Source organism: Chelonia mydas, chromosome 15, assembly GCF_015237465.2.
Source record: "Chelonia mydas isolate rCheMyd1 chromosome 15, rCheMyd1.pri.v2, whole genome shotgun sequence".
Taxonomy (NCBI): Eukaryota; Metazoa; Chordata; order Testudines; family Cheloniidae; genus Chelonia; species Chelonia mydas.
In genome coordinates, this window is record NC_057856.1 from 28900697 (window position 1) to 29131558 (window position 230862).

The 230862-nt window shown below is 44.7% G+C and overlaps 5 protein-coding genes across 20 annotated transcripts; 2 read left to right on the forward strand and 3 right to left on the reverse strand.

Moving 5' to 3' along the window:
* Nucleotides 1–2652: 2652 nt before the first annotated feature.
* Nucleotides 2653–86278, reverse strand: CORO1C (coronin 1C). Of its 6 annotated transcripts, XM_027820838.2 has the most exons (12): nucleotides 73109–73235; nucleotides 45104–45336; nucleotides 43987–44186; nucleotides 26293–26415; nucleotides 19355–19484; nucleotides 11789–11970; nucleotides 11046–11165; nucleotides 10185–10289; nucleotides 8135–8280; nucleotides 6865–6922; nucleotides 6530–6775; nucleotides 2653–5548 (listed from the first exon to the last, which is right to left on the reverse strand). In XM_027820838.2, the coding sequence occupies exons 2-12, from the start codon at nucleotides 45111–45113 to the stop codon at nucleotides 5429–5431; spliced, it is 1440 nt and encodes a 479-aa protein (XP_027676639.1). In that variant the 5' UTR covers nucleotides 45114–45336; nucleotides 73109–73235; the 3' UTR covers nucleotides 2653–5428. The 6 variants fall into 6 exon arrangements, with proteins under 6 accessions (XP_027676639.1, XP_043385927.1, XP_037735194.1 ...); XM_043529992.1 differs by lacking the exons at nucleotides 45104–45336; nucleotides 73109–73235 and adding an exon at nucleotides 83707–86278; XM_037879266.2 differs by lacking the exons at nucleotides 45104–45336; nucleotides 73109–73235 and adding an exon at nucleotides 74921–75082.
* On the forward strand, nucleotides 15139–16874 carry ZBED2 (zinc finger BED-type containing 2). Its single transcript, XM_027820841.3, has one exon. It carries the CDS (start codon nucleotides 15621–15623, stop codon nucleotides 16269–16271), a length of 651 nt encoding a protein of 216 aa, XP_027676642.2. The 5' UTR covers nucleotides 15139–15620; the 3' UTR covers nucleotides 16272–16874.
* Nucleotides 86279–97680: 11402 nt separating the features above from the next.
* SSH1 (slingshot protein phosphatase 1) lies at nucleotides 97681–161107 on the reverse strand. Of its 2 annotated transcripts, XM_037878758.2 has the most exons (15): nucleotides 160936–161107; nucleotides 154084–154124; nucleotides 129963–130066; nucleotides 122624–122688; nucleotides 121838–121959; nucleotides 118444–118512; nucleotides 117807–117872; nucleotides 116242–116436; nucleotides 115888–115981; nucleotides 114773–114901; nucleotides 110512–110558; nucleotides 108988–109134; nucleotides 106880–107080; nucleotides 105227–105848; nucleotides 97681–104693 (listed from the first exon to the last, which is right to left on the reverse strand). In XM_037878758.2, exons 1-15 carry the CDS (start codon nucleotides 160999–161001, stop codon nucleotides 103416–103418), a joined length of 3246 nt encoding a protein of 1081 aa, XP_037734686.1. In that variant the 5' UTR covers nucleotides 161002–161107; the 3' UTR covers nucleotides 97681–103415. The 2 variants fall into 2 exon arrangements, with proteins under 2 accessions (XP_037734686.1, XP_043385928.1); XM_043529993.1 differs by lacking the exons at nucleotides 154084–154124; nucleotides 160936–161107 and adding an exon at nucleotides 133163–133297.
* Nucleotides 161108–161849: 742 nt separating this feature from the next.
* Nucleotides 161850–186909, forward strand: DAO (D-amino acid oxidase). Of its 7 annotated transcripts, XR_005222397.2 has the most exons (12): nucleotides 170219–170368; nucleotides 172205–172414; nucleotides 173875–173989; nucleotides 174387–174463; nucleotides 175001–175165; nucleotides 178534–178588; nucleotides 179367–179471; nucleotides 180094–180176; nucleotides 181987–182104; nucleotides 183418–183516; nucleotides 185410–185526; nucleotides 185617–185773. XR_005222397.2 is itself a non-coding variant. In XM_043529913.1 (11 exons), exons 2-11 carry the CDS (start codon nucleotides 172221–172223, stop codon nucleotides 185746–185748), a joined length of 1044 nt encoding a protein of 347 aa, XP_043385848.1. In that variant the 5' UTR covers nucleotides 161850–162207; nucleotides 172205–172220; the 3' UTR covers nucleotides 185749–186909. The 7 variants fall into 7 exon arrangements, 6 of the variants coding, with proteins under 6 accessions (XP_043385848.1, XP_037734896.1, XP_037734897.1 ...); XM_043529913.1 differs by lacking the exons at nucleotides 170219–170368; nucleotides 185410–185526 and adding an exon at nucleotides 161850–162207 and having other exon boundaries at nucleotides 175100–175165; nucleotides 185617–186909; XM_037878968.2 differs by lacking the exons at nucleotides 170219–170368; nucleotides 185410–185526 and adding an exon at nucleotides 161887–162207 and having other exon boundaries at nucleotides 185617–186909.
* Nucleotides 186910–189856: 2947 nt separating this feature from the next.
* Nucleotides 189857–225017, reverse strand: LOC102942381 (SV2 related protein). Of its 4 annotated transcripts, none has more exons than XR_006286079.1 (17): nucleotides 224739–224974; nucleotides 216489–216649; nucleotides 213766–213851; nucleotides 212480–212578; nucleotides 210466–210537; nucleotides 209757–209881; nucleotides 206618–206681; nucleotides 204787–204912; nucleotides 203548–203676; nucleotides 202329–202402; nucleotides 201937–202013; nucleotides 200144–200251; nucleotides 199269–199380; nucleotides 197722–197803; nucleotides 197393–197482; nucleotides 194181–194939; nucleotides 189857–194150 (listed from the first exon to the last, which is right to left on the reverse strand). XR_006286079.1 is itself a non-coding variant. In XM_043529908.1 (17 exons), the coding sequence occupies exons 4-17, from the start codon at nucleotides 213841–213843 to the stop codon at nucleotides 194733–194735; spliced, it is 1443 nt and encodes a 480-aa protein (XP_043385843.1). In that variant the 5' UTR covers nucleotides 213844–213851; nucleotides 216489–216649; nucleotides 218842–218917; nucleotides 224739–224975; the 3' UTR covers nucleotides 189857–194732. The 4 variants fall into 4 exon arrangements, 3 of the variants coding, with proteins under 3 accessions (XP_043385843.1, XP_007058393.1, XP_043385841.1); XM_043529908.1 differs by adding an exon at nucleotides 218842–218917 and having other exon boundaries at nucleotides 189857–194939; nucleotides 224739–224975; XM_007058331.3 differs by having other exon boundaries at nucleotides 189857–194939; nucleotides 224739–225017.
* Nucleotides 225018–230862: the final 5845 nt, after the last annotated feature.

Consider the following 230862-nt stretch of genomic DNA (forward strand, 5'->3'; position numbering starts at 1 on the left):
TAAGACTTCTAAAAGCATGCTCCACGTCTCGTCCCTCTCAGATTTTGGAAGGCACTTCAGATTCTTAAACTTTGGATTGAGTGTTGTAGCTATCTTTAGAAATCTCACATTGGTATCTTCTTTGTGTTTTGTCAAATCTGCAGTGAAAGTGTTCTTAAAATGAACGAGTGCTGGGTCATCATCCGAGACTGCTATAACATGAAATATATGGCAGAATGTGGATAAAACAGAGCAGGGGACATACAAGTCTCCCTCAAGGAGTTCAGTCACAAATTTAATTGACACTTTTTTTTTTTTAACAAGCGTCATTAGCATAGAAGCATGTCCTCTGGAATGGTGGCCGAAGCATGAAGGGGCATACAAATGTTTAGCATATCTGGCATGTAAATACCTTGCAATGCCAGTTACAAAGTCCCATGCAAACTTCTTTTTTCACTTTCTGGTGACATTGTACATAAGAAGAGGTCAGCATTATTGCCTATAAATGTAAACAAACTTGTTTGTCTTAGCGATTGGTGAACAAGAAGTAGGACTCAGTGGACATGTAGGCTCTGAAGTTTTACATTTTTTGTTACGTAACTCCACTCAAAAACAAAACAAATATCTACATTTGTAAGTTGCACTTTAACAAAAATTGCACTGCAGTACTTGTATGAGGTGAACTGAAAAATACTATCTTACCATTTTTATAGTGCAAATATTTGTAATCAAAAATATACACTTCGATTTCAATTACAACACAGAATACAATATATATGAAAAAGAAAAACATCCAAAATATTTAATAAAATTCAATTGATAACAGTGCAATTAAAGCTGATTAATCGCAATTAATGTTTTTAATCACCATTTCTTTTTTTGAGTTAATCGCGTGAGTTAACTGTGATTAATTGACAGACCTACTAAGAATCACTCTCTCTGGCATCTGTTAAGCTCTGCAGAGCGACATGGAGAAAGACATGACAGCAGCATGCAGGGTCAGGTTGGATTCCACCCCCTCACCCACCCCGGCTTCTCAGCTCAGCCAGGAAACTGCCACACGGGAAAGTTGAAATTTGCAGCTAAACTTTGGGGAAGCCACCAGTTTGGCTGGAGTGAAATTGCCTGGTGAGAGTGGGGAGAAGCTGGGCCTCTGGCACAGAGAAACTCTGCCTTGGAACAAACAGACTAAATACCAAAGTCTCAGCTGGCACAGGCAAACCCTGGAGCATGGAGACTGGCTGAGGTTTCACCCAGTGCAGCTGGCTGAATGCTTCTTGCACCCAGCTGCAGCAGCCTGTGGGGGGACGTAGGGGTACCTCACTGGGGGAGGGCAAAAGGAGCTGAGGGTCACCTGACAATGTATGACTCTGCCATGTGGCTGGATAACCCAAATCCACATACTGTATTTGTAAACCTTGTAAAACAGTCACCCCAGTCTTAACCTGTAGAATTACAGAATCTATCACCTTTGATTTGTCTCCACCCGGTCCAGGTTTGTTAGGGGCTATTAAGAAGTTAGAACATGGTTTGTTCTAAACAGCCTCTTGCTCCCAAATCCTCCAGGCTGGGCAGCTTCTCAACAGCTGCAGATTGTGAAGATGGCCCCTGCAGTAAATCACACAGCGCAGTGGCCAGGCTCTGCAGACGGTCTGCCCTGGCCACCACACTGCAGTCTGCAGGCAGACAGGCGCTAAGCCAAGTCAGGCACAAAAACTGAAGGAAGACAGACTCCAGGGGGAAGACATTGCGTGTCTCTTCTCATCCCCAGAGTAACTCCCAGCAAGGAGCACCACAGCTATTTGAACTTTCCTTTGATAAAGTATCTGAAAGGTGCTGGGGTAGTGGCAGCCCTCGAGAACATGATGCTCTGCCTACACATCGTGCATAGTATAAGAATCCCTATTTGGCTCTACCATTGTGTCTACTCCATACTCTGGAGAGCAAAGGGAGTCTGCATGGGCTGTATGCCATCCTGGCGTGGCAGGATGCGTGGTGCACACACTTATTTTCTGCTAGGAACTGGATTGAGAAACAAGCCATTTCGCAAAAGCCTCTAAGCAGCCATGGGACGGGTACAATTTTCAGTTGCTGCTGATGTGGCTTGGATTCAAATGAGCAAGCTGGAGGTGAACAGCTCCAGGCTCCAATACCCACTCTTCAGCCACCTACCCACAGATATTGGAGGGCAAAGCTCCTTTCGAGAAGTGTCAGTTTGCACAGCTGGAAGTTGACTGGAAATGAAAGGCCTTCGTGGCCTGCTTGGAAAAAGGGAATGTTTGAAATACATGAAAATACAAAAAAAGTTTGTGAGTTCTGGGCTTCTTTCCAAGAGCGTCAAACTAAAGGAAGGACCAAGATTCTCTGATAAATGGCTGCGGGTAAAATTTTCAAATGTGCCTAAGTCCCATTGCAAGTCAGCAGGGCTCAGATTCAGTGCCTAGGTCACTTTTGAAGACGGGACTCAGGCACATTTGTGAAAGTTTCACCCTGTCTATTGTGTGTCTAGACTATTGTATCCTACGCTAGTCTACAAAAATCCTAACCCCAGCCAGAAATAAAACACTGGCTGCTCCCTACAAGCTCAGGTTGCTGACACGCATTCAAATGTAATTGAGCAGCGCAGAATGCCACAGGAACAAGGTGTCAAAGAAAAACAACAGACACTCGAACTTTGTAATCAATGATTTTATCTTTGAAAATGGAAGCAAATATTTGGACAGGGTACTATGGCTGCTCTATAAGAGCGCATCTCTCAAATACTTCGCTGGTTCTCTTCTGGGATAGCACGGCTAAAAAAAGCTTTAGGCACTGACTCCGTTTGAGCCTGGCTAGGCATCATCCGTTCATTTAAATAAAATACAAGCTACAAACTAAAAAACCACGGAGGACTTTCCCCCGCCCCCTTCTCTTCAAACCATCATGCTACCTTACACCAGGGTTGGTTGGGCAGTTAAATCTGGCATTTCAGGAACTTCATTCCCTCGGGTTAGAAATACAAAGACCCCCCCAGCACACAGACTTGACGCCACACATACAAATTAACAAGGAGATCACTACCCAGGGGATTTTGTTTGCCAAAATCCACCCCACCCCATCAGCCATTGATCGCAGTACAAAAAACACCAAACATTCAAATACCCCAGAATTGTCTAGGCTGCAAACTCTATTTTCAACGCACAATGCCAAGAACATTGGCTCGCTGCCTTAAATAACCCAGAGCTGGCTTTATGAAGCTTTCATCCTGTGACACTACACGTTTTCTGTCCTCTCATCAATTTCTTATGCTTCACCTGCTAAAAGTTCACTTCACTGTCCCAATGGTACGACTTCACCTTAGGTCAGGAACACTCACATCTTCCAGAACAAGAGACTCCTTCATCATAAGTTTTGAACATGCAAATAAAAGAAAATGGAGAACTTAAGAAATTCTAGCTAAACTACTTGAAGAGAAATTCAGCACTCACTCTTTTGCCCAGATGAAGGAATGTGAACCTGTCCCATGCAAAGGCAGCCTCTTGTCTGGCACTTCCCTCATTAATTGGGAAAGCAGCTCTCGTGTGCGTGTGTGTCTGACAGGCATATGCATATATATATATATATATTAAGCTGCAGTGAGGTGATTCAAGGATCAAACCTCAGGTGGAAAAGGGTATTTTAGGCTTATCAGCTGGTTCACTGCTCTGGCCCCCACACAGGTTTTAACTGCACTTGTGTTTGATCAGCCCCTCCCCTGGTGCCAAGGCAGGTTATCCGGGCCTGGGTAGGGCTCAAATGAAGGTCAACACGCATCACAGCAAACTGTGCAGACTACCAGAGGTCTAGCACCCTTTGCCCCAACAGGTCTAGCACGCTTTGCCCCAAGAAGCTGCTCACCCCTGCAGGTAAATCCTTTGCAAGCCTGATCAGGGCCCACCTGGGAAGCTGCATTTGTCACCAAACGCTGCTCCCTCTCATAACGCTGACCCTCATGGTAAGCAGACATTCACTGGGCTGAGGCAGTCACTGGACACTCGGAGCCCCACACCCAAGTCAGCATGTTGGCTTTGGATTAACATGCACTTACACCGAGTCTTTCACCTGAGGATCTCAAAGGTTTCTGAGACCAGGGCAGAAAAGCTGGGACTGCAATGGGACTAGAGATAAAGGTTACTTATATTTCAGGAAATCTTGTGTTCCCTGGGATGGGATTTTATTATAGCTGGTGGGGTTACCAGGAGTGAGAGAGAGAGGGAGAATGGGTATTGGAGGGGTTTTATTTCTGGAGACCTGTCATTGTAAAGTTACCCAACTGCTTCTAATGCTGCTTTGAAAGCCATATTGGGGCTGGAACTTCTCAGAATCAAAAATGGGGGCAGAAATAGTTTAAGCTCACAAATTTAAGAGCTTCTTTGCAAAACAAAGGAGCCTGGTCTTGCAGCATTTAATACAGACACAAACGTACAGCTAGGCAAAGGACTGGAATAGAAATAATGGAAAACTTGGCTACATGCTCATGTCCTGCTGGCTTGCAAATCAGAATTCTGGGCATTCGTCTTCGCTATCTCGCTGCACACCCTTACACCTTATGTTAGCTGATAAACAGAATACATGTCTGCGGTGTAAAAATATTTGGCCTTTAAAAAACAAAATGCCCATTCTGACAATGTTAGAATAATCCAAAGCACAGGGTGTTGGAATGAGGACAGCATGACTCCAGGACAAGGGTTCAGTCTCTCGAATGTAGAAGGGGAAGAGAGTTATGTGGTGACATGAGTCACTTCACTCACAACCAAGTTTTTTAGCGAGGTGCTGATGGTGACTGGGACACTGTTAAAAAGGCAGTAAAGTCAACTCACATGGGTTTATGGGAGGGTCTCTATAAACTGCCTTGTCCACACTGCAAATGGAACTGATCAGATTGTTCAAAGATGAAGATTTATACAAAATAGCCTCATTTTGTTCTCCACACAGTATAAACACACACATGCACAGCCACACCCCAACCTCTACACACTCACACAGTGCTGTTCCTTTAGATTTAAAAAACAAATACTGCAAAATGCCAAATAGGAAAAATAAAAGGCTACTTTTTTGTGTGTGGCAACTTTAAAAAAAATGGTTAAGAACAATGTGGTGTTGGTCCCTACGGAGACTTGGGCACAACACAAAGTCAGAATAGTTTGTTTTCAAAAATTCATAACATCTGGAAACAAATTGTGAAAGTAGCACTTATGCTTTTGACTTAATTTTGACCAAGTCACGTAACACATTAAAACATCAGAAAAATCTTTCACTAAAAAGCTTGGCTTTTAATCATCGGCTTTCGCTGAAGTTAATTTAGGAGAATAAAAAGTTCTTATTGGAATGCTGCACGCTGCTGCTTGACGAACTTCTGAAATGGAATGTCTTCTTGAGTGGCAGTGCCTCCCCAGCCCTGCTCCAGCTTAAAGTTCTGCTCCCTTTCCTCTCAAACCGTCATCTTCGCCATCTGCTGTTCTAACTTGGAAATGCGCTCATCTTGATTGGAGATTGTGTCTTTTATAGATTTAAGCTCTTTCAAAATCTCATCCAATTTGGCTTCGTTTTGCTGGAACCAAACAAAAAACAAAACCAGAATTCATTAAAAATTGGCCTGGAAGGAGCAATTCTGCATATTCAAGTTTGAGGTTTCCAAAGCAAACGTGTTCCAACACAAAGGGATTTCAAAGGGAGATTCTTACAGATAAACCAGCTGAGATGGCTGGGAATCATGTGCTCTTGAGTGCTACCATGAAGCTTCTGACACAGGGTAACATGCTAATGGCACAGCAGCATTTCTAATGGAGTTAATGCGAATGTAAAGGGTACACTAGGCCATGGTTTGCTTTTTAATGGAGTTTATGTTCTCCTTTATTAACAGCCATCAGTTCAATGGCCCAATACACTGAATCTGCTCTTATAACCAACACTATTAGAGCACCCGTCAGCCAGTATCACCACACCACAGGGCATTTCACACCCTCCTTCTCAGCTGTGCACTCTGTCAGGGTTATCCGGTCTGATTTGCTGTGTTTGGTTTTAGACAAATGATGGGCTCATGAATTAGGATCCAAAGTTCCTCTGTTAACCAGCTGCTTTCTTTGAATTACATACGAAAGGCAGATTCCTGTGGCCGCCACCCCTGGAACGAGTTCCCAGTGTGGGAGCAGACCTTTAGCGTCACAAGCCATTTCAAACACTGCCAGTGCCTAACAGCACAAAACCATTCCTCCCAGTGCAGCTCTGGGCTGAGGGAATGTAAATCCCCCACGTACGTGTGTGACCAGATCACCAAGCCTAGCACACATTTGTGCAAAACGTTCACAGGGCACTTCAATAGCTACAAGTGATCTTAGACTTACCTCTTGTCCGGAAAACCACATACCCTAGTAGCACCTGGGCCCTACGTCCATGCTAGCTAGCTAAGCTGTTACTACAGGGATGGGCCCAGTGTAACGAGGGCATTTGGTTTTTTACTGAGTCAGAGGGTAGAGCAGCCCTGCCTGAGACTCCAGTGCCACTCCCTGATGGCCTGTGAGATGTTACTCACAATATTTGAGGTGTCTGCTGCTTTCTTTGGGGTGTTAATGAGATCGCTTTTCTTGTTTGCTGCAGGCTTGTTGTCCAATATGTTCTTTTTGACCACCTTGAGATCCCTGTTCTTGCCTGGAATGTACCCATGTTTCAAAGAAATGAGAATGGGATCAGCATTCTTCCCCTCAAACCACTCTTCAGCTTCCAGAGCTGCTTCTGGACCAGCCGTATCGGGATACAGGTCATCTTGGAAAAGGTCAGACTAGAAGTCAGAAGGAATTGATTAGTAACATGCTTTGGGCTGGAAGGCGCTATATAACTTCCACCGCGTAACTGCAGGCAGCACCTCACCTTTCGGGGGACAGTCATGATAATGGGCTCGCACTTCCGCTCGTGAAGTTTGAAGAACCTTTCAAAAAGAAAAAGCACAACTTAGTGGGAGCAAATGCCAGTGGCACACGAAAGCTGGGCTTCTTTCCTCTGTTCACCCAAATGGATACTAGTGGTCAAGTGAGAATGATTAAGAGGTTTCAGCTGGGTAATTTCCCCCCATTACACCCAGCAGTTGAAGGGGCTTTTCTAAGGACTGGTGAAAACTACCCAGCTTTGTGCGCCAATGCTTCTATACCTTTAATGACTGGGTGGACTGAAGGGCACCCTGTGCGAAGAGAACAGCACATGGAAACAAGATTCTTTAGGCAGTCTTCAGTCTGGCCTGACGATCTCTCAGCATGTCACGGAGTGCTGCCGAGACTATGGCGATGAGCACTATACAGACATAGTCTACACGCACTGTATCTTCGGTTGCCAGGCTGCTGCATTACACACGGCCTATCTCCACCCCCATCTTCCACCTCTACTCGTATTTTGAGCTAGAAGACAACCACCAATTAAACCGTTACAGTGGGTGCCTCTTCCTTGTCGTGGGATGTTTACCTGGCCTGGCTTTCGCTGGCAGTTTTCAGTCATGTCAGCAATCTTTGGTTAAGCCAGTGCTGCTGTACTGTTCTCCAAGAGTCCGAAATTGTTTCTATCTAAGTTTATGAAGCAGCATTGTGCAGCCTGGAAGGAGATTAATGCTAGACCATCAAAGAGATATCCTCTTAATATTAAACCCTGTAGTAAACCAGGCTTATGTCCGACCCAATATAGATCAGAAATGCCTAGATGGAACACACTTGGTTTTAGCAAGGCTGATGCCAGCAGCTTGCTGTGTCAGATACTGTTCATCAGTCTGTTACGGTCTCAGCCGAAACACTGACCCATTTTCAGTTCAGATCGTATTATCCCTAGCAGACGTATTAGTACTTGTCACTGGGAGCGAAGGGTACTACAGAAATCCTGCTGGAACATGGAACTCCTCTCTCGCTTCCTCAGATGAGGGGTCTCTAAGTCAGTCATTATTTGTGTCACTGTGTCAGACCACACATCAAATTGAGCTTTTAAATGCTCTCAACTCTATCAGTTCTCGTACCAAATGCACCTCTTGCTTGTGTGAGGTTGTTTTGCTTTGTACTATATGAACCTGGCCAGAGCGGCCCAGGACATGTACCGAAAGCAGGAATTCAAATTAGCTGCGTTGCTCACATCCACATGCCAGCCACTCAGCATTTCTAGTTACCTGGCTATTTCACACTTGTTCACATCCAGGCCCCTCTTTGGCATGAACCCCATCCCTCTCTGCGGTTCTTTGCTGCTGAAGGTGTTGAGGTAGTGGACATACGGGGATTCATCGGTGATCTCAAAGTAGCGAATGCTGCTGTCACCCTACAGGGAACAAAAAAGGCGGCGAATAAAAGGGACTGTGACGATTCCATGGCCCTGGGGTCCCCTCTTGGCTATGGGATACTGTGCTTAGCATGTGGGGAGGGGGCTCCCTTCCTAATGAGGCACTGTGTCCTTTACACAAAAAGCAGGCTGAAGTCTGCTATCGATCCCCCTCCCTGGAGAGAGAAGAAATGCATCATGCCAATGCACAAGCAGCCTCCAGCCCACTGGCTGCCTCTATGCAGCCGTCAAACACAATGGCAATACTAGGAACACAGTGCTGCCCTGGAACGTCAGCAGTCCAAAGTGGACGTGAACGAGGCAGTGCTGGAGATGCGGGCAGCCACAATGTACCAGGTAGGTGAGGCAACAATGGAGGGGTTAACTGCAGGGACCAGTGGTGTTTCCATTACATGGGAGGCAAAGGGAATATCTCATAACAATCTGACCTTCAAAAAGCATCACATAAAAAGGAGAGGGGCATCAGAAACAATTGCCCCAAGAGTAATGTACATTTTATAGTTAATTTTCTCCAGCTGAAACTTTCACTGATCATCAGGCTAATGGCCTCATCTCAGCCAGCTCAGTCACGATCAGTCTGCTGCTGCATTCAGACAGACCTATTAGCATGGCGATCATAAAACAGATGTCCAGTGTAATCAAGGTTCATTATCTCAACAGGCTCTCACAAGTGAGGGATACGGTCTGGATTTAGAAATCTAAGTGGTGTTGTAATCTCAGCACAGGACTGGACACCAGGAACTTCCATGGTCCAGTTCCATCTCTACCACCCTCTGTACCTTTGGGCAAGTAAGAATTAACCTCCCTGCCTCAGTTTCCTCATCAGCAGACTGGGGATAACTCTTGCCTTCCCTGCAAGCATGTAGAAGGGGATGATTGTTTGCACAGCACTTTGAAAGTGCCATGTATTTAACTATATAATATGGAGTCATCTTCTTGTAACAAGTATTTCATTGAAAAGGATGTGCAAAAGCATGCCATTTATAACATGCAGCATTGACAAGGAAACATCTGGCACATGTTTGAGTCTGGCTGAAAGTACAGACTAATAAAAATGGGTCAGTGGTCTGGAGATATCGGACAGGAGGGCTAGAAAACAATTACTCCTCATGAGTTCCAGGGGATTCTAGCTGTCTCTCTAAAGCAGCAGAAGAGGTAGTAAGAATGGAAAATGAGTCTCTCTTGTTAGCTGCTTATTATGAAAATGTTCTTCCATCTGCTTGTATGGATCCTTCTCGGTAATTGCTCGTTTACCTTGCTTATCTTTAAGCTGCGTGTTGGCAGGAAAACTGGAGCAGCAGTGGGCACTTTAGAGCACGTAACACCAACAGTAAATCACTTTCAGAAGCAACATGCACAACTCCAGTAACTGGCCCATAAAACAAAGTTGGCTCTGTGCACATTCAGGCATCTGAAAGGGCAGTGAAGGTACCAGCTGTGGGTGCCTTCATCCTATATTAATGCCAGGGTCACCTGGGTCACCATCCAAAGGGGTGAGTCTGGCTGTAAGGCAAGTTTAACTTGTATTCTTCCCGTACAGCTTTGTCTGGCCTAAGTAAACCCTGCCAAAATAAAAACAAGGCTAGGTGAGCATCCCTCAATCATATTTTAGGCTCCATGGGACTGTCGTAAAGTCTTATGGAGTTGGAATAATCACTCCAAGTCCCAGATCCTTGCAGGTTCATCTGCAGCCTTGACAACTGCCGAGGTGCAACATTTTGTTTAACTTTCCAACCCGTGGTTTTTAAGAAACGCTTCTGCACACAGTGAAGGACCTTGTGCGCTCCAGCTGAACGGAACACCCTTCACCAGCAGCACCCAGTCACCAGCACCACAAGCAAACGGCTGCAACCACTTCACTCCTCTTGGAAATTGCTCTTTACCTTGCCACACAGGTAAATGATATTGGTGTCTGGGTCATAGAATGGAAGCAGCACCCCATTGCTGGTGTCCATTTCGTGCAGGGCTATTGGCTCTTCCATATTTTTCTGCAAATGAGATTTGTATCAGATCATTAGAGAACAGAAATCCCCAGTAAATTCATTAGCTAAATCCTTTGAGATTCCTACTGTTTAGGGGAATGACCAACAGCAATTTCACTACTCTGAAGCGCCTGACGTTGTAGCACATGCGGTCATTGTTTGAGAGTACCCTGGTTTTCTGAGGACCTTCCATCAAAAGTTGTTTTTAACAGGCCCCCCACAAACACACGGAAAGTTAAGGAAGAGATTAGACACACAATCATGGTACTAACTATTGCACAGTCGAAGAAACAGACCACGTCACAGTTAGGTACCACACTACATTGGCACATGAAAGATTTTGGGTGGAACTGGCCCTCTCGGAAGGCCTGCAGGATCTGCTTTTTGCTTTGGTCAGATTTACGTTTGGCTCAGCTGGCTTGTTCTAGGACATCACTCCTTTGCATATATTTTCTGATCTGTTCAATAATAAATGCAGCTTTGAACATTTAGCTGCTGTTACGTCTTCACTGTTCTGGGGAAGACACAGTAGACTTCCTCCAAGGAGGTTATACGAGAATAAATTTCCTTTACAGATACAATTTGGGGCCTAAACAGGTTGGCGCTGTGCTCGGCTGTGACATGTAGGGGCAGGATGAGAGAGCTGAGAAGGGGAATATAATCTCACTAATAAAACGTAAACTGTTGCAGTAATTAGCAGGCTGTCTTGGCCAGTAACTTATGACAGCATTATAACAAAGGACAAGCTGGATGGGCACATACAGGATTCCACAGGGCGAGCTGCCGTTCACTCATGCGGCTGAAGCCGGTGGTAAAGACATTGCCATCGGAGAGGAATATTGCTCTTATAGGCCGCGCTCCCTCGTGGGCCCTCTCCTTCTCCTGAAATGGATTTTCAGAGAACAAGATTCAGCACTAAACAGAAATCCGGACTCATGATGAATTAACCCAAATTCTATTTGTCGAGTTGCATGGAACCACTGCCCCAGGAAGCTGACCAGATGGGATACAGCCACCAGGTCCTTGCCCAAAGCTCCAGGTGAAAAAATAATTACTAATGTACAAGAGAAGCGGCATCCGTTCAGTTGGTTTCTTTCAGCTACGCCTACCATGCAGAATCACATATACTAAAAGCAAGATTAAAACAAACTGATGTTTCAGCAAGCTACAGCACATGAAAATAGACAGCTATGCCACCAGCCCTCCCTCTGCATCTACAGGTACCCAATTTTGCACACATTATTGTGGTACTGTAATTGTGCCTGAAAATTATGTGTGAAATTACCCTTGTGCAGATTGAAAAACTGGGCCCAAAATGTTGATAATTCAAGCACAAATGCCAATAAAAGTAGGTGGAGTACCTCAGCACCGCTACCCTTCCTGTAACATTTCACCAGCTTTGCAAATGTCTCACTCCGTTAAACAAAACACAGACGTTGAGTTTGTCTACATGCTTTTGCTAAGCATCTGTTGCACTGACACTCCACTGATTTTAGCATACTCACAGCAACGATTTCTTGTTTCCTAGGGTCAATCACTCGGACTTTTTTGTCTTTAGAAGCTGTACAAATCAGGCTGCCGTTGCGATTCCAGCTCACATTGTAAATCATGTCCAGATGCATGTCATCCAGATTTATAAGGGCTTCACCTGTTCCCACATTCCAGATGATGACTATATTATCACAACCTAAAGGAGAACAGTAACCAGACCTTAGAGCCAACCCACATACAGAGCACACAGGACGGTTTTCAGAGGGGTTTAAAACAAAGGATAGTTCTAAGGGCAGCCAGTTCTATTCTCAAGAAGAGGAAAAAACTTGATGTTCTGCTTCCATCGTTACGAGACGAGGAACCCTAGTAACAGACCAAGACCCCACGATGCTAGCAACAAAAGCAGATTCTCCAGAATAAAAAGAGACACCCTCCCCACACACACATACACTTCATATGGTTTGCAGATGCACAGTCAGTATCAATCTGTGTAGCCATGCCATGGGTAGAATATGCGGAAGGTCAGCTTCCATTTTAAGGGCGTATTTAAATCAAAGCTGCAAAGCAGGTTAGAGCCACCTGAACCCTCCAGGAATGACCACCTGGGCATGTTTAAAGATGCCCGTAAGCTTTGTGTTTGGATGAAGAACATTTCTCAAGGTCAGTGGCATTAATGATGTCCTGCAGAGGCCAGGAACAGAAGGTACAATGTCTTAGTGCCTCCAGGCAGGTGCCTGATAAGGAGCATTGTACAATCTGTTCCCGGTTCTTGCAATGCAAGAACAAAACAGGAAGGATTCACAGGTGTAAGCAGCTTTCAGGAGAATTCACACAGAACCCTTCCTGTAGATTATTAGTGGACTGGGGATGAACATTTGATACAAATTAATGAGCAGAATTTGAAGACTTCCTGGGTAACCTGGGGGCAGAAGGCGGCTATTGAGAAGTTGGTGTCAGGCTGGAGGACACTTCCGTTTGCTGCAATGATGACTATACAGGCTGACTGGGCGAAAGGCCGGCAGGGTTTGCTTTCTGCTGTGGTCAGATTTATGCTTAGCTCAGCTGGCTTGTTGCATGGTTCCAGCAGGGTCAAGGCTGCCTCTAACACCCAGGCATGGAAACTTTCCCCTTCTTAGACACAGGAAGTAAAAAGCCACTTCTTGGTATTTTATCTGTCACTTAGATTATTGTACTCTGTTCTTCCCTTCCTGTGCCAGACCTTCAGCCACCACACTTGGATAAAGAGAACAGCCCCAAAGGCTCTCCAAGATCCATCCCCCGCCTCTGCTGGGACAGCTTTTTATCCCGCCCCATTCCCAGTTTCCATACGGCCCAGGTTAGCAGTAAGGGGCTAGCAAGAATGGAGACTTTCGCACCGCAAAGCCGTTCCACACAGGCAATAATACTCAGCACAAACACAGCACTTGTCATCTTCAAATAGGGTGACCAGATGTCCTGATTTTATAGGGACAGTCCCAATATTTGGGGATTTTTGTTATATAGGTGGCTATTACCCCCGACACTTGGTCCTGATTTTTCATACTTGCTATCTTCAAAGCACTTCATAAGCCTCACACCCGGACACAAACGTGTCTGCCATCCAGTGGCCAGATCCCAGGTTTATGGGGGTGGATGTAGTGTTCTGAAACCTAGATTCCTACCTGGTTCTAATTAATCTGTGCCCTCCCAGCCTGTCTGCCCTGTGCTCATCCTGCTCTCCCCACCTCCTCCTGGCCTGGCATTCTGCCTCCTCCTGCAGCACCCTTCCTCTACTATAAACACTGCATGGCTAGAGCAGCAGAGCCCTTTCCAGGCCCAGCTAGCCACTCCCTTTTCAAGCACTACGGACCCCGGATATCCCAACTGTGCCCCCTTATTCCCAGTGTGGCACTGCACTAAGAATCAGTACGTGGGCAGCAAATCAAGCCCAGAATGTCCTGAACACCTCAAATATGGCACCTGGGCAAAGCTCAGTCAGGGGAGAAGTTAAGACAGGCACCCTCAGAAACCATCCTCTCCCTCACTGATATGCATTCCCAACCCCCGAACCCAAGCAAGACATACAACCCTGGACCCAACAGCCACACACTCCCTGTTCCCGCCTTCGAGATATACATGCCCCCTGCCCAGCTATCAAAATCCACCCAGCTCCCACCCTCTTCTTCTGGAGCCACCCAAAATAGGTCCCAGATTTGTTTCATCACCAAATACATGGTCACACTAATATCCTCCCTGCTAGCTGGTCTCCAGTCCAGCCTGAACAGCTGGAAATGCCGGTTACACTGCTCCGCATGCCACACTGAAAGGCGTAACACTGGGCTAGAGCAGCCATCCAGTGAAGGAAGAATCCGGTCCCTGGGACTCGCAGCTGCTTCTAGCAATGCCTCAGATCTCCTGGGATCCTGTCTCTTTAAAATTTCTCCAGTGCAGAGAATGATTGACACAGGAGTCGGCCAGCACTTCCTGGTCTGATCACACACTAAGAAGTAACTGGGGGAGGAAGCAGCAGAGGAGAGGGAAAACAGTGGCTGAAGCCAGCCTGGGGGCCAGCGAATCCTCAAGGATCTGGGCACCAAGGCTCCCCACGCCCCACCTGCAGAAAGCTGAGTTTCGCCAGGGCAAAGAGCGTGCCAGAAGAGGAACCCCCGGCTCCACCTCCTCCTCCCCAAGCCTGCAGAGAAGGGTCCGTGCCTCCATGACTGTACAGCCTGCCTGGAGTTTGTGTCTCAGCTGATGAGAAGCTGGAGCAGCAGGAAGGGAAGCAAAGCGGCCTGGCCCAGCCCGGGCTTGGTAGGGCAGAGAAAAGGTGCCGTGGGAAGATAATGGGAGAGACCCACGGCTGGTACTGGCTACCAGGGGAAGGTACAGACTGACACAGAGCACCGGGTGCTGACTGAGAACTCCTGGGTGGGGCTCCGGATTACAGCAACCCAAGGGACTAGGGAGGGGGCCCCCAGCTGGGCAGAGACAGACACATGGCCATGGCTATATCATGAACTGTTACACGTGGGCTTTGGTTGCTTTTATTAAAAGGAAAGAGGAATCATCCTGCCCACTCTGTGACTGTGCCGCTGCAGACTGCACCGTGCCAGGAGCCATCGCACAGAGAGCCTGGGTTCCAGAATAAGAGACCGGTGTAAGTAACCAAAGTGCGGAGGATTTTGCACACTGGTTTGGAATATGCTTTGTGGGAGTCGTGTGGCCTGGCAAGCAAAGGACTGGGAGCCAACAATTTCTAACCTGTAACCCCAGCTGTGTCACCAAAGCACTCAGAGGCCAAACTGGCTAAGTATCGACACGTGACCTACCTCACTGGGGTGTCATGAGGACTAGCTCACATTTGTGAAGGGCGTGGATGAAAAGCACTAGGTAAGTGCCGAGAATTTCTTGGAGGAAAAAAGCTTAAAAGACACTGCCATTCTAGCCCGCAGAGATTTGGTTATTGCAGCAACTTCAGTTCACATAGTTTTGGACCCTCCAAGCTTTAGTTTCATTCAAATCCAAAACTCGAGACACATCTAAGTGACTTTTGCTCAGCTTTGCTGCATCACCTATGGGCGAGAGGGGTTTCATCCAACAGGGGGAGAGGGGACAAGTGGGTGGCACTGAACAGGAACTCAGCTACTCAGGAGACAACGGTCACATAAGAGAAAGACGGAATCACTCCCTCTCCCTATGGGAGGAATAAGGAGAGGAGAGAAGGTCCTGGAGTGAACTGGTCACATTTGATGCATTTGTTTCTTTGAGGCATTCTGAGGTTTAAGAGGTTTCACACTTGGGGTGCAGGGGTTTTAGCACATTGGTGGCACTTTGGACTTCTTTGTGTACTGAACTTCTCGAGAGGGGATGAAGCAGGAAGAGGAGGAGGTGGTTGTGAGGACAGAGGAAGAGGTTGGTAACGCAGCAGGGCGAAGAGGGGCAGTGCCCACCCACACACACCATGGCAGAGGAGTGAGATTTTCTGAGGTGTGGGAGTACTTCCACATTGCCCCACCCCGGACTGGTCACCACCCCAGCCAATACGCTGCCTGCAGGCTGTGCGGCCGACAGGTCAGCCGTGGTCCAGGGCTCAACGTCGGGACCACCGCTCTGTGGAAACACCTGCGGAGCATGCACAGAGAGGAGCTGGAGAAGAGCGGGCACAGGCAGGTCAACCAATGCCCAGTGGCGCACCTGCCTCTGGTGCAGCACCAGCCGGCTGCAGAGGGGGAATGGGCTCAGCTCATGGCGCAGATGGGGGCACTGGCTCTGCGTGCCAGCCAGCGGGAGAGGGACGTGGAGAAGAGGGAGAAGGCCGTGGAACGCAGGGCAAGGGCCGTGGAGCGGCGCGAGAGGGCCGTGGAGCGGCGCGAGAGGGCCGTGGAAGAGGAGGAGAGGTCTCTGACAGAGAGGGTGCTGAAGATGAAGGCTGAGGAGGTTCAGGTGCGGTTGAAAGGCACATGCGAGAGGGAGAGCGCCCTGGCCTCAGCTGCTGATCTCCCCATGCATTTTGTGTAGGAATACTTGGGCTTTAGGCCCATGTTGGGAGACTAAGATCAACACCCAGGCAGGTGACTAAAGCAATATTTTAAGACCTGGTATGAACGGTCTGGACTGTGTTCCAGGCCTCTGACCTGCAAAACAGAACCACCAATCTCCCTGATTCCCTTCAGCCTCCGACAGCCTCCTTCCGAAACAAAAAGGCACGGCTCGTGTGTTCAAAGCTGGGTCCCAGTTTCTGACACTGGGGAACACAGAGCTCCACCAGGCACAAGCTGTCTCAACAAGGCCCCACCACAAGCAATGCTGCGGGTAGACTCAGCCGGTCATGGCCTGAGCAGGCCAACAATGTGGTCAGTCAAACCTTTGGTTATGAGACAAGTTTGAAACCAAACCGAAGTCTCAGAAGACATCTGCCTATGCAGAGAGGACACAGAGGATCTGATGACCCAGAAAAGATTCCAGTGAAACTCCGTTAGTTTCCATTACAAGGCTCAAAACTAACCTAGCCAAGTTTCGCACAAGTTTCAGGCTATGCAATAAAGTCCTCATGCCACTTTTACTGATATTGACTTGGACCACAAAAATATTTCTTCATCTTGTTTTCTTAGGCATGCCTGTCAAAGAATGTAATTGTAACAGAGGTTAAGAGAATCCCATTGGATGGATTGCGCAAATAAAGGGGACAGTAAGTACTGAAAATAGGAGTTTGTGAAAAGACTCTCCAAACACATGCAGGTACCATTCAGATGTACATGCAAGACTGTTTGGCTAGTCTCATACAGGGATTTCGGCTTTGTCTACATGGGAAAGTTATATCCATTCAGTTAAATTGATATGGCATCCTTAAACCAAAATAAGCATCTTCCCAACAGGGCTGCAGATTTCACGACACCAGTACAATTCTCGTGCAGACAAGGCCTTTGGCCCAGGGTAGTCAATAGGTGGACCGTGGGCCAAATCCCATCCACCAGACGCTTTTCAGCCGACTGTGCAGGCTGAACCTGAGCCAACGCTGGAACCGTGTGGAGCCGTGTCCCCTCCCCAGTGCAGGGTCCCCCAGCAGGGGGCTGGTGGCTGGCCTCGGCTGCGGGGCAGAGTGTTCCCCTGGGCGGTTGCTTGTGCAGCCTCAGCCCCACTGGCAGCGCAGGGATGGAGCTTGGGGGGAGGTGTGGAGGGGTGGGGCTGAGTGGCGACATTTAGGAAGGAATGTCTGCACCCCCATGGGCAGCCTAATGTCTCTCCACTATGCCCTGCCCCTCCAATCAGGAAGCGATGGAGTGTAACACGCTCATTCTGCATCCCGAGCAGAGGGCAGCACTGTCTGGGCCCCAATTCAAATCCTTCTCTGCTCTTCCTGGAGATGGCGGGGTTGGCTGGGCCATGGAGTTGCAACTTATGGGCCTCGGGCCCTACCTGGCAACCCAGCTGGTAAGTGCCTGAAGGGATCCTGCAGCATCCGCTGGTGCCGGGGCACCAAGCGCAGCGCACACACACACCCCCACACCCGGGCGCTCCCTGGAGCCCCCCACCCCAGCCTTATCTCCTCCCCACCCAGTCCTTCAGGGCCAGTCCCCAGAGCCCTCTCCAGCCCCCCTCGTCGCCCAACCAGCCTCTTTCCCTTCCCAGTCTGCCTCCAGTCACTCACTATGGCCACATCCTGGCCTCCCAACCCCTCCCCGGGTCTGCTCTCTGGAGTTTCCTTGGTCCCTCCCACTTCCTGCCCCTCGGTTATCCCAGCCTCCAAAGGGGCATTTCACCGCTAGCTGGATCGTAGTCCAATAGCTTCACCTCCTGGCTTCGAGCTCAAAATTCACATCTTGCTTTGCTGCCCAGATCCCAGCCCATACCCATTCCCCTTCCACCTGCCCCCATCTCTGCCACTTGGCCAGCTGGGGACACGGAGGAACGTTGGGGGGAGGGGAGGAAGCGGCAACACCAGGTGGCTCAGGCCAGCCCCCTGTATCCTGTTTTCAGTTTAGGGAAATAAGGTCACTCTGCGCTCCGGGCAGGGAGCTGGTGGCAATCAGGGGTGAGGGGAGGGGACCTGGGGAGGGGTCTGGACCTCGACTATACCTTAACCAAGAAATTTGGACCGTGACAAAAAAAAAATAAATCGATTACCCCACCCTAGGTGCTGTCCACACGGGAACAAAACCACAGCAGCGACACATCTGAAGCAGGGTCCTGCCAGAACCTTACATGATCTCACTGTAGCTAGCTACAGCTGGTTTTCAATACTGTTCTCACCAGCATGCAGAGGTAGTTGCTTTCCTGGGTATCCCTGCTAGCAGACACCCGAGTTGCAGATCCAGTCCCCTACCAGGTTTCCATCATAGTTTATTCACATATAGTTGTACATTGCACTGAGTGTAAAAACAAACCACATCAAGCCTAACAGTATTTGAAAATTGTTGCCAACACTGTTGCAAACTTCTGCTAAAGTGGACAGGGCCAAAGATGGAAGTGGACAGATGGAGGAGGCCTGTAATATGTAGGTTATAATCTTTGACACCTTTGCTTTGATACCCTGGATTATCAGTAAGAGAACACCACCCCCATTTGTTATTTTCTGTTTGTATATGAGAAACTGACCTGGAAAAGAGAAACATTTACACTTTTGTTAAAAGCAAGTGTGTCTGTATGTGTGTGTGGTGGGGGGGAGGGCGGGGGTAGTGGCTGAATTGTTTGATAGCTGAACCTGAAATGGTCATTATATTTGCTTATCAATAAAGTCTGGAATGTTTAAATACAACCGTTTCCTGCAGACAATTTCCTAGGTCTCATATCTGCAAATCAGAGATGGCACGCACTCAGCACAGAGTGGGATAAGATGGTAACCCTCTGCATTTGCGGGGGGGAGGGCGGGGAGGCAGTATTATTCTGTTTATACAGCACCTAGCACAATGGGGTCCATGACTGGGCTCCCAGGCCTTATGGTAATACAAACACAGTATTGGGAATGACCCAGTCCTAGAATACAAAGGAACTCAGGCAAATGGTAACAGGGAAGGGTCATCAATTCCCCTCCAATTACCTGGTGTACGAACAAAACGTAGATGAGAGTCATTCATTCCCCCCGCAATGCTTACACATCATACCTGCACTGAGCAGCACATTGCGTGCAGTTGGATGCCAAGCAACGATGCCAACTCTTTTTGAATGGCCTTCTAAAACCACCACAGGCTCCGTCAAGGAGAGGGTGAGTCCGTTCTCTGGGATCTGCCATACCTGCAAAGGGGTAGGTAAAAATGATTACTGAAGGGCCATCAACTTTAAAGGACACACCAGTCATTCCGTGCGTACTGTACCATTAACAGAAGTCCAAATTCACCCCTCTTGATCTGGGCTGGAAGATAAGAAAGCGAGGGACTCATTCATGGTCCCAAATAAGTCTGTGCAATGACTAGGCTGCTTGGAACATACCTCTGTAGATCAGTGTCTTGGGGGCACACAATTTGGCCAGCAATATTTTGAATCCACATCTCCCACATTTCCACGTCCAAGGAGACACCTCATTTTAGACACACTCCTAAATAACCGGATTCAAATAAATTCTCTTGCATCTCAAACTGCATCTGAATAAACTGATCCATTTCCTTACTGCATTTGTTCTTGTTGGGAAGAACAGGCAGCCATTTTAGGATGGGGGTTCCCTAATTTTAATAGAGGTGGCTATAGTTGGATTAAGAATGTTCACAGTGGCTTCTATGTTAAAATTCAAGGTCTGATTTCTGTGGTCGGTTATACGGGGAGTGCAGTTCGGTGCTGGTGGAGGTTAGAGAGGTGCAGGTCGGTACTGTGTAAGCGTCTACACAAAGAGCTGCCGATTTACTCCACTTCCAATCCGCAGCACCACATTTGTGTGCTAGAGGTGTGGCAAGATGTCTCCAGGCAGCTGAAGAACTCAGTCTGAAGGAGGAAACAGCAGAGATCATGAAATCCCAAACACTAAAGATCATGTCTCTTCGAAATTTTAAGTGAGGAGGTGGGACGGGACATTTAATAAAGGTGGTTTCTGTGATTCATCGGTGTTTTTCATTTCTCAACCAAATCTGACCTACATGTAACAAAACAAACTATAACGGCCTACCAACAGATGGCAGCATAACAGCAAATTGCTTCAACTTTCTATTGTTTGCTTTTTTGGAAGGATTGATTAAGGATTGTCAGATTCTGCTCGCAATACTGAAGCAAGCTGTCAAAGTCAAGTCCACAGTCAGCCAGAATGAGATGTGATTCAAACAGATTTTGGAAATAAAATGGGGGTGGCAGATGCACACAGCGGGGCCAGCGTGGACGTTAGCACTAATCCCAATTTCTCCACTCCAACAGAGCATGGACACTAACAAAAAATAAAACAAAAAACACACACCGACAACTTTGAGACACAGATGCTCAAAGCAAATCAGATTACCTCAAAATAACCCACCCACCTCTAGTTTGGTTTGCATTTTTATTGGGGAAAAAATTCCACAGTGAATTTTAGAAAATCATTTGGTACTGGTCTGGAAAGCTCAAGTATCAGGTATAAACAGGGGTTACCCACAGAAAATACCAGTGAAACAAATTAAAAAGCTACAGAAAACAAATTCTGAAACTGGGAGAACTATTGGGGGGGCTGGGGGGGACGGACACATGCATTCCACAGCAGTCGTAGAGCACTGTAATCCTTTGCAAATTGCAAAACTACTGGTCTAATAATCCTGCTTGGTATTGCAAAACACAGGGAAAGCAAGAGGTCAGACTATGCTCCAGAGTGAACTGGCCAACTCATTCCAGTGCAGGGCGGGGAGTCTCTTCTGTGTGGGATGAAATCAGATGTGGGGCAAGTTAAGTAGCTTCCAGTTTGGTCACAGGATCTAGCCTGCTAAAACCCAGACATGAGACACATTGAGACATGGGACAATCGCCCAGAATGAGGCACACAAAGGAAAGCTTAAAATGTTGTGAGAGTCGTTGCTTTGACATCAGTTGTATTTTCTATCATCAGTTGCATTTCCTAAATTGGCATTTCTGCATCAGCTTTCAATACAGGAAGCGAAGCAGCACCAGGAAGTTTGCTGGTGAAGAACAGCGGAAGAGAGAAGGTTTTCTTGGACTAAAAGCACACACGAGAATAAGGATAGTTCCACCATTTTTCAGTGGTTGCTTTCCTTTTATACCCTTAAAGAGTATTAATAACTGGCTATTTGCTCATGTTCCCTAAATTAGTGAACAGAAACTCAGTGAGTCAGTTTCTTGATGTGACAGATTTATTACTACAAACATTTCAGAGATGAAAATTGTTATATATGGTTGTTGAAGTAAAGGAGTGAATCAGGAGGCCCGGGTTTTAAGTCCCAGCTCTGCCAATGACTGCACCATCTTGGGGAGATCACTATGTCTTTCTGTGCCTCAATTTCCCCATCTGGGACATGAGGAGACTATTTCCCTACTTCATGGGGGGGAAGGGGGTTACTGTCCTATTTAGATTTTTGTACCATGCCCATCACCACAGGATCTGAGTGATTAATTCATTGTTTGAGGTGCTTGGATACTATGGTAATTAAAGGCCACAAAAACACTAACAAAACAAGACTTGGGTCATTGGCATTTCTAGCGTGGTGTTTCCAGCTAAGCTATCTTGTGCCTCTAGTTAGAGCAAGAGCTCTGGTTTAATTTTTAACACATTCAATGGTCAATAATTTAATAAAAAAATTTACCAAATCAACTTCTATGGGCCAATCCATGAAAACAACCTACCAGTTCACCTTATTTAAAAGGCTGCTCGCTTATGCTAGAATTAATTCCTCCCATCTGAGAAGAGCCATTTGATATCCTCTATAAGCCCTTCCATAATAAACATTTTCCAGCTGAATACAAAACCTGCAGTACATTACAGTCATTCACAAGGTTCTTAAGCATGAATATCTAAGTAGTTCCTCATTTGCTGGCAGAAGAGAATCATTCTTCAAAAGGAAATATCCAACATATCTGCACAGCACAGCACTGTAAAGGAAGTCTCTCTGAAAGCAATTCAGAGAGGAGGAAATGATGGGAACTGCTCATCTCATTCTTCTGTCAGAGAGCAGGAAAGTGAAGGTAAGGTAACTTACTAGAAAACAGAAAAGGAGGACTTGTGGCACCTTAGAGACTAACAAATTTATTTAAACAATAGATCTGCATTGCAGGATAGCATTCCCTCAGATCTCAGATTGAGGTTCATTGTAAATCAGCACTATGCCAACACAGAATAAAGGAAGGGCCCTACTCTGTAGAGTTTACAGTCTCAGTATTAAAAAGGAGATATGTAATTCTGTGTGATTATTCACATGCCAGTATGATCTAGATAGGCTTCATTTGTCACATGGCGGACTCGCAGGGAGTCTTAGCACCACATCCTAATAAGTATCAGTGATCAGAGGAGGGACTTAGGCTGGTCTTTGCCACTGATGCTCCTTTTCCAATACAGAATCTTAGAAATGTAGGGCCGGAAGGGACCTCGAGAAGTCATCAAGTAAACCTAGACCACCCCTGACAGGGGTATGTCCAACCTGTTATTAACCTCCAGTGATGGGGATTCCACAACCTCCCTTGGAAGCCTGTTCCCAAGCTTAACTACCCTGAATGTAAACCTCCTTGGCTGCAGATTAAGCTCATTACTTCTTTGTCCTACTTTCACTGGTCATGGAGAACAACTGATCACCATCCTCTAAATAGCAGTTAACATATCTGAAGAGCGTTAGCAGGTCCCCTTTCTGCCCTCTTTTCTCAAGACTAAACATGTCCAATTTTTTTTATCCTTTCCTCACAGGTCAAGTTTTCTAAACCTTGTATCATTTTTGGTGCTCTCCTCTGGAATCTCTCCAATTTGTCCACATCTTTCCTAGAGAGCGTGGCACCCAGAACTGGACACAGTACTCCTGCTGAGGCCTCACCAGGGCCAAGTAGAGTGGGACAGTTACCTCCTGTGTTTTACATACAACACTCCTGTTAATACACCTCAGAATATTAGCCTTTTTTCACAACTGCATCACCCTGTTGACTCAGATTCAATTTGTGATCCACTATAACCCCAGACCCTTTTCACCTAGCTACTTATTCCCCAATTTGTAGTTGTGCCTTTGGTTTTTCCTTCCTAAGCGAAATACTTCGGATCTCTATTTACTGAATTTCATCTTCTTGATTTCAAACCAATTCTCCAATTTGTCACGGTCATTTTGAATTTTAATCCTGTCCTCCAACCCCTTGCAACACCTCCCAGCATGGTATCATCCACAAATTTTACAAGCATTCTGCCCACTCCATTGGCCAAGTTATTAAAGAAAATACTGACTAGGCCTGGACCTAGGACTGATCCTTGCAGGACCCCACTAGATAACCCCTCCCCGTTGCATCTGATGAAGTGAGCTGTAGCTCATGAAAGCTTATGCTCAAATAAATTTGTTAGTCTCTAAGGTGCCACAAGTCCTCCTGTTCTTTTTGCAGATACAGACTAACACGGCTGCTACTCTGAAACCTCCCAGTCTGACAGCAAACAATTGACAACTACTCCTTGAGTGTGGTCTTTCAACAAGTTGTGCAGCCAACTTATAATAATTTCATCTAGACCACATTTCCTAGTTTACTAATGAGAATGTCATGTGGGACTGTGTCAGAACTCTTATTAAAATTAAAGATATATCAGGTCTACTGCTTCTCCCTATCCACTAGGCTAGTAACTCTATCAAAGGAAGAAATAAGGTTGGTTCGGCATGATTTGTTTTTGTATCATGGGGACACAGAAGAATGTTCTTCCAATATATTAAGGACCTATTTCTATAGACTAGAGACAGGCATGTGAATTTTTCCTGCTCTCATTTCTTTGCACCCAAAGCAAAGACACTAAGGGCTTGTCTACATTACCTGCTGGATCTGGATCGACGGGCAGCGATCGATCCAGCGGGGTTTGATTTATCGTGTCTAGTCAAGACACAATAAATCGACTGCCGAGCACACACTCATCAACTCCGGTACTCTACCAGGGCGAGAGGCGCAAGTGGAGTCGACAGGAGAGCGTCACCCGTCGACTTACTGCAGTGAAGACACCATGGTAAGTAGATCTAAGTACGCTGACTTCAGCTACATTATTCACATACTTAGATCGATTCCCCCCCCCCCCCCCACGAGTAAATCAGGCCTAATTGTGTATGTTTACAAAGGCTAGTGCATCCATCTTAATAAAGAAGGTCTTACAGGGATGAGCTGGCCTAAAGGTTTAGCATTTTCATACAAATTTTTGGTGGAAAATTTACACCTGGGGTAAGTACTTCAAATATTTCACTTAGATCAGATGTACAGCACCTTTTATCTGCGGCTCTCGAAGCACCCTGCAAACAGTTAAACCTCAGCAGAGCTTGCCTAAGGCTATAAAGTAGATCAGTGGCAAAGATGGAAATAGAACGCAGGAGGTCCTAACTCCTAATCCTCTGCTCTAACCACTTGGACTAGAGGTCTCAAATATCAGACATGCTTGAGGCATATATAGGGCACACATGGCATCTTCAGGCTGCAGAATCAGCTTTCTGAAGTACCATCCCAGATTGATGTGTCAATAGAAGAAGTTTTATTAAAAAAAGTATAAACTAAAAAGTTATAAGTCACTGGGACCAAATGGTATTTACCCAAGAGTTCTGAAGGAACCCAAATATGAAATTGAACAACTGTAATATGTAACCTATCACTGAAATCAGCCTCTGTACCTGATGGACCAGAATGCCAAATTTTTAAAAGGAGCTCCAGAGGAAATCCTCGCAACTGTAGGCCAGCAAGCCAGAATTAAGTACCGGACAAATTGGCAGAAACTGTAGTAAAGATCAGAATTATCAGACACACAGATAAATACGATATGTTGGGGAAGAGTCAACATGGCTTTTATAAAGGAAAGTTTTGCCTCACTTATTTATTAGAATTATTTGAGGGAAATCAAGAAGTCTGTAGATAAGGGTGATCCAGTTGATACAGCATACATGGATTTTCAGAAAGTCTTTGACAAGGTCCCTCACTAAAGGCTCTTAAGGAAATTAAGCAGCCATGGGATAAGAGAGAAGGTCCTCTCATGAATCAGTTACTGGTTAAAAGGCAGGAAACAAAGGGTAGGAATAAATCATTATTTTTTTATAATGAAGTGAGGTGAACAGTAGGGTCCCCCAAGGATCTGTACTGGGACCTCTGCTGTTCAACAGATTCATTAATGAACTGGAAAAGGGGGTGCGAACAGTGAAGTGGCATAGTTTGCAGAAGAAAAAATTATTCAAGACAGTTGAGTCCAAAACACACTGCAAGGAGTTAGAGGAATCTCACAAAAATGGGTGTCAAGGGAACAAAATGGCAGATGAAATTCAACATTGAGAAATGCAAAGTAAAGGACATTGGAAAAAATAATGCCAACTATATATATACACACAATGTTGGGTTCTAAATTAGCTGTTACCACCCAAGAACAAGATCTTGGAGTTACTGTGGATAGTTCTCTGAAAACTTCCACTCAATGTGCAGCAGCTGTCAAAAAGGGCTAATGGTGTGTTAGGAACTTTTAGGAAAGGGATAGAAAATATGACAAAATATCATAATGCCAATAAATAAGTCCATGGTGCACCCACATGTTGAACGCTCTGTTCAGTTCTGTTTGCCCCACATCAAAACATAAGAACGGCCACACTGGGTCAGACCAAATGTCCATCTAGCCCAGCATCCTGTCTTCTGACAGTGGCCCATGCCAGGTGCCCCAGAGGGAATGTACAGAACAGGTGATCATCAAGTGATCCATCCCCTGTGGCTCATTCCCAGCTTCTGGCAAACAGAGGCAGAGGCAGAGCAGAGTGTCACCTGCACAGTCAACTCTTAAGCTGGAATAGCCTCTCTAGTGGAATTATTTCTGAAGTCAATGAAGCATCAGTACCATAAAAGCTCACCCAATACTTTTCCAAAGAAATTTTATTTGAAGATCAAACACAAGTGAAGTTTTCTAAATAGAAACCAGGTCTCAGGCTTTTAAATATGCTTTTTATTAACTTACCATGACAGTGCAGTCCTCAGAACCACTGGCAATGACTTGATCATTATGGGGACTCCAGTCTATGTCAAGCACCGGTCCTGTGTGACCACATACTGTTGGGTATGACTTGTCAATTCTACCTGTCTAAAGGAAGAAAGAGGGAGAGCTGTAATGTGCAGACCAAACCAGGCAACACACAGCATTTCACAGGGTAAAAGAACATTTCCCACACTCTACTCCACCATCTCCTCCAAACAACAATTTCATAAGCCTTAATTTCGTGTGTTTATGACTCTCATGCAGCACTGCCCCAGACTCATCAATATCCTGACAATTTCTGACTTTGAGACATGTACATACACAGACCTGCAGCAAACATGGGGGCTTTCTTCTCTCAGCAACGTGTCTGCTTTGCCAGCCCAGCTCCAATGGGTGTTACTGGGACATACTTCTGGCAAAGGAAGTTAGACCCTCAAGTTCTCCTGACTGTGTGGGATTATGGAGTGGTGGCACCTGCTTAGTTGTGTCCCCCACATAGCAAGGAGTATAAAAGGTTCTTATTTTGCCACCCTAAATTTTTTTGTGGAGACTGGCAACAGTTACAGATACCCAAGATAAGAGTTATATCAAAGGGGCGTTCTGGACACTGGAACTTCTTCACAGCTTAACTGTTGTCACCTTTCAGGAATTTAGTTTTTGTGGAAAACACATGACAGCTGTGCAGAGTGTACCCCTCTATTCCCAGAAAAGAAAAGTCACCCATGCAGACTTCCCATAGATACACCAACCTACCCACCAGGAGACATCTTTGCCTTCTACTGGAAGGAGTTTGTCTACGGTGAGAGTTCTGTCTGCATAGCCCATTCAATCCTTGCCCAAACTGCTGACTGACAAGACCATCAATTAGTGCCATTTGTGATGTGGATCTCTCTGCACTAGGAACTGGACGGGGACCAAGAGAGTGACAAGATTCTCTATAAAAACAATTTCCACACTTATTTGCAACAAAAATTATTCACATTTCTATCAAGAGGTTAGCAAATCTCTAGAGCACTTGCCTAAATCAAGCCAATTGGAAGGATAAATCTTACAAGAAAATTAGCTACTGCCTGGTGTTCATCTGAGTTTGAGAAGACAGAATTCTAGTAATTTATAGTTCTTTCAATTACTCAAATTGTTCACTGGTACTACAACAAAAGGACTCTGGCAGCTTCGACATCGCTCTATTGTCTGATAATCTTTTATTACCTACTATTGGTGCAAAACACTTGAGCTTGCTGTAAGTGAAAATTAAAAAAGGAACATTTTATATTAAGTCATTCGCACGGTTTCTTCTGTTCCTTTTGGTCTTTCACACAAAAACAAGTAAATCAATATTTTTTTCAGATAGGGAAATGTGACTAAAAACTGTAAAGATTGGAAGGTTTCAGAGTAGCAGCCGTGTTAGTCTGTATTCGCAAAAAGAACAGGAATACTTGTGGCACCTTAGAGACTAACCAATTTATTTGAGCATAAGCTTTCGTGAGCTACATGAAGTGAGCTGTAGCTCACGAAAGCTTATGCTCAAATAAATTGGAAAGATTGGAAGGAGGATTTGGGCAGGTGCAGTACCTGAAATTGTCTTCAACTCATTCTTTAAAACTGACTAGATTTCAAGCGGACCATGTCCTTTCCTTTTGCAAAGTTATGACCTATAAGAAGGGGTTCAGCGAAGTTCCTGACCGGATTCTAGTTTCTTTACATATAAAGAGCTGCAATCGAGTCTCAATTCTACTGTGTGGTGGTTTCCTGACCCTGGGGCGTGAGCTGCCTTCACATGACTGTTAGTAATTCCCATGGAGATGATTATTCAATTCCAAGTTCTCTACATAGAAGGATTTACAAAGGGGCTGGACATTAGCTTTCAAGTACTATTGACATTAAGATGTATTTGTCAAGAATAAAACAAGATGTAGATCTAAGGGAATACAAGTCAATGCAGTTATAAAAACAAGGCGCAACCATTTCCTAAAAACCTAAATTCAGGCTCAACAAACAATGGTGTCCCTGTCTCAATTCCTCAGTTGCTTCTGAAATCTTTTAAAATTAAAATGTTGAAGACTCAAACAATACAAATAATAAACCAGAAACTCTCAAATTGAGAGCTAGAATCTACTTATGCCTTTTTGCATGCAACAAGGTAAAACATATAAACAGGTTAAACAACAAACTGATGTATGAAGTCACCACATTTTAAAATATCAACTTTTAAAAAAAAACAGTCTAACATTTCAAAACTGAGCATCTTTTAAAAGACACGCCACAAATTAAATCCAAACTAAAGAGCTAAATCAAAAGGAATAGATGGTCATGTAAGGTACTGTCTGCAAATGTAAATAAATAAATGGCCATTCCTAGGTAAGGCTTTTAATTAATTTTCTTAGCAAAAGAGGGGGCTACAATGATTAGTTGCAGACTGAGAAAAGTGAGCACTTGCCAGTCTAGATTTGGGTTTGTAACAATCATCATCAAGATTCTTATTGGGAGAAAAATATCAGTTTGAACAAATGAATTAAACTAGAAAATTTTTCCTGTCTGCATGATCAAGATAAAGCCTGAACACCAAGTCTGCAAGCAAACAGAAGACTGTGTTACAAGCTTATCCTCCTAAATGATTGTACTTCATGCTTCTCATTTTCTAAAATGCAGCTCATTTTAAAACTAGCTATCTTGTAGTACCATTAGCTCAATAAGCTGTTGTACTCTGAAATAACATTAAAAATGACATGATTGGTCTCCATATTTATCGTCTATCAGTGACTTGTGAATAAATGTGCTCCATTTACAAATAAAGATTTTTTTTTTTATACCCAGCCTTGCAAACCACCTGAGCTCTGAGAATCAAAATGGATTCTTTCTTTTTTGGCTACTGATAGCCACAACAGAACTGGGAGCCAAAATAGGCCACTGATTCCTGCCAAACTCCGCCGTCTTCAGATTATCAGCTCAGCAACACCTGTGCAAACCCATGGTCTTCAGTTAGGATTAACACATGGAACTGACTGGTTCTGTAACTGGAACCCCGGAAACAATTCTGTTCAGAACGCACAAGGAGGAGAAAATAAATCCATCTTAACCATGCTGCAGCTAAGAGAATGTAACAAATAAATTGTAGCAAAACTCATTCTTGTCACTTAAGTGACTAGATATAACCCAGAACACAGGGGAGCAGCTGTTCTTGGTAAGTGTGATGCCCCACATGGTGACAAGTGATTAAAGAGCTACAGTGAGCCAGGCTGACTCCACCCCTCCAGCCCTATCAATCATGCAATGGGTGCAAGAGGGTTTAAAAGCAGGAAGTTCAAGTCAGTTGGCAGGTGGCTCTGGCAGAGCATGGACATTAGCTCTACAGCTCCCAAGAGGAATCCCTGAAGAGCTTCAGGGAAACTGCCCTCAAGAAGGGCACTCACTAGTGCCATGCCCCTACAAGGAGGCAGCAGACTCCAGTCTACCAGCCACGCAGGTTAGCCCCAGCAAGCCCCCACTGCATTTGGTACTCCAGCTGTCCCTGGGGGTAGTGAATCTGGGGCTCCACTGAAAGGATGTGGGGAGTGGGAGCCAGCAGCCCCCGTCCCTTTAAAATGCAGACAGACTCTCTGGTATAGTTTAGTATTGATAAGACAGACCACTGTTCATACGGACTGTGGCACCCCATTGACTTTGCAGAGCTTAGCCACCCAGAGGCACCCATCAGCAACAGTAAGAAAGTGGTATTTTTAGTCCCTTTTCAGAGCAGAGCTGCACTTTAAGTGTTCAAACTGAGAGGAGAAAATAACTGAGTTATACAGTGAAGAGGTCAGTCAAAAGTCTGCAGAAATGTTCCTTTGTTACAGGTGAACAGTAATTTCTCTCTACGATTTATAATGCATACCCCTTTCCTTTACGGAAACCATCAGGGTGATTATTACTACAGCAGAAACACTTATCACTTCAACCAGGAGCAAAAAGATGGAAAAAGAGGCGACTAGGAAGTAACAAATAAAGGCCATTAGCCACAAACTGGCGGGGAGAAATGTTTATCTATTAACAAGTTTGGAGGAAGATGCTGGGAGAGCTACACGGCAAGTGATGTGCAGTGTATTTATTCACAAAAGTGCAGGTGACCAGCATTCCCACAGTGCAAGCAAGTGACTGCGTACCATGCCACCCACATACATAAGACAGGACCACAGGCTCCACACTACGCAGTTACATTAGATGTTCTAGCAGACACAAAAGGAAACTTATCTCAGCAGTACAAATGGCCATAGATCACTGATTTTTACATTTAGGGAGAAGACCCTGCTGCTGCCATGAATAACTGAGCCATTACTAGACTGAAAGGGTAATACAGTCACTGACTCTGGCCCACACAGAACGCTCTCCCAAAAGCACAAATAAAAATAACTAAGCAAGACAATGTAAAGGGACATAATGGTTGACTGAATGAAATACTGCCCTGGTGTCTAGCAGTACGGCAAAGATGAAAGAAGAGCTCTGAACATCTGTGGAGGAGCTAGTGAATTGTGGTCAGGAACAAGAACAGCCGGTCTTAAAAACAGCACATAGGAAACCAGGAGATTCTCCTAAAACCCTAGTGAAAGAGGAAGAGCCGTGCTCACAGATACATTTTAAAAAATGTTTTAGATTTGAAAGGATTCCCCTCAAGAACGGAATCAGCAGTGCTGTCAACAGGCCAAAATTCATGTAACCCCTTCAGAGCTAGATCCGCAACATCTCCTTTATAGCTACAAGACACTGGACGGAGGCAGGTCTCAGGTCACAAAAGCTAAGCAGGAACACACACTGTTACTGCTCGACAGGAGCCTTCTAAAGAAAACTCAGGAACTGCCACATTTTATTTTATTACTCAACACTGAGCCAGTGCCCCAGCATGGTTCAGGGTGGGCAGGAAAGGGGGCACCTTTCAGATGAGAGCCTGACTGAGATTTGGGACCACTGGGCACTGTTCACGAGGATAGGGGCTTTAGAACTGATCCAGGCTACCAAGGTTAACCTTGTTAGGAGTCAGTACTTTCCCTCTACTTTCAACTGGATATTGAACCTTGGCTGCATCTCTAAACCAGCTTTGTAAGATTGCTGGTGCAAAATGCTCCTGGCTGCCTCTTCCCTTGGAGGCCCCATTCCAGCAATAGTAGAAACCAAGCTTTGGATGAGTCTAAAGCACTCTGGGATCACTTGGGTGGAAAGGTGCATTGAAAGAGTTTGGGGTTTTGGTTCAGTTTAGTGACATGGGAGTCATCCATTGAAGAATCCCCTTTCTGCTGAATTGCTCTTCTGGAGTGTTCCAAAAATAAAAGAGGGAGACAGCAGGATATTGCATCTAGTGGAGTAAAGTGCAGGCTGGAAGTCAGGAGCTCCCTAGTTCTAATCCCAGCTTTGCCGCTGTATGGGTTTGGAAAATGTCAATTATTGTTCCTAGTCTCCCCAGCTAAACAATAGGATACTTCCTTTGCGATGTGAGGGTGAATATTTGTACATGCTTTGAAAAAGTAAAGCACTATAGGAAAGCGTTACAAACAGGTGAATTAAATACAGGACACTACATTATGAAACATTCACAAAAATGAAAGACCCAAGATGAAGAATCTAGGGACAGTCATTTTGGACTTCGATACTAGAAATGCCACTACAGTTGAGGGATGCCACATTCAAAGTTTTTAAAACTCTTCAAATGCATGCAAGACTACACGATAGTGAAGTGTAGTACAAAGTTTGCATCTTCTATGCCAAACTGGTGGGTTTTCATCCTGCCATAATCCTTGCAGGTTTTTTTAAATGTAATCTTTTAATTAGTTAAGGATTTACAGTAAGTCTCAAGTGTTGATACACAGCTTAATATTAACTCAGTACAACTATGAGAAATTAAACCCTTTTCATAATCCATTACCATTTAGGATGAGCAATACATCACAGTAACAATTTATGATAGTTCAATGGATGTGGTTTTACATTTAGTACATAATGAAGCCAATCCAGAAAGGCGAATTAAAAGATTAAGATTTTAGCAGGCTGGATGGTTTAGGCTAAGAGATGCATGCTCAATATTCAAGTCCTTTAGCAGGCGGTAGGTTAACTTTACCAAATAAAGTCATCTAGCTGTTTCACGCCTCCCAAAACAAAGTTCCTGAAAGAGATGGGCAAGAAACTTCTGTGATTAAGTCCAGAAGAGATGGATAAGCAGCACAGAAAAATAGCTGCTAAAAGTGACAGTGTTATTAAATCATTTGAATGTCTTTTACAACTGATTCTCTGCCAGGAAAGGGCAGTTGGTCAGAGGAAACAGTTCATGGATTACAGTAAAAATATGTGCAGAGAACAGCTGCTTCCTCTGATTTTGTGTTGTGCTCAGTAAGATCACAACTGAAAACAGGGAAGCAGCATCAGATTGCACAAGTGAAAGCGATTCCACTATCTGCATGCTGAGGAAGGGGTTTGGAGAAGGAAATCAGATCACAAAGGCTGGGTTTGAAATGCTAATTGACCAGTAACTTTTTTACTTCAGAGATGCACTGCTCAGACTGGGACAGGACTTGATTTCTACTCTCCCTACAATAAACTCAGTCTCACAAACCTAGAACTTGTCACTGAAGCTTAATGTGAACTGCTGTGGCCACAGAACACCCATCCATAGCCATGCCAGATGGTCACATAAGAGGCTGTTAGAATAAAAAAAAAAAAAATATGGCAGGATGTAATGAAAGTGTATTGCTCATTCCTGACCATGACAAATGGCTATTAGTCATCCAGCCAACCAACCAAGGCATCCATGGCTAATCCTCAAAATGAGGACTGTTACTCCCAAAAGGCCCACTGTGCTGTGTGTCACAGTGACAAACAAGCTATTGAAACCTTTAAAGCATTCATAGCTAAATATTGCAGTTGGATTTTCCTTATATCTTCCAGAAATCCATACACAATGCTCTGCTCCAGCTCGGTTGATCATTCATTATTTCCACAGCTCCATAGGTGTGCATGGTATTCAGAGATCTGTGGACTTCAGGTATGTGCTCTGAAGTGCCTAAATCTAAGTTGATAGACAGACAAAGAGGAAGGGAAGAAGGGCTGCAGCAATGGACAGGAATGTTTCTCGCAAAACAAATCCACTCTGATCAGTCTGAATGAGATGCAGAGCTTTAAAGCCATGTTATGATTGTGCCCCAGCAGATTTGGTATTAGTGCTCAAGGTACTCTGGAGAGTTTCAGGAGTGTCATCAGCCTAGTGTAGTTTGCAGCAGAAACAAGATTTATTTCATGCCCGCAGGGAGACTAGAAATGCAGCAGTGGGATGACTTCATTGTTTGTGCCATGTGCTTATAGCTGACCAGAAAAGGAGAGAGAGATAAGGGTTGGTTACAATGGACTCTACAACTAAAATAGTTCTGAGGGATGCTTTGCACTGGAAAATGTATGCTAATCCCCAGAATCCTCCACAAAATTAGCTGTAGCGATCAGCTGCTCTCACACACGCTGGCTTTTTAAACAAGACAAACGGCTAGCTCCCACTGCAATGAACTGGGTGTTCGGTAGCTGAACTGGAACAGCCAAGCTGAACATCTGATTGCTACTCCTGCATTCTGGAGAAAAACCCTGCACAACTTTCCAGAATTAAACCTCTCAGCTGTTTCAATCTGCACCCTTCCGCATCCCACCAAAAGGGCTTCAACGGAGTTTAGAAACAAACTCACACAAGAGGAAAAAGTGTTGTCCTGTGATGACAGCAGGGGTCAGGAGAGTTGAGTTCTAAAGCCCATTCTACTGCTACAATGAGACCTTGAAAATACTTTGAAGTGATCATTGAATTTATCATCTAGAGTTTGGGCAGAAAAACATTCCTGGACTCAACATAGACCACTGGGCTTTGGGCAACATGGTATTGCCATGTACGGGAATCCGTCTAAGCTCTTAACTTGGCTGGAAGCACTATAGGAGAAAGTCATTCGAGCAACCCCATCTAGGTGACCATCAAGTGGCGTTCACATGCTCCAGTGGGAGCCATATCCAATCCAACTTGTCTACTAGGCCAGGCTGGACCAATATAGGGCTGTTAAAAAAAGCAGACAAGGAGGGAGTGGGCTGAAAAAACAGGATACATTTGGACAGATCACAAAAAAAGTATCAAATTCTAACCAGTTCTGCAAAACTAGTTTTGCATCTGGATTTGCAGTTTGCTTATACCAGAAATTTTAAATGGCTGAAGCGCTGGACCAGGATTTTCAAGATTTCACTGTCAACTTCAGCAGCATTCCCAGCATTGCTATAAATACATATGAGAGAGGAGGGCAGAGACCAAGAAATCTGATCTGCAGGTGATAATTCCAGATTGGGCAAGTATCCATGTATTGACTCTCAGCAGTGCCAGTTAACCATGCCAGTCCCCCTTCATGCCAACATGCCCATAAACTGTCAGGAGCAGCTCCTTCAGACTACTTCTATTTGTTCCTCAGGCTTTAAGACTCTGAAGTAATCTAACATTGGTCTTTGCTTTCAACCTGACTGCTGCCTGAATGCAAATGAGACAGTCTTGCAGAGTATTTTAAAGTTGCCCAAGTTTCTCCAATAAGTGGATGAAAAAGATGCAAATCTTTAATTCTGGTCTCTTCCCAATAAAATACAAAGGTGCACAGCTAGACAGAGGTTTATCAAAAATTAGGGAAGAACCTTCCTCCTGGGCTTCAATCTCGCATGCCAAATTTTAATCTAAAAAACCGAGACATTAAGTGTTGAGAGCCCCTCAATGGCAGCAAAACTTAAGTCAGTCACAGCCCATTTTAATTCATGTCCTTCCATCACCACTCCATCTAAACAGCTAGAAGGGTTCAGTGAATATCGGCCAGAGCAGAAACACTTGATTCATTCTCACACTCACACACACACACACACACACCCCCCCATGGCTGAATCATGAGACATGGTAACATGTCACTGACAGATTATCAGCATTTCTTGGGTGTGCAAGCACCTTATATATGTTATTTGTAATAGTAGGTTCAGGGTTTCGGTGGAAATGCTGCCAGTTTAGAAACACAGTCATAAGGCGGCAAACACGCAAAGGACAAATCTAACAAAAGGTTTAGCCAAATGGGTCTGAGTAAGCCCTCAGTCACATGCACAAACAACAGGCATCATCCCTCTCTCTCAAAGACCTTACTCTACATGATTTCAGCTGTTGGCAGCCTTCTTAGGAGAGATCGGTTTAAGTAAAGAAGAGGAACCTTTTGCCACAGCTTTTTTTCCAAAAGGCAAGCTGCAAAGATTTTGTAAAGAGATATAAAAAATGTATCTCAAATTACTCTGGGGATGTGTGGACTTAACCGTTACAGTACACGGGTGTGTTAAATCCGGATATATTTTCAAGTCACTTCCCCCAGTCTATCAGGGAATATAAGAGCTTTCCCCCTTTTACTAGGGCAGAGATCTGTCAGAAATAGGCAGGCATATCCCACGCAGCCCAGTTCCTTCAACCACGGATGCTGCTCAGCTTCAATCCTCTGTACAAAGCTAAATAAGTACATTGCACTGCACAGAAGAGGAGGAGGCATGGCCTCTGCCCCAACGTGGTTAAGAGACAAGACCAAGTTCATCGTTCAAAGTTCAATGTTTTATTCAAAGCAGCTGATCACCACACAGCTGCTTAAAATATCCACTACAGATGGTGGTACCTATGAAAGACTGCCAAAAAACCCACAGCAGCAAGTCTCGGAGCCAGGTCAACTGACTTGGGCTCACAGGGCTCAAAATAGCGGTGTAGATGTTCCCACTCAGGCTGGAGCCCAGGCTCTGAGACCCATCCCCCAGGCCAGGTTTCAGAGCACAGGCAGAAACATCTACACGGCTATTTTTAGCCCCGCAGCCTGAGCCCCATGAGTCTGAGTCAGTTGATCTGGGGTCTGAGACTAGCTACCGGAGGGTTGCACGTGTTTTTTGGTTTGGTTTGGGGATTGTTTTTTGCAGTATAGATGTACCCTTAATGAATTAGGGTCTTTGGTACAGTAATGACTCTGTGGTCTTATGCAATGAGCTGTGAAAGCACTCCTAACGAACACCCAGAAAATTGAACAGCAAGTTAACTAGACAAAATCCCAGCATCCCTCAATTCCATTCACATCAAAGATCTCAATCGGGTGTGAACAGGAGTGTTTCTTCCCCACTTGTCTGCCTTACTGGTTCTTAATTCCATGAATGACGACAAACTGTCCTGCTTTGCTATGCTGGAGAAGTAGCTGTAAATCGGGCCCAACAGTTCGTGCCTAGGAGCAAGCAGGAGCTGAAGTTACTGTATTTGCAGCATGCTCATTTCAGCAGAAGGCTTGATGAAGCTCAATAGCGACCCCTTGCAGCAGATTAAGGATAAAAGTGGATTAGGTCAAAATCTCCGATCCCATGGTGCTCGGGCCATACGTGGATTTTGGATAGAGATATCTGGGCGACGACGACGCCTGGCTAAATTTCATGGAACAAAGATTAAAAATTAGAGATCAATTCATGGGGATCTTCAGTGACGTTTATCGGAGGCGTCCTCTCCGACACACCCAAAGTGATGTGTTGGGAAGAGAGGCAAAGGAAATGAATGACTAACTCTTAAAAGCAAGGAAGTTCCAAGGTTAAAGACACAGCAGCTACAACATGCTGCACTTCGTTCCTGCAGTCTGCATAGTGGGTAAAACCTACAGTATCACGTCTCAAGCATCCATGCAACGCAGTGGGAAACTAAGGCGTTTGGTTCCATAATTTCCTGGCTATGGCCAGTATAAAATCCGAGTCTTAGTATTATAAGCATGTAGCTGAATGTGGGTAATTCCATTTGATACTTCTCTTTTTAAAGACCAAACCATGGTCTAAAACAGGCTGTCTCTCTCTCTCTAGCACTGGAAATGGTGAATTCCCTACATATGCATGCACCAAAAATTACAAGAAACTCAGACAAAGCATTTCAACAGCAAGCCAGAAAGGAAAGAATCAGCTGCACAAGTCTGACTACTAAACCAGCATCGGGATTTGTTTTGCTGGTAAAACAGCATGAATGGAGACAATCTGTAGGCCTCCGGCCTCCACGCATCTCCACCCACTCACCCAGTAGCTGCCAGAGGGGGCCTCATGACAATCTCCCCCCTCCCCCCAAAACTGGCAGCAAACACAGGGCTTGCGTGGCTCAGAGACTAAAGCACTAGGCACTTCACATCCAGCCAGCTGTTCTAAATAAAAATGGAAAGCGTGGTTTAAAATCTCTTTGCGTCGGTTACACTGTCACTCTGAACTGTGCTGGCAAAGAAATCCAGGCGGGGCGCAGAGGGATTACACCACCAGCCCAGCTCCCACTTGAGGCAGCACCACCATTCACCCCAAAAAGGCATTTAAGGAACAAACGTGGGGTTTTAAAACAATTCAGTGTAATTAGACTGCTAAGCAGAGCTTGCTGTAATTCCGGGCATCAGCCACATCCCTCCATTCCTCAAAAGGGTAGGGAGAGCCAAGGATCCAGCAGGGATGTGTTAACAGTATTGATTTCCACTCATTTTTCCCAATCCCTGTCCATATTACATTTCAAGAGGCACTGCCAAGAGCTCTTCACATGTGAAGACTCGCCTACGGACAGCAGAAACTCACAAAAAAAACCCCAAAACAGGGGGGTCAGTAACCCCTTTGGCAAGTGATCCGATCCAGGAATCTAAGAGTTAACTAGCCCGTACACTTGTCTCGGGTACAGTACAGCCCCTATCCCACCATCCTCCAGTCCTAGCCCAACGTGGCCAATCAAAGCAAAGGGTGGAAATTATTCGGGATGTCTGACAGCCCAAAGAGCCGTAATGACCATATATGGTAAAAACCACTGTCAGGAGCCCTGCAGTGCTGCTGCTGTGAGACATATCAGTGAAATGCAGCAGCCGAGGCAGGGCCAAGGAGAAACACAAAGAAGAATAAGCCGCTCATCACTGGGGTGGGGTGGGGGAGGGAAGAGCCATTCATCTGCCAGGGCACAGGCAAAAATCACTCAGTATAATCAAAAATCACCCCCGGGGGGGACATTGCGTGGGGCTCTGTGCCCGGACTTTGGGCTCAGCGTGACCATTTTTATTTAAAAATACGGCAAACACATTCATTGGGAGCAAATATAAAAGCCATTTGCTTGCACTTCATATGGTAATGAGACTAGAGCGCGCTGGGACTGTGCCAGTCCGTGCCCTAATTATTCAGCACCTGGTGCCTCCTCCATCCCCTTGGCTCACCCCCACCACCGTCCATTTCACATTTCCAGGTGCCACCACGGAGCAGACAGATTTACAGGAGCCACGAGCCAGAATCAAAGGGCAGGCGGGCGCTGAACACGCTTCACTAACAGTAGCGTTTTATTTCACTGCAGCGCCTGCCTTTCATCCCGAAGTGCTTCGTGAGCCAAATGCACGCAGACCCGCTGAAAGGAAGCTGCCTCGGGAGCGGAGGACAGCAAGCAAAGCCTGCTGCACAACTGCGCGGGAGAAGGAATTTTTGGGCAACCCCTTCTCTTGCAAGTTCCGTGGTATCTTCGTACAGAGGGCCATGGCTTTTAAAGTCTGTGTGCGGTACTCAATTGTTCCTCCCCGGAAGGATGAAGGGCTGACCCTGCTGGGATTTGAATAGGTGGTTTCAGGAAGTCTAGATGTATTTAAAATCATTAAGTCACCCCCCTATGCTGCTAAAACAGTTCAAGAAGATGCATCTATCTCCCACCTACGGCACAAGACATGCTATTGGTATTGCCTAACCAGCCGGGACCTTAATACTAGTGGGAGAATACGATGTAGCCTCCACGAGGAAGGGCGGGAGGCAGTTCAAATCTCTGCCTGTGTGTCCCCAGTGCGACACTTTCACTTCGAACCCAAGAGCAACCATGAAACAGGTTTGGTTGGAAAGCTCCTAAGACTTCTTTAGAAAGGTGTGCTGTGTGAAGATGATTCAAGTTCTGGGTGGGGACTGGCCACCAACGGCATTAGGGCTCAGCTCCTGAGTGTCTCCCTACAGGAAGCTCCCACAGAAGGGGCCAAAAACAACTTCTGAAGTTCTACAGAAGCAGGTGGGGAATCCATCCTGGCCATCACAGAGGACTCTAGACAAGGGATGAGAGTGTGGGGGAGTCATACAGGGATGGAGATGTAGACTTGATCAGGGAGCCCCTCATATGGCAGCATGTAGACAGCCTAGAGGATCTGCTTCTCTGATCCTCCCATTCCCCCCCCACCCCCCACAGTGAAAGGCATGTCACTATCCCATGTAGGCTACTTCAACTACTGACCCTTCTTCATCCTCCCACTTGTGGTCTGGCTAGGTGCTAGGATCTGGTTTTGGCCCTGAATGCATTAAATGTGCACCACACAAATAAAACTGCTGTAAGTCAAGCATTCAATAGGATACTCTGCTTGCAGAGTATCAATTATAAAGGTTTTAAACTCATAAGCAATTTTAGATTTGTTTACCCAAGTGCTTTAACCAAAAATTTGACAGTGTAGTATATTTAGGTAATTAATTTGTATATATTCCACACACAGCTTTGCACATCTCTTTCACATGCAAAGAACAGCAGAAAAATCTTTGAAGAACTTGCCAAACTAGTGACACGATTCTAAAGAGCTGCAGGGCAGGCATTTTGGTTTAGCTGCGCTGGTGGTGATCTTCAAACACACATACAATCCACTCCAGAAAACACTCTCTCATGGTGACAGACTAATTAAGGGTATCAGAGCTGCACTGGGAGTTTGAACATATTGTTTTCGGCGGACCCATTCTCAACCCCAGACTCGGCAAGAACGCATTGAAGCCAGGTAGAAAGACCACCATACTGGCTGCAGCCATCACGCTCCAGAGTTTAGAGAGGCTGGTGTAAGCAGAAGGGTCCCCTTTGAATGTAGAAGGCTGCAAATATGCTGAATCTGAGCCTCTGGGTGCTTTCCGAATTGTGTTGGCGTAGCTGTTCTCTCCCAGCATGGCCTAGATGAGTCAGCTTGGCATCAGCAATGTGGGCCTTCTATGCACAAGAAGATGGGGGAGGCATGTTTGCTCCAAGCTAGTCAGATGTTCCACGGATGCTGGGGCTCAAAACCTGTTTGCTCCTGAACCAGTCAGGCTTCCGCAGAGTCAGAGAAAAACAATGTTCCATGGCAGAAGCCACAAATCAAAGATTGTTTTTTTACACAAGCTTTGCTTATCAACTGACAGCAACAACAAGTAGAGATGCTGGGAAGAAGAAATAAATGTTTCACTTCCTTTTAAAAGGAGGGGTATTCTAGGGCATGACAGATGCCTTAATAAAAAAAGGCCTTGATAATGTTTAACAATTGATAAATCAGCCATCTCACCTCAACATTTACCATTCTTTAGCCTTTGCACTTTATGTCAAATGTCCATGTAAGACTGTGGACAGCCACTTGAATAGAACCAAAAACTGTTACCACAAACCCCCCCCCCCCCCAAAAAACACAAAAAACTTTATTGAAAACGTAAAGGAAAAGACAAATTTGAGAAAATAAGCTGTTTACTTTCAAGATTATACAGACCTTTTATAACATGGGTTTGCTCTAACCCTTCATAATAGGTCAAGCCACATTAAAAGTACTTTGCAGAGACCCACACGCTAAGTGAGGAATTTGATAGTTCCGTTGCAATTAAGCGGAGAAGGAGGTTCTCTCCCTTCTGACTCTGGCAGCTCCCTGGTCTCTCAGGATTGCACAGAGTGTAGTTTTATGGAAATCATCAAAAAACAAAAAATTTAAATCAGTCCTTTTGAAAGTGAACATGATGGCAAGGATGTTAGTGAAAGCCATTTGCGGACAGCTCAGTGAAAACTTCTGCTCAGTGAATGGTGGCCATCAGAAAATAAAACACTCTGATGTTTAAGGAACGGAAGAGAATAGTGAAAATATTATAATGTGAATATATAAATCAATGGTATGAGACACACTTCATGTGAACACTGTGCTTAATTCTGGTCACCCTATCTCAAAAGATATAGCTGAAGTAGGAGTGCTCCAGTGATGGGCAATAAAAAGATTAGAAGCCAGAACAGACTTTGATAAGAAAAGACTGTAGACACTGGAAGTGTTTAGCTGAGACAGGAGAAGTGCAAGAGCAGTCATGATGAAAGGGATATAAAATAATGAGTTACAAACAAGTAAAAAACAACACTCCTAAAACAAGAACAAGGGAACAAGCCATGAAATTAAAAGAAATTTTGACGTGTAAGGAAATACTTATGCAACACAATTAAGTTATGGAACGCATTGCCTCAAGATATCACTGAGCGTAGTGGGGGGGGGGTGACCCTGAAAAGTTTGGGGACCACTAGCCTAGTGGCGCTATTATATATCACTGCTTGGGTTAGGAAGATACTTCTCGCCTGGTACGTCAATCCCCAATCAAGCAGAGGAATACACCAGGTTCAGTTAAGTGTCAGATGGGATACATGACTAGATGGACCACTTGTCTGAGCTGGTAAGGCCACGCCTATGCTCCTAACTAATGCTTCCATGAAGCCAGAGTTACAGTTTTGGAGAGGTTTCAAAGTAGCAGCCGTGTTAGTCTGTATTCGCAAAAAGAAAAGGAGGACTTGTGGCACCTTAGAGACTAACAAATTTATTTGAGCATAAGCTTTCATGAGCTACAGCTCACTTAGAGATCCCACATACACACTTTTGCAGACTGGGCTATTCTTTTTTCTGTTTCCCCCCAATCATCCTGGACCAATGTACTCTCTTGTTTTGTCATAATCTTAGCCCTCTTCCAAAATGACAGTCCTCTTTTGAAGAGAGACTAGTGCTGTGAAACAAGAGTCAATGGTGATGTATTCAGGGTTTTAGGGTTTGTTTTTTTGTTTTTTTTTTAAAATAGATAGCACATGAAGTGATCAAGCTGATAATTTCAGTTACAAATCCTTTAAATGAGTTTATGAAAGACTTACCAACTGACTGTGATAAAAGTCAATCTATCAAAAGGGGAGCTTGAATAATTCTTTCCAGCACAGAAAACAAAAGGTATTTTGTGACCCACTGCAGAGATAGCCTCAGTCCTTACACACAATCACCCCAAGGTATGTCTACACTACAGCCTATGTCGGCAAAACTTATGTCACTCACAGGGGTGAATATTCCACCCCCCTGAGCGGCATAAGTTACACGAATAAGAGCTTGTGTGCACAGTCCTGTGTTGGTGGGAGAGCTGCTTCTGCCGCTCACGGAGGCGCTCTTTATGCCAATGGGAGAGCTCTCTCCCGTCGGCATAGAGCGTCTTCACTGGACGCGCTGCAGCGGCACAGCTGCAGCACTTTACATATATAGACATACCCTTATTTTCCTTTGATATATCTACGAGACACCACCCTACTGCTTCATACTTTCTCATGCCATAGTTGCAAAGGCTGTCATGAAGCCTCCCAGCGCTGATCTCTTCCAACCGTCTCTCCCCACGTCCTTCCATTTAAGCAGTTATCCTGCATTCTGTATTTGCCTTTGGGACAATAGGTTTTGTGAAGTGAGTGCATATATTTATGAGGTTACAGAAATAAGTCTAATGAAGAAGTAGGGAACCAGAGGTGGTCGTATAATACAGCTTCCCTGTATGGTTATTTATCAGTTATAGCTGCCTCTTGCTTGTATAGAATCTTAAAATATCTCTGTCAGAGATATGTGGAATGTCTCCCCCCATCATACTCCAGCTGCTGAAGATAACAGGGCTCTCGCCGAAGCGCAGTAGCAGTCTGCACAGGGAATCATTCATGTGATCTCAGAGAATGGTTGGAGATGTGGCAGGAGCCGTTATCTCACTTGGGTTATTCTGGTATTACACCAGCATTGAACAGGTAGAGCCTAGAGCGAAAGACTATCCTAAAGAGCCAAACCGCAGCTGGAACAGGAGGTGGTCATCTGATTCTTCGGGTACATCTATACATGGATTTAAAAACAGAAACGGTGACTAGTCTGGGTCAACTGATTTGGGCTCGCAGTGCTCGGGCTCTGGACTGAACAAATGTTGTGTAGACGTTCAGGCTCGGGCTGGAGCCTGAGCTGTGGAACCCTGCAAGGGTGAAAGGTCCCAGAGCTTGGGCTCCAGCCCAAGTCTGATTGTCTACAAAGCAATTTTTATCCCCGCAGCTCAACTCACCTCACCCGGGCCAGCCGTGGCCATGCTGCAGGTCTTTTATGCCTGTGCAGACATATACTCAAAGACCTCATGGCAACAGGGTCTTTGAAGACTGAAAAAGGAGGCTGTCTGATTCTTATTCTTTATTTTGCCACCTATCTGTTGCTTGTCAAATGCAGAAAGTGATTAATGCAATACTGCACTGAGACCTAGGAGATACCTGGGTATCTTAGAAAGCTAAATTCCTGATGGTAAAAGAATGGACCATCACTATAGTAAACAATTTCTTTGTGGTAGCACATCATTCTAATCATGTACTTTTTTCATACAGAGCTGGTCCAAATTAGTCAAGCAAACCATTTTTATTTACTGTGTTTCATTTAAAGGAAGCATTGGAATGATTACTGAGGCATGCAAGACTCCATCTAATGGCATCAGAAACTGGCATTGGTCATTCCAAAAAACAGCTCTGAAGCAAGACTTCCCAGGCTCAGTCTGGTTCATAAATAATGTTGAGATGATAGCTTCACTCTACAGAGGCAATAACGAGAAACTTTCAAAAGCACCTACCTTGTGCAAGGGCAGCACCAGGAACGCTCCACCACCACTAGCTTCTATGATTATTGCAACAAATTTGGGGTTTACTACACAAAAGGAACTATCCCAGGTAACACGGGAAACCCGGATGTCGTCATAACACTGGTCATTTTTCACTGCTTGCCCAAACACATGCCGAAATTTGCTCTGTCGTACCACTCGCCTCATTGTGTCTGCGGAGAAAGAGAACAGGAGTTTCAGAAAAACTTGGCCAGTTAAGTGCATGTTGTCTGGTCTGTTTTTCTAGAACCCACCTGCCTACATATGCTAGTGAACTCAAAAAAAGAGTCAGACAAGTACCCGGTATTGCAGGAGATGCAGCAGCTTTCATTCTTTACTCCTACACATACAGATGCCCAGTTTCAGATCCTGACCACTCTACAGTTCAAATAGCGCTCGTAACAACTGGTTTTAAAGGGTAAGTTCTATTTTTTTTTAAATAAGACTTCAGAATTACACTGACTTGTACCAAGCATAACAGAATTAGATTTTTTTAAACCAATATTGTATTTTACAACAAAAATGGTAAGACTAATTTTCCACAAAGAATGGCATTTTCCCTATTGTGGTTTTTTTTCCTTTTATTCCAGTAAAAAAGCACCCAACTCAATGGGTTTTTAAGGTAAGTTTCTACATATTTAAAAATCATATGGGGGCACGGGATGAGAAATGTATTTTGTTTTTTGATGTAGATAAAACTCTCAGAAACAGGTACTTCTGTGAAGTGGTTTCACAAGCTAGCTAGCTTACTTTATACTAACTCAAAAAACTCTTTGAAAATAAGTTTCTTTCCTAAGCAGGGAGAAGGGAAACAAGCTAATGACTTGAATTAACTACTCTGAAACCTTGAATTAACTTTGTTAGCTTGTTTGCATTGCTCCTCCTCTGCCTAAGAAACTAATTGTCTTGAGTTAGAATAGAGGGAAGTTGACTGGCATGGAAAATTCCAGCTCCCCCCCCCCCCCCCCGCCTCTGCATAGACCGCACGGGGGTAACACTCCATAGGAACACTGGGTCTCAAGGGGAGTGAGTGGTAGTATATTTTCCATTAGCATCTCCAACTTCCAGATTGATCCCTTCTGAAACTTACCAAAAAACATCAAAGGAGTCTTCCCATTGTAAGAGATTTTCTCCTCCACAATTTATCAGTTCACAGGTAAGTGAGGAACCTCCACGTACCTTCTTGCCTTTAGAGATGTGAAAAGGACTTCTGCAATGCCCAATCTCTGAGCAACAGAAATCAGAGTCCTGCTCTAAGTTTGCCTCTCCATAAGTCCATGGTTACACACCAGGATTGGGAAAATGCTGCTCCAGTTCACAAAGCTACTTGTTAAGGAAATATTGGTTCTGATTATTCCTGCAGTGAAGTGATAAACTGAAATGCTTTTTCACACCACACAGTGGGTGTACTTATGTGTGCATAGTCTGCCTGCAAGCAAAAATTGTGAAAGGTTACTCAAAACACACATCCCATTTTAACTTCCAGAACTCTGCACGCAAGTACACTGCAAGACAGGCTTAAGAACTGCTTATTTGTAAAAAGTCTGGGAGCTAAGAAGTTAATGGTCTGTACATCTGGAGTAAAGCTCTCACCAGAATTGGCCAAGTAGTCGTACAATTAAAAGAAAATTTATATCACTCTTAATAGAAAACTCAATTACTCAGTGAAGTACCTCAAGTTTCCACATAAATATGAGAAATTCTCTGCAATTTGTCTCTTTCCTGCAAAATCCCCATGCCTGTGGTGACAACGTCAAATACTGAGCACCAGAACTCTGAGCAGGACATCTGCACAGCAGACTTTCCCCAAACCTAAAAATCTACAGATTAAGCAGACCATACATTTAAAGTGAAATGGTAGCACTGGTTAAATCTGCTGGACTGACAGCACTGGAGAACGAAGCCACTGGTTCACAGAGACACACCCCATGCAGCAAAGCCAAAGCAGCGAGCAGAAGCTTCTACTAAATGCCACACATTGCCAGAAAAAGGCAGGAGCTCGCCTCCATGCCCAGGCACTCATGGGTTTCCTTTCAGAGATGGATAATACATGTCCCAGTTACAGTGGTGATTTCTGCAATGTGGATCTCTGTCTATCTAGGAATAGGATAGAGACCACCAACGGCTTTCACACAGGCCAAACAGCTGTGGGATGGTAATGACTTGCAGCCACTGATGACCTTAACTGAGTTCAAACCAGCGACCTAGAGGCAAAAAGCTCTCGAAATTATTCCAAGTCTCTTGACCTATCCAGTCCAGACTTTTTTTTTTTTTTTTTTTTAAGTATTTCTCACTAGTATTAGTTTTATTGTACTAGCATCAAACAGCTATTCAGTCTATCAAGAACATAATGAAATTGCCCAAATAGTTAGCCTTGCCCTCACTCTGAAGAAAACTAAGGATGACCAGACACATTTACAGCTCAGCTTCCTAGAGTCTCTTCTCCATTAGATAACATAACCCAAACCACTAGATCGTGGATAGATTCACCTATTTTCAGGTCTCTCCAATTCAGCCAGGAAACCTAAGTGATTGTTTAAGACAGCACACAGTCTCACCTATGCGTGTACAGGAGGGGGGAGGGCTATTTTCATCAGGGCTTCATTAAATTTCCCACAATAAATTAGCTGGTTTTGAACGACAGAAGTGCCACAATTAGCACTTTATTACAAACGCCTGTAGCTTAAAAGAAAAGCAGCTGTTTTAAATATAAAATTTTGTGAACATCTAGAGAAAAGCAGCACTGCAGAAAAAGTAAGGATGGTATTATTAGACGGGGTTATGCCTCCTCAACATTTACGAAGTGAATAACTGAAAATTAACGAGCTAATATCCAAACGTTTGTTAAAATATGCAGTATGTGTAGCAAAAAGTCTAAAAAGGGGCCTTATCCCAAGCTCCACACACCTCTGACATAAACTGCGCAATCAGAATGAAAAACCCAAGTGACCCACAAACACGAATAAACTTTTTACACACACAAGCCATAGCAGCACCATGACAGAAAATGTTCAGATCTGTGCAGCAGCTGCAATGGAATCGTTGAAGCCTGACATATAGAATAGTTTTCATCCAGTAGGAGTCCAGAGCACATTAGAAACAAACTAATATACGAACTGGCAGATACTCCATCCCCTATCACTGAAACACACTCATCTGTGCGATGGAATACCACAGCTACTCTGCCAACAATGCTGCAGTTTTTTCAGAGAGGAAGGGAAGAGCAAGCTGTCCCAAGCTGAATTGGCAGGAGGGGGATACGCTAAATAGACCTGTATGTAATAATTTAAGGTGGGATTCTGCCAAAACAACAGGAAGGCAAGCCTACTGCTTGAGAAGTGGCATGGGAATTTTAATGATCCCAAACAGGAAGGAGTGTTCAGAGCAGGTGACTGAGTCAGGAGACCCTGGTTCCATTCCCAGTTTTGCCACGGACTCACTGTGTGATCTCAAGCAAATCACTTGTACCGTCTGTGCCAAAACGCACCTGTCGTAAGCATTTCCAGCTGCTGGAATGAATGCCCCCAAGAAGGGCCAAGGATTGTACGAGTAAGTTGTCAGGGTCTCAATTAAGATAAGTCATGTAAAAAATTCAGTATCTCACCTAACTAGTAATTCGCATTATTAAATCTTTTAGATCTGATCAACAGCACTTCTAAAAAGACCCTTATCTGGTACTGTAGTAGAGCCTTAGTCATGGCCCAGAACTCCACTGTGCTAGGAGCTGTACAAACATAGGGAGTTTCAGTACAAAAAAAGTTACCTTTAGGAGGCCATGTCGTCATTCTGATCAGCAGTTATTTGCACAATGCCAGCAACTTGGAGAGATGCACAATTAAGACACCTGCTTTTACCCTGGCTTATGTATGTTACACCTTAAAAACAGACAATACCTCAAAATAGGTAAAATGTTCAACAAAAGTATTACTGCCCCCAAAATCTTCTCCAAACATGAGAGCTCAATATCTTCATTTCTTTTTTCCCTTTGCTATTATTCAACACTTAAACTGACACTGACTTGCTGTAAAACATTCTGGTATACAATTTATATGAAAGATATGATAAGTATTGCTAATTCTCACAATTTTACAGTAAGTCTCTCAATGTGTATTTTTTAAGCTTCAGCTCCTGGAGTCCTGTGATTACATTAGGATTACAGCTTTCCAATTACCCCTGCCCCCAGACTTTCTAACCCTCATGATTGCAAAGAAAAGCCTCAAAACATGAATTCTAGGGACTCAGAAACCAGAAGGTAACTATAAAACTCCCCAGATTTATTTTTATAAGTATCATTGTTTTTAAGCCAATCTCATGATTTTGAAATGCTTGGGGTTGGCAATACTGCAGCATAGAGCTGTGCTTTCCAGATTTTTATAACCCTCTGCTCTAATTTTGATGAAACTTTCTTCTCTCAACAGTCACTCACTTCACATCTTGCCAGGACACACAGGTATTGCACTTAGGAATTAGCCAAACCCATTGATGGGGAGAAGATAGAGGGTTGCTCTCAAACACCATGTGTTGCAATAACTAGACCCAACCGGAACTGTGCACACTCAGCTCAACTATTTCTCACCAGATAACGCATCTCACAGGTACAATGCTCTGCAGCAAAGTTTTACTTGCTCATTTACCTGGGGTGAGTAATTTCTTCTGATGAGCAACTAAAATATTAGTCATCCAGGTAAGACAGGCGAGCAGGGCAGGCTTTGTATATGTTTTCAGGAAGACTTTGCAATACTGTTCATTGTTTAGCATTCTTCCCACTCCATGGTGGGTCAAAACATTAAAAATCTTGTTTTAGAAAAGGTAAAGCCAGTACTTAAAATCTATGTTCCTGCAAGTAACCCCAACTTGCCCAATCTCAGCACAACATATACAGGAATTTTTCAATTTGTTGTCTTTAATACTGGGAACAGGGACATGCCAGTAAAATGTAAGCTTTACTGTGTATACAGCTTGCACAAAAATTTCACCTGGTTCACAACGAGACCCCACCAAAAAAAGTCAAGTTCTCCATCTTACAAATCTGATGCCCTTAATTCTACTATTCTTCCCTGACCAACTGCTGAAAAATTCCCTTCTCCCCAGTCCCCAGGGTGAATTTCCCTCATTTTAGTCATCTTTAGAAGTTAGCCTCATTTAAGATCTTTCTGCTCAAGAAGCACACCTTTGCCACCCTTTCCCTCAATCCAAAATGCCCTGTTCTCAATGGGAACCTCTCTATGATGAGCCTACGCTGAACAGGCTCCCTTTGCTATGGAAATGAGGGCTTAGTGAGTGATTCTCAGCTTTGGATCACAGCCATTTCGATCTGGTTCTTGTCCGGGAGTGGGGGGGGACATGCAGGCTCTAGTTATAAAGAGCAGTGGCTATGGATCCTTCAATGCACCAAGGAAAGCGATCAGGTAAAAAATATAAGTAGGGTTAGCTTGGTCCTGGAAAGCCAATGAAGAGCTCTCTTTCCCTGCAGTTCCAGCCTGAAGAGGGTTTAGTATCCTAATTAATTTCCCAATAGTCAAGTGCAGCAAAGGATCCCCTCCCCCACCATCTAAAAAATGACAGCTGAATCCTGACTGCCACTGGTTCTCTTCCCAGGGTTAGTTCAGAGTCAAACGAGGCAGACTGCAGGAACAGAAGGCAACCCTTAGGGAAAAAAGTTACTCTGTCTAGCAAAGTGGATAGGCTTTTCACCTCTGCAATTATTAGATAAACCCTGATGTGCACCTGAAGCCATTCGCCATTTTAAAAGATGATTCAGCCCTTTATTAAATAAGCAAAACATAGTAGGAGCTGGCTAATTCAGGCTAACGACCGGGGAGCCTGGGTGAATTACTTAGGCAGGGTAGCACATCATGAAATGTCCTTTGTTCACTCGCTTGGCTAACTGCAGTTTTACCTACCAATGCTATTTCAGTAAGGATACTGTAGCATCTCCTAAGAGCGAGAACGTCAGAGACGACTCATGACAGCACTGTTCATTTTAAATCTTTGCTGAGAAGGGGGGAGAGGATATCAGGGCATGTGTGCTAAATATTGGATATTTGTCCCAGCAAAGTATACAAATTAGGAGGGTTAAAGACACCACTCCTACTTGGAAGTGTTTTAATATTGCTAGCGTTACAACCCTCAGCAAAATGAAAATGGAAGCTTTACAGACCCTTCCAAGAGGGTATCGATGGAAGTGCTGACAGACCTCTAGCTATACATGGAGCTCCCATTCAATGCTTTATAATGCAGAGCATCTTACAACTCATGTTGTATGGGGCGCATCTGGATAAACACCCTTCAGCTTTCTAATGCTGAGAGACTTGTGGCCAAACTCTACCTTTGGCTACATCCATCCAAATCTGACTGATTGCAGAAGCCATTGTTCAGGCCCAGAGTACTAGGCATAGAATCTGGCACCTTGCAACAGTGTTCAAGTGGACCTTAGAAATCAATTGGGTGTTTAAGAACAGGTTAGACGAACACCTGCCAGGAATGGTCTAGGTATTCCTGGTCCTGCCTCAGCATGGCAGGGCTGAACTAGGGGAACTCTCAAGGCCTTTCCAGCCTCAGACCTACGTTTCTAAGATTCTAGGAGTTGACACTGCATGTCCGCACAGTACCATTCATTCAATTTCCTTCTGATCTTCCATCATGAAGAGTCACAAAAATTACCCTGGATTTGCCCATCTCCTGTTTATAAAGGACTTATCTGTCTAAAGTCCAGATATAGTTCTGTGGGTTGCAGGGTTTTCAGCCTGCTTATGTGAGAGGAAACACATCCTGCTAGGGAACAGCTTACAGGAAAACCCCCTGCGAATGACAAAATCCTGTTCAACCCACATGGATGTGATCCTTTGGGAGGGCCAGACACTCAGAAGAAATAGCTGGTTTAAAACATTAATTCAGCCAGAGGCCATTTTCAGTAAAAACAATTTACACGCCAACCTTACGGAAAGAGCTTCTTTGCAGAATCTCCTTATAAAAAGTTGGTACCTTTGATCGTGAAAGGAGGGTGTTTTTCCTTCCAGGCAAGATTCCCAGAAAGATAAGGAAAACTACATATTTTATGGTAGCCCCCCACAAAGGCTTAGTTCAGGACTGGAACTCTGTTGTGCTGGAAACTGCAGAGAGCTAGACATGGTCTTTGACCCAAACAGTTTACAATCTAGCAATGAGCAACATATGAACAGTGGAAGTGGTGAGATAATCAAATATGTTATAAGCAGGGCTGGCAGCACTGCTTACTACTCGGGGTGCCCGATACAGCCCCTTATAAGGCCCTGTTTTCAGTTGCTTACAACTTTGCCGGATTTTCACCATTCGATCTGAAGTTTTTCCAGCCTAGGTGTCTGCCTTAGGCTGAATTTGTTTGGACAACTTCAGCCAAAATGGTTCAGCCACTTCCAAGAATGAGGCTAGGGAAAGCTAGGTCCTGTCCATGTTAAGAGTCCCCCCCCCCGGCTTTAGAGCATGGATATGAAATCTGGCAAGAGGGGTGGGGCGGTCTGTATGTCATGGATACGTCTTTTGTTATTCCCATGAAAATCCACTCACATTTGGCCAAGTTATAAGCCTTTGAAAAACTGTAGTTTGCACATGCTCAGTAGAGACTCACTAGACCACAGATAAAATCTCTGAAGATTCCATCTGTACTAAGCATGTTTCAGCCCGGGGCTCCAGTGAGCTGAGCAGGACTCTCCCTGCAATGACAGGCCCAGACAGTAAGATCAGAGTGCCTGTCTCTCCTGGACTCGCAATGGAGGATGCTGCAGAATTGATATGCAGACACAAAATATAGGGTTGGGGTTTTTGGGGGCTGAGCGGTGATGTGGGGGAAAATGGGACTGGCTGGGCAAGAAGACTAGGGCTGGGAACCAGTGGGATGGGGGAGGAGATCTGATGAGCAGCCAGAGTGCAAGGAGACAACTGGTATTGGTGGGGCAAAGAGACTGGCACAAGGAGCCAGGGAAGGGGTGTGGAAGGCTGGGACTGAATGAAGCAGCCTGGGAAGGGAGACAGAGTCAGTGGAGAGGGGGAACATGCGCGGTGGGCTGACAAGAGGCCAGTTGGGGACTGAGGTGGGGGGGGGGGGAAATCAGACAAGGAGCTGTGTGGAGGTTAGAAGACAACCGGAACAAGCTAGGAAAAGAGGCTGGGGACAAGAGGGGGAGCTAGTAATGGCTGGGCAAGGAGATTGGGACTGGGAAGAGACACCTAAGGAGTGGAGACAGACTGGCTAGATACGAATGGAACCAGGATGAGGAGCCAGGGTGGGGAACAAACAGAACTGGGAGGAGGACAGGTCAGTGGGAAGGGAGCAGAAGGAGTAAAGTTAGGTGGAGAGGAGGGGCACAAGCGAAAAAGGCTGTGTCCATGACAGTACAGAGCCTGGAATGGAACCCAAGATTCCAGAGTCTCACCATTCCACTGCTGTCAGCAAACAACTGTGAAACTCGCTGGCAAAGCGTGCGTCTCATCTTCTCCTAGTGCTGGTCCTCACAGAGAATGACAACCTACTACTACTACTATCAGTTACTCCATGAGCTCAAGTGGCAGAAGTCTCTGAGGTTCAAACCCTGTTGATGAACCACATGGGTGTCAATATGATGTCACATGATAGAATTTGTTTTTTCCATTTACATTTTTTAAAAACCTAGGAAAGGTTGCACAAGAAGCATTAATTGTAGCATTTCCTAACTTCAATGCTTGACTTTGCAACCTCCAAAATGCTCTTTTAACATTGTGTGCACATGCATGCGTGTGATACCTTGTGTGCGCCCACATGTTTGCACGCGCATGCACACACACCACTTTCTATATTTTTAATTACAAAGAATTATTGATTTTCTGCAACTGCTCCGCAACCACCTGCCCCAACCACCTCTCTGACTAGCCATGTAGCCCTGGATGATTTCTTGGGGATAGTCCAGCAGAAGAGGGCTTTGAGAAGGCATCTGGAGATGGTAACAGCCTCACAAGATCAGTTCTGGGAGGGCATCTGATGCCTAACAGTCAGCTTGGGAAAAAGTGCACAAATGTTCATGGGAGGGGTAGACAAGCAGGTCTATGGTTGACAAGCAGTCATGAGGTTGGCATAACTGATGGAACCCTAATGAAAAGAGGGGACACTGGAAAGAGCGAAATCCTGAATGAACACAATAGAATAAATCCCGGGAGCTCAATGCCACAGGATATTAAAGCAAGCAGCTTACTCTAGAAAAAGTTAAGAACTGCATCTGCAGTTAGACTAGGAACACTGTAAGTTACAAGAGATTGCAATCCTCATGCTTCAAGGCCATGCTTCAAGATCACCATCTAGGTCAGAAGACATTCACCCACATGGTGTCATTGTGCACAATTAAGTTGATCATAAAGGGGCTGAAGGACTCGCCACTTGCCACAGCAACATCTCACAAAGGCCACTCAATTAGTGATGCCAAGTCTCAATTTTATCAAGCCTTGTGATTCCCTAAAGCCTCAGCTCCTGCGGTCATGGGAATACATGAGAATCTCAGATTTCATTTTAAAAAGCAGACAGCTTTTAGCGCACGGCAGTTGTGGAGGAAAGCTTGAAAACAAACTCTAAAGCCAATAAGAAGAGCCCAAAATGATGATGATGTTTTTTCTTTCTTAAATTACACAATTTCTTGGGGCTTGACTCATGATCTTTGAATGCTGAGGGTTGGCAAAACAGCCACTATCAGAGACTGAGAATATAGACGATTGGAATGTTTTGATATGGCAACTCCTAGGTTGTTATTTTTTAACATCTGTACATCATGCAATACACTTGTATAGCATCATATCAAGATTCATGCTTTGAGATCCTCTGATGGATGGGACTGCAGGATTACAAAGTATCTTACAACATTAATCACTTACAGCTCACTTCACCTTATTAGTTTCTTTTTACAGATGAGGCAATGGAGGCTCAAGGAGGTTAAGTGACTTGTCTAAGATCACCCAGGATGAATGCCAATAGCAGAGGCAGGACTAAAAGCCAAATATCCCGAGTCCCAGGTCTTGTGCTTGTAAACACAAGGCCATTCTTCCTGTTGCATCTCATCATTTTGTGTTAAGGCGGCTTGTCCATGTCAAGGGACTATTCAAACCCACTGCAGCAGTGACTAAACCTTTATTTTCAGGCATTCAGAAAAATTTAATCCAGGCTGCACATTGTCACACATCACAGCCCTAGGATGTATCTTATTTGTGTACTGACAAATAATCTGCCTGGTAAAGTGAAGTATAGGTTGAGCAAGATGATCCCACCCCCCGACTTCAGTTCATTTTAAAGACAAAAAGCCAGACTATAAACTCAGTGAAATTTCCAGCTGTCAAAAAAACCCAAAAAACAAAACAAAAACAAAAAAACCCTGGCAAGATTCTGTTATGTGATGAGAACCTAAGTCACGTAAACTAGCAGGAAATTTGGTTTTATCCCAAATAGGAAGTGTAACAAATTCAGAAAAGTAAAATTTTTGCTAAATTTAATCATTTAAAAATGCTAAAATTGCTATTCTGGGCACAATTCAAGGTTACTGGCTCTAACCTAGAAATTCCTGTTTGGTATCAATGAATCCCTATAACTATACCCAGATACAATAGCAATGAGACCATCATTCTTCGGAGAGTGGCAGATTAACAAGGCTGTATAATAATGCTTAACTCTTATAAATACACACAGTAACAACTATGTGGCTTGCAAACTGGGTACCTTAGGACTACCGTACGTACACATGCTATGCTAAGGTTCCTGACTGCAAATTTCATTTCCTTGAGAGGTCCTGGAGTGAGGGACCTTTCACAGCATGGTGAAGGACACCTTTGTGGTCTCACGTTGGGCCTTCAAGGGCCATTCACAGTTAGTTGGGGTAGTATAGGCATTGGACTGTTTAAAAATCACTACCCAGACAAGACAGCATATCTAGCTGCATTTAATCTGTGTCATTTGCCCTAATTCCATTGCAATCAGTGCACACAAAATCATTAAAGTAAGTTGTCACGAGGATATTGATGGAAAGAAGGCAAGGAAAAAAAGCTACTTAAAAATCCTTGGCCCCAAATTTTATGTGGACAAAATATATAACAAAGCCTGTACTAATTTCTTAGGAAAAATGATGTAGGAGACCGTACAATCACTGATAAATACTTCCACAGACAATCACTTTCAGATTTCATAACTGATAGAGAAATGATGGAAAATAACCCACTTCCCAAGTCTGTCTTCAAATCTGAAGGGACACTATCAGGTCATATTAGAACAAAATTTAAGTTTTATGAACACAAACTATTAGGGGGGGAAAAAAAACGTTTCTAAGAAGATGAATTTTTTTAAAAGGCCAATTGTTATTTAACACCTAAGAGCGTTCTAGGAACTTTACAGACCTATACAATGAAAAGTTCCTGCCTGGAATAATAGTGGGGAATTTCCACAATCCTCATATTGACTGGGTACGTGTCACCTCAGGAAGGGATGCGGAGATAAAATCTTGAGACACCATAAACAACTGCTTCTTGGAGTAGCTTGTCCTGGAACCTGCGAGGGGAGAGGCAATTCCTGATTTAATACTAAGTGAATCACAGGATCTGGTCTAAGAGGTGAATACAGCTGAACCACTCAGCAATAACCATCATGTAATTAAATTTAACATCTTTGCAGGGGGGGAAATGCCAAAGAAACCCACCACAGTAGCATTTAACTTCAAAAATGGGAACTACAAAAAATGAGAAAGATAGTTAAATGGACATTAAAAAGAACAGTCAAAAGGGTGAAATGCCTACATACCACATGGAGATGATTTATAAACACCACAATAGAAGCTCAAACGACATGTATACCCCAAATAAATAAATAAACAGCCCAAAAAATGCTGCCATGGCTAAAGATGGTATTTAGAGTTAAAAAGGCATCCTTTAAAGATTGAAAGTTAAATTCTGCTGAGGAAAATAGAAAGAAGCATCAGCAAGTCAAGCGCAAAAGTATAAGGCAAGCCAAGAAAAAAAAAATATGAAGAGCAACTACCTACAGACATAAAAAAAAAAAAAAACTAACGGCAAACAGTATTTTAAAGTACATTAGAAGCAGGAAGCCTGCCGACCAGTCAGTGGGGCCATCTGATGATCAAACTGCTAAAGGAGCACTCAAGGAAGACAAGGGTGTTGCAAAAAAGCTAAATGAATTCTTTGCACCAGCCTTCACAGCAGAGGTTATGGGGGTGATCCCCACACCCGAGCCATTCCTTTTAGGTGACAAATCTGAGGAATTGTCCCATATTGAGGTGTCAACAGAAAAGACTTTGGAACAAACTGAAATTGAGGACTCAATGGCATTCACCCAGGAGTTCTGAAGGAACTCAAATATGAAGTTGAACTACTAACTGTGGTATATAACCTATCACTAAAATAAGCCCCTCTACCAGACGACCGGAGGGTAGCTAATGTAATGCCTATTTTTAAAAAAGGCTCCAGGGGCAATCCTGGCAATTGCAGGCTTTAAGCCTAACTTCAGTACTAGGCAAATTGATCAAAACTATGGTGAAGAACAGAATCATCATACACACAGATAAGCATGATATGTTGGGGAAGAGCCAAAATGGCTTTATAAAGGGAAATCATGCCTCACAAATCTATTAAAATTCTTCAAGTGGCGATCAACAAATATATGGATAACAGTGATCCAGTTGATATAGTATACTTGGATTTTGAGAAAGCCTTTGACAAGGTCCCACATCAAAGGCACTTAAGTAAGGTAAGGAGTCATGGGTTAAGGGGGAAGGTCCTCTCATGGATCAGCCACCGCTTCAAAGACAGGAAACAAAGGATAGGAATAAATGGTCAGTTTTCACAATGGAGAGACGTAAATAACAGGGTCCCACAAGGACCTGTGCTGTTCAACATATTCATAAAAGATCTGGAAAAGGAATGAACACTGAGATGGCAAAATATGCAGACAATACAAAATTACTGAAGCTAGTTAAGTCCAAAGCTGACTGTGAAGAGTTACAAAGGAATCTCACTGAACACGGTTTGAGCATTGGCCTGCTAAACCCATGGTTGTGAGTTCAATCCTTGAGGGGGCCATTTAGGGATTGGGGCAAAAATTGGGGATTGGTCCTGCTTTGAGCAGGGGGTTGGACTAGATGACCTCCTGAGGTCCCTTCCAACCCTGAGATTCTATGATATAACTGGATGACTGTGCAACAAAATGGCAGATGAAATTCAATTTGGTAAGTGCAAAGTAATGCACACTGGAAGAAATAATCCCAACTCCACAAACAAAATGATGGGGTCAAAATTAACTGTTACCACACAAGAAAGATTTTTGAGTCATCGTGGATAATTCTCTGAAAACATCTGCTAAGTGCAGCACCAGTAAAAAAAAAAAGCGAACAAAATGTTAGGAATCCTTAGGAAAGGGATAGATCATAAGACAGAAAATATCAAAATGCCACTATATAAATCCATGGTAAGCCCACACCTTAAATATGGAACGCAGTTCTGATAACCCCATCTCAAAAAAAGATACATTAAAATTGGTAAAGGTGCAGAGAAAGGTAACAGAAGTGATTGGGGTATGGAACAGCTCCCATATGAGGAGAGATTAAAATGCTTGTGACGGTTCATCTTAGAAAAGAGATGAGTAAAGGGGGGATATGATATAGGCCTATAAAATCATGAATGATGTAAAGAAAGTAAGCGTTATTAACCCCTTCACATAACGCAAGAACTAGGGGTCACTCAATTAAATTAACAGGCACCAGGTTTAAGACAAAAGCAAGTATTTCTTTCACACAATGCACAGTCAACCTATGGAACTTATTGCCAGAGGATGTTGTGAAGGCCAAAATTATAACTGGGTTCAAAAAAGAATTAGAAAAGTTCATGAAGGATAGGTCCATCAATTGCTATTAGCCAAGATGGTCAGGGATGCCCCATGATCCAGGTGTCCCTAAACCTCCAACTGCCAAAAACTGGGACTGGAATGACAGAGGATGGATCATTTGAAATCACCCTATTCTGTTCATTTCCTCTGAAGCATTTGGCATTGGCCACTGTCAGACACTGGGCTAGACGGACCGTTGGCGTGCTCCAGTATGGTCGTTCTTATGAAGAGCTTATAAACTAATATGATAATTTACAGACAAAGGGGGAGGAGGAAAGGGACACTAGAGTGCTTTTTTCATAATCTGAGCCATGCTTAAATCTTGTTGTTTACCATTGCTTAACCTCATACCAAAGTACCTTTTTTTTTTCCATCTTTTCCTTTTGTCAGTTTGGCCTATTCTGTGGGGGGTTTTTTTGTTGTTGTTTTTTTTTAAACACAACCTTCACTCATTTTCTCCAACTTTTCAATAAAACTTGTTTAAAAAAAATCCCCTTCAGTATTTTTGAATCCCCACTTTGTAGTTTTGTGCCTGCATGAGATCCTGACATTTAAATGGGACCAGAAATTGACTGAACAGATCTGAAACTAACCTATTTTCATCATCCCAGATAAGTGACCATCCAAAATGCAAACAGCAAAACCAGTGGAAAGCAAAGCAGATTTTCAAGGCTGTTTTTCAATTTTAAGATCAGGTGTTCTTTGTCAAGAAGGTAAGGAAATTTGTTTTTTAAAATACGATTTTTAACCTTTTACATTCAGCTGAAAAAAATCATTAGTGAAATAAGCTATTGTACAGAAGCCGGTTTGTGCCATACTTAGGAACATATATTGATCACGTCAGTTGGACAAAGAAATGAATAAAAAGACTGCTAATGATGAAAAATATAATAAATAGAAGATAACTGAAGAGGGGATAAAGCAAATAAATAAAGCAATAAAACCCACAACAAAGATCCAGGCAATGAGGGCAAAACAACTCATGAAACTCCAAACACTTGTGCACACAATGAAATCTAACAGAGACATTCAGTTACACTGCATCTGTGCTTGCAAACGTTGGGTTAGACCTGGGGTAGGCAAACTACTGCCCGTGGGACCATCCTGCCCGGCTCCTGACCGGGGAGGCTGCCCTCAGCCCCTCCCCTTCAGCTACGCTGCCTTGCGCCTGCCCACCTCCCAGGCTTTCAAATAAGCCTGTCCTGCTGCTCTGAGCGGCCTGGTAAGGGGGCAGGAGGAGGGGCGGTTGGATAAGGGGCAGGAGGTCCTGGGGGGAAGTCAGGGGACAGTTGGATGGGGTGGAGGTTCGGGGGGGGGGGCAGTTAGGGCCAGTGGTCCTGGGGGACAGTCAGGAAACAGGGAGCAGCGGGGGTTAGGGGTTAGATAGGCATGGGAGTCCCGGGGGGGCCTGTCAGGGGGCAGGGGTGTGGATAGGGGGAGGGGCAGTCAGGGGACAGGGGGATTGGATAGGGTGTGGAGTCCCAGGGGGCAGTTGGTCCCAGGAGGGGGCAGTCAGGGGACAAGGAGTGGGGGGGGGGGGGTTGGATGGGTCAGGGGTTCTGAGGTGGGCAGTCAGGGGGCGGGGAGTGGGAGGGGGCGGATGGGGGCAGGGTCCAGGCTGTTTGGGGAGGCACAGCCTTCCCTACCCAGCCCTCCATACTGTTTTGCAACCCTCATGTGGCCCTTGGGCCAAAAAGGTTTTCCCACCCCTGGGTTAGACAAATGTAAAAGCACCCAAGCCCAGTCTATGCTACTACTTCCACTTCTGCTTCCATCAGTGGAGCTGCACCAGTGATAAGCTATGGCTATAAAGCTTGCTCATTTAGACAAAGCCTAATAGGATAAGGAAACTATATCCCTCCATTGGGATACCGTCTTCAACCACCTCTTTAGGACCTCTAGATTAATGACTCTGAACAAAGAAAGAACTACTCAAAAGAAAAAAGGAGTCCTGAGGGCAAATGTCCAACACCCACAAAAGACCACTAAAGGCCTTTCCCACATTGGGACAGATGGGAAATCTGGGTGACTTATTAGCTCTAGTACAGTCTTGTTTTTGTTTTTTCAAATGGTGTAGGAAAGAAACCTCGGGGGGAATCCCTCTCACATTTTCATCCACCCCCCAGAAACAGACCAGTATCCTTCCCAACCCAGGCAAAGTTCTTCTGTGCTTCTGCCAGAGGCATTGCTCAAGAGTAAAGGTAGGTGCTAGCTACACTCCAAGGGACTGAATGCATCACCTCTGCAGAAACAGAGCTCAGGACTAGAACTCTGACTCCATCTTCTGTGATGAGGAAAACCCTAGACAGCCAGAGCACACAATCCTCTCTGCAAAACTACCATTCAGCAACCCTGCTAGAAGAATAAGCCCAGGACTCCAGTCAAGAGAGGTATATAGATAATAAAATGCCTTCCTCTATGCAGCTGACCTAGTTTTCTTATCAAGGCAACAAAGTTAACAAGGCAGTATCAATCTGCTTGATTCTGTTACTCTACTCGCTGGCTTTTCTCACTCTTTTGAAGGTTATACATATGGGTCTCTTCCAGATTGTATTTTTAATGAGCATATCAAAGAAGTTTTCTACCTAGGAAGCAAACTGTTAGACACATACTGCCAAACGTGGGCTCTGGTTTCCCCACAACATGCACTCACTAGGGTTGAAAAAACTCTGGTCCAATGGCCCAAATGACGGAAGGTGGTTTCCTACCAGGGCACCGGCCTTGGACTTCATTTGGAGTCTCAAACCTACCTTTTCCAACTACCTCTGGCCAATCATCTAAGGCCTGAACACTTCGTTTGCAACATTACTAGGTGCCATGATAGGGAAAGAGGGTTTAAAATCCTTTTCTCTTATATCTCCTCCCAGGAAACATACATGCCCACATCAATTTTGATTAATAAGCAATTCAGGCTTTTTATAAAATGATAAACAAGAAGGTGCACTAGCCACCAAACTTGAAACTGAAGCTGCTGATCAGAATCCAATCTAGCCATTCCCATGGTAAATAAAGTCTGAAGCCAAATTATGACAGATACACTCAGGTGCTCAGACACCAGAGATAAGCCTAGTTATTCTCTTGAGGTGTTTATACAAGAGTAGGATTTCTCACTCTACAAAACACTTAGTGAAGAAACAGATGTGACTAGTCTGATTAAGCTTAACAAGAGTAATGGCCACAGAAAAGAATATAAACCCTATTGGCTTCAAGGTATTGTTGGAAATGCTTCTTGAGTTACACAATCAACTAAATCATTCCAGCTACCAATTGAGAACTGACTGGAAAATGCATAGGAGGGAGAAAGCCACTGAGGGCTTGATAACAAACTGCTCTATCTCCCCAAATTGCAACATGCCTTAACGTCTACAAGAACAAACTTCAACAGATTTCTAAAGACAGAACCTGCCTGACTGTGAAGGTGTTACAGGTGTCAATTTTCTGGATGCACTAAAATTTTACTATCCAAGAACCTCGACTACAAATATAAGTGGGACATAGATTTATCACAGCCTGGAAACCAAAGCAACAACTACGCAATCTAGTACAGCCAGAGCTTGCAAACGTACAAACCGACACTGAGTCGGACTCACCAAGTAAAGACACTTCCCCAGACAGCCCTGCCTGATGTAGAGGCGTATCAGGCAGAACAACAAGTGAGGCACCCAGCGCTACCGGTAGAGGAATAATATAGGAGAGGAAGAATGAATGTTACCTAACCCACCTGTAGGGGAGGTAGGGAAAAGTGGGCAGGCAGGGGCAAAAGGATAGAGTGCTCCCCTTCCAGCACACTGCCTCTGAAATCCACTGAGATGTAGTTGCTACTAGCCTCAACTTGTTGGGCTAGTCCTACAGCTATGCAGAGTTGTCAGTTTGTTTGCAATCCAAAAATGTCCAGCATAAGCCAATGTACCCGAAATGTGCCATTTGGCCAGACTGGAGTTACACTGGGTCAAATTAACCCCTGCTGTAACAGTGAACAGGGTAAATTAACAATAAAACATCCTCCCACTCTAAGAAACGGTAACAGTCTTGAACTACTGCATTCTGAGTAATTTCTTAATCCAAATGCTCAGTATATTAGAACCTCGTTTAGGGAACTAAACTTCCTGGATTCCCTCCCATCCTGACTGCTAAGGCCATCTATACATGAAGCACCATCACTTGCAATTGTTCAGTATATTTTGAAGCAAAAGCAATCACTAACTGCCAGATACAAGGTAGTAATTTCAATATGAAAGACAGTAGATGACCTAAAGAACTGCTCAAGTCTGACAATGCAAGTATTGCGTAAGTGAATGAGTAAGTGTTTTTAAACTTTAATATGTACAAACAAACTGCAAAATGAATTTCTCAGCTGTCCCATCTGGGATTGTCACACATTTCTTCAGATTTCCACTTGAGATCCTGCCAGCTCCTCCGGTCAAGCAGCCAAGCAGTCAAAGAGTAAAACTGCCATTGTGTCATGGTACCAAACATGCAGTTTGCAGTAAGGGGTTGGGGGGGAGGGGGGGCTGGACTAAAACTAACATCCGGATATTTCAATGCATTAACTTGATTTTAAATCCTTATCTTGTGGTACCAATTACAGCTCCTCCAGCATCTGTTTTAACAAAGACTTTCAAGTTCAAAACATGCTTCCTTTTTGTCTTACAGATGTTCTGTATCTTCAAACCTTTTCCCATTTCAGGCCAAAGTTATTGTCCTGAACTACTGAAGTACAGAACCCACCCATACACACTACAGATACTGTTCAGTTTAGCTAAGGGTATGTCTACACAGCAAAGAAAAACCTGTGGCTGGCGCATGCCAGCCGACTCAGGCTCATGGGGCTCGGGCTGCAGGGCTGTCTCACTGCTGTGTAGACTTCTGGGCGCAAGCTGGAGCCCAAGATCTGGGACTCTCCCACCCCGCAGGGTCCCAGAGCCCAGGCTCCTGCCCAAGCCTGGAAGTCTACACAGCAATGAGACAGCCCCGCAGCATGAGCCCGAGTCATCAGCTGGCACAGCGGGCCAGCTGTGAGTTTCTCTTTGCCGTGTAAACATACCCTAAGAGCTCAGCTACCTAAGCAGGCAAGTACCAAAGTATTTGTGTAAGAGCAAGCACATTTGACACCTCATTCAGAGGGCAGGAAAGAAACATTTTGGCTTATGGATGCACATCTAGTTACCTCAGCCTTTAACAACATACTTACATGGTGACAACTACGAGATAGTCCACAAAGCAATGCTAACTTGGGCAGCAGCCTGGATGGTGCATTACAAACAAGAGGAAAGTATATCCGAGGTGCAGGAGACAGAGGAATTTTCCTGCACCCACAAGCCCATTTATGGCAATCCAACACAGAGCATACTGGATGGTCCCTGATTGTCTGTCACCATCCCAATAACGGGATGAAAAGTCTCATTCAGCAAGCACACCGAGTTGTGCTCTGATTTGCAGCCGGCACGGACTGATCCTGGGCAGCAAGGTGGTCTCAGAGAGGGACCCTCCGCTTTGGAAACCGTTTCTCTCCTTGGTGGGTCACAGCCTGGATTTGATAACCTTCAAGGCACGCTTTCAACTGGAAACCACTGGTATTTAGACAGACATCACTGAGCCTGCACCCTAAACTCTGATCCTGTGAGACCGTTTTCTACAGTACCACGAGGGTTGCTGGGCCAGACCATCGGAGGTGAGCAACACCATTTACACCGAGAAGTACAGGGTTTCAGTATTTGCTATTTATTTTTGCACTGCCATAGCACCTTGAACTCCTAGTCATGGACCCGGACCCCATGGTGCTAAATACTGTACAAACACAGAACAAAGACAGTCCCTGTCCCAAAGCAATGCCACAGGGCAAGGTGTGCAGTACAGAGATACACATATGCAGCTGCTGTCTCGGGAAAGAGGAGGCCAAATGAAGCTGCACACCCTTTTTTGAGCAGAGCACGTTAAGATACAACACAAAACAACATATTGTTACTGTACCTTTCTGGAGAAATCTTTAGCACAAAGATGGCCCCTGGAAAGCACCATACACCTCGGGTTAGGAAAGCTTAGCACTGTGGTTCACGCTTTGCGAAGAGACAGTAAAACTTTTCTTCACTATCTCTTACGAGTAACGCTAGCATAAACTGGCTCCAGTGTCTCCCCAACTTGCAAAAAAATACAGCATGCCTGAAACTGTAAATACTTTAACCATAACCATTATGGCATCTAGCTTACACAGCAATTCTCTCCACTCAATAAACCAATCCTCTTGGGGGAGACAGTTTATATATTTGCATTGTTACATACCATGGGAAGATAAATGACCATTTCTCATGTTTTAATTTCCTGAATACAAAGTTAGTTGCCTCTTTACTATACTGTATTGATTAACAGCACTCAGATACCATGGTGACTGGGATGGTACAGAGAAAATTACCTGCAAATTAGGGCATGTGGCCTATAATTTAGAGCAAGAAACCAGCAGCCAGGACTCCTGTGTTCTAGTCCCAACCCTGTCACTGAATGACCCTGAGCAAGTCATTTAATCACTCTATGCCTCAATTTCCCAATCTGTAAACTAAGAATATTTATCTATTTCACTGGGATACTGTAAAATCTAGTTTAAGATTAACGAGATAATTTGATGAAAAGTGTTACATAAATGCAAAAGTACAATTGTAAACGTATCCTAAGTGTACACTGTGCAGATTGCATCAGTCAAGTAGTTAAAGTGTCTCGGATGAACTGAAACACACTGGTTTTGTTGGTATTTAAAGCAAAGAAAAATTCTGAACAGTTTCTAAAGAAAACATCAGTTACTCTACTATGGGCTCCAGGACTGATTTTTTGTTGATGACAATCTTCTACACTAAGGGCTGGTTTAGACTACTCTTAAGTTGATGTAACTTACATCCCTCAGGGGTGTGAAAAAGACATCCCCCAAGCAACGCATGTTACAGCGAACTACGCGCTGACCATACTGGTGCTACGTCGGCATGAGATGCTCTCCCATCGGCATAGTGTGTCTTCACCAGATGTGCTGCAGCTTAGCGCCAAGGTAGCACTGTAGTGTAGACCAGTGGTTTTCAAACTTCGGGTCATGACCCAGTACTGGGTGGCAGAATGCAAGGCACTGGGTCGCCTTGCTCAGCACCCAGGGACTCTGGCAGCCGGCCAGTAAAAGCTCGTAGTCCCTACCTGTTCTGACACTGTGCTGCGCCCCGGAAGTGGCCAGCAGGTCCAGCTCCTATGCGGAGGGGGGACCACAGAGCTCCACGCACTGCCCCCACTCCAAGCACTGGCTCCGCACTCCCATTGGCCAGTTTCCAGCCAATGGAAGCTGGGGGGGGGGGGGGAGGGGGGGGCAGTGCCTGCGGGCGAGAGCCGCGCGGAGCCACTTGCACGCCTCCACCTAGGAGCCGGACCTGCTGCTTGCCCGCCTCTGCCTAGGAGCCAGACCTGCTGATGGCCGCAGCGCGGTCCACAGTGCCAGGACAGGCGAGAAGCCTGCCTCTGCACCCTGGCTGCGCCGCTGACTGGGAGCCGCCGGAGGGAAGCCTGCACCCCAGCCTTGTGCCCCCCACGAAACCAGAGCCCCCTCCTGCATCCAAAACCCCTCATCCCTGGCCCCACCCCAGAGCCTGCACCCCCAGCCCAGTGCTCTGACCCCCCTCCTGCACCCCAACCCTCTTCCCCAGCCCAGAGCCCCCTCCGACACCCTGAACCCCTCATTCCCAGCCCCACCCCGCAGCCCTCACCTCTGCCCCAGCCCTGAGCCCCCTCCTACACCCCTCATCCCCAGCTCCATTGGGTCACGGGCATCAACAATTTTCTTCAACTGGGTCGCCAGAAAAAAAGTTTGAAAACCACTGGTGTAGACTAGCCCTAAGTCATCATCTGTATGTACTGCTAGTCTGTCTTTGTGATCTCTCTCTCTTGAGAGACCACACTCTGCTTTGAACCAGTTACTTCCTGCTAACCTCTACTGATATTAATTACACCCATTACAAACTGTGTGGTTTATCAGCACTGGGTTGTGTCTGCCCCATGTCCAATTTCCAAGTTTGGAATATTTTAGGATGTCAATCTTTTGCTAGTTTTGTATGGTAAAGAAATCTTTCAAAATGCAGCATTGCAAGGTATCACCTTTGTACATTCACATGAGACATAATGGGTTTCCAAAGACCAAGAACACAGTAACTATGGCAACAATAGGAGGACAGGATGTGCAGTGGGGCGGGGGGGAGCGTTTCCACAATTTTAAATATTTTGATCAAGAGTGACTTGAAGTCTCATTTCTACAGATAGCTTGTCTCAGGGACGGTGTGTGCCGTGTGTTTCTTAGGTGAAGAAGGATGTAAAGAGCTTTCAAAAGAATCTTGAGCAAGAGCCTTTGAAAGCAGTGGTTATGGGAGCGGGGGGTGGGGGGGAGAGAAGAGAGAGAAAATGCAGGAATGGTCCTCTTTAAGGCAGACTACTGAACATCCACAGAATGCTAGGTAATAGCCATGGCATCGTTTGGAGGCAAGTCACATCAATTCCAAAGTGGAACTAGACCTATAGGATGTGTATAGAAACCACATATTATACTGTAGAGCCTATGAGCTCCATTATGGGCCAGGATGCCATTGTTCAAGATGCTGTACGAACAGAACAAAAACATGGTCCCTGCACCAGTGAGCTTACAATCTAAGTCTAAGAAATGAGAGAAACGATGGATACAAACAGACAGGGGAGTACAAGGAAACAGTGAGATCATAGTGATTATAACTCAAGTTAAACCGAAAGGCAACTGGAATCAAAAATCCATTCTTAACAATTCTTAATCCATTCTTAAGACAACGTTAAACTTTAGAATCAGATGTGAAGTAACAAAAGCCAGAGAATTCCAGGCAAACACAATCATATCAGACTCCCGTGTTTTTAATCAGATTGAATCACAATTGTTTTAATTTCATTTCCATCGCTTTTTAAAGTGGATGGCTGAAGGAGAAAAGAAGGAAAAAACTAATTATAATGGATTAAGAGACCCAGCTCAGTGACAAAAATCATTCTGATTCTTCCAAACACAGGATACCATGGACCATCACAGGGACTTCCAGCTATGTTCAGACCAGATGTAGCCTTTCACCACACACCAGAATGCCTCTTACAGAACCATTACATCAGTCCATTGCAAAGACAGTGTGCATAGTTTTAAAAAGATGATATAATCTGGATGAAACACAGAATTTATAGTTCTTGAACTTCAACTGGACTTGAAAATAGTCCCCAAAAGTGCAATTAGGAAGATTCTTCCTTCCTTCCAGACACCCCAAAATAAACTCAGGCAACTCAACCTTGGAATATGATGCCTTGAAAAAGGTATAGAAATTCTCATTCCTTTCCTTGTTGGCCCTTCCTTTAAATTGCATATTTAACCTTATCTTATTTAATTCAAGCTTGTGCCATCTCTTGCCTTTTATTTTTTTGGATGCATTAACAGCAGTCAAAATGAGGAGGGGGGAGATTCACAGCTCATTTTTAAAGTTTTTTTCTGCTTATTTTTAATATTAGAAATTAAGGCCTTGTCTATCTTGGAAGACTGAGGACTAGTGACATCCCAAGAGTCAAGAAGGGCTTTTTAGTCATTGTTTACATTTGTTTTGTTAACACCTTCATCCTTTAACTTCAATGACTAATTAACATTTTGGATAAAGGATATCTATCTCAAAGATTTAGCAAACACCATTGTACATCACATCACTATCACATGCAGAGATCCTGCAGAGATTCTAGTCACTTTGCATTGCTTCATTACTTACAAAACGTATATATACTTTATTTTAAACTAAAGTAACAAACCACATCTACTAACATAACCTGCTGATTCTCTAAAAAGTAAGCAGAGCTTTACAGAGCCTCTCACATCTGGGTCACTGGTCAATCCTGACCAGGGCAGTAGTGACCAGGAGATACTACTATCTGCCATCTGTTCAGTGGCCAATATGAGAGGAGTTGGATGGTCTCAGCACATTTCCTACTGGATAGTTATGAACTTTTCATAAACCAGAACTAGCCCCCTTTTAGCAATCTTCAAGACTAAAGATACAGCTGCCTTCCACCCTACAGATGGGTCCTCTAGAACACAGTTCTGAGACAATGGTGAGGCACCTTGGACCTGTCACTGCCATACAGGTGAGTCGCATCATACGCACATTTAACTTACGCAAATCCAACTATACGCACTCGGAGAAAAAAAAAAAAAAAAAACGAACAATAACAAGATACCTGTAAACAGTGCGGGCGGGATTCTGCCCACCATTCCACTCAATGAGTGTATGCCCCGGAGTGAGTGCGAGATGGGAGACATGAATCTACTGTTCCAGTCAGTCTCAGTTCCCATGTGCCTCTCATAGTGTGAGCATCTCGCTGCACTGAGTGTGATTCTAGTGTTTAAAGATACGTATTTTTCGTACAACATGGCCCCTAAACGCAAGCCAACTACTTCATCTGTTGCTCAACCGAAGAAACATCAATCTGTTCCAACGCTGGAGAAAAAACTGGCTGTGTTGGACTTACTGAGAGACGGTATGTCGGTCTCCAACGTGGTGCGTAAATATGGCCGCAACTAATCTAGCATCCATGCCATCAAGATTCGAGAGAGAGAAATTCATCAAGCCGTGGCATCAAGTGCTCCAAAGACTGCTAAGGTGATGAGCCAGGTGCATGGTAAGACTTTAGTGAAGACTGAAAAGGCATTAAACTTACGGCTAGAAGACATGAATCGTAAACGTATGCCTATCGAGGGCAACACGTTGCAAGAAAAAGCTCTTAGCCTCTACGGGTTGTTCAAACCTGACGCTGAAGAGGGACAGCCTTTGATGAGAAGGAATTCAAAGCCAGCCAAGGTTGGCTTAAGAGTTTTAGGAACTGCTTCAACCTCAAAAACGTGCAGACTACTGGTGAAGCTGCATCTGCCAATGAAGAGGCAGCAAAAACCTGCCCCGAACAATTAAAGAAAATCATAGAAGAAAAGGGCTATCTTTCGGAACAAGTTTTTAATGCTGACGAGACTGGGCTCTTCTGGAAAAAAATGCCCAACCGCACTTACATTTTGAAATCAGAAAGACAAGCCCCTGGCTTCGAAGTAGCTAACGACCATGTGGCTGTGTTGTTTTGTGGCAATGTGGCTGGGCATATAATAAAGCCGGGCTTGCTCTACAGGGCTAAAATCCCCGTGCCCTAAAAGGCAAGAACAAAAATCTTCTGCCTGTGTTCTGGCAATCAAATAAAAAGGCTTGGGTGAAGGCAGCACTATTTCTGGATTGGTTCCACAAGTGTTTCATTCCGGAGGTCAAGCGGTACCTCGAAGAATCTTGCCCATATGCTGAGGGTTTAGCTGATTGCCATATTTGGGGTCGGGAAGGAATTTTTCTCCAGGGCAGACTGGAAGAGGCCCTGGAAGTTTTTCGCCTTCCTCAGTAGCATGGGGCACGGGTCACTTGCTGGAGGATTCTCTGCTCCTTGAAGTCTTTAAACCACGATTTGAGGACTTTAATAGCTCAGACATAGGTGAGAGGTTTTTTGCAGGAGTGGGTGGGTGAGATTCTGTGGCCTGCATTGTGCAGGAGGTGAGACTAGATGATCATAATGGTCCCTTCTGACCTTAATATCTATGAATCTATAAGAGAAAGGACCTGACTTTAAAGCGTTGCTGATCATTGACAATGCTCCTGGCCACTCTGCGGCACTCCGGTTTGCGCATAACGACGCTGAAGTCGTCTTTCTCCCCCTCCATACCACCTCCATCCTCTCGATCAAAGCGTGATCCGCTGTTTCAAGGCCACGTACACGAGGCTTACGTTCTCATGGATACGTAGCGCTATGGATGCTGATCCCAATCTTAATGTGATGGAGTGTTGGAAGTCCCACAAGATTGCCAATTGCATCACTTATATTAAACAGGCAATGGATGCAATCAAGCCTGAAACAGTCAATGCATGTTGGCGAAACCTCTGGAAAGAATGTGTGAATGATTTTAAGGGTTTTCCAACCATCGACAAAGAAGTGAAACGCATTGTTCAGGTGGCCAGGCAAGTTGGTGGTGATGGCTTCGTCGACATCCTTGAGGAAGAAATTGAAGAATTAATTGAGAGCCATAGAGAAACATAGACTCACAAAGCGTCAGAGGAACTGAGAAAATCGTCTATAGAAGATGAAGATGATGACAGGAAGAGCCAGCAAGTTGGAATCTTCATAAGTTTCCTGAAGTGTTCCAAGCAGCAAAACACTTGAATGATTTAATTTCTGAATACAATCCCCCTATGGAACGAAGCCTCAAAAATCACACGTAGCATTATGGACTATTTGAGACCGTATCAAGAAATGTTTGAGCAGCTCAAGAGACAACTGCGACAGTTGCCAATCACCATGTTTTTCCAGGAAAAACAACCAGCAGCAGATGAGCCTATGCAATCAACTTCTCGAGCTGAACCAGAGCCAAGCACTTCGTCTACGACTCGCTCTCCATCACCCATGCTCTCCATCACGTCCGTCTCTTGGATCGACATCAAGCCCTGACGACCCCCTGTAATTACCCCCTTTAATTAAAAATACAGTACTGTAAAATTATATTTTGCATATGTACTCTATTATATACTGTACACATTATACATATTACTGTACAGGGTTGTATACACAAAACCATGTACAGTATACTGTACTTTATGGGCAATTTAAGGGATTTTCAAGGGCAATTTTGACTATATGCGATTTTCGCCTTATGTGCTGACTTTAGAATCTAACCCCCGCGTAAGATGCGACTCCACTGTACCTGTGAGGCAGACACCTTTCATGAGCATCACTGTCACTTTTTAAAGCAGAACAAAAGTCAAGAACTAAAATTAAAACATTTTTTTAAAAAATCTAAATGGTTTTATTTAAGTTTGTCAATATGAGCATGGGATGAATTAAACTTATCCAAAAGAGGATTCAGATTAGGTAGTTCCTGTCTGTTCTCTGACCAATGGCATGTAAATATACGCCTAGAATAACCAACGTTCAAAAAGCAGCCAGCCAGAGTCACTTCAGTTAACCTAAGTCTGTACTATTTTAGTTCTGCTATTAAGAGCTAATCCTAATAACTTCAGTATCACTTGCCCTTTATCAATTATAGCACTACAAAGAAATATCAGTTCACATTTCACCAGCCTGGAGCAGTTGGACATTCTGATTCTTGAAATAGTTGATCTGGTTGTAGATTTTAAACAAGCAGTTCTAACCAGCCTGACTCAATAGTCAGTCACCACAAAGCAAGTAGGTTCAAGCTTTTTCTTTGGAGGGGTGCGGAGAGAGGGGGAGTTCAGGAGAAACACTGTACATTAAGACAGGTTTCAGAGTAGCAGCCGTGTTAGTCTGTATTCGCAAAAAGAAAAGGAGGACTTGTGGCACCTTAGAGACTAACCAATTTATTTGAGCATAAGCTTTCGTGAGCTACAGCTCACTTCATCCGATGAAGTGAGCTGTAGCTCACGAAAGCTTATGCTCAAATAAATTGGTTAGTCTCTAAGGTGCCACAAGTCCTCCTTTTCTTTTCACTGTACATTAAAATTTTGTTCATATACACTTAAAGATTTTAAACTAGGGCACTTAAATCCCTCAGTGACTTACTGTTCCACTACGTCCTTAAGGAGGCACTGAAATATTTATTAAAAATGTTAAGCATAAACATAAAAAAAAATTTTTAAATATCAGAAAAATGTGCTTGTGAGTTTGCATGAAACAACATTCTTAACCCTGGGAGTGGTGCACTGATGACCTCACCAAGCAGAAAACTCAGGCCAGGAAGTGTTTTGCTCATGTCCTCAAAATAGGAAGCCGGCACTCAAACTCATTTTATTCTACCGAGGCAACAGTGAAATTGAAAACAGTCACTTACATCCTCTTGCAACTAAAATGCAATGTTGTGCTTAAATGGGACATTTCATGAAGTCGCCATTAAAATCTTTAAGTTAACTGATTGTTAAGTGTATATATCCTTCATACTTCTCTGTGCTATATCACTAAGGAAAGCAGATATTGTATTCTTTCGAGCATTCCATTTCATTGCTATTACACTGAATATCTGCCTCGTGCTTGGAGTGAATCCCAGAAGTGACAGATGCAATAAGCATGAAGATTTAACTTGAAAAACCCAATGATGTTTGGAAAGGCAGCTCACTAGAAGACAGAGTACTGTAATCCCAACACAGTACATAAAAAGGAGACACATATGCTGATTAAAGCAATCAGTGCGCAAGGCTACAAATGACCATTAAAATTTTACCATTATGAAGAGTGATATCAAAAACAAACACAAGGCACATACTCTCACATGCATATTATGGGTTACTGGGTCTTATTGTAGCTATTGCAAATACACAAAAAATAAACTTGCTTTGGCTTTGTCACAACAGTAATTGATCTTTTACCTCTGTAGTGTGCACACAACCTTTAGCAAACATGAATTAGTGGTAACAAGATGTTCTCTTTGGTGCATGAAAGCATTTCAACTAAGGTATTTGCCATTTTCTCTAGCCACACATCCCTATTACATATGGGCATATTTAATTCCTATAGCAGGCACTATGTCAATTCACACAGCTTTCCCCAAACTGCACTGTACACACATGGCTTCTACCATCATGCTCTTCTCTACACGTGTATGTAAACAGAGGTTAACTTCAAATAGTTTAGCTATAACCCATCCAACGGCTAAGCAAGGACTGGCATTAGTAAATGGGCTGCACCAGTTAACAGTTTTCAAAAACAAGTTCTTATGTGTTGCTAACCTCTTAGGCCTGATTATGCAAACCTGCATGCATAGTTCCAACAGCTCTACTCGTGTATGCATTTCCAGGATTGAAACTTTAGATTAATAATACAAAAAATCACGTCAATTGTTTTGAACAATAAGTGCACCAATCATTTTTACTTTTGTTTCCAGCCAGCTTCTAGTCCATTTCTTTATCAGGTTCTCATGCACTGTCACAATACTCCATTGTCTACAGCTGAAACACGACAATGGAATGTGTATTTGTTTAAAAATGGCAGCCATTGTATTTTGATTTATTGGAAATATTTCTATTGATCTTTAATTTTGTAGAAACTTTTTTCAAAAAAAGCAGAAATTGGGGCCAACGACTGACACCCCTTTAATTCCAATCTTTCACTTGGCAGCATTCACAGAAAGCACCTTTTGGTAAGGGAATCAAACCCAAAGGATACTGTTCACACAGTTTTGTGCCTTCCTTGGCTTTCAAGAGGATTTAGAATAGGCATCAATATGGCATGATATCTACTACACCAAAACAAGCCTAAGGAACTTGATCTTCTGCTGCTGCTGTGTAATGTCCTAGAGGGAGAGAGAAGAGCCTTCCACAGGGTGACAGACACGTTATGTGGAGTTGACTAATACCTCCGCTTGTACGTAGTCAACAATTTGAAGAACAAAAGAATCAGATTTCTTCTCACATACTAATATATGTTATGTCACCCCTTAAGCCTGATGTATGTATGGCTCAGAATGCATCATCATGAGCAAACTGCAATGCAAAAGTCACGTGTGAAAGATGGACAGGGAAAAAAAGGCTAGTCTTTCTACCATGTGTGTGTCCAATTTTTTAAATCAAGATTGGATGTTTTTTTCAAAAGATATGCTCAGGAATTATTTTGGGCAACTTCTACGGCCTGCCTTATACAACGCCAACTAGATCACAATGGTCACTTCTGGCCTTGGACTCTCGGAGTTTACGAATCTGCACCTCATAGTCCTTTCTTTCTTAAAGAGACACTCGTTCTCCTTCTCTCCTCCATGAGGAAAGTCAGAAATCAACCTGCCAAGTCTCACTTATCTATAGGAAGCCTTCATTGTGAATTAATTTTACATAATATTTTATTGCATCTCTCTTGGGGAGAAAGATTCTGCTATGTGTTCAATGAGACGTTTAAAGGCTCAGTGACACTTTTCAGAAATCTCCCCCCATTCAGAATCTCAGCAGAGCCACTTAGCTGTGACAGCATCCCACCTTTAAATATGGAAAGAGCTTCAATAATCACAGCTAGACCAGCCTGGCCTGCAGTGAGGAGGCACACAGAAAGATCTCATTCAATTTCAGCAGCAAATATTAAGCATCTCATTTATCCAGCTCAGTCTCCAAAAACCTCCCTTTGTTTCCCTTGGTCAGCAGAGAACCTACCTCCCCTTGTTTGTCCCTGCTATTAGCCATTCCCAGCTTTGTCCTTATAATGCATACAGCCGAAACCCGGTGGAAGACATACTTTGCCTCAGCACATACACTATCCATCTCCTCCCTCACCCATCACAGTAGAGTGAACGCTCCTAAAGCCCCCAATCCACATACACGCACACAGCTCCATCCCCAGCCCACCCACCCCCATTTGCAACCTGTTTAAACATCAAACCCCTCCATGCCTCTGGCTCCTATCCCACCCCAGCAAACCCATCCAGCTTCCCCAGCCCCCGCAGCTTGCGATCACCCCACCAGCCCGTATGCAGCTCTAACATTCCCCCAAGCCTTCACCTTCTCACCCGGCACCCAGCTCCCTCTTCCCCCCCCGGCACCCAGCTCCCGCACCCTGAACCCAGCTCCCTCTTCCCCACCCGGCACCCAGCTCCCGCCCCCAGACCCCTCTTCCCCACCCAGCTCCCTCTTCCCCACCCTGCACCCAACTCCCTCTTCCCCACCCAGCTCCCGCACCCTGAACCCAGCTCCCGCCCCACCCTGCACCCTCCGCACCCAGCTCCCGCCCCACCCTGCACCCAACTCCCTCTTCCCCACCCAGCTCCCGCCCCACCCTGCACTCCCCGCACCCAAGTCCCTCTTCCCCACCCCGCTCCCGCACCCTGCGGCCAGCTCCCTCTTCCCCACCCAGCTCCCGCACCGTACCCAGCACTCCCCGCACCCAGCTCCCTCTTCCCCACGCTGCTCCCACCCCACCCTGCACCCAGCTCCTGCACTCCCCGCACCCAGCTCCCTCGTCCCCCTCTAGCTGCACGAAGCAACGCGCCCCACTCACCGCACCGTGCCCGCCCGCTGCGCACCAGGATCCCGCGCTGCGACCGCTCCTCAGCCCGGCGGAGCCGCCTCCTGCCGCCGCCCGATTCCGACTGACCGCGGCGTGGGGGGGTGGGGGGCAGCGCCGACACAGGCCCCGCCCCGAGCCCGGCCCCGCCCCTTTCCGCACACTCTAGCCCCGCCTCTCAGGCCCAAAGAGAAACTGAGCGGCAGCCCGGACGGCCAATCGCAGCGCGGGGCGGCCACACTGCGGGAGCCCCGGACACGGCTGCCCCACCCCCACCAGCCAGGCGCGCCAGCGGGGCGGAGCCAGGCAGCAACCCCTCCCCCCCTCAGGGCCTCCCATCGCCTCAGGGGCCCCCCGCCCCGGCCCAAGCGGCGCCCTCTGCTCCACCAGGCGGGGCCGGGGCCCTCACCCGGCGCGGGGGTGACCGGCCGGGCCGGCTCTGCTGACAGGCCGCCCCCTCACCGACTCCGCCCCCGCCGCCTCACCGCAGCCACTTCCCGCCCACCCCCGGCTCCGCCTCGCTGTGCCCAACCGCCGCCCTGCCCCCCCCGCCCGCCCGCAGCGTGCTGGGCCTGCTCCCCATGCCCCCAGGGCCAGGGGCTGCCCTGAGGGCAGGGGCCGGTCACCACAGCAACAGAAGGAGTAGCTGGCAGGTGCCCCACAGCAAGAGAGGCGCACCCCGGGGCGATGGACGTGCACCCGGGAGCAACGGCCACGGCCATGGACATGCACCCCAGAGGAGGGACGGACGCACACCCGGGACCGATGGATGGGCACCCGGGAGCAACAGACATGGCATGGACATGCACCCCAGAGGAGGGACGGACGCACACCCAGGACCAGTGGATGGGCACCCAGGAGCAACAGACACGGCATGGACATGCACCCCAGAAGAGGGACGGACGCACATCCGGGACCGATGGATGGGCACCCGGGAGCAACAGACATGGCATGGACATGCACCCCAGAAGAGGGACGGACGCACACCCAGGACCAGTGGATGGGCACCCAGGAGCAACAGACACGGCATGGACATGCACCCCAGAAGAGGGACGGACGCACATCCGGGACCGATGGATGGGCACCCGGGAGCAACAGATACGGCCATGGACATGCACCCCAGAGGAGGGACGGACGCACACCCAGGACCAGTGGATGGGCACCCAGGAGCAACAGACACGGCATGGACATGCACCCCAGAAGAGGGACGGACGTACATCCGGGACCAATGGATGGGCACCCAGGAGCAACAGACACGGCATGGACATGCACCCCAGAGGAGGGACGGACGCACACCCGGGACCAATGGATGGGCACCCGGGAGCAACAGATACGGCCATGGACATGCACCCCAGAGGAGGGACGGACGCACACCCGGGACCGATGGATGGGCACCCGGGAGCAACAGACACGGCCATGGACATGCACCCCAGAAGAGGGACGGACGCACATCCGGGACCGATGGATGGGCACCCGGGAGCAACAGATACGGCCATGGACATGCACCCCAGAGGAGGGACGGACGCACACCCGGGACCAATGGCCATGGACATGCACCCCAGAGGAGGGACGGACGCACACCCAGGACCAATGGCTGGGCACCCAGGAGCAACAGACACGGCCATGGACATGCACCCCAGAGGAGGGATGGACGCACACTCGGGACTGATGGTCGCGAAGCCCAAGGCAATAGATGCGCGCACATAGAAGCGATGGATATGTGCCTATAAGAGCAATGAACACACATGCATAGGAGCACCATTAAAGGGGCACATGGGCCCCAGTCCTGCTGGCATCTTCTGACTTTTCGGGGCATCACTGTGCACCCATGCCACTCTCCAGCTGCTGCCATATTTGCATGGAATAACCCCCATAACTGGACCCATGCTTGTAACTATCAAAACCTGCACAGACCAGTGCTTTGAATCCAGCACACACACCCAGCAAAGTGAAAGATGAAAATAATTGACTTATTCTACATTAAAAGAAAATTTAACTCCAGAGCCATTAGTAATTCTATTTGGTTTTGCCCAAGCATGTTAGATTCTTCATATGGTGGCTGAGGAAGTAGCTTTCTATCAAATCAAGTCAAAATAAACTGATCTGAGAGATGCTCTCAGACCCCAAATGACTATTGGATAACACTTTGCAGTGAGAAACAAGGAAGCCAGCTGTCTTAAAACCCAAAGATTTCCTCCTCCTGGCCTTAAAAATAAATCCACATTTTTTTGAATGTTGGCATCACTTAGGTACAGAACTTTTCTCTCTTGTTCAATTAAATAACCTAGAATAGAGATTTATATAATAGATCAACACTACTGACTTCAGTACAGGCATACAATGAATGTCAGGGCTCCCAACATAATGTAACTTGCAAGGTTTTATTTTTCTGTTCCTGCAAGGCACACTATGTGTAAACAAATTATGGTGCTCACATTGCTCACAATGCTTCCAAAACAAAAGACCAATTTGGGCTCCTTATATCGTTGGAAAATATTGACCAAATTTGGCTGCTTACAATTAGACACTTAAATAAGTTATTTGGTTTCGGAAGGGCTGACCACCCACAGTTCCCATTAACGTCACTCAAGTTTGAAAAATGTCTCCCAATTCACTGATGCATTGGGATCAGAACACTAAAATAAAGTGGTCCATTTTGTGCCACATATTACAGACCCCAGGGGTTTTACTTGTTAACGATATACATGGTACATGACAGATAAAGGTGTAAGACATGCAAAGAGAGTCTCAGCAGAGACGAATTTATCACAGCTCCTGCTGGCTTGGCTGGGTCACAGTTGGCAGAAACCGCATGGGATACAGTAGCTCCAAGTCAAAACAAACAAACATATAAAACCTGACAAAAGTTTAACCACAGCTTCAGTAAGTGGAAGGGTCTCCCTCATTGTAAACAACACCACACTGCTAATAGCTACTCCACCGAAAAATTAGGTTTAAAATTGGGTGCATCCCTGCTGTGAGCTGCCTTCAGTCTCTTAACCGTTTTGGAACAAGATCTTGCTTCTGAAATCCAGCCTAGCACATTTCCCCTCCACCCTCATCCACAAAAATCCCTTCATCATCAAAAATAAACACTAAAAAAGAAATTTAGCACTACCTAAGTAATAGTGCAGTTAATGTTTTTATCTTAGCAGACTTGAATTGTGATTCATATTTTCCACACACTCACGTGACTTGGTGAAGGGCAAACACAGTGAGTCAGTGACAGAGATGGGTCTAGAACCTGGGCATCTTGACTGCCAGTCCCCTTGCTGTAAATCTGCTAGGAAGCATACGCCTGGGATGCTTTGCCAATCACTGGGTTATAACAGCTATGGTTATAGCACACTACACTGCACAACAGGGTAGGCAGCACAGGAAGTGAATAAGAATTTTGCATCCGTGTAGTTTTAAGTGGGACATTTCAGATAAGGAGGATGTAATGAACCCAGCTGAAATTTGGTCACCTTGTCTCTTCAAAAACTGCCATGGTATCTTCAATGACCACAACTAACAGGGCCTGTTTTACATTGCAACCAAAAGACACTGTAGCACAGTTCCTCCCTGAAACCATGCTGGAACATTCACTCAGTACTGACTTAGAAGGAAGGAAGCCACCTATCAATCCTCAGCACCATTTCCTCCAGCATCTAGATGAGAAAGGGCCAAATATCGCCCAAATTCTGACCTAGGACAATGAGCTGGTTAGGTCTTGGTATGGCTGCAGACATGCAGAGACATCATAAACCTTTATAGATTGTCTTCATCGAAGCATAGAAAAATAAGTATAAGATTATATAAATTCTTCAATTCCCTTCAGGGCAGTCATCTTCACTATTTGTAGGCTAACACTATTCTAACTAGCGTGTTGCTTACAATTACAAAGCATATCAATATTAGCCTATATCTATCAAAAATATTTTTAAAACATCACATTAAAGGCTGATTTTTCTCCCAATGAAGTTTATGTTTTATTAGTAAATTAATAAAAAGAAAAGGAGTACTTGTGGCACCTTAGAGACTAACAAATTTATTTGAGCATAAGCTTTCGTGAGCTACAGCTCACTTCATCGGATGCATGCAGCAGTAGAAAATACAATCTGTATTTTCTACTGCATGCATCTGATGAAGTGAGCTGTAGCTCACGAAAGCTTATGCTCAAATAAATTTGTTAGTCTCTAAGGTGCCACAAGTACTCCTTTTATTTTTGCGGATACAGACTAGCACGGCAGCTACTCTGAAACCTAGTCAATTAATGTAGCTAAAAGGATTACACAACAGAGTTTATATTCCTCAAACATCTCACCACTACCAGGATGACTAGAAATTTAACTTTACATGCTGGCACGTGACAAAATGGAGGTGTAGAATTTCTTCAAGTTGAGCTGTTCACAGTTTTATCTACCCCTCTCCCCCCACACATGCTCCAAATGATAATGTAATTTCTTTGAGGAAAGGGAGCAGAGCGAACCATCAATCCCCACACTAACCCCTGACTCTGAAAGCCATGTCAGTAGCTAAACTTAGCTAAATTAAAGCATGGAAAGGTATATGGTCCACACTTCACTAAAGGCTATGGTGCTCAATACTTCTGAAAAAAATCAAACCATAAGTGACCTGGCCCAAGGTCAACGGCAGAACCAGGAACAGATCCCAGGAGTTTTGGCTCCCAGTCCCTGCTATAACCATTCTATCTACTCCATCCTAATAAGGGTATGTATGTGTTGGTGTTTTAAGGGGAAAAATGGGGAAAACCTACCCTTAAAGGAAAACTATACAGTACAGATTACTTCCTGGAGGGACATAACTAGGTCCCATTTTTCTCAGGTGTATACTGCATGTACAGTGTTCCAAGGGGGCAGGTAGTGGCAGAACAGCTGTAATGCCCCACTGCATCTCCAGCTGAGGAGAGCTTTTCTTTGGCCTTTTGACCTTGCTGAGGGTAACTATATACTTGGGCTTGCCCACTGGTGGGAAGGATGGACTGGTGTCTGCATGTGCTCTTGGACAGATGACCAACATATCAATCCAGTAGTTCAGAACTGGCAGCGTTATACATCAAGGATGAATTTGGCACAAACACTTCAATATGCTTAGACCTCATGGGCTGAATTTTCTCACTGCTAAGTATGTTCTAAATTAAGCAAACTGCTTTGCAGGGGGTTTAGGGAGCTCAGCAATTTAAAGTCCTGTTATTTTGTAGCTTAACTTCTGAGTCACACAAAATATGCCAGACATGATAGTTTAGCTTGAGCACTTCCTGATTACAGATGTCCCAGGTTATACATCTTTCCAGGACATTTGCAATGATTTATTTATTTACTTTTTAAAGCAGTGGTTCTCAACCTTTCCAGAATACTGTACCCCTTTGAGGAGTCTGAAGCCCGAGCCCCCTGCCCGGGGCTGAAGCATGTAACTTAGCTATGCAGGACCCCCTGTGGCGTAAAGCCCAAGGCAATAGCCCTGCTTGCCACCCCCTAATGCCGACTCTGCACTTGTGACCACCCTGTCCTGTGACCCCTGTGAGATTCGCAGTTTCCCAGGTTGAGAAACACTGATCTAGATGAGTTGACATACCCCCTACAAGGGTTGTGTGTACCCCGGGTTGAGAATTACTGTTTTAAAGCATGTTAATTCAGTATAAACAAAATTACATTTCAACAACATGAAGGCTCAGATTGCAGGACACATCAGGCCGTTTCACCTTTATCTCATGCTGTTATACTTCGTCCTTCCTCAAAACAGCATGATTTACATACACATGGACAAATTCAGCACTGGCGCAATTGGGTGCCACTCTCATTGAAATAAATGATACAACTTTATATTTCCCTATATTTTAGGGGTGTATGTTACCCTTTAAAGTTATTTAAATGCAGGGGTCATTTTTTGTCTTTAATACAGAGAAACCTGAAATGGTTGTAATTTAGGAAACAAGATCATTCTCACTCTGTGTAGCAGCATTAGAGTTCTCTTCATACACTATGGTCTTTAGTATACAGTAGATATCTTATAGCAAATGGTGAGGATAGCTTCATTAAAGTGATTAAACAGCCTTATTTTGAGGGGGCATTTCAGTTCTTGTCCTATGTTCAGGAGCAGCGAAGATAAAACAGTATACAACAGCTCTTGAATGTGGTAAAACAATTATGAATCTCAATGAAACACTGGCCTGTGGTGATCTCTTCCCCAGACCTAGCTAAGCATTTGTTCAGTGAGAGACAGAGAGAGAGAAACCACTTTTGTTTGGCCTTATGATTCATGCAGTTCTTGGCCAGAAAGGGGAGCTATAGAATTATGCAATGACGATAACTAGTGCAACAAAAGAGTCTGATCTGATAAAAAAAGGGATTCAGGAGCATGCTCAATAGCGTGTGTCATCAGGACAGGGAGTCGTGAGTGCTGGGTTTTATTCCCAGCTCTGCTACTGCCCTGCTGCATGGCCTTGGGCATGTCTCTTCACATCTCTGACTTACTTTTCCAGGTGTAAAGTGGAGATGATAATACTAACCTGCCTTACAAGGGTGTTGTGACAGTCTGTTGCGGTGAATGGAGTGATATAATTAATGCATTGTTTGTAACGGGAAATGCTTGGATGGAAAGTACTGTAGAGTGCAAAGGACCAATAAACAGAGTATTAGTAATTGTGTTCAGGGTAGTTATTAATGAAAAACTATTGTTCCAAATCATATACAAGTACATTATATAAAAAGGCTTTTATATTATGTACACACACAATTGTGCAATATATTACACACAATACTTATCAACAGATATATATAGAGATACATATATATTCAGTATATTTTTGTTTCACCTTCTCCACTGTAGTGGTTTGTTTAAGATTTCTTTTTCCTTTTTTTAATGTTTCAGTCCTAATTCCTAATTAAAATGTTAGGACACTAAATAAAAAAGCTGCAATTAATTGCAACAGATGGGGTTTTCTTTGTTGCCTGTCTCAGACATAGCAGATGATTAACTATAAAGAGGCAGGCCAGAAAGAAGAACCCACCACCCACCCCCAAAAAAAGAGAGAGAGAGAGAGAAGAAAAAGAAGAATTCTATCTATGCAATGAATAATTTTGGGACCACTATTTCCTCTTGTGTTGAATAGTAAAAAGAATTCAGCCAGGCTCTGCATTGTAAACACAGGCTTTTGGAAATGAGCAGTAATGTGTGGATTTAATAGCCTTATTCCTGTAGCATTTCTTGTTACATTTATCACATCTGAAATCTACATCCTGATTATTCAATCTATTTTGAATTCTTTTGTCATCTCCTCCCTTTTCACTCACTTCTGTTAAAGGTCCCATTACAAAAGCTGCAAGAGAGTCAGAAAAAGGAGACGAATGCAGCCAAAATCCTTGCCATCAGCCAGGGACTGTCTGGGTCAGGTGGGTGCATTTCTTTTAAACATTAATTCCTCTGTGTGTTTGTTTATTTTTGGTTTTGGAACAGTTAGATCATGAACATGGCACAATGGAGGGCCACTATTCCATATCCATAGCTAAAACTAATGTTCCTGTAAGAAAACTTATTGCATCAGTTTCTGTTCCCCAAAATGCTACGTGCCTCTTTGCTGATGTAAACATTATTTCAGAATGAATTTAAGAGCCAGATGCTCCATACTCCTTAGTCAGATAAAACTCCCACGGAGTGGTGGTCTGGGTCTTTAAACCCAGGGATCAGTATCAGGGATGTTTGGTGTACTTAACCCAAGTCTTTCGGGTTGTTGATAATTTGCAGTTGCATACACATTTCATTTTGCACCTGTTTGATATTTTCCCTGGAACCTGACTTGATGTGGCTATAAACATTAAACAATTACTTCTCAAGAGTATGCACTTGTTCTCCCCTGCTTTGCACCTTGTTCCCATTCTGATTCAGGTTTCCACCTTCTTTGCATTTGTTTAAGTGACAACATAACGTGCAAAGCGGGGGGGGGGATCCAGGCCTATTTTTAAATTAAGCTTTTATTAATTGGAAAATATTCAAGGTTAACATAGATTTCCAGTGTCTTAAAATGTGACTTTTCCCCAAAGGAAAATGTATAATAACCTACCAGATCATCATTAGTCAGCATAGGTCTACAACACACCTACAAACATACGTCTTTACTTTTAGTTTGACGTCTGTCTGACCCATGTCTGTTTTTACAGTTTTACTGGTTTCATTTTAACAATGTAAGCTTGCCCACAGCTTGGCACAGCTTCAGGCTAGTATAGTCTTACTCCTCAAGAGAGTAATACAGCCAAGTCACACCACAAGAGTAAAAGAAACTAAGGGAAAAAACTGCATCTTATATCAACAGGAGTAAATTAATCAAAATATTGGTCCAGAGAGACAGTAGCAAGTGTGAACATGGGGAAATGAGTGAAAGAACAGCATCAAAGAGCATGTAGTTGATGAAAAGCACTATACAAGAGCTAGGTATTATTATTCATTGAAACCTTTGTATAGTAAAGCCCCCTTTTCACAAAACAACTTAACTGTAAGTGGCAGTTTTACTAAACTCTGCATTGAAACAATCTAGGATTTTCACTCTACCTTACTGTAGAGGTCTGCTAGATCCCAGTTTGCTATGAATGGACCCCCATGTGTTGCTCAATATTAATCAGATAGCTATTTCTTGAAGAGGGTCACCAACACATTTCATCAGACTCATCTCAGCCCGGAACCACCACCTGTGGTTTATTTTAAACTGAGCACTGCAATCCAAAGCTATAAACGCAGAGAAGTATTCTGAAATCCTGCCCCCCAGCAGAGTTGCCATGGCTCACCTTTTCTGGCTGTACTGTGCGGAGGTGCTGACGCTTTGCCTTCTGAAGACTTCTGTCTTTCAAAAGTTTTCTTCACATCTGCAACTTTAAGCACTTTTTCATCCTCTTGATTTTTCTCCCCCTTTTGCTCCTGCTGAGCTGAGCCTTCTTTTGGGATCCTTTCTCCGGTGATTTTAGTTGCACTATCTGGAAATGCAGCTTCTGGCTGGTTTTTGTTAGAAGTAGTCTTATTGTGTGGTTTCTGTAGCACCTCTGACATTGTTACAGTCTCACTGAAGCTCACTGCTAGACCTTCAGTTTGTAACCTGGTTGAAGGGGCTTTTGAGGAGTTTTGCTGGCTGATTGAATCAGATACCACTGAATCTGCCTCACTTATGAGGTTTTCTCCACTCTCAGGGTGAAGGACCTGGCTGTCGTTCTCTCTCGAATCTCCAGCAACCAGAGCACAATTTGAAATTGCTGAGACCATTATCTCAAGGCTCTTCACTACCTGCTTATCTTTATCAAGCTTTCCTGCTGGATCCTTTTCACCAGTCTGACCATTTGGGCAATGGTCTGCAGAGCTTTCAGTAAGAGAGGAAAAATTGACTGTCTGCCTAAAGTTTCCACCTGGATTGCTGCTTTCCCAAAGAGTATGTGAAGCAGATTGCACTGTTCTGTCCTCTTTGCTTTGCAATGTATAATCCATCACCATGGCTTTTCGCTCCCTGCTATCTGACCTGCTCTGGACGCTGGGTTTATTTTCCTCCGAGGGAGAGTTCAATGTCAGCTTGTTAACTTGCCTGCTCTCTATGCTACTTTCTGAGTCCGACCGGCTTATCTGCTTCTTCAGTGTTCCTTGAAAAGTGTTGATCATATTTGCACTTCCAGTTGCAGCCTGCTCTGCCCCTTGATAACTTTCCTGGTGGCTGGCAGTTCTCTGGATCAGAGGCAACTTGTACTCTGTCATTTCCTTTTTCCCTTCAGGTTCCATGTGAACAAATGGATGAATTTCTCCCTCTTGGCTGGAGATATGGATATCAGCTTCCTCCAGCCTATAAACAACAGCATTCACCTTCCTGCTTTCAGCCTTGTCTCCCAAACACCGCTGTCCAAACTGCATTTCAAACACCTCTGAAGAGACTTCACCTTCCATACCTTTTCCACGTGCTTTGGTCACAGTTCGCTTTTCAGAGCATGACTCCTCTGCCATCAGCCCCTGGGTCCGTCTCTCACATGCTCCTCTGCTTATTTGTAACTTCTTGGTGGAAACATGCACATCATAATCAGTGCCCTTGGGCTCACCTCTCTCTGTTCGGAGTCCCAGGCCCTCATAGCCAACTTGCTTCTTACTCAGCAAAACATAATCTTCACACTTCATCTTGGATGTTTTGTTGGAGAGAGGAGAGTCTCTCCTTCTCATCTTACTTTTGTCATCAAGTAAATATCCAGAGTGGTGCCAGGTAGAGGCTTCCATCACTAGCAGCTCAGTGCTTTAATCACTTATCCAAATGCTTTGAAACTGACAAACTGAGCTCTCTCCCCACTTTGGGTCTCCACAGAGTTTTCACCACCACCTTCTCTTTATTTCACTCCTCAGTGAGACCGGACACAGCTTGGAAACCTCCGTTACTAGGTTATGGGAACCACAACTGTGATTATTCAGAATCACAGACGCTAGAGGTGGAAAACACATATTGGAACGATGGAGTCCATTCTCTGTGGCAGGGCAGGATGTCGTCTCCTCACAATGGAGGGGGTCAGGATTGATATTACACTTGATGTTCGCCAGACTTATCCTACCTGAGCAGGCACAACTACATCCAAAGTCCACTGGCTTCTAATCTGTTGGTGCATAACACTTGACATGCAGGATTTGCTATATATCTGTGTTCTCCTCCAGTTAATCTCCTTCCTTTCCTCAACTGCGAGAGTAATTTCTGCCGATTCCCTATGGTTTCCCTTTGGTGACTGATCTTGCTGCAATCCCCACAGCTGTTTTCATGGTTATTTACAGTCACATAATTTGTTGTAGTTCATCTACGATGGATCATCTTCTGTCAACTGTTCTGTGGTTTTTATAGAGATCTTGGAAGTATATTTCCACACCCCTGGTTCATTTTCTAGTGCTTTAACATGAGCCTCTGTCACAAACCCCTTCTACCCAAACGCTTCTTCCTTGGAAGCTGTGTGCAGTTCACACTGATGCTGGGACCTTGGTCTGGATCGCTGCGTACTTGGGAAAGATACTGTATACACAAAGTATTTAGGGCAGAGACAGATTGGCTGGAATTATCTGCAGGAATATGTTATTGTTAAGTGAATTACTGTGACATCAAAGTATTCCAGAGATAAACAGAGAAGCCCAACACCAGCCTCAGAAATAAGATTCCATTAAGACACTAAAAACACACACAAATTATCAAAAAACCCTTACTAAAGTTTTGGGCATTGCTAAACAAACCTTCATGCAGAAAATTCCTCTCTCCAGATTACAGTTCTGCCAAATAAGTGCCTGTAAACTCTCTTGAGAATGAGGCAGAAGGGGGGGAAGGAGAGATTTTTAAAGAGTCCTAATCCATTTATATACAGTCCCAAATGCCTGACATTTTCACTAATGGTGAACATGGCATCCCACCAATGACCTACTTCCGTCCCATAGGCTCTCCCCAGCTCTTTGCCTTTTAGGGTGTGCTAGGTGTCGGGCTTCCCTATTTGTATCTCACTCAGAATCGCAAGTGGGAATATTAAAAAAAAGCAGTAGAAATACATCAGTCCCTTAGCTGTGTGAGCAACTGTGCATTATGCATACAGAACTCTCTCCATATCCCTCAACAGTTACTTGCCGACATGGTATACTCAGTCTATGGCTCGGCAAGGCTGAAACTTATATGTTCTGTCCTCCTTGTCTCTGCCTATTTACTGTTGGAGGCTAAGCCGAAGAGCAGAGTAGAGGTACCTCTGAAAGTTGGCCAAATGCAAAGCACAAGTGGTCTGGAAATAGGGCCCCAAGATTTGTTTATTTAACAGTGGAAGTTCAGGGGAATTTTTTTAAATGACTTGATTGCTGGCAAAAGGTGCCAGATTGACAGGTCTGGAGGCTGAAATCCTGAGCTTATCCACAGATCAGGCACAGGTCAGGGAAAGCTTCCCCCACATGGCCGCTTGCCACCAACCTTGCTCCTCGCCTGTAAAGATCAGTTCTAGAAGTGGAAGCACAGCTAGTTCTCCATGTCCCTTTTAATCTTTGGCCTCTGAGCTGAAACTGCCTATGAGAGGGCTAGTTAGTGCCAGTGACTTCTGCTAGGTGGCCACTTGTCCAGTAGGACCTGAAACAGAGATGTCCCACGCCCTTCACACAAGCCACCCGACAGCCATCAAAAGTAATAACTTCTTGCCGCCACCATCCAGAGCCAGATCTGAACCAGTGACCTAGAAGTGAAAGGCTCCATTATCCACATCATCATCATCAGCCCCTTGCGCCAGCTAGCCCCACTGTGGGGAACAGCATCAGCACACAGCGAGACAAAACACAGCATAACACTGGGAAGTCTACATCCACAGCAAGGCTGCCCAAAACAAACAACTGCCTTACTTTGGGGTCACACGCTGAGTGCTGCAAAAGAGTCTGCAGCAGTGTTTTCCATCTACACGCTTTGAACAACACTGTGTCACCATCCCTTCAGGTGCAGGAGCTGCTGTCAGCCCTTTCCTGAGCAGGGGCTTTAAACAGGTCTCTCAGTTGGTTTGAATAGCCTCCCTCTCTCCCATTGCCACCCCATCTTCACTTTTGGAGCAATATTTGGAGAAAGTAGGTGGTGGGGTGACAAGCCTTAAAGCCAGGCCACTTCCTATCAACATAAGGACATCAGATTCATATGCGTTTGCCTTTGTCATGACAGTTACCTACATCTGAAGGGCCATGCCTGTGGTGCTGACTGTTTTCCACCTAGCCATGCATGCTCCATCCCTAAAACATTTGCAAGCCCTTTCCTTTTCCTGTCCCCAATTTCTCAAAAGTACTAAAGCCATAGAGCTCCCAGTAGAATAATAGATGCTGCTTGGGAAGTGGGGTTTTATATCTCTTCCTACCATAAACAGGAGATAACATATCCATTTATTGGCTAGATCTGCACAGTTGTTTTATTACCCCTAGAACTGATTTCAGATCTGCACAATAAGGTAAATACAGCTTGATGCTTTAAAATCAGGGAAGAAGGACTAGTGTTGTCTGCAGCCTCCTAGGGATGATGGGAAGTTTACAAAAACCAAACATTTCCAGCTGAATTTGCAAAGCAGCTCCCTGCAAGAAGAACCCCATTGCCCTAAAGCCTTATGGTCAATGTGTCACAAGCCAAGTGACATCATGACATAACTTCGAGCTTCCCCAGTTGAGGGCCTTTCACATCAAGTGTTTTATTTCAAAGAGTTCTTTATCAAGCACCTGGCAGACTCTGACAAGGGCTCCTGTGATTTGAGCTGGTGGTTGCCAGTTAAATCTAGGCATAAAAGGAAATTGTTATTGCAGTGACTTTGCCTCCACATGGTTGGAAAATTCACTGTAGCGCACAGGGCAGCAGTGAAATACTTTTAGGGACTATGCTAAACACCAGGCGAGGGCTGAGGCTGGCACAGATTGGCCATTGGCTGTCAGAGCACTTGCTTACCCAACTAGCTTCCCAAAGCTGGAGCAGTAAGCAGAGTTGTTAGCAATTTGAGATCTGTATCCACATGCTGGCCAGGGCTCTTCCACCCCCATTCTGCCCGCAGTGTAATCAGTAACACACATTGGGCAGTCAGCGACTGCAAGTGACAGGATCATAAAAGACTCCATAAAGAACAAGATCAGGTTGCTGATCACCATAAACAGGGCCCAGTGTATCCTGAGATTTCATGACCTTGCAATTTGCTGCAGAAACCCACCGCTTGCCTCAGAACTCTGATGCCAAATCTAAGCTGCCATTTAGAAGAACATTTACATGTCTAGCCCTTATGGCTGCCAAGGAAGCTGTCTAAATGTGACCGGAGTGTAAATTGATACAGAGCTGTCTTCATGAGTCTGCAGACAGCTTGAAACTAGTAATCGCAAAGAGGAGGAGGCTGCCCTGTTCATCGCAATGGGTTGTTAACCCAGAAACTTAATTCTGGTCATTGCCATATCGATACAGTTAGCTATTTCACTACTATATATTCTGCCTCATCTTTATCCCACAATCCCATACCACCTTCCCATTTTTCTACAGGTTCCAAAAGCTTCAGGTGCTCATCTATGCAGCTGCCAGAGCCTCCAGCTTCTCCTTGACAATGTCTACAAAACCACTGTGCATTGAGGAAGTGGTTAGGGCACTAGATTAGGACTTCAGAGACCCAGGTTCAATTCCCTGCTCTGCCACAAATTTCCTGTGTGACCTTGGGCAGATCACTTAATCTCTCCATGTGTCAGTTTCTCCATCTATAAAAAGGGGATAAAAGCAAGTCCCTGTCTAACGGGGTGAGGCTGGCACAGATTTGAATGAGGAAAAAACTGTAAAGGTTGTGAGGTGCTCAGATACTGTGGTGATTGGTACCATAAATACCTTACAAAAATACAAATAACCTGACTCGTGGCAAAAATGGAAAATCTATGGGCCCAGTGAAATAAAGTGAATTTCAGTAACACCACATGAGGGATACTCAGCAGATGGGCCAAGGATGGAACAGCCCTTGGAAACTGAACCTGCCTCTTGCCAGCTGTGATGTTTACAAATCAGGACTAAGGCATGTTGGCGGGGTCAGCATGCGAGGGAAACTTGCCCTGCTGCTACCCATGCTTTACTCAGTCATGGATAGAGGACTTCCAAGCTGGCACCACTCCACAGCAATCTGCCAGGGCCTCTGCCACACACGGTCAAAAGGTGTAGCATGCGCTCCCCTTCCCCCAATGTCAGCTGCAGTCTGTTCCCCAAGGGGAAGGTGTGGAACCTCACCCCCACCCATCCATGACCGGTTTGGCTCAGGGAGCACAGGGACTGGGACTGTGGCTACATTTTTACTCCCTCTTCTCTCCCCTCCACCATTGCTCACCCAGCAGACCCAATCACATCCCAGAGTGTTTATTTACTCATTCCCTTTACTGCTTCCAGGAGCAGGGGCAATCAAAACCAAGACAAATCTTAACACCCCATGAAAGCTAAATCAACACCACCAGCTTGTTTCCCCTTATGTGCAGTGCCCACATTAGAACGGTAACAAAATCATGCCAAACAGGCCCAGACATCACCACGTGGTCTTCTAATCACCTCAGTCAAGCAGAGGAAGGTCTAACAAGGTTCGATGGCTGGAAGTTGAAGCTAGACAAATTCAGACTGGAAATAAGGTGTAACTTTTTAACGGTGAGAGTAATTATGCATTGGAACAATTTACCAAGGGTGGTGGTGGATTCCCCAGCGCTGACAATTCTGCTCTATGAATTATTATGGCGCAAGTTTCTGGCCTGCGCTATACAGGAGGTCTGATGAGATGAGGCCAGTGGTCCTTTCTGGCCTTGGAATCTAGTCATTCCCCTGCCCTTGCTTGGTCCTAATATATCAGTGTGTTCACCACATTCAAGTTTATTAAAACAGTTACTGGCTTTGTTTTCATGGCTGTCACCATATCATAGATGTCAACATATCCAGGGTGACACTGTCACCATATCATAGATGTCAACATATCCAGGGTGACACAAAAAGGTTTACAACTAGGAGTAATGGGATTGAATTAAGCAAAGGAAAATATTGGCTGAACATCAGGAAAAAAAGTGCTAACTCCTCAGACCCATTCCCACTGTGCAATAGCCTCCTGAGGGAAGTGATGGAAAGCCCCAATCACCTGAATCATTTAAAACTAAACTGGACAGATCCCAAGAAAACATGCCACAAGGAACAAACAATCCTGCGGTGCCTGGGGTCAGGGTGATGGGAAATGGGCTACGCTTGATGATAGCATTTGGTCGATGAAGACTAATGGACCACCAGGGACACACGGTAAGTGGAGGAGACTTCACTTTATGTTGTTCTGTCCTAATGTTGTTTCATATTCTTCCAGGTATCACACCGAGAGGGAAGTTAGGGGAATGTTCCATTCAGGCCACCTTACATATTGAGCCCCGGTCAAACACTGGGTATTGGACTCCTTCGGTGTTTTATGTTCAAGCAGCACAGTTTGGGAACAAGCCTAGAAATAAATTCCATGCCAGTCATCAAAAACAGACGGAATTTGTGTTGCTCCAGATGTTGTCTGGTTTTGCCATGGCAACATCATAACAGGATATAACTTTCAATCATAACAAGAAAAAAATATTAACTTACCGGCAATAGTAGAAAGGAGTTTCATCAGGTTTCTAGTCCTATCTCATAATGGCTGCTTAGAAATTATTTTTATGTGCAAAAAAAAAACCTAAAGAGGCAAACCTTCAAGCAGCTTCTGAATTGAGGCATTCAGCACATCTTTGGAGACCAGAGAGGAGCAAGGGAATTAATTTAATGAGAACGTTTGGGTTAATCAGTAAATAACCAACAACTCAGAGCTCCTTCACATACAGACACCTGCTTCCACATAGTTTTGCTGAGAGATGGAGGTCAGGGCTGGGGACCCAGAAGCACATAACACAGGGAAAGCTGTTGTTTTTCAGAACTGCAAGGCTGATTTTCAGAAGACCCAACACTCCCAACTCAAAGTGAATTCTCTGCACCTGAGAGAGTCAGGCCCTTGTGTGTAAAAACTGAACACAAGTGCATGTTACCTGGATCATTAGTTTTCCTACGAGTGTCATCATGTGAGTATGTTTGGGCAAATCATAAAAGGCCTTGACAGAAAGCTAAGAACTCCCCACCGAGCACACACTGTACAGTGTCTGTCTTCATCCCTAAAACTGGACATCTACCATGTCATGGGAGGATTCTTGCTTACGATAAGGGGACAGTTTACAGACAGATGTGGGTCTCATTAAATATACTCACACATGCACTGCTCTGCGAGGGCCGGAAGCTGACTTGACAGCTGCAACACACAGAGCTATGGTACAAGCCAGGCTCACGGGGTAGACAGAGGACAGGGGGATTAGGGTGGAGGATTGTACTTCCACAGGATGAAATATTTTATTCTGATCTAAAGAGAAATGCAAAAATATCAGGACGATCAGGAACTTTGGCAGGGCTGTAAAAACCTGATTTACAGATAACCTCAATCTCAGGACTTCGGTTCAGAGAATTCTGTTTCCTTTATTATCAATCACATGTATTATGGTAGTGGCTAAGGGCCAACCCAGAGCCATCCATGGTGCCAGGCGCTGTAAAAACACAGAGTAGCTCACATCCCCTGTCCTGGGAGCCTGCAATCTAAACAGACCCAGCAGACCCAGGGTGGTGGACGGGTAGAACACACCAGCAGAGTGAATTATGGAACGGTGGCAAATGTCATGTTAGTGCCACCAGTTTTCTTGGGTGGAGAAGAGTTTGGTTAGGAGGGGATCAGCTAGAGGCAAGGGAGAGGGACACTGAAGGGAACAGGCTGAAGGGGGACAGGGCAGGGAGAAGAGACTGGGGGCAGGATGGAGCACACAGCCAGTCAGCACAGGGCAGTTTCGGGAGTGCAGAGCAGTGCAGCAGGCAGACTGTGTTGTACTGAGTTGTGTCTCTTCCTTGGGATCAGTTTTCTGCTGCTCTGCCCTTCCCAGCACCCATGCAGGGTTTTATGCCTGTGTAGCACACCCTCCCTCCACCCCCTTGCGGGGCTCTGCCTTCCCTCCTAGTCCCTCCAACAGGCCTATCCCTTCTTTCAGGAGGCTTTGTCACATTGTGGTCTCTAGTCCCAAGACAACAAAAACAACAGGGTCTGCTGCCCCTCCCGGGCTACTCTTCAGCCTTGCTCAGTGGTGGAGGGACTTTCTCCCTGGAGGCCCAGCTCCGATCCGAGCTGCTGAGCCTCGGGGCTTCCTCCCTGGACTCCTTCCCCGAGTCTGGGTCTCCCAGTCTGCCACCAAGCCCGTCTGCCTGGGGAGGTGGACTGTTCCCAGGCCTGCCCCAGCAGCCTCCTTCTCCCCTGCCACTCTCTCTATTCATGGCCAGGCCCAGGAAACAACCACCCTCCTGCAGCTCCCCTCCCCAGCCCTTTATGGAAACGGAGCCACCTGATCCCCAGGCCATCAAGATAAGTTCAGGGGGCAGGGTGGTGGTGCTGCTCATCCCACGCCCGGCTAAGCCCTACTCTCCTTAAAGGGCCAGCCAGCCTGTGACAATTGCCTTCTCAGATTTTCATTACGAGGTGTTCCCTGCTCGGCATTAAACCCTCATTTTTCATCTAGCTATTCCATGGCTCTCTCTTTCTGTGAGCCGAATGTTTATGAGAAAACAGTTAGCCTCTGAAGGCCCTGTTTTCATGGCTGCAGGAATTTCCACTCAGGTCTTCCTGGCAGGGCTCTAGCTCTAATTCTGTTTGTACTGCAATTTCATTTAGTCCGTCAAGTCAGCAGCAAATGCTGACACAGCTAGGTCGCCCGCTCTGTTCTGCTGCAGTGTGGACCAACAAAGCAGTCTCACCACCACACCCAGGCTCTGTGCAGGTTGTGATAGTAGTTCTTGTGATGCAGACAGACATGGCCACTAGGAACTGACCTGAGACCACCAAGTCTTTTCACATAAGCTGCTGAGCAGCTGTCATGTGGCAGTGACTTTCAGCCCCCATTGACCTGGGCCGGGATCAAATCCATGACCTAGACAGGACAGTCTTCATGTTTGTTACTAGTCATGAGCCATTCAACCACCCACAAAGACAGAAAGATTATCTAATTTAATTCAAACATCTAAAATAAATAAAAGGCTTGGATCATTAGAGAATTTCAAATCAAGATGTTTTCCTGGGTGGTATATGTTTCCCCATTGCTAAATATGAAAGCGGCCAATTTCTGCTCTGTTTAATTCTACAGCAATCACAGTGCCTTCATGTGTGTACCTTTTCCTTGTGTTTCCCCAATAATCTGGAGTGAGCACAATTCAGACAAATATCAAGCAGCAACCACGGGGCCCTGTGCAAAGAATTTCAAAAGCAACAAATAGGAAAAGGAACCAGCCATAAAAGGAACACAAGTTTCACAAGGGTAGGTGTGGATATCAACAGTTCAGAATACAAAATTAATAAATTGGTGCCACCCTGCACTTTGAAACCAGCTCTCTGGAGACTGTTCTGAGCATAACTGAGATTTGGATAGTCTGAATGACAAATTCAAATACCCTTCTCATTATTGCAGATTCAGAGATCCTCAATTTGGCCTAGGCAGTGATTTCCCATCAGCGCTAAGACATTTGACCTTAAACTGGCACATTCAGACAAGAATGGGAATTTACCTCAGTGGCTGCTCTACAAGCATGCCATATGGCCTTCTCCAAGACTGAATATTTTCCTCTCCTTTCATAACACTGCCTAAGGATGAGGCACCAAGAGTCTGAATTATTGTCCTCATTACCTGCATATGCATAGAGTGGCTATAGGTAACCAACAACTGGCTGGTCACATATGTGGTAGCAGAGCTAATGCAGGTCCAAGAAAAGATGTGTTCAGTGCATTCCTTGATCTTATGTCACTACCTAACTAGGAACAATTGACTGGTAAGAAAAAATTATACAAAGGGCAGCTGAAAATAAGGATCCACACATGGTATAATTCTCAAAAGGTGACCCAGTTTTATGGGCCATCAGTCTTGACAGCATCCTGAAATGTGTCCTATCCCTGTTTAAATACAGCCCATATCAGACCACAATTGAACTAGGAGTTATTTGTGGGGTACACATTGCCTAGATGCCCACCTTTGCACAACCCTTCAGCAATGTCTTGGGTAAGTCCAGTGGCCCACTTTGGAGCCATCTTCATTTGCTGACTGAGAGCAGAATTTAGCTCATAATGACACCAGTGCTGGGGCTCATTCAGGTGGAGAGCTGCCTTTAGTCCTGTTTAATTGACAGAGAGCTCCCACCTCTTGTCAAAACATCCCTGGGAAGGGCTCAGCTTTTGAGGCATTGTTTTCTTCACTGCCCAGTTATAACCAAAAGCGGACTTTCTTCCTCCTCCATTTAAACTGAAACTATACTAGGTTGTAGGGGCCTGGGACTGGTGTCAAATGATCCAAGGCCAAATTCCCTTTTCATTTACATCAGTGTAAATCTGAAGTAATGCCACCAAAGTCAATGGAGCCACTCTAGATTGATTCAGGCATTAGTGAGAATGGAATGTGGTACTAGGGTTGTAATCAGCATGAAACCTACAAGAACTGACAATTCTGTCAGGCAGGGATGTAAAAGAGAGAATGGGGAAGAACAGGGGGACAATTCTTAAGCAAAATGAACACACAGTCTCACCCCGAGAAGTGTAATAAAAATCCATAGCACTCTCTCTCACTCATGCACAACTTATAAACTCTGTCTCTCCTCCAGGCTCCCAAGAACTGGCCACAGTTCTTTCTACAGATTCCAGGGTTTGGCTATGCTACCTTTCCATACAGGCACTGCTCATCCAGGTGGTGAATTCCTCTCCATGGGCTCATCTTTCCCCCATAAATGACTCTCTATAAGGTCACTAGCATAGTTCAAAAGCATGCCATTTGGCTAAACAAAGAAGCCAAATCCATGGGGCTGTACGAAGAGCTGTGGTTCCAGGATGATACTTTATAAACCCATAAAGTGAGAACAGGTTTGAAATATTCCCTGCATCCCCTCCTGTCCCTAATCTCTCTGCAGAGAATAGCTGTGTGTGTTAATATTTGGACCAAACCATAGCTCACATGACACCAAGCTCCAGAGAGGCTTAAAGGTGTTGAATACCTGACTCATTTCAATGACTTCCCGGCCTACACTTTTCACACTTAGTATTTTGAGAAGTTGGAAAATTAATGTTGGCAAGAGATTAAAATACGTGTGGAAGTGTCAGTTATTTTCCCAGCATCCTCACAGCATCTTAGCACTAACTGGGGCTTGCGTGGCAGCCTCTGCTGAAGGACCCAATGGGTTATGGAGACGAGCTCCTCTCTGAAGCTCTCCCGGAGATCAGTGAAACCAACTGGCAGTGCAATATGGGGTTCAGGCCTGGGCTGGCACTGCCCATGTTCTTCCTGACCAAAGGTTAAATGACAGATGCCAATCTCCTGTCAAATCGGAGCTGAATCAATTTTTAAAATGTAATTTTAAAACAATACTTCTTGGGGTTAACGACTTTCTCCCAGACAATTAGCAAGTATGCCAAAGCTGAAGAACATCCTCAGCCTGTGCTTTGTTACTCTGCCAAGGTAAACACTGACATTTTCTTCCCTGAAGCAGCTTAGAGAGCAAGAACAATTCCAGGCAGTAACAAGACTCCTTAAAGGCACAAGAGACAGATGCTCGCTGTTTGCCTTTAAAGGCAAAATTTGATGAATACACTGGAAGGGCTGATCCTACGTCCTATGGAACTTTGGTCTGGAGCAGAGTTGACTCATCACAAAAAAGGCTTCATTTTCCCAGTTACATCTTGTAACTTACAATTAATCTGCTTTAATGCTAGCTATTTGTTCTTTGAAGGAGACATTAAAACGCAGGTTTCCACTCACTACATCTGCTGGGAGTTAAAGAACCCATGGCACTGTCAGATAATGCCATGTATCCTCTCAAATAAAATAAATTCTCCTGTGCTGTGGACAAAATATTGCTTCGCATGCAATAGCTGCTGCATTTGCCTGCACAGACACCATGCTATTGGCATTCGACTCATTACTGGGTAAGATGCTTTGAGATGCTCAGAGTCTGAAAGAGTTTCCTTAAATCCAAACTCCAGTCTCTTAAAAAAATCTATTGCCATTGTATATTTAATTCCTGTTCCTCCTCCATTAAACGGATTTCTATTTTTATTTCAAACAGCCCCCTCCCCCCAAAAAGAAACTAAAAAAGACTTGCAGCCCACATTCAGACTTTATTTCCAAAAATTAAGTAAATGGGATTAAATAAACCCAGCAAACAACAGGGTAAACATTCTCAAAGTTAAAAGACAGCGAAGTCACTGGGAGATGAGAGTCAAATGCTGATGCTAAAACCTCTTCACAGTGAAGAATATTAGCGAAACTGCACCATGAGCTTGGAGAAGCTGCAGCATGAATCAGTTATCTCAACGTCATCTCAAGGACCAATTTCTTTTGGATCTCTGGGGTCTGCTGCCTCTCTAACCCAGTCCCCATTTTTGTATCTCCTTCCTCATTACCCCTGGACTCCGCACTCCCTGGGTCAGGTGTTTCAGGAAGAAAGCAAGTCACTGGTGTAACAAGATCTTACTGGGGCCAAATAGGCACAGTTCACTCAGCAGTGGTACTGTGACAACAGCTGAAGGTGGAAAGGGGTGTAAGCACGCTCCAGTCTGATCTCGGTGATTGTCCAACACAAGCCTGGCTTACACAGTGAGGGGAGAAAGAGGGCATATAACAAAAAGGAGGCGTGGAGGAGATAAAACTTGTGGGGGGACAGAGAGGGAAGCTGCTTGATCTCACCACCACCTGCTGGTTCCTTTTTCCTCTTTCCTGCTTCCCACACGACTCCTATCACTTGACACAAAACATTACATGCATTTGCACCCCCACCGAATACCAGAGAGATTGGGGCTAGTTACCCTCCCTGACTGTTCATGCCCACTTACTCCTGGGGTCAGATTCTGATCTCAGTTTCGCCAACGCCACTCCACAGGCTTTGGTGGGCTGGCAATGCAGTGGTGGCCACTTACATAAGAATCTGGCTTGTGACATACATCCCCACATTCATCATCACCGAGTCTGGCCCTATAGGTCAGCCGCAAAGCCCTATAGGTCAGTACCCCCTTCTCAGCGACAGCTGTTTACTGACATTGACTCCCCTGTAATATACTGTACACAACGTTTCGGAGGCTGGCACTGGCCAGTCATCTGCTTTGAAATGCTGATCACAAGCTGACTATGCGTATGGACGTTACTCAAGAGATAGTGCAAACCTCACTTGTAAAGAAAAAAATGTTTATTTTCCTCACAAGAAGCACATGTAACATACAGTACACTTTTACCAACAAAAGTAAAAAAAAAAAAAAAAAAAGTGCATTATGCATCCCCTACTGCAAATGTACAGTACAAAAGATACTGCATATTTAAATATAAAAACCAGAATCAAGAAATACAATGAAATAAAAAGAACACTGTTATCATAAGAGTACAGCAATGCACTGAAACAGAGACTGGTTATTCACCCATTCATTCATGTCTGCAGCTTATCTAACAAGGGTGGTAACTATTCATGGGCCCTGGGTCAACTCTCAGGCAAGGAGAGCAGACCAACGTCTGTGACATGAAGGGGCATATTATTTAGTTAAAGAACACATTGAGAAATGATGACCGAAACGGTGCTATTTCTAAAACAAGGAACAAAAAAAGCATACGCTGGAAATAAGGTGCCAGTCTGTGCATTTCAGATTTGATGTTGGAGTGTTCCTTGGCTTAGATCATGCCTGTAACTCTTCCAAGTGTAACGATGGCCTTCCATCTTTGGAATGTCTTGTCAAGCCCTCCCTTGCCTGCACTGTCTGCAGCAATGCAGAGATAAATCATAAGCGATGAGGCCAGGGCAACAGAAGCTGGAATTTATGTGGGATCCATTTACAAAGCCCATCGTTTTACCCATACACATAGCAAAGGAAAACTGATTAGCAGTTCTGAGATCAGGGACCATCAGAGTTATACAGGAATCATACACGCAAATAGTAATGGTCTTACTTACACTGAAACATCAAAGCACCAAGACAAAACAGCAAAACAGCAGCGTTTACCAGCTCAGCATAAATACACAGTATTTGTAAACTATTATTAAGGCACTCAATTGTAAAAGAACAATTACAATACATAGGAGAGAAAGAAAACAACTATATTTTCATGCATCGAGACTAACAACCCTGCAAGCACTGCATTTTTTGGCTACAAAAACTTTGAATTGGCATGCTATAGCCTCTACGCATATATTGACTTAAAAAAAATTAAAAATAAACTACATGTATCAACAGTATTGTGTTGCACTAAGCAGCAATGGATCTTCAAGTTTGATAAGCTACATTATGTGTGTGGTGACACAGTTATGTTCCACAAAATAACGGAGTCTGTGTGATTTTTTTTTCCAATCACGATATGGGCATTGTAGTCAACTGAAAACTAAACTACCAAAGCAGTAGTTTGTATGTAGCACAGTTTGGCAGGTCATAGAAGAAGAAAACAGGAAGGAAATAGGTTTGTTCACTTGTATTGTTAAAACAACTTGGACATTTTCAGAAGTTCTTCAAGTCTAAGCACCTGTTAAGCTTCTCTCTTAGTACAAGCTACAATGGGTTGGCCAACAAATGTCAAATTGGGCATACGTGGCAATGACCTTGTGAACAAAGGCAATGTGTATTAATATACTGCAGTGTCTTACTGCCTGGGGTTGGTTCCCTACTGGCAGTTAGTGCTGTGAGGAGTGCATGTCCCCACCCCAAGCAAATAGATGGAATTACACTCACTGGCAGTGGGGATGGGAACAGTAGGTGTTAAGGCATCTTCACAAGGCAGCAGCCAACTCACAGGTGCAAAACAACCTGCAGAAACAAAATTAAATGGCCACATCTGTGTGTGTCACTCCTGCCATTCTTGGAAACAGGCAATTACACAGAGGATTTTCAGAAGCACTCATCATTGGCCTGCCTCTATGCCCATTGAAATCAACAGTTAAGACTCCCATTGACTTCAGTGGGAGCAATTAGACCAGAGATCAGCACTTTTAACAATCCTCGTCTAACCTAGCCCATGTGTTGTATGCACACATGCGTGATCTGCACACACAACTGGGAGAATTACAAATATCACCACACTCACTTCTTTTTGCATGCAAAATTTGGACCTCAGTGACCATCTCTCCACAAGAGAAGCACAAGATCTTGCTTAATAACACTGTGGAGTTCTAGCCATGAGGGGTTAACTATCTGCTTTATCCTACAGTGACACTATTAGGGATCCTTTAGGGTTATCTGGATAAAGAGGGCTAGCAAAAATCCACTGGAAAATAGAAATTAAATAAAATAACTAGGTCAAATTCTGCTTCAATGGAATCGCATGGGTGTAAATAAGGGCAGTCTTTGTCCAACCGTGTCAGATGGGAAAGGGCCTCTCCTTGGGAAAGAAGACTGTCAGTGTGAACAGGTGCACAGATTTGCAGACAGGGAGAATCCAAACAACTGTGCAACTGGCTTTAGCACAATGTTGTGGTTTGGATGGAGCTGGTGAACAGATTAACAGCTTTCAAAAATACCTTAGCTGATAATTTCAGCACGGGCTAACAGGCTCTGAAGAAACCCTTTGCCGCCATGCAATAGTCAAGCACAGTGCCATGGCTTTAGCCATGCTCACTACCACCCCTCCTTCCCAATCCATCTTTTACAAATAAAACCTAAGTAAGAACAACTAAAAGACAAGTAATAAAAGTATATGGAATACACTACAGTAGATATGGACCTGGAAACGCACCCATGATGCTTTGACATTAGGCACATAATAAAAACATTAATATTTTAGATATACCACCACACCCCAGATACAGCGAAACTGAAATGTCACAACTGGGGAGGGAAGGGGGGCATGCGTCAGTGAATTCACAGTGTATTGAAGTGATCTAGTCAGTATTGATTTCCAAGACGCACAAAAGGGTGGGTTCAGTGAAAAGAACCACACCAAGAACCAACGACAATCACAGCATCAAAGGAAGTGTCCATGCTAAAATCCACTTCTGAAGTTTTATAGCCAGACAATAACACAAACATTGCAGCTAAGGGAAGGTCCAACTCTAACAATGACATCAGTTTCCCGACACTAGAAAACGTGGATTACAAAATGTTTCACGTCCTCCGAGATATTGCCATTGTGTGCCTTGCTTAAGAAGCTTTTGCTTCTTTCACATGAAATGGCAAATTTGCCATATGCTCAAGATGTATATACATTTTTGACCCTTCTATCAAAGGAGAAATATTTATCTACTGCTTCCCAGCCCATATTTCTCCTGCTTTTAGTACAAAATTGGGGGAGTTAATGAAAAAAAAAAAAAGGAATCCTTGGTATTCTAAACGGTGGAAACCAAGGGACACTTCCCAAATGGGTACTCAAACTTTTTAAATGGCAGGTTGTAGGATCTGCTGTTCAAAGTTGCACTCTTCACTTTCCATCCCCATCTGAAAGACTTTATCCAGCAACGGCTCTGCAAACGCAGATTTTTAAAAAAACAGCTCAGACTCACATGGACCTGGTTGTTATAACCACGGACCACAACAAATCCATAGTTTGTTGTCACCACGCTTTAAATGTCACTGTGACACCAAAGTTAGTCTAACACATGGAATTCAGGCATTTTTGAAAATTTAGGAGCCTAAGTCCCATTTTTAAAAGTGCTTAAGTCACTTAAGTCTAAATCCAACTGATACGCAATGGGACTCAGACTCCTCAGTGACTGAGGCACTTTTGAAAATTATATCCTTAATTTGGCAAAAATGTATCTCCCAGAGTTTTCGAGGTTTTTTTAAATGTGTTTTTTCTACCAGGCTGGCAAATGCATTCTACCACAATGTGTTACACACCCCAGAGGCAAAGGGCCTCCTTTGAAGCATGTTGCACCTGGCAGGGGCGGGAAGGCAATGGTACTACAGTAGTTATCTGAAATCGTTCTGTAATAAACGGTCACTGGGTGTGAAGACAACGACCCACAAATGAATATGGGGCTGGTTATCATGATGTTGGGAGTGCTCCTTTGTTGAGGGACAGCATTTTAGGGCTAACCTGGGTTATCTGTGTGTCCAGCCGGCCTATCTCTGGAAGTGGCTCAAGCAGATTTCTTATAATCTCTCTCACTCATTTTGATCATCCCCATTTTTACTTGAATTCTGTTTCATCATCAAGGGCTGAATCCTGAGGTCTGTGCCCAAGATTATGCAGCCCCCCCCCTTGCCTGAATGAGAACTAAGTGGAAATGGAGTCTTTCTGCGTTGGCCATAAACCTCCAACAGAAACTAGTACCAAGCAGCTGATGAAAAAAGAACGGCCTATACAGCCAATGGCTCTGCTCTAAGAGATAATCCTGCACAACTGAAGCCACTGACTTCAGAGGGTACAGGACTGAGCCCTAAATGCCTTACCATATCAGAAATCTAGCTAGCAGTACCATGTAGAAGACTTAATGATTGTTTAACACTATGGAAACTAATCTAGCTCTCCACTTTTCCTTCCTTTCTGAGATATTGCAATATTCCATTTAGGCTAGGCTAGTGAAACTACTGCCTCCTCCTTGCACTGGCCCCAAACTCTGCCCTTGGATGGGTGTGTAAGATCAGGGAAGCCCAGGGGAGCACCACACGTTCACCCGAGAGCAGAATTTGCACTTCTGTTGTCATCAGGAGGAGACCATCACTGAAATTAACCTGTGCATCCCAGACAATATGTACTATAAACAAACAAGAGCAGGAATACTCATCCTCCCGCACTGCTTCCCGATGATGAAAAAATAAACCCTTTGGATGTTACTCAATGTGGGGACTTCTAAAAGGCTTCAGAGCTCAGTGACAACCATACACCTTCCTGAGATAACCTGCTGCTGCTTTGCATTTCTGCTGCAAACTCCAGGATGCGAGAAATGTTCTACCAAATAAACTAACTTATCCTCTCCCCAGGTTTCAAACGTACAGAATGACAATAAAGCCTGCCCTCCGTAGGATGAGACAGGTCAGTTGTCTTCTCATCTGCAATGCATGCCATCAACAGTCTGATAAAGCAGGGCTTCCAAAACACAAGTGCTACACCACTGACTCCAGCATCACACACATTTCACAATGGTTCATGGTCACCTACTGGCCAGGCTTGTCATTATTACTGGGATAACTATAAAACCACAACAAGAGCAACAATACCTGAAGAACAAGACATTTCTCCACTTTAACAGAAGCCTTCAAAACACACAACCTAGATGTCATTCTGTTATTAACACAAGACACTGTGACAGCTAACCCTGATTATACAGTAAAGAGGAACTATCGGGTCAGCAGATCACGTTGTCAATAAAACAACAGCTCTACACTTTTTCACTTGACTTCATAGTTAGAGTTACTCAGTACAGTAAAGCCTACACCTCAACACTCTTTTGGATCTTTACAGTTGATGTCGTAGGAATGCTTTTCAAAAAAATTTAAATATCCTGGAATAAGCCTTAAAAAAATCAACACAGAAATCAGCAAGAACAGAGGTAGAGTTTATGTTGCCATCTACAGGTTTTTCCACAAGTGGCTGTTTAAACTAGAGACTTGTGCTATGTTTGTTTTGCAAAATAAAAAAAAATTTAAAACGCCATGACTTTTGTTGAGACTTTGAAACAATATTTTCAGCATTTTTTTACATTATATATATTTTAACACAACTATACTTGGCAAACAGTACTGGGAATATTGTCCTATAGGAACAGTAGGCAGTTCACACACCACGTCCTCTTCCAAGCCATGCAATGTTTTTTTTCACTGTGCCATTCACCCATGTCAGTTATGTCCCTCTTTCTCCCCACTTACTGCACAAGGAAGGGGGTAAAGACGTGGTATCAGCTGAACTATTTTGTTTCAGATGATAAAATGGCATTGGGTTCAGGCAATAAATGCTGATTTTAAAAAAACAACACATACACCAGAACGTGTCAACTTTTGCCCTTCCAAAGTGTGCTCTTCAAGTTTCCTGTGGCTGAATTTGCTAGCAGTTTGGAGCTTACGTCCACACTCCTCAGAGAGGATTGTGACTCGCAAAGCATGGAAGACTCACTCAATTTGGCCTCTTTTGAGTTCATTACTGTTGACATGTCCATGTCACTCGATAAGTCCTCGGAGGACAAGTTAAGACACCCTAGCTTGGCAAGAGAATTGGATCTCTTCAGAGGGGAAGAAACAGTCAAACCAGCAAGTCGTAGCCTGGTTTCGATTTCCTGAGTACGTTGTTTTACCAGGCCGGGTTTCCCATGCACACTGTGTATGCTGTCGCTACTAGAACTGCGTGTCAAGTTGGAACTCCTGGAAGATGATGGCGTATAGCATATGGTCTTCAGAAAGTCCTTTGTGTAACTGCTCATGTGCTCCAGCCTGCACAGGACAGGTGTGGAGGTTTTCTGAGACAGTCCCTGTAAGGGGTTTTTGGCCTCTAACTTCTCCACATCATTCTCTGTGTCTTCGGATATTAAAGGTGCTGGACCCAGAAGAGATACTGGGCCTCGGTGCAAAGCCAAATCTTGGTTTTCCTCTGGTATACTAGCATCAATTCTGCTCACGGAGCTCTCTCTTACCAGTGACGAGGATTCTGATGGCACACTCTTCAGACGCTCCAGTTCTTTGGTATGCTTCCTAACTAAACCAGCTTTTTGAAGCTGAATAAGAGATTCTTGATGCTGCATCAAATAACTGTTTGTGGTTGGCTTTTCCAAATCTTTACTAAACAGCAAGTACTTCAGGTCCTTCGTTGGTTTGACATCTTTTCTGGATGGAGACTCTTCCCTCATCACTTCTGTATTCAGAGGGCTCTTCTCACAGTGGGAATTTCTCCTGGCAAGCAGTGCTTTGACAGATGTTTTTGGTGCATCTTTTGGCTTTTCAGAAATATTGCAATGCTGATCCGCCACAGATTTGCAGGTGCCACCTTCCAAAACACTAGTCCCCTGCAGCAATGGAGGCAAGACATCGTTTTTAGCCCTGATTACTTCCTCAGCCTGCGACTTGCTAGGCATTTGGTCCAACAAGTTAGAAGTCACATGGGAGAGGAGCGAAGGCTGAGTGCAGATTGTAGAACTGCAGCATGCGGCAGCTGGATTCAGCGTTTCACACTGCTCCCCAGAGGCTTCAGCGGATGCACTGGCTGAGGAATACATGCAGTCAGTGCATGACTGGTAGGAAGGCTTGACCTTACTGAGGATTCCAAATATGGCATCGCGCTATAAAAGGAAAGAATAGGCAATAAGAAGTCAGACAAACAATTTAGTGTGGATGCAGAATAGCAGAGTCAGGTTAGTTTAAAACAAGACAAATTTGCAGATTGAAAGGGAAGACACAGAACAATAGGAAACATTTTATTTATAAGGACTCCAAGGGACTTTAAAGGAAGCCCTTCTCCATTACTGCTGAAGTCTGGGCTCAGCAGTGGGAGTCAAGCCACGAGGATTCCCAGCTGACAGTGTTGGAGGAAACCAACCATTTCAAGTGATGGTCATGAAAGGCGGCTCCCCCGAGAGGTTTATAGCATGTTCACGTAGCTGCATGCTCTCTTTGGTGGCTGGCTCCACAACTTGTGCAAGCAAAGCGATGTTCAGAAGCACTTCTACAAGGAAAGGCTCAGCATGGAGACAGGCACTACTACAGGAGCCTTCACTTCCAAACCAAATTACATCATACTCTTAGGACGTGGAGAGTTGTCTCATGCACACGGTGTCGGGTGTTACTAATCATCTACGTTTAAGCCCATACGCACCTCGAACTCCTCTGGGCAGCTCCTCTTGCTGTTGTTGTTATTCAAGTTCTCTCTGTTCAGTAAGTTCTCCTCCTTGTGCACAGACAAGCGCCGCTTCCACCTCTCCACAGGATTTTCCTCCCTGATGCTTTCCTTTCCCGGATCTGCCTGGCTGGGCACATTCCTCCCCTTTGGCATGCTGGACTCCAACTTCTTCACTTCCTTCTCACAGAAACTTCTCAGCTCTGCCAATGGTTCCACTTTGTCCTTAGCCTTCATTGTTTCTGCCAAAGCCTCAGGAGGGATTGGGGGAGGCTGATCCACCATCAAACTGGCCTGCTCCGAAAGTACGTCTCGCTCCAGATCCTCCACCTGGAAAAATATTTCCCTGTCACCAGGCAGCTTGTTCTCCAGCAGCGAGTCAGACAGGCGCCGGAAGCAGTAGTGAAATCCCCCGGCCTCCATATTGGCTCTGTTGTCCAAGTACGTGGACTGTGAAGGTGCGTCCAGGTCAGATAGACGGTTTTCTAGATCGATGTCTAAGCTATCAAGCAGGAAGTCACTGGGCCCCGTAGAATCATCTGCATTCTGGGGTAGATTGCTCTCTGCTTGCTGCTTCCACAGCTTGTTATGACGCTGTTTGCTGGGGAGAAAAATAAAAGGCACAAATTACTACAATCAAACACTCAGCAGCTGTTGTATGTAAATGCATCACAGTGCCCTGCCCCATACAAGTCACGCCCCTCAGAAACCTTTGGAGGAAACATGCAATCCCAGCAGATCACCCACTACAGAGGACAGTGGCAACACAGGGCAGAGGAGCAGGATGTACGAAGCAGTCAGGCTCTGGTCTAAACAAGGGAACAAATGGCTGGGTCATTACATAAGATTCAAGGGAAGAAAAACAACAGCAACCAAAGTCCTCAAGAATCAGGTAACTGTGATTTAAATGGCATTGACCACACCGTAGTTAGCTGTGATGGAAATGAAGACGATATGCACATAATGAAGAAACAGAAACAAAGTCCCCCAGAAATTATGCAGCAGCTGAAAGCATCCGGATCAAGTGCACACAAAACATGTACCAGAGTCACTCGAGTATAACTTAAACAAGATGCTCAGCAACAACCAACTAAGGGCCAAATCCAGTTGTCCTTGCTCAGGAAGACTTCCTCAACTTCAGGACTTTGTCCTATGCATGTCTATGCAGCCTCAGGAACTCAGCCAGCTCCAGGCATGGGAGCCCAGCCACCCAATGAGCTCGCTGGGCCCAATACCCCTTACTCAGTGATCGTGCTCCTTGAGTGGACAGAAGAGCTGACAGATCACCGTTTAAGCCTTGTAGCAACAGTAGCACGGTGGCACCTCGATGTGTTTGTTCCGTGGCAGCAGCTGCGCCAGACCCGCTTCCTGCAGCAGCCCTAGCTCCAACCCGCGCCTAACAGCTACTAAAACATTGACCAAAAACTGCCTTCTCTTCCCGTTTTTCACAAAATTGTGTTCCCCCCTTTCCAAGCAACTCTGATAATTTTTAACTTATTTGCCCAGCATAGGCCCCACATGCGCGTACACACAACTGCAAATTGCTAATCCTGCTTTGTGAGACATCCTACTCTGCAACAGGCTCTTTTTGTTTCCTTGCAAGTCACCTTCTCATTCCACCCATCACCTTACCTTGCATCTAAAATCCCTTCATATTCCAGCAGCTGTTTCATGAAGCCTGCATTTGGTCTTGCAATGCTGCGTTTTTGCTTCACGTAATTATAGGCTTTTTCCAAAGACCAGCCAAATTCCTTCATTGCATAAGCTATAACTGTAGAGGCAGACCGGCTAACACCCATTTTGCAGTGTACCAGACACTTAGAGTGATTTTTCCTAGAGAGGAAGGCAAAAAAATAAGAAAAACTATATCTCAAATCCTTTTGTTTATTAAGTTTTACTATCACAGGTTTATATGGTGCATGGATGGTCATTTGTTCACCTTACCGAGCCAACGTCACAGCTCAGAGGGAGTTAATTGGTTTGGGTTAAATGGTCCAAGAAAATAAACTCTCCAGGAAAGTTAGAATCTGGAGAAGTGTGACACCCCCTAACCACTCTCCTCTCACGCCAACCACACTGCTATTTCAGATACTATCCAAAGCTCCCTTTATCTGCATGTCCCTGTCTTTGGAGATGTGGACCGAACAGGCATGGTGGGTTCCCTACCAGGCCCCCCTGCACTGTTCACTGCACATTAGGGCTTCTGTATCACCTGTGCCCTGGAGGGTGGAGTGACTGGATGAAAATCACAGAGCAAGAAGTCCCACAAATAAAGAGGCTTCCTCAGAGAGGTTGGTGCAATCCGAAGAGCAAGTAACAGGGTTGGAGGCCCAGCGGAGCCTGGCAAGAAGGTCCTTATGCCAGGTCCCCATCTTCAAAGGTGGAGGCAAGGCAACTGAATGATGGATCACACATGGGAATAAATGTCTCCTGCTATGTATTTACGAACCTCAACGCCTATTACATCACCTGGCAGAATTGTGCCACAATCTGTCAGGGATGGGACCTCCACAGCTTCAGATGCAGTCCCTTACTTTTTGAGCCCATTATTAATCCTGGCATTGTGGCTGATGGACCAAGTCAAATTCAACCACTAGTTACACCCCTGCAACCCTAATGATTTGGTCCTTACTTAGGGCAGGATTTGGCCGATTAATGAAAGATGCCAAATTAACCAGGTGTCACTGTCCAGTTACCCCATGCAGATCCGAATGAAGAAAAGCCCATCAAGTTACAAGCCACATGCTGAAACCCCAGCAGAATGTGAGTGGTTCATGTCACTAACTGTTGCCGGGAGCTATTGCTCTGCTTATTCTATCACAGACAAAATTCAAGGATTTCAAAATGTTTTACTTCATCAGAAGGACCCTTAGGGGCTCTTGAATCTTTTAGGGTATTAGGTGCAAACACAAACAGAATGTAGCTTCATTACTGGAAACAAACAAACATTCTGTTTTTAAAAAGGGAAACAAAAAAGCAAGTTGAACAAGGCGCCGAAGATAAAATCTCAGCACGATTGTGACTGGTTGTGAAGGGGTTAATGATTAACCACTGACGGGAACAGATGTGGTATTTGGGCATTCCAGGGGCCCAACGGAACTCCCTTTTCAAAGGCCTTTGCGAGAGCAGGGATCCCAGAAACCTCTTCAGCGCCTCACAAAGAGCCCAGCAATTAAGCAGCAAAGGGACAGCTACTTAATTGGCCTGGTAGAGCTACTTAACTGACATGGCAGTAAAGGCACTGAATGAGTTATTGTGCCAAACTTAGGGACAGCGAGCTGGGAGCATGAAGGAGTCCAGGGGAACTGGCTGCTGCGGATAGAGTCAAAGCCAGAACAGATGCATGGACACTGTTCAGGACTTCTCTGAAAGCAATGAGTTTCCAGTACTAGACAGCAGGGTGGTTACTTCCCTATTGAATACACTTCTCATTGCACTTGCCCTGAAATGGGAACCACAGCTCTGTGACAAACAGGGAATTCAGAGGGAGGCAGGTTTCAGAAAGCTTCTGCAAATGGTTCCATATCGTCTGCTGAAATGCTATTCAGCAGCATGCCGAGGGCACACCACTATCCTTACAACAGCCACGGTACTGGTGAGGGAGCTCCCTCGCCCCCTGCTGGAGGAAGCGCCTCAGTGTCATGCAAGGACTCGACATCATTCCACAGATTCCAATGACAGGTTCTTATCCCGACCTCCGATGTCCCCAAGCACTGGCTCGCTCATCTCCATCCACTTACTTGGCTTTATTTATGAAATGATATGCCTCATTCCAGTGAGCCAGGAGGTCTGTCGTCTCCTCGTCATACACCCGGATATTATGATACGCGAACAGACCAGGAAAAAAATTATCGATCTCCCTGGTGACGTTTAAAATGTAGTAGACGCTGCAGGATACAAAAGGAAACAAAGGCAGAGAGTTTACTTATCACAGCCCTGGAAGGGGAACTGGAATTCATGTGATAAACCATACACAACCCAGTGTAACATGGGTGCTCTTACTGCATGGGACGATCAGCAGCCCAAAACCTCTAAGCCCTCCGCTTCCGATTAAATCAGCTGGAGTTCTACATGTGAAGGACTGGCTGAATCAAGCCCCCAACTCATCTCTCTCTACTATTATGGTCCCATGTAAAGATGGAGAACAGAGGAAAAATGACTTGCCCACTCTACCAATGGGGAAGCTGAGGAAGAGAGGTGCCGAAACTTGATCCAAGTCTCACAATGAATCAACGGCAGTGCTAGGAAAAGAACCCGGGAGTCCTGATTCTCAAACTTGTGCTTTCGTAACAAGCTCATCCTTTCTTCCTTCTTCCAACCAGAAATATGAAATGAAAGTTGAATCACTTTACTCTACTTCTGCAGGATACAACAGCAGGATTTTTATAATAAAATTGGCGTATACTGGGAGAGAATGCATGCCCATATTAAGTTATTATTTCATATAATTCAGACAAATCAGTAGCACATGATATTTATTCAAGGATTTGTCCAGCTTTGACTTTTAAAAATAGATGTCAAGGATACCATCACTACAGATCAAAGGATTAATGTGCTAGTTGTTTTACTTATTCAAAAGTGTTCAGACATCTGTTCCCAAGGACAGTTTAAACATCTATTCCTGCTGTTGAGCAATAACTTTTCAGAGTCTCATTATAGGGGCCGACATGTGTCCTGGGCAAGCAGCAAGTATTTATACACAAAATTCCCATTGGCCTAAAACACTTAAAGCAAATAAAGCCAAGAAGTGATGTCGTGATGAGAGATCACTGAGACACACGACTGCAGCCACCTGTCTGCACTAGTGGAATGGAGAACAATTCACACAACTCTGCTCATCTCCAGGCAGTTTTTCACCATTTGGATAAGAGCTTTACCCCAAATACTGTAATGCGTAATCTTCTGAAGTATTTGGGAATTCACACCTCAGACAACAATAAGCTTGCTCGGTATTAATTAGACTCCTATAGAGGATTTGTCTTCCCTAGATCTCAAGGCACTTTACAAATGAGGACAAATATTATCTCCATTGTACAGGTGGGAAAACTGAGATAGAAAGAGAGGAACGATCTGGTCCAAGGTCACTACTGAGAACAGAAGGCAAGTGTCCCAATCCTGTGCCCTATCCACTGAAGTATGGCCTGCACGTATCATATTTCATTTCACAGGACACCCGAACACACAACTGAAAACAAGCGATTTGAAGATTTAAGAGTCTAACGTGTAACAGCTGACATTAAGTAGCGGAAAGGGCAAGTACTCACCCCGAGCCTTGAAGCTCTTCCAGGTTGGAGGCATTCCACTCAGACCCCTAGGATACAAGTCACACACACACAGAGTAAGCCTTGGTTCTGCTGGGCACTGTACAGTCACTGATCAAACACTGTGCTCTTTGCAATCTGGGCAGTATTTTCTCAGGAGCACTAAACTAAAACATAGGCAATGGTTTCTGAAAAGAGTATAACAGGGTATGAGGGTCTAGGGCCTTGTATAACAATGCAGAGGTATTCTGCTGACTCATTCTAGCAACCGGGCCAGACTGGTCCTATTAGCTACAACCCAAGAGTATAAAATGTTGAGAGTCTCTCTGAGGCAAGAGGGAGGTAGGGGGAGAGAGAGAGGGGTCAGTCTGCAGGAAGAAACCCTAGGAAGCTCAGGCTGAGGTTTATTATTTATATTACAGAGCACATACAGGTCCCAAACAAAATACACCTAGAAAGAGTCCCTGCCCTGAACAGCTTACAACCATAGAATTACAGAAATGAGGCCTGGAAGGGACCTCAAGAAGTCATCCAGTCCAGCCCCCTGTGGTGAGGCAGCACCAAATAAACTTAGACCATCCCTGACAGGTGTTCGTTGTTAACCTATGGCTCTTGACCTGATTTATGACATAGGAAGCTTTTGGGCTAATATATATTAGCACGTGGTTTTAACAGGAAAGAGTAAAAAGTGTGTTCCCGACCCTAGGTGGGCACATCGGGATTAGAGGCTGGTGTAAACTGTACTGTCACCTCCCACTTACAGTGTACTCCACTGACTACCTTCTTCTAGTATTTTTCATGGGTTCCAAGAGTTTGAGAGTATGACAGCGCTACAGACTTTCTTATTACATGTATCTGTTTTTTGTTCAGTAGCATTAATGCTTGGTTTATCTGGATGATAAATACAACTTTTATGTTCATATTCCTGTGATTCATCAATCCCACCTGTTACATAATTTACGTAGCCACGAAGGGAAAGAACCTGTTAACTGTGACCGGTGCACTTCGCACCTCAGGTAATTTCAGGCTGCACTGTCCAACCTGATCTAAGCAACCTCCAGTGATGGGGATTCTACAACTTCCCTTGGAAGCCTGTTCCAGAGCTTAACTACCGTTATAGGCAGAATTTTCTTCCTAATATCTAACCTAAATCTCCCTTGCTGCAGATTAAGTCCATTACTATTAGCCTGGAGAACAACAGATCACACTCCTCTTTATAACAGTCCTTAATATATTTGAAGATTGTTCTCAGGCCCCCTTCCCTGACAGTCTTCTTTTCTCAAGACTAACCGGGCCCAGTTTGTTTAACCTTCCCTCACAGGTCAGGGTTTCTAAACCTTTGATTATTTTTGTTGCTCTCCTCTGGACTCTCTCCAGTTTGTCCACGTTTCCTAGAGTGCGGCGCCCAGAATTGGACATAGTTCTCCAGCTGAGGCCTCACCAGGGCTGAGCAGAGCAGGACAATGACCTCCGAGGTCTTACATACGACACTCCTGTTAACATGCCCCAGAACGGTATTAGCCTTTTTTGCAACCACATCATATTGTTGGCTGAACAGGCCTAAACAGGCCAGACAGACAAAGGGCAAGAGACAGAGAATATTATTATCCCTATTCTACAGATCCCTAAAACTGAAGCACAAGAAGATTAAGTAACTTGCCCAAGGTCACAGAGTGGAGCTTTCACAGATCCAGGGAAAGAACCTAGATCTCCTGAGTCCCAAAGCTGTGCCTTAGCCACAAAACCATCCCTCCTCTAAACTGAGGAAGCGTTAGCCCTATTACTTAAAGAAAACGACAGAGATGGCACGTTTGGACAACATGCGTGCAGTGTGTTAGGAGCACACTGGGAACGTTCCCAGATTACAAAGTAATAGTAAGCAGGATTTCAATCAAGAAAGCTCACAAAGAGCGATCCTATGAAGGGGACTGAACGGAAAAGAAGATGGGATGTGGGACACTAAGGATGCATCTCCAGGTTGCCTGTTCAGATCCAATCTCAGCTGGTAGTGAGCAACACTGGATCTGCTCGCTTACTTGCACGAAGTGAGTTAGACAGTCTCAGGGTGGTTCCTAGCACATCACAAAACCCACCACAAATGAACATTCCCTCTTTTCAAGAACATAAATTGCATAGTAAAACCTATCAGACATTCTGCAAAATAAAGTGGTCGTTATCAGAGTTCCCTCTAATTTTTTAAGTCCATGTGCGGAATGAATTTTGTTATGTGCACCGATATGGAAGTGATGCATATCAGTGCACATAACACAATTCATGTGGTGGGGGTGGGGCCGAGGAGTTTGGCGTGTGGGAGGGCGCTCAGGGCTGGGGTAGATGGTTGGAGCGTGGGGGGATGAGGGCTCTGGCTGGGGGTGTGGGCTCTGGGGATGAGTGGGTGAGATGGCCCCTAAAAGCCATGGGAGAAGTTACTGCAGAGGTACATGTATAACACATTGCATGGAGAACAAAGAGGATTTTAAAATATGATTCACCCTCAGAGGCCTATTTCCTCTGAGTCTGTCATGGAAAAGATGACACTGCTGCAAAGTGCAGAATTGCTCCCGTCTCAATTAAATCTTTATTCTGGATGACAACTTCCAGTTTTGTTTGGAGTACCACCTAGTGGCAAGAGATTACAAGAGACTCATCCCTGCTCTGAGCCTGTTCACAGGCTGAACAAGCAAATCACCTTCCAAACTGATGATTTATATAAAGCCAGCCACATAGAATCATAGAATAACAGAGTTGGAAGGGACCTCTGGAGGCCATCTAGTCCAACCCCCTGCCCAGAGCAGGACCAATCCCAACTAAATCATCCCAGCCAGGACTTTGTCAAGCCTGACCTTAAAAACTTCTAAGGAAGGGGATTCCACCACCTCCCTAGGTCCTTCTCTGCAGAACTGCTGCCGAGCCATTCGGTCCCTAGTCTGTAGCGGTGCATTGGATTCTTCCGTCCTAAGTGCAGGACTCTGCACTTGTCCTTGTTGAACCTCATCAGATTTCTTTTGGCCCAATCCTCCAATTTGTCTAGGTCCCTCTGTATCCTATCCCTACCCTCCAGCGTATCTACCACTCCTCCCAGTTTAGTGTCATCCGCAAACTTGCTGAGGGTGCAATCCACACCATCCTCCAGATCATTAATGAAGATATTGAACAAAACCGGCCCCAGGACTGACCCTTGGGGCACTCCACTTGATACCGGCTGCCAACTAGACATGGAGCCATTGATCAACTAGACATGGAGCCATTGATTATCTACATGGTAGGCACTTTGACTCTCTTAGTGTATTATCATTACCTTTGATTCAGCAAGGCAAAAATAGAGGGCACATAACTGGTACATTTGGACTGTGTCATGATCTAGGTCCTTACCCCGTCTTAAAGAAAAATGACTCCTATTCCTAGAAATATGAAATAAATCCATAAAAGGCAGCCTTTCCTGTGCACAGTGCACCCAACAAACAGGAGCACAAACATCAGGGCCGGGACACCATTTTATTAAATCTACTTACTTCCAAAGCAGGGTAACAAGTTATTGTGCACGTGGCAAAGTCACAGCAGTGGGAATAAATGGTGAAAAGGGAAAGACGAAGCACTTCCTCAGAGCAGTTCTCAGGACGTGGGGGAAGGCTGTTTTCCCGTGTACTGTATCAACCACTGGCAACCTCTTATTTATTTTCTTTCCATTAGAATAAGAAGCTCCCATACTAAGACTCTAGCCCCTGCCAATTATCTACAATTACAAAAGCAAAATGTCATTCAGCCAAATCACCCTCCTGCCTAGAAGCAGGTCCTAATCCAACATTACATGTGTTATGTGCGCCCCCATATGTCAGTCTGCTCCTCAGCTCCTTTACTTCTCTTCAAAAGCCAGGTGAAACAAACGTCCCCCCACAGCACATCACCACATACAGGATCCTCCACCACGCCAGGCCCATGATGTGTTCTGCTCCTGAGCTGAGCTGGCCAGGAGAGAAAGGATCTGGAAGGCACCCTGTCCATCTTGCCAGCCCACCAGTGCAGCCCTGTGTGTTCAGAATGAAGGCTCAGATAGCAGAAAGAGCTGCTGGGATGTGGGCCTTTGGAAGTGACATAGGAAGAGGAAGGAAAGGAGGCCTAGAGTCTCCTTGTATAATAGGCTAAACATTAGGCTACGGCACCTGCTGGTTTTTCTCCTCATTGCAGCCTTTATACCCAGTGGCGGATAGTGTTTGACTGATGCCCCCTCCTCACACCCAGCATAGCTTCTGACTCCGTGGCTTACCAGATACAGATGATCAAAAATTAGAGATGGTTTGTCCATCTGCCCCAGGATAAGCAGCATTTCATTGTCTATAAATTCCTTGAATTCTTTCAAGTTGCAATTCATCTGCTTCTCCAGTTCATTTCGTATCTGTGGGGCAGAAAATGACAAAGTATGCCACTTAGGAAATGATAGCATACCACCTAGATAGTGGGCTGTGCAGAATGATTGTCCACTTTTAAAAGGAGAGTGCCAATAAATTATACATACATGCATTAGAGAGAGAGAGAGAGACTACAGTCCACAGAGAAGTATGTAAATGCTTTCAGAGACAAATAACCTCAGTAAAAGGTCACGTGAGGCCCCAAATTCAGGCTTTGTAAATAAAGCTTCATGCAAAACCCAATATGAACAAAAAACTGTTATGGTATTTTTCACTATGAAGCATTCCCCTGAAGTGCTCAACACCCTGCACTGAGCTAGCTCCGAAGAAACAAAAGCAAACCCCCCTAGAAACAAGAAGTGAAAAACAGCAGCATCATTGTGAAAAGGGAATTAGATCTTTTAAAGTTTCTCACTTTTAAGTTGGAAGGTAGGAACATTTTTAAGGTGTATAGATTTTCCTCCATATCCCCTCCCTTTAAAAGCCAAACCTACCACAGCTTTCTACATTATAACACTGCATGTGAATAACTCTACTAAAACAGAAGAATCTGAGCATTTTCCGGGCAGCCTAAGAAGAAATGTTGGCAACCAATTTGTATGGCTTTTACCACTGCACAAAGCTCCAGGCAAGTCCACACTCAGGGTACATTGTGGGTCAGTTTCCAGGTTTTCTTATACCTTGGGCTCCGATAGGACCGCCCATTGGAGTATTTCAATCACTTGTTGTAAGGACTCTAAAAGCCCACTGTGAGGTTGATGATATCCTATTTTACAGATGGGAAAACTAAGGGGCAGAGAACAGAAATCTTATCCCAGGACATGGAGTGAATCTTGTAAGCACAGTGGAAATATATATCCTGAGGGTCCTGACTCCCAGTCCTCTCTGACCCTTATCCAGTGCTATCTCCCATACTCTGGACAACAACAGGAACCGAGTGGTCACAGGCCAGCAAATGGTCAGTTTTGCTTACTTCCTTTGAGGTCACATTTTCCAGGTCTTTACTCATCATGATACTTCGGAGTTTGGCTTTAATGAACCGCTCTGTTCTTTCCCCCTCAGTTGGCCTGCAAAGGAAAATTAAAGGAACTATCCAGACAGGCATTTCACTGGGGCAGAAGGCCTCAGCGATGCTCTCTCTGTATAATGATACTCTTACATGGAGAAGGAATGGGAAAGATTCAAGTTAAACTGACACTGATGACAGAGGAAAACTTCACAAAAATATGTATGAACCAAAAGGAGATCAAACTATTGGAGAAATGAAAGGGAAAATGTGGGATTTCTGAAGTGAACGAAGATATTCAAAATAAAACTCAGAACTGACTTGTCAACAAACAATGCTGGAGAATCAGGGCGTGTCGACTCCAGGTCCTGCATCGTGTTCCACTCATTGATGCAACTCTGGTCCGAACTGATGCAGCTTTCATAGTATGTGGCCCAGACCAGGGCCATTCCACCTGGGAAGTAATTGTACCTCCGTGCGACCTCACAAGCTTTGTGGAGGATCTGCAGGGCAGACCTGCAAATTTCAAAAGCAAAGAAGGGGAGAATCTGAGCATCATGGGGAGTAGGAGCACACAGAAGCCAGGGCCCTAGAGATTTTCAGCGGAGGCTTATTTTCAACTTTGTTCCAACTTTGGTTTGGTTTGGTTTTTTGACAGCAGAAGGTTTGCTTTTTCCAATTTCAGATAGAGGAGTCACAAAACTCTAAGCAGTATGGTTGGATGCCCTCTTGAGATCTGGTAACCACTCAACACAGGACGAAATTCACCCCATGCAAGAGACCAGCACAAGGCCTATGCACCACTTGTGTCCTGCTGGGTCTTAATCATTAGCTAACTTAAAAACTCAGACAAAAAATGTAAGAATGTGGACACTTCAAACCACCTCTACCAAGGAGTCGAAAAGCACATTTAACAGCATTCCTAGCCCCTGGCACACACCGAGAACAGAGCCCAGATTGGGTAATTTGTTTATGCAAATTATAGCATTTAACTTTAAAAAAAATCTCTCAGTTCTGTAGATGTTATTACACTGAACACATTAACCACATCTGAAGCTGCTAACCGGAGGGGCAGAGTTTTAAAATGGCAGTAACAAGGGGTTTGTTCGTTTGTGTACCAAATAATCCCTAAAATTACATCTTTTTCCATATCCACATCATTTCCCTATTAAATGTTACAAGAGCTCAGATTTCATAAACTCCAGTGCAGCCCGCATAAAGTACGTGCTAAAATATATGCAATTTGTTACATATCAGAACAAGTCCCTTAAAAATCACCACCATTAAAGGCAAACTGTGGTCATAGCAGTCAGGGATTTCACGATATTCAAATATCCCCATTTTGCTGTTTTGGGATGTCTGTACATGGGTGGGTGTGATTATAAAAGCTCAGCCAACATAATCAAAAGCTGCGAAGTGAAACCCTGGGCTTCATGGAAAGTTATCAGACAGCAGGAACTCCAGGGCAACACTGCAGCAACAAAGAGCACTGGAATTTCCATGAGACTGGCAAGAGCTCCTGAGATGCCCTCTTAAGATAGTTACAAAAATACAGAGAGCCAGTATGGGGTCTGCAGCCTGATTAATTCCATGTTCAACTCAGTTCTCATATTTAATCATTTTATTCATGGAATTTCCCTCAGTGCTTATACTAGAACAGAAGCATGTAATTTACCATCAGGAAAATGGTATAGCACGCTCATTACTCCTTTCAGCATATTTACCTGCTGAGACAACCTGCTTTCTACAAATGGAATTTTTTTCTAAAGGTACTAAATAACAGCTATATAAAATGCTAAATGCAGGTTTGTTTGTTTTTTAAAAAAGCTAATATAAATGATCATCCTTTTTTTTTTTTAGTAAAACTAAATCAGCAACATACATACCACATAGCTTGTACAGAAACTGGTTTGAAGATATGCATCTTCCCTGCAGTGCTCACACTAAATCCACTAACAGAGAGAGAAGAAAAAGTCATACAATGCCCCCTTTTGCATTAGATGCTCCATTCAGCAAATAACCACTGTTTTCCTGCTAAGACAGTAATGCCCATGCTGCAAGGCAAAACAAATCATGGCCATTGCAGTACGTATGGGCTGGCATTGACAGTTCACTAGAATCAGAAATGGGAATTTATGCAACCTGATTGTCTAACACGGCTCTTAATGTCCTTGCAAACAAGACTGTGAAGGGAAAAGTTTGCCCAAGCGCACTGCAATTAATTAAAATATTGCATATTTGTTTACTTTAAGAAATCACTAATAAGATCTAACACATTCTATCAGATAGCACAAGGATAGCAAAAAGCAAAAATAAATGATCAATTAAATAGACTGGGTGAAAGAACCTAAATTTGAATTCTCCTTAAGTGTAAAAATGAGAGAGACTCTTAAAACAGCCCTCTAACAGGGCAAAATAAATCAACCCTAATATCCTCTGAGCTCTAACCTGAGCTATTAGGCTCTTGCGCTCTCTGACACTCAAATTCATCCTTCTAGACATTAAAATGTTTTTGTTTCGTACCCATCTCCATCAAGATGTATCTTGGTATCACTCCACAGGCGCAGGACCATCCCAATAGTGCAGCTTTTACTACCATGGAAAAGGAAAGAAGTGACAGCATTCAATGCTATTGGTATAAGGAGTTCAAATGCAGGACACAATAAGGTTACTTTCTACTGTTAATTCCGAGTAGATTCTGAATACTATTGTCATAAATATAAAGGGAAGGGTAACCACCTTTCTGTATACAGTGCTATAAAATCCCTCCTGGCCGGAGGCAACGTCCTGTTACCTGTAAAGGGTTAAGAAGCTCAGCTAACCTGGCTGGCACCTGACCCAAAGGACCAATAAGGGAACAAGATACTTTCAAATCTTGGGGGGGGAGCTTTTGTTTGTGCTCTTTGTTTACGTGGTTGTTCTCTCTTGGGACTGAGAGAGGCCAGACAGAAATCCATGTTCTCCAACCGATCCTAATCCAAGTCTCCAATATTGCAACCAGTATAGGTAAGCCAGGCAAGGCGGATTAGTTTCTCTTTTGTTTTATGTGAATTTTCCCTGTGTTAAGAGGGAGGTTTATTCCTGTTTTCTGTAACTTTAAGGTTTTGCCCAAAGGGGGATCCTCTGTGTTTTGAATCTGGATACCCTGTAAAGTATTTTCCATCCTGATTTTACAGAGGTGATTCTCTTACCTTTTCTTTAATTAAAATTCTTCTTCTAAGAACCTGATTGATTTTTCATTGTTCTTAAGATCCAACGGTTTGGGTCTGTGTTCACCTGTACAAATTGGTGAGGATTCTTATCGAGCCTTCCCCAGGAAAGGGGGTGTAGGACTTGGGGGGATATTTTGGGGGAAGACGTCTCCAAGTGGGCTCTTTCCCTGGTCTTTGTGTAAGACACTTGGGGGTGGCAGCATAGGGTTCAAGGCCAAGGCAAAGTTTGTACCTTGGGGAAGTTTTTAACCTAAGCTGGTAAGAATAAGCTTAGGGGTCTTTCATGCGGGTCCCCACATCTGCACCCTAGAGTTCAGAGTGGGGAAGGAACCCTGACAACTATGTATCTTTATTTAAAAACCTCACCTTCCTCTCTAGCAGCTCTCACTGCAACATCTAAGCTTATACATACAGTGTCTACACACACACACACTGTACAGCCACACATGAAAATCTTCAGGGCTGCTCTGGCACCGGTGTGCTGGTTTTCAGTGATGGAGTAGCAACTTTTTAGAAGCAACAGTTACAATTTCCATCTCTTTCCCCCTCTTGCCAGAAGCCACATATCCTATCATAGGCCACCTTTGACCTTTACTTCATCTTCCCCACTAAAAGCCCAAAAGAGGGACAAGTCCCTCAATGAGTGGCACATAGATAGCAGGCACTCCAGCCCGTCAGGCACCTGTGTGTCCAGTTGTCTGGACCCTTAATGGGCAGTTTGTGGGGTTTTCATTGAATCACTCTGACTGGAGTAAGGGGTTAAGGGGGTTTTATGAGTTTATCTAATCCAAAAAAGTACTTCTGTACGAGAGAAGAAATCTGTCAAAAAAACTAGACCATGATGCGGAACAGACGCTTTCAACTAGTAAATAATTAAGCTGCCAAGATAGTAAACTTTTAAAGGAAATGAGCATGCATGCATCAGCCAGTTTGTAAAGAATTCAGAATGATTATTTTTTTAAAATCATAACCATTGATACAACAGACCAAATTAGCCAACCGGCTAATTTCAGTGCACATGTGGGCAGTGCGCACTTCAGAGCCTTCCAAGAAAACGTGTGTATCAGTACAAAAGCCCCATGCTAATAACTCAGAATGGCGATAGCCAAGGACTCTCATTCCAGCCTCAACACAGGATCCAGGGCTGCTTGGGTAAAACTGCCATTACTGATGGACACTGGTTGGTACTGAAAGGTTTTCTTTAATCTAATCTACAAAGACATAAGGTCCTTAGTCCCTCCTGTGCCATTGACACATGGGGCACACCAGTTCCTCCACTGAGGATGGTCACTCATTACCTGTGGTACTTCTTCCCAGGTGATGCCAACACATTCGATACCATCTTGTCACTGTCTTCTGCCAGTTCTCCTTTGGCCTTCCTCGCTTTCTCTTCCCTCTCTTGGGCACCCAATGCAATGCTTGCAGAGCATGGCTCCCATCTCTCATACAATATACATGTCCCTGCCTCCTGAGCCTTCTTTCTTTGATTATCTTTTCTACATGTGCAGCTCCGTCAGCTTCCTTAGTCTCGCAGGGATCATTGTAAATGAAGAGAATGCCCTACCCAGAGTGCAGAGCTGCTCTGGGATATCTGCCAGGGCTATTTCCCAGGTTACCCCCTCATTTTGCACTAGTAACCACCAGTAGAAATTATTTCAAAATCAGTCCATCTTAGTTTTGGACAAGATGTAGCAAACATTCCTAGACTTTCTATAATGCAGACTAATGTTCCATTCTGTAGTGCTGGGTTAGGAGCTCCTCTACCCCTCTGACAGCACTTAACAACAGTGGGAAGTATAGCACCAAAGCAAGTCAGAAAGAATTTCACAGCCAGGAACAGCCAGTGGGTTTACTGTCAATGAAAACATTTTCTTACTGTATATGAGTATATATACTCCCTCCTAACACGTATCTACCCTCTTCACTTATAGTACAGAAAAATCCACTCTGATTTATTAGAAGACAAGGGAAAACGTTTAAAAAAACCCTTCATTTTGGCTACTCCTTGAGTATAGTCAAGTGTAATATGACAGAGGGCTAGTGGTCTGAATACAGAACTAGGAGCCTAGAAGTCCTGACTCTCTACCACACATTCCGCCTGTGTCCTTGGGCAAGTAATGACTTCTCTGCCTCTGTTTCTTCATCTATAAAATGGGGAGAACACAAGGATTCTGAGGGTTACTTAATATTTTATGGGGCTTTGGAAATAGTAAAAACTCTTATCAGGAGATGGGTCTGTATCCCAGACAGAACACAGAACTCAAATTTGGGAAAAGCTAGACATAAATCCCTAATCTCTCAGCAGTTTGGGTTTGTTTATTCTTTGCAGGAGCTTTATCTATTTAGAAATTAAAGCAGATCCATCACTGTCCAGCTCCAGGACATTAACAACACTTTGGGCCTGATTTGAAAAAGCGGCCTTCAGTTTTGCAGCTCTAAGTAGCTGCAGACACATTTTGGGGCCATTAGACATCTAGCTACCTTAACTGGCTGCAGATTAGTCAGATGCCACAGTGCAATGAAAGGACTGTGCACACAGTACTTTGCCCTGAGCTGTTTGCAGGGCTGCAATGCAGCCAGAGAGTTGAAGGCTTTTACAACATCAGGTCCTTCATTTTTGTGGGAATCAGGTGACTTTATAGTACAACAGAGAGAATGTCCTGTTCAAGGAACACCGTGGCACACAAGAAATCTCCCAGACGTACCTTTCTTTGCTGGAAAAGTCCACTCCCAGTAAAATGTTTTCTTCTGTGTCTTGCCGCCCACTGCTATACACGACCACCATGTATCTGACTCGGTCTGTCCACATGCTTTCCAAGCGTACAGCCTAAAACAGGGCAACACAGCTCTGCAAACCTGCTGTCAATGACCATTATTGCCATTACTGTTAGAGTTCATTATTTGTGTTGCAGTCGGGCCCAAAGGCCCCAGTCAGCATAGGGCTCCGTGGCGTTAGCTGCTGCAGAAACACATAGGAAGACACAGTCCATCCGCTCTCTGCACACATTTAGCCACGAGTTGGAAGGGAAGGGGCACAGTGGAAGTGCAGTTTCTTTGCCTAGATTACCGGTGTCCATTCTTAAACTTGTTAAAAGATGAAGTCTGAGGGGAAAATAAACTGGGATTTTTTAAAAATGTAGGTTAAGTAGGAAAGTTGATAAAAGTACCAATCTTGCATTGGACTGGGGTATAGGAAGGTACTAAGAGGGCTCTTCCATCTTTACCTTTTATGATTTTTACACTGCAGTGTCGCAGTGACCCTACCTCGGGTAATTCACGAGGCCTTTCCCTTCTGATGTGACATTTCATATCCTCTACACGTGTGGCTGTCTGCATTACTCAAACAGGCAGGGTTTTAATAAAAGACTCTTTACCTTCTTTAAAAGGGAAGCGTGGCCCTGTTAGAAATACCAGTGATCATGGTGCTATTTTACAGAGCTATTTCAGACTCCTCCGGCTGAAAGAAGGGCAGAAACGGCAGAGCCTCTTACCAATTTGATTCTGTCCTCACAGCGCAGAAGGTTGATCATCACTTGAAGGTGCTGGGGCAAGTCACCTACAGAGATGATTGGGAAATAATCAACAGATGTTGCTATGGTCCCTACTTAGCGCACTAAGCTCTGCATGTCCTCCTGATGTATAGAGAAACTTAAATTCCTGTAAATAGAGAATATTTGGGAAGCCATTCAAGCCTCAGACTCTCAGAGAATTCTTAAGATGATAACGACAGAATTGAGTTTCCCTGGATACCAGACTAATTGGTCTGTCATGGGATCTGGACATTTTGGGATTTGGCAGGCATTAGATACAAAAGGAATGCCTCTGCCACTGGTTCAAATTATAACCAACAAGATTTGTCTCATAGCTACCACATCCTGCACTGAACAGTAAGATTTGTGGGCAAGGGATTGGGAGGGAGGGGATAATGGGGAAACAAGAGATTCCTGAAAGATTAAGGCTATAAAAAATAAATAAATTTGTGAATTTCATATAAGACAATGGGCCTGAGTCTGTGGGCCTAACTCAGGCCATCTTCCTTTTGAACACAATAGGAGTTTTGCATGTGTGAAGGCTGCAGGACTGGACCCAGCTGAGGTTACAGTAACATTTTACCCTAACGCAGTTAGTACCATTCATGCAATAAGAAAAGGAGGACTTGTGGCACCTTAGAGACTAATAAATTTATTTGAGCATAAGCTTTTGTGAGCTACAGCTCACTTCATCGGATGCATGCAGTGGAAAATACAGTGGGGAGATTTATATACATAGAGAACATGAAACAATGGGTGTTACCATACACACTGTAACAAGAGTGATCACTTAAGGTGAGCTATTACCAGCAGGAGAGCAGGGGGGGGAGGAGGGGACACACCTTTTGTAGTGATGATCAAGGTGGGCCATTTCCAGCAGTTGACAAGAACATCTGAGGAACAGTGGAGGGTGGAAGGGGGGGGAAATAAACATGGGGAAATAGTTTTACTTTGTGTAATGACCCATCCACTCCCAGTCTCTATTCAAGCCTAAGTTAATTGTATCCAGTTTGCAAATTAATTCCAATTCAGCAGTCTCTCGTTGGAGTCTGTTTTTGAAGTTTTTTTGTTGAAGAACTGCCACTTTTAGGTCTGTAATCGAGTGACCAGAGAGATTGAAGTGTTCTCCGACTGGTTTTTGAATGTTATAATTCTTGAAGTCTGATTTGTGTCCATTTATTCTTTTACGTAGAGACTGTCCAGTTTGACCAATGTACATGGCAGAGGGGCATTGCTGCCACATGATGGCATATATCACATTGGTAGATGTGCAGGTGAACGAGCCTCTGATAGTGTGGCTGATGTGATTAGGCCTTATGATGGTGTCCCCTGAATAGATATGTGGACACAGTTGGCAACGGGCTTTGTGGCAAGGATAGGTTCCTGGGTTAGTGGTTCTGTTGTGTGGTTGCTGGTGAGTATTTGCTTCAGATTGGGGGGCTGTCTGTAGGCAAGGACTGGCCTGTCTCCCAAGATCTGTGAGAGTGATGGGTCGTCCTTCAGGATAGGTTGTAGATCCTTGAGGATGCGTTGGAGAGGTTTTAGTTGGGGGCTGAAGGTGACGGCTAATGGCGTTCTGTTATTTTCTTTGTTGGGCCTGTCCTGTAGTAGGTGACTTCTGGGTACTCTTCTGGCTCTGTCAATCTGTTTCTTCACTTCAGCAGGTGGGTATTGTAGTTGTAAAAATGCTTGATAAAGATCTTGTAGGCGTTTGTCTCTGTCTGAGGGGTTGGAGCAAATGTGGCTGTATCGTAGAGCTTGGCTGTAGACAATGGATTGTGTGGTGTGGTCTGGGTGAAAGCTGGAGGCATGTAGGTAGGAATAGAGGTCAGTAGGTTTCCGATATAGGGTGGTGTTTATGTGACCATCGCTTATTAGCACCGTCGTGTCCAGGAAGTGGATCTCTTGTGTGGACTGGTCCAGGCTGAGGTTGATGGTGGGATGGAAATTGTTGAAATTGTGGTGGATTTCCTCAAGGGCTTCTTTTCCATGGGTCCAGATGATGAAGATGTCATCAATGTAGCGCAAGTAGAGTAGGGGCATTATGGGACAAGAGCTGAGGAAGCGTTGTTCTAAGTCAGCCATAAAAATGTTGGCATACTGTGGGGCCATGCGGGTACCCATAGCAGTGCCGCTGATTTGAAGGTATACATTGTCCCCAAATGTGAAATAGTTATGGGTGAGAACAAAGTCACGAAGTACAGCCACCAGGTTTGCCGTGACGTTATCGGGAATACTGTTCCTGACGGCTTGTAGTCCATCTTTGTGTGGAATGTTGGTGTAGAGGGCTTCTGCATCCATAGTGGCCAGGATGGTGTTTTCAGGAAGATCACCGATGGATTGTAGTTTCCTCAGGAAGTCAGTGGTGTCTCGAAGGTAGCTGGGAGAGCTGGTATTGTAGGGCCTGAGGAGGGAGTCTACATAGCCCCGCTGGTAATAGCTCACCTTAAGTGATCACTCTTGTTACAGTGTGTATGGTAACACCCATTGTTTCATGTTCTCTCTGTATATAAATCTCCTCACTGTATTTTCCACGGAAGGCATCCGATGAAGCGAGCTGTAGCTCACGAAAGCTTATGCTCAAATAAATTTGTTAGTCTCTAAGGTGCCACAAGTCCTCCTTTTCTTTTGCGAATACAGACTAACAAGGCTGCTACTCTGAAACCTGTCATTCATGCAATAGCATACTTGGAATCTACAGAAGCAGACACATTCCTGTTTGGTAAAAATGGGTTATAGCAGGGGTTCTCAAACAGGGGGTCGGGACCCCTGAGGGGGTCACCAGGTTATTACCTGGGGGGTTGCGAGCTGCCAGCCTCCACCCCACTTTGCCTCCAGCATTTATAATGGTGTTAAATATATAAAAAAGGATTTTTTAATTTATTAGGGGGTCACACTCAGAGCCTTGCTGTATGAAAGGGGTCACCAGTACAAAAGTTTGAGAACCACTGGGTTATAGGATTAAGTCATACATGTGAAAATACAATGAGACTCTGTCTAATAAAGTGATAACGCAAGCATAACTTTCTATACAAGATACAGTTCCTCCCATAGGATATTTGCAGGGCATATGAATTGCTGACAGTCTGAGAAACCAAAAGCCAGGGTTGGCATTCAAACATGCTCTTTGTTATTCTGGAGTGTTTACTAAACAGCAGACATACAGTACCACACTGTGCCTTTCCCACATGCTCCTTCACGCAACGCGCCCTGATGGCGATTTTTTTTTAAGCTAACCACTTATTCCAAAGCTGTCAAAGACAGAAGGCATAAAAATACAGGGTGACTGGGGCTCATTCTCTTTAACCCTGTGTATTCTTATCAGTCTTAATATACTTTTAATTTAAATTCTCTACTGTCTCTTCTCTCCCTTTTAGCACACTGGAAACAACCAGAATCTATATATGTTCTTAAAAAGTTATACATGTTTATGAGCTATGTCTAGATGTAGCATCTAAATTAGAATTTCCTGCCTAAAGCCAAGAAATGAAATATTGGAGCTAAGAGGCAAGGGCTTTGGGTCATGTACATCCTAGGCCCCGATCCCACAAGGAGCTCCTCACCTCTGCACTCACTTGGAGATCTTTGCAAGAGTGGGGCCTGAACTGTGTTCTTTAGACTGTTCTTGTGTCTGTCTTGATTAAGCTGAACATCACAGGAAAATGGGGTTTATGTAAGGCTACAATAACCAAAATATTAAGTGAAGGCTTCAAAAGAACCCTGAGGTGTGGGGATTTCTGGTAACTATTCCTGGTCTATTTCTCGATTTCAACAATTATTCCTTAGCCGAAAGCACTACAGACTGCTTCACACTAAAGCAGCTTGAAGCGGGCTAGTCACCTGTCTTTTGTGGTATGAACCTCACTAAGCAGTAACCTTGCATTTTCTTAGTCTCCATTGAATAACTATGATGTAAATGGGGCCAGAAGCCATTCTTCTCCCGCCCTCCAAAACTGGCCAGCTGAATTAACAGGGTAAAGGGGCTGCCATCCCTTGAAACATCAGGCATTGGCCACTGGATTGGTTAGTCTGAGCCGCTGGTAAATGCTATGATCCTTTTAGGTTGAATCCTAAGGACGCACATGCCAAAGGCAGCATGCGGATCTGCAAATGAAGCTCCACAATTCCATTCAGTACTGTGTTACCCCCATGGTTCATTTGGAGACTGTATGCGCTGTGGAAAAGCCTTCATTCTGCCTACTCAAACCCTTATGTGAGTTGGTCCCTGCGCCTGGCTCAGACTGGTTACACATCAAAGACAGTAAAGAGAGAGTAAAATGCAGTTCTGGTAATCCTTGCCCATGACCCGTTTTCACTTGCATGACATAATTCTGCAATTAGCTTTTTTTCCATTTTCCATCTACAACGACAGTGTCAATTATTTTTATTTCAAAGGGTATTTGTTAAAACTGGCTATTTTCAGTAGCCCAGTGACAAACACTAGAGTGGACAAATCGGCAGAAGGGAGTGGGGTTGTTTTGTTGTTGTTGCTTTTTATTATACATCTATCATGCATTCCCTCTAGCACTCCGGTTATAGTTCTTATTAAAAGTCAAGGTTATAACACAGCATAAAAATATACAAACCATTACTGATGAGCTATTTTTTCAAGGTAGGAACAACAAAATTAATTGATTTAACTAAAAATTACTTCTTTAAACATAATAACTATGTATTTATTTCGGTTAGGATGTTTGGATGGGATAAAATATCTTACCTGATATACAAAAATTTAGTAATAGAATCAACATGATTTCCATCTTAGGCCCTGATTCAGCAAGGCTTGTGTCTAATTTTAAGCACTATATTCGATTTCAAAAGGATTACTCATGCACTTAAAATTAGGCCCGTGCTTACGGACCTGTCAGGAATCAGGGCCTGCAACAGAGCTAGTCTCCAGGTACCCTCATCAATACAGCTGGCCTGCAGCAGCTGCCTGATAGCCTGGTTCTTAAGCCAGCAACAGCAGCAGCTCCCGGGCTTCTCAACGCTCATGCCTGCCGCTGTGCCTGCTCCTGTCCTATCTTGTTCCTGCTGCTCCTGCCTTGCATCCAGCCTTGTCTCTGTCCTGTCCATGCCTTGAGCCCCTCCCTGTTCTCTCGAGTTCCTGATCTCTGGTTTTAACCCCTGGCTCTGGCTCCTGAATATGGACTCTGACTCGACCACCTGGCTCTGGTATCCAGTTCCTGATCTCCAGTTTTGATCCTGACTCTGGTGACTGACTACGGCTCTGACTCCAGCCACTACGCCTGTCTCCCGCTCTGGCCACTAGGCTACAGGGCCCTTGTACTGGTCAGCTGACAAGACCTTACTGAACCAAGGCTTCAGTGCCCACAGAACAGATGATAAAACCACTGATCAAGAAAAGGGAACAGCCCAGTGTAATGGGTTAATCTTTTTGCTATACAAAGAGAGGGGAACGCAAAGCAGGTTTAGTCAAATTAGTAAAGTGGAAAAAATAGACATTTCTTCTCACAAGAAGGCAGAAAACATGAATGGCATTCAAAAGAGTATCATATGGCTCAGCAGATTTTCCTCAAAGGCCCTAGACTAAAGGACACGGTGCTGAATATTATGATATTCATAGGTTTCAGAGTAGCAGCCGTGTTAGTCTGTATTCACAAAAAGAAAAGGAGTACTTGTGGCACCTTAGAGACTAAAAAATTTATCTGAGCATAAGCTTTCGTGAGCTAGAGCTCACTTCATCGAATGCATTCAGTGGAAAATACAATGAGGAGATTTATATACACACAGAACATGATAAGCGATGGTCACATAAACACCACCCTATACGGGAAACCTACTGACCGCTATTCCTACCTACATGCCTCCAGCTTTCACCCAGACCACACCACACAATCCATTGTCTACAGCCAAGCTCTACGATACAGCCGCATTTGCTCCAGCCCTTCAGACAGAGACAAACGCCTACAAGATCTCTATCAAGCATTCTTACAACTACAATACCACCTGCTGAAGTGAAGAAACAGATTGACAGAGCCAGAAGAGTACCCAGAAGTCACCTACTACAGGACAGGCCCAACAAAGAAAATAACAGAACGCCATTAGCCGTCACCTTCAGCCCCCAACTAAGACCTCTCCAACGCATCATCAAGGATCTACAACCTATCCTGAAGGACGACCCATCGCTCTCACAAATCTTGGGAGACAGGCCAGTCCTTGCCTACAGACAGCCCCCCAATCTGAAGCAAATACTCACCAGCAACCACACACCACATAACAGAACCACTAACCCAGGAACCTATCCTTGCCACAAAGCCCGTTGCCAACTGTGTCCACATATCTATTCAGGGGACACCATCATAGGGCCTAATCACATCAGCCACACTATCAGAGGCTCGTTCACCTGCACATCTACCAATGTGATATATGCCATCATGTGGCAGCAATGCCCCTCTGCCATGTACATTGGTCAAACTGGACAGTCTCTACGTAAAAGAATAAATAGACACAAATCAGATGTCAAGAATTATAACATACATAAACCAGTCGGAGAACACTTCAATCTCTCTGGTCACTCGATTTCTGACCTAAAAGTGGCAATTCTTCAACAAAAAGACTTCGGAAACAGACTCCAACGAGAGACTGCTGAATTGGAATTAATTTGCAAATTGGATACAATTAACTTAGGCTTGAATAGAGACTGGGAGTGCTTGAGTCATTACACAAAGTAAAACTATTTCCCCTTGTTTATTCCCCACCCCCACCCCCACCCCCACTGTTCCTCAGAAGTTCTTGTTAACTGCTGGAAATGGCCCACCTTGATTATCACTACAAAGGGTTTTCTCCCCCCCCCGCAACTCTCCTGCTGGTAATAGCCCATCTTAAGTGATCACTCTCCTTACAGTGTGCATGATAAACACCCATTTTCTTCATGTTCTGTGTGTATATAAATCTCCTCACTGTATTTTCCACTGAATGCATCCGATGAAGTGAGCTGTAGCTCACAAAAGCTTATGCTCAAATAAACTGGTTAGTCTCTAAGGTGCCACAAGTACTCCTTTTCTTTTCATGATGTTCATACTTTTTACTTCAGTGAGTGACAATTACAAGAGAATTACAGAAATTTAAACAGGGACACAGCATTCATATGTTCCAATTCAACTTCTTTCATCGTACGTGGGGTGGAAATCTAGTTGAACTCAGTGGTTTACACAATGGCCCACACTCTAATGCCGAGGGGGAGACCCCCACTTTCGTGCTCACGCTATTCGGCTGTCACTGTGCACAACACAAGCAAATGCAAGAAAGTATTTCAATAAGGTATTTAATCAATAACCTGCATTCTTGTGAGGATGCTGCAGACTCCGCTGGCCTTGTGGACTGTTTCCCTGTTGTAAGAAAAGCGCTGCTCCTTTCACCATGAAAAAGCTCTCACTTAAGCTGGAAAACAAAAGACACAGGAAATCAACCTAAGAAAAAGATCAGCAAAACACTCTCAAGGTCAGGATACATTTAGATGGAAAGTCCCAAGCTTCAGACATTACAGGGTATAACGTCCAACATTACAAAACTTGGGAGTTACATCTGGAGGGTATGTCATTTTTCAACAGGATTACAATGTTTGGTCACTAAAGGAGTTATTTGCATGCGCTCTTACAGAGCTGGAAGTAAATTTCCAAGTAATTATACAACATCATTTGATTATGAAACTCTACAAATGAAAAACAGCAATTGTAAGAACTCTGCCACTAAGATGGTGCGGTACTAATGTAAAGTGGTACTATGTAAAGTGCTGAACCAGTCATTGTTTCCACGGCACACATTTCTTAGGAATGGAAAAAAAAAAAAATCAAGAAACTGAAATTATACATCATTTTTTTAAGTTACAAGAAGGCAAAAAAAAAAATCCTTTTTACATGAAAACCGTACAAGTCAAACAAAACTGCTTGGAACCCTCACAATCTGTGCAACGAGTAAAGAATGACTTTTTGCTTCCTGGGAGCCTGATCCTACAGTCCTCATGCACATAAAGCTTCCACTGACAGCAGGCCAGGCTCTAATATGTGCAAAGGTGCGAGGCTATTTCCCCAAGACTGAGAGGAACGTGGATCTGAGAACATAACTAACAAAATCAGTAGTTACAGTAAAGGTCAGCTCAAGTCTAATTACATGTTATCATGATGTACTGGTGAGCATTTGCCATTTGTGTCAGTGTCCATTTCTAAAGTTAGCATTTCCCACAACACTGAAAATCAGCATCTACAAAGCTAGTTTTTGGTTACCGATGTTACTGCTTACATTGCATTTCTTCTAAGGATCGAGACATCAAGTAATGATCTTTACAAGGCAGGTCCCTCATTTTAGACCCAAATTTGCCTCCATCGCATACCACAGAACCTGGGGTTCTCATCTTTCTTTATTATTGTCAATTATCTACGAAGCTAAAACACTGCATTATGAGACTGTGACTGGAGGAAATTATTTATGCTACAGAAATCAACCCCACGCAGGTCAAAGCTCCCTGAACTATCTGCCCTATTTTTTTCCTTGGCCTTATTTTGGGTCTTTGTCCCGGGGAGGAGCTCACACACTGTTGCTCAATTCTAAGCGAGGACTTCCAAGTGAAAGACATGGAATTACGGCATTCCGCTTCTCCCCTCTCTGGGAATACAGTGGTGTCTTCATCCCTTCTTTCCAGGTGCATGGGGGCTGCCCAGGCTAGTTCAATCAGGTTTAAATCTTAATTTTTGATTGGTTTGAAAGTTAGTGAAAATTCTGTCACTCAAGGTTTCCAAGGTTATGTTTCTTAGAACAGTAAGTGAGAGCCTTACGGCATGGTCATACTCTGAGAAGTGACTGAAAACAACATTTCCACATTTACTCTCTTACAGTGACTCCATATGACACTCGTTCAGTTTACTAGTAAAACAAAGTTTTTTCTAACTGGGAGACATGTAAATTGTGCCTAGGATCTGAAACTCAAGCTGTGATCTTTCTGACTTGTACACCACCAGGAAGAAGCTCTGCAACTGGAATTTAGTTAATTCCATTCATCATGTGTGCACCACAGAAGAATCCAGCTCTCTCTCCCATAACTGCGTTGGTTCTGCTGCACTAATGGGAGAGTAAAGCAGTCAAAAGGGTAGAGAGTTATATAAGAATAGCATCACTAACATGAACAGCTCTGACTCTGAATACGTTCTGGGAGCAGATCTGCTAAGGAACGTACCACCTTTATAGTCATGCTTCTGACTGTAACTCATCCTCCTCCAGCTGTACATAAGAGGAAAGAACAGTTAAAACAACCCACAGCTAAATACTTAGCGGCGGCCCTGTCTCGAGAAACTTGGGAAACAGTCTCCAAATCAAATTCCTTTACATTTCCCTTTGGAAAATGGGAAATGTTCACAGTACAATATATTTACTCCTGATCAAACAATGACTGTGAAATCTCTATTTGAGACAAAGATAAACTGATGAAGACAGGATTCTGTCCCCACACTAGTAACCATAGCTCTGGGTGGGTCATCTTTGTCTGATATTTCCCTCTGCTGTAGTGATGGCAGTCAATACATCTCTTACAATAAAGAGGAGAATTTCCAGTTGCAGGGAAATGAGAATGTTGCATTATCTAATGTTTATGAGATCATCCCACATTTCGGGACCAGTGTGAAGTCATAGTAAAAGGGCAACCCGCCTGAGATGATTTTTGTGGCCATGTATTCATCTACATGAAAATGAAGGTGGAGAAGTCAAACAACTCACTGAACACAAGAAGTTTAAAAAAAAAAATTCATGCACATTTCTCGGACATGGCCCCAGCCTCACAAAAGACAGCTCTTTGAAAAGCACACAGTTCATATTTCCCTACCACTAACTGCTCTCATGTCCCCACATAACCCTTTTTGATAGTGGATTTCAAATATCCAGCGATCCAATACATCAGCATGTCAAAGCTCCCCTTTGTGAAAGCTCTTATTTTAGAAGTTTTATTATAATGCGAATGCTGCCCTACACTATCCCAAAGATACACTCTAAGAACATGGGCTTCCTGCAAAAGAGATTTTTCTGTACTTTCTAACATTTCAAGCAACTGTTCCGGAATACAGCTAACAAATGAAAACAAAAGGAAAAAAAAAAGAATATTCCAACTCATTTCTACATTGGTTCTTAAAAAGGAGCACATTTCTAAATCATGTTATTTTGATAAAAGCAACAGAACTCGTTTCCGGATCTCAGTTACCATTATCTCTGCAAGAGACAGAGGATTTTTCAGGTGTTTCAGTAAAATATGTCTTTAAAAAAAACCAAAAACCAATATCCCACCCCCCACTACACAACAAACCCTAACCTGCTGAGCCTGAGCAGCCCTGGCAATGCTCGAGTGAGCGACATTTGGTAGCAGAATAAAAACAAGTGGCATGTACATACTAATTTGGACTGGATTTCTTTGAACAGCAGAAGCACTGTGCTGGCCCAAGAGACAGACAGAAGTCAATAAAACCAAAAAGATTCATAACCAACTGTTAAACTCACATCCTTTTGCTTCTAAACCCTTAGAAAAAAAAAGAAAAGAAAGATAGACCGCATATTCTGTGAGGAGCAGAGAAATCTCTTGTCCGTTGATGCTACCCAGGAACTGGATGACTTTTAGAGAACACTATCTTCCACTGATATCCTGGCTTGAAAAAGCACTTGTCCTAACATATCCTGATGAAAGAGGGCTATTCAAAGGGGGAAAAAACAGCTGAAGCTTGTTTAATCATTTCCCCTCCTACAGACTTTTTTTTTCCTTTGCACACTCTGGAAGCAACACAGCACAGATCAGAAAATGCAAAGCCAAACAGCGGGGCTCCAAATAAACGCCAAATTCATTCGGACATCACTAGATAAAAAGTGTCACATTGACTGATGACGATTTGTTTTTCATAACCATACACTGCATACCAATACAGCAATGTAGCTATAAGAAAAGCATCAATTTAAGTCTTTCCTTGCTTACAGTATGGCTACCAAAGTTTGCTTCATTCTTTTACAGGGTGAAGCATGAGTAACTGAGATACTCGTAAAATGAAGCCTTTCAGACAGTTTAGTATTGTTGTTTGTTCGCAGCTGGTCACAACCAAAGTCGCTGAAGAAGGCATCTTACAAATCCTTGACTAATTGTCAAGGGTTTTTTTTACAGGCATGAACCATCATCACATGCTTACATCGAGCAAGTACCACTGGGTTAACCAAAGGAAGAAGCTGCTTCTGTACGTTTTTTGCCCTGCCTGCCCCTCTCAACTAGGAAACACACCAGGCAGAAAACAAAACCACCCGCCCACACACAACAAATTCTCACCAGTTCTGTCCCTTTCCAAGAGGAGTCACTTCAGGCTCTGGACTAAATACAATGCTCAGAGTCCAAGTGACATTTGAGGGGCAGGGAGGGTTTTGAGGGTGTCAGGAAATTTGGGTTCTATACCCAGCTCTGTCACGGACCTCCAGCCTCAGGAAATTCACTCATCTCTCTGAGTCTCAGCTTCCCAGTCTGTTATTGGGGGACAAGAATATGACCCTGCCCTCAGAGGTGTGAGGCGATATTCACTAGTGTCTGTAAAATGCTTTGAGAGCCCCGCTGTGAAGATGTTGCCATGTCATGTATTACAATTGATAACCTTCTCTGTCAGGAAAGCAGGGGTTCTCCAACCCTTATGGCAAAGAACCTTGTGACACGGTGGCTGGCATCCTCTCTATAGTCACAACAGGGCAAATCCAGGGTAATTCCAGCAAGTTCAAGTCAGCGGAGCTATTTCAGATCTACACTAGAGGGCGAGCAGTATGTGTCCCATTGTTTACAAGTGTGAGGACCTGCGGGTCCAAGTTCTGTAGTTCCTCTGATATTTATGCTACTTTGCCCTCCTCGTATAGGGCCTTTATCTGTACATCTCAAAGTATTTTACAAACTGGGTAAATAGGACCCCCCCACCCATATTGCAGGTGGGGAAACTGAGGCACAGAGGGCCAGTTGCTTAAACTACAGAAACAAAGCAACTCAGTACTTTTACCCCAGTTTCTCCTGACTTACAGTCCTTGGCTCTAACCACTGACCCACACGGCCAGTCACATTTTAAAGAAAAATATTTACTGCTGTTTCAAAAAGTTACTCACAAGGACAACGCTGCAGACACACTGCAATTACATTTCAGTTGTTTAAAGAGACAATTTGCGGCACTTTCTGATCATTTCAAAACCTGTCTCCTTATGGCCCCAAATATAAAAAAAGCAGTTTAAGTCTTTTAAAAATACCTCGTCTTTGACCTCAAGACAAAACGCATGTTATTGAACGGACGCTCACAGCTGGCAGCATAACCCAATGACATAACGTTCCCTGACAGGCTCACTGTGACATCATGCCTTAGGCAGTGGTGCACAGTGGGCACAAAGCTTGCACGCTTAGGGTAGTTTAGTTGATTTTTAACGGGAAAGCTCGCGTACCGGTAATGACTGTGCATTACAGGGTATAGCACAACACTGTATCTTCAACTCACATTTATCCAACTCCCTTCATCTCGGAGTAAATGTCCGCACTCAGTACAGAGGTCATTTCATTCAGAAGGGAGAGGCACCTCCAGGGTAGAAAGCAGCAGCTCCTTAACAGTTTAGGACAGGAAGTAGAAAAATATATCGAACTGAAACTGCAGGAGGAATTTAAGATGGCAGAACTTAATCACCAGAGTTTACGTTTGCCCAGAATACTCTGACTCTTGCTAAAACTGTCATGGGATCTTTAATGAACGTAATGGTCAGTGACTTTGTTTTTAAGTCTCACTGCAATAAAGCATCTTTAGCATCACAGAGCCTCCTAGGGCATGATGAGCTGATTATCACTGCGTTTGCGGCTGATCACATCTGATGAAGTACATTGAGGGCAGCTGGAGTTCAGATTCAATAACTTAGAATTGTGGTCCAACTAGTCTCTAAAAGAATAACGGAAATTCTGAGTCTCAAACTTTATTTTCCCAATTTCTGAGCTATTGCGGCAGACTTCCACACCTTCTGGCTAAGCACTACCATCAACCTCCCCGCAGAGACTGCATACTCTGGCCACAGGAAATGGTGATAGAAGATCTTTGTTCCACTGGATAGGAAACTGCAGGGGAGAAATCACACATAACTAACCTTCCAGCTCCTTGCTCACCCGGTCAGCAATTCTCTCCCATTGTTCTGTGTCCTGGCTGCAGCACCACTGAAGGAACTGTGCTCATTGAGCCTCCTTCAAGTTAAGGTCTGTAAATGACGGATAATTGGCTATCATATTTAGGGTGTCAGCTTCTGTGAAGAAGCCTGTATTCTGGATGTCCCGAACAGTTTCAGGGCCTCCTCCCAAATTTGAGCCCAGAGAAACACTCCCTGGATGCTCTTTTTCTATTTCAGTTAAACTTTAATCATGGGAAATGGTTCCTCTATAGCCTCTGGCATGTACTTGTATAGCTTGGACAGCCTTTTGCCCTCCAGAAACTCAGTAACCAGGCCTTCCACAGGCACAAAGCCACGCCTTATTTCCAATGCACTATCTCTTTGTCAAAATCAAGATTCGTAACTACCTACTGGTCAATTTAAAGATGTGCACGTGTGGGATGGGGGAGAAAGACACCAGTCCTTTAGTGCTAGCCCACAGCCCAGCAGCGAGGCACACAGCCTTAATCCACCGAACAGACAAGTCCCCTAACCACAGCCATCTGAACAGGCATGTGACCTCCACATGGTCAAAAGCATTTTCAGCAACCATTGATGCTGCAATCCCTAGGCTGCTCCCATCCAGCATGGAGAATAATGAGCACTTTCTCCATGTTCTCCAACAGGCTCTGCCCCCCATCGCTCCCCCCCACCCCCCGCCCAGTTACCTGTGGATCAGCGAGCTCGCACCTGATCTCATCTAGCAGTGACCATCACTAGCCTAGAGCTTCCGAACACCACACAGGACGTCTGCCTCCTCATTCCAAAATACAAGAGGGGGCAGATTCATCTAAAGGAGAGTCTGGCTCCAGGAGAATTAAAAGGTTTCCAACAAAAGGAGGACTTTACATGGTGTATTTGACAATATCTGGCCAAACCCAACCTTAGCATTCACTCGTTCACGGCATGGGCGTTGTGCCTCTGTGTGCCATGGCAGAATCCACCCCATCATCTTTAGATGAAACAAATACACATTTCTACCAATCCCACTCCCTACTTTGTTACACTTGAGAACACCCCACAGAATAACAGCTGCCTATCTTCACATGCTCTTCTGCTCCCCATTCCCAAGCTAATTAGTTCAGGGGAAATCAGTTTCCAAGCTCCGCTGTTAAAAACACTTGCTTTGTAACTATGCCTTTGCCAAAGGAGGCTCCAGCTATCTTTCCTTTTCTGTTCAGTCCAGTCATTGGCTCAGAAAAGCCAAAATATCTCAAGGCAATTCTGCAGCAAAATGTAATGGAGCCCTTTGCTTAGGTTTCCCCAGTTGCACTCCTAGAAGTGTGCGATACCACCCAGGCCCCCTTCACAGCACATTCACAGGGCTGTTTCCAAATGGCTGAACCACCTCACAAGTTAGTCTCTTACTGAAGTGACCCATTAGCGACGCCAGTTAAGGAGCAAACTTGCAGACTTCTTGAAATATTGAAACGCAAACAAAATATAAGAGGTGATTCAGGGAAGCAAGTACCAGGAAGATAAACGTGTAGCAATACATTTCCTGCTTCTTCAGCCAAGAGGACAATTAAAATGCACTGACTGCTTGCTTTGGCTTGATATGAGATACATCAGCTAACACTTCCTGACCAAGATAGGGGCCTTTGGAAGGGGTTTTATGTGACACAGTAGAGCTGGTGGAAAATTAACTTTATAGCTCATTTACATGTTCCTGTAAAATCTGTGAAATAGAAATTAGAACCCTTTAAAGCAACAGCAGCTTATTTCTCCACTTTTCCTACTTTAACAAAGTGCATCATATATTTAAAATGAAAAGGAGTACTTGTGGCACCTTAGAGACTAACCAATTTATTTGCGCATAAGCTTTCGTGAGCTACAGCTCACTTCATCGGATGCAAAATTTAAATATTTAAAATGTTTATTTGCTCTGTGTAACACATACCATCGTCTCAGTAGTAGAAAGCCTGGCATGCCCCAGCAAATAAAATAAAATGGAGTCTCCTTTATAAAGCTAATTGATAGCACTGTAGTTCCCACTTTCTGCTTAAACACAATGTGTTATGGAACAACCCAGTACCTAATGATCTGCATTGCCATGCAAAAGACTTGGTTAAATTTCTTGGACCAGAAGAAAAGGAAATGCTCAAGGGACCGATCTCAATCTGTGTTTTAGCCTTCACAAGTGAGATTCTACTTTAGAAATATGGACACTGCAAGAGGTGCTAAAAATCCACCATGGTTTGTTTTCACTCTCCAAATACGGGCACACCTGACCTCCTGTTGTGAACAGTGCACTACAAAGGGCTATTTCCAGCACACAGAAGCACTCTCAATAGAGCTCCCTCCAGAGGACATTCAGAGCACTCAGACCTACATTTTAAAGAGTGAGCCATAACTTGGATGCCCAACATGACACATCTAAGGCCTGATTTTCAGAGCCACTGAGCACCCGCACTCCCTCTGCAGTCAGTGGGAGCTGCCGGTGCTCAGCACCTCTAAACCCCCCAGAACCTACATGTCTCAAATCAGGCACTTGAAATTAGGGGATATTTTTAACATATTTTGTCTTTGTGCATTTCATTACCCGCTCCTGAGATGGTAAAGCTCTTCCCATCTCTTTGGCTGAACTAGAGATTGCTAAAGCAAGCCCTACCCAGACTGCCTAAGCTGAAAACAGGTTACTACAATGAAGGGGCCTTAGGTGTGAGAGGTGCTCCAAACCAACGGAAGCCCTGCCTCAGAAAGAACCCCCTCACCTTACTAAAAGGAAGTGGAACTGGAAATACACTCTTACATGCACCAATCTGGCCACAATAGCAAATGTTCTCTTTCCAAGAGACAGACAATCCTGTACCCCAAGATCCAGTGTGTGCGGGGAACAGCAGGGCTTCCCCAGCACCCCCATCAGCAACTCACATCAGATAATGCAAGAAAATTCCAGCCCTCTGGTGCATTTCAAGTCAAAAAGGGGGCTAGTGAGCAAGAAATCCTGGCAATCTTCACTCTAAATGTTTTTAACACTCCAGCAACAAAAGGAGTTTCTGAGCCTGTATTGTTTGGCTGAAAGGCGTAGGCTGCATTCACAGCACAAGAATGCTAAGAAGCATTTCAGACACTGTAGGCCATTCACAGCACCAGATACAAACTCTCTTTCAGAACAAAAAGGAAAAAGAAAAATGAAACCAATCATTAAACCCACCAAAGCTTATTCCCCAGCATAAATGGACCTACAGTGACGTGCTTCAAGTCAGTCCAGTGTACCTCGAGATTGCTACATCACGCTTCACATATTCACCCCAAGTTCAACCGTGGATGCCAGAGCACTGGAGGGGGAAGGGCAAGGAAACACACGTTTACCACAGTGCTAAAGCGCCCCCATTTGGAGCAGATTAGTGTGTCTCATGCAGGCTGTCTGTCCGTCCATTATGGACCCAAAGGAACAGGGGTTATATTTTCAAAAGCACCAACATCCCATTTTCAGAAATGACTTAGGCACTTAGGAGCCTGACTTCCACTGAGACTTAGGGTATGTCTGCACTTCAATTAGACACCCACAGCTGGCCTGTGCCAGCTGACTCAGGCTCACAGGGCTGGGGCTAAGGGGCTATTTAACTATATCGTAGAGTAGACGTTCAGACTCGGGCAAGACAGCAGGCTCTAGGACCCTGCGAGGTTGGAGGGTCCCAGAGCTTGAACGACTACACCGCAATTAAACAGCCCCGTGAGCCCAAGTCAGGGTGTCTAACTGCAGTGTAAACACACCCTATGGCACCTCAATCTCTTCTGAAAATTGGACTTAGGCACTTTTGAAAATTTTACTCTGTGTTTTTAAAATGGCTGGCAAGAAGCTTATGAACCAGCTGCACAGTGTATTATTTCAGGAACATCTTCCTGGCTCCTCCCCCGCACCCCAAACCACCACCACCAAATTCTGCCCAGATTGGTTTCCCTAGACCTCCCTGGCAACATACTCCCCTAGCTGCTCCTTCTGCCCCACCGGCCTCAGTCTCCAGTGTTACCCTCCCAGCTCTCCTCTGGACTCCATAGCTGGAGGATGCTCTTTCATGTGTGCTACCCTGCTGACCTGGAGCTCTCTGGAAGTTCTTCATCACCTTCTTCTTTGAGGCAGCCTCCCTCCACTCCTTGTTAAGATGCTCACAATACCTTGCAGCTACGCAGCACCCTTCACCTACAGATGGCAACAGGATTCACCCATGTTAACTAAGCCCCATAATCCTGCCAGGAGATGGAGTCACAGACCGTCCATAGAGGAGTCAAGCAAGGCACACTGGCAATTTAGTAAATTAGCCAGGATCATTCAGTGAGTCAGTTACAGAGCCAGGAAGTGAACCCAGGAGACACCATGTCCCTATATTAGTATGCAACACCTTGGCCTGTCTAAGGCCATACATCCGGCACTGCTCCGCCATGCACATTCAGCCCCTTGGGATATCCCCTCGCTGGCCTCCCATTGCCTTCTGCGCCATATTCAGGGCTCATCACTCTTGCCTCCAAGACCCTCCACAACTTCCCTCCTTCCACTTCCTCCACATTCCCAGCCCCTCAACAAACTGCACCCCACTTGTGTCCTCCCCCCATACTTGCCTTTATGCTGCCCTCTGCCAGGCTTCCACCCCTCAAAACACATTTCTTCCAGGAGGCCAACAGGTAGTGGCATAGTCTTACTGGCCTCACTCTCAGCCTTCCTCCAGACCTCTCCCTGGGTTTGTATCCCTTCCCACTGTTCTTGTCTTAACTCGCTGGGTGTAAGCTCTCTGGGGCAGGGTCTCTGCCCTCATCTGTGCTGTACAGAACGCACATTTATAGCGCTATGTCAGGAATAAACAATAACCGTCCTGCAGGCAGACCTGACTAGCCTCCTTGTCAGCCTCAATGGCACACATCACTCTCCTCCTGCTTGACAGGAAAACCTCACCCTGAATTGTTCGCAGGGAAAAGCGTTGCTGGCCAGGTGCAATGCCAGCATGCTCAGAGGCATTAGAGAAGTGACTCCAAAAATCCAGCTCCCAGCCCCATCAGCAAGCCAGAGCTCTGTGCTCCAGCTCTGTCCCTTTTACTCCCAGTGGAGTGGCAAGCTCAGCAAAGCTGGCACAATCAGCTCCTAGCAGGAAGGGGCAGCCTGGGTTGCTCCCCCAGGCAATGAAGGAGCAGCTTTGGTAAGCCCCTCAAGCTAGAATTGTATCTGAATGCAGGGAAGGGAAAGTGGAAAAACCTTTGGGATTCCAAGACGGACACAAAAATAAGCTAGCAGAGCGACTACAAATGGCTAGAGAAGAGAAAATTCTAAGAATCCCCAGTACTTTGGCGGGTGAAAAGCCAAACAAAACTACAGACTGTTTTACAAGAAAAGAAAAACTACGCATTGTGCCCATCCCATTAATAACACAGTTCAAAAAGGCAAGAGGCCCATCACAGCATCAGGCAAGTATGCAACAGACTTGGAACGAATGTTTTTTATTGCAATTACCATTTCTGAGCTTCCCGCTGAAAAATGACATCATTTGTGACACCAGCTGTCTCAGAGTCCAGTGTCAGATATTTTAAAAGCCTCTCTGCTTGCATTAGTGCTCATTAAACAATAATAAACAAGCGGTGCTTTTCCTTTTTTATACATTAACCCTTAAGATGACATTTCACCCTACGGCCACAAACACCAAAGCATTCACTTGTCTGGCCATCTGCAAAGCGCCAGCATTCTAGCATGGGCGTGAGCACAGAATGGGGAAAGGGGACTCCAGAGTCCCGTGTCCAATGTTTCAGCCACAAGATCATCCATCCTTTCCTAACCATCTAACAATTCAGAATAGACCTGTATGGTTTCGCTTCTTCCAGCTGTCTTAACTGCTACACACCTGCTTATATTGCTAGGTACACAGGGGCAAAACACCCCCCAGTGCTGTCCCTTGCATGGTATCACAGTCCAGACTGATCTGAAGAGATCCTGGCTACAACGTGGAGCACAGCTATTGGAAGGGGACTATCAGTGAGTTAAACAAAACAAAGCAAAGACACAGTGGGGCAGCTTCGTAGCCTAGGGCAGACTTTGCTCCCCAGTGCCCTAGTGGTCTGTAGCGAGCCAGCTAGGCACATGGTGCTGGCTTGCCTCCTTATTTCCAGCTCCAGACTGTATTAAAAGAACTGAAAAAACATTCAATGCTTTCCGAGTGTTTTGCCGTGTAAACAATTGCTATAGATGCAGTGGGGTTGTGTGAGGGGAGAGAGACCACACAACCGGGAATGGCAGGGGAGGTGTCCATGAGAAAAACTCTGTTACGCTGCTCCCTGCTAGAGAACAGTTTGGAACGCTTGGCCTAGCAGACTGTGCTGTGCATTAGTGCCTCAGAGAGTGAGTGTCAGGAATCAGAAAAGGAGTACTTGTGGCACCTTAGAGACTAACCAGTGCTGCTTCTCAGGCAGGAGCGAAATCTGCTCCTCTCTCAGCCAAGCTGCCAGCACACTGACCAATCTGCCTCCATTCCATTCCCAAACTCGTTATTTTAAACCTTTAAACTATTTTATTCGTCACCTGCCCTTTGCCAGTGGCTCCCAACCTCATGCCCCCATAGCCACTGGGAAGGGGAAGGTGAGGCAGGGTGGCCGAGCACAGGAAGGTGAATAATAGTTTCCAGGATTCAGAAACAAGACCACAAATGGAATGAGCAGTGGTCAGCCACTACACAGACAGACAACAGTGCAGAGAGTGATGGAAAACCCCAGCAACACCAGCGGTGCATCTGCCCAGAAAATGCAGAGCTGATGGGTTTTAGAACGATTCCAAAAAAGGCAGCAGAGGCCAGGGCATATTTGACACATCAGAGATGTGTACAAAATAAACCCAGCAAAACCAGGCAGAGTAACTGAGCAAAAGCCAAAAACCCTCTCATCTCGATCAGCCCAGGCCAGCACATTCCCTCGTGGCACACTGCAGAGCAGCGCTGAAGCGTCCCAGGCTGCCTGCCTTCCCAGGGGCAGGGAGAGTACAGCCACCAGGCTGGGTAACGAGGAAAGCCCAAGAAAACAATAGCCTGTGACAAAGCCAGCCCATGATGCAGTGGAGGTGGGTGGAAATCTTGGGGCCACCCCCCAACCACCTATCTTTTAAGGCCAGAGCAAGGGCCGCCAACTTGAAAGAACCAAGAGAGCATTGTTACAAAGTTGTGGTGGGCTGGAAGCGGAAAATGCCCACACACAGGTATGCTCTGAGCAGCCCCAAAGGAAGTGGGCAATGCTTGGATGCTTGCTTTGGAAGTGGCCACTTGGACTAGGGAGAGGCAAACACACACACTGGCAGCGTTCCAGGAATGATCTGGATAGGACATCGTGGCAAATTGGCTGTGTTTTTGGAGATGCTGAGACCCTGCAGCCGTCTGCCCATTGGCAAGAGCGGGGCTATTTTTTGTCAGTCACACAGACCCCTAATCCATAGCAGGTGCCTTTGCTAGTGATCTTTACAACGTGGATTTCTACAGGAAAAAAGCAAAGATGAGCTGCTGTGATTGTAGCAGTTCTGTCAATGTAGGATGGACAGTAAACAGCAACCGTAACAGGGTGTTCTTCTTCCGACTGAATGTGGATGCTCATAACCCTACAAACCAACACTGCTGGAGCTTCTCAAGCTGCCCACCAGCTCCCTTAAAGGGGTACAACCAGGCTTAAGAAGAAAAGGAGTACTTGTGGCACCTTAGAGACTAACCAGTTTATTTGAGCATGAGCTTTCGTGAGCTACAGCTCACTTCATCGGATGCATAGCATATCGTGGAAACTGCAGAAGACATTATATACACACAGAGACCATGAAACAAAACTTCCTCCCACCCCACTCTCCTGCTGGTAACAGCTTATCTAAAGTGATCATCAAGTAGGGCCATTTCCAGCACAAATCCAGGTTTTCTCACCCTTCCCCCCCCCCCCCCACACACACATATACAAACTCACTCTCCTGCTGGTAATAGCCCATCCCTCTTTGAAACCTCTCTTTATAATGCGCATGATAATCAAGGTGGGTCATTTCCAGCACTAATCCAGGTTTTCTCACACCCCCCCCACACACACACACCCCTCCAAAAACCACACACACAAACTCACTCTCCTGCTGGCAATAGCTCATCCACACTGACCACTCTCCTTACAATGTGCACAGCAATCAAGGTGGGCCATTTCCAGCATAAATCCAAGTTTAACCAGAACGTCTTGGGGGGGGTTTGTAGGAAAAAAACAAGGGGAGATAGGCTACCTTGCATAATGACTTAGCCACTCCCAGTCTCTATTCAAGCCCAAATTAATAGTATCCAATTTGCAAATGAATTCCAATTCAGCAGTTTCTCGCTGGAGTCTGGATTTGAAGTTTTTTTGCTTTAAGATAGCGACCCTCATGTCTGTGATTGCGTGACCAGAGAGATTGAAGTGTTCTCCGACTGGTTTATGAATGTTATAATTCTTAACATCTGATTTGTGTCCATTTATTCTTTTACGTAGAGACTGTCCAGTCTGACCAATGTACATGGCAGAGGGGCATTGCTGGCACATGATGGCATATATCACATTGGTGGATGTTTCCACGATATGCTATGCATCCGATGAAGTGAGCTGTAGCTCACGAAAGCTCATGCTCAAATAAACTGGTTAGTCTCTAAGGTGCCACAAGTACTCCTTTTCTTTTTACGAATACAGACTAACACGGCTGTTACTCTGAAACCAACCAGGCTTAAGGTATCACCTACTCAAAAGGAAAGTTCTTTCCTACCACCACCACCTGAGTTCTGCACTATCTATCATTAAACCAGTCTAGCTTCATCCATCCCCACTCTAATTTAATTCACCACTCAGTCGCTCCCTGTGTACCACAGCGCTTGTCAGCATACTCACTTTGACTGTTGCCCCTGACCGTGGCCTCAATCCCACAAGGGGCTTGAGCACTCCACACCCCACTGAACAATACATACAGCATCTTCAAGATCAAGCCCTAAAAGAGAGAATCAGCTACAGGCAGGGCATTGTCTACGAGGTCTCTCTGCCTCTGGAACCAGCCAGCCAATATGAACTGCCCGGATCTGTTCACCCCCTGGTCTTGCTGCAAACACTATTTGCTAAGACTCTGGGGGAAGACACAGGGTTTGAGTGTGAGGGGTCAGGGCGTACTTTCTGCTCCAAATTATAGGTCACTTGCACTGATGTACTTTTGCTGAATGGGAGCACAGTAATGGATGTCTGTGTGGATTGTTTTCAGAGTAACAGCCGTGTTAGTCTGTATTCGCAAAAAGAAAAGGAGTACTTGTGGCACCTTAGAGACTAACCAATTTATTTGAGCATGAGCTTTCATGAGCTACAGCTCACTTCATCGGATGCATACTGTGGATTGTGATTCCAATAACCTGGGGGGGAGGGGGCGCGAGAGCAGCAGGGAGGTGCCTTTTTTGTATTTACGTGGGAATAAATAATGGCTGCAGTTTGCTTCCTTTTAGCATTTCATTCGCACTAGCATGGTGCTGTTGCTTTGCCGCTTCAGAGGCAGCAGAGGGATTTTTAAATCTTGTCTAAAGAAAAAAACAACCACAAAGCCCTTTCCACTGAAATGAAACAAAATCCATGAAGACGCCCTGCCTGTATTAGGTTTTTTACAACTGGTTTTTAGAACAATATTTGTTAGACAAACGTGCCGACCAAGCCTAGAAAAAGAAAAACCTTTTTTAAAAAATGGTGACGGTATTTTTTGTTGCAGGGACGGCCTTCGTGAAAGAAGTGAGCTTGTAGGAGGAGTCTGAAGCCACCCATCACCTTCCCTGCACACGCCACACCTGATGTCTGAATAGCAGGTCTCTGGACCGGCAATGGAGTGGCCGCCTGGAGCCTCCTGCTGAGACTCTGCCCGCGTCTGTATAACCACACAGTGTTGCTCAGCTGCGAGCAGGCGACCGATGGAGACACCACCTTCCCAGCCGTTGTTTAAGCCGGGGCTTTTTCCTACTCCACTTTTTACAAATGTTCCGGCACCAGACAGCGCGGAATGTGAAGCCCTAATTATAACTTTGCCATTTTCCAAGGCCACACCCACAGGGCAGACGGTTACAAATGGTCAGGGGCCTGAGAACTCATTTCCCCATTGTACAGTGCACGCTAAGGCAGGCTGCGGCAGCCTTGTCAGGATATGATTCAGCATCCTGTTTTGAACATTTAATACACTCTTCAACTTCTGCCTCTGGATCTCCCACCGACTCACTTTAAGGCAACAAATAGTGGAGCGAAGTAGCTAGACAAGAACACAGTGAGGCTACTGTCTTCCCAAATAAATGCTCAAGATAGCCACCCTGACTTCCCCAAGCCCCAACATCCTCCCCAGCCCAAAGGCTCAGAGTCAGTCAGGTCTGTTGTTAAAATACAACTAATCTATTCTCCCCTCACTGCATGTACACCATTCCTTATACACTTAAAGGGACGTTTGTCAGGCAGTTTGGACAAAACAATTACATTAAAAAAGGTGTGTGAGTGTGTGTGTGTGCGGGGGTTATAAAAATATTTAAAGATACATGTGTATTCACTAAAGTATATAAACATCCCTGTGCTGCGCTGGGATCGTAAACACAGCACAAGACTAGCAGGGGAAAACAACAAGCTGAAATGAAGCAGTCTTTTTTCACAACCAGAGCTAAGTGAAGTGCAAAAAGTAAACAAGTAGCAGAATGGAGAACAGTAAATTGGATTTTTAAAGTTCTTTGAGTTTCAATTACTTAAGGTACTATTGGTATCACAGGGAAGAATTTTTTAAATATGATTTTAGTTTAATCACCTCCCTGTTTATACACAAGCATGAGAATATGCTTGGAAGGAACTTGCTTGCAGGCAGTTCTTCTGCTGTCGATTACAGAGCAGTTTGGTGACTTCTCTAAATCCAAAGATTCCATCAGACACACAAAGCCAAAGTACAGAAGGGTACAAATTCACCCTGGTGTAACTCCACTGCCTTCAATGGTTTCCAAACCACAATCAGAAAATAACTTTCTTTTATTAAACAACAACAAAAGCGAGTGTTCGGCTAGTTATTAACCAATATGGTCTCTTAAAGCAGAGCATGTTCATTTCTGACCAGGTAACCCACTGGAATAGTGAGTACTCAGCCATGTAAATCATTGAAAGTCGAAGACAGGGGAAACAATGCTACTTCCTCATTACATTTTGAAAGCTAGGTCAACTTATGGTAGCTTCAGAGGTGATAAAAAGTCCTATAAATGAGACAGCTGAAAGGTACTGAATGAAAGCAATAATTCTTAACACATACACATCACTTTGCATCTCAGAGCGTTTTACAAAGATGAGAAAGTATTATCTCCCATTTTACAGATGGGTAAATGAGGCTCAGGATAGGTTAGATGACTTGGCCAAGGTCACAGAGTGAGTCAGTAGCAGAGCTGGGATAGGGGAGGGAAGAACTCAGGTCTTTCTAGTCCCTGTCCTGTTCTCTATCAACTGGACCACACTGCCAGCAATGTGTAGCATTTCACTGGTATAGATACTGTATTGCACACTCAACTAAAGTAATCCTGAACAGCACAAGGTCTACAGGAGTTCGTCAAAGGCTTCATGGGTAGATAAGGGCCCAATCCTGCAAACCTTTATTTACACATCAAACCCCATTTGCAGGATCTGCCCCTTAACTGTTATTTTAGAAAGCTCTAAGAACCCAGTCCTGCAGGCTTGGAAATGCAGGATTGGGCCATAATTGTTTAATATAATGTTCTTTTTAAAAATCAGCAGCATATTTCCTGGCCTGCCCTACTCCCCGCTCCCAGAAGCACCAGTTTCTCAGTGTTTACAACTTCAGAGCTATCTTCCCCCAAAGGCACATTCTTCCAGTCAGAATCCTCTGCCATGCTGTGGACAAATTTAATTTGCATTGTTATTGCTTTAGCTTTCTAATCTTCTGCCTCTACTAAAGTAGAGCGGCTAGCCTCAGAGCTCCATCAGGCACACAGACGACAAAGAGAGCAGAGACCCATGCAGCTTTACCCCTTCTCCCAAGGACGCTCCATAAAAGCACCGCCTCCAGTTTACTGTTTGGTAAAGAAGTGGGAGGTGCCCAGCTGTGCTCAGGATAACTGGAATGAGAGGCGGGCAGAGGATCCAAGCCCATTTACAGGTCTGTTTCACCGAGAGACTTGTCTTTGGTCTACCTTTACTTCCCATGCCCAGTGCCACCCCAACACAATTCCTGTATGTAGCCATCAGGCTCGGTGGAGTCTCCAACAGCCACATGGCTCTCAAAAGGAGTTGTGGGGCTGCAGAAGCATTGCGTAACCATTACAGACATGGCTCCTACCCCTCAGTCTGTGAAGAAGCAAAGACACAATGCAGAGACTGCTATGAGACTAGACACTGCAGGAACACGGGCACTTAGGCCTGGAAGGGACCTCCTGGGTCATCAAGTCCAGTCCCTACTACAGCAGGGACACAATGCCATTCAAAACCTTATCAAGCGCCCTCTGAAAACGACTTAGGTTGTTTGCACCCAACTCCTCCTATTGGGAGGCTGGTCCAAAACCTCCCTCCTCTGAACTTGCTGCTCATTTCCAGCCTAAATTCATTCATGGCCAGTTTATACCCATTGGCTCCTGTATCACCACAGTCCTTCAGCTTAAATAGATCGTCTCCTTCCCTGGTGTTTACCACCTGATGTATTAATAGAGAGCAACAAGGTCCCCTCTCAGCCTTTGGTTTGCTGCACGCTTAGCATGGGGTGAGTTAAACTGTGGGAGTCTAACGCACATGCGCATGACCACGTTACTGTGCTAGCGGGTAGCGGGGTTTCCTTCTGGCCCCTCCAAGGCTGAGGTGCCCCACTATGACCCTAGCTCACTCAATGCAGAGTGGAGCTACCTCCTAGAGCTGTAGTTAATGTTGTCAAACAAAACCAATTCTTTCAAGAGAGACCTTCAGACCAGATCAGAGGTCTGGATAGGTATCCCCCAGACAGACCTCAATGCATCATGGCTCTAACGTCATCCTCTGTGCAGGCAATCAGCGTCTGAAGGCACCCACACATTGTCTCTCTTCAACCACATTCAGAATGTGACTGAAAACCCTGTAATTGTGAGCATTATGGAATGACTGGATAAACAAACTTACTGTATATTTGTAATTAAGACAGCGCTTATCTGGATATATTGGCCAAGTGTATTTGAGCAATAGCCAATATTCATAATGGGACTGGCTAGGTGTGAAACATTCTCCTTGACTTAGGACAAGACAACCTATTGTCATGGATGATAAAAGGGAACAGGCGAAGTGTAATTAGATGAATTATCTACATTACAGGATTCGCTTTATGACTCTCCAAGTGACAAACTCTCCCAGTTCTCACGTCACAACAGGGTAAATTCTGGTTTTGAAGTTAGATGAGTTGTACAAAGGAAAAACTACCCGTGTCCTCCAGAACAGCTTAACACAGATGGGTTCTTCCTGTGCAACACTCTTAACTTCACTGAGGGTGCCTCAGTGTAACTGAGAGGAATCGGGGTCTAAAGCCACCTGACTTTCAGAGATGCTGAGCACACATTACTTGGCCATTGAAGTCAACTGGCCTGGTCCTGGAAAATCTTATGCAAAAACTCTAAGCATCTCAGTAGTCCCATTAACTCAGTGAAATCACTCGTGGTTAAAGGTGAGCACACAAGTTTTTTCAGGATCCTGTGGGTGTACAGCATCTCTGAAAAAAATCAAACCACAAATGCCCTGTGACGAGGATAGATACAAGAAACAAGCATTCAGCAGCTATGGCAACCCTAAAGACAGAATTACACACAGCAATTTGAAACTTTACCAAAGTATCATAGGCAATGAATCAAATTCATATAAGGGCCAGCAATTCCCTCTACCTGCAGTGGGGCTTGTCTTTACTTATCTGATGGCAAAAAATGGCTTACAGGAATATACCCAGGACAACGTGAGTATCCTAGCATATCTCCATTGCTACAATGATCAAACCCTCAACCCCATACACCCTCCAAGATCCTAGACATGCTTATTACAACATGTGGTGTACCTCATCCAGAGCACTAAATGCCCCAATAACAACTAAGTGGGTGAAACCAGATAATCACTGCACTCTCAAATGAACGCACACAGGAAAATGATAAAAGACAAAAACAAACTATCCCCTGTGGGTGAACTAACACCTTTCACAAAGTGATCACTCTACAGCTGACCTCTCAGTCCTCATCCTCAAAGGAAACCTGCACAACACTTTCAAAAGACGAGCCGGGAACTTAAATTCGTTACTCTGCTAGGCACTAAAAATCATGGACTGAACAGAGACACTGGATTTATGCTTTATTACAGCAATCTGTAACCCACTAATCTCCCCATTTTTTGTCCTATGGCTGCTGAGGTGTTAATGGGCCTCTCCACCATGAATGATCCCTTACAATATGTGCTAACTATCTATCCTAACAATCTGTTCCATCTTGTATTTAGCTGTGACAGAAGTTGGTTCAATAAAATATATTACCTCACCCACCTTGTCTCTCTAATATCCTAGGACCAAGACGGCTACAACAACACTGCATACATGGGGCTGTCGTGTAATTCCAAAGAGGAGTTAAGAGGTGCGGCAGCTAGCCCTTTGTGACAAGGGCTGTGGGGGGAAGAAGAGAGCCTTCAGCAATTATAGAAGGAACCTGATGGCATGAACACACTGAGCCAACTGTCCTATCACAAATGAAAATTCTGGGACTTTCTGCAGTGAATGACAAATCTGTTCAGCAAGTTTATGAAAAAGCCGTAAATGTGTAATATCTGATAAATCCTGTATCAGGGATATTCACCCAGCACTGGCAGACAGATGGACTTTATGTTCCAACAGCTCTTCCTTTTTCTGACTGCTAGGATCCTATGAGGTCTTTTAAGTCACGCACTGCCAAACCCTATGCCCACCACACGTGACAGAGAACTGCTGTCATGTCAGTCTCTCTCGGTCTAGGATCTCAAAGTTAATACAAAAATATCTCACTGCCACACCAATCAGGGCCTTCATTTCCTGCAGCAAACACAACCCCGGCTTTAGACTGCTTTTGCAGCAAAAGAACAATGAAGCTGAACAACTCTGCCACCCTATGGGCACAAGGTAGAGTCTCAGTAAGTCACTGTACAGAAGCACCTTATGAAAGGAGAGACAAACTCCTTCTGTGCAGAAGGTTACAATCCATTTTTAAATTTTATTTCATAGACCATGGTGCCACATAAACTCCCATCAATCCTTTGCACAGCTTCCACTCATCACAGCAAGAGGGTTAGACAAAGATCAAGGGTAGCAACTAATTATTAGGCCTCAGTCCTGCAAATATGCATACAAGTAGCCCCATTACGCTCTGAGCGGTCAGGAAATCAGACCTTAGTTCGTAAAGTTACTGCTGTTCGCAGCATCGCTCAGTGAATAAAATTACGCAAAACCCCTTTTAAGACTGGTATCAATCTCCCCTTTTGTTTATTTGGCCGCTGGTGAGTCCAAATGCCTGACTTGTGCATATATATCCAGAGGCTGGGCGTTCAAACTATGGGCGCAGCTGTTTGCCTATGTTAACTAGCCATAAAGCCTCCTCTCGTTAAGTTTTAGAGCTAACGTGGCCCTGAGTTGAATGAGACATGCACACTTCTCAGAGCTGCTTCAGGCTGCCTTAGGGTTTGGTTACACTGGAGCTGGAAGGTGTAAATTCCAACTCAAGGAGACATACCCACACTAGCTCTAATCAAGCTAGCATAGTAAAAACAGAAGTGTAGCCATGGCAGTGCGAGCAGTGGGAGGAGCTAGCCGACCCCAGTACGATGCTGTCCAATACCCTAGGTACATACCCAGGATGGTTAGCCTCTCCTGCCACATGCCCACCACAGCTACATTTCTATTTTGGTGCAATTGCTCCCTCGGAGCTAGCACAGGGGTGACTCCTGGAGCTGGAATTTACGCCTTCTAACTCCACCAATCCTAAGCCTGAAATGACTCTGAGAAGGATACGCCATCTCGTTCAGCTCAAAACTTAATGAAGAGGCTTTATGGCTATATTTTTAAGTAACACAGGTGATCAGCTGAACACCTAATTTAAACCTTCCAGATCCAGCACAGACATACCCTGAGGCAGCATTACGTCAGGCTACATTCAGAGGGTTCTTTGTGACCATATTGGTTAGATACTTGATACTTTTCTGCAAACGAAATCCGGCATTCTACAGAATCGATATCTGTCATGACGACCAGATGATACACCAAGCAGGCTGCAACTCGCCGTTTGACACACCTTCCTTAGAACTCTGCTGCCTTGTGTCTACGTAGACCGGCGACTTACGGACCTACGATTGCACCATCACTTTGCCCCTTTATAAAGAACAACAACAACAATCTGCACTTCTGCAGCAGCTTTCAGCAAAGGAACATTTTATAGACACTAATTAGTTCTCAGGACCCTCCTAATAGGTTACATATTATTATTTGTTTTACAAAAGGGTAAACAAAAGCACAGCAAGATTAAGGCATGGGCCCAGGGCCATGGTAAATCAATGACAATCTTTCCATTGACTTCAGGGGTGCTAAACGTGGCCCCAAGTCACATAGTGCAGGGGTTCTCAACCTTTTTATTTCTGAGTCCTCCCTCCCCCCAACATGCTATAAAAATTCCATGGCCCACCTGTGTCACAACAACTGGTGTTCTGCATATGCAGCAGAGTAAAAGCCAGGGCCGGCATTAGGGGATAGCAAGCCGGGCAACTGCCCAGGGCCCCATGCCTCCGGGGGCCCCACGAAGCTAAGTTGCTCAGGCTTCGGCTTTCAGCCCCGGGTGGCAGGGCTTGGGTTTTGGCTTTCTGTTCTGGTCTCCAGTGAGTCTAATGCCAGCCCTGCTCTCTGGTTTATTTTGATGGACCCCCAGAAACCTGCTCATGGCCCCCTAAGGGGCCCCGGACCCCTGGTTGGGAACCACTGACATAGTGAATAAGTAGCAGAGCTGGGAGTAGAACCAGGAGTACTTAATTCTCCTTGAACTTCTAGACACCACTGCCACTACAGAATAAGGACTGAGAAATAAAAACTAAAACCTGTAATCAGAACTTACAAACCAGAGAGTCCCGCTTGGCAGGATCAAATGCACAGTGCCTCTGCTGTACAGTCAGTCTTGTTAGAGTGATTTGTAACTCAAGTCAGATCACTGCTGAGCCAAACAACAGAGGCTGTAACACAGCTGCTTGCAGCTTACCTCACCTGTTTATAGAGAAGACGACTCGGCTTTCTAACTTCAATTTATGCAGAATAAAAAGAATCCATTCCTCAAAACCCCACCCACTGCCAAAATCAGAAAATTGTACAGGTTCCAAATTAAAACAGGTTCTATCCCAGCCCCAAAACATATCTATGCGTCTGCTGGAATCCGCTGGTGTATTAGGGTGTAAAGGGAATCAAACTTCCAGTAGTGTGTAACAGAGACACATCATGCAATATCCCATGAACTCAGTGTGCCTGAAGGTATAAAAAAATCAATGACAAATGGCAAACAGAAAACAAAACCAATAAACTGCCTAAACGGACATTAAAACTGGGGAGTAGGACCTAGGAGAAGAGCAAATGACAAGAACAAGCCTGTTGAGATACTGCAGAGTTTCTAAGCCATACCTTTCAGACAGCTACGTTTGGAGATTGTGGGGCAACAATTGATTCTGCACATGAAAGCCCTCTCCCATCTCCTCTGGGTTACTTACCTCAGCCCTCTCCTCGCTTATTTCTTTTGTTCCTTTCCTTTTCCCCCTCCTCACTTCATAACAGCAACTTATTATTTCCAACATGAAATGAATTCAATCCTTGACCATTAAACAGTCAAAAGTGAACAGAGGATGGCTCTATTTCCACCATTCCTCCAGCCACCTCCAACTAGGGCATAGGCTCCCCCCCGGCAAAAGAAGCCCAAACTATTAGAGACAAGACACATTAAGATAATTAATAAGCGTTGTGGATTAATTTTATAAACAATGTTCCACTTTTTTCCTGACAAGAAAATTAAACCTCATTTTAGTTTTTAAATGTTAAATGCCAAGATCAAAAATAAAATAACTGAATGAGAGAGGTCAGTGATCTGGCCTCAGCTCACTAGAGGTCCTGGGGTCTGCACAGGAGCAAGAATCTGCCTGTCCAAAGCTCATTGTGGGATCAGGGCGTAGGAAATCACATGGCAGAAGTTCAACAGTGCTGGAAACAATGTTTAGAACAGCATGAATTAAACGGTTCTGCTCACCTCAGGTTTAATTTGCGATCTTCATCACTGCCAACCTCCAGCTAAGGAGGGAAAAGAGGGATAGAGAATGTGTTATGCACTGGCTGTTTCTATCTTATTGTCAAAAATTCCTCACACTTTTTAAAACAATGATTTTTTTTCAATGTCCACAGAAAAATAGTACTATCCAGCCACATAAAATATCCCCTCCCACTATTTCACCCGGTACAGGATGTCAAAGGGGCTCACAGGGAGTTTAAAACCATTAAACACCATTCCTGCAAGCTGGAGGGCAGATCAGCTGGCGGATGGAGTGCCTAGACATCACAAGGGATGTGCACACAGCCCTCCCATTGAAGTCAACAGGAGCTGAATAGAGCATCAGAATGTTAGCGAAGAGCGGGGCATAAAGAAATCCTTCAATGAATGGGGTAGTGTGTCAATATGATGGATGCAATCAAAACTGTCCAGCTCGGTTTTATAAGCCGTATGCTGCTGATCTCTGGGAGGTGCCTATGCGTTTAGGCCAGGAAGATCTGAGCTCTATCCCCAGTTCAAAGCGTGTAGCCTACTGATAAATGTCATGTTCCTAAACGGCCACGGATTTGTTTTTCTGATTTTTTTGCAAGTATTTTAACCTACCAAGAGAAGGTAACCCAGCCATTAGAAGCACGAGTAAAACCTAACACAGCTGGTGAGCCTCCACACAAATGCAGCTTTTACACAAATCAGCAGAAATTAATTTGGCCTTTAAACTTAAAAAAGTGTAAGAGTCCTACTGGTTTTTATTAACAGTTCTACTGCAGTAGTGCCAAAAGCCACAACCAGTTGGAGCCCCTTTCTGCTGTACAATGTACAAACAATGCTCTGAAATGTTTTTTGTGGACCTCAACTAAAAAAAAGGGTTTAACATAACATTTTCAAGGTTAGAGGGGGTTTTTAATATTAAGACTTCAAAAGGTCAGAGTTAATGATGTAAAAGAATTTGCTGCTCATAGCTAGTAGTTATGGTTCTTAATTTGTTATTGGACATTAAAATGACGACACACAAGTTCTATTACAGCTTTGCATAATCTGTATATTAGACGTATCTATTCAGTGGAAAGGAGATATTAAAAAGCAATGCAAGATTACTGTGACTGATAGAGCTTTGAAGAAAAATATATTTCCTCTATTTTTATAGTTTGTTTACTTTGTGCATTTACCACCACTTAGCGTACTATCAGTTGGGCCCTTATCCTGAGGTCAGACTCCTGCAGAAACCCGCCTGGGCCCATGTGGAGCCCCAGTGATTTCAAGTATCAGGGGGTAGCCCTGTTAGTCTGCATTCACAAAAACAACAAGGAGCCTGGTGGCACCTTCAAGACTAACAGATTTATTTGGGCATAAACTTTCGTGGGTAAACAACCACTTCTTCAGATGCACCTGAAGAAATGGTTTTTTACCCACGAAGCTTATGCCCAAATAAATCAGTGATTTCAAGAAATCCACTGAAATCACTGGACACAGGGTCCACCTGCCTGGATTCAGTTGCAGGGTTGGGGACCTAGTGAGCTCCCCCACTTGTCTGGTCTGTTACACAGCAATGGGGGAACATACAAATATTTTTTTTAAATTGTGATTGTAAAAATATGTATGAAACCACAAATATCATCAGGGAGCTTCAGAACTTGAAGCTACTTTACACTCATCTTTTCAAACTGACTAGGTTTCAAGTTGACCTTTTTAAAAAATAAACAAAAATAGGCACAACAGGAAGAATTAAGGGCTCAATATTACAGAGGACAGAAACCTTCTTAACTGGCTTTAGCTCTTTGGGCAGAACATTTATCTGAACTGACAAGGCTGGCAACTTGACTGGGTATTTGCTGGGTTATATACAGATATAATTATCTTGTACTGGACCCATCACTGGCAGTGCCATTCAACCATCCACTCATCCCCCAGTTTGTCCCAGGTACTCTGAGTGATGTCAAGCCCTGGCTCTTCAGGTGAGAGCATCCTGAAATCTGCATCGTGAAGGGATAGATCCATCTTTAGGCCCTGATTCTGCACCGTGACCTGCCCAAGCAGACAGCTGAGCCTGTACAGCTTGCAATGCTGGACTGGGGCTTTGCCTACAGCAGAAAAGATGCTGGAGATCTGATAGGGCAAGGGAGCTATTTGAATTTATAAAAAATTAGCGACTGTGCAAACTGGTTTTCTGCTCAGAAAAAAATTCATAAGGGTTTCTGGCATGCCATATTGACACTATGACAATTCCCCTGAAGACAACATTAGCATCCATTTTATAAATTCATACTGGTTTATGTGTTGTTAAGAAGCAGGCTGTAAGAGCTCTTTCATAGTAAGAACTTTTGGGTCAATAATTCCCTTTTTAAAAAGTCTCTAAATACATATTTGCTACAGACTCAGCCTGTAAATCCATCTTCACAAGAAAGAGTGTAACAGATCAGGGAAAACACAGACACAGTTTGGCTAGAAATTCTTTGTTTTTAATTAACATTATACAAACCAAAAATCAAAGTTTAAATTTCCAGGGGTGATTCATAGATTCATGGACTTTTAGATCAGAAGGGACCATTAGGACGGAGAGTAGGGGGAGATATCCTACCTCAGCCTTTCTCTGGGTACCCCTTAAAGCATCTCTATTCCTGGCTCATAAAGATGCTTCTGAAAAGGAATTGCCCTGGCTTTGGAGTACACCCTATTGCAGTGGATCCCAAACTCGTTCCACTGTTTGCGCAGGGAAAGCCACTGGCGGGCCGGGCCGGTTTGTTTACCTGCCGCATCCGCAGGTTCAGCCGATTGCAGCTTCCAGTGGTCGCGGTTCGCTGCTCCAGGCCAATGGGAGCTGCTGGAAGTGGTGCGGGCCGAGGGACGTACTGGCCGCTGCTTCCAGCGGCTCCCATTGGCCTGGAGCAGCGAACCGCGGCCACTGGGAGCCACGATCGGCCGAACCTGTGGATGCGGCAGGTAAACAAACCGGCCTGGCCAACCAGGGGCTTTCCCTGCACAAGCGGTGGAACAAGTTTGGGAACCACTACTCTACTGCATCCAATGGCAGGCATGAGCCAATACTGCATCCAATGGCAGGCATGAGCCAATCCTCATGGAAGGAGACCCCTATTTCCTCGGAAAAAAAAACAAACGGCTTTATACCCTTACAGAACATGATACTGAACAGACATAATGCAGAAACACTCCAAAGACAAAACAGACACACCAAAAGCTTGATTCATCTCTCATATACACTAGATTAAAACCCGTGTAACCCCACTGACTTCAGTGGGATCACTCCTGGTTTACAACTGTGCAAACGAGATGAGAATCAGGTCTCTCTCTTTCACGGGTTCACAGGACAATCAATGGCTTATGTTCAAAATTTAGGTTTTATACCTTTTTTTTAAACAAAGTAAAGATTTTAAAAACCCTTATGGAAACAGAAATATCTTCATGATTTCATAACATTTTCAGTGAAACAAGACGGGCAAGGTAATATTTTTTATTGGACCATCTTCCGTTGGTGAGAGAAGTTTTTGAGCTTACACAGAGCTCTTCTTCTGGTCTTCTTCTTCTGACAGGAAGAAGACCACTGTGTAGCTTGAAAGGTGGTTTCTCTCACCAACAGAAGCTGGTCCAATGAAAGATGTTACCTCACCCACCTCGTCTCTCTAACATCCTGGGACCCACACGGCAACAACATATTTTTCATATTTTTCATATTTTTCAGTGAACACAGTTAGAAAATAAACCGTATCTCTGTGGCTTGGTAAACTCAAACCCACAACCTGGAGCGAGGGCAGAGCCACTAGGGAATTAAAGGCTGAGTCCAAGGTCCACAGTTTGGAATGAACAAAGTAAACGAAGAGCATCCCTGAGCTGGGGACAGTCAATGAGATTTTTACCAGCCATTCCCGACCACCCCCCATACTCAGCTGAGATCATCAGTGGGAGAAGGTTAGTGACAGGGATTTGACAGGTGACAAATAGGACTGTTAACCTGATAGGAGAACGGACACAGGGGAAAGTATATGGGAGGAAGGCCCAGGCAAGTGGGATGCTGTGTAAAGGGAGGGCATGGGGGTGTAGGGAAGGACACAGGAGAGCGAGGAGTTAGGGTAGGGGAACACAGAGCCCGTCTTCGGGGTTTATAGGGCAGGGGAAGGGCACAGGAGCGTATAGGGCAGGAGAAGAGGAACAGGGCAGAGGAGATAACAGAAGTGGGGGCCTATGGGGGTGGTAATAAGGCAGAGGAGTATAGTAAGGTGTGGGGCCTGGTGCAGAGAGAGGAGGTATAGTGGAGTGAATAGGGCAGAGAGGGTATAGCAGGTGTGGGATGTATAGAGGCAGGGGACAGAATGGGGCAGAGTTGTACAGCAGGGGTATGGGCCAGAGGGATATAGCAGAGTATTGGCTCTGGAGAGGAAGGGCTATATAGCAAGATGTATGGGGCAGGGGGCTCAGTGGGGCTGTGCGGGACTGGGGGTATACCAGGGTGTTGTGAAGGCAGGGGGCATGGTGGGGGTATAGCAGGGTGTGGGGGGCAGAGGGTATAGTGGTGGGTGGGGGTAAGGTGGGGGTATAGCAGGAGGGGCAGGGGGCACAGTGGGGGGTGGGGTTATATCAGGGGCAGGGGCTCAGTGGGGGTGAGGGAAGGGGGCACAGTGGGGGTATAGCAGGGAGTGGGGGGCAGGGGTTAAGGTGGGGGTGGGGGTATAACGGGGGCAGGGGGTACAGAGAGATGAGGAGGGCAGGGGGTACAGTGGAATGCGGGGGGCATAGTGGGTGTATTGCAGAGGGTGGGGGGCAGGGAGTACAGAGGGGGTTATAGTGGGGTGTTGTGGGGGCAGGGGGCTCGGTGGAGATACAGTGGGGGACAGGGGTTGGGGACACAGTGGGGGGCAGGGGGTATTTGCGGGGGGTGAGTGTATTGGGGGAGTGGGGGGACGGGGGCAGGGCAGGGGGGACAGCGGGGGTGGGGGGGACAGCAGGGTGTGGGGTCAGGGGGCACGGTGGGGGGTACAGCGGGGGTTGGGGGCAGGGGGCACGGTGGGGGGTACAGCGGGGGCGGGGGGCAAGGGGTACAGCGGGGGGCACGGTGGGGGTACAGCGGGGGTTGGGGGCGGGCGGCATGGTGGGGGGTACAGAGAGGCGGGGGGCGGGGGGCAGGGGGCATGGCGGGGGGTACAGGAGGGGCGGGGGGCACAGTGGGGGTACAGCGGGGCGGGGGGCAGGGGGTACGGGGGGCACAGCGGGGCGGGGGGCACGGTGGGGGTACAGCGGGGGTTGGGGGCGGGGGGCACAGTTGGGGGCACAGCGGGGGCGGGGGGCAGGAGGGCACGGTGGGGGGTACAGCGGGAGCGGGGGGTACAGAGAGGCGGGGGGCACGGTGGGGGGCACAGCGGGGGCGGGGGGCAGGGGGTACGGGGGGCACAGCGGGGCGGGGGCACGGTGGGGGGTACAGCGGGGGTTGGGGGCGGGCGCCACGGTGGGGGGTACAGAGAGGCGGGGGGCAGGGGGTATGGGGGGTACAGCGGGGGCGGGGGGCACGGTGGGGGTACAGCGGGGGTTGGGGCGGGCGGCACGGTGGGGGGTACAGAGAGGCGGGGGGCAGGGGGCACGGCGGGGGGTACAGGAGGGGCGGGGGGCACGGTGGGGGTACAGCGGGGCGGGGGGCACAGCGGGGGCAGGGGGTACGGGGGGCACAGCGGGGGCGGGGGGCACCGTGGGGGGTACAGAGAGGCGGGGGGCAGGGGGCACGGCGGGGGGCACACCGGGGCGGGGGGCACGGTGGGGGTACAGCGGGGCGGGGGGAAGGGGGTACGGGGGGCACAGCGGGGCGGGGGGCACGGTGGGGGTACAGCGGGGCGGGGGGCAGGGGGTACGGGGGGCACAGCGGGGCGGGGGGCACGGTGGGGGTACAGCGGGGGCGGGGGGCAGGGGGCACGGTGGGGGGTACAGAGAGGCGGGGGGCACGGTGGGGGGTACAGCGGGAGCGGGGGGGTATAGAGAGGCGGGGGGTACGGGGGGTACAGAGGGAGCGGGGGGCACGGTGGGGGGTACAGAGGGAGCGGCGGGTACAGCGGGGTGGGGGTACAGCGGGGCGGGGGGCACAGCGGGGGCAGGGGTACGGGGGGCACAGCGGGGGCGGGGGGCACGGTGGGGGGTACAGCGGGAGCGGGGGGTACAGAGAGGCGGGGGGCAGGGGGTACGGGGGGCACAGCGGGGGCGGGGGGCACGGTGGGGGTACAGAGAGGCGGGGGGCAGGGGGTACGGGGGGCACAGCGGGGGCAGGGGGTACGGGGGGTACAGCGGGGCGGGGGGCAGGGGGCACGGTGGGGGGTACAGAGAGGCGGGGGGCAGGGGTACGGGGGGCACAGCGGGGCGGGGGGTACGGGGGGTACAGAGAGGCGGGGGGCAGGGGGCACGGTGGGGGGTACAGAGAGGCGGGGGGCAGGGGTACGGGGGGCACAGCGGGGGCGGGGGGCACGGTGGGGGTACAGCGGGGCGGGGGGCAGGGGGTACGGGGGGCACAGCGGGGGCTGGGTACAGCGGGGGCGGGGGGCACGGTGGGGGGTACAGCGGGGCGGGGGGCAGGGGGTACGGGGGGCACAGCGGGGGCGGGGGGCACGGCGGGGGGCAGGAGGGCACGGTGGGGGGCACAGCGGGAGCGGGGGGGTACAGAGAGGCGGGGGGCAGGGGGTACGGGGGGCACAGCGGGGGCAGGGGGTACGGGGGGTACAGCGGGGCGGGGGGCAGGACCGTCCATCCCCCTTTGCCCGCAGCCCTCGGGGCGGCCCGGACCCCCCCCGCCCGGGGCCTGGCGCGGCCTCCCCCTCGGCCCGGCCCGGCCCGGCGCCCCCGGCTCACCTCGCTGGCGCTGGCCGAGGAGGCGGCGCTGGGGGTCGGCGAGCGCTGCAGGGTGACCAGGGCCATGGCTGGGGCGCGGGGCTGCCGGCTCCGGGCCGGGGCGGAGCGCGGGGCCCGGCTACAGAGACGGCGGCTCCCGGCCTCCGGCCGCCTCCATCCGCCGCTGCTGCGCAGCCTCCGGCCGGGGGGGGCGAGCGGGCTGCGGCGCCGGGCGGGGGGCGGGCGGGGGGCCGCGGGGAGGTGGGGGCAGGCTGAGGGCAGGACGGGGACAGCAGGGGAGGCTGGGGGCGGGGAGGGGGCAGCGGGAGGGGTGGGGGCTGGGGTGCAGGTAAGGGGCAGCAGGGGGGCTGGAAGTAGGGAGGGGCAGCACAGGGCTGGGGTGCAGGTAGGGGGTGGGGGACAGCAGGGAAGGTGGGGGGCAGGCTGGGGGCAGGGGGGGCAGCAGGGGAGGGAGGGCAGGCTGGGGGGGGCAGCAAGAGGGGAGGTGGGGGGCAGGCTGAGGGCAGGGGGGGCAGCAGGGGAGGGAGGGCAGGCTGGGGGTGGGGGGGCGCAGGAGGGGAGGTGGGGGGCAGCAAGAGGGGAGCTGGGGGGCAGGCTGGGGGCAGCAAGAGGGGAGGTGGGGGGCAGGCTGGGGGCAGCAGGGGAGGTGGGGGGCAGGCTGAGGGCAGGAAGGGGGCCGCAGGAGGGGAGGTGGGGTGCAGGCTGAGGGTGGGGAGGGGGCAGCAGGGGAGGTGGGGGCAGGCTGAGGGCAGGAAGGGGGCCGCAGGAGGGGAGGTGGGGGGCAGGGTGGGGGCTGGAGTGCAGGCAAGGGGCAGCAGGGGGGCTGGACGTAGGGAGGGGTAGCAGGGGGCTGGGGTGCAGGCTGAGGGTGGGGAGGGGGCAGCAGGGGAGGTGGGGGCAGGCTGGGGATGGAGGGGGGGCAGCAGCAGGTGAGCAGTGCGTTCTGGCAGGGGTGTATGTGTGGGCGGGGGAAGCTGCAAAGGAAGCTTGGCACGGCTGCGGGGATATCTGCACAGGAGGGGGCCTGTTGGCAGCAGAGTTGGGTCTGGTTTGGTCACTGGGGCGACTGCCTGGACTGCACTGGCGTTAATCCCCACTGAGGGTGACTGGTGCACAGGAGAGGAGCATCAGGTGCACTGTTCTCAGTGCAAATCAAAACCGTTTTCTCATGTTCTGTTGACCTGTGTGACACCTGGTGAGGGAGGATCCAGCTCAGCTGACGGGCACTTGGCAACCTTCTGTCTGTCCCTTGGAGGCTGTGCTAGAAAACAGGTACTGCTTAGAATCCTTTTCATTGACAAGTGCAATACTGATTTCTTTAATGGTGTTTGCAAAATAAATTACAAGGGATTTCTTCAGTGAATGAAATGTGGGTCATTTTACATCTCTGCTCCTTGTCAGAAACGTCAAAAAGCCCCAGTGGGAGGTTCGCAAAAAGAAAAGGAGGACTTGTGGCACCTTAGAGACTAACAAATTCATCTGAGCATAAGCTTTCGTGAGCTACAGCTCACTTCATCGGATGCAACCATGACTGTGAAAACAAAGGGAATTATTAGAATCTCCCAAGTAATGGAGCAAATCCTATCCATTCTGTTGCCCTCCTTCAGTGCCATTGCACGGGTGCAAACAAGGGGTACACTCTTGTTGTTTATTGTAGAAGCAAATGGAGCAGAAAGGGAGGGGGAGAATACTTGTGATTCCGTTTGCATAGAACAAAGGCACTGAAGGCTTGTTAGTTCACAAATGAAAGAGCCAAGGAATTTTAAGGAGATAAAAGTCAATTACAATTTTATGGGCATAATTTGTCTCGTCTTATAAAGATGCTCCATGTCAGTGGGGAGAATAATGATACTTGGGGAATAGGGGAGCGTGGCTTATTAGATCTCTTCTTCTACATTGGTGCTAATGTGAATACTCAGGATTGTCATCTGGAGTAATTATGGCCAGGGGCATTTATTAAAATCACACTAGACCAAAAAGTGTTTCACAGTCCCTCTGGGAGCCTATTACATCTGTCTGTCTTGGAGACATGTACCTCACTGATGTGTCCTCTCTAATAGTGTTTGAACAGTTCTACTCCTCTTAACTGTGTGGAAGCACTGAACAAAGGAGGGCTGGCTCCCCTCGACTCTCAGCAAAGACAAGGCAAAGGGGCTCCTCTCTGTGTGTGCCCCAGGCCTCCAGGGAGTGTCCTGCAGAGAGACCTTCCTTCTAGAATAAAGGGACTGGCAAACAAGCCCTCACTCTCAGAATCCACTAAGCTGGACGAAATTCCTGTCCAGATGGAAGGATATTAGCTATGCTCTCTGGAGAGTAGCCCTCACCACCCCTGACAATCAGTGCTGCATACTGTAAACATCAGAGACGCTCCCTTTGTTTTTCTGCCTTTACATTGGCTTTAGTTCCAGACTCTCACTCTGTCCCTCGCAGTAACTCGTTACGGTTTCTGTCCTGCACCAGGACCGGGTCAGTTCTACAGGCCTGTGGGACCAATATGCTTTTTATTTATTTTTAAGAGTGAATCAATTTCTAGAATAAGCATAAATTGTGAGGCTGGGGCCTCTCTGTCAGAAAAGGACAGGGCAAACATGGAGTGGCACAACTTGAGATCTACACATGGGACTTATTCAGGCAATACTCCCACCCACTGACCTCAGTAGGAGCTTGGCCTGAGTAAGAACTGCAGGATTGAGCCCATAGATACAGATGCAACTCCCTATGATTCAGGGGATTTTGTTAAACCAGGATTGAATTTGAGCCACTAATTCCAAATGAGGGCCCTTTTCAGGAAGAAAACCTTCCTGGTGCTAGCTAGAGCTGGATAAATACTGTGCCAAAGCACCCACAAACATTCATTCAGGTAAGCCCTGTGAATGTATCTGGACAGTATTCACGGCCCCTTTTACTCATTTCCTGTGAATATTTGCATGAGCAATTTGTTTGTGGAATGAGAAAGCGTCACAGATGCTCATGGGAACGTGCCTTTCTGGAAACACCTGACTGCCATCTTGAAACGTTTCATGGAGTCATCGAATAATGGAGCACAAACCATACCATGTGACTCAGGCAACCAGCACATAGTACGGATAGTGAATTATAACAACTCTGGCAAATGGAGCCCGTAGGCTGAAGTACGTTCACATCAACCACTCACTAAACAGTTTCAGAGTGGTAGCCATGTTAGTCTGTATCAGCAAAAACAACAAGGAAGGACTCCTCATTGTTTTCACTAAACGGTGTAGACTAATGGGGAGGCAGTGTGTCCTAATGGATAGGGTGCTGGTCTGGGACTTAGGAGACCTGTGTTTAGTTCCCAACTCTGTCGCTGTTGTGCTGAGTGACCGTGGGAAAGTCACTTCCGCTCTTTGTGCCTCAATTTCCCTATCTGTAAAATGGGGATAATGCTACTGACCTCCTTTGTAGAGTGCTTTGAGAGCTATGGATGAAAAGCACTGTACAAGAGATAGGTGTTTTTATTTGTTGTTATTATTTATATTATTAGTGGATGAATTTGTAAGAGCTCAGTCTGCCTACAGATCTGCAGTAATAATCACAGATGCTTTTAAAAGTGAAACAAGCAGACCCTGAGCTGCCCTGCTTTGTAGGAGATGGACTCTGTGTGCAAATTTTGCACCCTGCAATCCATACAGACCGAGTGTACAGAAGGTATTTTAAAGCATCTGACCATGTTAGACAGGCATGAAAATTATTCCCTTTCACATGTGTCACTATTAGCCTTTTCCTAATGAGACCTGAGTCACAGCTGCCTCTGGAGTGCTAGGTGGGCAGTCAGAGGTAACTGATCAAACAGAGAATTGCTACAAAAATGTTGCATGAAATATTTAAACAGCTACATAATCCGGTCAAGGAGAAGCTTCCCATGTTCTCAGAGCAGAAGTGGTGGCAGCAGGAGCTGCCATTAGCCAAGTACTGTCATATGCTGGTTTCTTTTACACAGCGCAGTCCTTCCTGGCTGAAGACCCAACCTGGCAGGAGGAGGGTGCAGTCTAGCAGTTTGGAGGGGGTGTCTCTGTTTCCAGCTCTGCTATTGACTCACCGTGTGACCTGGGGCAGATCATTCCATCTCCCTGAGCCTCTGCCTCCCCATCTGTGAAATGGGGGTAATAATTCTGACAAGCACCCCCCCCCAAGGGTGCAGCTGCTGTTCAAGTTAGATCATAGAATCATAGAATATCAGGGTTGGAAGGGACCTCAGGAGGTCATCTAGTCCAACTCCCTGCTCAAAGCAGGACCAATCCCCAACTAAATAATCCCAGACAGGGCTTTGTCAAGCCTGACCTTAAAAATATCTAAGGAAGGAGATTCCACCACCTCCCTAGGTAACGCATTCCAGTGCTTCACCATCCTCCTAGTGAAAAAGTTTTTCCTAATATCCAACCTAAACCTCCCCCACTGCAACTTGAGACCATTACTCCTCATTCTGTCATCTGCTACCACTGAGAACAGTCTAGATCCATCCTCTTTGGAACCCCTTTTCAGGTAGTTGAAAGCAGCTATCAAATCCCCCCTCATTCTTCTCTTCCGCAGACTAAACAATCCCAGTTCCCTCAGCCTCTCCTCATAAGTCATGTGTTCCAGTCCCCTAATCATTTTTGTTGCCCTCCGCTGGACTCTTTCCAATTTTTCCACATCCTTCTTGTAGTGTGGGGCCCAAAACTGGACACAGAACTCCAGATGAGGCCTCACCAATGTCGAATAGAGGGGAACAATCACGTCCCTCGATCTGCTCACAATGCCCCTACTTATACATCCCAAAATGCCATTGGCCTTCTTGGCAACAAGGGGACACTGTTGACTCATATCCAACTTCTTATCCACTGTAACCCCTAGGTCCTTTTCTGCAGAATTGCTGCCTAGCCATTCGGTCCCTAGTCTGTAGTGGTGCATGGGATTCTTCCGTCCTAAGTGCAGGACTCTGCACTTGTCCTTGTTGAACCTCATCAGATTTCTTTTGGCCCAATCCTCTAATTTGTCTAGGGCCTTTACAGATCTTGTCTGTAAAGCATTTTGACAGCATCAAAGGCATGGCACCATGCAAGGAAAAAGTCTAATTGCCAGACAGGAGAAAGTGTGAGGGGTCAGCAGTGCCAAAAGCAAGAGGCAAACAAGTAATAGGGTAATTAGTATAATAGGCTTTACTGATTGTATAGAAAGCCCTTAATAATTTAGGCCCTTGAGCAACTGCCTCTCCCCCTAGATCTCTCCAAGGCATCTGAAGCTTAGGGGTTCATACAAATCAGGCCTTCTTGTCGCAGGGCCCCGATCAGTGTGTCTGATGTCATATCTAAGATACCTAAGCAATGAGCAAAGGCAGCAGCTAGGTGCTTCCCTGCCTTCGGGCCAGCTGGAGCTGGTGGAGAACACCCCTCAGCACTGGTGTGGGCTATGCGTCCAGGCGCAGTGAGGACCCTAAGCATGGCCCCAAGGCTCTGCCCTGCCTGGATGACTGGGGGCTGGAAAGTGTCCTCAGTTCCTCCCAGTGTTTCCCTGTCTCCATCGTCAGTTCTGTCTTCCCTGGATCAAACCTGTACCAAATGTTTGTCATCCATCCATATGCCAACTGGTGCTCCTGGGTGATGGCAGGGGTGCACTCACGGTGTTGGATCATATTAAAAAAGTTCTGTATTAAAATCACAAATGAGTTTGATTCCCCATAGTTTAAATTCCAGGGTATTACTAATTAAGAGGTCTCTTGGTTTTTGGTACTGTTTCTCTCCCTCTATGTGTGAAACTTGCAAGCTGCTAATTGTGTTTGTACATTCTAAGACAGAGTCTGTTCTCAAAGCAATTCTTTGTAACAACAACTACTCACACAGAGAGAGACTCGAAGCAATACTCTGTAACAACAGAAACAGCACCCAGAGACTCCCCGCCCTTTTGTTGTATTCATCTCGCTTTGTTAACAATTGTGATTAAAATAGAGATAGAGGATGTATGTGGATGGATGCTTGGTGTGGATAATAACTGAATGTTCAGGGAGGTGCCAGCCTAAGAATCCAGTGTCCATCGGCTGAAGAAGGCGTCAAGTGGAAATAACCAGAGGACCCCTGGAGGGCAGACTGGAATCCACCCAACAGCCTCAAGGATGGGAGAACCAAAGAACAAGATAACATCTGGCAGCACAGAGCTGTCAGGAATGCGCTATCTGCTGATTGATTCAGCAAAGTATGATGAAGCAATTCCCATAGACTGGCATAGGAAGAAATTCCTATAAAAATGGACTCTAGAAAGTGAGAACTTTGGGGTCTGATTCTGCAGACCAACTTCCAGGAGCATCAGATGAGCATCTGACAAGGCCCTGCTCCCTCCTCATGTCCAGGCCATCTGGCCAGTGGCTTGGCATGAGCAACTCTAAGGCTGGTAACTATGGTAACAACCTTGCAGAACCTGTGTGTGTATGAATGAATGTGTGAATAAATATGAAATTGAATGGAATGTTATAGCTATAACTAACTGCTTACTATGATTCTTTCAGTATTCACAATAAATGTGGCATTTTGCCTTTTCCCCTTTAATAAGATCCTCCTGGTTTTTATTTTATTGGTATAACAACGGAGGAGGTGCATAGAGCTGTGTTGTCACCATGCTCTTGATCGCGGAGTACCCACTAGCTGTCTCATGTGGATGCTGGAGAGAAGGGCAGACAGCAGGGACCTCTGTGTCACTCCACATGGAGGCTCTTGGTAGACAGGAACATTTGTCAGGCATGACTGGCCCCATCAGTGCTGCGCCAGGGCCCACAAGGAACGACAGCACCTGATCGTCAACAGCATCAATGGCTGCAGGGGGATCAAGACATAGAAGCTTGGAGGTTTGACTCTCTCTCTGTCATTCCCTCTGACTGAGCATCTACACATGGTTGCATGCCTCCTTCCTTGCCAAGTGCAAGGCCTTTCTGTTCCTGCCAGCTGCCTCTGACCCCCTTGCACCCTTTCTTTTAATCACCTCTGTCTTTTCTTGGATCCTTTCCTTTGTTCACATTGTTTGGAGGTGGATTCCTCTGGGCCCCAAGCCCATCTTGATTTCATTTTAGTTTGTGCACAGCATCCCAGATACTTTTGCGAGATGGCTTTTTTGTACATTAGCCAATAAATAAATGATCAGCCCCTTGCGCTGAGAAAAAAAAATTCATCCACCCACTCAGAGTGAAATCCTTGGCCCAGAAGTCCATATACATATGTTAAGTTTCATTACTTAGGAGAACAGTCCACATTTCTGTTTCCTCTGTACTTATTTTTAAAAAGCTACTGACAACTCCTGGAATACTCACCAAAAATTTGGTCTGTAACCAGCCTGCCTATGCACTGTATGCTTCCCTCATTCTTCAACATTATGGGTATCTACACAGAGACACCATCTCAAAGAAACCTATCTTCGAGGCAGGGGATGAAATTATGGGTTTCTCCGGCTAGAGGAGGATTGAGAAAGAGTGTGTCTGTCAGTTAGAGCAGTGGACCAGGAGTCAGAGCTCCTGGGTTCTATCCCCACTCTGCTACTGACTCACTGTATGGCCTCAGGTGCAAATCTCTGTGCCTTGGGGTTTCCTCATTTATAAAATGGGAGTGCTAATGCTAACCTAGCTCACAAGGGTTAGCTAATTAACTGACATTTTTAAAGCATTGAGATCCTTAGATGAAACATGCTCTAGAAGTCAAAGAGGCACTTTTCCGCACCATTTCAAATCTGCGTGGAGAAGTGGTGATTCTATCTCACCAGTTTCTAGAAAGAGATGTGGAGGCCTTTTGGGGTATTATTACGCTGGGGAATGAGCCTCGCTGCAACAGAGCTTCCCTTCTTTAAAGTACTACATGTAAACTGGGAAACATGGATAGCAGTACAGCCACTCTAAGGTAAGCTTGTCCCATCTGCTGTAATCCAGAGTTCACGCCAGGACTGCTAGAAACCGGCTACACAAGGGATTAGCTTGTAGCATGGCCTTCTGTAAACACAATATGCTTCTGCTGTTTGCCCCGCTCACATTACTACTGGTGGCTGTTCAGATGACCTTTTGGATAGGATAAACCCACAGAAATATACAAATGCCATAAATATGTGTCACCAGCCCTAAGGGCTGATCCCTTTCCTACAGGCAACTTCCTGTTGTTAGAAGCCACTTGGAAATCTCCCCAAGATTTCCAGGACAATTTTCTTTGACTGTTAGATAAGGACTCACTCTTACTAGGCAGTTGTCTTGTTTGGTTGCTTTGTGTGGTTGCTTAGGGCAGATTTTACTATATCTGTAGGTGTCTAGAGGTTAAACAGGATGGATTTGAATATGCAGATGAGTGTAGCATTCCAGGCTGCACAAACTCTAGAAGAGCGTTTCTCAGGCCATGGGCTGCTTGCAGCCCAATCAGTACACAGCTGTGGCCCATGTGACATCATCAGGGCCATGCAGTGTGGATGCAGCCCACATAACACATGGAGAGCCACATATATGCAGCCCACAATAGTAAAGAGGTTGAGAACCATTGCCCTAGAAGCTGAGGGGTCCTGGCTCTTTCATGGGAAGCGGATGTGTTAGGAGGAGGGGTCTGCTCCGCACAGTGGAGGTCCATGGCTAAGTAAATACTCCCAGCTGCTTCCCTGAGGTAAAGAAGTCACTGCTGCATGGGAGAGTTATTCCAGCTCCAGGCACTGCTATGAATAGGAGGGATGGAGATGGAGTAAACCATCTGCAGGGCTGTCAGCCTATTGCCAGGGGACAGCCAGGCACAAAGACCCTAGTGGTGTGAGAGCTCCTTCAGCTACTAACGCTTGGGATGCCGCTACAGGGCATTCCCTGTTCCAGCTGGGATCCCAGAACGCTTTGTAAAGACAGCCCTCGTGTGAGGCAGGGAAGAGTTATTCCCATTTACAGAAGGGGAAACTGAGGCAAGGAAGGTAAATGACACACCCAGGGTCCTGCAGGAAGCCTGTGGCCGAACCAGGAAGAGAACGCAAGAGTCCTGACTCCCATTCCTCTGCTTCTACCCACTAGACGCCTCTCCCTTTCTCTGGGGTCAGAGGAACGAAAAATTTCCATGGTGACCAGTGGCAGTGACCACCCCTTTCAGGAGTCCTGGGAGGCCCTGTCACTCCATTTCCTTCCCTAATTTCAGGCAAGGCAGCTCAATGGCAGTAATGAGGGTGGAGCTCTGTCCTGCCCTGGGGAAGATCCCAGTCATGCTCTCTGGGCTGAGTCAGTCCGCCAGGACTGTGAAACGCCATCTCCCTGCCCAGTGTCACTTTGTCTGGGAGACTTTGACCTAGTGCCCAGCTGTTAGGAAGAGCGAGTTGCTGATGCTGCTCTTTCTGCCGCTGGTGAATGACCTTCAGTCTGTACAGTTCATGCTTAGCGATAAACAGCTTGTGTGCAGAAGGCTCTGTGCGGAGGGTCTAGGAACGTTCTTGGGGACCTGTCACTCTGCAGGTTAGTCTGGGGAATGTGTTTGTCTCTGGTTTATTGACCAGCTGGAGAACTGGTGAGAAAGCCGTCTGTTCAATTTGCACAGTCGGGGTAGTCTGTCCTGGCCCTGGGGACGGGTCTGGGCGGGGCACATCGGCCTTTTCTGACTGTAATTTCTGTTATTTGATCAGATCATTAGTCACAGTAATGGAAGGAGCAGGACTCTATGCAAGAGTTTAATTCTCCATGTGTGCTAAGGGAGTTCTAGGAATGTGGGTTGGTAACAGAGTAAATTAACATTTATTTTAAAAATATGAGGCCGATCTTCAAAAGGGTGAAGCGGAGCTCTCAGGTGTGTGTGCAGGCAAAGATCCGCACAAGCACACCTGAGCACTTACCTGCTCACACACCTGTGCTGGAATGCTCACTAGTACCAGGTTGGGGAGCAGCAGCTGCTAAGGGGGCTGGCCAGACAGGACCCCGGAGAGGGGTTTGTTGGCCAGGATGCATTTAGCAGCAACAGCTGCTCTGGTAAGCCCATGGGAAGAGCTGCAGCTGCATGTTGGCCATGAGAAGCAGAGGAACATTGTGTCAGTCAACAGTGAATTGAAAGACGTGCACTTTAACCCTTTGATCCCTGAGCTGTCATCAATGCAGCATTTTAAGGGATGGGTGAGGCTTAAGCTTATACAGGGGAAGAGGCACAAATTTTAGGAATGACTGGTTTGATCCTGCCTTTCTGAGGCTGTAGTTCTGAGCCGCAGGGTATCAGTGTAGCTCTAGGGGCTTCCCCAGTGTTGGGATATGCAGATCAGGCTGCAGGTACATTCGCAGAGCTGAGTGGAGAAGTTTGCAAAGCCAGTACAATAAAACCTTTCTTCCATTTGTTGTTTCTGGCGTTGGTTTTGCTGGGTAAATGTCGACCGTTTCCAGGGTGTCTTTCTACAAAAGACTCTGCTGTGCTAGGACAAGGATTCAGAGCCCAGCCGTTGGGGTGCCAAGAGTGCTGGCAGGCGGGAGCAGAGTTTAGAGAACACAGGCGCGGGAGGTGGGTTGAGCCACTCCGGAGCACAGAGAGTTCTCTTGTTAGATACTAGCTTGAGTGGCTGGAGGAATTGCTGGGTTTGTAAAGCAGGCTGAAGCCTTCAAGTGGGACGTGGTGAGTGCGACACGCTGGCCCAGAAAGCACAAGCCGCCGGTTCTTCCCCTCTGAGGAAAGAGATGCCTGTGTGCCCAAGTCTCTGCCTACTGCCAGAGGTCCGAGCCAGCAGTGCCATGGGAGCTGGAAGAGCGAGCATCCTGGGTATTGAGATGTAAAGGAGCTCGCCAAATGCCCATTCTGCTTCAGAATTGCAATGGCCAGGGCGGTCGCAAATAGCTTTTAAAAGAGAAGCAAAGTGTGTTGACCCCGGGCAGTGTCTCAGGAATAATGTGCTCGGGCTCATCAGCCTGGTGTAGCAACCTAGCCAGGGGTGGGGATAGCTGAGGATGCGATTCAGTCTACACAAGTCCTGCAAGGCTAAGAGTGGGGAAAGCTTCCACGACGCTCCCTTACCAAGTCTGTGGTGCACTCCTCCTCCCTTGGGCCGGAGAGGTGAGTCAGCAGCTGCTTTTACTGTTGGAGAAATGGGGTTAAATATAAACACTGAGATGTGGCTTAGCCCCTTTGCTGCTGGGCCTGCTGCCCTTGCAGACTGGCTCTGTCCCATTGTCATCAGAGGACTTTCAGGGCAGCCTTGTAGGGGCAGGCCTTCTCTGGGATGCACCAGGCCCACTCAAGCAGCTCCCCTGGCACTCTGACTTTATTTCCTTCCTGGGCACAGTCTTGGGGGTTTGGTTTAATTTGTCTTGTCCCTGCAGGAGGGACCTGGCTGCCATGCACGTAGTGGTGATCGGGGCGGGGGTGATCGGGCTATCCACAGCCTTGTGCATCTACGATCAGTATCACTCGGTTGTCCAACCCCTGGAAATTGAGGTCTACGCTGACCAGTATACGCCGCTCACCACCAGCGATGGAGCAGCAGGGCTCTGGCAGCCCTACCTGGACGATAAGAGAAACGCTCAAGAAACGTAAGAGAGGCGGCTTTGGCTCTCATACGGTTGTCATGTTGTTCTGTCAGCGCCTGGCAAGCAAGGATGTGGGTGATACTGACCAGTGTGTTCAGGTGCCCCAGTGATGGCAATTAAATAATTATTACATCCCAAATCAATTCCCCTCATCATTTGCAAACCACTGTCCGCTCAGGCTGAAATGCTTTTAAAGGCAAATATGTTCTGGGTCGCTTCCAGATCTCGTAATCAGTTGGGTCCAGTCTGCCTGGAGGGTCATTCATTTCATCTCCTTGCTATTCAGCTTGATGGCTATTGAGTGGCCCTGACGAAAGCACTGCTGTGTAATCAAGATCATTAGCTCTGCCTTCTGCAGGTGCTCTCTCCTGGCACGGTGCTGTTGAGAATCTGATATGCCCCCACACAATGTGGGACACGCTTGGTACAAAACTGATCAATGGCTGGAAGGAAACCTAGCTCCTCTACATTCTGCCAGCTCTTCACTGATTGGGAGGGGCTGGCAAACTAAGTGTGAAACCAGTCTCCGGAAAGTTTCTAAGGCCTTGCTTGCGCTGGGGTTTCAGCCCGCAGCTTAGCTGCATCAGTGCAGATCCCTAGTGTAAACAAGGCCACGTGCCTCATCATTGCCACTGCACTGATGGCAGTCCCCTGCAAGAAATTTGCCTGGAGGAGCTGAAAATAGAAATCCCACCTTCCGCCAGCGCTCTGCCTCGTGAACAAAAGTGCTCCGGAGCTCAGACATGAGCTCTGAAAGGGGGCATGTTGCAGACAGACAATCCCACAGCAGTTAGTTACTCAAATTGAGGTCAGGGCATCGATGGAGCAGAACTTCCTTTGCCTGGAGTCCCAATAGCCTCCCCTAACCCCAGCTCTCCAGACTCCAGCGCAGGCAGGATGCTGCTGCTCCATATACAGGAGGCATCTCCCCCGCCCTCCAGTCTGACTCAATGGCTCCTAAACTCCACCAGGAGCTGGGGTCAGCTTGCCAGTTGTTTTAATAAAGCCTATTGTGGACTTGCCTCTGCCACCTTCAGGGACCTTGTCTGTCTCCTGCCTCTCTTCCTGCATTTGGCTAGCACCAGCCTCTTCTCTGCCCCTTCACCTAACCTCACCAGCCATAAGTGAGAGCTTGCCTCTCTGCAGCTCCCACCACCTGCCTCCTTGCTCATTTACAATCCCAGAGGAGTTCATCTCTTCCCCACCTCCCATCCCCCTGGCTGGGCCTCTTAATTTCTCTCTCCCTCTGCTATGATTTAATGATGACTCTGGAACTGTAAATCCATATTAAAGGTGTGATGATAAATAGCATGGTCTAGCCCTGCAAACCCTTACTCAGGTGAGTAGACTGCCATCAGTTGAAGGGACCTGGGAGGAAGGGAGTGCCTCTGGTACACGCACTGAAGCTGGTATGTTATTAGGATGCCTTCTGAAAGATAAATCTGTGTGATGTTATATTTTAGGCTCTGGAACAAAGAGACATTTGATTACCTGTGTGGACACCTGAACTCACCGGAAGCAGAGGAAATGGGACTCTTCCTACTTTCTGGCTACAATCTCTTCACACAGCCAGTTCCGGTAAGCAGATACAGATGAAAGGGACCAAGGGTCAATGGCTCAAGTCTTGCGGGGCAAACCTGTGGTTTTTGTTTACTGGTGTATAAAGCTTTACCAGATCAGCTGACAGTTCATCTTGTCGCCAGTTCGTCTGGACTGTGCACTTGCTGGTTCTCCAGTGATATGTAAACGTAAATGCCGGGCTAGCCATCATCTGGTGTAAACCGAAGTAGCTCTGTTGACTTCAATGGAGCAATGAGAATTTCCACCAGCAGAGGGTCTGGCCCTCCATTCCTCTGGACTGAGCCATGCGCTGGTGTCCCATGTCATCCTTCCCATGTTCAGCTACATGGACTCTAGGAATGTGTTATAGTGATTAAATAACATTAACGAGCCTGGAACATTTTCCCCTCTGCAGAATCCACCTTGGAAGGACATTGTCCTGGGATTTAGGAATCTGACACCAAAAGAGCTTGAACTCTTCCCTGGTTACAGGTATTATACAATGCATAAATATACCTACACCTCCAGGAATCCCATGCACTGCACCATACAATAGGTATAGTGTACTAGACATAAAGACAGTGAGAAGCAGCATGATCTAGAGCAAAAAACAGGTGACCAAGACCCAGGACTCCTGGGTTCCATTCCTGCCTTTACTACTGTCCCACTATGTGACTTAATTTTTCCATGCATCACTTCCCCCCCCCAAGGATAGTCATACTACCTATCTCCCAGGGATGTCATGAGGATTAATGTGACAAAGCCCTGGCTGGGATGATTTAGTTGGGGTTGGTCCTGCTTTGAGCAGAGGGTTGCACTAGATACCTCCTGAGGTCCCTTCCACCCCTGATATTCTATGATTCTGTGAACGGGTTCAGTGGATGTTGATAGGTAAGTGCGAAGCATTATTGAGTTATTATGGAGCTGTAGCTCTTTTCCATAAATAAGAAGGTGGAATCAACTCAGATAAGACAGAAGAGAGGGACATGTGGAGTTTTTCAGCTCCTTCCTCTGCTAAAAATATTTCAGGAGATGCCCTAAAAAGAGTAGACGTGAAAGCAAATTCTGTGCCAATAAGACGAGATCACGTGACGTTGCACGTCCATTTTTCTCTTCCTCTGGTTTCAGCTATGGTTGGTTTAACACAGCACTAATCTTAGAGGGCAAGAGCTATTTGCCTTGGCTGACCAAGAGGTGAGTGCCGGCCTATTATCTTTCTTCTGTTCTGCTATGGATGGATTATGCCCCCATTTTCAGACTTTTGCAGTAATCTGTAGATTTAAGGGTGAATAAAAAGCAGCTTTCTTTCCTCAGTTCACCCATCAGCCTACTTATAAATAATTTTGAAAATTCCATTTTCATTCAGACAAAAGGGGGAAAAACACCAAATATTATTCAAGATTCTCCTTTAACCCGAAGTTGCTGGATGTATTTTAGATGATAGTACTGCCAATGGTTAATGTTGGCTGACACTGTTCATTATAAGACCTTGTTACAGTTGCTTAACTTTGCCAGACTTTAATTATTTGGGATGAAATTTTCCATGCTGGGTGTCTGCCTCTGGCTGAATATTTTGGGAACATTTTAGCAAAAACAGTTCAGCCATTTCTAAGGATGAAATTAGGGAAAAACATGTTGCTTTGCCTATGTTTAAAAAATCCATACATATTAGGGTCCAAATGATCAACTTCTTTTTCTTTTCTTTTTTCCAGTTTGTTCCTTAAAAAAATTAAGAAAATAGTCAGTGATGATGAAATTAAAGACTATATAATAATGCAGCTTCTGGGGGGGCTGAATTAAGGTTGCATGGGGAACCTTAATTCTGGTATTTCTTAACTTTGAAGTGCTTAACTTTGCAGCTTTCACAATGTTCTTTTAATGGAGCTTTCTGAAAGGTCATAAGAACATAAGAGCGGTGTCATAAATATAAAGGGAAGGTTTCAGAGTAGCAGCCGTGTTAGTCTGTATTCGCAAAAAGAAAAGGAGTACTTGTGGCACCTTAGAGACTAACAAATTTATTTGAGTGCATCTGATGAAGTGAGCTGTAGCTCACAAAAGCTTATGCGCAAATAAATTTGTTAGTCTCTAAGGTGCCACAAGTACTCCTTTTCTTTTTGCATAAAGGGAAGGGAAACCACCTTTCTGTATACAGTGCTATAAAATCCTATTCCCTTTATATTTGTGACAGGTGGCCATACTGGGTCAGACCAAAGGTCCATCTAGCCCAGTATCCTGTCTTCCGACAGTGGCCAATGCCAGGTGCTCCAGAGGGAATGAACAGAACAGATAACCATCAAGTGATCCATCCCCTGTCGCCCATTCCCAGCTTCTGGCAAACAGAGGCTAGGGACACGATCCCTGCCCATCCTGGCTAATAGCCATTGATGGACCTATCCTTCATGAATTTGATCTAGTTCTTTTTTGAACGCTGTTATAGTCTTGCCCTTCACAACATCCTCCGGCAAGGAGTTCCACAAGTTGACTGTGCATGGTGTGCAAAAATACTTCCTTTTGTTTGTTTTAAACCTGTTGCCTATTCATTTCATTTGGTGGCCCCTAGTTCTTGTGTTATGAGCCAGAGTAAATAACACTTCCTTATTTACTTTCTCCACATCAGTCATGATTTTATAGACCTCTATCATATCCCCCCTTAGTCATCTCTTTTCCAAGCTGAAAAGTCCCAGTTTTATTAATCTCTTCTCATATGGCAGACACTCCATACCCCAATTATTTTTTTGCCCTTTTCTGAACGCTTTCCAATTCCAATATATTTTTTTGAGATAGGACGACCAGATCTATACACAGTATTCAAGATGTGGGCGTGCCATGGATTTATATAGAGGCAATCTGATATTTTCTGTCTTTTAAACTAGCCCTTTCCTAATCATTCCCAACATCTTGTTCGCTTTTTTGACTGCCACTGCACATTGATTGGATGTTTTCAGAGAACGATCCACAGTGACTCCAAGAACTTTCTTGAGTGGTAACAGCTAATTTAGACCCCATCATTTTATATGTATAGCTGGGATTATTTTTCCCCAATGTGCATTATTTTTCTTTTATCAACATTGAATTTCATCTACCGTTTTGTTGCCCAGTCACCCAATTTTGAGAGCTCCTTTTGTAGCTCTTCGCAGTCTGCCTGGGACTTAACTATCTTGAGTACTTTTTTGTATCATCTTCAGATTTTGCCACCTCACTGTTTACCCCTTTTTCCAGACCATTTATGAATATGTTAAATAGGACTGGACCCAGTACAGACCCCTCGGGGACACCACTATTTACCTCTCTCCATTCTGAAAACTGACCATTTATTCCTACCCTTTGTTTCCTATCTTTTAACTGGTTACCAATCCATGAGAGAACCTTCCCTCTTATCCCATGACAGCTTTACTTTGCTTAAGAGCCTTTGGTGAGGGTCCTTGTCAAAGGCTTTCTGAAAATCTAAATACACTACATCCACTGGATCCCCCTTGTCCACATGCTTGTTGACCCCCTCAAAGAAGTCTAGTAGATTGGTGAGGCATGACTTCCCTTTACAAAAACCATGTTGACTATTCCCTAACAAATTATGTTCATCTATGTGTCTGACAATTTTGTTCTTTACTATCATTTCAACCAGTTTGCCCAGTACTGAAGTTAGGCTTGCCAGCCTGTAATTGCCGGGGTCACCTCTGGAGCCCTTTTTAAAAATTGGCATCATATTAGCTATCCTCCAGTCATTTGGTACAGAACCTGATTTAAATGACAGGTTACAGATGACAGTTACTAGTCCTGCAATTTCACATTTGAGTTCCTTCAGAACTCTTGGGTGAATACTTATTGCTGTTTAGTTTATCAATTTGTTCCAAAACCTCCTCTAATGACACCTCAATCTGGGACAGTTCCTCAGATTCGTCACCTAAAAAGAATGGCTCAGGTTTGGGAATCTCCCTCATATCCTCAACCGTGAAGACGGATGCAAAGAATTCATTTAGTTTCCCTGCAATGGCCTTATCATCCTTGAGTGCTCCTTTAGCACCTCGATTGTCCAGTTGTTTAGTAGGCTTCCTACTGCTGATGTACTTAAATATTTTTTTGCTATTACTTTTTGAGTCTTTGGCTAGCTGTTCTTCAAATTCTTTTTTGGCCTTCCTAATTATATTTTTACATTTCATTTGCCAGAGTTTATGCTCCTTTCTATTTTCCTTACTAGGATTTAACTTTGTATTTTGTATATGAAAAGAAATAAAATGGAGTAAGTTAACAATGCAAGATTGCAAATGGGGCATCGTTGCAGAAAACGGTTTTGTTTGTTTTAAAATGTGTAATGAATGAGCCATTTACAATACATGTGAAAGTCTGGAATATGCTGTATGGTTTAGCATGATTAGTATGATTGTCAATTAGTGGTATCCCAGTGCATAAAAGAAATGAGGTAACGACTGGAGACCATTTAAGAGCCATTGAGAAAGACTGGGGTATATGGTAGTACGTGAAGAGTAATTACCCTTCCCTGGGGGCTGGTTTGAATTGTTCTGTTGCTGTTAGTTGTCGTTAACGAATGAACTTTGTTCTTACAGGTTACAGCAGAGAGGAGTCAAGTTTTTTCATAAGAAGATTGAATCCTTCCAGGAGGTTGGCCGGGGATTTAATTGGAGACAATCTGCCGGGGAAGGGCTGGCTGGACATTTAGAAAGACAAGTCCGAGACTCCTGAGTTGTGGCGGGAGGAGAGGAAGAGCATTTGCCTTGTGCAGGGGCAGGGCAGGGGAGACACCACACTGCACGAATGCTTTATTAACAGCAAGCATGGTTCCCACAGCTCTTGGGGAGGCAACAGTTCTATCTGGCATGTAATCTGCCAGGCGCTCCAAGATGCTGTGGGGAACTACTTGCTTTCACTAGAATGCAGCAGTCAGGGTAGAGAAGCAGTGTTAACTATCCCTGAGCGGGAGCCTCTTTCAGGCAGAGCCTACTCCCTTTGATCATTGGACTGTGCTATGTGCATTGCAAGGAGGGGCTGGCACAGCACTCAGGAGAATATCAAATGAGCCGAGTGCTCTGGCTGTGCTGGGATCTCATTATCCCTTTACCTGCAGATAGGAATTCAGTTACCATAGCCATCCCGGTGTCCCCTTCAGGGGAGGATGTGACAGATCCCGACCTCATGTGCACACGTGGGGTTTCAGTGAGAGCTGTGCCTGAGGATCTGAGTGCCGGATTTGTCCTCTCTGCTTTATGGACTAGCGCGTTCATTACTAGCTGAGGGTGGCAGTTCAGGTGCTTGGCTTGGCTTTGACACCTGGAAGAGAACTGCAGAACCAGTGGTGGGTGCTCCCCAAGTGGGTCTACGAGTTCCTCTGCCTCCCCGGATTGCATGTCCTGCTCATGGCTGTGCATCTCTCCCTTGTTAGATGGTTGCCAAGGGCGTGGATGTTATAATAAACTGTACCGGGGTCCATGCAGGGGAACTGCAACCAGACCCAGGGTTAATGCCAGGCCGAGGACAAATCATAAAGGTGAGGATGGTACTGGGGGGGCGGGTGCCAGATTTTGTTTGTTTTGCTGGATCGTTGGACTCACGAGGCCCAGCTCATGGGATGTATGAATGTGTGTGGTCTGGTGGCCAAAGCACAGGACTAAGAAGTCCTGGTTCTGCTGTGGACTCACAATGCCACCATGGGCTGGTCCCTAAACCTCTTTCCCCAACTGTAACGTGTGGGTGGTGGGTTTAAGGCTCAGTTGTTCATATATGTAACATGCTGTGAAATCCTTGGCCAAAGTCTTGAAGAGTTATTATTATTATTATTCTGAAAAAACACAGTAATATGAGGTGGGAAGCACTTGTACTCATCTTCCCACCTACCTACCATCCATCTGCCCCTCTGTCTTGACGCTGCATTATAAGAAATGCTGATGACGTGGCATAAATATCATATAAATGTAACAAAAGAAATTGCGTGGCAGGACCCCTGCTCCTGGTGTTTACTGATGAGTGAACATTTCTTCCTTTTGTGTGTCTGGCCAGGGGTTGACTTTCTTTGGCTTGTTCAATTTTCCATCCACCTGGGCAAAGAAATCCCTAGATGTTCAATTCCGATACCTGTGGATCTATATTGCTCTGTTTTCTTCATCTCTTAGGTCCTGGCCCCTTGGGTGAAGCATTTTGTCCTGACTCATGATCATGAATCTGGAGTCTATAACGCACCATACATTATACCTGGGTAAGTAACAGTTAACAGACTGTCCGGGGATCCATCAGGTATCAGTAATGTTTCTACCAACGTTGCTTATAGAACAAAGACTCTAAAATGGCTCCCCGCTGACATCTATAATGCAGAAATCCTGCAAGAGCAAGCCTCTGAGAAGAACACTTTAAATATTAAACCAGGGCTTGGATTTGTACCCTGCCTGATGTTCCTTTTATTAGGTGTGTGGGAGGAGAGCAGTGGGCATGCATGGAAAAAGCAAGGCAATTCCCAGTGTCTGCACTGACTTAGAGGGCTGCTTGCACAAGTTCACAGTTAAACTCCCCTCGGTCTAGCAAGGTTCAGGTTTGGCTCTGGAGCTTCCTGGGCTGGTAGGAGCTGGGGATACCAAGAAGCATTCATTGCACCTGCACAGCTGTTTGCCAATAGGCAAACCCTGCCGTCCATAGTCCTTACTTCAGCAGAATTCTGCCAGGTCCTGAGAGGTGCTGAGCACGCCCACCTGCCATTGAAGCCCAGGCACTTTTTTGTGGAGCCTGTTCTTTTTCCACACTCCATTCAGCACTTGTGCTCTGGGTCCTCCTTTTCTGTACAGCGCTTCGAGCAGTCACATGCCCATTAACATCAAGGGCAGGATTGGCAGCGTTCCCACTGACTTCAGTGGGAGCAGGTTTGGACCTTTAACTGGTTATAAATTGACTTCCCTAGAATTTTGCATTCCAACTACAATGAGAGAAATGTCGTCCATTCCACACCAGTCTACTTCGCAACATGTAAATTGCAGCTTTGGCCATTTGTTCTATGACTAAGGGTCTCCACCACTGGTAGAGATTTGCTTAGCTTACGTAACTGGCTTCCCTGTTCACTACCAGCAGGACCAGAAATGAGCCCTTGGGACAAACCCTGCTTGTGTCATCGTCTCCACATCAGTGTGAAGTTCTGAAATCTTCGCCTGATCCTGCAGTCGCCACTCAGCCAAGGTGCTGAATTCAGTGACTGGCAGGCCTTGGCCTCATTATACATCTAAAATCTTAGTTTTCTGCATGTAACCTGCACTTCCTACGTGGCTCCGGAAGCGGAGTGTTCTTGTGGATTTGGAAGCTAATTTCATGAGTCTGGAAGATGCACACATGGAGAGAACTAAGCCTCAGGATAAACAAACACATGCTTGTTGCATGGTCTCCACTTCTGCTGGAGAACAGAGACCTGGCCCCACTTTGGGAGAGGAGAGCTTTCTTAGCTGTAATCTGAATGCTACATTTCTGGGCACTTTCTTTTGCTCTAATATTTCAAGATTAGCCATAAAACCTCTGTGTAAATATGAACTTTGAACAATTGTAGCTCCCAAGTAAAGTGTTCCAAGTGGTGTCTTATCACCAGCTGCAGATGTAATTCCTTCTAGTGGGTTTATTTCAGCTCTCAGCCATGATAGCTGGGGGACAAGACAGACTTCCAAGGGAAACAACAAAGGTTTAAAAACTAAGAATAACTGCAAACTGTGGAGCTCTGAACGGCAGGTGCGGGTTCCAGGGAGGGGACACAGTTTACACAGTCCCGAAAGAACAGTGCCTCTGTTTCTGAGAGTACCTGGGACTAAGTGTTGTCATACTGACGAAGGGATTCTGGAGGAGAACTAGGTCTGACTAACCATTTGTGTTAAACAGTCCTCAGTATCTGGTCCTAGTGTGGACAGTCTGGTTTCCCTTGCACCAGCTGTAGAAGCTGAGCAGGGCAGTTGCTAGTAATATGGATGGCATCCTTGTCTGTGGTACCAGGGCACTGCTGAGCCCTCACTGTAAACCCTTTCCCTCTGCCCTTGTTCCAGGAGCAAGCTTGTGACCTTGGGAGGGATATTTCAGCTGGGAAACTGGAACAAAGAGAACAGCCCCCAGGATCACAAAACAATTTGGGAAAATTGCTGCAGGCTGCTCCCGAGTCTCCAGGTACGTTATATCATCCAATGCTGATAGAACAGCTGTTGCCTTGGAAAGCTGATTTGTGTGTTGTGGCATATGGGGATAATGTAAGTATTAGACAATGGGCCAAGGAGAACTTCCCCCCATGGCTAAGCTGAATCCCCTGGGAAAGTGTTTTGAAGATGAACCTCTCAGTATAATTGTTATCTCAGTAATGCAAATTATCAGAGATCCAGCTTCAGCAAACTGGATGGACTGAATGGATTTGTTCAGGTGATCTCCCCTTATAAAGTAATGGCCATCTTACTTTCAAACTCATCAGTACAGTGTCGTAGTACTGTGGAGACCCCGGGTCAGTGTCTGATATTGCATGAGGGCATATCGTAATATTATACATGTATACGGGATTGTACAGGATCTGAGAAGCAGGAGGCCAAAACCAAGCTAACAAAAAAATATGTCCCCTTTAAGAAGGCTTCCAAATCAACTCTAGTAGGTGGAGATCCTGGTTCTCTTAGTGCTCTAGGAGGCATGCAGGCTTTCTTCCTTTCCCTTAAGCATGAGTTCTGGGGAGTAGCTTAACCCCGTTCATAAGGCCCTTTCTGCAGAGCCTTGAGTCACAGCAACCAAACATATGGTCAAAACCCAAAGTCTTTAAGACCCAGGTCAGCCCAGTGATCTGGGACATGCTACCCATAGCAGCCTGCATGGCTTCTGCTCTCTAATTCCTCAGCTTCCTTTTCCTGTTTATATAGTCCAGCCCCAGAGGCAGGACAGGTTGCTCCTTGATTGCATCCAGGCTGTCTTGGCTATCGGCTCCCGTCTGGCCCTTAAAGGGGTAATAATCCCTGCTACAGGCCCCTTTCATCACAGAGCTCTGAAGCACTTCACAGACTTAAACTGATATGCAAGGCCCATCTCTGATATTACACGATGATAGCTGTGTTACAATCCCCCATGCCCCTTTGCAGTGCTGTGTTAAGGAAAGTCTGAAGTTTAGATGTGGCAGTTTGCATCGACTCACAGTAATGCTGCCAGATTACCTTGGGACAACATGAAAAACAGCTCAGGGCACTGGCTGGCTCACACAATTGGTAACAGGACCAAGAGCCTTTTGCGTCTGTGAAACTGGCTCTCACGTAGCCTAGACTGGTCCTGATCAAAAGTTATTCCTGTCTGATGGCCCTTGGCTGGACTGTGTGAACTGAGTTAGCAGGTAAGATTCAGTTCTGTTCCCAGCGGACAAGAGTCCACAAAATTCCTCACTCCAATTGGTTGTTTAATGCAGTTGTGTTACTGACATTTAACTGCTAAAACCAGTGACATGTTATCATCTCCAGAAGGCAAAGATTGTGGATGAATGGAGTGGCTTCCGCCCTGTGCGTGACACAGTTCGGTTGGAGAGGGAGGCAGTTCGTCATGGACCTTTAAAATCAGAGGTACACAGCATTCTGTACGTAGAAATCCGCTGGAGTCCTGAGTAATGGCACTTGAAGCAAATCGTTTTGTCAGATCAATCACGCAGCTCCTCTACAGAATAACCAGTTAGTGCAAAACTAATTTAGCAGCTTTCATGTTGATGATGGTAATGAAGCATCAAAATTCCACTCACATTGCTTTGTTTTCATGCAGACTATAGAGGTCAGCTCCGCTTTAAAACATGCAGGGTTGTTCATATTTTTGTGTTGAATCTAGTCCCTTAATGCTGAAAGGGGGTGTGTATACTAAGGGGCTGATCTTACAAATTGGAGCGCAAAGCCTGTGGCATTTTTGCATGTGGACCTTATGTCTCCCGTCATAAAAATCTGACCCTAACCCAGCTGCTCAGGGTCTCAAGGATCATTATCCATGTTACCAACTTAAATGCCATGAAATGTCTGTTGTAAGAATTATCGGCCACCCTCAGATTTCTTCCAGTGATTCCCAGTTTAAAACACATCTAGTGGCTGAGTGGACAGGGACCCAGTTTACTCGAAATGTGGCACAGAATTGTAAAAATAAATGAATGAGAGTTGTAGTTACTTAGCACCTCTGAAATCATACCACTTTAAGTGCCTAAATGTGGAGTTAGGTGTCTAATTTGGGCACTCTAGTTTCTAAAATTTGGCCTGTGTGTTAAAAGTTCACCAGGATAACATCCCTTGAAATGTACCTGCTTATCTGCATCTTGTGATAAAGGAGCTCTAAGAATCCAAGTTTATATGTGCCATCTGTTCTTAGGGCCCTCTGTGCAGCCCCATTTTGTTTATGCCCCAATCACTCCGCAGTGATTTCATTTTAATTTTCGTTAGTAGGTCTGTATTAGGACTCTGTGATTTGATTGGGTGTGTATGTGTGTAAAGCTCTGCAGAAGAAATTAAAGCTCTAATAGAGACGGCGACTGTGAAATGTAATTAAATTTGATTAAAATATATTCAATTTAGCTGGAGATTATTCCAAGTTAGGATTCTTGGAAAGAAACCAGCATATTAATTGAGACCCTTAGCATGGCGCAAAGCAGTGCAGTACTAAAATTAATTTATAGATCACTCTGTTCTTTTATCATCACATCCTCTCTACATCATCTTGATAGAAGACAGACGTTTGGCTATCGATCCTGACCCTGAGTCATTCTCCTGCTGAAACAAAGTAATTTACCTTGGCAGGCACAAATAAGAAGTTGGGTATCACAGTTTGTACTTGCAGGAACATGACTGTAAGTGCCGTGGCTGCTGTTGTGATTTTAACTGGTGAAGAGCTGCACTGAAGGTAGCTGGTAAGGACCTGATCCAGAGCCCTCAACAGGACTCTCTCGTCTTCAGTAGGCTTTGGATCAGGCTCCAATTATCTGTGGCCAAGGCTATTGTGACTTCAACCAGGAGATTGCTGAATAAAACTGAAAACAGAGCTACATGTTGTGAACCACTCAAAGATCAGTTGTTCCCCTGCCCAAAACCAGATGCTGGCCCAATACATGGGGAGGGAGGGAACTTGCAATGAGTGAATTCACTATGCATCCCAAGGCTTCCAGATTTAAAGAGCGGTTGTGGTCAGGAAGGTGATTCTGACATGAGGGCTCTGTGGTAGATGCAGGCCCTGGGGTGAGGCTGGGCTCTCACCTATGCGGGTCATCTCTCCAGAGTAAAAACAAGGGCAGCTGCAAGCTGCTCCATTTTATGTAAATTGGGTACAGCCCCCAGGCTCCTGGCAAGCTGCCACAGTAGCTCTCAGCTACACAAAGGCATCCCTGCGCTAGGCCATAGGGCCAGCTTGCAGCACTTGGGGGCTTAATCACTTTCAGGTGATGACAGGAGAAAGAGAAAAACAACTAACCGAGATGTGCTTTTACCTAGTATCCAATTCTGGTGCATACTGATGCAGTCCAGACCCTGTCATGTGCTATCGTCCTCCTGCTGTGAAGCTCTCTTGGCCTCAAAACTATAACTGCTGATTGGACTCCTCTTGGACAGGTCACTGTTTTGCAGGGTTACACTGTGGCATCTGAACCCAAGTGTTTAGTTGCCAGGTCTTTTCCACATCCACATTTCCGTCTCTTTTAGGTGATACACAACTATGGCCATGGTGGTTTCGGACTCACCATCCACTGGGGATGTGCCATGGAAGCTGCCAGGATCTTCGGAAGGATTCTAGAAGAAAAGAAGCTGGCCCGACCACCACAGTCCCACCTTTGATTTAACAGAAATACTCTAATGATCAGCCACATTTCTTCCATGGCAAATCTGTGATAGCCCACAGCAATACTGGAGGGTGGATGGGGAGAAACTTGGTTGTGTGCAGGAATCACCCGTCCTACAATAGCACCAGTAGCTCAGACGTCATGGGCAAAGGCAAAAAGAAATAACTCAGTGATGCATGTTTGCTGTTTGATGCCCTCAGCAGCTCCAAGATGGGTCTCTAGGGTACAGGTTTCGGATTGTTACCAATTAACTCCCTGTTGCTATTGTTTGCCAGGTGGCTGGCTCATCCTTGCTCTGTTCTCATATAACTACATCATGGAAATATACATAAATCCTGTGTTATTGTAAATGGTCTCTGTAGTGAAGCACCCAGACGCTGCTAGGTCGGTCTCCAAAGGGCAGACGGAGTTCAGTTAACTCTTCGCTGGCTTGCAGTTCATCTCTGAGATGTGTTAGCATTGCTGGACAGGACCTGAAGCTGATCCAATGTCAGTTGAGGTCGTAGCTTGCTGTTCAGCCAGCCAGCACACAGTTAGATTTGTAAGCCTTGCCCAAGAGATAAAAGCTCCTTAATAGAAAGAGGCTCTCGAACTCCTGCGAAAGTAGCAGCGGGTCTAAGATACAAGCTGAAGGCAGAGTAGTTTTTCTTACATTGAAGTTGGGGCTAAAGCATTTGGCAATTGTACACATTCTACTGCTAGACATGTTCCCAAAGACGGGGTTTTCAGATAATTTGTACAGCACCAAAGGGAACATCCTAAGGGAACTCAGGCTGTGTTTGCCAAATTCTACATATAGCAGAGATGATAGGCAGAATAGCTGCACCTGCATCTAAAATAGACGTTGGCACTTCAGTCTCTCATTTCCTTTCACCTTGGTACATCGCTGGAAACATTAGCTTGTGAAAAGGTCTGACTCTTGTTAGCTTGCACCTGCTGTACAAATTGCATATGGGCTGCCAGGAAGTTACAAGGCCTTGGGGTGGGGTATATCCTGTGCAGGAACTAGGGCTGTCATCAGCAAGGTGTTGAGCAATGAGTTGGCTTGCTCTGGCCTGGTCTCTCCTCCCTCAGTTTGGTCTGGTCAGGATCCAGATCAGGAGGCATAAGAAGCAGGAAAGGTACCTTTTGGTCTTAGTGGTCAAGAGAACATGCCCCCAACTCAAAAGACCAGAGAGTGCTCAAAGGAGAGCACTCCCCAAGAAGGCTGTGTCCAGCATTCAGAATCACAGCACGAAGTCCCCTCAGAACCCAGGTCTGCTGCCTTGTCTACAAATATGGGGCCCTTCCCATCTTCAAGACTATTCCCAGTGGTTGCCATGGTAATGGGTAACCCCATTAGGAGTGTGGGGCTCTTCTCACTGTAACGCTGTCAGGCTGCACACTGCCAAGCCTAGCCCATTGGGTTTCATTTTTCATGTACATCTTCACAGTGTGGACCAGGGTCTCGTGGGTCACCGTTTACCTCCTTTAACTTAACAGTAAAAAATCTGAGAGCCACCAGCTCCCATCCCACGCAACACAGCTTGTTCAGGATGCCGGTTAGGCTTGTGCCACTTGACAAATGCAGGGCTGGTTGCTTTAAGGCAGAGACACCAGAACGTTTGAAAGTCATGTGGCTACAGCTCTGCCTCCTTTCTCTTTCTCTGCCTCTTTTAAAGGTCTATGCATGACAGAGTCACATGTCCCAGGTGGTGGAGAGCAGCTGGATGTAATAAAAGATGCCTTTGATGGAGCACTCCCTTTGGAGAGGGAGGAGGTCTGAACATAGGCCTGGGAGCTAGGAACTTCAACTCTGACACTAACTCCCTCCATCCCTCTGGACAAGTCATTTTACTTGTCTCGAGTGCCCCATTTGTACAGTACAGGGTGGTTGTGAGCTATAATTCATAGGGGAGAGATTTTCAAAGGCACAAATGGACTTTAGGTGCCCAACTCAACTGACTGTCAATCACAATCAGAAGGGTAAGGTCAAGAGAGTTAAAAAAAATGAAACTGGTTAATGTGAATCCTAATGATTTGTGATGGCACTTCAACAGAAACCACCAAATGAAATAGTCATCTACTCAATTTCGCTTAGCGTCAATATGAGATATTAAGGACCAGATTCTGCTCTTCCTCAGACTGGTGTAATTCTGTAACAACTCAGTTGACTTCAGAAGATTACATCAGTGTAAATCTGCAATAACAAATCATCATATAGCCCTAAGTAAATGTTGGGTTCATCAGAGCTTAAAGCACATGGGAGCTATTACTCTTCATTGCTTGAGATGACAAATGTGCTCCTAAGTTGGCTATTAAAAAATATTAACAGAGCTGATTAGGTGTGTGATTCTATTTGCAGTCTAACAGCTTAAAGGCCAGATTCTAATATTTGTGCCTGCTAAAGGTTAGATCTAAATGTGCCCATGCATGATGCTTCTCCTGTTAGTGATGGGATTGACAAGGTCTGAAGTGCTAATTTAACAGAAAGAAAAGGAGTACTTGTGGCACCTTAGAGACTAACCAATTTATTTGAGCATAAGCTTTCGTGAGCTTCATGCATCCGATGAAGTGAGCTGTAGCTCACGAAAGCTTATGCTCAAATAAATTGGTTAGTCTCTAAGGTGCCACAAGTACTCCTTTTCTTTTTGCGAATACAGACTAACACGGCTATTACTCTGAAACCTGTAATTTAACAGAAACACTCCAGATCTTCATTACATGTTTCCAGTATTTTAGCTCTATCAATTTGTAACTAACATTTGATGAATTGCCACAATTCTAGGGCCTGGACAAACAGAAGGTTCTGAAATTGTATAACGTGAAATTACCTAGTTGGCTAAATCTTATTCCTAGTGGGCAAGTGACCATTAAAAACACAATCACAGCTGGCACTGTTTGGAACCCTGTGTAATTGAGATAATTTGTTCATTTCAGTGTATACAAGCTATACTTAAGCTCTAGGCTCTGCCAACAGTCTCAACAGAGATTCCCAGGATGAACAGAACTGGAGATTTTCCTTCCTACTTCAGGGTTGAGGCACATAAGGGAAAGGGGGGTGGAAGCTTGCACTGCCGTGGTCCACCTTGTACCTGCTCTGTAGACGAAAGATCCCAATCTCCAGGGGCTGCCAATCAGCACTGTTTGCCTCTCAGTTCTCCACAACAATTACACACTGTCATGAAGCAAAGCCAAAAGTAGGTCAAATGTCAATAAATATGTTCCCTGGAAACAAAGGAGGGTCTTGCGCTGGAAGAAGTGATGAGAGAGCTTCAGAAATGGCCTGAGAGTCCAGTAAGTTCAGAGAAACCTCAAAAAGCTTAACCCTCCTGTCCACTCCCAGACACTACCATCACAACCCAGTCCCATTCTGTAGCTATTGCTTACTCCTACCCCAGCAGATAGGTGTCTCCGTCCAGATGGGTTGTGGCTTCTACTGTAGCTGCACATTAAGAATGTACAACCTCAGGTTACAGAGTGCTTGAAGCCCATTGGTCATTTTGACCCAGATATGAAGGAAATTCCATCCGTGAATTACCGGACAGCAGAAGGAGAATAAATCATTTGAGGGTTAAAGGGACATTGTCAGGTCAAATATGGCCTGAAATTTTATAAAAATAATCATTTGCAAAATCTAACGCCAGTATGTTTCCATCAAATACAATCTGAATGGGAAGGTTTAACAAATAAACATTCCTTTGCAGTGTATGCAGCACTGAGGACGAGAGTGGAATCTGCTAGAAAGTTACTACAGACGGACAGTCTATTCTAATGCACAAGCTATGTGCATTTCAAAAAGTAAACAAAGATCTTAAATAATGAAAAGTAAATCAAGTCTTTAAAGCCCTTTCAGTTTTCATAAGCTATGGGTTATTTATAAAGGAGTTAAGAAAACGTGTAATTTTTCACCTTACAGTATCCCTTCAAGTGTAAAACAAATACACAATTAAGGGTCTAATTTTTAAAACCTACAGATCCAACTGAAATCAGTGGGAGTTTCAGATGTCTAGGATATCTAAAAATCAGGACACAAATATCCTGTGAAACTACTGACCCTTCATAACACCTGCAGTTATCAAGGTCCCATAATGGATTACACATCTAGGACAGCAAAAGCATCATTACTGTAAAAACTATTAATTTATTCAACATAAAATATCAAGTGTGGAATCAAACTATCCAATGTTGCATTATTAACATAGGAACAAAAAGAATATTGTACAACAAGCTCAATATACACAAAGTTTTTTAAACATTAAAATGTATCCAGCTTAGAAACTGTACATTCAAACACAAGATAACATTCAATGTTCTTTCAGCAAGCATTTAGGAATACTAAATCACTTGTCAGAGCATGCTGGGAGAATTACATTCCCCACAACAGCTCTGCACATTAATTAATTGGACAGTTAACGTATCTGTGAACCCCACAATTCTGTTTGCTCCTAAGTTTAATTCAAAATGATCTCATTTTATTTTATTTTTTAAAATGAACTAGCTATATTAATTCCTTCCCCAGTGAAAAATACACAACAGTGTTTAAAACAAAATCTTTGGAAGCTTAATTATCTACATTAATAATGTTGCCATATTAACAAAATATGACGTGACTATTTATAGGCTATAGTGCATCAACTGAAATGTTCTTCAGCTTTTCTCAGTGGACATGCTGGAACATCCTCCTCCATTATTAACAACATTCAGGGACACTCACTTGAGCTGCTTAAAGGCCAGATCCTGCTCCCACTCAAGTCAGTAGCAAAACTCCTATTGACTTCAGTGACACAGAATCAGTTCTTAAGGGCCCAATCCTGTCCCCTTTTACCTGGAGTCTGATTCAAAGGGCATGGGAGTCAGTGGAAAGACTCCTATTGACTTTAATGGGCTTTCCATCAGGCCTCAGGTAGGGACCACTGTTCTTGACTGAAGGCCTATGAATTATAGTTACTTCAGCAGGGCTGATCCTGGTATTTTTATAGAAAGGTACATTTTTCAATGCAGCATTTATATAAAATGAAAAGCAAAAATGCCTCTAAATGGCTTTTTGTAATATTGTAAATGTCATAGGTTAAACAGGTACCAGCTTCTCAACAGGATTAAAAGCCTTTACATAGCCTATAAATATCTATTAAAATGAAATATTTTATTGGAAGTGTGTGTATATAAATACACACATATATACACACACACACACACATACACTTCACATAAAACTCTCTGAATGCACATTTTGAAGGCCATTGCAATATCATATCTTCAAACTGTTGAATGCTGACTCAAAAATCAAAGCAGTGTGTGCATATGACCATTTGAAAGGCAGAAGTAGATTTTTAAGTAGAGGAGGAGCTCAATAGCAAGCTAAAAGGCTCATTAGCTAGCCTGTTAACACAGCAATCCTGTGAGGTTGTAGGTTTCATGCATATGTTCTCTCCTCTAACACACTTACAATGAATCGAGTTTTCAAAAGAGCCTCCAATTCTGGGCATCCAACTAACTGCCAGCGCAACTCACTGCAAGCACAAATGATAGAAGTTGGGTGTCTAACCATGCGTCCCATCAGGTAACGATCTAAATTCTATCATTTGTGCTTGCAACTGGTTACAGGTGCCAAATTACAGACCAGGCTTAGGCCCTATATAGTGTTTTCATTGCAAGGTTCAGGGACCACCTTACACAGCTGTGCTCATGAATCCAAAAGCTAATAGGAGTTGCACTCTGGCTATCTGAATGTTACAATATGCAATTTAAACCCATTCAGGGCTTGTTTCTCCCCTCAGAAATATGCTGTATATCTTGTGTACATTACCAGGAGAGCCCCAGGTAAACAAGCAGGTGTGCCACATGAATTTGAGGGCAGCACTGAGCCACTCTAGTTGCATAATACATGAGGGAGGGATATCCAGTTAGAATCTGAATGGTGAGGAGATAAGGAGGAACTACTCCCATTATCTTCTAATTAAGAATACTTTCTGTTCACTTTAGATCAGCGGTTCTCAAACTGTAGGTCGGGACCACCAGTGGGTTGTGACCCCATTTTAATGGGGTGGCCAGGGCTGACTTAGATTTGCTGGGGCCTGGGGCTGACTCCCGAGCCCTACCGCCCAGGGCCAAAGCCAAAGCACAAGGGCTTCAGCCCTTGGTGGCAGGGTTCAAGTTACAGGCCCCCTGCCTGGGGATGTAGCCCTTGGGCTTCAGCTTGGCACCCCGCCTGGAGTGCTGGGGCTCGGGCGGGCTCAGGCATCGGTCCCCCATCCTGGGGTCTTGTCGTAATTTTTGTTGTCAGAAGGGGGTCATGGTGCAAGGACGTTTGAGAACCCCTCCTTTAGATTGATTGGAACTTTTAGCATATTGGAGAGTCAACACTGAATACCGAACTAATAGACAGGCAGAGATACTCATACCAATGCAAAGTGTTAGTATTAGAAATGGACAACATTCTCCTATGACATCAAACACATATAAAGCTGGATATCTCTGAACTGAATTACATTTTCATATTAACATTAATATGAAAATGTAACATTAACCTGTTCAGACCAGCCAGCTATTTCTGGAGTACTTCATTGTAACCACCATCTTTTAATGCTAGGTGAATATTTAGACTTTGGGTCCCTTGTCAGTCTTACACCTTCTGCACCATAAGACACCTCCAGGCAGAATGCCAACAATTGACTTGGCCTTTCCTGGTAATTTGGAGATCTTCAAATTCCTTTAAGGAATTTCCCATGTGTAATTTCATATAATGGTATAAGTTAAACAGCCTAGGAGTACTTGTGGCACCTTAGAGACTAACAAATTTATTTGAGCATAAGCTTTCGTGAGCTACAGCTCACTTCATGGGATGCATTCAGTGGAAAATACAGTGGGGAGATTTATATACACAGAGAACATGAAACAATGGGTGTTACCATACACACTGTAACAAGAGTGATCACTTAAGGTGAGCTATTACCAGCAGGAGAGCGGGGGTGGGGGGACCTTTTGTAGTGATAATCAAGGTGGGCCATTTCCAGCAGTTGACAAGAACATCTGAGAAACAGTGGGAGGTGGAGGGGGGGGGGAACATGGAGAAATAGTTTTACTTTGTGTAATGACCCATCCACTCCCAGTCTCTATTCAAGCCTAAGTTAATTGTATCCAGTTTGCAAATTAATTCCAATTCAGCAGTCTCTCGTTGGAGTCTGTTTTTGAAGTTTTTTTGTTGAAGTATTGCCTCTTTTAGGTCCGTAATCGAGTGACCAGACAGACTGAAGTGTTCAACTAGTTTATAAATGTTATAATTCTTGACGTCTGATTTGTGTCCATTTATTCTTTTACGTAGAGACTGTCCAGTTTGACCAATGTACATGGCAGAGGGGCATTGCTGACACATGGTGGCATATATCACATGTAGATTGTGTTCTCTTATTTTGCACCCATCGGCATACTCAGTGAACTATTTCAGCCCCAGAGAAAAGGCCTTTTCCATGGCTTGATCCACCATGTAGTTAAATATGGTCTTGTGCAAAATCCATAGCATGCACAACCCTATATTTCTGTGAAGCGACTGACCAGACATATTATGGAAAACACATGGCTTCCCACAGCCTAGCGACTAGAATTAAGCACCTCTCAGTTACTTTTGATGGTGTATTCCATAGGCTGGATTTCTGGAAAAATACCAAGACCCATGGATGATAACTGTCTGATTTTGTTACACCTTTCTTTGCCTTACATCCATCAAGTTTTGAAATCTGAATCCCCATTCTCAGACAGATTCCTTACAAACCAAAAGGCTACACAGATAGTACATATGAATTGAGTTGTCCTCACCTGAACTATACCACTCCCTGTGGTGAGAGAAAGAACTGTATCAACTACACCAAAATTGCTAGGGGAGAGTCAATCTTCTACTGATGACACTGGTATAGCTCTTCCCAGGACTTCTTCTCATTTAAGATATGACGCCAGTTACATTCCTTCATAACTTGCCATTACATTCCATGTACAACTGGCAGCTACCCTAGAGCTCTACCCAGCTGACAGAGAACCTGCTCCTGTTGGGAGACACATGAAGGCAGTTCCATCGAAAGTGCTACAAGCAGCTGTTCAGATTAAGACAATTGTGTCATAGGCATTGGCTACACCACTATGGGAATGTACTTACGCAAATTGAACAGAAACATATCTGGACCCATGCAGTAAACCACAGCGTGCATCTCCACACACACAGAGACATCAGGACAGCTGAAGCAGTCTTCACCAATGCAACAGACAGAGGGCTCAATGCTTCTGGCAAAAGGTAAATTCTGTTCCAAACCGCTAGAATTTACATTTCTTATATAATGTCCCATTTCTACATCCAACAGCACTCTTCACAGACTCAAACTACTCTGCCTTGAGGAAAGCAAACACTCAAGATACATTCCAAACAACCTTCTCAGTGCCTGGTAATTTCCAAGGAACAGAACTTATAGGCAAGGGAACTGGAAAGCATTGGTTGGTTTGCTGTTACAACAGGTTGTTGTTGATGACTAAAAAGTGCAAGGCAGGCATCTAATTTAAAAACCCTATTCTGTAGTGTATGGAACCCACCGTGTGCTATGCCAGGTACACAGTAAATATTAATCTTTTGCGTTTAGGCATCAAAAGTACTGGTTTTTTTTAAAATTACAAGCTGATACTGAATTGCATTCAGTTAGCTATTTGCTTGACACAGGACATTTTAAGCTCAGTATCTGACCATGCAAGCACAACAGACTATTAAAAATCCCCTTCTCTCTGAACTTCAAATGACATCCTGATCAAATGTCTCTCATTACACAAGTAAATTTTTATGAGTGTGAGCAAAGAGTAGGAAAGACACAATTTGCTTAGGTCCAAATCAAAAGTTCCTGCATTTTGACACATGACATTGGCAGTGACAGCACGGTCGGCTTTATACGCTTGGTTTTTAAAAATACAATTCTTGCTTGTTTCACCCTTCCTTGCAAGGGGGCAGGGGGGGCTCTTGTCCTATCATTCCTGTGATCCAGAATTTGACCTGGTGACTCCCATGTTGTGGGATCCTCTCCCAACCATCTCTTGTCCCCATTCTCTGTGGCTGGACTCCTGCAGACCACGCCCTTTGGTTTCAATGGGCAAAAAACAGGAAGCCAAGGCTGCCAACAGGCAGCATCCACTGTAAACCACCAGAGTTAAATAGACTGAAGATTCCAGCATCACCTATGGGAAAGTCAGTGAAAGGGTAAGAAAGGACGAACTGAATCCATTGCTAAAGAAAACAAGACTGGGGTAGAAATGTTAACTCCTTTAGGGGAAAACATCACTTTTTAAAAGCCACTATATTACATACTTTTCTTTCTTTTTAGATAATACGTATCCCTTAAATACACAGAGAATACCTGGGATTAAGATTCACATCACCCATCTGAGATAGGCTAATGTTATTCTGACTTCATAGATAGGGAAACCATGGCAGAGAAATTAACTGACTTGCCCAAGGCCAGTGTCAGAGCTAGGACTTCCTGGCTCCCAGTCCTGTAGTCAGACCACTAGGCTACCCTCTCTCTTAGGAGTCTCATGAAAGTGATTTGCAACCATGCAAATAAAATAAGGAACAGAAAATAGCTTCTCACACTTCACGTACTGACCCATTTGTCAGTTCTGTCATTTTTACTGTCTCCCTCCCTTTTGAATGGGTCCTTCAGTCTTTTCCTTCTCCAGCAAGTCCTGATGGACTGGAATGAAAACCCCATATCTGAACAATACCTGCTTTGGGAAGGTTCAGCTCTGAACTTCGTGGCTCAGATCCATTGCTAACAGAAATATATGTCAGTGTCTGGAACTCATCAATAGTCTCTACTTCAACCACTCTCTGTGCCTGCTTATTCCATTTGTTTTTGTTATTGCCCTTTGAATGAAAAAATCTTGCCTGAGCTCCCTGCTTATTCTGATTTTCTTATTCTTCAGATTTTATCCACTAATCCTGATCCTCTGGCTAGTGTGAAAAATGCCTCTTTATTGACTTTAATATTATATCACTTTAAAGTCTCCTATATTCCAGTTCAGCTTAGAAAAGAGACAACTAAGGGGGAAATAATAGAGTTCTATAAAATTATGAAGAGGGTGGAGAAAGTGAATAGGGAAGTGCTGTTTATCCCTTCCCATAACATAAGAACGAGGGGTCTCCCAATGAAATCAATACGTGGCAAGTTTAAAACAACAAAAGGAAGTACTTCTTCACACAACGCACAGTCAAGCTGTGGAACTCCTTGCCAGGGGATGTTGTGAAGGCCAAAAGTATAATTGGGTTCATAAAAGAATTAAATAAGTTCATGGAAAATAGGTACATCAATGGCTATTAGCCAAGAAAGTCAAGGATGCAACCCCATGCCCTCGGTGTCCCTAAACCTTCAACTGCCAGACGCTGAGACTGGATGACGGGATGGATCACTTGAAATTGCCCTGTTCTGTTCATTCTCTCTGAAGCATCTGGCAATGGTCACTGTCAGAAGACAGGATACTGGGCTAGATGGGCCACTGGTCTGACCCAATCTGGCCATTCCTATGTTCTTATGAGAAATGGATCATCTCTCTCAAGGTTCAAAGATCAGAAAAACGTGGAGGCCTGTTACCATCTTGGTTGCCCTGCACACACCCTCTCCAGTGCAACAATCCCCTTTCAGTGGTGTGGTGACTACTACTATAGATGGAATCCACTTCAGGCTCAGTGACACTCTCAGAATCCGCATCCCTTGGGATAGCATGGGAAGAGGTAGGCCACCCAAGTGTGGGTTTTTGAGTGCATTATGCCTGTGGAGACTCAAGAAGGTGCAGTGCTCCTGGCATGCGGTGGTGAGAGCAGACATCTAGCTCAGATGACGCACAGGTCTCCAGTCAATTCCCAATGTGTAGAGATAATGGGGCAATGGCCAGGCCCTACCCTTCTAGCCTATGTCCTCCTGAGATACTGATCACTATGAGCAGTGTTAATGGCACCCTATACTGTCATGTATGGGTCTCTATTGTGTGGGAGCAATGGTGGGAAAAGGGCACTACATTAGGGGCTAACCTCGTTTGGCTTCAGGTGCCCCCACTGCCTCAGTTTCCCTTCCTCCCCAGTTAGTCAGACCTCTCCCTGTGGATATTTTCACAATAACCCTCCCCGTTAGCAGTCTGATTTATTTACATGAAGTTCAAAACACCACAAGTCTTCCATGCAGCCTTCCGTGAGGGCACGGCCCTTGGTGCAGGGTTCTTAGTCCTATCCCTGCTGAGGCTTGTTCCCCCCCTGGCCTTTCCTAGCTGGCTCCTGCTCCCTGCAGGTTTGCACTCTGCAAGCCACCTGCATGGAACCACTCACAAAGCCCCTTCACCTGCTTTGAGACTCTCCCACAACTGACCTCAGACTGTCCTTATATCCCCCAGCAGGCCTGATTCCTACTCACATGCTCCCATCATGTGACCCCTGGATTGAAAGGTAAATCAGTCACAGGAGAGGCTGAGTCCAGCTCTCCCTTAAAGGGCTAGCTCACCCTCTGACAGGCACCAATGTACTTCCTCCACTCCAGCATACTTGGGTGAAGGCCGCCATCAACTGGCCCTTAATACAGAAAGGCCGTTTTCTCCATCGCATTCCTGTGCTACTAAAATGTTTGGAAGAGAGGGATTTTTACCTGTGCAATAAATGGAGTTATTAAGGCTCCCACTCTGGCCATTCCACTGCATGTTCCCAGGCCCAGAGCACGAGTAGCTGTTGGGTAAACCTGGAGACAAAGCATCAGCACATTAACCCTAGGATACAGCTCTCTTCCTACCTTACATCTCTTTATCAAAGAGCGATACTAAATGTAAGTTCTGTCAGGTCTATAACTCTCAGACAACATAATGGCTTAAGAAATTGTAGCCTGTATAAGGCCTATTATGAGATGATCATAAAATTCAGCTGTCCCACCAGGGCCTCATTCCCATTAAACCTTCTTGTTACAAAAATGACCGTACTCACCTCAGGAGTGTAAACATAAGCAGCCTGAAATCCTCCTGAAATGAAAGCCCTTGCGATGAAGAGCAGCACAGTAAGAACATTTCTGTGAGAATAAGGAGAGCAGGGGTTGGGTTGTTCAGTTCAGTCTTTATTTGAATTTAGAGACAAGTAGCAATTAAAAAAAGATGCTAAATTTTATTAGCTAGATCCATTTTATTTTTTATTGACCCTCCTCCATTTTTCTGGACCTTTAATACAAGGATGGTTCAAAAAAATCTGTGATCACTACAGACACCTGGGCTTTTCTAAGAGTCTGCATTTCGACAGAGCACTATCAACAGCCAGTGACCAGTGAAGTAAATTACGTGTACTAGTCCCAGCCTAAAGATATTTGGATGAGGAAAATATGCACTAAATGATTGACCTTACATTAGTCTGACACTGGGATAACTCAACTGGAGCACAATTGGAGTAAATGAGATCAGAATCAGGCTGTGGGCTTCCTGTGTAAAGGTGTGAAATTGGACACACTTGGTTATGTATTCATATTGCTAGGATTTATTATTATTATTTATACAGTGCCTGAAAGTGTTCTAGGAGCTCTCTCTACACAAAACAGTCCAGCAACAACTAAGATGCCATTTCTGTGCCCCCCACCCTCAGCCCCAGAGTAGAGAAAGAACTGTGCACAAGTGACAGGAAGGCCAAAATATTCCAAAAGGCCCAACACTCATAATCAGAGGCAGATTTTCCAAAGAGCTCAGCGCACTGAGTCAATGGTGGGTGCTCAGCTCTTGTGAAAATCTGGCCATAAGCGTCACAATGGAAGATGCTGGGTGCTGTGAACTTTGGAAAATCTGGCCTCAGTTGTGGGTTCTGAGCAGTCAAAAATTTAGCCCTGAGCTCTTTGGAAAAGTGGGCCCTAACTGGCTGCAATGCCAAAATACAGGTTCCTTCCAGCAGTGCAGTAATTTCCAAATTCTTAGGTCAAATGTACCAGTTTTCCAGGCCAAGACCTCAACTTCACTAGTCAGTGCCTATCGCTTGCCCTATAATTGCACATTCTAATCCATAACACGGCTTAGACTGCTCTGAACCTCAGTCTTACAATTAAAGGCCAAGCTCTGCTGCGAATTGGCACGAGTAACTGAATGGGAGGCAGGTACACAGCAGTGGATTCCAGCCCAGAGGTACACCATTCATTTGGCAAGGGGGAAACCTAGATAACTGACTGCAAAACTAGAGATACCACCATCACTACATGTAACGGTAGTTGAGACCCACTGCACAAGACTTGATTTAGAACTTTTTTCCTACTTTGATGTCAACTATTACCCCCTTTGGCGTATTCTGAACACTGGACTTTGGAGAAGACAGGCTTTCTCCCCACCTGCCTCTTTTATTTTTCTTCTAAACACTCTGTAGAGAAAAGCCTAACTTTCCTTTGAAATCTTTTCACAAATTAACTTGGTCAGTTCTTGACTCTTAAAACCATCACCTTCAACCTATTGTCCCATATGGAAGAGTAAATGAATCAGGGGGTTTAGTTTTCACTTTGTGTTGCGTACCTTCCAACGCAGAGAAATAACAGAAGACTACAAAACGAGAAGACAAAAAAGGACAGCGCCATGGTTTTTTTACGGCCTATCCGATCAATAATCCATAGGGTCACCAGGACACCTGTATGGGAAGAGAAATTGATTGGCCCACATCTGTGGAATGAGTTCAGATTGAGCTGCAGCATCCAGCAATTACCACATGATGTTATTTGGCTTTGTAATTTATTTCCTTTTTGTGTGAACCTGTTGCAAGGAAAGGAGTCAGACTGGCGATCCAAGGGAAGGGGGTTCTCCATGGACAAAACGTGTATAACACAGGCAGTGGGCAGTGGAGTTGCACTCACACCAGAGCTGGATTTCTCTGAGCTGAGATTTTAATCCAGAGCAGTGATAATATGCTGAATCACTGCCTTGTGATATGCCATCTCAAGCCGATTAATACCTAGGGATATAGTTATAAGTCTAATGGAACAATATTCATATTGCTACCACATGTCACCTATCTTTCTTGCTCTATCGTCACACTGCTCATTTAAATAATGGTGACTTTAAAAGTCATGGCTCTGATGGTGTGCAAGGCTGTGCACAGAAGGGGTTGAAGGAAGCAGGTCCAACACTGAGTAACCATACCTAGGATCCTTTAAAAATAATTCTGGAAAGCCAACACCTGGAAGAAAGTTTATATGACTCTGCTGCTTCAACAGAAATTAATTGGATGATAAAATCCTATTGAATTGTTACTCTGCCTCAGAATACATGGCACGCAGTTTGGATTTGGAGCCATAACCAGACTGGCCACTGTGGCTTCTCAAGACACTTTCCAGAGACTGCTTCTGCAGTAAGCCTCCATTCAGCGATGCACTGGCACTTATACGGTCACTTACCTGGGAACTCCGATAAAGTGGTCCAGAGCAGATCAGTGTAGTCTTCCTCTGTCAGATACTCACAGGCCAGGCTGCATTTTGCCTTAACTGCTTTCCTTCTACTGGAAACTGTGGGAGGAGAAAAAGAAGCACTTGTGATATTTTAAGTAATCTCTTCTCTGCTGACCCTCCCATACGCCTGCTGTGCTTCTGTGATTCTGTAAACTTGCTGCTGAAACCAGTGGAGTGGATGTGGCTGGAATTCAGCAGCACAGCAGGTGCACTTTACCGGACTTTGTCGTACCCGGAACACCGAGCCAAAACCAAACCGTTCCTAAGCAGTCTTGCTTCTAGTAGGATGTAACCCTGACCTGCAGACTCATGATTTACACTATTTTTTAAATCAGAACAGGCTTCTGTGACCTCAGGCTAGTGATGTCGGTAATCCCAACTGTAAAATGGGGATAATAATATCTTACCTACACCACAGGAGGGTTGTGAGGGTTAACTCATTAGGATTCATAAAGAGATTCAAGAAGCTTGGATAGAAGGTGCTACAGAAAAGCAAAGTATTATGATTATTTATTCTATTGCTTTAAACAAGATCTTGGCAGGGGGTTAGACTACACCCTTGCGGTCCCTTCTAACCATATGGTTCTATGATTCTGAGATCCACAGACCAGCACTCCTGTTTCCCCCTTTAACCCAAACCCCTTTCCTCTTCCTGGTTCTTATTGCCAAACCCTCTCTCATGATCCTTCCTTTTAAAATACAAGGTCAATGTCAGTTGTCTACAGTGTTTTGTATTCCCTTTCCAAAGGTCTTTAACCTTCCTCACATTCACCCAAAGCATACAACACATCATACTTGTATAGCGCCTTCTAGCACAGGATGTGAGTGATTCTCTGTAGCACAAGCAGGTGTGCTCTACCAGTACAGACTCCTCTACTTTGCCAGGTAGGTCAAAATTACAAGTGGGGAAATTGAGGCTTAAATGGTGAAGTGACTTGTCCAATGCCTTACAGCAAGTTAGTGACAGAGCTAGGAAAAGAACCAGTAGTCTTGTTTCCTAGACCTGCATTTTAATCACCAGACCACACTGTCTCCCAATAACTACCCACATTTTTCTAGTATCCAAAGTTAGATTTCTCATTCTATTCCCAGGCTGCTAGGCAAACCCTGAATTGATACCTTCTCACAGCAATACCCATCCCTTTTGTATAATTTCCCAACCACCAGGGTGTGTTCCCTAATTCAGAACACAGTAACACTCACCCTAGGGGAATCTAATTTTCAAGGAGTTTTAAAGATCTTCTTTATACAGTTAAAACACTGACAATAACACAACAAACTGCAACAGAAAAGATGCTGAATTTCTATGCAAATCTTTTCCCCCAGCAGTTCTTTACATTTCAAGCACCCAGAAGCCCTATGGCAGCTGGCAATTTTCTCTATTTCAGACCTAATTAGGCCTGGGAGTGGCAAATCTGGAAAGTCACATTTATGGAATCACACTTTACTCAACAAGAATAGATACTTGCCTCTAATAAGCCTCCACTGCTATTTCACAACTTGGATTTGGGGAATCCTTCCTGTGGCCACCACAGAACCCCTATGCATCAAGCAGCAAGCAGGATACAGGAGCTGACTTATGTTCAAAATTAACAAACTCTTAACAAGGTTTCCTAAAGTGTGCACTAGAAATTGTGACCCTTTCCAAGCCTTCAGCAAAAGCTGGTCCAATAAAAGGAATCCCACCTTTTTTTTCTCATCTACAGGGCATATTTAGAAAGAAGAGAAGAGCTAATACTCACTGCTGCAGACATCCCCTGCTTGAAAGAGCTCTGTAGTTAATAAAACTAACCCATAATAAGAAAAGGCATTGGAAAACCTGCGAGGAAGGAAATGAGAGAGGAAGTCTGAGATGGTCAGACATATAATATAATGAGCACTGTGAATCAAAATGGAACCTAACGGAAGTGAGGACTTCCATTAAATACTTTCTTAAAGTATGGTTCCTACTTCCACCCAGAAAATGAATAGGCCACTGGATCTTGAGTGAATGTTATTTGGTGGTTTAAGAAATTACAGTGTCATGCAGGTTTGAGGGGAGTGAGATTTTCTCCATTTTAGTGATATTGTAAATGCATCCATTGAAAAACATACATAAGCATGCTGGCATTGAACAGTTTATATCTCCTCTTACCATATAAGCCAAAGCAACAATGTTGTCCATCTAAACTGGGGTGTGAAAAGGTCCCTCATTTTCCCCCGGTCTTCCTGTTTTGAAACAAGCAAAAATACAGCTGTTTGATTTGGTTTCTATTTAAAATTGATTTCGGGTCATAAAGAGTCAGAGGAAACTTGATTGCATGGAATCACATGCTTCCACTCTTATGTCGGGCCATCTGATATATATTACACAGCTTACGGCCAGATATTCAGGCCCTGTTCAGGTCCCTTCATGCACATGAGCAGTATAAAGGAGCCACAATTTGGTCGCAGCTGCCAAGTTAAGAATTCCCCTGCCAGAAGAAATTCTCAGCTGGTGTAAAGTCATCAGAGCTGGCTCATACCACCCCAGCACACGGGGAGGAAGAGAGAGTGTCAGCATGTAGAGAGGGACACAGCTCTATTATGCCAATTCACAGGTGGTGTATGATCTCTTAGGGATGACAGCTAGTAGCTGCTGTAAATTAGAACAGCCTCTAGATAGCTCTAATTTAGGTTGGGGCTGAGGCCAAGGCAGCTTGAGACTCAAGGGGCTGTAAGCACCTCCTTGATGACTCTCCTCCCCATCTCCTGTGCAGGATGGATCTTGGAACAGGACAGCATCTGATCCATAGTTTTGTGGTTTAGAAAAAACATTTTGCAATCCAACCCTAAAAACCAAACCTCCAAAGCAAGCAAAGCATTTCTTCACTTCTCAGCAGGAGAATTTTGGCTGGCCCAAGAATTTCTGAAGGACAAAGAGGCAAGCCAGCCTGTGCAGAACTTCCCCAAAGTTTGGGTGTGCTCTGGGATTTGGGGTTGTCTCATTATAGAGATGGGGGCTAGCTGCAAAATTCAGATTCAACTTGGGGTCCAAAATTCCACATATAGTTCTGAGGTGTTCAGGTCTGGGGTTCTGATTTGGGCCCTTCAGTATTCTCATGGTCTGAGTCTCAGTATAAAGAAGCCTAAAAGTGAGCGTAAATGTAATTTATGCCCATTTTAAAGGCCCCTTTACACTGCCACAATTTTTAGTATAAATCAGAATGAGGCCCTTGGTGTAATTCCCCATTAATTTAGCATATGTGATCACTTCTCATTAGTGTTTATTACTGGTAAAGATGTGAAAATTAAACTTAACACTGATTACTTGTGAAAGTAGCACAGTTTCTATTATATCCAGTATTGTTAATATGTCTGTTTCCTGTACTCACCTGTCTGGAAATGATTAATTTTCCCAGAGGCATTGGAGCTCCATTTTCTGCTGCTATCCGCTTCAAAGTGGCAATAGCCTTCTCTTGGTTTCCAGATAACACATCATATCTTGCACTTTCTGGCAGCCACTATGAAAGCAAAGCACAGCAGATCAGATCAGACACAATATTGTCAACGACAGGACAATAAACTGACTGGGGCAGATGTGAGTAGTCCCATTAACTGCAATGAGATGCGAAAGCTTGCAGAACCAGCCCTTGATGAATTACAGATTTTTCTTTCTGCAACAGGCTTTAAGAAATTCCAGATACCCCTTTCATCATATCATCAGGCATCCATCCCTAAACCTATCCCACAAGAGGTCTCCTCCATTACTTGCTTTTTATTCTTGAAAGATTTGACTATATCTTTGGAATTTTTTGGTATTACATTCACAGCAGGAATGGCAAAACAGTCAATTAGTTAGCAGGAGTCTGAAGATATTCAAAATTGTCCATTTTTAAAGTATTTTTTTAACACATAAGATTTTAAAACACCTTTGTAATTATCTGGAGAGATTCCTGAAAAACAATGACAATGGCTAAAAAATAACAGCAGCCAAATAGTCAAATTATTACTCAGACAGGAGTGTATATATAGCTTGTAAGGGAATGGGTTGCTATCACATATACTTTCATCAAACAGGGTAGACAAGTTCAAGTGTCACTAATATGTGAATCTGTTTAAGAATCTGACCTGTAATATATAAATAGCATATCATGCTGAGATTGCCATGCGCTCTGAGAGTTTTTAATTGACAACAGATTAGATGGAAGCTGTGACTTGCAGTAAAATTATTTAAGGGTCCCAAGATGAATCAGAAAATAACTGATTTTAATAAGAGTAAGAGGTTGATTCCACTGAATTTGACTGAAACTGCATGAGTAAATTAGAGAGAGAATCCCAGTTCTGACTGGTTTCACAGAACTCCAAACTATCAGCGTTCTACAGTAGGGCATCAGATTACAAGCATTACATCATCAGAACAACTCTCATTGAGAAGCCTACTATTACTAGCTGTTGAAACAGCATCATTTGAAGCAGTATCATTTACATCATAACTTCAGATTTATTAATAGGGTACCATCAGGAAACTCATTGCTGTCACATTCCACTCAATCAGGCTCCATATTAACTATATTTTTATTGTGAAATGTTAGATTTGCTGCACAAACATCTCTCCAGTAAAGAATACCTACAAAACATAAGATGGCGAACAGCAAGAGTGGAACAGCAGAAAGAATGAGCAGCCAACGCCAGCCAAGAGTGGGCATCACAAACACTGCAAGGAGGACTTCAAATACAGTCCCAATGGCCCAAAAGACCTGCAAAAGCGAAAAGGAAACGGTCACAAAGGGGGATAAAAGAATTCTGAGATGCATGACTGATAACAGCACAGTAACTAAAAAGGAGAAGGACCATCTCTATTAATGCCCTCTTCAACCAGAAGTTCTACAATCAGAGAATCATAGGGTTAGAAGGGACTGCAAGGGTCATCCAGTCTAATCCCCTGCCAAGATACAGCATTTGTTGTTGTAAACTCTGTACCGTAGAGATTGGTGGTGAATCAGGGATGAGACATGTAAAATGTACACAGATGTAAGCCAAGAGAAATCCAGCCATTTGTGAATGGGATTTTTTCTCATGTTCCACAAGCTCAGCTCTGAAAACTTATTACCAATGTTCTCTGGAAAGCCATGTTTAAATGTAGACGAATAAACTGGTATCAGAGGCAGCTTCTTATATAAAATAGCCTCATATTTCATATATGGGAGGGCTTTTCTATATTTGTATACCTTTTGTCTTCAGACTTTGTCCATAACTCTCCCTATGTTCCAAGCATTTCGTAAATCCATATTCCATTCTAAAACTCAGGTTACTGAAAACTTTGAGTAAGGAAAAAAAAAAGGTTTCATATGATGGGACATTCTCTGCTACTCATGTTGGTGGTTTCAAACAGTTAAATTTCACCTTCAGCAAGATCAATGTGCTGTATTCACTTGTTTCAGCAGAACTGCAGACAGGTAAATAATGAGTCAACACTTAATTTGTGGTTGATGAGCCAAATTCTGTTCCAATTTACAGGGGCTGCCTCAATGATGTCACTTGATGGTAGATTTTGGCCACATATACTTCACATCGCCTACAGTTTCCTCAAAACAGCTGCAACTTCCTCATGGTGTGAATGATTAAGACATGATTCTAGATCCCCTTCAGTTGATACCCGGACATAATAAAGTAGCTTAGGATAATAATAATCTATCTCTAAGTATAATTCTTATAAACTGCTGTGAGATCTAGAGTCCTGTTCTCCTTACATAGGTAAAACTATCAAAACCAACAGGAGTTTTGCCTGCAAAAGAAGGAAGGAATTGAGACCCTTATTAGTAAGGCCAGAGCTGGGACACTCTGTCATGAAAGCCACCCAGGTCCATCTGATATTTTCTTCCCTTTGATTTTTAGTTCCCTCAGGGACTAATTTCCTTTTCCTGTTAACTAACTAGTCAATGCTTAGGATAAATTTCTGATTCCACTGGGTGATTACATAGATCCAGAATGCTCAGAACTAGCCAGACCAAGAAGAGGGTAAAAGAATACCAGCACCATGAAAGAGAGTTGCTCATCTACTGAACTCTATTTAGTGAAGGTCAGGCAACGAAAACTAATTCTAGGCAGCAATTATATTGGAAGATTAATTTTGTTAAAAGGCTATTTGAATTCAGGGAGGACAAGATTTCACAGGGACAGCCCTTTCAAAGCCGCTGAGTGCAGATCAAGTAACAGCTCTCTCAACAGTAACACCTGGCTGCCTTCAAACATCCATGAAGCAGTCATACTTTTTTCCATTTTAACACTTTATGGGCTAAATTCAGCTCTCTCTGACACTGGCATAGAGAGCTGAATTCAGCCATCTATGTGTTGTAGCCGGTTTTGAATTTTCTAAGGTCAGTGGGATTGAATGGACACAACTGAAAGCAGAATTTGGGCCTCCAAGTCTAAGGACCAAGTACAGCTTGCTACACCACTTACCTCTATTAATAAAATGCATTTTGCTCTAGCTTTCATTGGAAGGAATTCAGCATATAAGGTTACTCTGTAAAGATAAACATTGAGAAAAATGTCATGTTAGCACACTGAGCTATATTCAGGCGTTTGATTTGTTTCCTATTAAAACTGCCAAACCACAGTGACAACATAAAAACCCTTCCCAGCCCACACAGCCATCAGTACTACAGACACTGGATGAGAGTCTTCTCTCATTTACACCAGCACAATCTCATTTACTTTAATATGGATTGCAGCAGTGTAATGGAGGACAGAATTGGATCCTCTCTGTGGCTTTGTAACCTCAGACTCAAACCTGCTAGAGCTAGCAGACCTTGATGTGTATTTGCTCAGAGCTCTGGTCTGGACAGGCATTCACACAGTGGGATTCAATGCATAACTCCTACAGTGGCTGGGCAGGGTAGTTCCCCAGGGCTTAATTAAATTGGTTAGGAGAATTTCACTGCTGGTCACTCATCTTTGTTAGGTTTCAGTCCTCCAGGAGATGAGGCTGTGATTGTTATTGCTCGTATAAAAAATTTTGCATTCCTTTATTAAGCGGGAATTTTAAAAAATTGACTTGATTCTCTGCAATGCCTTTGTACCCCACTGTGCCAAAGGGCAATACATTTGAATTGCACAGTTGTTGTGTGAGTGTTTCCTGAGGATTAATACAAGGGACAGAAGCCAATCAAAGGTTTGTCCTGTCTGTTTTAAACAGTCTGTTAGGACTTCTATTTCTCTGCTCCTACCATATTTGTATTCCATTGACTTGCCAGGCCCTGTATCTGCTGCTGAAACACCTTTAGGGTCCAATCCTGCTACCTTTGAAGTCAATGGCAAAACTCCTACTGATTTCAGAGGTGCAGGTCTGAGCTCTCAGTGACTTTGCAGAGCTCAGTTAATCAGTGGATAACACTGCAAATATCAAATATTAAATCAGTGATTAAAAAACAGAAGGAAATAGAGTCAAGTGTAATAAAATGCAGAGCTTTCCCCATATAATGTAATAGAGTACAGTGATTACAGTTGTGTGTGGGTTGTTCTTTTCAGGGGAATGCTCTGCATCTCCTACTTTTGTATCTATGGGATGCTGTGAATGCTAATAATTATGTCCTACTCAGTGTCACATAGTATTTCATAGTAAGATTCCCTGGGAGGCCACTGATTCATATATACAGCTCCTGCATATGCAGATAAATGTGCTCCTACATGTAATATGTTAATTTCTAATTGTACAAAGCATTATTTTAAACAGCATCTTTCATAAAAACTCTATCCCAAAATGCATTACAGAATGCAATAATACAATCATGTGACTCTACGGACTAAATAACTCTACAGAAATTCTGCCTCTCATATGCAATATTGTAGCTTGTCTAAGACTATTAAAAAAAACAAACCCCAGCTCTTTCTGCCGCCGTGAGTACATTTCTCCATTTGCCAATCAGACCATTCAGAATTAGAGCCCGGGACAGGGGCTCAGGAGATCTGAGTTCTATTCTGACCTCTGTAACTGGCTCACTTTGTGACCCTGGGAAAGTCATGTGCTTTACTTTCTTCTTCTGCAAAATGGCATTAATTGGGACTTATCTCTTCATAAGTGTTTGCCATGCAAAGCATTAACTCTGATGCTGTGCCTCTTTTGCTCTTCTGCCCCATTCTAGTAATGCATATTGGGAGCTGTGTGGCGGAATCTGGCTCACACTTAATAAACATGTGGCAGATTAATGACTTTCCTAGTTTACACACATACTGCTGTCATTAGCAGTCTTACTGGAGGGAGGCTAAAGAGCAATGGAAATATACTAATAGTATTACAGAAGCCTCTCAGAGCAGTGGTTCCTTTATTTGGATTTGTGGGAATGGCACTAGAAAAGCTGCAGCCATCGCAGGATATTGACTCATCTCGTAAACAAATCCATGAGCCATCAATCTAAGTCAGGCTCCTCTGGCACTGAAATAGCACCTCTCGTGGTGCAACACATCAATTATTAATGAGAATACAGTAAATGGGAAGGGGAGAGTAAACAGCTACACTCATTCCCTTCCATTTACAACTAAAAGGCTACAGCAGGGGTCTTCCCCCTGAAAATCTGGAAAGCCTCTTCCAAAGTGAGGGGAGCCTCACAGTCATGGAGTTATGTCCTGATTCTCTGTTCTGACCAGAGATGGGCCTCATCCATGAAGCTATTCAAACTGTTCCAAGTTGGACGCTGTTTGGATTTGGAATTCCAGTTTGGATCCATTACACAGATGGGCCTGAGGCTCAAAGTTTAGGCTCAGATTTGGATAGGAATCCAAAGTTTCACAAAGTTCAAGGGGGCTCCAGGTTGGCCCTACTTCTAATTAGTAGTGTTCATGTCATGACCTGGTATTGTCACAATTCAGCATCATCACTTATTGGCTCAATTTTATCATACAGACATGGAAATGCAATGTCAAGCCATTGCTATTGGGTTATTTTACGTCTCTTTGAGAGTTTCACACTATCTGTTCTCTCTTCCCTGCTGCTGCAAGAGTGGGATGTTAGCGCCTTTTGCCTTCACCCCACTTCCTGGACACTTGAAGGGACAGAGAAGGATCCTGTCTGTTCTGCTCTGTCTGCTTGTAGGAGGCAGAACTCCAGTGATTATCACTCCACTTGCTCTGTGTAAAAGCACCAAAATAAGCGGCTGATCTAACTCACTGACTGCTTTAAAGTCTCATCTCTAAGGTGCCACAAGTCCTCCTTTTCTTTTTGCGAATACAGACTAACACGGCTGTTACTCTGAAACCTGCTCTAGATCTGCAGACTGAACATCAATGACTAATTGCCTTAGTTTAGTACAGGAAAATCCAATAGAACTTACAAGTATGTAACGCTTCTGACCATATTAAATTCAGACACCCAGTTTGTTCAGAAGGATGTGTTAGTCATCAGGGGTCTAATCACCTCCTCACAGAAATACTGTGCATTTCAAAAGCCTTCCTAGAGTTTAATACATCCATGTTAACATCTTTAGAGGAACTTAGTTTCAGAAGGCCCCTACACAGAGTGACATACACAATTCCACAGGAGCATTGATTTCAGTGTTAAGAAAAACGGGAAAGAGAATATTTTGAAACGTGAATATTTACTTACGACTGAGGTACCCCTCCAATCCCAAAGCCCACCAGTCCCCTGAGCACAAGGATCCAACTGTATACTGGTGCAAAACCACTGAGGATCCCATAGTACAGGGTCCAGAACACACTGATCTTTAGCCCCTGCATTTAACAAACAACAGAAAAAGGATGATGCTGTAACACAAATTAGAAAATTATAGACTAATGCCCAGATCTCCTAAATCAGGAAGCATAGAAAGTACTCTAGGAGAACAGTTTTGTGAAGCTGGGAGCCAAGGGTTTCATAAAGCTAGGCCCAAAATAGTTAAAGGAGACTTCAGAACTGTATGTGCAAATGTTGCGTGCCTGTGGCCCTCATTAGGCAAAAATCCCTGTAGTTTGCACAAGCAAATAAGTATACTGTGTGCAACATGGACAATTACCATGTGCTTTAATGCATTGCTGAACCTGAGCCCAGAATATCATAAAGACTCTCTTTAAAGAAAACATGCTTCATTTCATAACACAGTCAGACAGTTATTTACTTCATTCTTTATTTTTCTCAGCTCTCATTTACTGTTACAACCCTGTTGCCCTCACTGGGAGCAGAAACTGGGTTGGCTTTGGCCTGCTTGATTCTTGTACAAGTATGTGGATTATGCAATTCAGAAATGTTATGCACTGAAGTGGAGTGCACTGTAACTGTGTTATAATGGCACCTATTTCAGTAAAAGTTGGAGGCTTACAGTTTTTCTGCCATACTGGTCTGAAATGTTTCCCCAGAGTGTAGAGCTGCACATCATTCCCACAAACACCACCTGTGGAAAATCAGAAATAGCCTTCCTCTTAACAGCACATATAAATTTCCAGAGAAGAGCTCAGAAGAGAAAGCTGCACAACTTTACCTTCAAACCAGAAAATTCAAACATTCATTGTCACCTCTGTATTATGTTAAGGTGCTGTGGGTCCAGTTTCCATTAAAGGAGTTTTACATATACAAAGTAGGATTTTCAAAACCACTCAACAATGGACTAACTCCACACCCACTGATGGCAATGTAAGTTTTACTATTGATTTCAATGGGACCAGTTAGACTGATGCTGAGTATTTCTGAAAACCCAACGCATATATTTTTGATAAACAAAGTGATAATGAATTATGAGACAACAACTAGTTAGTGTAAGTTGCCAATAAATGAAAGGTCATTAAGGCCCTGTCCACAGAGATAATCTGCGACTGACATTACAGTGTGCATGCTGGTATCCTACTCATCTGAGGCTCGATTCTGCAAGATGCTAAGCATTCTGGCTCAGATCCTGTAAAGCACTGAAGCATACATGCATGTGCAGTCCTGTTGACTTCAGTGGGGCTACTCATGTTTAAAAGTAAACATGGCCTTAAGCTTTTTACAGAATCAGGCTAGAGTGCTCAACACCTTGCAGCTTTGAGCTCCTCCGGATGCCTGGTGACACTAGGTATGTCTCACTCAGCTCCTCTCTAACCTCTGACAGTTTCACCAGCAATTTGTGTGAGGTTTGGTCTCACAGGTTATATAACCGTCCTTGAATGGAGACATAATTAGATTTTACAACTTCAGAGAAGTCAATTAAAAAGATTATAATGTTAAAGAAAAAACTGTACCTTTAGTAATAGTGATACTACAGGAAATACAGCATACTCCACAAATAAACATAAGGTTAAAATCCTGTCCCATAGAAGTTAATGACAAAAACTACCAGGTTTCACCCACGGGTGAGATCCTGCAGTCTTTACATGGCCAAAAATCCCATTGAAGTCAATGGGAGTTTTATCTAAGAAAGAACTGCAGCCTCAAGCAATATGTGGTGAAAGAAAGGGTCCATTTCTAAAAGTTATACATTTACCAGCTTTCATGTCACATTTGATGATACTCCATCCTTTTGACCCTTTACACACTGAGATCAAAACTGTGCTATGCTGAAACATTGGCTAAGGTCCTCCTTTAGCTGGGCTGGTTTGAGGTCAGTTAGGTGAAGGGCATGATGTTTACACTAGCTATTTGATTTAAATGTATTTAGCATATTTACAAATTTGTGCAATATCGGTATAGTTCAAAAATGCCATCAAAGGCCATGGGAGAGAAAAATGTTATGGGAATTTGAGAGTTAAGCTGTAGGCCACAAAGAAGCAATAATTGTAAGTAGAAGGTATTCACACTCATCCATGTCCTACACTCTGGTTTTCTCATCCCTAAAGCCCATCTGCATTTCCAGCACTGTTGCACCATTCTCTGAGGGCTCTACTTTCAGGATGATTAGAGAGCCCAGCTCAAACAGAAAATCCCACTCTACCCCAGGGCTCCCACTCCTTCCATGTACAAAGGAGCTTAGACTTTCCCAACAGGGTGAGAAAGCAGGTCCTCTGAAAAGATGACCAAAATTTACAAACCCTTTCTGTGAGTCAAGGTGGGGCGTCTGAGTTTTTTTGGGATGAGCCTGGGTCAATTTATACGTTTGGCTGGAAATTACATTTAATGAGAAACCCACATAAGGCAAAATCTGCGGTTCTGGCTGAGTTTCATATTTTCAAATTCTGTCTCTTAAAAGGAAAGGCTCCTACAACACCAGTGAGCCAAAGTCAGAGAGATCCATACTGGTCTAGTCTCCTCCCCTTTGCAAAGGCCATGAACAGATTTTACATTGTGATATAAACGATAATGTCTGAACAGCAATGAGTAGAAAAACCTTACAGAATACAGGAGCTGTCAGCTATTTTTCCTACCGATGTAAGCAATGCAACCTGCCAGCTTGGTAATCGCCACTCACAATGAAGCTGAGGAGCTAGGATACTTAGAATCATCATTTCCATTGCATCTGCCATCTAGAAGGGCAATAAAGAAAAAATAATGACTGCCTGAATAGTATCATTATAACAACCGATTATATTCCTCTTTTAAGTTAACCCCTCCCTGCTGAAGTCATTCCTGCTGTGGAGGTAAAACATGGCAGTGCAGTTTGAAAGACAGATATTGTATTGCAGATTTGCACAGTGCAGTGAAATAAGCACTATATTTTCTGAGCATTAGCTTTACACTGGGATATGAGCACTTCAAAACTCATTTCTCTTTGCCCCCATAGCCTTGGAATGGTCTGCTATGTTAAAGCAGTTAAGCTTACAAGATATCAGAATTTTTAGTAGGTAGGATTCAAAGAGCCAAATTCAGAAGTGGTGCATAAGGTGGTGTGAGTCTCAGGGAGTCTAAGTTGTTTTAACTCCTTTTTCTGGTTACTTAGCAAGATTTGTATTAGCTTTAGACTCCCCTAAAAGCAGACTGAGTTAGACCTACTTATTGCCATATAACTTATAACCTCGTATACATCACTGCTGGATTTGGTCCAAATACTTTGAGAAAACATCTATGGGCCAAAATCTACCTCAGTTACCCACAGGGATATAAATCAGGGCAGACTGTAATCCTATATATAGACAATAACTAGAAAATGAAGGATCTAGACATGTTTAGCCTAAAAATATTACAGAGGAGGGGCATTATAGCTCTTTATAAGTAAAATATTGACAATTAAAGAATAGAAAACAGAATAATTTGCCCTGGATACCAACCCCTAAAAGCACTGGGCTGATGTGCAACAGGGATATATTCAGCTATCAGGAAAACCATGTTGATGATGAATTCACAGAGAATATAGAACACTTTGCCTAATGTGATAAATATGGAAAAATCTCTAGCTTGTTTTTAAAGAAAAGTGAGATCAATTTACTGTACGTGTAATTTGGGACCCTTCCTACCTGAAGCAAAGTTTTAGAGTACAGGATCCAAATGGTTCCTTCCAGCCCTGTCTTATAAGACATACAGAAAAAGCCTAACCAGCTTTCTCCTCACATGCTAGGTCTCATTCTGGTAGTTATTAACATTTCAAGTCCTTGTTCATTACATTTTTGTTTGTTTGTGTTTGTCCCCGAGCATGAATACATCATGTGGATATTAGTGTATTACATGGATTTCTTGAGGGGCTGATATGCCATTGCCCTTGGCAACAATTACTTGCCCATGCTAATCCAGTAAGAACAGAGAGCTTCCACTGGAATTTCCCAAACCCGATGGCTTCCACCGCATCTTCCACCATAAAAGTATCTAGAAAAGAATCAACAATTCTGGTTCAGCGCTGCATTCCTTTCCCTCCTATAAGAGCCATACTCTAAGATAGAGCTTCTAATAATACATCTAATTAATAATAATAATTTAATAACGGGCTAAATCCTTAGGGCTTTATTTAGTTTTTATTCAGTTCTTACTCAGGCAAACTTCCATTCTCTTCAAGGATTTTCCCAAATACAATAATTCTAAATATTAATATAATGTCTTACATTTATACAGCACTTTTATATAAATCAGTGTAGTCCCAATGACTTTGGAGGAGCTCCAATAATTTGTAAAAGCTGAAGACCTGACGCTAAGTTTAAGGGGGACACTTCACCCACCACTGAAATGCAGCATTCTTTGGAGTGAAGCACAGCAGCTGTTTAACAGCACACAGCAATACTATACAAGAGGACAGGAAGTGAAGGATATTTTATCCAATTAAAATTACAGAGGGAATCTAAAAAGGCAGAATGTAATGGTTTGAGTTGATATTTTGGCCAGGACACGTGGACAATCACTGATACTCTTTCTAAAAATACCCCCAGGGTTTTGAATCTTGCAAATGGTCATGCATTGGACCACAGTTTTATGTCTCATCTGAAGACTATCAAACATCTCCAGTTTACTATCTTGGACATTACAAAACACATCTGTCTAAAATTTAGAATAAAAAGATGTCAGTATAAATGCATTTTTATTTTTGTAGTGGTTGAAATCAGTTTAAGTCTCAAAGTTTTACCAATACCAACTATCAGTAAATATAAAGTCAACTTCTCCATTAAAATGCCCTCATTGAAGAAAAAGTAAAACTTCAGCTAGTCTTGTAATACACTGCTGGAAGTCAGGTCCCAAATAAACCAGTGCTGAGATTTTTCAGAAAGTCAGTATGTGGTTTCACATCCATGTGTCTGAGAGACACGGTGTTGCCGTAGGTTGCATGTCTCTTCAATGCTTTTGAGCTTTCCTTTAGGGTGGATCGCGAACAGAAATTCTCTCCATATTAATGCATGTCCCAGACCTTCCCTGGTATGCTGAGCTCTTTGGAGAGATTCACCCAGGTTTGAATATTATTTTGGGAAACTTAGAGTAAAATAAATAAATAGAAAGGCACAAATGTGCAACAGAGAAAATGCACAGTGCCAGAAAACCCCAAATAAAATACTCTAAAGAAGGAGGGCATATCACATTATAATTCCATCCCACTTCTTCCACCATAACTGAATGAGAAGAAACAGAAAAGGGAAAAGAAACACAGCCCATACTATGCAATCAGTCTACAAGTCACTCCAAGTGCTACAGTGCATTCAAATTACATCAACCTCTTAAGTAAATAAGCTCCCTTGGCTGGCAATTGTCCCAGCAGACAAAAGCTGGAATGCTCAGCTCAGTTTCTCCCTCTGGACAAGTGGGAGCCAGCAACACTGCAGAGGCTTCATCCTCAGGCCATGTGTTACTGCTCTAGTGAGCCCTGCAAGATGATTTAGGAGCAGCAGTGATCAGTTCTAAAGGGAAGTTATCCAGCCCTCTCAAACAGAGGAAAGATGTGGTGACCCAAGACCCAGTTCCAAGGAGGATGGAGGGTTACAAAGGCAGTAAAAGTGCTTTTTTGGTAGCAAACAGGTAATTCTCCCATCTTTCCCCTCCTGGAGGCCATGGTGTTCCTGACTGGTGTTGTGTTCTTCTCATTATGGATATGGAGAGAGATGTGGCGGGAAACGGTAAGGAAAAATACTGAACAGAAGTGGATGAACAAAAAATATCCAGCTACACTGTGATTGTTAATACTAGGTCAACAGAACATTTTGAATTAAATTAGTCACATTTATATTGTGTTATCTAAAGGTAACAATCAAGCATCGAAAGAAAAATGTGCACATTTAGTATTCAGTGCTGAAATGCCCCAAACAAAGAAGCTAGGAGCAATTCCACTAAGTACTCAACTATCTGCATCAACTGGTGTCATGCAGGCTACCAAACAACTGTCAGATGCCATCAGCTTTCAGCCATCATGTAATTGAACGCATACTACAAAATTAACATACCAAGTTAACTATCCTCCATCCTCCTGAAATAGTGCTGCAAGGGCTCAGTCCAAACCCACCGATCAGGATCAAGCAATAAATCCTAAATATGCTTTTATTTGACCTTTTGACTCATCTGAACTGATCAGTATGTCAGTTGTATTGCCCTATAATCTACAATATCTAGATATGGGTTTAAGATCCCAAATTCAGATCCAGATCTTGAACAGTCCATAATTTTGGAGTGTTTGGATCCAGAGTTTTGGTTTGGCAAGCTATGAAGACAGGAAGGATTTGGAAAATATGGAACCAGTTCTGGATTCATACTTTGACCATCCCCTAAATTCAGGTGTGTTTTGATCTGAGAATTGCTTTGGCTCCAGTTCTGATAACATCAAAACAAGCAAACAATCCAACCCCCTCAGAAGACAGTTTAGTTAAATGGTGACGTATCAGCTGCATCATAATTAATCCATATTGTTATTTATCACTTTGACCTGCAGGTTTTCTAGTTCTCTAAAACCAGTAGGCTCAGGCTTGGCTGCAGTTTGAGTGAAATGTAGAAGCCACATCCCTTTTCTAAGAGGAGAACCAAAGTCCTGCTTACCATCAGTTGGGTTGGCAAATTCCTTTGGCACTGCAGCTCCATCTTCTAGCTCTATAGCCTCTAGCTCTGTCCGAACACCTTCAATCTGAATTTCATGCTCTCCTGAAATGGCATCTTCGTCTGACCTGGAACTTTCCCCTGTTCGGCGAAACTTGACCACCCTAAGAATATAGAAATGAGAGCAAATTCTCCTGTGGGTCTTTTCTCGGATAGTAATATGATTTGCTGAAGCTTCATTTAGTTATGTTTTATTAACTATTATTTTACTAACTTCTATAGTGCCTGTTGCTGTGGTAGCAGGACCCTTTGAGATTAAAGCACAAACCAAAACCATTTAACCAAATACTAAGCAAAACAAATGTGTCTTGTATCATGCTTTGAGGTGTAAGCCCAGCCACTAGATACGGAAGATCTTAATTTTAAAACTAACCTCCTGTTGTCTCCCTACCTTTTGCATCTACAATGGATGAGCATTTGGATATCTAACCACCTGATTGAAATCACATAGTTGGCCATTGAAATGTTAAGCATTCATATTTAGGTTCTGAAAGTGGATGTTTCCTAGCCTATCTTAAAACAAGAGGTGAACTATCAGATATCCAAGTCGCATATCATTCAAGGCTTTAAAGACCATTAGTGATGCCTTGAATTCAATGTTTGTATTAACAATTTACAAGGTTTAATCTTTTTGACAGCAAAGTTTTCTTAATGCCAATTGACTCAAAGGATAGGGCTGCTGCATATACAGTTAACACTGCATAAAATCACTTTTTGACAAAACAAAAACGAGTATATGAATTTAGTGCAGGCAAAAAAGTGCCAGTTTGACAGCACTGGAGACTGAAGTGCTCTGTTCACAGAGTAGGTGTAACATGCGTCACATAAGGGAAAGGTTTCAGAGTAACAGCCGTGTTAGTCTGTATTCGCAAAAAGAAAAGGAATACTTGTGGCACCTTAGAGACTAACCAATTTATTTGAGCATAAGCTTTCGTGAGCTACAGCTCACTTCATCGGTAGTATGCAGTATGCATCCGATGAAGTGAGCTGTAGCTCACGAAAGCTTATGCTCAAATAAATTGGTTAGTCTCTAAGGTGCCACAAGTACTCCTTTTCTTTTTACTTAAGGGAAAGTATTCCCATAGTTTCCTATAAATTTATCTCAACCCTGAACTGGAAGGACCACCTTCTGAAAGTGAGAAGGAAGTTCAATTTTCAGGACTCATTCAATCCTCAGCCTTGCTGCTGAGATTGCCAGCAAGGCACGGCCCAGTTAGAAAGGATTATGATGGCAAATACAGACACTTGACTACTGGGAACCAAAATGAGAATCACCAAATTATTTCACATAGGGTACCTTACAGCCATCAGAGAGTAACAATATCCATTCACTTTCACAACTGACTTGGGATGAACATGAGGTAGTGACCAAATGTAAAAGGCTGTCACATTACCAGTCTCGCTAGCCATTTAGCATCCCTCGGTTCATTTTTAAATATTATCATTCATCACTTCACCTACTATATTGAGGTTCCAGAAACACACAGATAACACAACTACTTTAATTCAGATTATTTATTTGAATAAATATATTTAGAGAATTCCATAATGCTAAAGACACAAGCTCAGTTTAAGACAGTAGCATGTAAAAGCAATCAGATTTGTAGTCACAGATCTATCACAGTGACCATCTAGAAAGAAAAAAGTAGTCAATTTAGTGCAGATAGCCAGTTGTTTTCTAATATTGAATTATTTTATGAATCCTGCTTCATTATGTAATATTTAGTTACCTGCCAAATTTCAAGATTTCTAATTGTCCTCTGGGACACAAATCAATCTTCTGAAAACAATGCAGAAAATTAAATACAGTCCATTTCTACAACAAGGACAAAGCATTTGAAACTAAATGACACAACTTTATTTAATCCATGTGCCTGTACGCATGTAGACAGACAGACAAGTAGTCAGAAAGAAAATCCCTGGCAGAAAATAACTTACAATTCTGTGCTGTTAACATGAACAACTATATGTAAAGTTATTATTTGGTTGCTTATTAATTTGGTTGCTCTGCAGATCCATCTTCTGATATTGTGACAGGGAGCAAACTATTTTAATATACTTGTGATTTTATTAAGTTAGACCATGTATATGGAATGGAGGTCCAATCTTGTGGCTGGTTACCTCCCTCAAGGTGTGGGGAATCTTCAACTCCCATTGAAGTGTATGAGATCTCAGCACCCCAGAGGATTCAGGGCACACTTATATTGGCCAGTCATTTTCTTAATCTTAATTTATGTGGATAGTATGGCTATAATCAATGTAAACAGTTAGTCTGAAAACATCAAACATTACTTACCAAATCCAGATGTCCTTACTCGGTTTTCACTCAGTCTTTATTCACTCCTTACTTTGGCATACTTCCAGGGATTTGCCTGAGTAAGGAATGAGTAAAAACCAAGTAAGGACTTGAGTATTTGGCCCTGAGCTGAGTTGATGGGACAAAATCTGCCCTGTGTTGTGCAGGTATCACTTGTGGGGGGAAGAGAGCCTCTTTTACTTGATGCAGCAGCAGGACAAGATTGCAACCCAGAGCTTAAGAGAGTTCTAGGGATTAAGACTGCTTGTACAGGCTGCTACAACACTGCTCTAAAGGTTTACTGGGCATTTTGATCATACCAACAACCAGCAAAGAAACAGGTCCAGAAAGTTTTGCATGCAGTTGGCCCTCTGTTTCCTCTCATCCTGGCTCCCTAAAAAGTAACCCCATTTGTGAGACTAGTCAGCAGAGCAAAGAACCACAGTGAAAGTCTCTGCATGTTAACAGATATTAAGCAGTATTTTACTTTTCTTGCATACAAACAAATACTTCATTTCTAGAAAGTTTGACATTGTAAATATATGGTAGCTTCTTTTGCTGTTATTATATGCATAGCAAAACCTTTGAATTCTTGATCCATAATTTTAGATGATTCCTATAGACTGCCCCAGAAAAGATAAATTCACAACTGAGAAATATAGCAGTGAGAAACTACTGTAATTGCCTGCCATTTTGAACTTTAGCCTCTTCAAGTTTTCCCCAAAGAAAGGTAGTCAAGATTTGGCCATTTTTATTCATGTACAATTATTTTAGAAATAGATCCCATTGGGATAAAGCTGCTTTCAGAAAGGAGACTTGCTCAGGACTATAAATATTCACAACATACAACAAAATGGAGGTACACATGACTGTAGTAAAGCAAATGAAGAATAAATGTGCTATCTCCGGATTTATAGACTTGTGATTTACATGCTGTTTATAAAAAAACGGAAGGAAATGTTTAGTAAAGTTCCTTATTTACATAATCATGTAGGCAAAAGCCATTGGAAATCAAAAAGACTTTTTTGCACCCTTCTTGGAAATTATTTTGGACTTATTATCCTGGGGAATAGATTTTTGTTGAGTCTTTTGAAAGAAAACATAACGCTACAGCACTTATTTCTTATTTCAATGTACAAGGTTATTATCTAACGTGCAATAATCACTTCCCAACTCTAGTCCTTAAGAGTTTGGCCCTGCACAGCACAAGTGCAGAATAAGCACACGGTATCAAGCGATGAGTAGGGAGTACAGGGGAACCCAATCCTGCATTAATGAAAGTGCTGCTGCCCAACTGCCAAACGACTCCTGCCTAGCAGTAGAAGAGAGGCTGAAGGAGCAGCGAGCACATCGTTCAAAAAACTTGCACATCCTGCTGTGCATTGTTAAAGAACTTGCAGAATCCAGTGCAAGTATTCTCGAGAGGGACCAGTTAGCAAATATATATTGTTTTATGGCCCTGGTCTCAGATCCGTGCATTTTTCTTTCATTGGTTTGTTGGACAACCAAATACTTATTAAGGAATCAAAATTCTCTCTTTTATCACCAGGTGTCCCTCCTACTCTTTGGATGCACACTGTATGCTACCATGGAGGTGGAAGGTTATCCTACCCTTCCTCCTATATACAAGGTGGCGCCAAAAATAATTGAGAATAGAAAGTTAAAACTGTGGCGTCTACCTAAAAGTCCATCACACTGGAATTTGCAGTATATGTCAGAACACTGCTCACAAGCATTTCCATATTCATTTTCATAATGGCACTCTCTGTAGTCACAATTGTATCCCAGGCCTCTCTATGGCTTAGAGCCAAGAGCAATCCATCTTATTACCTTCACGTGTGTGCCAAACAATCAGGATACAGCTAAAGGCTAAATATTTTGTAATAGTTCTATTCAAAATGCACAACTAATGTCACAGAGTCCTCAAACCTTTTTTCACTCTATCCCCACCGTTTGTAACACCTGTGTAACTTATAGAGCTTAGCCACTGACACCCTCTTGTATTTCAGTGTAATATGGTTTTTTTATTTTGTTTTTTGGAGAAACTATCTTAGCCTTGATTGTGTCTCTTCTGGTCTTCAGTAACTTAATATTTTTAGCCTAGAATAAAGATTAGCTGTGATGGTCTTTATCTTATTTAATTTCATTTTCCTTCTCTTTAAAGGACAACAACATCAAATACCCACCAATTATCCTTACATGCTGCAGCTGCTGCAGTCAGACATGCACATATGACAGTTTTAAAAGGTGAAGTGAAAGACTTTATACTTGGCAAGCCTGATGTCATAAATATAAAGGGAAGGGTAACCACCTTTCTGTATACAGTGCTATAAAATCCCTCCTGGCCAGAGGCAAAGTCCTTTTACCTGTAAAGGGTTAAGAAGCTCAGGTTACCTGGCTGGCCCCTGACCCAAAATGACCAATGAGGAGACAAGATACTTTCAAATCTGGAGAGGGGGAAAAGGCTTTTGTCTGTCTGTGTGATACCTTTGCCGGGAACAGATCAAGCATGCAAGCCCTCCAACTCCTGTAAAGTTAGTAAGTAATCTAGCTAGAAAATGCATTAGGTTTTCTTTGTTTTGGCTTGTGAAATTTGCTGTGCTCGAGGAAATGTGTATTCCTGTTTTTGTGTCTTTTTGTAACTTAAGGTTTTGCCTAGAGGGATTCTCTATGTTTTGAATCTGACTGCCTGTAAGATTATCTTCCATTCTGATCTTACAGAGTTATTCTCTTATCTTTTTTTATTCTTCTAATAAAGTTCTGTTTTTTAAGAATCTGATTGGGTTTTTTGGGTCTTAAAAATCCAAGGCTGGTTTGTGCTCATCTTGTTTATTCTCAAGCGTCCCCAGGAAAGGGGGTGTAAGGGCTTGGGGGGATATTTTGGAGAAATAGGAACTCCAAGTGGTCCTTTCCCTGATTGTTTATTAAATCACTTGGTGGTGGCAGCGTTTACCTAATCCAAGGTCAAAGACTTTGTGCCTTGGGGAAGTTTTAACCAAAGCTGGTAGAAATAAGCTTAGGGTGTCTTTCATGCGGGTCCCCACATCTGTACCCTAGAGTTCAGAGTGGGGAAGGAACCCTGACACCTGAGTTCTGTATTTCTCCTGCAAAAGCTGATGACACCACTAGACCTAAAGTAGGGCAAAGTGCTGGGGAATCAGCAAAGCTCAGGTAAAAGGACTTTGATCCATGAAAAAAACATCAGGGGCTGAGCCTCAGCCCCATCCCACCAGAGTGTCTGTGCAACTGGGCCACAGCCACTAATACAGGCCATGGAGAGGAGTAGTGAACGTGGCCTGCTGTTTCCCTATAGTGCAGAGTTTTGGTTTAGTGGAATCAGGCAGTACATAGACCACACCATATTGCTGACCCATCCTGGCACATGCATTATTTCTCCCACTACACTACACTTGAAGACCTGTAGTCATTCATCACTAAAATCTTTGCTGCATATGGGTAGTGGAAAGGTCCAGCATCCACCTGTGTGGGAATATCACTGCTATTGCTCCCTTGAACAACTGACTTGCAAAACATTTTAAGAAGTTTTGGAGTCTTCTTCGGGTACTCAGGGTATCCCAGGATTTGATCCACTGCATAATAATGCATTCCTTGCATTCTTTACACTTCTTTAGTAATGCTAACAGCTGCAACAGGACAAACAGAGCATCTGGTCTAAAGGATTTAGGCCTTGGCAGGTAAGCAAAGGAAGAACAGATGTTCATCATTTTTTTTTTTAAAATACATGCATTTGTAAATTTGAAATCTAATTATATAAGACCAAATCCTGGTCCTGTTGAAGTTAATGGCAAAACCCCCATTGACTTCAGTGGAACTAGGAGTTAGCCCATGTTCTGTTAACGATGTGGGATATGTAAAGGATTTTTGCATTCAGTAGAAATAAAAAAGGTTCTCAGTTCAGGTTTATGCTCAACTCCATTTGCAAATTTAATTCTAAATTCTCCCAAATGTATTTTTACCTCAGTAAAACCAGAATTGCTTTGAATTTTCCTTTGCTGGACCTAAAAGATGAATGAAATAATTTACTACTTTCTTACATTCTCTTGAGAATTGTCATTATAACAATGTCAGCTTGTCAACAGAATGCATATGTAGTCATCATATGATCTACAAAGCATGTATGCTCGCAAACACATACTGAAAGTTGTACTTCAGTAAGATTTTTATTATCAAAAGGCAATTAATATGAATGTTCCATTCATATTTTATGTACAAAAGCTTTATGAGCACCAGACTTAATTATGTGGGATGTGAATTGACTTGTTTTCTGTTGTATTTTTGCTATTTTTAGCAGCACCATTATCTGTATAGTAAATCCACATGCTAGAATTTCAGCACTCCCAGGGCATGACCCCAAGTCCTCTGAAGTCAATGGACATACTTCTATTGACTTCAGTGAGCTTTGGATCGGGCCTGTTGTACCCAATTTCTCTTTGAGGTTATAACTGAAAATTGTTCATACAACATATATCACTATTTTACAGTGTATTATTAGGTTTCATACAAAATATGTGCTAATAAATACCTGTCTCTTAATAAAGGGCCTGATCTTGAACCCCACCTATTAATAATTATTTATTATTATTTAACAAGTATATTGAGGTAGTACCTAAAGAGTGACCAGTTTGGGGCATCATGGTGCTAGATGCTGTACAAACATATTGTAAATGATCAACAAATCCTATTGACTTCAATGGGAGTTTTGCCTGAGTAAAGACTGAAGAACCTGGCTCCAAACCTCATTGTAAGGAATAAAACACAGCTCTTGAACAATGAACCTGTGAAACTATTTGAAACAGAAGAAAAACACAGTGATGAGTTTACTGATGCATACCTCGGAAATTCTTCACTAATGAAGCACCTTATAGAGCTGCATTTTTGTGCAAGACCCCACAATACTGAATAAATCCAATTATTCCTACACTGTAAGGCACTGTAGATAATTATTAAGTACATTAAAATAACAGAATAGAAAAAAGATGGCCTAATGAAAACATGCATCTTTTCTCTTCTGAAAAGCAGAATTGCACCATAAAAATGGTTTTCAACACAGCCTGAAGTTCATGTCATTGTATAAGCCTAACTGACTAAACATTTAACTAAATTATTTAATTTACATCATCTCAATATTATTTTTAATACAGTTCAATCCTTTATTCTCTGCCTCCGTGAGTCAATGTTTTATAAATATGGATGTGTTTTAAGCAGCAAGACAACAAAGCATGGAGAAAATGTAATTATTAAAGGATACCTCTCACATTCAGAAGAAGTGAAACCATTTCAAAATGACAAAGCCAGCAATCAGGTTGTTATCAGCTCTTTGCACAGATCTAGCATTTAGGTACAAACAGCAAGGAGTTTGTCATGCACAAGCATTCCTTGTACAGCAATGTCTGCATCTTCAAACCACACAGTTTAAAAACACCAGTGGCCCTCGCTGCAAACATACCCTTTGAAGAAATGTTGTGATCTGCAATCAGTTGGCTGCATGAAGTAGAAGGCTAGGGAAGATGCCTACCTTGGCACGATGTTATTTACAGATGCAATCCACATTGCAAATGCATTGCTAATGTTTCCTCTCACTATAACACTTTGCACCCTCCGAGATTATATAACCACCTCCCACATGCACACCCACCCACCCGAAATTCAAGTAAAAATAAAAATTGAGTGAGTTAATAAAGCAAACAGCTCCCTACAGCAGATCCAGGGATCAAGGATGCTGAACCTGGGCAGACAGACTAGGAAAATGGCCTGCTTCCTGTGGCCTGAGCCATTTCCCAGGAATAGTTTCAACTGAAAAAAATCACTGGGATTCGCACCCTGCAGTTTGTTAAAAAAAAAATCCCTGTGTGTCTCTGTCTCCCCCTGCTACTTACGGCAGCTGTCTTAGCTGGAATAAATCATCCTCCATTGCCAGGCTGGGTTTGGTAGAGCTGTTCTCATTGCTCTTACATTGTGGTTAATGGAGAGAGGCTGGGATTTCAGGAGCGCTGGCTGCTGGACAGCTCCCTCCGCTACAGCAGCAGCAGCTGCACCAGCAGCCACCGAAACAAAGCGGCAGCCAAGAGGGAGTGGAGGAAGGGAGGGGAAAGAAAGAGAAGACCTGGGGAAGAGAGAGAGAAGCTACTGCTGATGGAAGTCCAGGGCAGGAGGTTGCTCTGGCCACAGAAGCTCACAGGTTCCTTACTACTATTTTAGCAGGGTGGCTGCTGTATTTTTGCTTTAGTATTTTATCGGATTCTATGAGGTTGCAGTTCCTGTGATCAATACTTAGTGTGAAAACATCTGCTTATTAGGAAGATGTTGTCTGAGGGAATATTAAACACTACAGGAAAATGCAGTTAACATTCTAATGAGGAGTCACAAATAGAAGGAGGTTCAAAGTTATCTGGGGTGAATCTACTCACAAAAGGGGCAGCAGAGGGTCCTTAAAATGACTAGCAATTAACTGGCTGAGCTGTCCAGCTGCTTCCTTTAATGGGGGTTTCTCAGAAAATGAAATTAATTTAGATAAATGACAGACAACACCTACACACATACTTATGATGGTAGATAGATTAGAGTAAAACCTATTTTGTGTGACCCTGGGAGTTGGGTGCTTGACCCTCACTGAAAATCAATGGCAGTTAGGTGCCTAACTCACTTAGGCACTTTTTAAAATTCCACCCTAAGGCCTTGAGACTGCAAACATTTATGTGTGTGAACTCACTGCATGCTGTTCACATGAATGAAGCTTGCAGGCTCAGGCCCTTAGTTTGGAGATACATTGGAGCAGTCTCTTAAGGCAAGAGATTGCCTAGTAAAGGTGATCTGTTGTAGAGGTCTCACAGTGTTTACATGTGTGTGCACCTGTACTTGAGTGAAGTTGTGCAAAATATGTAACTTCATTATCTGAGAGAATGCACCATCAACCTAGCACACCTTTTCCTGTTGATATTCTCCTTCTACAGGATTTTCCTATAGATGGAAAGGGTAATTTAGCTGTGTGTGACTGGATATATCTATTATTCCTTTCCACAGAAAGACCCAATAGAAAAAATTACAGGAAAAATGTTCTAGGAGGATGATGAAGAAATAGTATTGCTTTCTCCCCTTGGCAGGGTTTGTGTAGGCAGAAGAAGCAAGGGCATGATCACTGAACAATGTTGACTCTGAGGATCTTTGGAGAATCCCAGCCCCAACGCTGCATATGTAGGAACATCCAGGTTAAATGCCTGCTTTCTGTATACTGACCAGCCTCCCACCCCTCGGATGGCTGGTTCAGTGGCCATGTTGCTCCTGACTCCCCTTCTATGCCTGTTTGGAACTTCATCTTTCAAGTGCGGTGAAAGCCAGGGGCGGGGAGTTAATACTGCAAGGAACAGCTGTGGCTGTGGTGAGAGAATCCTATGGGTAGCAGCTGTCCCTTAACTGCTGCTCTTTGGCCAGCCAGTCCCTCCAACCATGCACATACTTTAACATGTGCATTGCTGATACAGAAGGGCTGCCAGGAGTTATATAGCAGGAGATACATTTCCCATCTTCTCTAGGGATGACACAGTTGCTCCCTAATTCACCGTGGGACTCTGTTACTGTGAAGTCACTTATTCCTACAAAATAACTTGAGGGGTTTCCCTATAACCAGAATTGGCAAATTTGCACACTGTGCACTGAAACAATTTGGGACTTCCCCTCTCCTCCATGGGAAACAATGGGCTAGATTCTAGCCTGCACTTCCGACAAGATGCAGCACAGGAGTCAGAGCCTAGGTGGAAAAGGTGTGAAGGTGACTTTAAACCCATCTCCATAATTCTGGGCAGCTCCAAGGTCTGATGCCACCCCCAGCATTAGGTAAAGCAAGCCCAGGAGCCAGTGTAATTTGAGGCAGGCTTGCATAGCTATCTATGGGCTTTTCCATAGCCTAGAATAGGCAGAGCACAGAGTATTCTAGGCACTTCTCCTCTTGCCCCTGGCATGATCCTATGCTAACAGCTGCACAGGAGCATGTCATAAGGCTACTTACATGAGCCCTACACCACTGTTGTGCTATGGAAATTCCCAAGGGGCCACTCTGTCTCCTTTATGGCATAAAGAGGTCACGGCAAGAGACAGAATCTTAAAAATGTAGGACTGAAAGCGGCCTTGAGAGGTCATCAAGTCCAGCCCCCGACCCTGAAGCAAGACCATGTAAACCTACACTATCCCCGACAGGTGTTTGTCCAACCTGTTCTTAAAAACCTACAATGATGGGGATTCCACAACCTCCCTTGGAAGCCTATTCCAGAGCTTAACTACCCTTATAGTTAGAAAATATTTCCTAATATCTAACTTAAATCTCCCCTTCTTCAAATTAAGCCTATTACTTCTTGACTTCCCTAAAGTGGACATGGAGAATAACTGATCATAGTCCTCTTTATAACAGCTCTTAATATATTTGAAAATAGTTATGTCCTCCCTCAGTCTTTTTTTTCTCAAGACTAAACATGCCTGTTTTTTTAAACTTTTCCTCATAGGTTTTCTAAACCTTTTATATTTGTTACTCTCCTCTAGACTCGCTCCAATTTGTCCACATCTTTGCTAAAAAGTGGCTCCCAAAATTGGACACAGTACTCCAGCAGAGACCTCTCCTAGAGTTTTGAAAGATACATCCTAATTCACAATAGTGGGTTCATCTGTCCCCACCCAACCACCTACACCTATGGGCTAGATTCCAGCTAACTCTTATGTGGGTGTGCACTGGCAAGTAGGAGTGAGGAGCTTTCTCTCCTTGTGCAGTCCATACAAGGGCCAGGTAGAATTGCAGTCCCTGTGCTGAATGGAGTGCAGGGTCTGCTCCCCAATTAGTAACAGCTCCCCTAAGAGGAAAGGAGGAACAAAGAGTAGGTGGAACCAATGGTTCTCCCCAATCTCTATGCTGGCCAGCATTGTCGTTGGCCATCTGGTAGGGAATGTGCTGCAGTGCTTCCCTTAAAGACTCATATGACAAAGGCCAAAAGAACAAAGGAATCAGCAACAAAAGATATTGCTAGAGCCAGACAATATTTCCTGTTAGTGTTTGCTGGCTAATAGTTTAACCCAATACTGATTAATTCTTGATCACTGGCTAAGATTTTAGATTTGTTGTTTTCTCATATTAAGAAAGTAGAGTTGGCAGTAATTCTTGACAAGCCAACTGGTTCTTAAGTCCTGGCTATAGAGACAAGATGAAAAATAATGGCCAACAAAGGAGGAGCAAGGAATTATTCTGAGGGACTATTAAAATAAACCAGCATCCCTCCACACACCCCTGTCATGTCACTTGAATACTGGAAACATTCAGAGGCAGTGACTGATTCAGCACAGAGAGATGAAAGAGGTCCATAACCCTGGAATAGAAAGATTCTCAATGTTTTTTAAGGAAATACATTTATTTTAATAAAAGAAGATAATAGTTCAAGACAGAACATACAGAGTTAAAGAGTCTTCAGCAGACAGGATTGACCGCTCGACAAAATTTAATCATAAATTTCAAGAAGATTTGTGTCTTCTCTTCGGAAAATCCAGGTTAAGGCAAACACAGTTCAATTCATTAAATGATCCAAGAAGGCTGCTATGTTCCACAGAATAAAATGCTGCAGATAAATCCACTACAATGAGGGGAGTTATTGAACTGAAACTGCTAAGGGAAAGCCGTCATTACAGCCCTTAACCAGAATTGGCTCAGCAGGGCAGACTGACCTAATCCCAGAGTGAAATTTATCCACAAAATTGTCTCTGACAAGATGAGATCACAGCAACTGTATGTAGCTACAGCTTCTTCCAAAATCTTGGTAGCAAATGGCATTTTAAATTAATGTCCTATTTGAAAAAGGTCATTCTGTAGCAGAGAGAACTTTTTTTTTAAACAATACAGTGACTACACTACTCCTTTACTAAGCCAGGTGCCTCTGGATAAGACAATTTATGCAATAAATTAAAGGTCTAAAATAGCAATATAAGGTTCCCTACACCAGTGCTACTCAAAGTGGTGGTCCGCGGACCGGTGCCGGTCCACGAGCCATCGGCTGCCGGTCTGCGCGCACACTGGAAAAAAAAATTGCCGGTCCCCCACATCAGATAGCTTGAGAAGCACTGCCATACACTGTCCCTCTCCTCCTGCACTAAGCATTTAATAGGCATTAGACATTTATGAGAATGATACATTCAATATGCATCCTACAGCTGCCAGGCCTAGGTTTGTTTCTTTTTAAAAATTTCTTTCTCATCTTCTCTCTAATGCTCCCCTGGTTCTATCAACCCCCTGCTGTCTATTCCCCCTACCCTTCCAGCTGCTCTCCTTCTCTCTAACAGCTGCTCCTCTGTCATTCTGCCATGCACTGAATGATCTCAGGCAAATAGGAGCTCGGCCTGAAAGACATCTAATATGCCAGACATTTGGCTAACAAAAGCCCTTAGAATCAATTTAGTAATTAGTTGAAAACGAAAATGACTGTTAACTGCCAAGGCCCCTAATAATGAGTGGCAGCTGCCATCTTGAGGTGCTCTCAAAAGTCTCAGTAGCATTTCCTGAACAGATCCACTGCCTTTCCACAGTCTGGGAGGATTCTTCCTCTATCTTCTCTCCAATGGCTGCTGTGCCAGGCATGCCTGTTTATTCTGGCTTTGCACAGCAGAGAGGATTTGGGCCTAACTGAATTAGGGTTGCCAACCCTCCAGGACTGTCCTGCAGTCTCCAGGAATTAAAGATTAATCTTTAATTAAATACTATATCATGTGATGAAATCTCCAGGAATACATCCAACCAAAATTGGCAACTCCAAACTGAATACACGTGAAGATTTCAAAATTATTCATAAATATTTATTGAAAGAAAAGTGTTCCATATCAGTTTCTGTCTGGCTGACTTGTTAAGCCCAGAGTTCTATTTTACCTTTGCTAGAGTGGATGATAAACATCATGTACCCCTAAAGCAGCCTAAGGAAAGTAACTCCTGCCCTGCTTTAGACATTTGTGACATCCTTGACTTGCAAGACAAACATAGAAGTCTTTGAACAAGTGAAAGCCCTTCTGTTCATCTTTATAATCTGTGATTTTTAACTGTTCAAAAGTATTCTATTAATATTACAGTGACTCTGTTTTTCAAGATTTAGTTTAAAAAAACATTTACTCATTAAATTGGCCTATATTTTGTCACATCCACTTACATTATTGATAAAACCAAAAGCCAAATCATGTTCACTTTACTCACATGAGTAACTGTTCAAGTTAACGGCACTCACTCTTAAAATCAGTGGGACTACTCATAAGAGGAAGGTGAGCGGATCTGACTTTTAATTTTTCCTCTTGTCAGCTCTTCGGCGCCAATCCAATTATAGAAGAATGAGCTGGAGCCTCTATTCTGGAGGCCATTAATCAACATGGACAGCTAATTTCCAACTGCAACATCTTTACTCCTAGCAGTGATGCATGAGACAGACAGAACTCAGCTTGTCTTTAGATCCCAGTTGAGTAGCTTACAGCAATGGTAGCTAGAAAACTCACCTGTTAACTTGTAAATTAAGTCAGTTGGCTCTGAAATTTATTCAGAGTGAAATCCACCCACCAGCTTGGGGAACACAAACAGAGCCATGCCAGCGCCACCACAGTCTTGCTGCTGTATGAGAGGAAAGGTGGCCGCAGAGCAGGTGCGCAAGCAGAACTCTTTGTGGCAATGCAGAGAGATTTGCAGAGCCACCGAGATATTTCGGGGCAAGATTTTGAGGCAGCACAGTGACATTTCCTGGTGACACTTTGTGGCATGGCAGAAACCTTTTCTGGCGACATTTCGCGATGCTGCAAAATGATGTTGTGAGTTGCGGCTGCGGTGTTGTTAGAAGTAACCCCAAGCGTTCAAAAAGCAAGATTCGGGGCCCCTAAAATGGTGAGAGTAACTGAAAAATGGTGAGATTTCCATTACAACAACAGGGACTACTGGCTCCTTCGTGGCCTCCCGGGCTGGGGCGTCAGGGGTTGTGCTTTCCAGCTCTTCTGCACCCAGCGCCA

Excerpts from the sequence above, each read along its gene's own strand:
- LOC102942381 (XM_007058331.3), bottom strand. The coding sequence starts at position 224,773 with ATGGAGGATGATTTATTCCAGCTAAGACAGCTGCC. Across the intron at positions 203,677-204,786 it reads TGTTCGCCATCTTATGTTTT|TGGCTGCCAGAAAGTGCAAG; the intron begins GTAGGTATTCTT and ends TTGCTTTCATAG. Across the intron at positions 194,940-197,392 it reads TAACTCCATTTATTGCACAG|GTGATGCTGGAATCTTCAGT; the intron begins GTAAAAATCCCT and ends ACTTTCCCATAG.
- DAO (XM_037878968.2), top strand. The coding sequence starts at position 172,221 with ATGCACGTAGTGGTGATCGGGGCGGGGGTGATCGGGCTATCCACAGCC. Across the intron at positions 175,166-178,533 it reads TTGCCTTGGCTGACCAAGAG|GTTACAGCAGAGAGGAGTCA; the intron begins GTGAGTGCCGGC and ends TTGTTCTTACAG. Across the intron at positions 179,472-180,093 it reads GCCGAGGACAAATCATAAAG|GTCCTGGCCCCTTGGGTGAA; the intron begins GTGAGGATGGTA and ends TTCATCTCTTAG.
- SSH1 (XM_037878758.2), bottom strand. The coding sequence starts at position 161,001 with ATGGCCCTGGTCACCCTGCAGCGCTCGCCGACCCCCAGCGCCGCCTCC. Across the intron at positions 118,513-121,837 it reads GACTTTTCCAGCAAAGAAAG|TAAAAGCTGCACTATTGGGA; the intron begins GTACGTCTGGGA and ends TTTCCATGGTAG. Across the intron at positions 105,849-106,879 it reads GAAGGGATTTTAGATGCAAG|CAAACAGCGTCATAACAAGC; the intron begins GTAAGGTGATGG and ends TTTTCTCCCCAG.
- ZBED2 (XM_027820841.3), top strand. The coding sequence starts at position 15,621 with ATGAAGCAGGAAGAGGAGGAGGTGGTTGTGAGGACAGAGGAAGAGGTT.
- CORO1C (XM_043529992.1), bottom strand. The coding sequence starts at position 85,162 with ATGGAAGCCTCTACCTGGCACCACTCTGGATATTTACTTGATGACAAA. Across the intron at positions 6,923-8,134 it reads AACAAGTGTGAAATAGCCAG|GTTCTTCAAACTTCACGAGC; the intron begins GTAACTAGAAAT and ends TCTTTTTGAAAG. Across the intron at positions 6,776-6,864 it reads TCATGACTGTCCCCCGAAAG|TCTGACCTTTTCCAAGATGA; the intron begins GTGAGGTGCTGC and ends TCTGACTTCTAG.